This window comes from Anguilla anguilla, chromosome 12, assembly GCF_013347855.1.
Source record: "Anguilla anguilla isolate fAngAng1 chromosome 12, fAngAng1.pri, whole genome shotgun sequence".
Classification (NCBI taxonomy): Eukaryota; Metazoa; Chordata; class Actinopteri; order Anguilliformes; family Anguillidae; genus Anguilla; species Anguilla anguilla.
In genome coordinates this window covers 24,860,475-25,113,018 of record NC_049212.1, presented here as the reverse complement: position 1 = coordinate 25,113,018, position 252,544 = coordinate 24,860,475, and the positions used below count along the sequence as shown (strand labels likewise).

Here is a 252,544-nt window from a genome sequence, read left to right as displayed (position 1 = left end):
TTTCACTATAAGGGAGTGTGTATGTATGCCCCTTGTTTAAATAACACAAAAAGTTGTTGTTTTTTTGTTGTTTTTTTAATTTAAAAAACACACTTTTCTTACACATTGTCAACTTAGCAGTTACTGACATGAATGTACAATATGAAATATTCTATGTAACTGACCTTTACTGCATCACTGTCTGGCTATAAGCCAACTAAGCTGCCTAATTGAGAGAAGTTTGACACATGTAGCTCACCGTGTCTGCATTCGGTCCTTGAAGTGGAATGGCTCCAACATAGTATCCTGTGCATGCCTTATACGATATAAATGAGCAACCGCAGTCTCAGGAGGGGGATATATTTTTCCATACCACATCTCTTGGTTCTCTTGTCATCCAGGGAAAATAATTGACTAGTTCAGAACCTAAAAGCTACCTGAGGCCTGTTGATTTAAAGTTAGAATATGAACTGTGGGACAATGAACTCTGTTTCACCGAGGTGGGGTTGGGTGAGTGGGTGGGTGGAGGGGTGTATATTGTTTTCTTGCCCTCTGTCTCTTGCTAGCTGTTTACTCCCAGTGTTCCTTCCTCTGTTTCTTTTGAGGAAGTGGCTGCATACCAGCGGAATGGATTCTCACCTCTGTGCCACCGATAACAATGCAGGATCGTCGTGGTTACTGTAACAGCTGACGAGCCGCTGCATATCTCCCAGTGCGCCGCGTCAGAAAGTTGGGGTGGGGGGCCCACTGGGTGGGGGTCTCAACAATGGGATTCCACCCTCCCCCCTCCCCCAACCTCCTTCCTTCCTGCCCCATTCAGCTTCACCCCCTCCTGCGTGGACCCTTTCAAGACACCGGTTCTCTGAAACGCCAATGCAAACTTACTTTAAAAATAAGCCAGCCTTTCACCCCTGCTGATAAACCTGCCCTTTTGCCCCCATCCTACTTGGTGACACGGTTCCCAAATCCTTGACATTGCAGCTCCTGAAAAGTCTTGTCAACTTTTGTCAACAAAAAATGCCATAAAGATCACAAATCAGGGACCTGGGACTCCAGTACTAAAGAGCCACAGTGTCTACAGGCTTAACTCCAGATCTGGAGGGCGAGAGTATCTGCAGGTTTAACTCCAGATCTGGAGGGCGAGAGTATCTGCAGGTTTAACTCCAGATCTGGAGGGCGAGAGTATCTGCAGGTTTAACTCCAGATCTGGAGGGCGAGAGTATCTGCAGGTTTAACTCCAGATCTGGAGGGCGGGAGTATCTGCAGGTTTAACTCCAGATCTGGAGGGCGGGAGTATCTGCAGGTTTAACTCCAGATCTGGAGGGCGGGAGTATCTGCAGGTTTAACTCCAGATCTGGAGGGCGAGAGTATCTGCAGGTTTAACTCCAGATCTGGAGGGCCGGAGTATCTGCAGGTTTAACTCCAGATCTGGAGGGCGGGAGTATCTGCAGGTTTAACTCCAGTCCTGGAGGGTTGCAGTGCCTGCAGGTTTAACTGGGCAGGTCCAAAGCATGGTTCTCTAAAAAACAAGCAGAGCTCTGGCAAAAGGGGTGCAGTCTGATCGGCTCAATAAACCGCTTATGTAGAAAATAAAGTTCCTAAGCTAAACTGTAACCCAACCAAAGCTCTGGGAAACTAAGAAATTCCTGAATTCTGATGTATGCACTTATAGTGAGCACCATCATGACTGGGATAGAGACATTTTTCTTCTTGATTTGGCTCTGTACTCCACAATTTTATATTTGTAATCAAACAATTCACACATGGTTAGAGTGCACATTAGCTTTTATTTAAGGGTATTTTTATACACTTTGGTAGTTTGTTTTCACCATATAAAAATACACACTATGTGTATGTACATACATTCACGCATGCATGCATAGTCAAATGTCACCCTGTTAATGTACATTTGTCATGTTTCACTTTCAATCTGGGAATGGAAGTTCCATAGTGAACTAATGAAAAACAGAATGGCATGTATGTGTTCTATGACAAGTCAATGAAAGTGCAATAGAGTTTGGGAAGAGATTGGCCACAGGATTTAGTTAAATCCAATGCCTGGGGTACTCAACACAGACCAAACATAATAACAGCCTGCCAAGAACAATGCTATTTTGCAACTGACTAAATGTCTTTGGGCCATCTACAAAGACATTTTTGAAGACTGAGGTTTAAACTTCGAGTTCTGACAACTGAACTCTACTTGACCTGAATGGTTCAATCATAGTTTAGTTGTACACCACATTAACTTGTGGTAAATATAACCGCTGAATCGATGCATTCGGTCAACCGAACTTTAACCGGATCAAGATCACGAAACCCGAATTAATTTAGTATGTCCCCTTTTAAATGACGTCGATCTGGCCTGAATACACTGCAACAACGCTAAGAATCCGTGATATAGCTTCCCATATAATCCGTTTTCAGTAAAACTGAGACTCCATGCTGCAGTCAAATTCTTGATATGAGGTAAAGAATTAGGCTAAGTAACGGTATTTTGCTACGCGTGTCGGCAGTGCCCTCGTGCGGTACGGCACAATTTTGGCTATGCTTTCAGATTCAGTGTTGCCAATGCGGCTATTTGGTCTCCAGACCTTGAAATATTGCATTAAACAACTTGCATCTGTTTATCCGCATCGCTCCTTTAGAAAGAACATTTTCCCTATTTTTTCCAGGTGAAGAAATAACTTTAACAACATTTCACAGTCATGTATCAGAATACTGACAGTGCAGGAAACCCTGCTCTTACGATTTCGGCATTAAAACAGAGTGTCCTTCTGCAAATAAGGTTGGTAACAAGCGCAGTTGGAACAGAAGACTTGTTACTGAACTGTAAATATGTAATTCAATTCAGGTACATCCAGTACATTTCTGTTCTATTCTTTTTCGTCGAGAAACAGTGCGACTGCAGGGACGGATACGGCGATTTATATGTGAACGACACTTTGTATAGCCTAGCACTACGATAATTATCACTATAACAATAATTTTCTGAGGCTGATACGACCCTTTCTAATTTTACATCGGGCAAAACGAAGGCGAGATTAGACAGTGTTCTGCGTCGAAGGGAATCGTTTTATTTATACGTTAGCCTATAAGTTAAACCCATTTAAAATAATTATGGTTCTTGTAAACCTATTTAAAACATAGCTTATTGTTTCATTCGATCCCTTAAACTTTTTTGTAAATGTCTCATTACCTCGGGGCAAATAATGACCACAAATGACTGACACCTGGCAAACTATCAAAGCCATGATGTTTTTGGATAACACTGAGTCTGCTGTCACTACTTAACTTGTTTGTGGGTAAAGTCGATCGGTATCATGAGGGTTTGTCAGCGTGTTTCATTTTTTTTTAAATGTTATTTTTCTTTTTCAAATCGATGGCATCCTACATCTAAATTAGAAGCAGGCCTACAAAGTAAAATGTGCAGTGTTAATTAAACTCTTAATAGTGTTAATTCACATCTTATCAGATAAAATGTGGTCCCACATTCCAGAGTGGCACCAAAGGTTATCGTTAAAGAGTTGAATTAACACGACATTTTACTGTGTACGATGACAGACTTCGTTTCTTGTCATTATAATTAACATCGCTGATATGCATTTCGTTGTCATTGTTCTGGTTGCGTACCCAGGTTTGTTGTTGAATGTCATTGTTATCTGTCATATCTGGCCTGCAATTATTTCTAGCCCCACTATGTGCTATTACTTTTTGTCATTGTTTAAAAGCTGCCTTACCAGTACTTGGTCCACCACAGTGGATTCAGTTTTATGTGCATGAACCTTTTTCTACATTTTTAGTACATTTATCTTGGAGTTTTTTTTTTTTGTTTGTTTGTTTTTTTTAAATGAACAATGAAACGTCATTTCCACTGGGACATGTATGATAAGTAATTTGTCTGTTCACTGTGTACTAAAAGTGAGTTATTTTTATGCCTCTCTAAATATTAATTAATCTCTTTAAGGAAATGGTGAAATGTTGATATCACGTTTTAAATGTCAAACATGGACTGGTACCATGCTACTAATTAAAATTACAATGCCTTTTAAATAGCATCATAGAAAAATGTTTGTGCAAGTGGTTGAAAAAAATATTAAACATAAGAAGATTAAACAGGTGTGTCACTTTTTCTGCTTTCTTCAGATCGCTTACCATAATAAAAGTTTCAAGTCTCTTTATATTATAATTATTACTGCGCATATTGTTATTAGCTTTCAGATAAATCCAACTCAGCATGGCTGGCTCTTTGCTAATTTTTTTGCTAGAGTTGAAATAAGAATAAGCTGGTCACATATTGCATGCTGTAAAGGAAGACTAAAGTTGTTTCTGTCTTCTGAACCTCTTGGTTGATTGATCGTTGACAAAGTGAATGAAATCTACCATGTTTCTTTTCAAGCTCCATATGTAAACATGTTATATGGTTTATCTGTGGCATGTAGAACGGTGTACAGGGATGGACTTTCTGTCATTTGTCCTTAAGGACATTTTGCATTTCATCGTTTTCTGGACATGTGTTGCCATTAAATCAAATTACAGTTCATTTGCCCCTGTGGGTGCATCGGGTTTCTGATTAAATTAATCTTCTTTGGACTCGAGGACTGAAAGTTATTGAAGACATCTCACCTTCATCATGTTCGCTTGGAGAATTCATTTTCACTTTCGATGAATTTAAGCATTTTCTGCGCTGCATTACAACTTGAAGCTTCAGCTTTGTGTGTCTGAAAGATCTCCAAGCCCTGTAAAATCTCACCTTTCATTGTTACATACAAAGCATGTCTTTGAGGTCTCCCAAGCAATGAAGCTGCAGCAAGAAAAAAAAAAAAAAAAAGACCTTGGGAAATCACACAACACTTCAGAAAATGTTTTTTATTCGTTACCAGTGGTGTTTTACCCTGAGTTCAAATACAAAACTACTTCACAAAGAACACATCGTACATCTTTTGTTCCCCATGCATACAGAACAGTATTAGCGCTTGACTCTTTGTCATGGCTGTGTGCAGTTAACATTCAGTATCCGAACATTCATTCCACTGCAGTTCATATTTCCTGAGTATTTTAGCCCTCAATCAATATGGAGGAAAATTAACACTATTAAAACACACAGCTGTGTTGAGAAAATCCCTCTTAATTAACCCCATTTGTTATTCCTACAGCTCTTAAATGTTTCATAAAAATGGACTTAAACTGAAATCCCAACAAAGTTAACTTAAGGCTTTACTTAAAACTTTAGGTTTTCCTAAATTAATTACTAAAGAAGCTCTCATTTGAGATGGATTCACAAAAATATGGATTTCCCAAGCCCCCCACCCCCACCCTTTGTTCCCCATCCCCACACTGTCCTCTGTTTCACAGTATAAAAACATTCAATAAGCCAATGTTTAGGTCCAGTTGTCCGTTTTTCACTCACTCATGAGCATTTAGCTTTATTAAAATGGGTGCAAAATTGCACCACCTTTCTCTGTGATGTTTCATGGCCTATAGTGAATAATTGTTCCATTAAAAATGCAGAATAATTCCAAGAAGGGGTCTTAGCGGTGATGTCATTTCTGAACTTTTTTTCCTGCTTCCCAAATCCTCTCTCCCTTCCCCCTCCCCTCTCCCTTCACTTGCTGGCGGTGAAATAATATTGCCTGTTACCTTAATCTGATTTAAAAACATAGGCAGTGGACACAGCTCACTAATCCTACATTAATTGTAAGCAGTGAATGTAGCAGCGCTTTGTACCCTATGTCCTCTTCCTGACACGGTCCACTTTGGAAGACTCTCCAGTGTCCCACAGATGGCACTCTATGTCCCTTTAGCCCCGGCCTGAGAGCTTTTAATTGTTCTTGGGGAAAGAGGGCTGTACAAGTTCCAGAGCACCTCATGGTCTAAGGCGTCTTGGGCAGATTTGGTCTGCCCTACCCAAGACAAACTAACCTCTGTCTCACGGCCCAGGATTTGAAGTGTAGCTCACATCTTGGTGCCATCCTACTGGTCATTTATGTCGATCACCTCAAAGCCTTGATTTTCTACACCTGGGTTCTGGTGGTGGTGGTGGTGGCCTTTTTCATTGTGGAAACAGTAGGCACAGTGAGCAGTCGCCACAGGCACCGTCTTGGAGAAGTTGGAGAAGTCCACCCGGTACTTTCCCTCCTTGGTGCGGGAGATTATGGGCAGGAAGTTGTAGCCCCACTGTATCTCTTGGGGGATGAAAGAAGTGCGCACCTGGCAGGAGGAGCTGGTGGATTCGGCAGTGCCATCTAGGAAGACCACCAGTTCAAACTCCTGCTTGTGGAGCGTGTCCACAGCCATCTCAAAGAAAGGGCTGGTCTTGTCGATGACATGGGTGAGTGTGAGTGGGCAGACAAAGAACAGGTTGTCCTTACCAGCATCCACTACAAAGTCAATGTTGACCTGGTCCATGATGATGGTCTCACCATCTGCTGTGACCGTGGTCCTCAGCATCTTGCCATAGATCTGGCTCCCGATCAGAAGGGTCTTGCGGAGGTTAGCCACCCGGATCCGCAGGCACAGGCTGTCCCGCTTGGGGCAGATGACAGCCATATCGCTGAATGTGATGGTCTTGGCCCTCTTCTTAGGAAGGGAGATCTTAGCCAGGATGACTCCACACAGGAAGCAGTTGATAACAGCACCGAGGATGGACTGGACTATGAGCAGGGTAATAGCACCTCCGCAGTGCTCTGTTAAGGCTCGTCCACCATAGCCAATGGTCGTTTGTGTCTCCAGGGAGTAGAGGAATGCGCTGGTTAGCCCGTGGATGTTGTCCACGCAGCGGGTGTGGTTTTTTGGTGGGTGCTGCCACTGGAGGTCCCCGTTGCTCTTGGCGATCCAGTACCAGAGTAGGCCGAAGAGGAACCAGCTTCCAGCGAAGGAAGCGGTGAAGATTAGCAGCACGTAACGCCAGCGGATCTCCACGAATGTGGTCCAGAAGTCCACCAGGAGGGCAAAGTGGTTGCTGTACAGCACATTGCCAAATTCGATGTTGCAGCGGCCATCCTTGGTCACCAGACGTGTTCTATGGATCCGCCGGGCTGCCAAATATTCACGGACACGCTTCTGGACAGACGGAAACATTCCGGGAGGTCCGGAGTCTTTCTGCAGGAAGAAAAATGGAGGAAGGTTTGAGCCTAATGATCAATGATCTGTACACATCTATATTGCTCAAGGTGATGGTTGTACTGACAAAATGACCCATTCTTTTTGCAAGTGATGAACCAGGACTATCTACTTGAGAATTCCCTTTTCTTCAAGTGTCATCCATTTTTTTGTGGATGGACCGACAGAGGGAGGGGGGATTGCAGAAAGGAAGCCAATTGACAGTCTCTCTGGAATGTTTATGGACCAATCTAACTTTGTCTTGCAAGCTGATACATAATTTGATCAATCTGGGAGTGGCTTTGTTTTTAGTCGCAGTCTTTTTATTTGGTATGAAATGTGTTTCATTTGTATGAAAGCATAAGCAAAGCATGACAGCCTGTGTCTCATGCCAAAAGCATGATGGTTGGCAACCCTGGGCCAACTGGCCATAACTTCTTGCTGAACAAAATAAGGTACATTAACGCTAAATCATTAGGGGAACTCTGAGTTTTGAATTTTAAGTTCCACATTCATGTGCATTAAAACCAGGGTGCACATTTTTCAGTTTACAGTGTACATGCAATAGTTTGGTATGAATATGTGTACTGGTACATCCATATTCAATTCTGAAAGGCACAGTATTTATTTTCCAATGGATGGCAATCATTTTTCTACAACAGAAAAAAATGTCAGACATGTTTTCATAAAATATTAAACTTTGAAAAATTCTGGTATCGTACCATTGTAAAATTTTGGTACTATACATTTTCAGTACAGGTATACCGCACAACCCTAGGATGACCTAATTGCTGCACTCCACTTAGTATGTCTTTTGTGCCAGAAAGATCAGTGGCGATTTGTTTGTTATATATATATATATATATTTTTTTTAAGGCATACTTTTAAAAGGATAACAGTAATATTCATTTGAATATTTAATGCATAAAAACATAAAATTCCTAAACTTGCCTAAACAGTAACACTTTGATAATGAACTCAATTCATTTTCTATTATTTTTCTGACAAAATCCAAAATCCATCCCTTTCAGTTTGTAGGACAGGTTTTACGGTTTTTCATAAGTAGGACATACCAAAACATTTTATACAAGGTCTCTCAGTAACCACAGCTTGAAATGACACATCGGTATTATCAACAGAACACAAATTGCTGGTCCGTGAACTGAAAAGGTTCAAAACAAGATCCCTTTTCATGAGTCTTTGCTTAAATTGAGATGGCAAAAATTCTGCTAGGGTTATAGTGTAGGACGTCAAAGCTCTAAGGGACAGCAGGGAAACTTCGGCACTCAAACAGACCTTTCACAGGAAACCTTTCCTGTAAAGCGTGCAGTACCCACCAATTTTGCCCAAATGAGGAGCATACCACTTTAGACCTCATCAGCCCAAACACAATCATTGGCAGATCTTTCTCCACATACCTGTCTCTGCGCTCCCTCTGTCATGGGATTGTTTCGGTGTTATAGGCTCTCTCCGCTCACTAAATTTCCTGCGTGTACTGTGAGTTTTAATCCTCAGTGAAATTCTGTAATCCTGGGCACATGGAGCAGTTTACACCCCCCTGCACCCCCCGACTCCAACCCCAGACTCCCCACACCCTCTTAGGTAGCAGAAAAAGAGGTCTGTTTGAAGTGTGTCATTCCCTTGTCTAGCCTCTGATACCGAACCAGACCACTGCTACCACCTGCAGCCAAGCATGCCCCCAGTTCCCTCCTCAATATGGCAGTGCTCGTGTTTGTTTGTGGTTTTGTTTTCACATGGTTGGCCAGGGCAAGGTGGCCTGATGGTTACCTACATGAGTGATTAGTCATGGGCACACTTCCAGAATATTCTGAAATTTACAGCTACCGTGCATGCCAACCGACATCTACCTCCCACATCTGACTCCCACCCTACCCTGTACACAGCAATGGCCTGGAAGGTGGTGCACCTTCGAAAGGAGAGTGTGAGAGAGAGCGAAGGACAGAAAGAGAGAGAAAAAGACGGAGAGAGAGATAGAGAGAGAGGGAGGGAGGGAGAGAGAGAGGGAGTGAGAGACAGAGTGTGAGGGAGAAAGAGAGATAGAACAGCACAAGTAGTGCTAAAAGCACTCCCTGCATTTGCCCCAGTACACCGAGACGTTCTGTGTCCCACACAAAGTAATTATTTAATCAAGTTTCACGTTTTTTTTTGTTTGTTTTTTTTTTATGGTGGGGGGAGTCTTTTTTGTGTCTGTCTGTGGGTGAATATGTGAGAGCAAGTTTGTGTGTGTGCAGTTTGGTCTGTGCAAATCCTCCTTCCACCATGCTGTGCTACCAACTGCTGTGCCTTGATAGTGTGGCTCCTGCATTTTCAGTGAGAATGTACAACGAAACATGACACAGCATGGGCCCAAGGACCACCCGGGCCGTGTCACACTCTCTGTAGTCCCACTAAGTACTCAGCTTTGCATTCTTATCCTTGAACGTTTTGTCATTCTCATTACAGAGGAAACTTTCAAATCTTTTCAAAATCTGATGCTTCTTAAATTTTATTAAGGGGCCATGAAGCCTCCAGTAACCAACCGGGACCTCCTGTGCCAAACCTTCTACCTAAATGTGAAAATGCCAAAGAACTACTGCAAGAATACAGAGAGAATTGCCTTCAACGTCTTGATGCTCAGCTATGAAAAAGATTAGCCAAGCAACTGATTGAATACCCTGTTGATTTTATCATTATTCAGTGTGCTCGCCCCCTTTTCATTTCGGGGGACGGGGGACAGGCAGGATGTAGGTCGTACTCAGTGGCACAGATAGGTCTGAATCAGGTAAAAATGAAACGCCCACCCCTGCAGTAAACATGAATGTTATTCACAGAATACTAACAACAAGCTTACTGAATGAAGCTGCGACTTTCTTTGTTTACCCAAATTCCTGGCAATGCTTGTGAAATAAAACTGCAGACTAATTCACTCGGCATGGTTAGATTAAAACTCAGAGTCATCAATATTCTAATCGCGGGTCAGTCAAATAATAAAATCAACCAATCAACTAATCACCTTTGTAATACAATTGCACATGACTAGGAGATACCCAAGATTGACCAAATGGTCAAATAAAGAATTCTCTTGCACTATCTTTGCACACGTCACCAAGCAAGATGCCGGACTGTTACCCAAAAACCACATGTCACCACAGCACCCACTTCCTCTCAGTTTCAGAAAAACTGGTTCACAGTTGATATAAAACTTTAAAATGAAAAGGCTTTTCACATTTCTGAGAGACACATTCTCAGTATGGTTTCACAATTTGCTATTGTTAATCAAAAGAAAATGTATCAGTTAAATTGTCTGTCTGATAAATTAGCATCATTATGCAATACATTTCTCAGCTGAATTATACCAAAGTGTTTTTTGTACCAAGACTAGTTTATGACACCAGTACTTGCATATGCTTTTATGATAAAAGAGAGAGAAATTGTTGAAGGTGCAGAAGAAGCTGAAGACATATTTTTAAAATTATTTTACCTTCATACACAACCATAGGAAAAGGAATCACTGATGATTTTTTATCTTCCACCTGCATACTGTATAGTACATTCTGTGTAGGAACAGAGGAATAGAGAAGAGTGTTGTTTCTGTTCTCATTTTGATCAGCTCTCCATCTGCATGAGTCAGTCAGTGATTCACAGATATTTAAAGGGTGTGTTATAGAGGTCAGCCTCACATGTATTTTACTAATATTTCAAATTCATTTCAGTTATTTCTAGTTTGGTGTGTTGCTATTTTCCATGTAAATAAGAAAAAGTTGTTATGAATGAAGTTTAATAATATATATGATCCAGAAGGGATGTTTGTAAATTAACCTTGATGTACAGGAAAAGAACCAGGACAGAAGACTGACACTGGAGTGAAGTTTAATTCTGTAGATTATGAGTGAAAACACAAAACGCTTAAAAGCAGAGCAGGTTGGAATCCAATGATCAGAGGGTGAAATTAGGGGATATTAGACTAATTAATGTCAATGTGTGATTCCCGCATGATGAATACATGAGGAACAATCACATATACAGTGAGAGACTATTCCAAACTTGTCACTTTGTAAATGCCTGTGAACTCATTTTGTAGGAGAGCCACAACGCTGAAATCTGTAAAGAGACAGCGGGAAGAAGAAAGTCCCTTTCACCCAGACGTGGAGCTTACCTGGTGGAGGAGAAGGGCACAGGACTCCAGAAAAGCTGTGGGGGTGGAAGTGGAGCCTTTCCTCTGGCTACACGCTCTCTGCACCGGCAGTGAAGGTGTATGTGTATGGGGAGGTGTGTCCTTAGAGGAGTAGCAGTAGAAGTTTTCACACAAGCCATGCTGCACCTGTGGCTTTTTATAGAGTTGGTCAGAGGACCTGAACCTGTTTGCAATCTTTCTGAACACACACACACGTGCACACAGACAACCCCCCCCCCCTTTTAGTGCCATGGTGTTTACCCCACAAAACCCTTTCAGCCAGGACTACCCTAACCCCCCCCCCCCCCCCAAACCCCTATTACACCCCCCTCTTCCCTACCCATGTACCCACCCCCCACACACTATCAAGATGAAAAGGCATGCAAGTATTTGTCGTTGACACAGATGCCAGCATGCACCATGTTGCAGGTTAAAATAAGCCCTTTTTGTCAAGTAGTCAGCTTGTGTGTTCACCAGCAGGAGAACCAGTCCCTTGTGCCTACAGCATGATGTGGTGCGTGAATGGAGCGGTTCGACAGAGGGCGTGCACGTTGTGGCATGCTAATGAAGCGGTTCAACAGAGGGCATGCACGTGATGGCACGGTTCGACAGAGGGCATGCACGTGATGGCTCGGTTCGACCCAGAGCATGCACATGATGGCACGTTTCGACAGAGGGCATGCACGTTGTGGCATGCTAATGAAGCGGTTCGACAGAGGGCATGCACGTGATGGCTCGGTTCGACAGAGGGCATGCACGTGATGGCACGGTTCGACAGAGAGCATGCACGTAATGGCTCGGTTCGACCCAGAGCATGCACATGATGGCACGTTTCGACAGAGGACATGCACGTTGTGGCATGCTAATGAAACGGTTCGACAGAGGGCATGTACGTTGTGGCTAGGTTCGACAGAGGGCATGCACGTGATGGCGCAGTTCAGCTGAGAGCATGCATGTGATGGCTCGGTTCAACAGAGGGCATACATAGTGATGGCTCGGTTCGACAGAGGGCGTGCACGTGATGGTGCAGTTTGACCAAGAGCATGCACGTGATGGCTCGGTTCGACAGAGGGCGTGCACGCAATGGCTCGGTTCGACAGAGGGCGTGCACGTGATGGCTCGGTTCGACAGAGGGCGTGCACGTGATGGCTCGGTTCAACAGAGGGCATCCATGTGATGACTCGGTTCGACAGAGAGTGTGCATGTGATGACTCGGTTCGACAGAGAGTGTGCAAGTGATGGCACGGTTCGACAGAGGGTATGCACGTGATGGCTCGGTTCAACAGAGGGCATCCATGTGATGGCTCGGTTCGACAGAGAGTGTGCACGTGATGGCACGGTTTGACAGAGGGTATGCACGTGATGGCTCGGTTCGACAGAACATAGAAAGTGCCAAGCCTGGTTCCGATAATCACACACCGGGGTCCTGGGGAATCTCTGCTCTCCTTTCAGCTCAGACGACATCCCCTCCTATTCTGGACAGATGGGATAGTCCCAAGAATGAGTTTTAAATCTAGAGATAACAGAGATCATGGCCTAGGTCAAGATAACCTCTCCTGGGTATAATATTGTTGTTTCAGTCCCATTGTAGGGGTGTGCAAGGGAAGTTCTGAAGGTATGAATCAGGTGTGAGCTCCTGGGACGGTCGTCATTCACACCTATTGTTGGGGGGTCACTGTTGTGACAAAGTACACGCATATTACCTTCCAAACATGTATCCTTCAGGAAGTTCTTTCTGCTGTATTTAGGCCCCGTAATGACCTATCTGGGCATCTTTGTGCACGCACAATAGGGTGTTGCGGTAGCTTACTGTGTGTTTACCTTGTCCCCTGTTGTGACAGCTGATGGCTGCTTGAAAGCAACCTGTTATTTTGGTATCTTTCCAACCCTGGCGATCGTTGCTTCGCCATGAGTTACAGCTTTTTGAATGTTGTTTTGGTGTGGCTATCTTGTCTCAGCGCTCATGCGCTAGTCGTTGGATCTTTGGAATATGGCCTTTACGCCTCTGAAGCTCATCAGCCTAATGTCTTCCTGATATGCAATCACTCCATTTCCAGAGACAGGTTCATGGGATGGCCAGCATACATTCACATTTTTAATTTTTTATAATTTGCATTAGATATGAGGCTGTGCTTAAAGCATTTTAAATAATTTCAGACCTTTATCTAATCAAATATTTATCGAGTTTCAAAGGGCATTTTGAACAATGCTCAGAGAAAGAAAGATCCCCCTCCCTGCCCCAAGCTTAGAATGCCTGAAGAAGCCATATACAGAGGAACTAACAGCACATCCGTGTCCTTTATATGTAGCAAAATTGTGCATGCAGAAAATTCTAGGAGGAGGGCTGAAACATGTTCAGTGCACATGGTGATGGTGAACCACACATGTGGTCAGACTAAGTTGAGGAGCTGCTGTTGGCTCAATATGGGGAGCAGAGAAAGAAGGACAGAGGTAAAGGTGGGTTTCTGGGCTCGGAGGCACCAGGTTCATATCTGAGTGTGTTCACACAAAGGAATTTCCTGGGCACTTTCTTCTGCTCTGTTATGCCGTTTAGACATTATCACACCACCCAGTCTGTTTGAGAAGATTTAATGTATCATTATGTCCAAAAACACAGTTCAGCTTTAAATATCGGCCTGTTCAGTTTATATTTATATTTTTTCATTCTGTGAGCTCACGAACGCCAAAAAAAACCTTCTGTTAAAACCTTTGCAGCCAGCATTACAAAAACAAGCAAACAAACAAACATGCAATTAATCCTCGTCAGCTGTTTCAAATCCTTTCTCAATACCGTTCTGAAAGAGGTTGTTCCCTTCACGGCTTCAGCGATTTCCGGGGGCTGTACCACGAGTCACAATTCCTCGTAAACCACAATATCAGGCAACACTTGTCACGTTCAAGTGCCTCCCTTCATACCCCTGAGAGCACAGGAGTCAAGCTTCATTCTGAAGGCCAAAGCTCCAAGGTACAATGTGTCACGCCTCCAACTTCTTATCCTTCAATAGCGTAATTAGACAGCATTCAGTGGGTAGGGCTCCTAATTCTATTGGCTTTTCACAAAGCTCAAAATTGACCTGCAGGCGTGGAAAAGTGCAGTACTCTGGGTTGTTGTGAACACCGTAGGGTTTTATTAATTCATTTATTTCCCTCATTTAATTATTTTGCTGAGTAACGTGATGCTGGTAAGACTGGGTGAGAGAGCATTAATCCTCAGACCCAGAAACCACATTGTTTCGCTCCAGTGGATCTGTTCTCTGGCACACACAGGCATGTAGCTCACAAATATATCACATATCACGAAGTAGTTCCAAATCTTTACCCAGTAACAATGGCAATGAGAAATGCACAGTGGGTTGAAGATTCCCAGACATCTTCACATTACATTACATTTATTTATTTATTTGGCAGACTCTTTTATCCAAAGTGACGTACAGTAAGTGCAAGCCAAAAGGTCATTGAAACAACTAAAAAGCGCAGGTTTGATAAGGTACAATATTCATTATGTAACACCCTTTCATAGCCATGAAAACATTAAGTCCAGTTCACACAGTAAGTATGAAATAGGTCAGAAAGTTATGTTAAGTCAACCTAGGAGGCATGACACGAGCTACAACATAAGGATAATGATACAAGTGCAGTATAAGTGCTGGATGGAGGTACAAGTATAACATGAATGTGCTACAGGAACAAATTTAAAGGATACAGTGATACGAGCGAGCCTAGATTGGGAGTGCCATGTGGAGTAGGGACAGCAACAATAACAACTAAAACACTTTCTTGCCGATTAGCTGGCTAATCTCATCAAAGTTACATCTAGTTAGCTAGCTAGCCAGCAAGTATAACTCTCCCAAACAACTAGCAACTAATATGTTATTTGTTTTTTGATCACCTTTATTTAATTTATGTTTCCCTCACTAGTTCCTTATCAGCCTCTGCTTCATTGTCACTGGATTAATGTTAGCAGAATCACTGGTCTCTTAGGTCTTTGCGCTGTTATAATTGTAAACCAAATATCATTGATATTTCCTATGGTAACAAGTGTTGTTTTTGCCAGTTTGTCGTATTGCGTAATTTCCTGTTTTCCTGGGTATACATATTTCAATGGTAAAAAACGTGGACCGGCTTTTGTTAGAAATGTCGTGAGCTGTGAAGGCCGTCCATGGTCGTTATGGGATTCTACAAGGCAGCAGTGTGCGGTTGCTATGGGTTCTACAGGGTTAAGTAAGCCAGGGATAGGGTGGGTTTAAGTAAGCCAGGGATAGGGTGGGTTTAAGTAAACCAGGGATAGGGTGGATTTAAATAAGCCAGGGATAGGGTGGGTTTAAGTAAATCAGGGGTAGGGTGAGTTAAAGTAAATCAGGGATAGGGTGGGTTTAAGTAAATCAGGGATAGGGTGGGTTTAAGTAAATCAGGGGTAGGGTGGGTTTAAGTAAATCAGGGATAGGGTGGGCTTAAGTAAATCAGGGATAGGGTGGATTTAAGTAAATCAGGGATAGGGTGGGTTTAAGTAAGCCAGGGATAGGGTGGATTTAAATAAACCAGGGATAGGGTGGGTTTAAGTAAATCAGGGATAGGGTGGTTTTAAGTAAATCAGGGATAGGGTGGGTTTAAGTAATTCAGGGATAGTGTGGGTTTAAGTAAATCAGGGATAGGGTGGATTTAAATAAGCCAAGGTTAGGGTGGGTAAACCGGGCACAGGGTGGGATTAAGTAAACCAGGGCTGCTTATTATGGAAAATAAAAGTGAAAATAAGAATCATGCACAGAAAAATCCTCTGTGTTAGTTCAATTCATGGAGTCCAACAGAGACAGTACTAGAGTTAAAAATTCTATAGTAATCAGAGCTGATTTTACACTGAACATTTTGCTGTATCAAGAATATAGTACAGAGATAGTCAAATCTTGCCCTCAAGGCCAGTAGTTCTGCTGGTTTCTTTTCTACCTGATAGTTAATTGATCGATAAATGCCACTGATTGGCCAGAGATTTAACTTTCACCCGGTGTCCCAAGTTTAAAGCAGTCCTAATTAGAGGGGAAGAATGAAAACCAGAAGAACTCCCGGCCTTGAGGGTGAGATTTGAGTATCCCTGATACAGAACAGTTACAAAGTGCACAAATGCTCGTATCCAGGTTATATTTTTTAAGATACAGTATGTAATTCATTTAGAGAGCTGGATATTTACTGAAGGAATTCTAATTTTAAGGTACCTTGTTCAAGGGTAAAATGGCACTGCCCAGCCCTGTTCCCTACTCTACACCTCTGCCCAGTGAAATCTTGTGGTATCTATTTGGTAATTGAACAATGCATCAGATGGCTAGTCTGAAGTGGATGTGCTTGTTACCACTAGGGCATGGCTTAAAATCCCTGGTAGGAGAATGCAATGGCACTCTTGAAAAGGGCATCTGAAATAAATTGAACTGCATCAGGATGTATGCACTCACATAACTGGACAGCATGCATTCATGTGAGCTGTTTATACTGCTCTTGGGAGAGGATGTCTGCAAAAGCAAATAAATAATGCAAAGTCATAGGAAGAAAGCACGTAACAGAGATATTGCAAACCATGCATTTATGACGGACATGACATGCAGCCTAATGCGAGGTGAACACAAGGGAATTCTGGAATTTATTTTACCCTTCACTGCGATCCTGACTTTCTCTTACAATGCCTGCAAGAATGGAACTCTTCCCTTCTTTAAAACAACTTCTGCTTCCCACACCCACAACAAACCCAGTCTGATCCCAGATCAGTACATGTAACATTAACAGCAATCTGTGTGACAGGCTAGAACTGATCCAGGGTCAGTGTGCCCTGAGAAAAGTTTCCCAGGCACAGTACAGATCTACCCCATTGTGACATGTATAATGTTTATGTTGTCACTTTAAGTAATAGGCTTAAACAGCTATAGGATGGCCAAATATTGCATTCTATATATAGCTATGGTATATAGAAATATAACTTGCATCCGACCTATAGGTAGAGACACCTCCTTATAACATACATATTTAATGTATAATATTGAATTCTGCTGCAAATCTATCCTTTAATGCATCTGTTTTGATTTGTAGTCATGTATCATCAAGGGGGACATAGAGAAAGCCCTGAACTGTGGGACAAACAAGCTTTAGGTTGCAAAGGCAGAAATGAATAATGCATCAGTATAAAACAAGTGGGTACAAGCTATGAAATAATTCATCATTTCAACATGTCCTAGTCTCTAGTAGCTGCTTTCTATTCCATGTTTCTTCCAGGGTAAAATACTGATACGCAGAAGTCTTTAATAATAAACGAATGCCATAATCATTAGTTGAGCTTTGAAATGCACACCAGCCCAATTTTTTTACCTCCAAACTGCCAGAAGCTGACTTGAAGAGAGGGACTGACGAAGTCAGACTAGAAGGTACTTGCTGCGGTAGCGAAATTGATTTATTGAAGTAAAATCGAAAAGTCTTGAGTCAACACAATCAATTCATAATTAAAGAGTTTCTCCTGGGCCCACTGTAGAGGCATGTTTTAGGGTTGGGTTGCAAAGCATTCCTTCATCTCTTGAGCCTTATGCCATGCTCTCTTGAAATGGTTCCCCTGGAAGAAGCAAAAAGTGCCCATTGCTGTGGTTTATGCACTGAAGAACTCAGGAAACTCAGGAAACAGCATCTCTGACTTGTGCAGGGGTTGCAATTGCATTGCATGTCATATTTCATGCAGACCATTAAGCAATCCCATAAGCCCATTTCATCAGTAGTTTTAGTATTTATTATTATTATTATTATTATTATTATTATTATTATTATTATTAAGTTAAGTACAGTGTGAAAATAAACTACTACTTTTTTCAGAAAAACCACTCAGTGTCCAGCTCATTGAGCAAACACTTTCATAGACAGCTTCAGTTCTGCAGTATACAGTCCGATGTGAGATACATGAAACCCAGTTTGAATAAGGTCATTGGAAAGCAGTTTTATACGACACTCACACGTTCACTTTCTGTCTGATCTACATTTGTGATTATTTTTGTTTGTTTTGTAAGGGAGTTATTTGAGCTGGGTGTAATCTAAAATTTAAAAAGAACAGTTTACTTCAAACCTGATTGCATGTGTTTGTTGTTTTATCCTTAATAATTCAGGGTCAGAATATGCATTAAAAATCCATAAAGAAGCGCAGGGATTCATTCATCAAATTAGAATTTTGATGTCTGAATTTTATTATCAATCTGAAACGGTTCTTATAACTCAGCACAGATGTGCTTGCTTTTTGGAGGAGAGTTGGAGGTTTGTCTGAAAGCCTCTGTAGTTAATGCTCACCCTCTCTCTCTCTCTCCCTTGAAATCTTTTTTCCTCCTCTTCTCTCTCTCTTTCTCATCCCTCTGTCCCTCACTCCCTCACACCCCCCCCACCCCCCGGCTCGATGTTTCTCTTGCGTTGTCTTTCCCTCACATCGCTGCTCTCTCTCCCTCCCTTTTCTTTGGGTCTATAGTGTATGTGATCAGGTTATTCTTGGCTGAGTCCTCGGCATTCGCATGACCTGCTTGGCTCTTGTTCCTCGGTATGTGTAATGGCTCAGTTGTTTGACGTTTACGTGTACTCTGGTTAGAGATTCAAACTAGACAGACGAGCCAAGAGGGTTTGTTAGAGAGAGAGAGAGAGAGAGAGAGAGAGAGAGAGTTCGGTCTCACTGTGGTCAAGCCAGTTTAGGTCTATGTTTCTCTGCAGCATGGAGATTATGTAATGCAGGCTCAGCTGAGTGTAGTATAATGGGTAAATAAAGAGTAGTATAAAGGAGCTGGTCTGGAAACCTGAAGGTCACGTGTTCGATTCCCATGGTTGTACCTTTGAACAAGGTACTTAACCTGCATTGCTTGAGTATATGTCCTGCTGTATAAATGGATGCAAATGTTGTGTAAGTCACTCTGGATGAGACCATCTGCTAAACGCCCATAATAATAAATGCAGTATTTGTGTAAAGTGAACTGAAGTGGTAAATGTGCAGATGATGCAAACGCACACACATGCCCACACACATATACGTCCTCTGTCTCTACTTCGTCAGTTCTGTATATAATAATTTCTTCTGGTCCTAACCCTCTGGCCTTCTCCTGTGTCCTACAGGCTATATTTGAAGTCTTTTAAGAGTCCATGGCTACATTCAGACAGCAGCTAAAAGTGGCCCAGTTTTGATTTTTTTTTTCCTCGTGTGTGACACAGTTTGGATGTTTTTAGAACAGTGTGAATGGTAAAAAATGACAGGGAGTCGTATCTTTTCAGTTCACATTTGTGCCACTTTTGTAAGTGGAATAACTGGATTGCTTGGCCATGTGACATGCATGCAACTGGTGTAGATGCATGCTTTTGGCACAGCAGTTTGGTGGGGTATGCCCCTGGCGAAAGATACAATTACATAGTTTGCCCAAACAGAGGTACACTGGAAAGGCGGTTTTTCCATCACTCTCCATACATCTGGTTAATGTTGTCATAATACTGCATTGGCAGCACAGTTGGGTCCAGTCCAGTCTGAATATAGCATATCATACTAAGAGCAAATATAAATATATACATAAATATGCAGTGAGCTCCATAATGTTTGTGACAAATACCTTTTCTTTTTTCCTTGATTTGGCTCTATACTCCACAATTTTAAGATTCACTTTTATCAGAGTGATTGCATTTACAATAATATGTCCCAAACAACATGATGCCCTGACATGGAGGTGCTATGTATAAGAAGTGCAGTAATTTCTACATGGTGAAACCAATGTGTATAAAATACCCTTAAATAAAACCTGGTACATTAACCACAAGTGAATTGTTTGATTTAAAATCTCTAATTGTGGGGTACAGAGCCAAATCAAGAAAAAAAATATGGCTTTGTGCATGAGGGTGTGTAAGAGTGTGTGTAAAAGTATTCAGCAATTTCATAATGTAGATAACACAAAAATAAAGAGGGGTGAGAATATCTACTGGAGTGTGGTACCCCAGCCTCTCTTTGTACACTTCCGATCTGTCTCTGCTTCCTGAGTATGATGCGTTTCCATTGGCTGGTTTCCTGCCTGTCAGGAACAAGCATGGCCTTGCAGCAGCACGGGGAGTGGGGGGAAGGGGGAGGGAGTGCGACACGCTCGGCTGTTAAAGGCATCCCTGCTCGGAGCAGGTCTACCTGAGCCAGGAGCACCGCTCGCCGCACACAGACCTCTGGATCTGCGCTGCCTGCAGGAGATGTCACACCAGTAAAGCCTGATCGCGCTAATGACCTTGCTGCTTGAGCCTGAAGCAAAGTCTCCCTCATTTACAACCACACACTCATACACACACACACACATGCACATGCACATGCACACATACAAAAGTTCACACACACACACACACACACACTCATATATACACACACACACCTACACGTACACATACACACACACACACCTACACATACAGACACACACATTCTCACACACACTCAGGACCTTACCTCAGCTGTATCAGATCCATTGCTTAATCAGACCCCCTCTTTAGTGTCACTTTCGCTCTCCCTCTGTCCCCCCTTCATTTCTCCCTCCCCCCCTCACATCCACTCACTCGTTCCCTCTCTATCTATATTTCTCTCTGGCTGGACTGCTTCACTTCCATTGCCCTCCTCTGTGGAAAATGCGTCAGTCCACATGGTAGGCAGACACACAGAGACACACGCACGGGCGAACTCACACACACACACACACAAAGGACAAATCCTAAGAGGCAAAGGAACAGCTCCGTGCGGAAGAGAGGATAGCGCGGGGTTGGGGGGAAGGGAGGGAGGGGAGCCACACGCGCACACACACACACACACACACACATCCCTACTCAGGAGTGGAGAGGTGCGGTAGGAAAAATGTGGGGGGTGGGCCGGCTGCTGAACAGAGCGGAGCAGAGCAGAGCAGAGCATTGGAGCAGCAGAGCAGTGGAGATGCCAGGGCTGACGCTGGGAAAGCACTTCTGCCGGGAACCGGAGGTAAGAGCTGCAGCGTCCGCTACGTCCCTCAGCCTTCGCCCTCTCTCTCTCCTCTCCTGTCAGCCCTCTCTTCTCTCTCTCCTCTCTCTTCTCCTCCTCTTTCCTCTGCTCCGCTAAGCGTTCCTCCGCTGTTCCATAATCGCCCCGCCGTTGCTCTGCTGCTCCCAGCGCCACTGCTCATCTGGAGACTCGAATCACTGGCAGTGGGAGAGCAGGAGTACCAGATGCGGGATAAGGAGTGCGGGAGGAGGAGTGCAGGATGCAGGAGAAGGAGTGCAGGATGAGGAGTGCGGGAGGAGGCATGCAGAATGAGGAGTGCAGGATGAGGACTGCAGAATGAGGAGTTCAGGATGAGGAGTGCAGGATGAGGAGTGCAGAATGAGGAGTTCAGGATGAGGAGTGCACGATGAGGAGTGCAGGATGAGGAGTACAAGAGGAGGAGTGCAGGATGAGGAGTACGGGATGAGGAGTACAAGAGGAAGAGTGCAGGATGAGGAGTTCGGGAGGAGGAGTGCAGGATGAGGAGTGCAGGATGAGGAGTGCGGGATGAGGAGTGCAGGATGAGGAGTGCAGGATGAGGAATGCGGAAAGAGGAGTGTGGGATGAGGAGTAAGATGAGGAGTTCGGGAGGAGTGCAGGAGGAGGAGTGTGGGTTACACGCAGAACACGTTGTGACCCCTGGTACTCTCCTGTCCGTGCACGCGGTATCAACTCCTGTCTGAGCATGTGTATCAGCGGAGTCACCGCCTGCTTTACGTAGCGTAGCTATCAGTGCTATCAGCACTGAGAAAGTGTCAGGCTCATTCTGCCTACTGCTGCTGGGATACTCTGAGCTAAGGAAGGTGAACTGAAGAGAAGGAAAGGTGGGTAACACTTTTCTTTGGGATGGTACACTCCTGAGCACGTGTGAAATGCAAAGGGCAGGAGCGCAGCGGCAGGCGTTCCCAGCTCCCCAGCGTAAATCGCCGAATCGATTCTCATGCCACGGCGATAACAGCTGAATTAATAAGATGTTCTTGAGGTTGGCCGTGGGGCGAAGGGGGCAGGGCAGGGGGGTTGGTCACCGTGCTTTTGCGCTTTGGGCTGGAAGAAGCATCTTGATGTCGACACGGTGGGAAGCTGCCGGATTTCCTGAGCTGGCGTTCCGGGGAATTGGGAGCTGGAGACTCTCAACAGGAAAATCTGGAGCAGAGTGCTTAGATTAGAATGTATTACAGGCAGTACCAGGATTTCTTTATATATATGGCACATTTTGCTCTATTAGGCTCTATTGCTTCATTTATGTGTAGGTGTGTGTGTGCCTGTGTGTGTGTGTGTGTGTGTGTGTGTGTAGAAAGTAGGAACTAACTTTATTAGTGACTCTGATCACACATACTGCACCTTTCTGGAACCCTTCACATGCACTTCAGTACTCATGTGTTCACACTCACAGGGGAAAATCAGGTGGCCATTGCCATGGTGACAGTAAGTGGTGTCCCATTGCGATGAAGTTCGCCAGCATGGAGGTGCCCTTTGGCTCACCCCTGAACTGCGCCACTGAGGCAAAGACTGGCAGCCTGTTAAGCGGAGCCACTGCCTCTCTCACAGTATAGCGAATCAGCCCTGTCATTGTGCCCAACCCGTTCCCAATTTTGGCTTGGTCCAGCCTTCGCAAATGCAGATATTTTGCTCCCATCCAATATTATTACTGTGTGTCTGCCATTGATTTAACTTTGTGCCATTGAACTCTACATTACAACTGACATAAATTACCCAACTTAGCATTATGTCAGAGCTGTACCCCTCTGCCTTGTCTAAAGGGTATTCTGACATCTGCTTGATGCAATCATCTTCTAAATTCAAATTCAAATCTCCTAAATTAGACCTCCATTCAAAACCCAAATACGGGACCAAGGTTTTAACTACCAGAGGGTGATCCCTGAAGGCCGCAAAGTACGTTGTTTTTCTTTTTACCCGGGAAATCTGAGGTGAATTGACTGTGTAACTGCTTTAATTAATTGATCAATTAAGTCCTGAGTACCAACAAAGAGCAGCAGCCCGGGGGCTCTCCAGGACCAGGGTTGAGGCTCACTGATAAAGAATGCACCGCTCGCACGACCGGTAGTCTGATACACGGCGTACATGACAAGTGGAATCACATCTGTCACCTCTGCGGAGGAAAGGGTCGGACGCCAGCACTCATGAAACCGCAGCTATCTATGCAAAGCTCGAGCGTTTAAAAGCAGAAGGGCGCCATCACGGATCGCAGGCCGTTTTCAAGTTCATGCCCGGGATTTATTTGCATGCTATATCTGCTGTGGCCTGTGAACCCATGGAAAGACACTTGACCACAAAACTGTCTGTTATAAAGCTGCTACCATCCCTCTGGTTGAAAGAGGAGTAAGCGCACTAGCTGTAGAGAAAGGGACAGCCCGGCAGAGAATAATCCGCACAGAGATCCCACTTCCTGCCTGGGTTCTTTTTTCTGTACTCCCCACGCGGATTTGGCAAAGCCGTCTTCGCTGGCAGGTGCTAGGGAGAGAGCGGCTCTCGTCGCTCCCACTGTGAGGGGTTGGCGGACAGAGAGGAGCTTCATCACGCGGTCTGACTCTTATGCTGTGGTGGCTGGAGGCTGGGTGACGAGGGCTGGGGGCCGGGGGGGGTCCAGGGGGCCTAGGGGGCCTGGGGGGCCTGCGGGGGGGGGGGGGGGGGGTCGATCTCAAACTCTGTCATCACAGGTCAACTTAACACGATACTCTCCTCATCACACTCATTATGGCTTTTGTATCCATCCAAAGAACATTCTCTGCTATTTTATACCCATAAGCCATTGCACACATCAGATTTCTTCCCTTCTACCTGCATGATTAGTTGCTAGTATTTTTCTAATTATTAGTAGCACATCTATGTTCAGGCATTTATCAGTTGTTATTATCCAGAGGGCTTACATATTTTACATTTTTTACATAACCATCAATTTACATATGCAGATGAAAATTTAAAGAAGCAATTCAGGACCGGTTAAGTACTTTGCTCAAGAGTACAACAGAAGTGTTTCATATGGGAATGAAACCTAGAAGCTCTGAGTTACAAGCCCAGTTCCCTAATTGTTCTTGGACACTGCTGCTGCCTTATTACAATATTTATTATTCTTATTATTATCAGCCTTTTCGAGAGGGAGGAGTCACTTGCTGTTTATCAGAGCTTGTCCCCTTTTGGTCACGTTCTATCCTGGAAATTAATGTATGACAATACCGGGCCATGCTACTGTTTGTGAGCTCTTCACTTTCTAGCAAGCAGCACATACTTCAACAACTTGTGTTAGTTGTATTAAACAAAATGATACAACAGTGCTATAGCTATTGACAAGGTGAGTGTTTTGATGTAAATTAGCATCCTGTAGTATGTATGCTAAGTCTACAGTTGGTGCTTTAATGTGTGCTCTGTTATCAAAAACATTAGTCAATTGTTTGGATATTTTGAAATATGTGAAATATATACTAAATGTGTGGTTTAGATTTAGTATATTTTAGTAATTTTAGATTTATAATCAGACAATTCTAAGTGGTTCATAGCTTTTATAAGAGGGTATTATTTAATACATTTTGGTGTCACCGTGTAGAAATTACAGCCTGTTTTATACATACATTTTATACATTTATACATAGTTGTATCGACAGATGAGATCAAGATTGATGGTAAAAGCAAAATGTGAAATCCTAGAGGAACTGTCAAAGATCCAAAGCACCCCCACCCCCTTCTCATCTGTGAAACTAGGTGGTGAGGGTGCTATGGTTTGGGCAAGTCATTCACCTGAACTGAATCCAACTGAACATTCGTTTCATATGCTGAAAAGAAAATTTAAGGCAAGTAGCCCCCTAAACAAGCAGGTACAGTGGGTTGACTTATTGACATATATCAATGCTGAATAGATTCAGTGGCATTACAATGAAGGGAACTGACCTCTAAATTTCAACATGAGTAGCTTGACCTACAATTTCAAGCACAAGAATAGAACATAATGTAAACACAAGTGTCCTCCACCTGGTGCATTCACCTCTGCAGGTTTACCTCCATCGTCATGGTATCAAGCACAGACCTCGTGCTTTTCCATACAGAGTATAACAAATGTCAACCTCAGAAGAAAAAGCCCTAAAACTCCTATACTCCACTCATTGAGCTGTCTGCGTTGATTGATCTGACCGGTTAGGCACTGAAGGAGCTGGCCCTGATTGAGCTTACTCAGGCATGTCCTAGGCAGAATACGTCACCTTTCCAATTATCACATTATCCCAGAGGGGACCGGGTTTTTGCAGGGAAAAGTCACTCCCTGTTCGATGGGCTGCTGGGACATGCCTTGTGCTACAGGGACACACCAGACAGGCACCTGAGCTTCTGATTAGCTATCTGGCAGGTGCACAGTAAAATTTCCAGTGTTAAATCAACTCTAACAGAGTACATATGAGTCCAACTGAGAGCATATGTAGTCTGTAAGAGTTGATTTACCACTGAATATTGTACAGTGCGTAATGGGTCCCTGGAGTGAAGTCTAGCAGAGTCCCCCTCCACCTCGCTGAGGACAGTATAACCGAACTTCCCACCCCCCCACCAGCAACCGCCATCTCAGAGCAAACATAGACTTGAGATATACGGACTCTGCCCTGCATGACTCCTGATAGCAGCTTCCCGAAATAAAAGAGGCAAGCATCCTATCTGTGAGCTCCATATTCCTGCATGTCCCTGTGCCCCACGTCGAGTGGGTGTCATCCCGCACACCCCCCCCCCCCCCCCAGCTTCGTCAACCCCAGCTTGCTAAGTTTACTCAATATGACCGGAGCGTTGAGACTGTCTCTTTGAAGAATATGGCATATCCTCTGGCGCCAGGGAGGGAGAGGGTAATGGTGGTCCATGCAGGACATGAGAGAGGGTGGCAGCGAGGAGGTGTGTGTGTGTGGGGGGTGTGGGGGAATCTTGAGCACAAGGGTTATTCTTAGTCCCTCCAGGGTATTGCTGTGTACCCCCCCCCCTCCTAACTTTGTCATTGGTTCAGGCTAATCGTCCCTCAAGGCCCGATTGGATGTCCCAGGGGAAAAGCTGGGGAAGGTGATCTGGGAGAGGCGACTCAGGGGCTGCTTATTGAAAACAGAAACCCTCTTTGGGCCCAGTGCCAAACAGGCCCGCGCTTTCGACCCGCAATATTTAAAGTCGTTTGCCCCCGACTGACCTCGAAGTGTCCTGAATGCAGAGAGAATGCAGATAGGACTGGGGAGGGAGGAGAGGGGGGCTGTGGGGGTAGGGGGGGGGGGCGCCGCTGTGGGATGGCTGATCGAACAATGAATCTGGGATGGCTGGTCCGTGGTTGGGAATCTACATCCCTTACTTCATGGATACTTAAACTGGCCCTCAAATCCAAATCCAGCCCTGGTTTTCTTTCCTCCCAGGAAATGAACATAACTATTAGTGCTACTAAGTGCTACTGATTGGTCAGACGGTCACCTCCTTTTACCATGTAAAAGGAAGGTGGAAAACCAGCAGTTCTCAACCCTCGAGGATCGCGATTTGAGTGACAGAGCCTTAGTTCCTCAGGTTCAAGCTGGCATCTGTCATGTTTGGGGTCCATCGCAACCCAGAGCGGCACGTTCTGGAAAGAACTGCAAGCTCCCAGGCTCCAGTCACAAGCACCTGCAGAAGCACCCATAATGTTATTAGTTATTATAAAGGAATTAACCCTTTCCTTCCTCACACTTTATTACCCTCAGTAGGGCTACAGTACAGCTTCACAGAGACTGAGTGAAGCTTCCAGTCTGCCTGCAGTTACTGTGCGTTTCATTAATGAAACAGAAGTGTGTCAGCACCTGGGCTTTCTCTACACCTGAAAATGAGAAAATGAAATGCAGTTGTACAAATTAAGTGCCTCCGCTGTGACATTGACACAGGCTTTCCACGCAGATTAATGATTTTCGAGGGCAATTTGTTAAAAAAAGCCCCTGGCCTGTATATCCCCATAGACCAGGTATCCCCTGTAGTGTTATTGTTGTAGTAATTAGCTATCGCCAGTAGTGTTATCGTTGTAGTAATTAGCTATTCCCAGTAGTGTTATCGTTGTAGTAATTAGCTATTCCCAGTAGTGTTATCGTTGTAGTAATTAGCTATCGCCAGTAGTGTTATCGTTGTAGTAATTAGCTATCCCCAGTAGTGTTATCGTTGTAGTAATTAGCTATCCCCAGTAGTGTTATCGTTGTAGTAATTAGCTATCCCCAGTAGTGTTATCGTTGTAGTAATTAGTATCAATGGAAGCAAAGTCTTGGCAAAGCTGGGAGGGAGAGCTCAGAGTAGCTGACGTGGGAAAAATCCACACAAACCGTTTGGGACGATTAAACCCCACACCGGCCATCTGTTCAAAACGAGCATTTTGGAGGGAGTCCCCAAAAAAGGGTTCTTATTCTCTTGCTTTTTCTAATCCAGAGCACTTCTGTGTTTTCAAAATTCCTTTCGCAGTTTTATGGTCTCGGTTAAAAAGTAACCATGGAAACATGCCAAGAGATTGCCTTTTACAGAAAAGATTAGGCTGCGGTCCCCCTTTTGCGGGAGGATTCAGGATTAATCTCCTTCTGAACATGACAGTCGAGTGCCAAGCACATTGGACGCATTATCATTCACTTCTCTCAACACTAGCAAAACCTTCTGTCGCTAACAGCACTGAGATAAGGGCCTGTTACCTTCTTATAGCTACAAGATAAGCAGCGTGCCCGACGCCTTGTATATATGGCTTTCTGCTGTCATTTGAGCCTTCTGTTGTTTGGCTGCCAGTATCATTGCTCACATTGTGAAGTACCCATGAGCTCTGATAAGAGCAGGGTACTGATGCTCCCAGAGCCAAGATCAAATTGCATGCATGCAGTCCCTGACATCAAGTAACAGATTTTACAACACCATATGCTTTGTTCGTTTTAATTGTTTTGTTTTGTTTACACCTGCACTGCACAGTCAGACATAAAAAAAGAAAAAAGAGTTAGAACAGGAAGATAGACCTTAATGGTCATGAAAATAATTCAAGAGAAACTTATGGTCTAAAGCCTTAATCTAAGCCAAGGTCAATTAGGAAAAAAACTGCATTACATGATTAGTTGAGATCTGTCCAGAACTAGTGATTAAGCAGTGCCATCAGAAAGGTTTTCATCTGCATGCATTTCCCTGACAATGCTCTGGCCTCTGTATCATTTATCAAACAGACGTGTGGGAACGCACGGCGAAGATCTCACCTTGGGTCTTTGACGCCTCATAATTCGATCATCCCCTCAGGATCTCATTATGATATCTGCATTGAAATCATTTCCCTGCTGCAGATATAAAAAATAAAAACACAAAAGCAGCCCCAATTCCTTTTAGCTTACAGCTATTACCATCAGCAGAAGAGGAAAAGGTAAAACACATGACAGGAAGTGTTTTATCTTAGTATTTCTGAGTAAGAAATGTGCAGATGGTTTATCATTCTTTGAGGGCATTGCAGAGATTATTAACTAGGATGGCTTGCCTAACTTCTTAAATACGGTCCAGTAATACATCTGGACCTTTACTGAAGCAAATCAGGTTAAGTCTAGCTGAAGGGCGCTATAATATTACCAAGTTACCCAATGGGGAGTGTTCAGCCTTCTGGTTCAAAGCTCACTTGTGAACTTTCCTTATTCACAGCTTGATGCTCTTGCTCACTCATAGGTCAGACTTGCCATAGTATTTTTGTGTTTATTTTGTTCAGTTAATTGCCTGAGCTGCATACAACTGTCATTGAAAGCTGACATGTTTTATGTGCTTTTGTTTTTAGCAATACTGTGATCTGTCCCATTCAGCCATTTAATCTTAGCACATTTAAAATGTATTGGCACATTCAAGAAAGTGAAATGGGACCTGGAAAGTTTTGTTTAGGTATTTGTCCTTCCAAAAAGAGACGTTTTGAAACAGGAAGTTAGACAGCATTCAGCTCACCACACAATTGATATGCTGATGAAATGCATTCAGATATAAATTTTGTTTCTAGCAGGGGTCATTGGTGTGTGTTGCTCAAGAGAAATATGTCAGTGTCATTGTGCATGTTGTAATCTGAGTCGCTTTAGTTTTTACAAAGTCAGACTTTAATCAGAACAATGCAATGGACCACAGCTGTACAATTCCACACCAAAAACATACATTGCTCATTAAAATGTCACAAAATAATGATTTTGGCCCACAAAATATAAATAAAACAAACAGTGACAAAAAATTACACGCAGGCCAAGATTATGCTTTGAAAATCAATACTGTAATTATGTCAAATGTGATCTTCATGTGAAGCTCGTCCCGCATTGTCAAAAAACTCAAAGACCTTACTTATCAGAGTGACATTATAAAATAAATATATTTTTAATGACTTTGATTAAATTCACTGCCTAAGATGGTTTTTGACTTTCAGAATTAGAATATGGGCTTGTCTGTGGAATTTGTCAATTTTATTTTTCGCAGATTTATGGCTGAATTACCTTGTGTCTAGTCCTGTTCTGTTAACAGTGAGAGTAGCAGATGTTGTCTCTGGCAAAACTGTGATCTGTTCTGTGGCGTTTCCCTGGGGAAATGTAAAAGGTGAGCGCAGGTGCCAGGCTTAACTGAGGCCTCTTACTCTTTAGGTGAATCAGCTTCTAGAGTGGGAGAGAGAGAGAAAGAGAGGAGGAAGGGTTAGGGTTACGGTTAGGTTTGGGGTTATAATTTAGGGTAACAGCAATTTCAAAGGATGACTGAATTCATCTTAAAAAATGAGAGTACTTTTATTACAAAATGTTAATCTACCATGTAAACACAGTACACGAGTCCAGAACACTATGTCCTGCTGCTTCTAGACATGGGAAGAACTGATTTAACAAAATAGAAATCCAAACAAGATGTAATCAGGCACTTAACGCTTGACTCTAATTAAGTAAATGGTTTTCACAAACAGCTCTGCCAGGAAGTACTTTTAAGCTGTGATCATATTCCGAATCTGTGCCATCTGAACCACAGGTGTTTAATGTGACTGATGTTTCCAGATGACAGATGTGTGGTTCTGGTTGAGACCAGTAATCAGGGGCTTAAATACAGCAGTATAGTGTGAAATCATCCAACACATTAAAGCTAGCCAACAATGTGGAAATGACAACACCCCCATCCCTCTCTCTCTCTCTCCCTCTCTCTCTCTCTCTCTCTCTCTCTCTCCCTTTCTCTTTCTCTCCCTATCTCTCTCTTTCTCCAGATGTCCAGCTTTAGCTAGCTGAGAATGGCCGGAGACTCTCGAGTCCAGATGGACCAGGACATGGAGATTGGAGTCACCCCCAGAGAGGTCAGACTCATTCCAGCACAAGCCCAGGTGTCCAGACACACACACACACACACAATCCATATTGATGCATCCCAGATCGTCCTAAGATTCATTAGTTCAAAGCTGAGTACCATTACAGGCGAGCCACACCATGACAAGTGCTACAGAAAATGGAGAAAAGATGCATTATGTCAGGCATCAGAAGGCACCCGGTCAATGGCCTCCAACCAGAATGTTTGTAAAGGAATGAGCAATGACTTATAGATCACTTCACAATCAGCCACCCCAAGGGATCTTAGAGAGAGGCATTTACTGCCTCTGACAGGTCCGTCAATCATTCAATTAGGCTCTCACCACGCTCTCCTTTTTTCAGAGTTGTATTTTCATATAATGGCCATTTAATTCCAAGCAAACATGGTAGCATTTTGTCGAGGCTGTAAATGAGAGCAACAAATCAATAAAAGCAATGCTAATTTTTTTTCACTCATTTGGGAACTTGGGGGGGGGGGGGGGGGGGGGTTGAATAGGTAGCTAATTAACCAATTGACAGAACACCGCTAGACACTAATTGCTTTATGCATCCATATTGTTCAAAAGTAAGAAAATAAATTTGCAAGTGCCACAAGGTGGCCTAGGATGTGACAATAAACTCTGAAGCTGGATTCCGTTGTCCATCTCTCTCTGCCATGTTCTCCCCTCGTTAGCTTATTAGTTAACATTAACATTTTTTCTCTCAGTTTATACAGACATTTTTTTTCTCTGGTAAAATATGGTTAACTGTCCATGGAATATTAGTTGTTTGTCTAGAGCTGTAAATTTGGAGTGCGGTTTTTGACAGGAGAACCTTTGCCGCTTGACAAAAGTAGATGTGCGTTGGTGGATGTGGGCGCATAGTTGTGATTCACTGTGCTGTGAATTACCTTGGGTGTGTGTGTGTGTGTGCGTGTGTGTGCGCGTGTGTGTATGTGTTTATGTGGCTGACTCTAATGTGACATTTCCCCTGGGAAATGTAAAAGGTGAAAGCAAGTGTAAGGGACAGCTGAGGCCTCGTTTTAAAGGCAAATCAGCCTCCAGAATCCACAGGAGTAGACGATGGATACATTTTCAACATAAGCCAGGCAAGCATGCATGGCTTCAATCCACAGAATGGCATTTCAGAGTCATGGGCTAATGTCACAAAAATGGATGGAGTAAAAAAGGAAAAAAATAAAGCAGTAAAAATAATAAAGTTAGTATTTTGTGGTGTTTATCTTTGGTTAAACATCTCAATTTGTGTTATTTGCTGGTGCAGGTAAAGCCATGGTGATAATGTGATAAAAATATGGTGACACTGCAGTGCTTAGCAGTAACTAATCAAACTATATCCCCCACCTCCATACATGTGGCTCTTTAAATAGAAACAAGGAGCAGATAACATTTTTGTGATGCATGATTCTGGTGTGTCGATAATCGGGTCATGTATGTGCTTGTGTCCCCTCATCACTTCACCAGAAATGTGGAACCTGTATTTGCTATAACAGAAGGCAGAGGGGGACAAAAAAGCCATGGCGATGGGGCAAAGGCATTGGCATAGTACCCTTGAGCAATTTCCATTAATACTTTAAAAAATGGAATATTCAGTTAATTAATGGAGCCCTTGAGCTGCGTGGCTCAATTGCATCTGTTAATATTATATAAAATATAAACTGTCACCTTGGATAATGTGTCTGCTAGGTAATTGAATAGTTAGGATTCTGCACAAACAAGCTAATGAAGAAGCACACGTTGCTTGTTTTCTGATCGCAGGTGAAAAAGCTTCCCAAACACCTGAGGGAGGCACAGATCTCCACGGAGCGCACGCACCTCATCGCCGAGCCGGCCAAGAAGGTGCGCCAGCGCTACGTGCAGAAGGACGGCAAGTGCAACGTCCACCACGGCAACGTCCAGGAGACCTACCGCTACCTGAGCGACCTGTTCACCACGCTGGTGGACCTGCGCTGGCGCTTCAGCTTCCTCATCTTCACCCTGGTCTACGTGGTCAACTGGCTCTTCTTCGGCCTGCTCTGGTGGCTCATCGCCCTGATCAGAGGCGACCTGCTCCACGCCGACGAGGAGGGCTGGACCCCCTGCGTGGAGAACCTCAACAGCTTCGTCTCGGCCTTCCTCTTTTCCATCGAGACGGAGACCACCATCGGCTACGGCTACCGCGTCATCACCGAGAAGTGCCCGGAGGGCATCGTCCTGCTGCTGGTGCAGGCCATACTGGGCTCCATCGTCAATGCCATGATGGTGGGCTGCATGTTCGTCAAGATCTCGCAGCCCAAGAATCGGGCGGAGACGCTCATGTTCTCCCATAAGGCGGTGATCTCGGTGCGGGACAACAAGCTGTGCCTGATGTTTCGCGTAGGGGACCTACGCAACTCACACATTGTGGAGGCGTCCATCAGGGCCAAGCTCATCCGCTCCCAGCAGACCAAGGAGGGCGAGTTCATCCCGCTCAACCAGACTGACATCAACATCGGCTTTGACACGGGCGACGACCGTCTCTTCCTGGTGTCACCACTCATCATCTCACATGAGATCAATGAGAAGAGTCCCTTCTGGGAGATGTCACAGGCACAGATAGAGAAGGAGGAGTTTGAGATCGTGGTAATCCTGGAGGGGATGGTGGAAGCCACGGGTGGGTGCCATTTTCACCTCTCACAGAATGCTAACCAAAGATTTCAACACATTACTGAAAATGTGAATGCTGTCATTGCTTGTGCCTGGGACAACCTTTTTTTAAGGTCAGAGAGCTATTGTAGGCAACTGGTTGCAGTTGAGTGGATTTCTTTGTTTGTTAAAATAATGATAAGAGTGAAGCTTCATGATCCTGATAATGGGTGGAGCTATGTTGTGAAAATCACTGAGTCATGCAAATCACCCAACTTAAATCATGACAGATTCAAAGGAAAAGGTTCAAAAGAGTAGCACTGCAATTTTGGGATTCATGCTTCACAATTTCACAACTCATTAAACTGTCAATTTAACCCAAAACAACTCTGTTGAACCCATCAGCTCCTCACTGAAAAAAAGAACTGTGTGCCATAAATGCCACGTAATGTGGTTAGGTCAACTTGTCTCTCAGGAAGTGGTTCAGAGCAACTAATTTGGCTTTAAACCTTTCTCACCTAAAAACAACTTCTTGTCAACGTTTCAACTAAACCAAGAAAAACGAGAGTAATGCATTAGATTCAGGGGTGGAAAGAAAATAAAAGTCCTGCCATGTGTTTCTTCTACCCATGAACTCAGCCAGCTGATTTCACTAATTAGTTCCACCTCCAGGCTGAAGAATTGCGCTAATTACGAGTTCCAGCTGATTGTAACCAAATACTGGGGATGAGTTTTACTTTACTTTCCAACTGTCATTAGATTGTTAAATGTTTGGCCAAATTTTGTTTTATTCCTACAGGCTTTAAGTACAGCCCATATTGACCGTGTTGGCACTGACACTTTCTAGAATGTCCTGGGAGACGGTGTGGCGGCAGTATGATGGCAGTGGTGGCTGCCATGACGATGCACGGGGCACGGCTTCCTCCCCTGACTGAGTAATACCCAGAAGAATTTACTGTGCCAGCCCCATAAACACACATCTGATTGGCTCCTGGAACAGTCTCCAATTCAGCCTTTGCAAGCATGGCGAGGCATGGTAAACAGAATTGGGGGTCAAATGAGCAGGGTTACACGATGGTTGGTGGCATCAAATCCTGTTTGTATCGCTCCTAGTGTTGCCACAACAACAGTTAGGGGCAAGGGAAGGAAAGGCCTGAAACCTAGGTTTGCTTTTTATTGGGCACAATTTGTTATCGGATAAATTCAGGAACTCCGCACCCTTATCTGTTCTTCTGTTTTGACATCAGACTAGGAGCTGCCGAGCCACGTTGGTGCAGCAGAGAGTAGTATTCCAACTTTGAATATACTAAACAGAGATTTTAGGACATCACATGCTTCTCAAGGCAGGCAGGCAGCATCAACATCCCTCGTATACACTTTCAAGCTTCCTGCAGATGAGATTGCATCCAGAAGATTCGAAGCCACATCTTAAATGGACTTTGGTGTTCTTATATAGAATATTGGTTTGAAAAATCTATTTATTTATTTATTGAGGGGAAAATGGCTAATTGCTTTGGTTTTCCCCTCTGGCAACACAGTAATATTTTGCCATATTCAGACATCAATTTAAGACAACCATAATTTATTATTCTCTGCCCAAGGACAGTAAAGGAGCTCATCTAAATATAATGAATTATACATGGCACTTTGACGCAGGATATCATTAGTTAATTAGCAATAATATCCAAGAAGTAGTATGTACAGGATATAGGTTGGGAAGTATTTGAAATTCTTTGGAGAATTATTTTTGAAAATATATGTGTAAGAATCCACAGCGATGTGCAGCGGTAAGAGTCAAAGAGGAATGCCATGTTAAGGTGAATGCAAGTTATTTTACAGTATGTTAAGAAATTATAATATACAATGGTGCAAAATGCGTATAGTTGAATATATATTCAGGGTGTAGTTGAATGGCTATGCGCGTTTGACGCACAGGACACTATGTTGATGAGTATCCTTGAACCATTTCTCTTTTTCCCTTATATACCCAAGGATCAAAGGAAAACCCCAAGTCATCAAATAAAGATACAGGCATAACAAAACAGTAACAATATTGATCCTGCTTGCCCAATCAATGTAAGCCTATCACACTGGGTTAACTTTTGTAGCTGACCACACCATCAAAGACACCAACTTAAGGCTCACATAATGTTGATCCAGTAGAATGTTTAGCAACTGCAATATTTTTTTTCAAACCCTGCAAACTTCCTGTAAGCACAGTAAACAGTCTGTTTTCCTTTGAGGGTCTGATATGATAAGGTTCTACACATAATGATACATTTATTTATTTTTATTTTTTTGTAATTCTGTTACTTTATGAGTAATGATGCAAGTGGTGAAGATAAGATCATTTTTGTTGTTTTCTACATTCTATTTTTAAAGGCAGAAAAAAGCAGGCATGTAATCAGATCCAGTGTGGTTGTTCATGCTCCTGAACTCTTCTGCTCCAGATATTTTATGATTTTTATTCGATTTTTTCACAGCTCACCTCAGTGGGCCAGTGCTCAATCAGCATGTGGAATCACATCTTTTTCCACCTGGCCTGTGGGAATGAACGCATCCTGCCGGACCTGTGCAACTGCAGTGATCCCTCTGTTACCGCGGTGATGCCTGTGTGACCACGGTGATCCCTATGTTACCATGGTGATCCCTGTGTCCGACCTGTGTGACCAGGGAATTTCTTTCTGACGCAAATCATGATGGGTTCTAGACTGCATGGGGGAATTATTCCAAGCTGGAAGCCATTTATCTCTACTTCCTTTGAATGACTAGAAACCATGTTTATGAGACGTGCAATCAATGCTAGAACTCGGGGTGGAAAACATAGACGATTCTCATTTATAAGCATTGATTTTGCCAAATTTGTGTGAATTAAATATAAGCCCAGTGCAACTGAAACCTGGCTGATGTCTCAGGTTAGTGAGGCTATTGAGTCGAGGTTGAGCCAAAATGAAACCTACTTTGCTTGAGTGATGGATTCGGCTCCGCGTACGTTCGATAGCAATGGCGTTCTTCGAGACCATGATTGAGAGTTAATGACTCGCGAGTCCATCACACGGGAGTCCGGGCTCCCGGCTTTGCCTGCTCCCAGCTGGGCCCAGCCCAGTCACTTTTTAATCGAAGCACCCACTTATCATCAGGAATGAATAAGCTTGTTTCCACGGTCAATTATCCCACCATTATTCAGAACAGTGCACGAGGTGTCTTCCAACGGCTCATAGCTCATTCCCTTTTAATGGTGTGAAAGCAAATAAACCTGCCAAAGCTTACTGCAGAAGTGATTACCTGCACTAAATTTCCAGGTCAGCCTACAGTTCACTCACGGCATAGATGTGTGTAACAAGCCCTTCATTAATTCAGACTGAATAGTGAGAAAATAAATAAATAAAAGAAAACCGATCTTGATTTTAGCTAAACAGAGAAAAATTGAAAAGTTGAAATAAGCAGATTTTCAACCTGAAAAATGGCACCGTAATGCATCTCTAAAGGCCTTGCAGGGCATTCCCAGTGACATATATTCCCACCCTCTCTTCCTGATTTCCAGCCGTTGCGCCCAGAAGCAAAGCCCTGCGTGGCTGCTCATAAAATGCCCTGCAATACTGCAGCTGCACAGTTGTCGTTTGCAAAGAGTCAGCAGTGTAGGGCAAAGTGGAGAAACGCTGCCACAGGAAGGGGTGGGTGGTTCTGTGGACAAGGACTGTACAGACATCATTAGAGCTGTACATTCTGCTGATGTGTTTTGGGGAAGGGTTTGTGTGTGTGTGTTTGCATGTGTATGGTTTTGGTCACTTAACATGATGCTTTGCAGAGAATATATTAGAGAGGATGTAGGTCTGTGTAGACTGTGGAAAACCCCTAGCTAGGTGACAACTTCCTCTATCTACTGTATGGCTTAGAGGGTGTCTGCAATTTCAGCAAATGCATTTATGGAACTGGAATGATTTCTGTATCAATACAGTGGTAAAATAAGCACAGCTACCAGGCAGATTTCAAAATCTCAAGCCAACATGATATCATCTGTCTTTCAAAAATGTCAACTCTATGATGTCACACAGCCAAAATGCTTTTGCTATTCTTCATTTTGGAAAAAGCACAAAAATCTGAAACTGCCAACCAGCTTCTCAAACCGAACTTGCCATTAAGGAAACACAAATGCGGCTATTTGTGATCAGGAAGTTCCCCGGCTCACTATTTAGCCCAATTTGTGGGTTTTTACTAACGCTGACCTGATTTTAGAAGGGGAGGGGTGGGGGGGGGGGCGATAGAAAAACAGCTAAACTGCCAGTTGGCTTTTCAATCCCACAAGCCAGTGAGAAATTAGTGATAAATTCAGCCAATTTGGCTGGAAAAAGTCAAAGCTGGCAACTCAAATTGGGAGGCAAAGAGGCAACCATAAATGTCGGCCTTAAAATTTCATCTATGGAGGCTCTGGCCATCTGGGTAGAGATCTGGGCCCTGCTGTTGTAGGGGTATGGGGTCAACCCCCAACACCCCCCCCCCCCCGCCTGAGCCATGTGGAATATTCTAAAAAGGGACCCCTGCCTCTCTCCCCTGGGGCTCTCTTAAAGGACACACAAATCGGAATAGGCTCCTTCCCCTGTATACACATTTAATCCTCCCTAATACTACTCATAATGGCAGGACACTATAAATATTTAACAAGCCGTCCTCTTGCACTTAAAGCGGGTTGGGTTCTCTGAACAAACTGCAATTCCAGATAATTTTATTCAAAATCAGCGTTGTACAAAACAGCACCAGACTTTATCAACTGTTTAATCAAACGTCAATGGTGTACACTAGTGGTGTCAGACCTGTAGTCAGTCAGTCCGAGAGGACTGTAGTGCCTGTTTATTTCTGCTGTGTTTCCTTGTGCTGTTGTTTGAAAGAAAACCACAAAAGCCTATAGACACCATGCACTTTACCTGGACTGTGGTTCCCCTGTACACAGTACAGTGTGAACTGAACTTCAAAAAAAACCTTAATGTGTGAGACAGAGTGGCATTACTGCAAATCCTATTCCGTAGGTCCAAATGCTGCTAATTGGGGCCTGCCTGCATTAAAATGCCTCCCCTGTCAAAACATTGATCACTAATCAGGTGTGTTTTTTTTTTTTAACAGATCACAGCTGTCTCCACTCGATAAAGGAGACAAGCAGGGGCAGACGGGCATCTGTTAAAAAAAAGAGAAAAATGGACACTGTACTCAGATCAGCTAATCATCTTAACAGAGCCAAATCTGGGAGGCTGTTTAAACAGTTGCTACTGGCAGAGCCCAGGATTTTGTCAGACACAATGACAGGGCCTGATTGGATGAAAAGCTTATCTGAAGCCGAAAACCTCGCTTATAATGACAGCGAGTGAGAGCAAGGAGCCAGCTGCCTTAACGATTTGCCTTGAAAGAGGATAACACACTGTATTAAGCACCGATGCATCAAATCCTTTGGATTATTCTCTCTTGAAATAATTTACCCCGGTAGGCTGTATTGCGCTTTTCCAACAATGAAAAAATAACATCTTCCACAAGGCTCTTATTTGTTGTATCTGATACATGCAAGATTGCAGAGTGAGTCTTTTTCCCTCGTTCTCCGAAGGGCAACATTGTTCTGTCTGCTAAGAGACGCTCATGGTAGCTGCGCCTGCTTTCTCTGAAGGTTCTGCGCATGGCTACAGGGTTCAATCCTTAGGACACACACCAGTGCTCCTTCTGCTGAAATCCTCTGTTCCGCTAGCTCATTGGTTCAAGGCTACGGTTGAGTGACAGGCAGTGGAAATGTCACTTGGAATGAATGCAAAGGGGGGCGGGGGCGGGGGCGGCGAGGGGGGAATGGCGGGGGGAGAGTAGGCATCAGAAGTCACACCCACGCACCAATGCCGCAAGCACAGTGGCCTTACAATTTGGCCGTCATTCAGGATCAGCCAGTATGACGTCACCTTCCCCTGGCTGTAAGAAGCCAGAGCATTTCAAGTGGAAAGGCGCCTTCTGGAAAAGGGCCGTCTAACTGCTCTTGTCATGGTTGCCTCTTTCAGTGCAGCCGATCATTCAAAATGATATATTTAGCACAACATTTATATTCAACACTTCCTCATGGGAACAGTAGTAAAGCCTAACCTGGGATTCAAACCAAAACCCACCAAGTTATGGGGCAGTTCATTAAATTTACAACCATTTTGTTTCAGACATCCTTCTCCCTTTGCACAGTTTTTCTGTGTTAACCAGTTGCCCTGCTTTCCAGTCTTAATTTTGAAACAGGTCTCTGTTGTTGAAGCTTTGTTGTCTTACTCAGCACTATGACGTCGATTTCTATTTAACAAGGTCTTGATTGAAGACCATGATTAGTTCATTAGTTGAATCAAGTATCATAGCGCTGCACCCACACTGGCCCTTAATTCTGGCCACGCCTGCTTTAGGCAGTTATTCTGCTTGAAGAGTGACATAGGAAATGGATTGTAGATTTACCTAACTTCATATGAGTGTCCACAGTTGTTCTCAGTCTGAAAAATGCCTCTAATGGTGGAGATCCTGGTTTCGTGGCAGGGCAGATAGGAGGACTTCAGTCTGTGTTATATCAATGAATTTTCTCTGTTAAAAAGGGATGGTATAATGACTACACCAAAAGTGGCATAAACATTTTGGAATTGATAGTAGGCCTATTCCTGTTTGTATCTGGTCAGTTATGTTTACTATCCATGAAAGTAAACAACTTGTCTCTCTCTCTATTTCTCCCTCTCCCTCCCTCCCTCCCTCCTCATGTATGTGTGTATTTGTGTGTGCAGGGATGACCTGTCAGGCTCGGAGCTCTTACCTGGACACAGAGGTGCTGTGGGGGTATCGGTTCACCCCAGTGCTCTCCCTGGAGAAGGGCTTCTATGAGGTGGACTACAACAGCTTCCATGACATCTACGAGACCAACACCCCTTCCTGCAGTGCCAAAGAGCTAGCAGCCAGCCTGCGGGAGGGCCAGCTGTTCTCCCAGCTCTCCCCCTTAACTCCCGACACCAAGAACCTCCCCCTGAACCCGCTCTCCTCCCCCCAACTACTCTCTGAGCCCCAGAACAAGAAGGAGGAGGGAGAAGGCGAGGAGGGGGAGAGAGGAGAGACTAATGGCTCGGCTGCCACCTTTGGAAATCAGCCCTGACACCCGCCAGACAGACAGACAGACGCATTTACAGACTGAAGGACGATTACATATATATTCACATTGTTTTAAACTGGACATTTTAAACCTGAGTTTGTTGTCTTGAATGCAAAGGGAATTCTTTTGGCTTACTGAGGTATCTGCCCAGCAGGGCATTTTAATTAGCTCTTGTCTTCTGCTTAACGAGCTGTCAGCATGGCCCCTGAGGGTCTCTGATGGGGGCGGCTTCTTCACAGCTGGCATCACAAAAGACCCAGCCAATCAGCCACCAGCTCTCATCATCGGTTAGATGAGTATGGTGCTGCAGCGATGTGCCCTAGGAACTAACAGTCTGTGCACTGACCCATTGAAGGACACTCGCACCCTGGCTTGTTTGGTCTTACAAAACAGCGGCTGCCTTCCTCTGATCTAGCTCTAATGATGTCATTGAGGTCCCTCCCCCCTGCTAACCTGGCAACTGATGATATAATTAAAGCTCTGCCGCTCCTCCTACTTTGTCTCACCTACTCATTTCCCCACACCCCTATCATCAGCTGGAAAACGAAAGAAGAGAGGACAGCCAAAAGTACATTAAAACAAACAAAACTTAAAGTCAGGGCTATATTATTATTATTATTATTATTATTATTAATAACAAGAATTATTATTATTCATAATAATTATAATTATAACTATAATAAAATTGTGATCATGTTTTTGGAGCTTTGTAGGTTTTTTTTTATTATTATTACTTGAAAATCACCCCAAATAGGTAAATAGGTACAGTGTTAGTACCTGCAATGTCTAACAGGGAACTGATGTAATTCAGACCATAGCAAAAAAAATATCATCTTCTGCCTTTGTGTTTGAATTCCTGTAATTTTGTTCTAAAATATCTTTGCAGTACATTCACCACACATGGCCTGCAGTAAGATTGAGTGACACCATCCTAAGTGGCTGGAAAAATGGCCTGAGTTTGCCACCCAAGCTTTTGGGCATCTTATTCGGTATTAATCCAACTCCAACACACTGCACCTTATTTTGATATACAAGACAAGGCTCAAGCAACAGGAAAATATCCATAAATCCTGTTTCCTGATCCACAGAGGTGAAGCTGTCTGATTTTATTGTGTGAGGAGAAATGGGGGCGCATTTAATCACCGGAGCTGGTTTATGTAATGTCATATTCAATATGTAAAAGCCTCTGTTGCCCTGCGCAAAGGGTAATGTTTTGTGTGCCTGCATTGCTTTCAGTTACGGTTTGTTATGACTCACAGGTTTTTGATTATCACAGTAATTCATTTTTCTGCTTTGATTTCCAGATGCAGCGACTGTTTTTTTTCTGCTTGCAATTGTATATCCATAGCCACCACGTTTACTGTCAGTGCCATCCTGTTTCCCACGTGTGTCACATTTAAACTTTCCTCAAAGTCATTGATGAGGGCACCATGTGTGTCCAGGCTTGCATGAAATTTTAAATGCTTTTGTCATAAAGTCATTTTCAGTTCACTATGAATACAGGGTATTTTGTAGGCATGCAAACTCTAATGCTTTCTACAAATATTTGGTAACCAAATTGTTGGTGTCTGACACGAGAGAACCTATGTGGGGGACTGTTCAAGGATTCAGGTATTTTAAAAGTTTAAAATAAAGCATAAATCCCCTCTACATATTTGTTATTATGGATATTTGCTCATTTGTCCCATTTATTTTAACTGTCATTGTGGTATTATGTTTAGTCATTATTATGAAATTAGGACCTGTTCCATCATGACAAAAATGCAATTGTTTCCTGTGAAACAAGAAAGCTCAAGTATTCTGTGTGTATTCTCATGGGAATAAAATCAGAAATGGCCAGATAAACCACATCTTTACTGAATAGCTGTGTTCCTTCTGATATGTGTTCTGCATAGGTAAATGCCAATATAATCATTCATTAGTATAATTAAGTAAATAGTCAATTTCTCTCCTCCATAATGTGATGTTCATTCTAATGGATGCAGTACATCACATTGGTGTAGGGGCGGGGTGGTGGGAGGGTATACGGATGTGAGGTGGTAGGAGAGTGTAAGAATGTAAGGGTGTGAGGTGGTGTGAGGGTGTGAGGATGTAAGGGTGTGCAGTGTGAGGTGGTGTGAAGATAATGTTTGTGCTTGTTAACTGGCCAATATGAGGCACTCTTTCCACAAGAGAGGCAGTGCTGAAGGGTTTTTCTGCGATAAAACAACAGGGGTAAACTCAACCCATTCTAGACATGGAGGCCACAATACTGTACATGCCTTCTTACAAGGCTGGCATAATGTGATGAAGTGGGTGTTTTGTGTCTGATTTAATGGCTGCTGCATGTGTCATTGACAGTACTCACTATATGTCTTTAAAAATGCAAGGTGATAGCCGCATCATGTAATGACATTGATTCCTGACAGAAAGGTTAAACACCTTGCATTTCCCCCCTCTTTTACAGGGACTGTTCATGTTGATTTGCCGAATGCATTTGAGACACTGCTAAAAATACTGTGCTTCTAGCACTCAGAGAACTCTGAACAGCTTTCTGTGTTCTGCTGAGTCAAACCACTCTCTCTGTGCCCCGTAGGCATGATGTGGCCCATAGAACCGAAGCTTGTTTCTGTAAGAAAACAAAATAGATCCATTTAAAGGTACACAGTAGAACGTTTTAAGACCAATATAATAAGGATGTAAAATGGGTGACACTGGCAAGTGAAGGTCTTCATAAAGTAATTGAGTTTCCAAGTTATCAACCCATGGTTCTATTTGACTGAACTTTTTTCCCCACTGCACCACAGTGAAACTCATACTCCTGAGCTGTCAGGTCTCCAAAATTCTCCCCATGTTTAAAGTGCGGCCTAAACGTGCATAGCCGAAAACGCTTAGTAGCGTTTCTGAGTAGCTGTGTTCTCTTCTGTTTGCGTTAGCATATTTTAAGTGGCTGGATTGTGTGGGACACAGGCATCGCTGTAACCCGGGGCAACTCGAAAATTAACGGTGGGAGATGGAGTTGAAGCTGAGGAAAGCAAAAGTTGGTCGCAATGAATTCATCACAGGTACCCTTTGGTCTGATCAGCTTGTGTATAATGAAACACGGACATGTATAGAGGCTGCAAAATTTAGAGAGACATGATACTACAAGTGCTCTCCTGGAAGGCACTGAAGGGGAATTCAAAAAGAAAAACACCACATGTACCTCTAAGGTTTACTTTTATAATAAACATGGCTTTGAAATTAATTTATCATTTAATTTAAATGCTGAAAGTCAGGCTAATGTTTTTGTTATTGATATTATTTTTCATGGACAGACCAAAAGACCTTGAAATATTCAAATGGAATAATGTTCATAATATTGCTTTGAGGTGTTAAACATCTTTCGGTGGAACAAAATGGAAAAAATTACATAAGTTTTCCCATGTTTGAAAGCCAACAATATCGGTATTCATTTGCAAGTATTATTCATAATTTATACTGCAAGTGCTCAGAGTGTAATTATAGCATTATAAAGTACACAAATCCATTGGGCATGAAAATCATAAGATATAAGCATGGCATTACTGTTGTAACTGGAATTTTTACACCCCACATATTTTAATGTGTATGTGTATTATGACATGACATATATTTTAACGTGTATGTTTGAATGGAGGAGTGCGTGTGCGTGTGCGTGTGCGTGTGTGTGTGTGTGTGAAAGTATGAAAGAACAGTTGGTTTTACACAGAGTTTTTACACAGAGGCTGACAATGAGGTCATAAAAGTCAGTTTCAGAAAATAAAGGCTAAATAAACTTGAAACTTTATTTTAAAAGTTTTCTGTGCTCTACTATCTGCAAAATGTTCAGCAAGACAAGCACAGGATTTTGGTAAGATGTGTTCTTACTTTGGAGGTGGTGTGCGGGGGAGAGAGAGTTAGTGAGAGAAGAAAACAGGGATAACAAAATTGACAATTGACAAAAGTTCCAAAACAAACATATTCCTGCAGTGATTAAAGTTGATTGCCTCTTTGTCAAAAGAAGAAAAATATTTTTAGTCATATAGATATTACCTTTATATTCTTGTGTTTGCATGTGTGGGAGGGTGGAGGTGGGTAGGTGTGTGTCTCTGTGTTTGAGTTTTTGCAGTGTGCATGCAGGTTAGCAGTGAGTCAGTAACATATATATAGATTATCTCTGACATAATACACTGATACACGGGCACTTAAGCGTACTACAGCACAGCTAATGAAGGGTGCTGAGGCATTAGCACGTAGGCTTCACACCAACATTTGAGTTATTCAGTCTGAAGCGTAAATTAATGTTGCTGTGGTTAATAAGCACATATACCGCAAATTATCTTCACCAAGCAATTATATGGATTTTAAATAAACGAGTGGTTGCTCCAGGCAGTCCAAACACAATTAGCATGAGACTGGGTAAATTCCAACAAAATGTGGATTCACTCGTTTTCAACATGAATAAACACAAGTGTATGTACTAAGCAGGCCGTATTTTCTTGGGCCCATGATTCCTGTAACTTATGCAGGCCCATGACTGAGTAGAAATGTATTTGTCATTAGCAAACTTGTAGAGAGAACAGAACAGCCTGATGGGGGAGGAAGTCATTTAGTGGTTGTTACAGTAGAACAGTTCTGCCCGTACTACCTCTACCTCATTAACAAAGCAGGACTGTGTACTGTTCCTAAACCAGAATCATACACGCAAACATACACAGAATCACACACACTCACATTTACCCACACACACATACACAAAAAACACACAATCATATACATACACATTTACTCACTCACACGCACATGCACACACCAAAAAAAAAAAAAACTGTGCTGTAGTGATCTAAATGCCAGAATTATTTAGATCACTCGCTTTCTTTACAGAGCAATGCCTTCTCAATGGTATTATTGCTGCACCACTTTTGGGATAATTCATATTTTTTAAAAAGCAAGTGGAAGCAAGTGCTTTCATCAATGTCAGCTCTTCTTGATGACAACTGAGATCTCTTGGGATGTGTAGTTTATTTTGGTATCTTAAGGTACACCTGGAAATGTAAAAAAAACTACAATTGCCACAGTGCATTGCAAATAGCTGTATGGCAACTTGGTTATGTGCATAGTTAAATTCCCTGATAACAACTATAAATCCCAACATCGTATGGTACATCATATAGAAAGTGACGTTGAGGGCAAACTACTTTCAAAAGCAGAGTTAAACAGGAATGCCTCTAATGGACAAAGTGGCATTTGATGATTCCCTTTTATTTCTGGGTCATAACCGCAATACAGAGACATTAGGGTGTCTGTGTGAGCTGGACAGGGAACAGGGCTTGCCACAGCATGGCCACAGGTTCAAATCACAGCTGAAAAACTGCCACAATCCCCTTGAGCGTGGTACTTAGCCTGATTTTGATCCGATAACAGACCCACCAGTGTAAACTAAAAAGCTGCACCATTTTATAAGCCTTGTAAGATTCCCTGATAGAAGCCATTTATTAAATGAGTAAGCTTGTTTTACTGATGGAATTGGCAAAGCCTCAGGTAATCGCTTCCTTAGCACATTATTGCCGAGTGCGTGAATCCAGAGTTTTTCCCCTGGCAGACTAATACACTGTGTCATTTCTACAAATTGCTCCTGATTCTTGAACCTGTGAATAATTCAGCAGAAAGGGGCCACTGGAAAGCTTGGTTAACACATCAAACTGGCACAACCAAAAGACAAAAATTCCCGCATTTTGCATTAGCTGAACATGTGTAAATCCTGTTAGTCACTTGGTGAGTATACCACACATCCTTTGTTGTTTTCCACACATCTTTTATTCAGTGAGGTCTTTTGAGAGAGTGAAGTAAATTCTGAAAAGTTGGCTCAGGGATCAGGGTCCGTGGAACATTGGATATCTTTTCCTTGTCTCCAGCATTGGGGGTCAAGGGTCAATAATTACCCGATCTTTGCAGCTGTGAAACTCTTCATTTATTTTTATTTACTGCAAAGGTGAGACCTTTTCAATTTTTCACCTAATCAACAAAAGCAATTTAGCATATTCTGTTAGAGATGTTCTTTTTAAATATGCAATGCAATCAAATGTGTCAACATCTATTGCTTTCAAGAAATCATAGAGAGACGAGTGTGAATGCTCCTACACTTGGGTACTTCTGGTTTCATATTGTTTTTGAGATTGCATCATAATCATGTATCGTATCTGACTGGAAGTGTGTAGGAAGCATAGACAAAGATAATAGTATGTCTTTGACAACAGACTGTGGCTTTGCAGAGGGCGTGATGGATTGGAATGTGGTATTCCTTTTGACATTGATTTATTTAATACGCAAAAATGCTGTTGGTCTTTCCAGAAAATTGGAAATATTTTACAAGAGATTACAGTAATTCTACTAAAGATATAAAGAGCAAGCAAATCTAACTTGTGTTTAACAGTTAATCAACTGATCCTGGATCTGAGTTGAAGAAACAAATAATTGTATAGGGAAGCCATATTCCAGCTGCCATGACAGTGATTTGAATGGCCAATCCCAGTGCTCAAAAAGATACATCAAGACTGTACTCGAGTGGACCATCCTCTGTTAAACAACTGCTTCTCTGAGAAAGTCTTGATGCCAGTCACGGATGACAAGTACTGTTATTTTATCTTTGAAGATTTTCCCATCTCTGGAAGCCCGGAAGAATACCCTGAATGTTTTCCGTGATGTGTCAGCGAGGGCAGACAGCTCTCAGAGGAGTCCTCATCATACCTGGATGAGAGCTGTCCATCTTCAGGCCGACATTCCGTGCTCGGGCGTAATGTCACTGACAGATGATGGAACATGCAAATGAGGCTGTGAGACAGAAAGAAACTGACCCTGGCCGTTAGTTTTACCCGCCTCCCCAGATAAAATCAACGGCCTCTGTCTTTGATTTGTTATTCTTATTCTCTACACATCGCACCCCAAACCATTCCACAAGCAGAGTTCAAGGGAACCCTTTTTGTGCAAGGATCAAACACCTTTCAAGGAGAGCATGGATTTCAAATTACTACACAAAAGAGGATACTGCAGAGTCAGACCATCTTTGAAAGGATAGCCAGGCTCTCTGGTAGGACTTGGTGTGAAGCTCTCATCTTTACAATTATGCATGGTGAATCTGAATTTATGAAGAACACCAACGGCTTTTCACTGCAGTGCATTGTGGGATGGATATGGATACTCAATAAAACATAGTTCACAAAACAAAAGGTCAGCAAAGGAAACAACATGAAATCCATGCAGCAAGAACTCTGGGACCGTGAGTCACAACAATGACTTTTTCTGACCTCAGGGCAGAGCTCCTATAGGCTACAACAATACCCAAGCTACTGTATGGGTATGGTTTGTCACTCAGCAAATCAGACTATTACATTTACGCCTATGTGTGGGACAGCTGTAACAATGAAAAATCACTGGCCAAATAGTTAATATCTGCAATATTTCCAGGACAAAACACTTTTGGTTCAAAATAGCGTACTGTCCATGGATGTTTACACCAGCAATCAATTAGGAAGGTAGTGTTTGTTTGTTTATTGCCCAAAACGGTAGGCATGCAGACTTAGATGAGTTGTGGTTTCATCATGTTTAAAATACGCTTTTTATGGTGTGAGGGAAGATCAAACCTTTTCAGCCTATCTTGATTTTTTGAAGGTTTTGTCATTTGTTAGACAGTTACTAATCATGTGCGAGGTTTAAACCAGGATTTACCTCTTCTATGCCATTCTATATGCGTATGTTCAAAATACATTGGAGGCAGATTAAGTAACAACCATGCCGCATGGGGATAGACTTGCTATTTCATTGTTTAGCAACGTCAGTGAGTTAGCAATACAAGTCAAACATATGCTGACTTGGTTCCAGGAGATAAATAATCGAAATGGTGTGTATTATGGTTCAATGAGCACAGACATTAAAGAGAAAACAAAAACACTTCTGATTCATGAATTGACTTACGTGGGTGTGAAACAATTTTTTTTTAAATAATAATAATTTGTGCAGTTTCAGAGGGAGTTTAAACTAGGAAGTCAGTTAGAGAACAGCACAGCGTATAACAACACATTTTCGTATGCGTCTCGCATGGCCGCCGGAACAACGGGGGCGAGCTGGCATTTGACTCGGCAGTTTTGAAAGTACCGGAGCGCCGCCCCCATAGACATGCATAATTAACCACGCAGGCAAGCACACCTTCAGGTAACATAAGCTTGTGAAGTCCCGGAAGTAGAGCCTGTGCTGCGCATGCTGAGGGCAAAACATTGGAACTCCCATTAATATCAGACTTTTGAGAAACCCAGGGTTCTGTAAGATTTAATCAACAACAACCCAGCATTCTGCAGGAGCCAATCAACAGCCTCCCCCTATGTGCGTGAGACGCGATTGGGCAGGGCAGGGTGGTGTCAAGTACAACAACATCTATCGATCAAGAGAGAGAAAGCAGAAAGAAGCAAAAGCCAGGTCACTCGGTTTTGAAAACTGCCACCACAAACCTGAAGTTGCTAATGAACTGTTTTGTTACCAAACAATATATTCTAGATAGACATAAATAAATAAATTATGTTTGATACAATAATTTTAGAAATAACTAGCTCTCTCAGATTCACCAGAGAAGACCAGATGGGTAGCTAATCCATTCTCTTATTAAAATCAAAATCAAATCAAATCAAAAATCAATAACCTTGGAGTTTTCTGGAGTGGAAATTTTATGGCTCAAAGGTGTTTTTAATCACTTTTTTTTGCAAAGTTTTGACCACATCATTATATACAGCACAGGATCAGCTTTACCCAAACCATCTCTTGGGAACTATCAATTCATAATGGAGAAGTGCCTACACTTTGGAGTACACTTGAAATTAAACTGTGTGTTGTCCACTGCATTTTGTCAGAATACAGGAGTACTTCTATGTTCTAACATCTGCCTCTCATTCTTCAACTTGGAATCGATGGTGTATCTGTCCAGAAAGGGGTAGTGGTATCTGATGAAGCCACTACCTTTTAAACAGCACTAGTATATGTAAGATAGGACAGAATCACACACACACACACACATACACGGACATTTAATAAATATGTGGTCTGTGTTTTTTTTAAAAATAAAAATATATGTGTGTTTCCATAATTGCTGTACTATAACCAGGAAACCCACCGATAAGCACAGCATTCTGAGTATACATATATATATATATAAAGGATCGCTTCAGTTATGGTAATGAGTAACTTGCTCCATGAATATGTTTGCGTTAAGAATAGCATTACCTCATCCCGCTCAATGTAGAATCTTCCAGTAGGGAAATATCCTGCAGGGATGTACTAGGCTTAAATAATGATTTATTCCATCTGCTGAAATGGTCATGTGACTGTATGACTAGCATCCAACACTCAAAGAGACACAAAATTGTGTCTACTTGCTATATATACTGTATACAGTGCCCTCCCAAAGTATGGTATCAGTAAAGTGGAGTGTTATTTTAGCTGTATACTTAAGGTATTTGGATTTGAGGTCAAGTGATGGATATGAGGTAAAAGTACAGACAAACAGCTTTTATTTCATGGTATTTACATGTGTACATGTTTTACCGTTTTACAGATACAGCTGTTTTTGTGCTGAGTCCCCCCATTTTCAGCTGTGCAAAATTAACAAATGACTAACGGCCATTAACTGTTGCTCAGGTGTTGCCTTTTGCATGGATTGTTAACACATAAAAGAGCAGTAAATATCTAGTATTGGTTTTAGCCTCTGTTTTCAGAGGAGATCTGTGGAGATTGCATTTGCAATGAATTGGTGGTGCTGAGGTACTGAGCAGGTACTTGGAAGTTTGAATCTGGGCCGAGAGCCTCTCTGTGTGCAGTTTGCATGGTCCCCTTGTCTTTGGACAGTACTCTGGTTTCCTTCCTCAGTCCACAGACATGCAGTGGGCTAACTGGACTATATACTCAAATAAATAATATCAGCATTTGTATTCATTCATTCATTTTATGTGTTACAATATGCAAGATCTGAAATAAATCTGTATTGCCTAACGTCAATACATTAATGAATAGTAATCCTGCTCAAACGATGTGGAAATGCTTTATGGCAATGTGCTCAGTAGGTAGGTGTACAGTGCGTAGGTGCACGGGGAGAAATGTCATTTTTATCATTCACCCAGCGTAGCATACATGGGTTTTACAAATGAGGAACCTGTACCAGAGTGCTCGGTTTGTTTGGTAAAATCTCATTTCAAAAACATCAGAAAAATTAGATATTGCAAATGTGGGCAATGCACAGAATTCATTACAGTGCATTTATTTGGTTAGCAGCAAACTAGCCATTTAAAATCTAACTACAGCTTTTCCAGGCACGTTCTCTTGTCTGTAATCCCACCTGGCCTTCCCCGAAGCCCACTGCCATGCGCATATAGTGGGGGGGGGGGGGGGGGGCGTAATAATGGATTTCCCAGAAAAAGAAAAACATAAGACAAAGAAGATGTCTTGGGACAAGGGTACAAATTTCTGAGAAACTTCCACAAAAATAATATTCCTGAAATGTGTTCGGCCCTTGCCACTCAGTACGGTGATGGAGTAACATAAGTGACACAATGCAGATGCAAATGGCAAATAAAACTCAAAACACGTATTTTCTTAATTAAGTGGCAGATTCAGGACGACAGTACAGCGATTCATTGAGACATGTATTATGTCATTACATTCTGCAGTCAGACAGGCTTCCTGTGGAAAGAATATGTGATGCATCTTATAATACATATAGCATTTTTAAATTGTGCAGTTTTCTTTTTTTAGTATATGTGAAGCAGTGATTAGTAAAAGATATCAGGGCCAGCTGCATATTTTAATATGTTGTGCAAAGGCGTAAAACTGCTTGCATAGAAGTGGTATTAATGAATGCATGTATAATTTTTTCTGTGTACTATGATACATTTTCTCATATTTCACTTGATTAATATGCAAATGGTTTCATGCAGTCAATTTGTGCATCACACTTACACATGCATGAAATGTACCACAGTATATGTGAATGTGTACGGAGACGTATATGTGCTTTATATGTATGCATGCAGTTTGTATATTATATTCAGATGTATATTTTGGAACAATTTAATATTTTTATTAGAAATGATTATTATTAGAGCGTCTCAATCAGCTGGGTACCTCTCCTGGGAGGATTAACCATGGACTCAGCTGGAAGAGTCAGATTTAACCTCCTTTAATTAGGTCTGAACGTCACAAACTGGCAGCATTCTCTGCAATGAAGCTCTTCTTCTCAAAGGATTACCCAAGCAAGAGACTGAATGAGGGAGACCTACATTACATCTCAAAAGCAGGGAAATGGGCAGTCAGCATTGGCTGAGTGGGACAGCATTGGGCTGCTCCTTAATTGCCCTTCAAGGGTGGTGCAAATGACTATTGACATGTGATCAGAAATAAGCTTTAGGAATCGGGCTCAAGATGCTGTTTGGCTCAGCAAAAGCTCAGCCCATATTTCAGCATAAACACTGCGGCGTAGCTGTGTGATTTGTGTACACACGGCCACACTGCAGCGCAGACAGCAAACAGAGAGTGCTGTGTTTTGCTGCGTCATGAGAAAGGAGGTCAGATGAAATCGTCAGAGACTGCGAAAGCTGTTAGCAGCACTGCGGCACGATGCGTGTGATTCTTTTAACGTGGTTCGAAGTCTTTATTTTCACTGTATTTTCAAGCATCGTTCATTTTTTATTAATGCTTTATCAGTCTCGGGCCACTGAACAAATTGGCCCGTAGATGAATGAATGTATGAATGCATTTGTTTATTGACGACTTGTTTCACAGTTGAGTGACAACACCAAACCAAGTGTAAGAGTGGTACATTATTATAATCGTAATAAAGCATTCCTAGCTATTCTTGCGAAGAATTATGCGACTGTGATGTGAAGTGCATTCATTTTTGTTGTGCCCCCTGTCTATGTTATAAATAATTTGGGCAGCTGTTGAAAGGCTGTACTTTGGCAACTTACTAGTAACTTACAATCAGAACCCTCGCGGTGAGCTTCTGTAAATAAAGGCATTGGGTGCTCTTCCCTGTCATCTGACAATATCTGACCAATTGTAATGTGGTATTCACCTGAGATTCATCCAATCAGGGTGTCTCATGGCTCTGTGAAAAGCGAGAGTCCGGTAACTGAGTAGCCATTTTTCCTCCCAGGGGTTTGGCCAGACAGATAAAGGAATGGATCAGGGCCTGTATTTATAAAGCAACTCAGGGCTGGAGCATTGATCAAGAATCAGTTTCACCTTTTAGTTCATAGTGGATAAAGTTATGATATGGACAGGGGGAACCTGATCCCATACCTGTGCTTCTACTCTGAGGTCCCTTATGAATACAGGTCCTGTGTCTGACGATAGGCCACTCATCACAGCCAGCCTGTCAGAGGCAGTTGGCATTAGCTGCTAACCACAGCCAGCCTGTCAGAGGCAGTTAGCATTAGATATTGGTCACTGCCAGACTCGCAAAGGCAGTTAGCATTTGCTGTTGACCTCAGCCAGCCTCTCAGAGGAAGTTAGGATTAGTGACTCATTACAGCCAGCCTCCCAGAGGCAGTTATCTTCAGCAGCTGACCACAGCAGCCCCTCAGAGGCAGTTGGCACTAGGGGCTGAAATCCATTTCACTTCCCATTTCACACCTGCAAGTTGATCCCAAGCTCTCATGCACGCTGAGAAGGTACCATTTTTTATGCATTCTAGCTCTCTCAAACAAGGGTTTACTAGCACAACATAACTTTGTACGGCCAGCACGATCCCCCGCCAAAGAAAAATGGCCTTTCCAATGAAGCAGGAAACAGTTTATTAATGGAGTCATAAATTACACAAATAAATACTGTTAAAATGTGAGCACACACAATAAATCATGTACAGTTTCAGTAAAATGAGCATGAACATTTTAAATAAATCAGAGTATGCATGTGGTTAACAAAATCCATGTTCTCATTTTTAATGTTTAATTATGGCATCTTGATGAGATTTTTTATTATTTATAATTCAATTATTCACAATCCATAATGGGTTATTCGTAATAAACTGTTAACAAATGTGTTTGCAAAGAAATCATTTGTTGGTGCAGACTTGGAAACTACTAATGAAGGTCAAGGGTAGGGAGGGTGCTGACTGCTATGTACAGGTATTTGGGGGTTATAAGTTTCCGATCAGGTCCAGTGTGGGCAGTAGTCTGTGAACCTTGACTAACCCCCAGCAGGGTTAGCAAGGTTCACTGGGTTGCCTGACTATGAGTCTTACGCCCAACCTTCCACCTGCCAGTTTCTCGGGTGATACAGTATTATTGTTTGAGGTTTGGTCACAGGCAGAACCTTGGCTGCTTGTCCTTATGTGTTGTGGAAACGTCAACCATATTCAACGACACAATGGAAATGACATCACCATTGACGCACAGTATTTAAATTATGTTCCAATAATCATTACGGCCACATGAAATTAGGAGAGCGTATGTTTTTGGAGCTCTGCAGTCGCTGTTACATTCTGCGACCATTAAGGGCTCTTTTCCATAATGCTCCTCTGATATTCAAGCCTTTTATTTTCTCAGCTGGTTTCCTCTGCAGGGACTCTGGAGTCGGGCGTCTGGAAGCCTGGGGCCAGTTGGCGTGTTTCTTCCTCCAGCTTGCACTCTACTGCCTTCAATCCCCCGTTTAATTTGGTTAATCCTTTAATTGCCACTCCTCTCGATACTTCCTCTCCATGCTGCTTGCCTCACAGCGCTCTGAAAACTGAACACGGACACTGACTAGCCTGCCTGAACGAACCCAGTCCATTAGTAAGGTCACACAGCACAGCAAAAATAGCGAGTGTCAGCCAGCAGGGGGCATTCTGAAAGAGGTAGGTGGGCACAGTGGTGCAGTTGGTAGCACTGTTGCCTTACAGGAAAAAGGTAAGAAGGTCCCAGGTTCAAATCCCAGTCTGGACATTTCTGTGTGAGAATTAGCATGTTCCCAAGTGTCCGTGTGGGTTTCCTCCGAGTACTCTGGTTTCCTCCTACAGTCCAAATGACATGCAGGTTAGGCTAATTGGAGGCTCTAACTTTCCCCTAGGTATGAGTGTGTAAGTGAATGGTGTGTGCGCCCAGCGATAGAATGGCGACCTGTCCACGGTGTGTTCCTGCCTCTCACCCAATGCACACTGGGATAGACTCCAGCACCCCTCGCGATCCTGATCAGGAATAAGCGCGTACAGATGACAGATGAAAGAGGTAGGTGAAGTGTGTGTGTGCCACGGGAGCCGACTTTTCACTTCCGCAAGGCATGCTGGGATGGTTGGCGATGCAAGGTGAGTGGGCAGAGCGACCAGAAAGATGGGGCACATGATGCGATTTACAAAATATATGATAAATATTTAACGAACACTGTTTTAAAAATAGAAAACACGCCCACAAGCAGCTGATTGTGAGAGGGAGAACAATGCCAGACAAACGCGTCTGAAGACGCCTGGCTTTACCCTTAACACTGCTGTGCTGGCGTACCCCAGAGGGGAGGAGCTAATGCCGCTGTGCTAGCGTACCCCAGAGGGGAGGAGCTAACGCCGCTGTGCAGGCGTACCCCAGAGGGGAGGAGCTAACGCCGCTGTGCTAGCGTACCCCAGAGGGGAGGAGCTAACGCCGCTGTGCTGGCGAACCCCAGGGGGGAGGAGCTAACGCCGCTGTGCTGGCGTACCCCAGGGGGGAGGAGCTAACACCGCTGTGCTGGCGTACCCCAGGGGGGAGGAGCTAACGCCGCTGTGCTGGCGTACCCCAGAGGGGAGGAAGGAAGGGCCCCCCGGTTAACCTTGATCTCAGATCTCACCACAGTCCCGTGGGATCAGCACCTGTCTTTTGTGGGCACAGTAAATTGGGACAGGAGCAAGAGGAGCCCTCCAGCTGTCTCTCAATACCTGCGTGTCTCGCAAATACCCCAGGGACCCACCATCACACTGAGAGCCTCAATACAGGTCCCTGAAAAAAAGGAGGAGGGGTGGGAAAAACAGGAGGGAGAAATCCCATTCAATAGAGAAGGACTCCCACCCGATTGATGACCACTCTCAACCCAGATCAGGCGGCAGGCCCTATTTCTTTTTGTCTAAAAGGCAGACACTGGTCTAGGATCAGTACTTTGGCGTGGGCTTTTGCTTGCATTTCACGTGCACTGGGGCCAACTGTGAACATCAGTTGAGCAAACTGGGACAGTTGCAGTGTACGCCCCCTTGATTGCCTTCTCCATTGGCGTTCCTTGTTTTGAGCAGAAAAAGGGACAAATGCAGACAAGAGGGTCTCGTGTGTCACAGTCCAGCTCCCCTCGCATCTACTCATTGTTTCCTTCCTTTCCTCTGCAGGCTGTCGGTCGCATACGTGCCTTTTAACTTGATCCTCTAATTTTCTTCTGCACACAGGTCTTGGCTATTTAATGCACTTTCACAGTCTGTCCCCAACAGCAAAAGATAAATAAATAAATATACCCTGCTTGTTTTTGTGGATGAGCACGTCTGTGTCTCCTGCCAATTGTCTAGTTGTTGGTTCAACACTTCCTGTTTATAAAATAATTGAGCTGTTGTTGCTTTTATCCATCTAGGGTATTGCCTGGGGACAGTCTCCCTTGTGCACATACAATAGCTCCCGGCTGCCAATTTCATCAAGCGGAGAAGGCTGACTCCTGCACTTGTTGCCCCCTAGTGATCACAAACTGCAAACACACATAAATTGGTCCGTGAACCATATCAAGAAAACATTTTTTTTTTTTTAATTATTTGGCAGAGATCCTTTCACAGTGTAACCTTGCAACCCTGCTGCCCAAATTGATTTCTAAGTTAAATGAGCTTTTGGAAGCTCATTTAACACCCTGCAGTCTGGCTGGGGGTGAAAAGACTTCACTAATGATAAGCTAAATGATGGGGTGACAGTGCAGCGCAACGATTAGGGAACTGGGCTTGCAATTCTGAGGTTGTGAGGTGAGGTGCTACCATTGTCTCCTTGAGAAAGGTACTTAACTAAAACTGCTCCTGTAAAATATACGGCTCCATGCAAAACAATGTGAGATGCGTCAGAGCATCTGCTTGAAATGTGGAAACAAAATGTGTCCACCTCTGTTCCTTCTTATTTTATCCTTGTTCATACATTACAGCACTTAGTCCCTGCACAACAAAGGCCTTAGATTTAATGGGACGAGAGGCAAGGGAGGAACAGGACAGAGAATCCATTACCCGAATGTAAGGCATTTATCTATAACAAGGGGCTTTATTCACACGTCCATGGGCTGCATCAACAGGAACATCCCGCTCTTCCAACTGGCTGTCTAGTACCATAAATAATTCATTATGTTCAATCATTCAAACCACACAACCGTGTCTCACAAAGGGAATTATCCATCTGTCATTTTTTATTTGATTTTGCATTCCAAGAAACATAGAATGCCACAGCGTTTAACCTGTCAGACTGGAATCAGCATTTTTGCCGGCACGGGTTTACCGAAAGAGGTAATTTATGTTGTTTTTGGTGAGATTGAATGATTTCCAGGGGAACTGTTGCCCTCCAGCCACAAATCTGAAAATTCAGCCAACGGCACCTTTCCAAAACACACCGGCTTGTCACCTCTAGTGACAGTAAAACCCTTAAACATATTTCTTTCTCCAGAAATATATTCGAGAGATACTGGCAGCACATGAAAAATTCATGCCGGTCCCCGTGTAGCCTTGCACACCGTACAAAACCCAGAACATGTGCTGCTTACAGATTTCAGACCTAGCCAGCAGCAAGCCGGCTTTTCTGACGGCATAAGGGAGCGCTTACTCGGCCCAGCAGTGGACGGAGCCACTAAGCGAGAAGCTGCCCGGCGCACGGTCTGATACGGTCCAGCTGCGGTAGAGGAGGCCGAGTGGAAGCGGCTCACGGCTTCTGCGGACGGAACGCCATCGCGGCTACCTCGCGGCTGTGTTCGCGGCTGCCTGCAGTCCTTCTGCCCGTTTTATCCACTCTCCCTGTGCCCGTGTTTTTCGCCCGTTTGTTTACATCTTCGCACCGGAGCGGCGCATTCCGCCGCCACCATCATGGGCTGCTCTCTGGCACTGAGCGTGCTCAGTGATGACGGCAGGGGGTGCAGATCACGACGAGCCGAACGCCGCGCATGTCCTTTGTTCAGACCGCTATTGCCGACTCAGCTTCGCTGGCTGATTGATTGGTTTATTAATTGATTGGCTGAGGTAGTACATGGCCTCATCATATGGCAGGATTGATTGATCGATTAATGAATTAATTGATCGATTGATTGATTGATTGACTGAGTTTGTACAGCGGCCCCTCCATTCACTGGTGAATTCTGATGAAAAAGGGGTACGTGTGGGGGCGGGGGGGAAGTAGTGGGAGGGCATGGGGAGAGGCGGGGCGGGGGTGTAGAGGGGTAACATTTTGATAGTGTGATCCGTCACTACCATTAAGGCTTGTCACAAGCGAACTGCTCTCTCTCTTTCTCTCTCTCTCTCTTGTTCTGTCTCTCTCACACTCTGTCTAAACACTCCTTTCAAGTGCTTCTTGCAATGAAATCTCTTTGTGGTTCCTAAAGCATACATGAGCACATTAAAACAAATAAAGCACTTTCACACAACATAGCTATGATAACTGCTACTGCAAACACAATAATGAAACTACTCATAATAATAACCTAACATTTTAACTACGCCCAGCTGATGCTATACATTATTTAAAAACACTGTGATGTTACATAAGGACCATCACACACTTTTGGTTGTGCTTGCGTCTAACTGTCAGACCGGCCAGCCCAAGTGCAGTTATGTAACGCTCCGCTAATTTCCACTGTGTGTGCGCGCGTTAGCCTGACTGTTTCGTTGTCAAACTATTTTTATGAAATGTTTCGAGGCTCTCTTCACCCCCTCTGGCATAACCACAGCCCCAGCCATTAGAGTCTCTACAGCGTGTTAAAATATAAGCAAGGTACAGTAATGCTTTCTGCATAAGACATAGAATCCCCTTCTATGCGTTGTCTGCAGTAAAACTGCAGCTCAGAACTGAATACTTTTCATAAAAATTCAGTTATCATATAAATGCTGCTCCTAGATGAAGGTACATAATGTAATTCACAGCCATTAATTAGAAATCTTAGTTATTTACTATAACTGACATCAAATAACTGCGCAAGCAATTTATCAAAACACTGTTTTATGCTATACAAGTCAGTCATAATAAATATCAATGAATGCTCAGTATGATTATTCTACCTATGTCATGAGGGGTAATAATTGCTTCATTTAAATTAGTCACTGTTAAATGACAAGCTGTTTGTCCTAAATGAATGGAAGTGAAAAATCCGTCCAAAATACTAGAGACTCATGTTTGCCACTTACACCAGAAGGCTTTGCTTGTAACATAAGTGGCAAAAAGAAACAGTAAATGAGCTACAGGTCAAAGGCATTGACAGAGGTTGGACCAGTTCTGTGTGGTACTGGTGTGATGAAGATGTAAAAAAGTGTTACTACGGCAGCTGGGTCAGATCTATTTTGCAGAGATACTAAAATACCAGAAGTGATTAGCCAGCTCGTGGACACCTACACAATGAACAGAAATGGCCAACAAGGACCCCTTCTCAAGCACTCTACCCACACAAGAGGAAGGACAGGTCACATTTCAAATCTAGTTTTTTATGGCTTATGTTTTTACTTTTTTTTTGGAGGGGGCAAAAGGATATTATTTAAACTATTTCAAAAACTTTATAAACACCAATTCAAAAAGTGCATTTGAAGTGGTCAATTAATTACAATGTAGGAGAGAGCAAGGAGTCACATGGAGCTAAAGAGTACGGGCATTAGTAAAACTTTACTGTATTGTGAGCTGAATTTTCAAAAATAAATCTAGAATGTTCCAAAATGGAACTGGCGAAAACCGAGCAAAAAGTGGTGGCATCCAAGCAAATAATATCCCGAGCCGATGCTGTTAATGTTTTCATGTAAACCGCACTGCCACCGCACATGTGCCTGTAGAGCTCGGGGTGCTGCTAAGAGCTGGGATTGGTCTATCCTGACTGAGAGGCAATCAGTCGAATTCCACCATGTCATCCCTCCTCTGACATCCTCAACCTCACATCACAAGACATACTGCGTTCGTGGCATTTCTGTACATAACACGAGTGCGCAGGTATTCACATTGCGAGCCACAGGTGTTTGATGGATGATCAAGTCTCTATACCTTGCATTGTTGCCACAACAGGCCGCAAATATTTATAACGTCTCCATGCATTTGGCACAGATTTACTGTAAATAGCAAACAGAAGCCTTTTTTTTGTGGAATCCAAATGTTCATCGTAACAAAATGTTACGATGTAGGGCACCTCATGCATTTCACTCATGTATGTTATTGCACAAGAGGCCTGAAAAGATTAACTACAATACAAGCTCATTTTCTTAGGGCGTTCTGCCAGTTTGGGGCTTTAGAATCCAAGGCAAAATAGACAAGATAAATTACATAAACTAAAGACAAATAAGGCAGCAGGCCCTGATGGCAAAAACCCAAAGGGACTCAAAGAGTTACATCATCCTTAACCCACTGGCAGGTATTTTTAGACAACCTTTAGAAACATCGTACATCTGGAAGCGAAGTAATATAATACCAATATATAAGAAAAGGGACCGTACGAATCCAGGAAACTACAGGCCTGTCAGTTTAACGTGAAATACAGGAATCCATCATTAGAGACCAGTTAGAATTATTTCTTACAAAAAACAACATCCTAAGGGATAGCTAACATGGCTTTTGCAAGGGAAGGCCATGCCAGACAAATCTTTTGGCATTCTTTGAGGAAGCAACCAAATGTTTTGATTCTAGCAGGGCTTATCCATCCATCTATTATTAACACAAGCTTATCCTGGTCAGGGTCGCAGGGGGTGCTGGAGCCTATCCCAGCGCTGCCGTGGGCGAGAGGGAGGAATACACCCAGGACATGTCGCCAATCTATAGCTGGGCACACACACACCATTCACTCACCATTCACACTCATACCTAGGGGAAAGTTAGAGTCTCCAATTAGCCTCCAATTAGCCATGTCATTTGGACTGTGGGAAGAAACCGGAGTACTTGAAGGAAACCCACACGAACACGGTGAGAACATGATCTGGAAAAGGTGCAAACAAGATCAACTAAATAGGTTCTCGGTATGAAAGACAAATTATGAGATAAGACTTAAGATGCTTAATGTCTTCAAGCTTAGAGTGTGGTGTCATTGAAACACTCCAGCCAGCACTTAAGGGAAACAGATACAGTACATGTGTAACACATGTACACACACACACACACACACACTAATGGGTCTCTCATAGAGATGATAAAACTGTCCAAAGCTATCTCCCCTGCACTCAGGAAGTGAAGATTCATGTCCACTCTGTGAACCTGAATACTAATAATGAGCCCAGCAGCAGAGTTTAAGGTATCTACTCTGAACAATTCTGAACAGACCGTGTAGCCTGGTGATTTTTTTTCCTTATTCAGCTCATGCTTTGTTTCCTCTTTAAAAAAAACTAATTTAGTTTCAGTGTATATCTCAAATGAAACTGTTTTCGTACAGCTGTTTTACTCAGCAAACAGCAGCATGCTTATTTAACCACTGTTCAGTTTTAGAGGATCAGGACGAACAGCAGTGACTGGCCATTGTTTCAACTACGGTAGCTGTGCTGAGGTAAAATGTTAAAGCACAGTCATCAGAAAAGGTACCATCCCGTTGCTGTGGACAACACCAAAATGAACCCCTTGGTGGAGGGTAGAGAGTAATTATTTCTCTCTAGGGGGGATGTGTACACATTGTCCTTTCTTCTTGGAATATGAAAACAGCCTGACCTGAATACCGGTTGTCATGTAAACAGCCCCCTGCACGCCTATGTTGGGTTACATAACCGCGTTACACAACGAGAGTGAACGCAACCGCTCAGGCGTGACACACACAGTAAAGCTCTTCACTCAGAATGGGGCGCGAGTTCGACCGCAGTTTGACCGGCTCTGCGGAGCGGTTGGGGCGAGCAGAAGTCCACTTGGGAAGAAGCACAGACGGTGTATCATTATAGACTAACTAGATGTGCGACTCTACATTCTTAACATAGAAGGTTCTTGCAATCCTTCACTGATGCTGAAGCATTCTAATTTGGTGCATCTTCTGAGAATTTGTGACTGTGTCCAACAGTTTTCCACGGAACGGTCAGAAGCACCGTAAACAGGATGGAGGGAACGCAGGAGTTGACCATCTGGTCATGTGTCTGCAAATGGTTCCATGTATCAATGATAGGGGTGAGCTTCATGTTTAGTCTAGTTTGCTTATCAAAAAATTAAATAAATTAACCAACCAGCGAGTCAGCCAATTACTCTATCTACGACGACATAAAGTACACCAAAGCCGTCAATTTAAAAAAAGGCAAAAAAATCTCTGTGGATGTTTTTGAGTAACTGCTGAATTATATTTCATAAGAGATGTTGCTGTTGAGTTTTTAAATATCAATATTCTCAACATTATTCTCCCCCCACAATGATATAGTTCAGGTATCTAGACAGTTGACACCTTTGCTATCCATATATCTAGAGAGTAGAAACCTTAAACCCTGCTACTGTCAGGCTTGCGCTATTGTCAGACTCTGACCAATCATAGCAGGGCGCCCCTACTGGTTGGTCGGGGCCCCTGTCCAGCGGGGAGGGGATCCGCGGGAGATAGCGTGCATTACGCTATCTCCCAGTGAAACTCATCGCTGTCAGGTGAAAAGAAGCGGCTGGCGACTCCACATGTATTGGAGGAGGCATGTGGCAGTCTACACCCTTCCCAGACCGACAGAGGATAGCGCACCGACCAGGAATGTGGGTGGTCCACACAGGGAATTGGTATAATGACTAAATTGGGGAGAAAATGGGAGAAAATTGGCAAAAAAAAAGAATGTTCAGCTCAGATAAGAATAAGAAACTTGCTGGATTTATATCTTTTTTTCAATGCACTGCAATATTTTTTCCCTTATAAAACTTTATCAACATGCTTGGTAGAATAATATAAAACTGTCAAAAAATAGTATAATAGGGGACCTTGTCAAAAAAATGATAAGTCATTGTTAGCAGGAGTCACTAAAAGCACACACTGTCACTTTACATAATAGATTGTGCATTTGTCCTCCAGTCTGGCAGATGTTATTTTTCTAGACATATGTGCTGCTGTTCTGTTAACGCCCCCGACCCTGCCCACCCCCCCTTCAAACACTGACAGGGACTCACTGCATCCAATGAGCAGAGAAGAGTCCTTCCTGCTGATGCCCTCTGGTGGCCACTGCTGATTCATTTGAACACTTTAAAGAAACTGGCACAGTTGCCATTTTTCGTACGTTGCAGTCACAGACTGAATTTTAAATAAATTGACATATATCATCCTGATCCTCCTAATTTTTGTCCACACCTAAAAAAGTATTTTTTTTTCCAGGTCTCAGGAGGATGGTAGAAACAGTAAATGGTAAATTTACAAACAGCCATCATAAAAAAACCATGACAGACTTGTGACTTGCATTTTATTTAACATTCAATTAGCAATGTGCATCACAAACATTAACCAGTGCTAGATTCCAGAGATAGTGCATTTCAATTTGTGACATAGGGGATTGGTGAATTCAATTTGCCCTACACCAGCATTCTGATCTCAATAACCAATCAGAAAACCGGGAAGGTTACAGCACGTAAAAATCTTTTTAGCTGTATCTCTTCCCGTCTGCCAGATGTCAAATTTCAAGAAACCCACTGACGAAACCTTTTCTACCCTGACGGGATCAACACTATGTTAAAATACCTTTCATTCCCTGCAGGTGGGAGCAAAGGAAACTGGTGGTTTAGTTCCCTGTACAGCAGTGAGACGACGCAATGACCAAACTGCCTTACAGCCCTGAACTGCGCAGAGTATATAAAAACTGTGAAAAAAATGATCCAATAAACTGTATTAATAATGTATAAAATTGAAATTCAAATAAGGCAAAGACAATCAGCAGAAATTATTTACATTCATAACAAATCTTTCATTTTAATAAAACTCCCATCCATAAAAAATAATTAACATATCCAGTGGAAACAATTCAAAGAAATACTTATTTAAAAATTAAATTATAATTAGTAAAAAATAAGTTCTCAGAGACAAAATTTGAAATAATTTGCTAATTTACAATATCTTCATCTCTAAAAAAGAGAAAGGTGAAGCAGCACGGCTCAGAGTGTGTGAGTGTGTGTGTGTGTGTGTGTGTGTGTATGCACAGTATCACAGGAAGGTGTGGGGGCAGACTGTGCTGAATGTGGATGGAGGTACAAAATGATGTCATGAGCAGGGATGTAGGGTACATGATGATGTCATGAGTGTGGGTGTAGGTACGAGATGATGTCATGAGTGCGGATGGAGTGTAGGTATGAGATGATATCGTGTGTGAGTGTAGGTATGAGATGATGTCATGAGTGTGGTTGTAGGTACGAGATGATGTCGTGTGCGAGTGTAGGTATGAGATGATGTCATGAGTGTGGGTGTAGGTACGAGATGATGTCACGAGTGCGAGTGTAGGTATGAGATGATGTCATGAGTGTGGGTGTAGGTACGAGATGATGTCACGAGTGCGAGTGTAGGTATGAGATGATGTCATGAGTGTGGGTGTAGGTACGAGATGTCACGAGTGTGGGTGTAGGTACAAGATAACCCCAGAATCTTCTAGCCTCTTCAGAGCCTGGGCTTCATGTGTGAGGTCATGGTTGGAATCCTGAGGGGAGAGAATCACAGCCTTCAGTTCTATACTTTCAAGGGTTCTACGGTAGCTCTAATGCAAAACTCAAGGACTTCTTATTGACCTGAAATATTTCAAAGACCTGTTTCTGATAACAGTATTTTGATATTTCATTAATAAAACATACTCAGTGACATCATATGCAGTGTCAGACTGATGCCACTGAATTAGCACAGCTCAGTTTTCGCAGGTTTTCATTACGCTGCATGATATATCAAAGCGTGGTTTTTTTCTTTCATCCGAAGAAGCATTTCCCACGGTCCCCGACGTTTGGCTGTTTACTACCGCATCAGGTATGATTAAAGAAAAAAAGACAAAACATCGCCTACACGCCCTATGGCGGCAATTTGTTTTATAACGCTTAAAAAACCGCGATTCGATGTCGCGCAGCCCTACATTAGCAAGGACACACATTGTTCTGCATATTATGTTCTTCTCATATTACACTTTCACACCTGCTGCTATAATCCCAGGCCGACTGAACCCTTATCACTGTTACTGCATGTGAACCCCTTTCTAGATGGCCGCTGCCGGTGTGAAAGCCCCACCTTCATGGACTTCATGGTGTCGCGTCCGTAGTAGTGGATGGGCTGATTCTGGTTCCGGACCTCAGGGTAGCCGAATCCCGCGATGTGCACCACGTCACAGTAGTTCAGCGCCACAAAAACCGCCAGAATCCCAGTGGTGGGGTGAAAAGTTCGCTGGAGGGAGGGAGGGATGGAGGGAGGGAGGGAGGGAGGGAGGGAGGGAGGGAGGGAGAGAGAGAGAGAGAGAGATAATTAAATTTTACCGTTAAAAATGTATGAATATCAAAAAGAACAAGACAAAACATAAACCAGACAAATAATAAAAAAAGGTTTAATCTAAACAAGACAAAACAGATAAGGTTAGTCACCTAAAAGCAACCGCTTATATTAACATGCCATCCGTTACGGATCAGGTTGCCTCTTGATAGCACCTCAGTGTGGCAAAAAGCCCCCCCAAAAAACAAAACTGAAAAGTAAGCTGAAAAAAGACACTTTCTCTTCGATCACAAACTGAACAAATATGGTTTATGGCAGAAACACATTTACTGCCAAGAGAGAACAGAGGAGGAAGACACAGAAAGTTTCATATAGTGCCCTTTTAGTGTGTTTCCATATAAGAGTCAAGTAAAACTTCTGGAGGAGGATAAAGTTGAGTTCTTTATAATTCACAATGCCGTGATGTTTCACCATGTAAGGTCAATACTGTCCCTTCGAGAAAAGAGGTCTTATTATTTAAATAAGGATTTAGTAATGCTTCCCCTCTATGAGGTGATTCAAATCTGAAGGAAAAAACAACTGGTTTTGGCCTGGAGTACTCATTACAAAAACATTACAGCACCACATAACACCAATCCCAGCATCCCTCAATGTTCTCTTTAACCAACAGAGGGCAGCACTAGCCTGCTACAGAAAAACTGAGGATGGATAGAGATGCGGTCCACGGGTTCACCAAGAACTGGCAAGTCATTCTCTTCCCCTCTATCCATTCTCTCCTCCTCTCTTCACTCCATTTGTCTCTATATTCTTCCCTTTCCATTCTAGTTCTAGGCACTTGTATTTAGACAGGAAAGTGTAGTACAGGTGGGGGAGGGCAAGGGACTTGTCGTGTCAATGATTACCAGAAGAGCGTGAGAGGGCAATCACTTTGGAGTGAGCGACAAGAACAGAAAAAGGAAAAAGTACAATTTCCCCTCTCTTTCCAAACACCACACTCGCTTTCCCACATGCCCTGAAAGGTTTCCACACAGGGTTTAAACCGGAATGTTCTCGGTGTCAGTTTCTCCCTCCATCCCCTCTCTGGACAGCCCCGCGGCCCCGTTAGCCAGGCGGAAAACGGCGGCGCCTTAGCCGCTTTTATCTGTGAGGACGTCCGTTTGTCGAAACAGGAGTGTGTGTGTGTGTGTGTGTGTGCGCGTGTGTGTACGTGTGTGTGTGTGTGTATGTGTGTGTACGTGCGTGTGCATGTATGTACACAGGGCCGAAGTAAAGGTCCAACTGGGCCTGAGCTTATGCATCTCAGAATAACTGAATTTAGACTGCAAACTAGTGCAGTGCTGTTTCACTTGTCTCCTGTGACAATGGAGAGCATACAACATGCAATATATATATATACATATAACTATATATTTTTTTTTTTTTTCTGGAAATAAACACTTGTGACCATACTCCACCCCGTGCACAACCCTCCACACAGTTTTAAAACTGCTGGCCTGTAGCAGAACATGCATACGTGAGAAAAGCAGGGCGTTACTGAGGAACACACAGCCTCCTTGTTGGCGGTACATTTAGGCCGTTGGTGTGGCCGTGAGCGGCAGAGGTGATTCAGTTCTTTCCTGTGAGGTGGAAAAGGATGCAGTTTCCCTCTCTGGGGCTCAGGAGGGCTCCACACCCTTCAGGCCGGGACAAAAATACCCTCCCTGCCAGACGTGCATTCTGCTGGCTCGTGCCATAACGGACGAGCCAGACACCTGCGGCCTCTGTGTTTAAGAAACACCCGCTCCGTGTTCTTAAGAGCGCCCGCTCCGTGCTTTTAAGAGCACCTGCTCCATGTTCTTAAGAGTACCCGCTCCGTGCTTTTAAGAGCACCCGCTCCATGTTCTTGAGAGCACCCGCTTCGTGTTCTTAAGAGCACCCGCTCCATGTTCTTAAGAGCACCCGCTCCATGTTCTTAAGAGCACCCGCTCCATGTTTTTAAGTGCACCCGCTCCATGTTTTTAAGTGCACCTGCTCCATGTCTTTAAGAGCACGTCCTCAGTTTTTAAGTGTACCTGTGTATGTTTTCAAGAGTGCCCGCTATGTGTTTTTAAGTGTGCATTGCCCTCAGCCAAGAGAGAGAGAGAGCGAGAGAGACAGAGGGAGGGAGACAGAAAAACAGTGAGATTGAGAAAGAACTTGGTAGCTCTCCAGCTACAGGTATGTGGGATCTTGAGCACAGGAAAGTAGAGTCAGTGCCGAAGGAATCTAGGCTTTTTAAAAGCACACGTACAACAAAACTCTCAGGAACTACGATCTGTTAGCCCCTCCCCCCAGCAAACTAAGAAATGGCTCCTGCTTGACTGCTGTGTTCAGACCTGCTCGCATTCTCTGAGCTCTTCTGGCTTGGCTTTGTGGAGAACCAAGGCTCCGAGGGTCAAGTCGAGTCTCCGTGGTGATGGCCTGTGCTTTAACTGAGTCCACTGGTCTGTTGGCTAGCACTGCAGCCTGTTATGGAGTGCCTACTGAACACTGGTACATCATAATGTGATGAACCATTAGCCACAGCGCGGGACTCAGACTGACAGGTTGGGGCCAGTTGGTGCCGGCGAGGGAGGCGTGGCTACAAGGGGTGGGAGGGACCTTTGCTCACCTGATTCTTCTTGGGCTGCAGCGGGATGTGCAGCAGAGTTCCAGCCGTGTGCTGCAGGAAGTAGGGGTCCAGGATCCGGATCTGGCTGCCGCTCCCGAGCCAGATCTGAGGGGGGGGCTTCCAGAAGCCTTTCCGTACCTGGACAGCGAGGGAAGATAGAGAGACAGGGGAGCTGTAAGACCTCTCCAACCTCCTTGTCTGTCCACCCTTATTGCTCTAAGGATCTTCTGTGTTTATGCAACTAACCCACTAATGGGGGCATGGGACTTTCTGGAACATACCACTGGGTAATTAAACAGGGCACACCCGTTTAATTAAAGCTTGGTAAATCAAGCTCTCTAGAACATTTGCTGACACAGGTAGAGGTGGCAGGGGTGGGATTTTTACGGACCTGGGCAGGGTACAACAAAGTGGTCAAGGTCGGGTAGGGTAAGGTAGGGCAGGGCAGGGCAGGGCAGGGAGGAGAGCCATACCCTCTTCTCATCGTACAGGATCTCCTTGAGCCAGCGCAGGTCATTCTGCTTGAAAGGCACCAGGACCAGGATGGTGTCGGGGTCGTTGTGGATGCTGGGGTTGTAGGAGGCCGACTCGGGGTAGAAGAGTCGCATTGTAGTTCTGTTCCCAACATCATCCTCGTACCCCCTCACCGGGGCATCATTCAATCTGTGGGGCGGAGCCAAGAAAACCAACCAACATCACTTCAATCGGCATGTTAACACGGATTAATGAACAACCCCTCTCTATTGAAAAAACTAGGGTATGCATTTCCGGTAATTTGATACCCTAACATTCAGTGATGGTACCGATAAAAAAAACCACAAAACTATGGGTGTTACCCTTTATAAATACTCCTAAGAGCACTAGAGGCTGCAATAATAAAACGCTGCCCCCCTCCTTCCCCCCACCCTACATGAAGCTCCAGATCTTTCTGTGAGAAAACAGACTCACAGCAAGATGTTTTCACCCATACGTCCATCTGTCCATTTCCCCTGTTTTTTTGCAGAGTTCTAGGGCTCTCCTTCGTGAATACTGAAGAGAAGGGACATAAGTGTTTTTTGTTTGCTAAAACACTGATTTAGGAAACTGATTAGGGAGGCTGCAGTTGAATACTTGGATAAACTGCTGGTCCACCATGGGAATTTCAACACTGGTTAAATGAAGCAGAATAATTATCAATGAAGCACAATGCACTTGTTAAAATATTTCATATAATTATCTGGCCTGGTACTCGAAGAGGGCAAAACCTACTTTTAGCACACAGCTAGGCACAAAAGGGGTGAATAAACAAATAACCTACAGTGGCAATTAGATTTTACATTAGAGAGACGTCTTAAAATGTCTTGAGGAAATGCTTAAGGAAACAGTTTACATCCTCCTTTTAAGAGCCAACAATTCAGTTCCTTCTTTTAAGACACAGCAATTCACAAGCTGTGAGGTCATACCGCACACAGGATAGTGTATCACATTTTTATGTCAAGTAGGAAAAATAGCACCACTTTTTCCAGGGTAACAATGAGAAAGAAGAAATGCAGTGGGACAGGAAGTCAGATTGTCATGGGTGTGGTGTCTTTCATTGTTGACCACAAAAAAAAGCTTCCGGAAAACCCTGCAGAAATGCCCGAGCTACACTTTTACTTCACACTGATGACAAAGCTCAAAATGAAAAAAATAAAGAGGGCTCACTGATTATTTATTTCTTTAAAATGTCTTTAGTCAGGAACAGAATCATATAAAGAAGCCATATTAAGCTTTACACTGGTAATTAATATTCCTTGATCATTCTTGTCTATCTCAGCCAACTACTGCATAAAAATGTTGATAATAATATTCAATGACATTGTTATTAATATTAAATTGTCAATAATGTCAATTTCAATTCAAATAACAATAAACTAATATTAAAGAAATAATTCTGGCCGGCCACCAATAATTAATAACATGAATCAAATAATTATTGTGTTGCAAGTATAAGCATCCCCATATTGTCCAAACTAGCCCACTGGGGCATTGCGGGTAATTGTGGGTGCACACATAGTACTTGATTAATTCAGATTTTTTAGATGTTGAAAGGCATGAGAGAACATGAATAAAATAAACAACAGGACCCAATGACAGAAGAGTTTAAGCTGGTTTTTTACTCACCTGATAACTACAGCTGACAACAGCGATTAAATGGTTGTTTACCCACCTGATAACCACAACTGACAACAGACTGAGATGGTAGTTTACGCACCTGATAACCACATCATACTTGTTGATAGCGGCCCCCAGGGAGCTGTTCTTGATGGAGAACCCGTTGCCGATGACAACGCAGGTTCTGCAGTCCAGGCTGAGGAACAGGGGGAGGTACAAAATCATTGAAAGTTTATTGGTCAAATTTGACAAATTCAGAGGAACCTGATTTGGATTCTGGGGCCATGGCAAGGAAAGCCTCCTTCGCAGATCAAATTCCTCCTCCTAACTCGTCAAAATGTGTTTGTGAAGAAATTAAAAAACTTGCGTTCAAAAATTTGGATTGGGCAATCATGACTGGCACAATCTATCTTTGCAAAGAAATAATACCAGAGCGCCCAGGCCAATCTGTGGGTGGAGTGGTGCTACTCATAACTCAGGTATGTGGGAATGGTACAACCAGAATTGTGGCCAAGTTGTACCAAAGGCTTGTGTTGGTGAGGGAGACGGGAAAAATAAAGTTGGTAGGCTCCACTTTATGGCAATCAAAACAAGTGTTTTTTATGGACAGATTGAACTGGAGACGTTCCCATCGGTGGTGAGAATGAAGTAAAAAATTATTTTAAAAACTAAGTAATGAACATAATGAAGTAGTAATGAAGTAATCATCCACGGCACAACCTAAGATTGTGCACTAAGAACACTAAGATTAGGAAAATTGCTGCATAAATGTAACAATTTATTATTACTATTATTATTGTTATTATAGGGAAATGGCCAGTGTGGGAACGGGGCACATCCAAATCATAAGCCATTGGAGTAAATATTCATCAGAGGGCCACGACGTGTGCGTGTGTGTACCCTGAGTGTGTGTGAAAAGCCTTAACGCGAGGGGCTCACTATGAGAGACCACTTCACAATATTCAAGGTAACTCAATAGACAGTGATAGCCTGTTAATTTTGTGACCGGATTATGGTATGAAATGGAAAAACACCAAAGTGTATATGTTAATTTAGCCTTTGTTTTTGTTTAAAATGTTTGGTTTACACTCCCTACATCACTTCTCTTACAAAAAATCTGAAAAGCAAAACAATGACAATTTTTCACTGTAACATATTCCTGATGCTGACTGAGTCATTAGGATTGGGCCCACTTACTTTTCGATGCTTGCCGGCATATCGTAATTTGAGGTGATTGCCAACACCTTCAGGAGGAACGACTCTGAAACCAGGACATAAGATGAAGACAAAACAAGACAGCTGAAATAACAAAGGCAAATTTAAGATGATTTATGATTCTGCACATTTACTTTCCCAGACTGAACCACCATCATAATGCTCCCATCTTTATTAGTGTGGATATAAAGTGCATCTGAGATGACATTTAGTGTTAAATGTTTGCTGCCCTCAATGAATATTTGGGAATGGGATGCACCTTGGAGAACCTCCATTTGCATACAAATGTCTAATCATCCAAGTGCCAAGTCTTCCCAGTAATGTTGACAATTACTTTTAAGACCATGGCCTTCAGGCTGATAAGGATATCAACGCAAACAAATTCTGAATGGAGCAGGAACTAGCCATAAGAAAATTGTGATCTGATTGCGGGAATGTTTCTTGTAAATTCATCTTCCTCCCCTTACCACACATGAATAGTAGAGGTAACATTAGACATAACAAAGAATTATCAAATGTAACAAGACACTGTACACTGCTACACTGCAATAGAAGCATCGGGTCACCCATATCACAGAAGGCGCTCTTTGCTATATCAGAGGGCTTATTCCAGGGATGAGGACTCAGTGAGGTACGTACCACTGCCTTTGATACCATAGGGTAAAGGTAGAGCAGACTTGTGTTGCTGCCAGAAGAAATCTCCCAGCGTTAAGAAGAGTCTGGTCTTTCTGGTGATGCTGCGTTTGAACAATGAAAATGATGTTGCTCAGATACAGGCCACTCTGAAGAACAGCGTATTCATCTTTTAAAATAAATCATCCACACACATTCCTCTCACATTGGTATATACGATGCTCTCTAAACTATGGTAACAGTAGAGTGAAAATGGGGGAACACAACACAAAAACAGTGTTGCAACTTGTGTGTGATGCAATGCTGCAGTGCTCACTGTACCAGTCTGATGTTCTGCTGCAGTGCTCAAAGTACCAGTGTGATGTTCTGCTGCAGTGCTCACTGTACCAGTGTGATGTTCTGCTGCACTGCTCACTGTACCAGTGTGATGTTCTGATGCAGTGCTCACTGTACCAGTGTCATGTTCTGCTGCACTGCTCACTGTACCAGTGTGATGTTCTGATGCAGTGCTCACTGTGCCAGTGTCATGTTCTGCTGCACTGCTCACTGTACCAGTGTGATGTAATGCTGCAGTTCTCACTGTACCAGTGTGATGATTCTTCTGATTCTGATGGCAGTGTGGTGGTACAGCAATGATTTAATGACAGCCTGGTGTTTCACAATTTTTCCACCGTGGTTGCACTCCAAACCCCTCATTGAGGAGTCAACTGCAGTGTGCTTAGCTGGAGTTCTCAGGTTAAACCCCAAGACAACAGAACTATACTACAACTGGAACAGCTATTCAACAGCAACATGCATCTGTGAAAAAAGGATTAGCTGTTTCAGGTTTAATGCAGTTCTGTAGTCTAGGGGTTTAAACCTGAGGGGTAAACTCCAGCTAAGCACACTGTAATTGACCTGATTTTGGCCATCTGAGGATTTCTGTTGGTGCAAGAAAAGGGAACAGATCCCTGCACAATTCCTACACCCCTAAGCGGAAATTCCAAAGCCCAAATTTCATTTGAATAAAGAACAAAAGGGCAGATTTGACTGTTCAGATCTGTTCGGGGGTCTCTCACAGCTTCACACGAACACAAACAACTTTTTTTTCCAGTTATTCAGTTTGTTTCCACCCCCCACCCCCCACTTCCTGCTGGGGGAACACAGATGGGCAGGATTTCTCACTTGAAGTTCAGACTCTCCCATCTTCTGGACACAAGCCAGCTGCCACACAGGTTTTTGCTTGGAACAGGAATCTTCGTGGTCCCGCCATAGCTGAAAGAGAAATGGGCAACCCCACTGAGTCCCGAATGAGCAGCCCCAATGAGTCCAAATCAGCAACCACAATGAGCCCAAATCAGCAACCCCAATGAGCCCGATTGAGAAACCCCAATGAGCCTAAATCAGCAACACCACTGAGCCCGAATGAGCAACCCCAATGAGCCCGAATCAGCAACCCCACTGAGTCCCGAATGAGCAACCCCAATGAGCCCGAATGAGCAACCCCAATGAGCCCGAATCAGCAACCCCAATGAGCCTGAATCAGCAACCCCAATGAGCCTAAATCAGAAACCCCACTGAGCTTGAATGAGCAACCCCAATGAGCCCGAATCAGCAACCCCAATGAGCCCGAATCAGCAACCCCAATGAGCCCGAATCAGCAACCCCACTGAGTCCCGAATCAGCAACCCCAATGAGCCCGAATGAGCAACCCCAATGAGCCCGAATCAGCAACCCCAATGAGCCTGAATCAGCAACCCCAATGAGCCTAAATCAGAAACCCCACTGAGCTTGAATGAGCAACCCCAATGAGCCCGAATCAGCAACCCCAATGAACCCGAATCAGCAACCCCACTGAGTCCCGAATGAGCAACCCCAATGAGCCCGAATGAGCAACCCCAATGAGCCCGAATGAGCAACCCCAATGAGCCCGAATCAGCAACCCCAATGAGCCCGAATCAGCAACCCCACTGAGTCCCGAATGAGCAACCCCAATGAGCCCGAATGAGCAACCCCAATGAGCTCAAATGAGCAACCCCAATGAGCCGGAATCAGCAACCCCAATGAGCCGGAATCAGCAACCCCAATGAGCTTGAATGAGAAACCCCAATGAGCTCAAATGAGCAACCCCAATGAGCCCGAATCAGCAACCCCAATGAGCCTGAATCAGCAACTCCAATGAGCCCAAATGAGCAACTCCAATGAGCCTAAATGAACAACTCTAATAATCCTGAATAAGCAACTTCAATAAGCCTGAATGAGCCACTCCAATGGGCCCAAATGAGCAACTCCAATAATCCTGGAAGAGAAACTCCAATGAGCCCAAATGAGCAACTACAATGAGCCCAAATGAATGATCACGATCATTTTAGCAGCTCATAATTTTGAATGAAAATTGTGAATGAACAAGGTTCTGTTCCAAGATTGAATACTCTTAATGAGAAGGGTGGAAATATAGCGCAACTACAGTATATAATAGGAATAATTACTGATCCAGGAAATGCAACATTCTGAACTTAAGTCCATCTGAATTAAGTGGTTTAAATTGTGAGTGTTCATTGCAGCTAACTCCAGGCACTCACAGGCTGGTATCATAGACAAAGAAGGATGTTTCATAAGTTGGACGGACACGCCTACAAATACAAGTTAGCCTTTCCACAGTGGGAGGAAAGTAAAAAGAGGGGATATACAAATGTTAAAAAAGAGAGAAAGTAGGAATCAAGAACATGGAGACACAATAGGAACCTTACCTTTGCAGGAAGAACTGGGAGAAGTAGTAAGAGACAAAGAACAGCACCACAGGTATCAGTCTAATGCACCATGCTGTGGAAGGAAAGACAGACAGACAGATACACACACACACACAGTCCACATTATAATCCGCATGCAAAAATGTGCTACAGGAAGAAAGAGACACACAACGCAACAGGCCACTGGTCCTTATGGGTCTGGGAAACAACAAATAAAAGGTGGAAGGCCATGTACAACAATCATAGGGAACTGTGTGTACTACAGTCACAGAGAACACCATGTGCTGCAGTTATAGGGAAGTATTCACTCCGTTTTCTCCGTTTGTACGCATTATCAATATTATCGTCCACTGGTGTCTCTTTGAAAAAAAGAGCAGGAAAGTGCAAAGAAAATGAGGAACACTTTATTCATGACTTGTTTTGAAATTATATTTTAGCCAGTTAAACACATGCAAGTGAATTCTTCAGAGCACAAAATGACTAATTTTCATATTAAGTGAGTCTTAAACCGCATGGGGTGAATGTTTCATGCTAGGAGACGTGAGTTGGAAAAGATCACATTTTAGCAGGACCCAAGCTATGATTCATGGACATTGCGTGCTGAGGAAAACAGATGATGTCACCGAATTTGCAAAACACTGTGTACTTTCCTTATACTGTAATATTTACAACTGCTGAAAGGGCTTCACCCCAGCATAAAGCCAAGAAAATAAAGCGCCTTTCAAACACTCCTGCCAAACGCCAGCGCTTCCACAGCATACAACAGGAGCACTTTACCGCGCTGGGGACAGAGCCCTCTCAAGGTATCTGTGGGTGTGTGGGAGCTCTGTGGAGCATTGCCTTTCTGGGCATGTGCAGGATGCAGCTGTTGTACTTACTGTATGCATGACGATATGTTTTGTGCAGCACTGTCAATTTCAATTACCCGTTCTTTTGACTGTGCACATGAAACGTTTGCATCTATGCTGGGACTCATCGAACCTTACCACATGTTTTAAGTGGCTCTGGATAAATGCAAGAGCTCATTAAATATATGTGAAATCAGCTACTCCAATGCTGACAGCTGGAAGGGGGGAAAGCAGTGGGTCTTCCAAGGTCAATTCAGTAGATCAGAAGCATCATCTGTGGGCTCAAAATATATGCTGTCTCACGACATCTCTCTCCCAGCACAAGATAAACCATGCAGTGAGAGTGTGGCTTCATTTCCCACACGTCTATGGCCTCCTGGACTAATGGTGTCTGATGCGATGGCGAGAGTGCCAAACCGAAAAATGGGTCTCAGCTGTCTGCGTTAGGCGACTCAGTCCCCTAACCCTAACCTTCTGCCAAATCCTCATTCCCCTAACCCTAAGGCAAACACTCAGTCCCCTAACCCTCTGCCAAATTCTCAGTCCACTGGACTACATACAGATATCCCGCTGCTCATCCATTACAGATATCACACAACTAGATACCCACTGGTTCTACGATGATTTGAATGGCACGGCTGTTTTTTATCAGGTGTATTAAACAGTCTACATATTTATGCATTTACACAGCTGGGCATTTCCCACAGCAGGTCCGGTTCAGAACGTGCTCAAGGACACAACATAAGTGCCAAAGCTCAAGACCCACACCCTCTGGGCAACAAGCACTGCCCATTAACTACCATATTACGCAACTGTCACACTGCGACAATAAAGCCCTGGGAACAACAGCAAGACGCAAGACTTCAGTCGGGCTTCCGGCCTTTTATTTAATCCTCCTAAAGGAGGGGAATACGGAGAGAGAATGTAGACACACGCCTCAGGTAAACCAAGATAGAAAAATGTACTTCACTGTTGCCCTTACAGGTTTCAGCTAGAAATGGAAAATAATAAACAAATCAAAATTATGCCGTTTGGCTTTCCACACAAACTTTTGTATACTCTATCTCTCTCTCAGTTTATATATTAACAGGGCACACCTGTGTGTAATTTCTGCTCTCTCAGTAAGCGTGATCAGCCTGATTCCCCTGCTCAGACCAATGCCTTCCACGGCTACGTGTCCTGGGTAATTGCCCAGTATGTGAGGTACACAAACTGTCTGTTTAAAAAACGTAATGTTTTGTGCGATGTCCCTTCCCAGGCATGCAATGTCTTCAACAAACCAGCAAAAAAAAAAAAAAAAAAAACACAACCTGTGACTCTTCATTTTCCCAAGAGAAACCACAAAAAAAAAACCAAGCATGACTTATAAGCAGACTTGGCAACATGGTCACACTACAGACTGGGTATGGTCAGTTGTCTTAAGATACAATGATTATGCTGATATGGGTGGCAGGATGCCATACATATCCTGATACACACCATAAACATTAATACACACTTAAAACAGAACCTCATTGGTAAGGAAAATGCACAATCTTCATGATAATGAATTTAATATAAAAACTAGAAATCTCCACTCATAGACACTGGGCCACCATAATGTCACGCTGCGGAAACAATTTAACAAGTAAAGTTTTAGAAGGTTTGTACGTATGTGTCCGTGTGTATGTGTGTGTGTGGCTGCGTGTGTGCATGTGTATGTTCGTGCTGGCTGCTTATATTCTAGCAAGCCATATTGCACTGTAACACCCATAAGCAATACATTAATAATGTATTCATCTTAAAAAATGATTGGTGCTGATGAGATATGCCTGAGCATCACTTTGTGGGGGTTACATTCCCCATCTTTCCCCAGGCTAAACTTATTTTTACACTGTGTGTGTGTGTGTGTGTGTGTGTGTGTGTGTGTGTGTGTGTGTGTGTGGTGTTCTGGTGCTGACAGGGAGCTTACTTTTTTCTGTGTGTGTGTGTGTGTGTGTGTGTGTGTGGTGTTCTGGTGCTGACAGGGAGCTTACTTTTTGCTGTGTGTGTGTGTATGTGTGGTGTTCTGGTGCTGACTGAGAGCTTACTTGTTGCTCTGTGTGTGTGTGTGTGTGTGTGTGTGGTGTTCTGGTGCTGACAGGGAGCTTACCTTTTTCTGTGTGTGTGTGTGTGGTATTCTGGTGCTGACAGAGAGCTTACTTGTTGCTCTGTGTGTGTGTGTGTGTATGTGTGGTGTTCTGGTGCTGATAGAGAGCTTACTTTTTGCTGTATTAAAGGACATCTTCACATGCTTCTTCCCCTGCTCATCTCAACTGGCAGTGTCATCCTGTAAGGATGGGCACATGAACAGCCCATTAGTATGAGTCATTAACACAGTCTCTCACATACTTCATACTCCACCCTTCCCTGAGGGAAATCTGCTTTAGACTGTCGTGTAAACAACATCAAGCCAAGCAAAAAACACAGCGCATAACGCACAATGCTGTGGACTACCTTGCTGCTTTGTAAACAGTCTTACCATTTAAAAGCTGGTTGTATTGTTTGCTACTATATTATGTTGCATCAACATTCAGGAGAGACATAGCAGACTGTGTTGAGCATGGGGTAGAAGACACAAACCTAGGACCAAACAGGAAACAGCATAAGAATTCATAAATTTTTAAACTGCTTATAGTAGAACACATAGGCTAGATGTTCTTTGTTGATATCACTGATGAAAAAAGTAAGAAACAGAAAACAAGCCACCTCTGTATCGCTTTTCATTCCCTTGGTCAACTTCAGGCCAGCAATTCCAAGGTTAACTCCATATTGAACAAGACCTGTTGGATTGTCTTTTTGCTTAGCTGTATCAGGACGACTGCAACAGCCAGCTAGCTAGCAACAAACCACAATCTGATCCCAAACCACAGACTCTGTCTTTTTTATGTACAATAAATAAAATAATACATCACAACGTTATCTGTCCTTGAGCTAGTATGGTTCTCGGAGTGTATTCTAGCTGGAATTGGATGCTAGGTGAGCAAAGAAACATGATGTCCCCATCTGCATAACTGTATTGGCAGCTGTTAGTAGCTATAAAAAAAACATTCTCTTTTGCTGTTATGTTTTCAAAAAGCCATCAAAAATGAAAAAGAGAGAAATGGTACCCAAGGTCACTGAGTGGGCTTCAGAGCTGAAGATTAGGGACACTAGATGGGGATGAAAACATACACCTAGTGTTCTTTTGGGAAGACCTAAGGCATTTTAAATTGTATTAATGTTTATTAAAGAAATCCATTTTATTCATCAATGTATTTGACTTTGCAAGTTAGTTCAGCGTTTCATGTTAAATGTGTTCAGCTAATCTGCTTGCTGCAATGACATATCATCATCTGGATGTTCCAGGTGATTAATGGAAAAACAAGCACGAAACCGTCCAGACTCACGGCGCAACTTGGTAAACTATATTTTTTGGTTGATTTTACAGGCTCATATATGGCAGTTGGTTCTCTCAGAATTCTGACAGATAGCCAGGTCAATATTTTCACTGGAGACTTGATACATCCCGCCTTGTAACTTCAAAGTCCCAGGTCATTTGTGAATGGTTTAAATGGATTTTGAAAACAGACACATGCTACAATCACGATAACGGCAATGACTGTGCTGTGAAGTTTAGGTAGCAAACAACAACGTTGAATCCTTTTGACGTAATTTACGTAGAAACTATACGCTCAGATCGCCTAGTTTCACTCACTGTGGCCAAGCGGAATGGATAAAGACGACAAAAAAAGAAATGTAGCCTCATCTAGAAAGTATTTATTTTACAAATATAACGATTGAATTGTTTGACTACACTGTTTTTTGCTCTAAAGACTGAAATAATGTTACAATTTCAGAACCATGTACACACTCCACTGTTATTCTGGTAGGCTATATGGGGATGTTAGCAGTGTAAATAAACATTATTAAACTTTTTTATCGTTAAACCTGATGTTTTACGGTTAATCTATGTTCGTATGATTCTGAACGCATTGACATGTACCACAGAGGTTAAAACTACACGCACAAAAGGTTGTGGCGTAACATCCTTGAAATCCAAAGCCGATTTACACGTGTTCGATTAGGTTTGAGGCCAACATCAGATCTTTAACAGAACACGAGTCCAGACGATAGCCAGCTCCAACACATGCTTTCAATGAATCATTTTCGTTGGATGAGCCTGAATTATTTTCTTTGAAGTGCTGATTTAACTTAGCATGCCATGCTCAGACTTCACGAGGCGAGGTCCTACTATACCTGCCACATTTTCTCTGAGGGGTCCCAGGGCTGTAAGCCACTTAGTTTTATATGAGCAGAGCTGGAGATGGAGCCGTGTGGATCTCATAAAAAAAGTATTTCAAAAAGGTTTTATGTTTTCTGTTTCTGCTGTTATGCATGAGGAATGTTCTGTACACAAAATGCAATGCTTTTACTTTGGAAGGAGGCAAAATACCATAATCAGCACAATGTTACAACACTCCTATGAAAGCCATCTCCACAACACAGTCCTTTGCACGCCTCAACTGAGCATTGCACACCACCTCCAGAAACATTTTTGTTGCATTCAAATAAACGATTGCTTCAAGCCACGTGCAGCATCATATTCATGCGCTGAGATTTTGCTTTAAAAATGCACGCAACACCTGCATGCAACGTGTGCAAAAAACAAGTTCCTTAAGCACGCTTACGTGTTCAGCTCCTGCACAATGAAAGGTTTCTGGTTGGGATGACTAAATAAAAACTACATTTAAAGTCAAACTGAAACTTTTCATTGAATCTTGCAGGATGAGCAAGAACAATAAATAAAAAAAAGGTAGGCTATCCAAAACAAACAGCCCTCTTGAACTTCCCCTGAAATGCCCCTGGCTTCCAGCCCCCCAATGGTAAAAAGAATGCATGCTATGCTCTTGTTGGACCCGTATCAAACACCGCCATCTGTTCCTGTGGTGGGTTGTTGGCCTCGCAGAGGCCTTGAGCTGCCTGTCACTGTTGTAGCTCAGAGTAAGGCTTCCCTACCTGTGCCGTGGAACACTGGCGCCGGGCTCTGAACGTGAAAAACTCTCCTCGGGCCCGAGGGATCCTCCCTGCAGGAGAAAAGCACACAGCGGGGTCATGGAAAGCAGGCATACTCCTATGCTTTTCACTCTGCTGAGGAATCTCTGATTCAGTCCTACAGAACTACAGTGTCCTCAGCTCTCAGGGCTTTCCTTTTGAGCAGTGGCCAGTTTAGGTTTTGAGAGCAAGGCGAGTGAAGTGTTTAGCCAGTCGCTGACTTCTATTAACACAATAACGGTCACAGCACGGTGCATGCTTACCACATGAAATCGTTTCAGCCAAATGACTAAATTGTAAATTGTAACAATACTTCGATTGGAAGCAAACTGCCAAAGTGTCAAAGTGAGTTTGTGCAGAGAGACATATAAAAGACATGCGTTTTATCTATCTATGCTTGTTTCAATAAAATGTTTTTATTACTGTGCATAACACTTTAATTGTGCTGTTATCAGCATGAATGGATATGTGGAATTTTATTTTTCAAAAACACGGCCGTTCAAGTGTGAAGCAACTAAATTGAAACAGCCGCAGATATCCAGGGGTGAAGCTTGAGAGCCGGTACAGGATCCTGACTGTTTAGAACGGAAATACCGATAAGGGCCGGTGTGCATGATGCCTGGGCCCGGGACAAAATTATTTCAACGGGCCCCGCCCCCAATCAATGGCCAACATTTATGAGTGAGCATCACTCTCTCTTCTGGGCCCCCCCCCTGGGCTGGGCCCGGGACAACTTCCCCGGTTGTCCGCCCCAGAAGCCGGCCTGCCGATAAGATAACCAGATACAGATCACGTAAACAGGATCTCTCTCTCCTACACTAATTCAGCATGAACAAATGTCCACCGCATTGATGGGACAACCCCACTGCATGAGACACACAAACAGTCTCAAGTGTGGTTACATTTTACGATGACGACAACGCTCGTTGCCACAAATGTGATAAAGCAATTACCAGTGAGGGAGGAAAAACGAGCAATATCCAAGGATCTGCCAACGAATCATAATACAAATATGCAGAAATGCCAGGCTTTCAACTGCTTTGCTCACAGTCCTCAATCTCTCACGGCCCCCCCCATCCTGCAGGTACCAGAGCTGAGTTTGCTAGGCTAATAACAAATGACTGAAAATAGGCTAATGAATGAAAGCAAATTGTTTAGCTATGATTCCTAAGATTTGGCAACTTATTGCAGATTGTCAGGCTGAAGCTGCAGCCAACATGACCCAACCCATCCCTCCTCCCTCTACCACAGGCCCCAGCTGTGTCCAAAGTCCCTTCACGCTTACAGCTACTGGGAGTGGGAGGGTGAGGATAGAAAATTTTCTAGGTTGTGCATTCTGTTTGTCTGAACTTCTTTTAGCCTTCTGCTATAAAGAACACTGGGCCTCATTCACCAATATCTTCCTAAGTTTTTTCTTAAATTTGTTCTTAAGAAAGGTCCTAAGAAAAATCTACCTCAGATTCACGACGCGTTCTTAAACCGCAGAATTGTTCGCACGTGTTCTTAAAATGATGAATCCCATCGTCCTCGTAAATGTAAAGCGCGTGCCAGTTGTTCCTAATTAGCATAGGTAAATGCCCCGCAATCCCCATAAAAGGGCATGAGACTGCAGGGCCGTGTGCACACAGAGAAATCGAAAAGAAAAGTTGAGAGCGAACAAAGTCAATAATGCCCCAACGAAAATCTAAAGAGGGTGGAGCACCGGACTCCAAACGTAAGAAAGACTTCAGTAGTTCCGAAGTGGAGGTATTGCTGCGGAAAGTGAACAGCAAACGACCTGTCATATTTAGTAGCGCCAGTAGTGGATATAAAATAACACAAAAAAAGATGCATGGGATGCTATTATTCGTTCAGTGAACGCTGTATCCGGAGAAGGTGATGAAGTAAAAAAATATGGTTTGATGTCAAATCTGAGGCAAAAAAAAAAAAAAAAAATGCTGGTGGGAGTGGGCGCAAGGAATTGCGTGTTATGCATTCAAACGACAAAGCGCTTCTCGTCACATTAATACCGCTAATTAAATCAACCGGCAGTAAACTGCATCGGAGTAAACCTGTTGTTGCACAAAACACTGCACAAAAAATGTATTGCCAGTCATTTTGGCGTCACCCCCCTAGTGACGCCTCTGAATAAGTGTTCTCTTGTTCAACATGTCCATGTGTTTAAAAAGTGTTACCTTAGTTTGTATTCAAAATTTAAACATTTGCTTTTGCAGTATAGACCAAACATCGCATAATTGAAACCCCCCAAAATAAAAGGTCACTACAATGGTTTGTTTTTTATAATTTATTTACAGATGAACTCCCGCTGAGGCAACCACCCTCTGATCTGGAACCTGGCACCTTAATGCTTTGTAAAATAATGAAAATAATTATAAAAAAATATTATAAATGATTAAAAATATCATTGTAATTTATATCCTATAATATTATACAACTGTAGAATTGAAGAAAACGCAAAAACCAATTATTTTGCACAAACATGTCAGTACTCAAATGTGCGTAAGTGTGCTCTTGAGTGTGCGTAGATTCTGTTCTTACCTAAGAACAAATCCCAAATAAGAAAACATTGGTGAATGCTAGAATCTTCGTGAAAACTGCGTAAGTGGGTTTTAAGAAGAAAATTCTTCTTAAGAACGGTTGGTGAATGAGGCCCACTGTTTATTCATTTATTTTACATTTGTTGTTGTTGATATTATAGAGACTTTTTTTTTTTACATTACTAAAGAATGAATATTTTGTTATACAGGAGAATAATAAAGCAATACCATTTCTTTTGTCATGGTTCTGTGTTTCCGTCTCTGTCTTTCCTTGTTGGGCCGCCAGATGGCGGAACTTCTGTTTTGTGTCCTGCTCCCCCTGTTTAATTGTATTACTGCTTTCAATTATTCTATTATTGTTTTTGGGTTGTCTCGTTTTCCCTTCCCTCTCTGTGGCCTGATTGTTCATGGTGCCCTCCTGTGTCTCGTCAGTGTCTGGTCTATTTAAGTTCCCTTCTTCCTTGACTCAGGTGCTGGATGCACAAACACGGTTGTGTTTGTTTGTGTGTGCCTCTGATCATGTTTCTGCCCCGTGTGTTCCTGCCCATGTTCTGTTTTCCACATGCTTTTGGATTTTTGGATTTTCTTTGTTTCCTGTGTTTTTGAAGTTTTTCTTTGTGGTTTTTGAGAGTTGCCCTGCAAGGCTTTTTGTTCCCTGCTTTAGTTCCTGTTTTGTCAAGTAAAGTCTTTGTTTCTATTACCGTTTGGAGTTTTGAGTTTTTCCCCTCACTCTGCGTTTGGGTCCTAACCCCCCACTGCACCTGACATCTTTACTATTATTTGTTTTTTTTCTTTATAGTCTTTTCAAAAATAACTGATAAGAGTATTTATAAAGTACACAGCCCATATCAATTTTTTTATATACACATTTTGGTTTCACAATGTAGAAATTACAGCACTTTGTACACACAGCCCAGCCCCCTCCCCCCAAATTTCAACTTTTCAAATTTAGGAAGGTCTACATTCACCTCACGATGGTTAAAATAGTTTCTTAGGATGGTTCTGGGACTATGGTATAGGCTACACTGTGTCTGCAGTGAAGCTGACATCCACTCTGTGTGGGCAATAAAGTTACTCTGTTCTACTGTCATTTTGTAACAACTGCTCATTAGATAATCTAATATCCTACTCCGATTTTGCAGCAGCTGCAAATTTGCTATCAGACATTCAAGTGCTCTGCCTGGACTGACCAGTTCTGAACAGTTAGATATCACTCCAGACACGCTGTTCCAGAAATAAAGAGCAGGAAATAAACCCACCCTCTCCTAGACATCCTGTCCAGGGTGACGCAGCCCTCAGACAACATTGACAAGGCTGAGCGTGGATTTGGATCCAGAATTTATGCTTTTTTCCTGACGTTCCCTTCCCTTGCTTCAAGAAGGGAATCCCAAAAATGCCCTGATGAAATGTGGCAGCCACACCGAATTACGTTAAGTTCCAATTTATGAAAGGGGAGGGAGAAATTACAGCACATTCCCTTCCGCCCTTGTTTTTCTCCTCCCTCCCACAAGGCAAAAGAGTGCAAACTCGCAGTGAGAAGGGAATCCCACAATGCATTGCTCCAAGTGCAGAAGGGAGAATAGGGCTGTTCGGCTCCAAATTCACCTGACCTAATTCCTCCAGGCACATTACCATTCATAAAAAAAGGAAATAGCAACAAAATTTGCTGTTGCTGCAGAACAGATAGAATGTCTTGGCATCAGGAAAATAGGGGAAATATTTTGTAATTATCCACTACCTGTATTTACAAGAAGGAAGGAAGAAGTGAAAATGAGTAGCAAACGCGGGCTCTATTAGACAAAACAGAACATCACAGGTACATCACAAAACTAAACATATCTTTCTCGGAACAAAACGGCATTAAAGAAAATTTAAATAAATAACTACACTTCAAATTGTTTTTAACAACTTGTATGGCAAGAAAGTTTAAATGGCCTTGCCAGCCATTAGCATTTAAACTGTCATGTGCATCTTGCTCATCATTAGCCACTTAAACAGCCATGTGTACCTAGCTCATCGCTAGCCTCACTCGCTGTTAACCATTTGAAATGCCATGTGTACCTCACTCACTGTTAGCCATTTAAACTGACAAGTGTATCTCGCTTGCCCGTGAATCAATACTCTAGGGCTGCCACTAACGACTATTTTTCTATTGACTAATCTATCGACTATTTTACCAATTAGTCAAATTGACCATTTCATTTAAGTTCATTTTATTTTGACAACAACAAACTGTATATGCCATTGTATAATGCAGCACAAAACAAAATGTAAACAAAGGTTTCTATATTAAAGTCCAAATCTGTAGGTTTAAACTGGCAACTCCAACATAATAAATAAAAAAGAGGGCTTATTATTTAAGTCAGTAGTGCAACTCCAAAATAAATCCAAGTTTCTATTAAACCCCTTATCAAAGTAAAAAAAGTTAGGTCTGCATATTAAACAAAGTGCAACATGTTTAGAGTGTAAGAAACAATGGTGTCCAGCTCAAAGTCCAACTGAAATATTGGCATCAAACATCTGTGTTGTAATGTAAGAATTTCAACATGTCCGCATGTTCTGTACTTAGCCTAGCTCTTTCCTTGGAAACTTTTCACTACTAACTAACACTTACATTACAGTGTGAAATATACACATTATATAATACCACTAACCTATTTAAAGACACTCAAAAATAACCTATATAACCGAAATATTTTGAGCAGTAGGGTAAACGTCCCTATTAAGCCCACCAAATCTGCTTTTCAGACATTTTTAATGTATACTGCCCCAATTTAAGTGAGAACATTTTAGTTATAATGAAAGTCTAATCTCTCATTTGAAGTGTCAATAATTCATTTATATCAATTTCTAATGTTTTTATTGTTTAATTTGTCAAAATATGTCAAAAGTCTGGCATGGGCTTAATGGGTACCTAACGTACCCTTTAAGCCCATGGGTGTTCCAAATAAGCCCACTTCATGATTTGTTGATAAATAAATATATATTTAAAAAATCTTAACAATACAAACTTGTTCTATTCAAATCTGTAATCTCTTAGCTCTCAAGAGCTATTTTCATTTCGTCTCCACTCCTATCCTATGGCCTGTAAATTTGAAATAGGCATGACCAGCCTTTTTGCTGTGTTGTCAACACAGAAAAAGTTAAACTTACAACATGTCTTCTTTGGAATGTAGCCAAAAAACTATTTACAAACAAAATCAAAACTATAGTGGAAATTACTCTTCAATACTTCATCTTTCAATATGTGTTGTCATTTTGTCTGTATCTCTATCCTATGGTGTGCTGTTGGCATTTGAAATTGGCCAAAATTTCTGGTCCAGTCAGCTGGTTGAAAGTGCAGGTGTTTTTATGAAGATTTCTGAAGACCGACTGACTGAATGAAAAACAATTTCAAATTCAATACTAATGTTCTAAGGATAGTAAATGAGTCAATTTCAGGATTTACAATTAAACAATAACTTTTCAAATGTTAATCACATTTAGGATAGTAGTTTGAAATCATTGTAAAAACACATTTTAAAACCATTCAGTTCATTGTGGAGTAACATTAAAACATACAGTTCATTATGAGGAGACATCAGTCATAACATATTGAAGCTCATGTATCATTAACCTATAACTTAAACAAAATAAACAAGAAAGATGTCAACATTTCTGCAATTTCTACTTTCTCCTAGACTAAACGTAGGCCTATGCTCTTTGAGGTGATTGTATATTTATGCAATATTTACTCCCAGATATTAACTGCAGAATGACATGGTAGACATCATTTTTTAAAACTCTGTCTCGTTTATTTCGTTATTCAGTGAGCAGCATTTCACTGCTGTATTGGCATAACTTGGGGCTAATGTCGGGTTTATCTTGTTGCTACGACAGAATACGATTTTTGAGTGGTGAAAGAATATTTTTATGAATGCCCAGATAGACAATATTGTCCATTATGTCATGGGTGGGGGGTGTAGTTGCAGATGAGACTGCAGGGAGGGGGTGCGTGTTAAATGAACGACCAGAGCGACAATGGTGGCGCTGCGAAACTCCATATTCGGCACAGTTGTCGTGTATCGTCTACTAATGAACCTAAAACAATACGTTTCTGTTTTTAACTCGCACTTTGGTTGCAGTAGCACTGAATTTCTGAGTTCAGCAATCTCGGCACGCCGGCGTGCCGACCACTAGGGGCTTCACGCTAAGAGGTTAAAAATGAGTGTAAAAGGTAAATTCATAAAATTAAAAAAAAACAATGAGTCTGTTTAAAATATTGATGTCGATGCATTTTCAGCGTCAATGTCATCGATTACGTCGACTAATCGCGGCAGCCCTACAATACTCACAGCAAGCTACCTGCTGATTGTTCTTCTTCTAAAAGCAGGAAAATTAATAGCAAATGTCCAAAGTTATTTTAGTTATGCGCGGACTAATTTTTTCCATGACCTCACAAACCCAGGAGCAGACACACACACACACACATACACACACGAACGCACACACCCATACCTCAAAAAACACAACTGTGTGCCTGTCAGCCAGTGGGTGTTGTTGATTTCCCTATTTGGCAAAGTTAATGTAGCGTTTTTAACATTCCACTCCATATTTACTGCCATCAGTAGACATTCTGCCAGCCTACGCATATTTTTTTATATTTTGACTAGATGAACAGCTTGGGACCAGATGAACTCATTCTTGTTCACAGTTTACATAGGCAAACAAAATATATAGCCTCTCCTAGCAACAACAACAACAAGCTCATTAAAAGTTGTGTGCTTTTCTAATGAGTGTAAACAAGCCGGTTAAATTCTGACAGTTCCCTACAGGGTGACTTTGTGGGAGGAACCAGATCTGAAGCAACACAATTCATTTATCTGCCCATTTCCTTCTGTCACAACTGTAACCTTCTGGCAAAAGACTTCCGTTCTTCACTGACATGGACTGTTTACCAAAACTCGCATTTTGCAAGATGCATCTTGCAATACGTGCAAGATGATGTGAACAGAGATTAATAAAAAGGCATCACATTCCGTTAAAATGTAACATTTTAATGTTATCATAATGAATGTTTAGTTGTTATTTTTACAGTCAAATGTGTCAGGGTTTCACATATGCCAGGCAAGAGCACACTGGAACTGTTCCTTCTCCATCTCAAGGGACTGTGTTGGGCCCGAAGATCACGCTGGTATTTTTTAGGGATAGGATACGGAGCTTGGGCGAATGCAGAGCAGTGACCTGGCACAGGCGAGGGTGGGGGGAAAGATTGTGGGGCCCAGGCTGCTTGCGAAACACAAGACTCAGCCTGAAGGTTGTGCATTCTCTGCGTATTGGGAGCTTTCCCACAAGCCCCCCCCCCCTCCCCTCAGCTGCTAAAAAGGAAGGGGGGGGTGGTTGCTATAGCTGCTATATAGGTCTCACATGACCAGTCGGAGTTCCCATGCAGGCACTTTTTATGCAGCAGGATGCTTCAGCACTTGCTCTCAGAGTTTGGCTTGGTCTTGGTGACAGCGGGACCTTGTTCCCCTCCAACGCGGAACAGATAGCGGGTCCAGCTGGGGGGTGGGGGGGGGCCTGAGCTGTCTGTTGTGAATTACCCAGAAGCTTACCTTGCAGAGAGCAGACGAGAGCTAACATTTTTTTCCGCTGCCCTGTATCTTTCCTCGTTTTTTTGGCCTTAGCCCATGGAGCCAGGGGCTCCACAGACACTGTTCAGCCATGTTTAAATGTTTCAACATTTTCACTGTACTCTTGTGCAGTATCGCTATCGCTATGTGCGCTATGGAGGACTGATGACCCATCAGCGGGAACAAAAGGATGCAGGCGTGGTTTAGCGTTGTATTTGGCATCCCTGAAAAGCCTGGTGGTTCAAGTGATAAAAAATGAATATGAACTGTATAGTAGGTTATATCTCAAGTGTTGGCAGCCACCAATAAAGTAATACTAGTAATCATAATAATGATAATAATAACAACAATATCCTAAATATCTGATAAGGAATAACATCAAGTAGCCTAATAACAGCCTAATACATTTGATGTATGCAGCTCCTTATCAAACAAACAACAACTGTACTGCAATGAAGTCTGAGTGACTTGAGGAGGAAATCGACTGGAGCAGACTGTGAGAGCCTGATATCAGAACGCAGCACTTCACACAATCCCAGTCAGCAAAATTTAATCTCCATGCCTCAGCGAGGATTAGAGATTAAGGTATCCAGGAATGTATCACTCCTAATGCTTCTATGAACTGTATGGCTACGTCAGGAGCCAGGAGGCTGAACAGCCCCCGCAGGTGCATGCCCACGATTAGGCTAGGGAAATAAGCAAATACCTTCGGCCACTCTGGAATTTGACTCCTGCAAGTCACCTTCAATTTTGGCTGGTGAAAATACACACTTGGACACACACCATGGATGTACCATACCCAATCGTATCCAAATTTAAGAGTCAAATCATGCAATTCAAAGCAACTAGAGCACATGCGTCTGAATTTCCATTCCACAGTCCTTATGAGAGCATCTGTCTCGCTGAGTCTGGATTGCCACAGCTATGTGCACAGAAAGCATGCTCTCACTCCAGTAACCAGTGAGCCTGACTGTACAGCTCCAAGCATCAGCCACGTCATTTCCCTCTAGGACTGGCATATGCAGCCATAATAACTCCAAATTTGCATGTGTGCAAACAGGCATGAACACATGTGCACTGTGCGCACATGCAGACAAGCATATACAGGCACACACACAGGGCCATACACCTTTAAAAGAAACAAGGACAACCAGCATCTACAAAGCAGAATAATTCTGTTAAAGGGGAAAATGAATGGGAGTGAACTGAGAGCCTGACAACCAGAAGCAGGGACAGCTGATGTAGTTAGTATTCATACTATGCACAAACTACGGGGTAGGCTCCACAAAATGACTTATGTTATGCCAAAGTGAAATATGTCTTCAAATAATTATTTTCCGTAAAATTAGTTTAACTTTATGTCACGGCCTGGCTCAAGGGACAGCATTTAAAAAGAAAATTCACCTTTATTTACAATAACCTAATTATACCCAAAACAAGACAAACATGGGGTGTGAAAGTCAACATTATCAGTAGTGTAGGTGAGTGGATGTACGAAAGTTATGCTGAAGCAATGTTGTATGGTGTAAAACCAAAAACACAGCCAACACCAAAACAGAAACCAAACAGTGGAGAGACAGCTCTCCCTCAAACTGGAGACAGGCATCTTAATCTTTCTGGGAGGCCTGAACACAGGTGCTCCCAATTTCACCAATGACCCTCTGTTCTGCCCTTCAGGCACATGTGAACAATACCACAACAAGCAGCACAGGGAGCAGAGTAGGGGGTCATCACACTTACTTTGCCTACCCTGGAATTGTTTTACTGATTTTAAGCCAAGCTGGATGTTCTACATGTCGGATGTATAGGTATCAGACTTGGTATCTGCAGATACTGAATGTTATAGAGTACGCAGATCTGATCCTAGAAAAAAGGCTGGATCAGGACATCCCTAAGTCTGGCAAATTGCAAGGATTTAGCATTGGCAAAGGAAGGGATTTATTTTTACTGGCTACTGCAAGGTGAGGAAAAACAATGTCTGACTGTAATTGAGAATGAAACATATCCTCCAGATACACCTGAGACACAGATAAAGGATGTGCGAACGTGTAGCAGGCGATTTCGCCCAGATGATTTTGAGGAGAACATTCAGGCATCACTACTGAACATACCAAGCGACCGTCCATTACCTCAGTCAACACCCTCTTCACCTAGTATGGGAGATTTGGGGGTGATGTCTCCAAACTAAAACTGGCCACCCACTGTAGTTCTTCCAAAATGATAAAGGGTAGAGGTGCACATCATTATGATGTACACCACTTACACCTATTACCAAATGTACACCTTTCGCTGCCGATACCTCTGTGCAGATTGCTTAGGCCAGCCACTGACAGAGACTTAACCAGTTACACCTTGATCTGTTAAATGAGGTTAATGTCGTTTCGCGGTGGAATTTCCCTTTCAACAAACAACCGTAACTAATTTTGAATGTGCTTTTACTGGACTCAGCAGGTAGCTGTAGAAATGCTGCAAGGCTGAATGAGAACACAGCATCAGATATCATGCACCATGTAGCATTTAGCACCTAGAGAGACAAGACCGCACCACACAAGATCCGTTTCAGAAAACAAAAAAATGAGACAAAACCAGCAGGAAATTCCCCAGTGTGTTGTTTCAAAAAGTCTGCTTATTCCTGCCCCCTAGAAGCAAATAATGTTTGCTCAGTAGCAAGATGTGAGCTGTTTTAGGAACATTAAAACAAGGGAAAATAGGCTATGTGTTGTGCAGACAACCTGTGCCCCCATTCATTTTGGCTGCGCCTTTTTTGTCCAGAACACAGCAGTTGCAATCATTAATAATCATTAACAAAGGTCAATGCCCTGGAAAGCATTTAAGCAAGATCATTAAGTGTTTCCATATTTGTGGTGTGAGGAGGGAATGAAAGGAGGACCCAACTTCATGACTCAAAAATCAGACATGTGTGTGCGAGCGCGCAAGGGAAGCCAGTTACCTCTGGTCCAAAAACACCAGTGTTCAGACAGCTGGCACCTAGCAATAAATACTCTAATGGGATCAGTAAGGGACACTTATAAACAAACCTAATGCACAAGTAGAATTTAATGCAATAATGAATGTGTTTAAACTCAAACATTTGTTTCCTCTACAAATCAAGTGATGCCAAAAAAAATAAAAAAATAAAAAAATTTAAAAACAGTTTCACAAATGCCACTTGTGACACTGTACGTAGTTAGTGTCAAAAAAATGACAAGTTCACACACAGTCCGGTGTCAATTCAAATCTAACAGTGTTAATTCAACTCTTAACAGAGAACACTTGGTCCCACATTCCAGAGTGGGATAAAATTCTATCTGTTAAATAGTTGAATTAGCACTGGACATTTTACTGAGCAGAAGAGAAGACTGAAGAGTTATCATTGCGAATGATGGTACATGATAAAACATTTAATTTCACTTTCAACTATGTCTGTGTTGTTTTGTATATCACGGTGTGTGAAGGTATTGACTACATTAGGGACATATGTGCTACTTCTCAACAACTGGATTGTTGAGTCTACTCTAAATCATCGGGCATTCTATGGGACTGTTATTGTAGCAGAGTTATTTGCAAATTCGTACATAAATCTGTAAATGCATACACAGATCTGTAAATGCGTACATAAATCTGTAAATGCGTACACAGATCTGTAAATGCATACATAATTATTTGCAAATGCGTACATAAATCTGTAAATGCGTACACAGATCTGTAAATGCATACACAGATCTGTAAATAAATCTGTAAATGCGTACACAGATCTGTAAATGCATACACAGATCTGTAAATAAATATGTAAATGCGTACACAGATCTGTAAATAGGCTAAATCTGTAAATGCGCACACATTCTTTAAATGCGTACATAAATCTGTAAATGCATACACAGATCTGTAAATAAATCTGTAAATGCGTACGCAGATCTGTAAATGCGTAGACAGATCTGTAAATGCGTACATAGATCTGTAAATGTCCATATCATCAGTTACAACCAGAGACTGTAAAAAATATGGACAAAGCTACTGTGACGCCACCCATTGACTCTCCGTGGGTCTCTAAAACACGTTATGAAACTCAATGCCGGGCGCGGCCATGTTGTCGGCTCTGTGATTTTTACAATGTGATTGACAATCCGGTGCGGAAAAGCCCATCAACCTGAACGAACGATTGCAGAACGAACTTGAGGCTAGCTGACTGTCTGCCGTTATGTTTTAAAATATATTATCAGATGTTTACGGAGTTTAATTTCCATCCGTGACTGTACTGTGTCATGTAATCACGTTATATGTATGACGTTAAAAATACAATTATGTTCAGTTATCTTCAATTTATGTTTCTCAGCAAAACGAATATGCTTAGTTAGCATATCAGCTTGCCAGTGAGCTAGGTAGGCTATCCGTGGTTAGCTCACGCATTAGCAATATGAACCACAGGGGAAGAACATTGACTACACTGATGGTCAATCAATCAGAGATGTGTATACTGGTGATTTGACTTGTCTGGCAGACCTGCTGTTAACCGAGCAAGTTATCGTCGTAGGTTTTCGCCACAGTCAGTTAATGAGCCAGTAACTGCTACTAGCCACTCCGTCGCCGTTTGTGGTGTTCACTTGCTGGGTGACGCTAGCTGACCGATCGTTCGCAAATCACTTTCTACCGAATAAAAATTATCAGTAATCAGGAAGTGACGCAAACTGTACCTCATTGGTCCACAACAAATATTATAACAGTGCCCAAATGACACAACAAATCATGAAATCGACCCATGGACAGTCATAAGACGAATAAAACACACATATTGTGACTATTTGTTTTGTTTTTCATGAGAAAAATGTATTGACTTTGTATTTTGACCGCATTTGTACCGTAGACTTACATGGAAACCGGATATGAAAACACCTATACTGGAGCCAACCGTAGTGGCGCTAGTGAGCAACCAGGAACAACAAGACCAGGAAATGAGCTTCAAAAACGAAGTCTGGTTTTGGCCGCTTGGTTACAACTCAGGCGGGCCTCTCAATTGGCTGTCTTTTTACACATGATTTTTGCCACATTTCTGCCGTGGCAGAGATTGCAAATGCGTGTGGCGATTTGCAATGGAGATTTCTAGGTAAACTGCGACTCCCATGGTGAATTTATACATGAAACATCCAATCGCCGAGTTTAAAATTCTGTAACATGAGCGGGTAACTGCGGGCAAGAGAGTATACGATGAAAACAGAGTGGTGAACTGCACGCGAGGTTGAATAATTAAGGGTAACGGATACTCATAATTTGGCAATCAAGTCTAAAAATAAGGCCATTTAAAATAGTGCTTAACCTATAGTTTCACCTGGGTTATGATGGCTGCTGTCAATGAGACAGGCCAGCCATTTGGACCTTAGAAAAACCCATGGGTAAGTAACGTTTGCTTTTTGTTTTTTTTAATAAACGCAAGGTAACAAATTGATAATAGTATAAAAATGTAAAGTTAAAATGAAAGCCCAAAATCAAGGATTAAGAGATTATATCAAACAACGTCCGAAAACTAACTAACAAAGACGATGTCTGGAAAAGGGAAACAACCTGGTAGAAACACGTATCATCAAGGAACATTCTTTGATACCTGTTCCAATGACAGCATAGGTAACGTTAAATGTGTGTCATGAGTGATGGTGGCTAACGTTATGCCACTTAAAAATTACACTAGATTCACAAAGGATGCCACGTTCATACAGTTATGGTATGGTCATGACTGGCACATCACGCCTTCTCCTCTTAAAAGACCGAGGGAAGCAAGCTAACAGCTAGAAGAAAATAGCCCTGTGCATTCACTTGAATTAATGGTATTTGAATGGCGGAATTTTGAGAAGCTCCTTTAGTTGTTTCGGCCACTTCAGTAATGATATAATATTATGCGTGTTAACTATACATTTTTTTAGACTCCACCTAACGAGTCAAAAACCGTTATTGAGCAAGCTACCCTGTGGAGCTGGCTAGCTAGCTAACTTACTGTACACTGTCCCGCGAAAATGTGTCGCTGTGAAAATGCGACACATAAAAAAGCTAGCCTGTTATTTTAACGAGTTAACTGACGCTACTAATCTGCATATTAATATAATAATTGTTCACCAATTATAACGTAATCTATCTGCTAAATGAGCCAGCGCTAGCTCGCTAATATTGGAATAACTAGTTAGTAAGCATCCATGTTTCATTTTTGACTCTCATTATCATTTGCTTAATTACAGATAGAAGAAATCTTAATTCGATTTTGTTTTCTAAGAAGGTTGCTAACAAGTTTGCAAGCTAACTTACCAGTGATGAATCTCAGATAGCACACAAGAAGGACAGTAAGTTCAAACTGTGATGGAAGCTTGATCGCACAAGTAGTAGTATCCTGCTAGTTTGTGGACGCTGAATGAAGAAGTTGTCGCGTCTCCTTATTCTACTGCAAGAGGAGGGGTGTCATTAATTGGATGAATGTAGCTAACGCTACTTTGAAATATTTGCAGTTCTAATACACACAGCTCCAGCGTTCCATGACAATGAAATATTTCGCGGCGATTAAGAATCGCAATAATAACCAAAGTAATAAATGGTCAGTTATCTGACTGCAGTGGTAACCCAGATGCTGGTAGATCTCTGAACCGAGGTTGCGAACCTGCATCAGGAAGCGAGTTGCGCGCAGATACAATATTGTTCGCTAGGCAACCTGTATGTTGCGGTCGTTTGGGTGTAGGGAAGGTTCCCTAGCAACTTTATAATTTACCTAGCAGAGAAACAAAGTGGGCTTTTAAAAATTGTATCACATAGGTCTAACACAACTAGATCTTGTAGAACACCAAACTTGAACAAAAGAAATGTAAACAGGCTACAACCCCCCAGTTTTAAATCCTGTAAATTGACTTCCATCATTACATATTACATTCCATTACATTACATTACATTCATTTGGCAGACGCTTTTATCCAAAGCGACATACAAAAGTGCATTTTCATGATCGTAGACAACTGCTGAACACGGGTTCAGTAAGGTACAATTACTTATTTTGTACAGCTATTTCTAGCCGAGAACAATGAACACTATCCTGGACTAACATCTGCAAAGCCAACTAGGCAGAAGAATAAGCTACAGTATTAGGACAAATACAATTTACCAAGAAGTGCAGGGATGGGGCAACATGTAACAAGTGACAGGGAAAAAGGGTATTTTTATTTTTTTATTTTTTTTTAAATATTTATAAGCGTGGTGGTGGTTAGTCTAGGTATAGTCTGAAGAGATGAGTCTTCAGGCCACGGTGGAAGATGGATAGTGAGGGGGAGGTTCGGAGAGGGACGGGGGGTTCGTTCCACCACTGGGGAGCTAGGGTGGAGAAGCTCTGTATAGCCTATATATATACACACATATATATATATATATATATATATATATATATATAATTATTACTGGCCCTATATTTGTTTTTGGTAATGTAGAGATGTAAAAAATTGATATCTTGGCAGTAAAATGATGACATGATGGCATGTCATAAAAATAAATTATTATAGCTGGTTCAGCCAATATTAGGCCTAAGTAACATTAGTTGATCTTCTTCGCCTCCTTCCTTTGTTTAGTGCTTCTTGCCGTTCACACTGCACTGTCGCTTTATGTTCAACTCTCTGTGCCTTCAGTGGTAGATGACCCTCTCTGGTCAACTACCAAAGACTTTCCCTTAAATTGATTATTGGGCTTGCCTTGTTAATCAATCTGTGATTAATTCACAAAATGCTCAGTACCATCTGATAGAGCCAGCTCTGCTCAAGTAGGATATTAGGTGAGTAATAAAATTATCTTTATTTGCGTCACAGATTGATACAATATTTAAAATTGTCGATATATGCACTCTGCATTCTCCGTATTCACACTTGAAGAATATTCATGGAAAAGATCTGCAATGCACAGATTTTGTAGGTTTTGCCTATTTAGATGATCATGAAGCATAGGTTTTGTTAGATAGCCTATATTGCAGGTTTTGCAACATGGTAGTTGTATCTTATTTGGTTAAGCGTAACTGACTTTTCCAAATTGGATGGATCATTTAATCTCCCTAACGTGATGTGAAGAAAGAAGATGTTTGTTTACCTGCAATGGATTATTCAGATCAATGTGATAACCATTACAATGAGAAAATATTGTCTTCTTGTGGTAGGCTATCAACTTAAATCACGCACAAAAGCACAAATAAAATGTAGCGGTGGTTGTTAGACGTAAGCAGGGAAAGCTTTCTTCTGTTTCTTTCCGATTTGTTTACCAATAATTGTATTTATGCCGCTGGCAGTGGCTGTGGTTCTGACATTTTTAAGGAGAATTCAACATATTTTTGAAGTGTGCTGTAAATTAATTTGTAGTTTGTACTCATTTGAAATTGTACCATTTCAGCCTTGTTGTTGTGTCTGTTAAAATAAATAATGCATGTTTATAGGCTGTTGGCCTATATATGTCTGTTGTGTTTGAATATGAGCACAACATCTTTACGAGCTCAGTCACCTTGATAGCAGCTGTTTAGTTTCATGTGGAACTGTGGCCTATTACAGGTTTATAGCTAGGTTAGGCTGAGCAAACAAAAAAGAGCAGTTTGCACTGTGTCTCGTCACAAAATATGTCACATCTGTCCAGAGAGTGGACACATTAGGGACTCTAAAAGAAAATTCTGAGGATTTGGACATTTTAAATCCAGATTAAGGTCATAATCCCTAGGGTTAAAGTAAAGGGCATGACCTGGACATTAAACATGGGATGAAATGCTGAAACCTTCACATAGAGGGGATGGGAGTTATGCCAGATGAGACAAACTGAGGCGCGATGGCCAGAATGCTACCAGGGTTTCCACAACCAGAGACCACGTCATTCTGTCAGTGTAATGCCTGTCCCCAAGGCCATTAACCTAGAGCTGAAATTCATCAAGACATCTCTCTATCCCAGATGCCTGGAGCTGTCATGCCAGATGAAGCATTCTAGAGGTTAATGCCCCTCCTCACAGTTACTCTGTTTAAGTATAGAGCAGCACACTTCCAGCTGGGTGTTCATTGACTAAATTGCCAGGCAGGGTGCTAATGCTAACCTGAAACCCATGTGCCAATTCAAACAATGCTGGATCAGTCTTTCTGTTGCTATGGAAACCGCCATACACAGCTCTGTGGAGCCTGTGATGTAAGAGTCAGGGGTCCTGCCTTCTGTCTGGTCTCCAGGGTAACTGGGAAAATCTTGTGGAAACCGTTCTGCAATGCACAGTCAGATGCCAAATAGGCTGGTCGACGTTTGGGGCACTGGGCCACTTTTGGGCCGTAATTACATTACGCCATCCATCCCACCCCTCCGCTGGTCTATGACCGCAGTCTCCCCCACTCCCCAGCCTGCAACTGCAATCTCCTCTTTCTATGTAGGGCTGGTTGGGGTGGGCCGGTCAAGGCGAGAAATGGCAGACGCTAATTTTGCTCCCAGTTTAGCCCTGCTGTGAAGCACTCCAGCCACTTATGATTCCACTACGACTTAAATAAAAACAGAAGGCCAACACCCAATTTTTGAGATCTTCAGGTCTACACCTTTTCCCTGGCAAGCTGACCATCTTAACACCAGTGCACAGGATTGGCACATTCTAATTCTTCAGGGTGGTGTTTTGCTGACGCAAAGTATACCATCAAAACAGAGCAGCGGATTGACAAGCACATTGACGCTGACACATAGGCTTAAGATAACAAGCTAAAAAAAAGAAAACAACTTCAGTGCACAAGATGTCAAAAGTCTTTAACTGACAAAAATAAGTGTTTCCAAAAATAATATACTGTCTTGACAAAAAAATTCCTGTCTTGTGTTGTTTGTGGTTCATTGTTACCATGGAGTTTGTACAGCAAATAAAAGTCTGTGAGAGCCCTTAAGCACTGGTCAATCATACTGGATGCTGGAGGATTACCAAACCACCTCCTGTTCAATCTGGAAAATATTTTTGCTGGGTCAGGTTACGTCAGCTTCCTTTTCTATTTTTTTTTGTTTTTCCATTCAGACACACCCATCTCATTAAAACCGTGTCACAATTAAGCCGTTATATAAAGTAACCTCTGAATAAAAATATACACAAGTACTTCATGAGGTGATCAGATCACACAAGTCTTTTAAGATTGCCTCTCTTACTATTAATTATACAACCCAATACTGCATAATGGGATGAGCAGATCTATTCCTGAAAGACACAATGCTGGATTGGTTGTAGACTAGACCAAAGTAAACATTTCACACAGGGACAGTAGAGTGGTTTCAGATCACAAGCGTACAAAATTATTGAGCTAGAATGTAAATTACTAAATTATTGGGCTGATTAAGAATTGAAAGCAAGTTGGCTGCTTTCCCACCCCTAAAATATAAATGTACCATTGTCCTTCAACCTCTCTCTTTCTGGAGTCCCCTTTGACGGCAGATTATGTGTTGTCATAGCCCAGTTTGATATCTGTTTAATCCCCATTACTCAAAGATAAAAGACTCCCTGGTGTTAAAGTCATCACTGCCTCAGAACAAGATGAGCATTCAGGCATCCATGTTCAACAGCAACCTAAGGGAAGAAGCTATGCTCCATCCCTGAAATGATATTGTGGCAACAAAAGCCTCTTAGAGCATCTGTGCCAGCCCAAGATTAGTTTGCTTTCTGTGGTGTCACAATGCTGGACTGCCCCAACAGGAGGCCTTTGTGATGTTCTTTCAGAGAGAGCTTAATTTCAAATGACCGGTAATCTCTTTAATCCACATCAGAGATCGCATTATTAAAAATGGGTTTTGGAGGGAAGTTTCCACTATTTGTTGGTGAGGTTTAGGTGTCGAGGTTTAAGTTGAAAACACATGGAGGTTTTTCAGATAAAAAATAATGGAATTTGTTCAAAGCAAAATGTTTCACAAAGACATCAAGGCACAGCATTACCACAGACTTCCAGTTCAGCACTTCTTGTTGATTACATTTATTTATTATCCTTTATTTAACCAGGAAGGTCCCATTGAGATACAATATCTCTTCTGCCAGGGAGTCCTGGTCCTACATGCTCACAGTTGACTACTTGAGTACAATGGCCAAGGAACTTGAATCATATCAGGACATTTTCAAAACTGATTAAGCATAAAGCCACTCAAAGGTACCAATAAAATAATACATTGACATATGACCCAAGCAAACCAGGGAAAAACAGGAGAGTAAGGATATGTTTGAGTAGGCTATTTCTTAGCTTGATATGGGACTCAAATTACAAGCTTATGGCTTCAATATTTTTTGCTCTTAAAACATTGCTTTGAGATATGTACTTGGGTTAAGATCAAACGTTGATGTGCCCACATTTAAAGAAAGGACAAAGTAGACAAAATATGATAATATGATGTTATTATTAACAAATCTGGTGATATTAGGCTATTATAAAATTACTGCACAAGAAAACATAGTGTGTTTGTTTTCTCAAACATTTCCCAGATATTTGTATAGGCTACAATTTGTGGGAAGCCTACACAGGAGTTGAGAACCAAAGGTTCCAGGTGTAATATATTTTTTCCTACCCATTATATTTTCCTACCTTACGTTCTTCAAAGACTGTGCTGTGAATTTTTGGATGAAATAAAAACCAGCCTTTTGCTTTGATCTACATTAGCTTGTCTTGACGTTGAAGCAACTGTTTTCACGGTCCCAATATTTTACATATCATAATTTTTTTTTTTGTTTCATCGGTTTTTTTGCTGAACTTTTTAATTAATTGAAAATTAAAATGGGTGGTGAACACATTTTATTCTTCATGCACTTTGTATTGGATGTGGACTTATTCCGTTTCAATTGTTCTTATTCCGTATTCCGAAATTATTTTACAGTCTCCCATTCTTTCATGAACTTGCCTCTGTAGCTGTTACCACCACATAAAAAAAAAATGTAGTGCCACATAAACAAGTATTACAAACCCTGCTGACATTGATACTACAATTGCTAATCCCGTGTGACGAATTTTGGCATTCCATAAGTATGTAGGATGGATTCAGTAGGAGAATCAAATTCTATACAAAAAACTGTTTTACTTGCACCAGTGATGTTTCTATGAATTGTTATAAGTCTTCTTAATATCTATGTGTGGAAATTTTATTGAAATGTGTTTTTGTATAGAAAATAAACACGCTTAAACATAGCATGGCACCCTCTTTCACTCAGTCGGCGTATTCAGGTAAAGTGGGACAGTCATTCGGACCTACAGCTCCCCCCTATGGTGAAAACTAGAATAGCATTCATTTGAAAGTATTGGCAAATTAAAATCAAACACAACATTATTCAAGGAAATAAAAGTAAATTAATTCGCTATATCACAAAAATGTGACCATACATTTAGTGGGCGTCACATTTATACAGTATGTCTCTAGGTAATACAAGTTTTTAAAGTTTTGTTCACTCATTCAGAGATCCAGTGCAGATATCTAAGGCCAGCAGCTCAGTATTTTATTTTATTTTTATTTTTATTCTTATTTTATCTCGATTTGGTTCTTGACTAACCCTAACCCTAACCCTAACCCTACTCTTACCTGTGCCTCTCCTGTGTCTCATTCTCACTGCTGTTTCTGCTATGACACCTGAATTTACCTCCGGGGATCAATAAAGGTTTGTCTTATCTTATTTTGAAAAAAATATGCTCTGAGCAGGGCTTTAACCCACGTTAAAGAGGGGAGGGGAGGGGAGGGGAGGGGGGGATGAGGTTGAATTTATAAACGAAACTGTGAAATATCGTAAGGCTCTGGTTGGCTACGTTTCAAACAGCACAATAACTTTGTATTCGAAAAAACGATCACTTGAAAACCTTACGAAATACCGGTGTACAACAGAAAAAGCCACTGGTAGCCCACAAAGTCACAGTCATATCTTTATCATCTAATCGGTGTAGTATAATGGGTATGGAGCTGGAACCTAAAGGACGCAGGTTCAGTTCCCAGATTGGACACTGTCGTTGGACCCTTGAGCAAGGTACTTAACCTGCATTTCTTCAGTATATATCCAGCTGTATAAATGGATGCAATGTTAATGCTATGTTAAAAGTTGTGTAAGTCGATCTGGATAAGTGCGTCTGCTAAATGCCTGCAATGAAATACAATGTACTCCTGTAAAGTGAAGTTGACTGTCATCAACGATATAGTCAACACGCTCGACCTGCTGGTACTTTTCCGAAACGAACGCCGCTTGAAACCCTGTAGTCTACTTGATCCCGTGAAATAAAATAAATAATGTAGTAAATTTCAGATTTAACTTTTCCTGGTCTTCGCCTCAATTGTGTAGGCTACTGTTTCCTTAGCAGTCAGTCGGTTAATGTACTATACGAGTACGCAGTAGCCATGTGACTTGTCGATATTCCAGAATTAATAAAAGTTATAATTTTATACATTTATATATAATACACTATAGGCATTATTGTCATGTGATTGGTGTTTATAAAAATAGCCTACTGAACACCGTATCCAAACAAAGGTACATTGGGGCGAGAAAACAGGATGCCCCATCACGCGGGGCGTTTGCGGCACGATTAGGAGAGGACAACGAACCTACTTCTGCCGCTGCTCACTCACACGAAATTCAAGACCAAAAACAGGATGTATCTGTGTTTAAGGCCGAGGTTGTAATAAATGAATGAATGAATGAATGAATGAATGAATGAATGAACGAATCATTAATCTTCATGCAACGGAAACGTACATCCTCTTCCGTGGCGCTTACTCTCAAAAAGGATGCGTTAATATCCGACTTTTTTGTTACGACTTTAGTGTTACTTTCAACACATTCCATGTCAGTTAACTGCTTTTGTGTTACAAATATGCAATTTGTTTAGAAGGGGAGGCTTTTAATGCAAACAGTGTTAAAAGAACAATGTATTGTCCTTCACTATAAATGGAGGTGAATTAAAAATGACGTTATGTGTTGTTTTTAACATCTGTTTGGAAAGTGGATGAATGCGAATACAATGTATACATTTATGCAAGCAAAGCAGATGCTATTTCATAAAACCATCAAATGTTAAAATACAGCCCACCATAGACATATCACTGATCCTTTGATGGCAGTTGTTCTGTCACTAAGGACAGGTGTGCTGATATTGGACAGATATCAAATTGGTCACAATCATGCATCAATACAGAGTAACATGGTGGGCTGCATTGGAGCATTTTAGATCTGCACTAATAAAGAGTTGGAGCATGCGAACATTAAAATTCAACCCATGATATCTGGTAGTGCCTTACTCAACAAGACAAATGGCCCATAATTAAAAATGTTCACAAGTCCTTGGCACAGATCATTCTGACATTTTAATAATAAAATATGCACAGGACTGAGCCTGCATTGCTAACATTTACAAATGATCTTACTAAAATCTTAAATGTAAATAACACATAAATATCCATAAATAATATATGAAATAACAAATGAGCTGATCAATGCCATTATGGCACAGAATTCTCTAAGATGACATAACAAACCATTCAATTTACTTTTCTCAGTACCAGTAGTCTATCTTATTTTGTATCTGTGTTCATAATAATGAAGCATGCCTCTATTTATTGGTGATTTTTGCCAGCTGTAAGGAAAACTGACATATCCTCCGTCAGTGAATGAGTCTTCAGCTTGGTCACAGCCAAGAAGAGTGACTGTGATACATTCACTTCCTGTTGCTACAGACTTGAGTCCATTTCTCCAGTGCTGTCCCTCTCCTCAGTGTCCTCCTTGGTCACCGCACTGTGACCCTGTTCCAGCTCTGGGAACTCTGACTCTGTGGTGGTCAGTGCTAGCTGTGAGGGGGGCTCTCTTGTGCTTGAAGGTGGAGTTTCTGAGAACCCAGGGTCTGTCAGCGAGCTCCCAGGAGACCTGGGGTCCCCCTGGCTGTCGCCGGATGGGACGCGATCGACTCCAGTGGCACTGCTGCACAGCTCCGACAGATCTACGAAAGAGGAGAGCAGAAAGGAGGTTACTGGTACAACCATGGTGCAGCGCTGTCTTGGGACCACAGGATGAAGAGTCTTTTGAAATGTGCTAGGGGTGCACAGCTCAAGTGCTGGAGGCTCGTGCCCGTGCAGGCTTTTTCACTAACCAAGTATTTTGGCTTAAGAACAGCCGTGAACACAGAAGCTGGTTCACTGCAGAATCGCTCAGCAAATAAAAATGTTTTCACCAAGGATGCACGGGCAGTCTAAATAAAATAACTTATTAATAAATGGTTGGATTTAATTATGATGTGCAGCTGTTTTTGCACCGTTTCGCTGTTGTGGATACATTTCCCGCCTCTGCTTTGCAGACACCTCTGAGGCAGTGCTTAAAATTCATTTTGGTTCGAGGGGGATTTCCCCCCTTATGAGTAACTTTTCAGGGGGGATTTCAAAGGTCTAGGGGTGTGGGGGGTTCGTGAGGGGGGTTATTTTCTTTTCTCTTATTGTCAATCTATTTTATGTAGAAGTTGGAAAATAAATAATAACCAAACTTCCCTTTCTTCATGAGTTGCTTTAAAACTACCAAAAAAACTTAAAACCTTTCAGGTACCTGAAAAATCAATTGTATGGGTTAGTGCCATTGACTTGGGCTAGCTACATCACACGGCCTCACAGAATTGCGATCAAATGCTAACACACTAGCACTTGCTTTGTTTCTGGGAGAAATATATCGTCGCACTCATGTGCACACACTACTGTATACGTTCTAAAGCTCTATTTTGCTCTCCCTACCTGAAGCGTGTGGGTGACTGGCTTCAATGTTTGTTTAAATAATGTATAAATATGAAGAACAGGGCTCACATATTTTCAATAGTACAATTAGGCTATTAATGAAAACCAGTTTCCATCCTAAATGTTCAGTGGGATGTTCCCGCTTTATTGCATACATACTGTATATATGGGATTCATAAAATACTGATATGTGCAATTCGCGAAATCCTGCACTGAATTTTTTGCCCTGCTCAGGGGTATGTGTGTAAGTTAGCAAGACCATGTGTACACGTCTACACATGTATGTGCTGTGCTAGTTTTAGAATATTTTTTATTATTATTTTTATGTGATTGTTGATGTTATGGGTGTCAAATCTATGTTATCAACAGATAAGAGTAGAAGTGAACAGATTGAATCTCAACGTGCACCTCTGAAATACGGGTTGGTATTTACTCACAGTTCAGCACTGCCCTATACACCCGTGCGTATCCCTGCTCAGGGTCTCTGTTAAGGTCTATGTAGTAGTAAAAGCACAGTTCTGTTGGGTAATCAGACCGAGAGGCCCGTAGCAGGAGAGGGATGATCCGGTTGGACGTGGGTGCTTCAGTGAGGGCCTGGTGCATCTGGTACCGGCACCAGGGATCCACAAGGAAGGCCGGCGTGATAAGCAGGGCCCAGCAGTGGCTGCCTCGCACCGCCTCACAAAGCTCCGTGGGGACAGCCCCGCCAGGGGTGGAGTCACGCAGAGGCAGGAAGCAGCGGAGCCCATGAGGGCCGGCTTCCAAGCGGGAGGCCAGGAGCTGTGCGTCCAGCACATCCGTGGAGCTGTGGCACACGCACACGTCAAAACTGCGGCTCCAGCGGGCCGCCGCATTCTGGAGCGAGGGAGAAGAGGAAGAGGAGGGAGTGGTGGAAGCCCCGATGACGGACGAAACTGACGCATGAGACACTGGCGTGCTACTTGAGGCCTCTTGGCTTAACGCTGAGCTTGGATGCAAAGTGTCTGATTCCGGCTTCTTCAACAGGCGACGGAACCAACCTGAAAAAATTGTAGAACAAAAACCCTCATCAAACTCACATTTTTGAATTATTATCAAATAAAGGTAAGGTCTCCCATATTTACGCCAGTCCTAGCTAATCTAGCCTATAACACAGGCAAATACATTCAAAGTGACACAAGTCAATGTACACAGACAAACAACATGGAGAGATTCTATTTAATTTAAAAAAATGTAAACACAGAAACAGGTGTCACCACACAGTAACACTGAGCTTAAAGGAGATACACTTTAAACTGTCACATGCATTATACCCTTTATGTGACCACCACATGAATATGAAAGGTCAGCCATTTTTAAAATCAGATCCGTGCCATATAATATTTGTGTCCGCTTGGATAGGACGCTGTGCTTAAATGACTAATTGTGATGGTTCCAGAAATTTGATTATAAAAAAACTGGGCTGTAGAAAATGCATGATCATTGGATTGCTTACTAATCATCCAGGCAGGGTTGCTGGTGTTTTCACACGTTATCCACTTAATGAGGTACGGAGGCTGAAAAGAAATGCATAACAAATGTATTGGAAAACCCACCGCAATTTTTGAGTTTCTATTGTCGTAACTCGGTGTTTTGTTTTTCTAAAACAAATAGAAAAAATAAAAATAAAAAATTGTCTGTATTTTTCGCCATAGTTTGAAAACACTCTGGATAGAGAAAAACGGATTCAGCTTGTTAAACGGGTCGTTACTGTTATTATTCTGTCCCGGTTTGTCAGGCAGGTTCCAAAATCCTTAGCCAAAGCGGTATTATCAGAGTGCAGACGCCAGTACAGTGAGCTTACACTGGTAGGCTAAATTAGCCTAATGCAAAAAATGTTAAATACGCTCAAAAATGAAAAATAACGAAGGCAAAACTTCTGAGCCAAGCAGATACGCTAAGTATTTTCTTGTTCATTCCAACGCGTTTCTATAACGAACAAAAAGTGAACTAACGGATACGTGAAAAGGAAGTTCATACTGAAAAAGTTGACATAAAACTTTTAAGTACCTTTGATCAGCAATAGAAACAAACCATTATGTCTTCGTTGTATGTGTCCCCTCTGAAATGAAATTAGGCAAATGCGGTTGCGCAAAATAAAATCAGCCCTACAACTCGAAATATTTTATCTGACCTCTATAACAAACATGATAGCTTCAAACCTGTTATAACCTATGCTACTTACCGGCTGTCTCGAGTGCAAAGAAAGTTCGATCAAAAACAGTTAGTATTTTCGAAATGGTTCAAAATTGAGTTCAACCATCAATTTTTGAAAAAGTAGAGCCAATACTCGATTGACTGGGTTACTGTAATCAGTGATCAAAATAGTAAGCGGAACTCGATTTGCTACGGCATATTGCACCAGGAAGCACCCACAATCCGTAATGTGATTGGGGAACCCCCTAAAGCCGGACACCCACCGCACGCGTAGCGGCCGCGAGCGCACGACGCGCGTACTACGCGCGTAAGTGAAGCGTAGTTGAAGTACTGTTATTACAACGGCAGCGGGCGACGTCCTCTACACCAGCTGCGAACGCGGCGCGAACCGGGTGCGAAACTTGTGCGACACAAGCGAACTGAAGCGTAGTTTTTCGCTTCTGTTCTATTTTTCTGCTTGCCGCGCGTCATGATGACCTGTTTATACACAGAAATATGCTCCAAAATGCTAGGTATACATGCTCTGATTTATATTTCATCCTTATATTAGGCTACTGGGGGTGTGTCCCCCAGTATGGGGGGCATGGTGAATGCCATCCCACAGCAACGCATGACCAGGCTGGTGAAACTCAATTGAGTGGTGAAACTCAATTTGATCTTTTTTTTACGAAGTAGTTTGAACTACTTTTTCTGAGTAGCTTTAGTTAACCAAACTAGATTTCTCCCTAGGGTAGCTTTGCTGTAGTTCAACTTCTTCCAGTGTGAAGTAGTTGGCAGATTACAAAGCTATTTCAAAGTAGCTTCCCCAACACTGTTTGCAGGGAACAACTAAAAATTTCAATGTATGTCAGAGGTAGGCTACTCATCAGCATGTCAGTCACCAACAATCAACAGAATCACAAAAATCTAAATGTGTTGTAAAAAAACTGCAAACCGTTGCACTTTAGCTTACTGTCGAGCTGTCTCAGAACAGTAGGGTCGACAAACATACTCGTTCCCAAACATGTAGCGCCATGCAGCCTACGCTCCATGCTTGCGACACACCCACTCCGTTGTCACGTGACAATGATTTCCATGTCACGTGTCAATGGTGCAAACTCTGCGGAAGAAAACGTCATTTCCCAGCCGTGGAACTGACGTGTCGGAAACAGAGTTGTGGATAACTGGGGGGAAATTTTTATTTCTTGATCCAATTCAGCCTAATTTAATTCCCTCTGGAAGGAGGATACAACTTTGAAGGTTCGTTATCTTTAATTGTGTATTGTGTGTATTTTATGGTTTTACTTCGTCGTTTGTTGTTTACTATAATCTTAACCACATACACTCGATTTCGTAGTGGCAAAATGCTGGATTTCTTCGCCATCTTCAGCAAGGGGGGTATCGTGCTGTGGTGCTTTCAGGGAGCCGGAGTGACTGAGTCCTTCACAGGGCCCGTCAATGCTCTTATTCGCTCCGTGATCCTGCAGGTAAGAACTCACCAGGATCGCTAAAGTTAATGACAGCTGTCATGAATACGTGCCAGCGGAACCGCGTGTGGTCGTCTGTTCGGCACGCTGGACGAGAGGTAGCGGCGAGGCAACTGGTTATTATGTATCGATAGCTAATGCAGTCGTGATGCACATGAACCGGTACCTGCTAATGCTAGCTAACCTTGCTGGATAAGCTTGAATATTTTGATTGAAATGACTAAATCATAGAAACAGATATCTGTTTAACTGGACCCTGTAGATAACGTTTGAGGATTTTGTTGGGCCATGTATTGCGTAGCTGAGAATTCGCATACTCGCCAGTTAACGGTTTGCTGACAGGCACGCTTGGATCGGTTGGCCACATACAAGCCAATGACTCATCCAATTAGGTGGCTTGCTAGCTTGAGCTTGACCACGTTTTAGCTTACCGACCTTTATTTTAGAAATATAGCTAATTGACGCTGGCTTCAAGCCACTATGCAACTATGCCAACCATATGATGTTAACCACCCAACATTAACCACGCAACGTTATGTTACTTTTGATTACATTTTGTCCATCTGGTTATATGTGGTTTTAGACTTTTTTCCTACAAAAATCAATTTTGATAAGGGTAGGCCTATGCTTGTCTACTACGAGGAGCAAATATGCGATCTTCTCATTAAATATTTCTAGGAACGCAGTGGAACAAATTCCTTCAACCATAACTCCCTGAGCCTGAAGTACAAACTGGACAACGAATTTGAACTCGTGTTTGTGGTAAGTAACACTGGGGTCCCTGAGGGCTTTACTAGATCGGAGAAATAAACCTGAACTTCCGCAATGTATATCATACTGTCAGATTCGATACAAGTACGTGTTGTACTTTCCCCTTTGTTATGAAATGGAGCTTGGCGTCCATATAAATGCAGTCCATTTACCATTAGTGTGCTGTATGCTAAATTACTGAACTGTAACACTTTACTGAATGCACACTTCTCTCAATCTAAGTGGGAATTATCACTTTTGCGTTAATATATCAGTCCTTTTAGACAGTGCACATGAATCCTTGTGCAAGGCAGAATATGCAGGCCGATTGGAGAGTTTCGCATTGAAATGAATCAGTCTAAGGAGAGTGACAGTTAAAAAAATGGGAAATTATGTTTTTCTTTTGACCTATGTAAACCCCCAGGCTTATGTACTTTTATGCCCTTAAAATGGGTTTAAATGTTGGTTCTCTTCCCCAAGGATATCAAAATCTAGTCCTGGAGGGGTGCAGTGTCTGCTCGCTCTTAGTGCATTTCAGCACCAGTGATTCATTTGTCAGTATTTGGCTAAATAATCCACTCACCTTGTTCTCAAGGCCCAAATTGGTTGCTGATTGAAAATAAGCTACAAATACTTAAAATACTGTGGCCCTCCAGGATGGAGTTTGACCCAGGTGTAGAGCAGCTGTCCTTCTTGTGTAGGCATCACGAGCATGTTCCTCTGTATGCCCGCACTACTTGTCCTTAGAGCATTTAAATTACGTTAATCCCTAAACTATTTCGTTAGTCGACTGTGATTGGGAGACGCACTGACCACAAGCATTTGGCTGTGTCCTGCTGTAGGAAGGGTGGTTTCAAGTTGGCCCTTTTTTCAGTATTTACCGATATGTTAGTTCCTCCCAACGATGTACCAGGTGCCTAACACTTTGAATGCTATTTCTATTAGAATTAATTCTATTAATTATGAATTTTGGCCTGCGTTCTTGTTAAACCGCCATGCGCTGTCAGTATTACAGGACTTTGATGTATGATTCACTCAGTTCATCATATTTATTCAATCTAAACACTCCTGCTACACCTATAAGCAGAAGACCAGTGTGCATGAGCAGTATGCATTATTGAAAACCTTAAGAGAAATTTCAGATATAAGCCATTCACACTGTTTAGCAGTAATTAAATCACCTGTCAAAAACTGATTCTGCAAGAATATCTTTTGTAAGGATATAACAACACTGATTGGTGGAATTTGCTTCAGTAAGTCCTATGTCCTTAGCAGGAGCAAATAATTTCTATCCAGTATGAAGAGACTGCACATGGATTTTTTAATGCTTTGAAATGACCTTGCTTTTCCTTACAAATATGCTAATTCCATTGTGCAGGTGGGCTTTCAAAAGATCCTAACGCTGACGTACGTGGACAAGTTTATAGACGACGTGCAGCTGCACTTCAGGGATCGTTACAAGAATGAACTGGAGCAGAGGGGTGCCTTAAAACTGCTCAACAGCAGTTTCGAGTTTGGAGATGAGTTTCACCTGCTCCTCCGGTAAGACACCTTTGTGGATGTGGTCAACCTGCCCAAGCTAGCCGTGGCAGAATCGATTGCGGGCATTGATATAACGAGCACACGCAGTGTCATTGATGTGAAGCACCGGTCTTACACAGATGCAAAGCTCTCCCTTGTGGAGAAATTAGCAAGGCATTTTGGAGTATTATGAAGACTTCTTAGAGCAACATATTCATTCTGCTGTTAGAAAACTAGGCCTCCTTATTGTACGTTTATGCGTGCATGCACAATTGAGTGTGCACGTGTGTATTTGTATTGTACGTTTATGCGTGCATGCACGCGTATGTGTGTTTGTATTGTATGTTTATGCGTGCATGCACGCGTATGTGTTTGTATTGTATGTTTATGCGTGCATGCACGCGTATGTGTTTGTATTGTATGTTTATGCATGCGTGCGCGCATGTGTTCACCTGTATCAGCGAAGCGGAGGAGAGCAGCCGTGGCCGGGTTCCTGGCTTCATGAAGCCCTTCCAGGAGTCCCGGAAGTCCCAGAAAACGGTTAAATCCATGATTGAGACCAAGGGAGGAGACAAGGACAAGGAGCGCAGCGGCAAGAAGAATAAAAATGCCAAAAAAGAAGGTGAGGCTCGTGTCATACTGGTCGTTTAGTGTGGCCACCAGGAGCTGAACAAAGCCAATCATGACGACCCCAACTTGGCATCATCGATGCTTGTTTGCCATTTTAGGACCCGCAAGCAGGTGATTAATTTCTTGACAGTTAATGCTCTGTAGTTTACTTAAAAGCTGGATTCGTAACTCAGAACTTCTGGGGGGCGTTCAGGGTGAAAATATTACCATTATTATAATACATATTATCAATCCACACAGTCCTAATGGGTCATTTTACCTAGTCTATTGATGAAAAAGACTTCAGGACAGTATGATTGGTTCCAGGTGTAATAATCTGCCCACACAGTGCTGTTTCCTTCTACCTAGTTTTCTGAAGGAAAATACTTCAGAACAGTACGATTGGTTTCAAAATAGGTTTGCGGTTGATTCATTTTCATTCTGAATAGCAAAGTCAAATGTAGTGTACTGAACTTTTTGTGTTGTTTTATAACATCGGGGCTTTAATCAGGTCCACACATTCCTGTCAGTTGTCTCAGTGGTTGTCTCTTTCCCAATGAATGGGAACAAAGGCAAATTAAGTACTTGGTGAAATGAATGAAAAATTATTGCACTGTTGTGTATTCTGATTCCAGTTGCAGTGTATTAATTTCAGTGGAACCCACTTAGTATGGTATTGCCCACATACCTCCACTAGCCCTGTTATTTGTATTCCATGTATCAATTGTATCCCATACTGCTCGGTAGAGACTAAAATAAGACCTCTGATTGGTCAGTAGATTCTAAGGTGGGACCTCTGGTTTGTCAGTTGAGAGTTAATGCAGTGCTACTGGTCAGTAGACTAAGGTGGAGCCCCTTGATTGGTCAGTAAGACTAAGGCAGAGCCTTGGGTTGGCCTGTCAGTAGAGGAGTAGGCACGGCATCAGGGCGCAGTTTAACAGGCAGGACCCGCCTCCCTCTCCGCAGCTGCAGCGGCCGAAGCGGCGGCAGGGGACGTGGCCAAGGCGGACGGGCCGGGCGTGGTAGCCAAGGCGGCAGAGAACGGGAACCAGGGCCTCACGCCTGAGGAGATCATACAGAAGAAGAGGGAGGAATTCTTCCGGAAACGCATGGGTGGTGGTGGTGCCCCCGAGAAATCCAGGTGTGAAAGTCCTTCCATTCAGCCTCAGATCGCTGCTGGGTTTGTGTGACCTGGCTGTCGAGGGGTCCAGAAGTCAGAGTTCTTTGCATAAGTCTTTGTATTCTCTTACTGCATTTTTAGTGCTGTAGTGGAGTCTCAGATGCTTGTCACCTAATCGTTCCCCTCCTCTGTTCTGATCCCCGCTGAAGTAAATCCCCCAAGCCCCAGAAACCACGAGAGAAGAAGAAGCAGGAATGGGGAAACAACTGGGGCAACTCCAAGCTGGACTACAGCAAAATCAATGGCAACAGCACCCCTGACGCTGTAGAGCTGGGCAAGGATGCCACTGCTGAAATGGTGGGTGTGTGGGAGCGCGTGTGCGTGTGTATGTGTGTCTGTTTGAGGGTGTGAGGGTGTATTTTCTGTTCAGTGTGAAGCAAACACTATTGACCTTGTCAGTAATAATAATGTTTTGAAAGTCGCAACAAAATTCAGCTATCACACTGCATTTCCTTAAGACATCAAAATTCACCACGTTAAGTGACTTATCCTTGCATGCTTTGGTTTAAAAGTCTTCATTTAGCTCCACCACAAATGTTTACAAAATGGTGTATTGAACATTGAGCTAAACGTTAATATAAAAATGCATATTCGTCCTTATTTGTTGGGAGTGCCCAATGGAACCTGCTCTTGGTTAGGACTGTGAAAGGTCAAAGATGAAAGGTCAAATTTCAGAACTCCAGCCTCACGCACATTCTGCCCCTCAGAGTGTGCAGCTGGACTCCATGAAGGGTGATTTGCCCGGTGTGGAGTGTGAGTCCAGCGGAGAGGAGGCTGAAGAGGAAGAGGAGGAGGAAAAGGAGATGGTAGCTGTCCCCAGCCAGAGCAAGGAGAGGTGAGCTCCTCGTACAAGCCAGGCATCTCATAGAATTGAGTCGATACATCCATTATAACGACACGGACACAAGCACTAGAGTTGGGTTCATATCCACTAATACCATGTACCGCGGTACATAAAAATATCAAAGGTGTTATTTCAATACACACAGCATAAGTGATGTTGTGGGGTCAAACTGTTAATATGTTGTAGTTCATTCTGTTGGCTAGTGGATTAGATGGTAGTGAAGACAGAAAATAGAGTCCCAAGATTTGGTTGCTAGAGTAAATCCAACGGTTCTGTTGTGGCAGTACCTTGGCCTTATGCTACATAATAACAGTAAGGCCACATATTTAAATGAGCTAATGACAAAGGAAGACAACAGTTCAATCGCACTTCCAGCCCGGTTTGATGAGCAGTAAAATATAAGTTTGTGAGTTATGTTGCTTCATTGACACTTGGGGTGAACTGTGGACTAGACCATTAGCACCTTAAGCTAAGTTAGTGTAATATGAATATGCAAATGTTCTATGAAATTTACACCATTTGAGCTGTTATATACGGTAAACCATCAGCGATTTAAGATGTGGGGAAATCTGATTGGGTGATAATCAGAGGGAAGCTCACATTTGCATGACAATGCATTACACTGCATCACACATTATACATTGCATTACACTCTGCATTTTTTGAAGATGTCCTGCTGTTGACTTCTAGAAGCTGAAGGGTTCAAGTGCCCCAGTTGGGATTTGAACACATTACCTTCTGGTCAGCAAGGAAGATTAAGGAAAGGTCTAATCTCAAGTTAGGACTGAATAAGTATTCAAACAAGGAACAGCTTCAATCCATTTAGATCCAATCACTGTTTGTCCTGTTTGTCCTCAGCTCTAAGAAAGGGGGCTTGGGGGGTATGTTCGGGATGCTGAAAGGCCTGGTTGGCTCCAAGAGCCTGTCTAAGGAGGACATGGTGCCTGTTCTCGAGAAGATGAAGGACCACCTCATCGGTATGACCACCCCCCCCCCCCCCACCACCACCACCACTCTTTCCCTGGGCGGTGGGGATCACTGACATCTAAATTACAGAGCACTTTACAATTTCATCTTGGGCTTGGACAGGAGAGAGACTTGATTTCATCATGTTCTGAAATGACTGCAACCAGAGATGTTTACACCGGCAGTTTATTGTTGTGTTTTTCTTTTTCTGTAATGCCTAATTCCATAGGTTACACAATACATTCTGTAATACATTCATAATACATAGGTTCTGTAAAGTAATGGTGGAAACACTGGCAATGTTAACTGAAGTTTCTCTGCAGCTAAGAATGTAGCAGCTGAAATTGCTTCCCAGCTCTGTGAGTCAGTGGCCAAAAAACTGGAAGGCAGAGTCATGGGAACATTCACCAGTGAGTAACTTTAATTTCTGAAATTGCATTTGAAAATGCATTTGATCAATTAACCTAAATTCTTTAGTTGTCAACATACATAATCATTCAACAACGCTTGAGATGCCCTTTAGTTTAGTTCAAGACTGCTTTGTTGATGAGTGCTTTCCTGTTAAAAATTTTTTTTTAAAATGAATAAAAACCTTAGTCAAGTCATTTTGGTGAGAGGCCTCAGTTTTATCCTGTTGGGAAGCTGACTTGCGGCCTTAAACCTGAGGCCGTAGGCCCCAGTTGTAGCCTATGCTCACCCTGTGGAGACCGTAGGCCCCAGTTGTAGCCTATGCTCACCCTGTGGAGACCGTAGGCCCCAGTTGTAGCCTGTGTTGATCCCGTGGGGACTGTCGGCCTCGGCTGAAGCCTGTGTTGATTCCGTGGGGACCGTAGGCCACAGTTGTAGCCTGTGTTGATCCCGTGGGGACTGTCGGCCTCGGCTGAAGCCTGTGTTGATTCCGTGGGGACCGTAGGCCCCAGTTGAAGCCTGTGTTGATCCCGTGGGGACTGTAGGCCTCGGCTGAAGCCTGTGTTGATTCCGTGGGGACCGTAGGCCCCAGTTGAAGCCTGTGTTGATCCCGTGGGGACTGTAGGCCTCGGCTGAAGCCTGTCTCTGCTCCTCTCCCCTCAGCTGTGGCCTCCACTGTGAAGCAGGCCCTGCAGGACTCGCTGGTGCAGATTCTGCAGCCCAAGAGGCGGGTGGACATTCTGCGGGACGTCCTGGAGGCTCGCAGCCAGCGCCGCCCGTTTGTCATCACCTTCTGCGGTGTCAATGGCGTGGGCAAGTCCACCAACCTGGCCAAGGTGAGCTCGCCCATCCACCGGTCACGATCACTTCTCTGCTGCTGACCAATCAAGAGAAAGTTACTGCTTCCCTTTTTTCATGGCAGGCTGACGTTCATAGCACAAATCGTACACGTTCCTTTGAACAGCTCAAAATAGTTTGTTTTTTTAAATTAAACTTTTCCGAGCTGAACTGGCAACCTTCCCACTACAAGAGAATGTACCTCTAATCCTGCATGCCCCACCGTTACTTACCCAAAAAGCCATGAAATTAAAAGTACTGTATTTTTTGCCTTTTTAAAATATTTGTGCTTTCATATTTACTCATCTCTCCAACATTAGTTGTGTGTTAGTATGCTTTATGATAATTAAAATAAAGAAATGAAAGTGGCAGTATTTGTGAGTTTTCAGGACTACAGCTTCAGTAGTGTATGTTATGGTATGAATAAAAACAAGGTTCCAATGGGTCAAAAAGTGTGGCCTACTCCAGTTAAATTTTCTGTTAGCATCATGTACGGTTTGGGGGAAAGGGCTGAGGGTGGGCAATTGATTTTGATGAGATGCGGACGCCTTGTGCACAACAGTCCACACACTCACCCCCCCCCCCCCCCCCCCCCCCCCCCATCGGGCCTAGATCTCCTATTGGCTGATGGAGAACAGCTTCTCGGTCCTGATCGCGGCCTGCGACACTTTCCGGGCGGGAGCGGTGGAGCAGCTGCGCACTCACCAGCGCCGCCTCAACTCCCTGCACCCCCCCGCGCGGCACGGGGACCGCCCCTTCGTCCAGCTCTACGAGAAGGGCTACGGCAAGGATGCCGCCGGCATCGCCATGGAGGCCATCGCCTACGGTAACCACGCCGGCCGCACTTTTCGCACTTTTCCATAAGGCCCGAAGGTGACACCAGGCGGCTGTGGGGGTTTGGTGCTCACCCTTTCAAAATATGTCTGGTTCCCACTGGTCTACTGCTAAGGTGGTTTATCTTCCACTTCAGCTCCTTTGACATTACATGGCAGTACATTACATAACCTTCTCTTCAGAGCACAGATTACATTCCATTAAATCATCATTATTATTGCAATGCATTATCTCTTTGCATATTCTTGCTTAATACAATCTTGGGTGGCCCCATTATTTCATTTGATTTTTCATGTTTATCCATTTTATACAACTTCTTATAATGTTAATTGTATTTAGATGTATGTTACTTTTAAATATGTGAAGTGCCTTGCTCAACCTGTGATGCTGGAGTATGGGCTTACAGCATTGCTTTTATATAAGCTCAGCTCCTAAGCCCTCTAGCTGCTGCCTTAGAGGCATTACTCCCCCTGTCCTCTCTCTGTACCTCACCCCCCCCTTTTCTCTCGTGCCCCCCCCCCCAGCTCGCAGCCAGAGCTTTGATGTTGTGCTGGTGGACACGGCCGGCCGCATGCAGGACAACACCCCCCTGATGACAGCGCTCGCCAAGCTGATCGCGATCAACATGCCCGACCTGGTCCTGTTCGTGGGCGAGGCCCTAGTTGGGAACGAGGCGGTCGACCAGCTGGTTAGTGCTCCTCTCTGACCCCACCCCTCTCTAAGGTCAGGTGACCAAGGGGGGGCTTCAGATGTCAGTATTTGCCCACAGTAAACATGGACAGCTTTTAGCTGTGGGAAGCTTCATGATCCCCAAAATGGACCGATTTAAACTAATTTCCAAAAAATGTTCTTTATTCAGTGTTTTGGTTGTCAGTGGTTGACACTCAGTACACATCTGTCTACCAACATTAGATTGTGTATTTCTGTTGCTCTGATGCCACATTTTGCCATGTTTGGTAACAGATTCTAACCAGTTATCTTTTATACCAATCGCAATATTCCTTGTAGTTTCGTGCAAATGAGAACACCGTAAAGGCATGTTTGTGAACTAAAGCTGTAGTTCTGAGATTGTCCTCCTTGGGGCGTGGTTGCACCCACGCACAGAAATCATTCTGCATAGTATTTCGTGTTGAATGTTGCATGTTGTTTTTTCAGTTTACTTAAACACACAGCTGTCATACTTTAGAGCAGTCTTTGAAAAATAACCTTCATTTGTAGGTGAAGTTTAACCAGGCCCTGGCTGACCACTCAATGTCGGACAAACCACGTCTCATCGATGGCATCGTTCTGACTAAGTTTGACACCATTGATGACAAGGTAGGCCACCTGCTGTCGCTCTCTGAAATCAAGGCCTTAGCAGCTCATGTCAGATATTAAATCTAAAACTATGTAAAGCATTAATATATACACTGGAAATTGTCATAAAAAGAACACTGAGAAAATCTACTGAAGACCAAAATGAGAAATCACCTGTTTAAAATTTTTATTTACTTTACTCTGTTTTCTCATTGTATTTTTATTAAATTTTTCAGTGGACATTTGTGAAAGCTTTGTTTTTTTTTTGCATTTTGGGTTGCAAATCTAGAAAAGGGTGAAAATTGGATGTTGCCTGGCATACATAAAGGCTGTTCTCGTATGAGGCGTGACCCACAGAGGCCGTGTTTTCACGTGACCCATGACCGTCTCCTTCCCTTTTCAGGTGGGCGCCGCCATCTCCATGACCTACATCACTGGGCAGCCCATCGTGTTTGTGGGAACGGGGCAGACCTACAACGACCTGCGCAGCCTCAATGCCCGGGCCGTGGTGAGCGCCCTGATGAAGGCCTGAGGAGGAGGAGGAGGAGGATGGGGGGGGGGGTGGGCGGGGGGCAGGACGAAACGGACCCACCCCTCCACCCAACAATGCAAATTCCAGTCCTGCTGCAAGCGGCTTTGACTCACCACAGCGACCACACTCTCTTTCACCATCTTTCTGGCAGTTCCATCTGTAACGTTTAGGAAGCAAAAGAAACTGCAATACAAAATAAATGCATTTTATTCCCTGCACATTCAGTACACTGTGGGGCCCCGCCCTCACTTACCTCATTCCTGCTTTAGTGATTAAGTGGTGCAGAGCGACTCTTGTCTCAGTTCTTCCCAAATGATTTCATTTTTTATTTTGAATCAGGGATGCAGATGATTTTCACTTTCCCAGCCAGGTCAGGCAAGCCATGTCAGTACATCTTTTTTTGTTGGGGGGAGGGGGGTTTAACTACATTTACATGGAATTGTAGGCAGGACCCCTCGCCCCCCCCCCCGTTAGTTCTGCAGCCCTTTGTCATTGCTCCAAAAGTCTTACTGGCCTTCTGAGGCCTGGAGAAGCCACACCCCCTGAGGAGGAAGTTGAGCATCCATAGTGCCTATCCATGTACCTTCCCCCAACAGCACCACCCCTGCCACTCTGACAGGCTCGTCTCTTTCCCAACATCTACTGCCGTGTTCTCTCGCACGCTGGGAATACCTCCTGCAGGAATGATGCAACCTTTAACCCTCGACCTGTCACCAGAGACAACTCCAGCCTTAGCCATGCGGCCACACGAGAGAAGATGAATCTTGTTTTAAAATCATTTTGTTCTTTTGACCCTTCTTTTGGAAGGCTCCAGGCTTCTGTGCAGACCATTTGATCTGTTGGCATTTTGTTTTCTTTTTGGTTGTTCAACCCTCTCACCTCAACCCCTCTGAAGATATTTAATTTAATTAATGAAAAGCTAATTTAAGGTCTTGAAATTCCCCGATCCCTTTAATTCTGCAGTAGTGCAATACAAGAGTCAAGAGAAATATAAAGTGAAGATATGTCATAATTTGAGAATAATATTTCTTAAATAAAGCTGCTATTATAGCCGGTCAGAAGTTTTCATTTTGTATGTTGTGTGTTACCTGCCTGTTGAGAACCTCTCTAAAGTGTTTGGTTTAGTTTGAAAACTATACATGAACATCGGTAACAATTCAACTGGTCAAAACAAATCCTGGAGGTGTGTCTGTGTCTGTTGGATTGGGCCCAAAAGAAGCGGTGGCTTGGCATTTTACGCATTCACGTCGTAGGATCAAACATGATTGTCAACTTTTGAACTGCACAGATCCGTTTGTCAACATTTGTCACTGAAAATTATTAGCAAATTAACAGCAAGTGCAAAAGTAATATACCAAAAAAATACATTTAAATGGGTGTGAAATGTAAGTCAGATCACACTGATGAATTTTTACTAAATCACCGCTTTTAATTTACTAGAAAAGGACACACAGAAGATGGCAATGGACGTACATTTTTTTATATTACTGGATGTATAAATACCTAAACAAAGACAAGTCACAAAACAACATATACAGAATTTCTAATAGAAGTCACAAAACACATGCAGGATTTTTAATAGGAAAGCTTAATTAAAGGCCTGCGTACAGGAGACCTTTCAGCACGTCACTGGCCAGGGGACTGGCGGACTCTGGCGGCTGAACCTCTTTTCACTGGTCCTGGGGTCTCGTGGCCTGGGTGAAGGGGTCATGTGCTTTCGGAGCAGCACACGTACCGGGGGTGGGGGGGGGGGGGGGTACTGTAGTGCTGCGTTTGTAGTGAGGCCTGTGTGTTTTTGTAATTATGTAAAATGTTCAATGATTACGTTCAGTGTCAACTTTCTGAAATTCCCACAAGCCAGCGAGCGGTCCGCTCATCTTCATCCTGAGGCCTTTTTTTTCCCCCAGACGGAAAATTTGAGGGGTGAAAATGTGGACCAGGGTCCCGCTGGTGGAGGTAGAGGGGGGGTGATGCAGACCCTGCGGGTTTGGGAGAGGCTGGTTGTTCACCCCCTGGTGTCGGACTCTGGAAAGGCCCGGGGCATCCCTTTTCTCTGGTTTGAGGTGCTAAACCCCGCCCCCTCCCCTGCAGTCCTGTTTTCTGGCGCTTCCCTTCCCTTTGTGGGCAGGACTGGGGCGTTACAGGCTGATCTGGTGACTACAGAGTAACAGGCAAGGTTAGGGTGCGCCAGGGCGGGCCTGGTGCTGCGGGTCCTACAGGGTTACAGAACCTGAGCTGGGCGCTCAGCTCTAGGTTAGTGAGCGGGGGGGACGGGGGATGGGAGGAAATACGGACGCTCCGGCTAACTGCGGCTGTCAAGAATGGCAGTCTGCACAGAGAAGGACAGAGAACTGGCTCAGCGGACCACACCACACCTCCCCTCAAAAATAACTCATCCTCAAATTCTGGCCAAAATTAAGGGCTCTACTTTCATTAAAAAAAAGGTCATGCACTGAAAGGGAGTGGGGCTAGAACCTAACTGAACGGAGGCGGAGTCTCAGGCTTCCAGGCATGCGGTAAGAAGCACAGAGAGGAGCAGCGGGTCCTAACCTTGGAGGAGGCTCTTCTGTGCATTAAAACCGTTCTGCTTCCCTTCTTCAGCTGCCTGACTGGGAGACCCTGCAGAGGACCAAAGCACAGGCGTTACCTCAGCGCAGTTCAGCTCAAACTGTGCCACAGCACAGGCGTTACCTCAGCACTGTTCAGCTCAAACTGCACCACAGCACAGGCGTTACCTCAGCGCAGTTCAGCTCAAACTGTGCCACAGCACAGGCGTTACCTCAGCACTGTTCAGCTCAAACTGCACCACAGCACAGGCGTTACCTCAGTGCAGTTCAGCTCAAACTGTGCCACAGCGCAGTTCAGCTCTAACTGTGCCACAGCACAGGCATTACCTCAGTGCAGTTCAGCTCAAACTGCACCACAACACAGGCGTTACCTCAGCACAGTTCAGCTCAAACTGTGCCACAGCACAAGCGTTACCTCAGCGCTGTTCAGCTCAAGCTGCGCCACAGCACAGGCCTTACCTCAGCACAGTTCAGCTTAAACTGCGCCACAACACAGGTGTTACTTCAGCACAGTTCAGCTCAAAAGATGCCACAACACAGCCGTTACCCTCAGCACAGTTCAGCTCAAACTATACAACACAGCCGTTACCTCAGCACAGTTCCAAAAAAACCAACTCCAATTCCAACTGCACCAGAACAAAAATGAATCTTCTTACATACGATCATATTACATACACACCTATGCACATACACTTGCTCAGTGATTCTAAAAGATTTGTTGTTTGTATCACAAGCCCATTCTAAAGGCTCATCAGAGCTGAGCTTAGTCACTACAGGAGACCATGGACTGAAAGTGGACACAGAGTAAGGGCCAACTCCACGGATGCAGTCTTATATACCAGTGGGTCGCAGAAGTTCAAAGGTTGTGAGATCAGTGTGACAGGCACATTCCAGGATTTCAGTTCATTCAGACCATGGCCAACAACAGTCAGAAACCTCAGCCGATAACAATTCAGTCCTGTGTGTGTGTGTGTGCGTGAGTGCGTGCGTGTGTGTGCCTCCACCCTCCTCCTCACCCCAGCCGTTGGTGACCACGTCGCGGGTGCAGATCTCGTTGGCCAGCCGCTCAAAGTACTCGGGCAGGTCGGCGTACTCGTTGCCGTAGGAGATGACCTTGATGCCCTTGTCCAGCATGTTGTCGCGCAGCTTCTTGAACTCGCCCACGTCCTCGCGGCGCACCAGCATGAAGTGCTCCAGGTCCGACTTGTGCTTCACCGCCTCCAGGAAGAGCGCCTGGAACGTGGTGTCGTCCACCGTCCGCCCACAGCCCAGGAACACAAACGACTTGGTCTCATACAGCTTCTGGATCTCCCTCTGACACGTGCAAACACGGAAACACACACGCACGCGCACAGAAACAGACACACAGAATCACACAAGCACAAGTTAATTTAGCCAGAAATTCCCCTAACTACTAAACCAGGGCTGCTCAACCCTGTTCTTGGAGATGTACTGTCCGGTAATTTTTTTATTTCAACCCTAATTTGGCACACCTGAACTACTAGCTCAACGAGATGGAGTGAAAACAGGATCTACAGTACAGCAGATCTTCAGGAACAGGGTTGGGCATGCCTGCACTCAACACAGTCGGCCAAAGCCCGTGTGGTACCAGCACAATCCCTCCTGCAAGTCTGTGGTGCATGAAGGGAGAGAAAAACATGGCCACCCGGGTGACTCACCATGACCTCTGTGTTCCTCAGAACATTCTGGTAGCCGGCAGGGTGAAGTACAATGCCGCTGGGGTTGGTGTACACACCGTGGATGTGCAATACGCTAAGTCTCCTCTTCTCCTGGGCCCACTCCAGCACCTACACACACACGCACGGGCACGCACGCACGATGGTAAAAACCCATTGAGACTGAAACCTCTTCTACAATGAGACCTGACATAAAAACTCCTGTTTGTACTCTGGACTAAAAAATTACTTGTTAATATTGTATTTTTCTATTGGACTTCCTAGGGGGAAATGCAAGCTAAATTTGTGTCTTGTAAAAAGTTGCAGGTGTGGAAGACTGGTGATACCCTGTACTTCTAGAATTTCCTTTGATGGTGGCATAGCGTGCTTGTAGAAGCTTTGTGGTGACTACTTCACTCTGATGGAAAGTTTCAATGTGAGTCAGGTTCAGATTCAACAGGGCTGCCTGCAATCAAGCCTGGCTGTGGCCAATCAGCTGAATCTAATATTCAATTAAACTTGGTTAATTTGTTGACTGAGTAACAAAAGGGGCATTTACTTTTCCACAAGCATGATATGTGAGTTTGAAAATTTTATTTAATGAGATAGTCTTCAAAAATTCAGGTATCCTTTGTCTAATATTACATTTTATCTAAAGACCTGAAACCATTCATCGTGACAAATATGGAATGATAGAGGAAATCAGGAAGGGGCGAATACTTCTTGTATCTCAGGGTGTTTGCCTGTCTGATAAGCGCAGTGTAGTATAACTGGGAGATAGTAGTATAAGTCAGGAGCTGGTCTTGTTACCTAAAGGTCACATGATCGATTCCAGGTAGGACACTGCCGTTGTACCCTTGAGCAAGGTACTTAACCTGCATCGCTTCAGCATATATACAGCTGTATAAATGGAATGTAAATGCTATGTAAAAAGGTTGTGAAAGCCGCTTTGGATAAGAGCGTCTTCTAAAGGCCTCTAATGTAATGTAATGTAATAAGCGAAATAATTATCTGCCTAACACAACATGGCAATAACATGAGCACGAGACATCTGTATAAACAGAAATTAAGAGCTGGAGAATGCGTCAGTCACTGTGTCATGAATTATGAGTTTAAAATCAGCAGTTGGAATTGGCATGTGCAGTTAGTCTTTTTATAGCATGTCCAAGCTGTAACTAAACCAGATAATGCCCTTGCAAACCAATGGAGCCAAATAAGAGCCTAACACATAACAGAGTGCAAGATGGGAGTTATTCCCCAAACTCATTTTTATGGTAAGGAACGGGTATCGTTTTGGTATTGTATAAAAGTCAACCACCACAGAACTAAACTTAGTTTGGTATAGACAGAGCAGCCACTCTTCCCTATAATTTGTCTGATCATTATTATGCACACAATTACAAAAATGCCAATTTTACCATTACTACTAATAACACTATTATTATGTTATTATCAATCAGGTATTTCATTTCATTAAGCATCTATTATGGGATGGATGGACGGGAAGCAGTCTATTATGCAACATTTATTAATTTTACTGTTCTTTTAATTTGTTGTCATGACCATCACATATTGTATTAAGTCAGGGGCTCCCAAACCTTTTTTCTGATCTGATCCCAAACGAACGGTCATAAATTCACACGACCCCAACACTCCACCCACACACACATCTCGTGCCTGACAACACCCTTTAGCCCTGACTACCCTGGCGATGCACCCCGACCTCTCGCGCCTCATAGCTTTGCTATAGGCGGGTTGTTGTGAGGGTGGTGGAGTCTGAGTCTGTCCGGCGCTGGCACCTTTTTCTCGTCGGTCAGGTCCAGGGACTCCAGCATGGTGGCCTGGTGAGCCGCGTAGATCTCCAGCAGGTTGTCGAAGTTGGTGGTGAGGACGAGCGCCCCGCTCTCCATCAGCTGCAGGACCGAGCGCAGCAGGTGCTTCCCCGCGTGCTCCATCTTGCACTCCAGGTCGTCGAACACCTCGTACAGGCAGTCCTTGAAGAAGGTGGAGCGGACGTTCCCCGTGCGCTGCGGGGTGTGAGAACACCACGCCGGGGTCAGGTATGCGGCTGAAGCGCTTTAACTCTATAGACGCCGGCAAGGCCAAAATGCAATCAAGGCCAATCCCTGAGAAGGCTTACCCAAACATAATACTGACCAAATCGCACAAGCAAATTAAAGGCATAATACTGTTGAAAGTTCACATCTATATATATTGTCAGCAATCTGTAAGACTACCCAGGTCTGGTAAAATACAGACATCAATGATTTCAGCATTAGCAAGAAAGTTTTATCTGGGGAAAGTGCCTACAGTAGCACTAAATTGTCCCTGACCTGATCCTGTATGTTTCATCATCTAAGGGAGACTATTTTTGCATTGTTAATAAATGGTTATTGACATAAACTTTGGAAATACAGGTTTTACAAGGGACCAAATACCTACGACGGACAAGCAGACCCAGCAGGCCTGGATGTCCTGTTGTATTTCCTGATTAGTGGCTTAATTATATTAGTTAAATCGCCTCAGCAGGATGGTGCAGGATTATTTGTAATTATGACAAGGTTTGAGGCTAACATGACTCTAAAGGCCATTACTCTAAAGGCCACACAGGATAAGACCAAATGACCGATAATGACTGCACACTCAAGAAGGTTCCAGATCTTCCAAGATCAAACATGCATATCTGAAAACATGCTTACATTTTAATGCTGCACCAGTTGTACACTTTAATGTTGTAATCTCAGCAAAAACATTTCTAATGTATAAAAGCTACTCAAATATGCAAAGCACATAGTCTCTCCACATCTAAATACAGACATGAAAACTTGTCAACTGTTGATATCAGTTACGACCTATTTGGTAGTAAGTACCTCCTGCTAGTTATTTGGTTGCCTTTTATTTTTAGAACAGCTCAATAGAGTGCAAACAGTTTACAGAGAAAATGCATTAGATTATATTTAGATAGCATTTCGTAGATTTCTGTTGCAACATATTTTGGTTATTTCCATGCCCTCTGAAATTCTGTGTGCTGCCACCATGCAGTGCAGTCACAGTATGCAGTGCATAATCCAAGCGAACATGCGACTGCGATTTCCCAGCCAGGCCACTAGTAACAAAGTCACTGTGGAGGCCATTGTTGGGAATCTTCTGAATGTGGTTGCAGGAGTGTAGAGCTGTACGCTCATTTACGCTTACGTAGGCTGTCATCAGCTTGGTCAAAAGATTTGGGTCACAGTCTTCCAGTTTAGATTTTTTCAGATCAGGGCAGTATTTGACTGAGATTAGCCTCATTATTTGACATGAGTGGACCAGCATGCGCCTTAGCGGGGTTTTGATTTAACTGTAATTGCGGTGCAGGTGTAGAACTGCATTTCCCAGCAGTGACTGGGCCAAGATGTCAGGCCTCCCAATCTGCAGCTGCTCTGCTGAAACTGCTTTGAACGAGCCAGCTTCAAAGGCACGAGACCACGCTGCTGGCCTCGCTTTTTCTTAAATCGCGGAGAACAGGCAAAAAAAAACCAAGGCCCTGTCAAATGTGAGGTCAACATAAGTCTGTTTAACAGACAGACTCAAACACAAAATCAAATGTGGAAAAATAAGAAAACTCCCCGCACCCTGCAAAAAAATGTATTACATCTGCAGGTGTTTCAAAGCGCATTCCATTCCTATGACGAGAAGCTCAAGGTCAGGCCTGTATGGCCCAGCTATGCATGTTTGAGACCGTCTGAAGAAAACAACGGTCATGTTCCTTCCCTTGCCAAAGAGAACACTTGAAAGTCCAAACACTACACCATCACCAGTTTGGGCCAGTTACCACTAGGGAATTCAGCATGAGGCAAGCAAATTGATCCCAGTTTTGTGTCCCATTATTAAACATTTCTGGCTCGCGAGTTGCGAACACACGCAAGGCCGATCCATTTTTCTGTGAGACGGCTTTGTGACACGCGCTCGCAGTGCAGTTCTCCACTGTACTCGGGTGGGGCAACGGGTCAGAGCGTGAAGGTCTGCTGAGCAGGTGAAAGGGCGGACTAACGGTTGGTAATGTTTTGTGGAAGGGAATGCTTGACCTGCGGAGACAAAGACTTCCCGGATTAGCGGCGAGACGTGGCGGAAGGGCTAGCGCACGGGACAGAAGTCGCCCAGCTGCGTCTGCCTTGAGAAAGGAAACGCGGAGAGGGGATGTAAACAACATTCCTAGGAGTGTTTTTTTTTTTTTTTCATCCCTCCCTTTTCCTCCACATTCCTCATTTGTCTGGACATGGCGTGTCAGCACACATGGACTGCACCAAAGATGAAAACGTGCATATCCGTATAAAAACACAGGCCGTTCTCATTTTGTGCACATTTCAAAAATGGGCACTTTAAAAAAAATTTTTTATCTGTTTGAGTGATTTCTTTCATTCGACCTGTTGCTCACATGCACTGGCAGACACGCCCAGAGGAGAGGCTGCAGGACATTCCTTACAGCATAATGAGTCCTCCTTCACTCTGATTCCTGTCAGGGCGTGAACAAATACATTAGATCTACTCTCTGCTTCTGCCAAACAGTATAGCACGCACAAGATCACACAGTCGAGCTCCCCTCACTGGCAGAATTTCACGACTATGGCCCGTTTGTAAATGGCAATTTAAATCCCCTCCTTCCCCACTCCTGTAATTTTATTGATTAATGAGATTAAGGTTCAAACAGAATTTTGAAAAGATTACGTTTAGAGAGTGGTTCGAGGCGATGATCCTGCTGCTCGAAGAGAGGATTGCGGGAGTTTCTTTGCACAACAGGTGGCACGTGACCTTCCTGCGTTTGCTGTTCTGCTCAAACACGAGCTGCTGAGCAAGGAGGCCCTATTCCCTTGTTTGGGGCAGTGGTGGATGTATTTGTACAGGTGTGCATATGTGTGCATGTGTGCGTGTGCATGCATGCGGGTGTCGCTCACCGGGGACAGTTTCTGGATGAGGTCATGGGCCACGTGCACCAGGTTCTTGTCCTCCTGCAGGCTCTTCTGGAAGCGCCGGCTCTCCTCTTCCTCCAGGAGGTCAAAGTCATTTGCGGCGTCCAGCAGGGCCTGGATCAGTCCCTTCCAGGAGCGCAGCGCTGGGACCTGGGGTGCCACGGCAGAGCTCACCCCGGTCCCGATCACCAGCACCAGCTCCGGGGCGCGTTTGGTCTTCAGGCTGGGCAGCAGCTTCCTACGAATCCACCGGAGAGGCTGTCATTGCGACACCCACGGAATTCCACTGAAGAGCTTCTGGATTCAGGCAACGAGAGTGTAAAGAAACCAAAGCAAGAATGCAGGTCTTACCTGGGTTTCTTGGCGTTGGAGCTGACATCGTTGGTATCAGGGGCAGGCCTCTTCTCCGTCTTCACAGTCACCACAGAGGCCATTCGACTCTGGGGGTGGGGGGGGGGGGGGGGGGGGGGGCGGGGACAACGACACTACTGTCAAGCACCTTGCCCTCGAGGCAAGCAGTCTTGAGCCAGTAATCTCAAATTCCACAGTGTTCACAGAAAAAAGTACACTGGCCAGAAGCCATATTCAAATTGGTGGATGATACTTCATTCCCAGTATGGTAAATGACCTATATTTGATTAGATCAGACAATCTGTTGATCCTAATTTAATACACAGAAACTTTCGATCTTCACCATACCACCACAACCGCAATTCATGGGATGCATGCAAACAGAGATATCAATCTGACATATTTACTTACAAGAACTTTCATGCTGTAACAAACATCCATGTTTCCAAAGTTTGACCTAAAATAGTATATATTTACAATACGTATAATGCTAATAGCATTCTGTGACGCCAGTTTACAGTTAATACCTTTAGGTCATTTCCACCAGTAGTTTGTAAATGTTTCTAAGGAACATGTACTTTTTTTGTGAAACGCTGTATTTCCCTATTTACAACGAGGAGCTGACTGGTTGATGGTGCAAGTGTGTGATTTATATACAGAAAAATAAGGTAATTTAACACGCAGGAGAAACGTGTTGTTTGGCAACCAATCCCATTTTGGACGGTAAAGGTTCGCTCCTACATCCTGCAAGATTAATTGAATGGAAAAGTTGTCATCGCTAACTGGTTTGCCCAGCAAACTGTGGAAACAAAAACCTAAAAGCAAATGTTTGTTCTGCTGCGAGTTTCTCGGTTTATGGTGGCAATTCTGCAAATGCAAGTCCACTCAGTCCCTGCAAATCCGAGTTGCTATGGATAGAGCTAGAGTCAGAGGCCAGCGTCCGAATCGTAGAGACCCCATCTAAAACGATTTTTTGTAGCCTAAAGCACACACTGGATGATGTTGGTCCCCAGTACATAATTTGAAAAATGAGGAGCATGACAAGACACTTATACAAAATATAACTGAAACGTATTAGTTCCTTTATGGGGATTTAGTTCCTGAAATGAGAGAAGCGGCCACGGGATAGTTATGATAGCTTTTATTTTGCTACGTTGGCAACAAAACGCTCCTAGCACCACTGTGCTGTCAGGAAACATATCGTATAGCTAGCAAGATACCGAACTAAGCAGTTCGGCTCCAATTTAAAAAGAACCTGGCCAGTTTACAAAACTACGCGCATAACACGTCGTTACTGTAAGTTATCGCACCGATTATACAACCACTTTATAAAGATAGACAGGGACTACTAAATTAACAGTTTCATAAGTTAAATAACTTATATAGTCAAGCTAGTTGACCAATATGCTAACAGCAACCATCCTGGTTAGCTAACAGCAGATAATTCAGTATAGCAAGAAAAGTACTGGTCCAAATGGGAAAAGATGGTTCTCCAAAAACACATGACTGGAGTGTTTTGTTCAGTTTTTTTTCTTACAAAAATAAAATAAAGCGTACAGTTCAGGTAATAATATCATTATTATTATTATTGTTGTTATTAATATTAATAATAATAATACTGATAATAATAATAATAAACGTTATATTCCCATTTCAAACAAGACTGCTCGCTGGTAAACTATTTCACAAGCAACCAAATAAGCTACCTACCTAAATAGTAGTAACTCTGATCCATCAGCAACTAACAGTCAACAGACACAATATGTCATAACTAGCTTGCCAACTAGTAAATTGAAGCTAAAGCAATTCTAGGCATCAGAGCTCCTCACATTGCTATTCCGCTAATGTTTGCTGGCTAGCATGCTTGCAGTTTCGGGGACAGTCCATTTATGTTTTCATACCACTCTACAACTAGTAAGTTAGCTAACTAGCTAACGTTTACTTACCCCTGCAATAACGCCAATAGCTAAAGATGTACAGCCCGTTTGATCTTTTCTGTCCTTCTCCCAAGCTCCGGTTTGCAAGTTTTATAAATAATTATGTGCGTCGCCTGTCTTGTCTGACATGGTGAAGTCTGTAACTTTGACGTACAAGCTGTCGCCACGCCAGCAAACTTGGAATCAAACCTGTCTGCCTCGAGCTCCGAGCGAGGAGATGTTTGAGAGTTCGACCAAACAGATAAAAGCTTGAAAGTTGAAGAGACTACGTAATATGAGTCGTTTCCTTTTACATTTTAAAAGTTCCGGTTTTTTTGGAATATGTACGTCAATTAATAAGATCCGGTTAAGGAGCCTTCAATGGAAAAGCTCGATTCTAAAAATGGTAGACGAAGTACAACGCAGAAAGAATCTTTAGAGAACAGTGCGAATGCAGCAACAATGGCTTCTGTATTCAAAACTCCGCCCCGTTATCCAGCCTGATACACTCCCCCGTATCTTCCGAACTGAACAGAGGAAGCGAGAGCAGGCTGAAAATTGGCAGGCAGCTTAATATCTTGATATAACATTATGTGTGATTTTAAATTAATGAAATAGTTATTCATTGTTCAAATGTCTTTGCATGACTTCACCTGAGCTTTTTGTATTTTTTTTTGTTGTTGTTGCAAGTACAGCTTTTAATATATAACAGTATTATATTACCACACTCCTATATCATTTGGACACCTTCAGAAGAGGTGAAACTTCACATTTTTTTCTTGAGCTTGTGCTCACAGACCAATGCTGTTACTATAAGAAAATTGCATTTATGCATGATTTGAGTTTACTAATAATTTTACTCACATAATTTACAGCGTACAATATTTGATGCAACACGCAAGTAATCTGGAACAGATGTTCACTAATTTCTTCAGAAGTTCGATCCAAGCAGAGAAAAAACCTTCTGATATATGCACACATACAGTTATGCCTTCCTGGTGAGAGCAAGGATCAGATCAAGAAATTACAAATATGAAGTGAACAAAGCTTTGTCTGCATGTATTGTCAACATAATTTCAGTTTAGGTTATGTTTTCACTTGGCCCAGACAGTTTTTGCGTGACAAAGTATATTTATGGCATTTACAGTAGTTTCAGATAACCTGACAGCTTTATGCTGGTCGATATCAGGTACTTGTGAGTTTGTGGTCTAAAGAATACATTTCAAGTAACTTCAATGCAGCGTGCACAGCAACATTGTTTTAACACACTGTAAATACGAAGATTGATTTTATAGCATTCATTCACAATTATGAACACAAAGTAGATTGCACTGGTACATCTTTCTTTGAGCACATGGGGGCTCAGGTTGCATGCATCTTAGGAAACAGTTCCACCCAAAAGTACAATTTACAATTTTGAGCTAGAGTTAGCAGCCATTTTTAGCCAAAGCAACAGACACAAGCTTTAAATTTAACATTTGAAACTACTAAACAATTGTCTGAACGATAATCAGATAACCCAGCATAGGTTCAGCCTCTGGAGCAATAATGTTGCTGTACAAGCTGCTTTGAAGTTGAAGTGCACTTTGTTCCTTTAGAATACAAGCCCCCACATGCCTGATGGGCAGCCACCGAGAGCTTTATCGTACACAGAAACAGCCGGAGCCAATGGAGAATATATACAAAGACATATTTTTAAAAATGCAAGAACTTAAAAAAATCCCCAAATAACTTGAAAAAAAAGCTTTACTAATGTCTCAAGGATATGAGTGGACCCGATCTTAAGAAAAGTTCTTGGGTCCATGTACATAACTGAAGACTTGAATCCAGTGGTATCCTTCGCCAATATAAGCGATGAAGGGAAACAGCAGTGTTTACCATGGGCATGTTTTGCTGTATGAACATAAATGCAGTTTCCTTATCAAAAGCATTTTCCCTCATCAAAAATAAAACAGTCTATCCACATGAGTTGGCTTTAGACAAAACGTAAAAATATTTCCCTTTGCTAATCATTCTACATTCTAAGTTAGACACTTCTAATGTTTTTTGAGGGACGGTTTACCCTCAAGGCCATGTCAGAAACAGCTATGCACACTGCGCATAAACATTCTCTATTCACTTGCCAGGATGTCTAATCAGTTTGATCAACTAATTCTTTCAGTTTTTGCAATGAGTTGTATGAGAAACGAGTCTTGTAGAGAGTGGTTTCATTTTTAATTGATTCAGGTGCTGACCAGCAGGTGAAATCAGTTTGGTCCGAACTGCAGAATGGACACCTGGAACTAAGACATTTTTGGAATTAAGAGTTCAAAGGTAAAACAAATGACAACAAAGCAAATGACACCGCTGAAAAGGATAAAAGTTATGAACACATCAAGCAGTTTGAAATGCCAACAGAATGACTTCATAAGCAGTCATGTACTGAATAACCCACCCTCTCCTTTCCCATTAGTCAAACAGGTAGTCAAACACTTAGCGCACAAGTTTTTTTCTGCAACACAACTGTTGTGTGGCATCTGTTGGGCATACCATTAAGTCTGGTAGATTTCTTGTTTTTACAGAGGCTATGTGCATTTGTTAAAAAGAGCAACTTATTTATAGGCAGTGTCATGGAGTCTTTGGTACTCCACAGATCATTTGTCAAAATAGCCTTGGGAAAAAAAAGAAAGGAAAGGGATGATTTTGAGATTTGGCTGTGATGAATGGAATTAGTTTGAGAGTTACTGGATTTGTACTTGTGTAAGCAGATTTGGCTTTAAAAAAAGGAAACAATGAATGCGTGATGGTTGAACATTGCTGAACCCAGTATCATGGAATAAAGGACAAATATGGAAATATGCTAATTTCATATGCCAGCAGTAACCAAAAAGGAAATACAATCAACCTTAGCATCAGAATCCTGCTAAAATTAAGCACCCTTCTCAAGGTTATCAAATTAAAAAATCTGCATTAGAGAAATCAGAGAATTTATACATTAGTGTCCAGGATTTATCATTTAGAATACAGTAGCTTTAACTACTAAAACCTTACATTAAGGGCTCATACTCAGGAGCATCAAACCTCTAGAAGGACTGTGAAGTATTCCTTCAAACTCATATGCCTCACGTACGTTATTTGCAGAATAAATTCAAAGCATGCAAGACAGTAAACCATGTTTCATCCCATTTTGTCCCATTGGTTTATTTGACTGCTTTGTAGAAGATCAAAGCTCTGTCATAACAGTTTGGTCTCTTGGACAGGCTGCAGAAATCACTCGCTGACAATCCATTTGGAAAAAAATCTTCCATACAATATATCCTATACAAACTAGTGATATATCACTTGAAAATCCATTTTTTTCTCCCCAATTTTTTTATTTTTATTATTTTTTAAAAAAGCAAAACAATCTCTTTCTGCAAATTCTGAAACTAAAGTATAAAAAAATGATTCAACAATCACCATCAGCATAATCTGAGGACCACGGGGGGGGGGGGGGGGGGGGGGGGGGGGGGCTTTAATGCTGAGCCCAAGGGGGCATGGATGGAACGGCAGGGACTTTAGGTCCGGGAGAGACCCCGGTTGTCCAGGTCTTTCACCTGTGGAAAAAGAGGAGAGCGAATGAGACTAGCACAGAACAATACCTTTCATTAGTATTTATTTTGTTTGTTTGTCTGGGACCATGTAGAATGTTAAACAAAAACAGCTAATTTCATTTCAGGTCACCAAATATAGACAAAAGTGAACACAGAGGCTGGAAAGACTTTAAATGGTTAAGGCATCTCCATCATCACCATATACAATAACAACAAACAGGGCCTCTTTACCCAGAAATCTTGTAACAATGTCTTAGATCTAGTAAACATCAATGATCCCAAGAACATCTTTGCAGCAAGACCGTTATGGGAAACAAGGACCAGTGCGATACACAATAACATTTTTGATGTTTTAATTTTGTCGCATTGTCCTTTGAGTCATTGTGTAGAGTGAGGGTAAGCAGACTTACAGAGGGAAAGCCTCACCTTGTATATCCTGACCAACCAGTGCTCTGTGGTATAGGCCTCCTCAAGCACGTCCAGCTCAAAGTCCTTATTCCCAATTTCAGCATTTCTCACCCTGTCGTACCCAGGGGGGTGCTCTGTGATGGACAGACCCAGTCAGACCGAAGCAGGGCAGAACGTGATAGGAGGTGAGGCTCAATGAAGAACAACAGGACGGAGCCACCAAAAGCGAGTACTTCTGAATGGGGCTGGCGATCAGTGACCAGCAGCACATGGTAGCTGCACCCACCATGAACTTCACCAAACCCCCCTCCCACCAGCACTCCCATCCAATCAGAAGACATGCATTTTACTATCTCCAAAGACACAAGCAAGAATAACATCAATGATCAAGACGGCCAAGTCCCACTTCAGCACACTGCAAAGGAACAGAGGTACAGAGCAACCGCTCGGGCATCACGTGATGCAGCTGATCAATAACACCCCTCTTCATGCCGCACAATTACATGCAGCCATCTCAAGCAATACAGGCTTTTACAGGATTGCGCATTGTGTGCAGACTTTATCCACCCTAATCAAATGGGGATTTCCTGCAGAGCGGCCGTGGAGTACCAGGCAGAAGGGTGGGCGGAGCCATCAGCACAGAGGCAAAGGGCAGGGGGGTGGAGTCACTCACTGGCCTCGGTGTAGACCTGGCCGAAGCGGTAGTAGCACATCTTGTACATGAGGCAGTTGAGCAGGACGGGCGAGCCGTCGCGGTCCACGCGGAACTCTCCGGTAGGGGTGTAGTAGTCGTGCTCCTTGATGTGCCGCCCCGTGTCCGTGCTGCCGCCGATACGGACCATCCACAGGAACTTGTTAATGTCTGGGGGCGGGGGAGGTCCGCGTTAGCACAGCGCACAGATGAGGCCTCTCAAACACGAACATGCTCATTTAAGTTGTCCCTAAATGACCATTATCGATTCTTCTGAGACTTAAAATACAAGGGTCACATTTATTCACTTTAATATATGTCATTAATCCTAAATAAAATTTCATAATAAAAATCTCTCATTTACATTAAAAGTTCACTTGAAATAACGGCTGATCAACTAAACTGAGCATAATCAAAGTCTGTATTTAAAGGTACACCATTATGCAGGATTTTTTGCTGCCTTGCGGTGGTCCTGTGCTTACAATCAAAATCTCCTCCATCCTCAACACTACCCACTCACTTCCAGTTTTATATCATCTTTTTATATTTTTATATTTTATCAGTCTTGATATGGTATTTATTTTTATACTGTTTTTGATAGCTGCCACCATCTAGAAACAGCAATTCCAAGGCTGACTGGTTTTTGAACAAGGCCTGTAGTCTACAGAATGCCTGTACTTGGATCGTACTATTCTTTGTTATCTGTGGTTGTGATTGGATATTTGGTGGCAGTGGGAGGAGTTTGAGCAAAAACAAATAATTAACTGCACACCGTCAGATGAGTATCCGGTCAATCCCCCGAAGATTACCAGCACGTAACCAACGTCCAGCTCACGCATGATCTCGTAGGCCTTTTCTTCAGTGGATGCCATGGCCTGGAACATTAAAGTCTCTTACACACATGAAGATGACAGTAGTGCAGCAGAACTTCACCTGAAGACCCTGTGCAGAGTTTGGCACTACATGTTCTCTGCAGGGTCACAGGCCTTTATATAGAGGCTCTATACAGAGTTAAATAGCACTATATGGAGGCTCCATGCAGGGTTAAAGAGCACTATATGGAGGCTCCATGCTGTGGTAGGGCACTAAAAAGAGGTTCTATGCAGGGTTTAAGGGCACTACAGTGAAGTCCTATGCAGGGTTTAAGAGCACTTTGTGTAGGCTCTATGCAGGGTTAAATGGTACTCACGACAAAATGAAAGATGGTTCAGAAAGACAGCTCACCTGGCCTACTCTGGATATATGCGTGTTGTTCCATGTGTTGTTGTCCACCAGGATGGTCCGGTTGGCCATTGCTGTTATCTGGTACCCATAATCCCACCAAGACATCACTTTGGCATCCTGGGAGACAGGAAATGGGTTACAGGCAATGGCTGATCACAGCAGCATGCACAGATGCATATACCTACAGGTTCACTATAAATATGTGCTGATGTGAAAAACATTTTAATTATGCATTATAAATGGGATTTTCTCCAAAAACACTATATTTTACACTGTGTGTGCAAAGAACAGAAATTAACTTTTTGGTATTTTGTCGCAGTAGCTAAATATCACCTACAAAACATGCCTGAAAAATAATCTCAAAACTAATGCAGATACTTGATGCATTAGGCACTGAACTAACTCAAAGCAGGTGTCCTTGTTCGTGAAAGGAAGGTGCTTTTAGGACAGGAAGTGAACCTGACTGACCTCCGGGGTGTTATGCCTCAGCCAGTAGTAGGCCTCTCGGAAGTCATCGAAGATGATGCGGCTGCCGTCACCCCCGCGGGCGGAGAGCACGATGGAGGGGGAGGAGTAGGCCTCGCTCGTTACCCAGGTGGAATGGAAGGTGTAGGTGATGAGGAAGAAGGCCATGACCAGAATCATACCACTGGCCACCTGAACAGAGGAAACATCTCAGCACAGTGTTATCTTCAGCGCCCCCTGCTGGTCAGGCCAGGCAGTTACTTGTTTATGGCCAACTAATCAGACGTCACTCTGTCACAACCAGTCACTCAGAACCATAACATACTTCGTAATTTGGGTTCCAACATGTTCTCAATCAATCACCTTTGGATTACATTTTTTTTTCATTAGTCCTAAGCAAGAGCATCGCACCTCGTTCTTGATGGGGTAGGTGGAGTCCTGCTGCTTCTTGGTCTTCTTGTCGGGGCGGCTGACGTCCAGGTTCTTCATGTAGGTGGTGAGCACCTGGGACACCCCGATGCCTGACAGGATGCACATGACCGGGGCCAGGACCAGCATGAGACGCACCTGCCGAGGCAGAACCACAGCCCGGTCACACGGAGCCAAAGTCACATAACTCACAGAACCGGAGTGGGGTCACTCACACAATCAAAATCACATAACTCACAGAACCGCAGTGGGGTCACTCACAGAATCACAGCCGGGTCACTCACAGAATCTTTTGGGTCACTCACAGTACTGAAGTCAGGTCACTCGCATAGAAAGAAAATACCCACACAGTGCTGCTTTTGTTCTGCTGACATTTTGACCATATCTGGTCCTCATCGGCTCACCAGACCGCTGTCCAAGGCAGTATTACAGCTGCGTTTGGCCGAGGTCATTTCACTCACAGAACCACAATCAGACCACGCCAGGTCACGGGCGCTACCAAATTCACCTCAGTTACTGATGGAACATCACCTGTTCTGACAGTGGAGATGGCCAAGGGATCATAACATGCCTTTTCTCTTGGTCTTATTCCCCTACCAAACCCCTGCTAAAAATACACGCCATCATGGACCCACCCTCCTTTCCCGCCAATTCACTGGCACCTACAGGGAAGGAAGAGGGAGAACGCACTCAAGCCTGTGGACACGCTTACCATGACAGCCGAGAAATACATGCTGGTGACTCCGTACATGATGATGAAGATCCGTGCGTCAGAGAGGTTGTTGAAGCAGTAGTACAGCCCCACTGCAGAGGCAGGAAAGGGCTTTCAGTAACACGCACATCTACATGGCTCACTCCTGGCCAATGGGAACACACTGTCTGCCTCTGCAGTCTGTAATCATGCTGAAACCATCTGCCACGAGTTCACTCTCTTTCGCTATGCTGAAAATTCTGCACCAATCAAGATTTTACTTCTTTTTCAGTTTTGCCTGCCTGAATTTGTGAATGAAACATGCTGCAGGAGACACTGGATTTCAGGCCCCATGTTGTCTATGGGGAAACACTGATGTTTATTTAAATACATTTTTAATAAATATATTTAAATACATTTCTCGTAATTGGTGCTTTTAAATTCCCAGTCCAAGTTGAAAGAGACAGCACGTTTTGACATTCATTTCTGCCTACAACTTGTCAGCGAGTGACGAGGAGCCCCAGCCCAGTGCATGCACTTGTCACAGGGAAACATTTTGTGGGTGCTTCTTACCAGGAAACATGAAGACCAGGAGCTGCAGGTCGAAGTAGTAGGAGGACCAGGTGGTGGGCTGGTGCTCGGACACAGAGGCAATGATGGGGATGTTGTTCTTGGCGTAGGACGGGTCCAGCAGGGAGTAGAACCGACCCGTCCAGGGGGAGATTTTACCTGATAAGGGTTAACATGTTTATTATTAACATGGTGGTGATTATTTTTACTCTTGTTTCAAGTATTTTACATGTTATATAACAAGATTATGCATTCTGTCCTATTCAGCATTGCTGGTTATCTTCTATCCCGTAAGGGATGGCTGAGTATGCGTGCGAGACATCGATATATCACAGGCCTGTGCAATACTGCAGGAGTAGAGCCCTTATAACCTTATAATTGGATCAAGTGTGAAGTGTTTTCCTGATGGGATAGCCTCTATTACACAACACGGGTGGATTTTTCATGGATTGGGTGGATTGGCTATGGGACTATGGCTATTTGTGAGCTCGACATCAGTCAAAGATATGATGGGGCTATTTCATCATATTGGAGGACAGTGAAGCAGATAAGCTATCCCAATGGTCTTCATGCCTCCTCGTTCTCTCCTTTCTTCCACATACTTCCGGGTGGGAGACAAGTATAATTGGGGAGCGGATGAAAGGAGGTGAGGAGTGGAAACAGTAATGGGACGCACCCACATAGTCCTGGCAGGAAAAGCAGGAAGTAAATCGCACTGCTGCAGAGAAAAGTGCAGGCTATAAAAGGTGATGTCAGCGCCCCCTACCGGTCAGCATGAGCACTGCTCCCACAGAGAGCAGGACGAAGCCCACCAGGGAGATGATGCTCTTGAAGAGGACCTCAAACTGCTGTGTGTTGAGTTTGCTACGCAGGTAATCCACAAAGGCGTGGATCTGGCACAGGCCGAACACCCCAAAGGCCGCCATGTGCTCGGAGGACTGGACGGGCTGTTGGGGAGAGAGTAGGAGTGAGAGATGGAGAGAAAGGCACGCGGAGGTTAACACACTAAGTACTCATCTCGTTTAAAAATCCAACTGTGATTCCATCAGCCCAAGCGGCCCGTCAGACCGAATGGCCTGTGAGACTTTTATCATTTGAAAAAAAAGAAAACGACTGATAATTTCTCTGGCTGCAATTTGTCCAACTGTGGCTTTAAAACTGCAATCCAGTGTTTGGAAATGTGCCACTAACACTGACTCCACATTACCTGCCCTTATGAGCTCAACAGCACCCTCACTGCAGCCGATGTTCAGTAAACCTATGTGCTGTGTGGCAGACTGTGAAATTGCAAGCTAGGGATCTTTATCCTGCTAAAATATCTACATGAAAATTACACGTGAGGAGAGGATGTAATGCGAGAATATTTCAAGTGTTAAGCAGTTTTAGGAGAAATCAATTGGCGGCCAACATGTCAACCATCTCGGTCATATGTCCCATATAAAATATGGGACATACTTTATGCAGACTGTTACATTCGAGTGTTACTCTAGTTTCATTTAAAAGTTATATAATTTAAAATGATTTATTCATCATAACTGGGTATATCCAACTGGTATGCATAGCTCGGTATGCACAAGCAAGCAGTATCGCAAAGTTTCATTTACTGAAACACCGAGCCATTTAAACAGCAGAGGCATGAAACTTGTCCAGGACTGGCAGGCCCTCACCTGAAAGCCCACGAAGGAGATCTGCATGGAGAGCACGGTGCCGAGGCAGTACACGGTGCAGTAGGCCACGTAGATGCGGTGGGAGAAGCGTCCCGTCAGCATGAGCACCAGCACGTGCAGGGGGATCAGGTTAATGAGGAACACGTACCCTCCCCACGAGGACACCTGCAGAAAACACACACCAAATCTCTGGACTGCTGCCTCCTTAGCAACGGCACTGCATGTCCCCAACTGTATCCACGACGATGATGATGCTGTACATCTAACTAAGCAAAGTGCAGTGTGGAGCAGAGGCTACGGAAGCAGGAATTCTACACATTACTTTACGCCGCTGAAGCTGAAGTGTTATAGTGCTCTATAAGGTTACCCTGCTTTAGAGAAGCCTCTTCCTGACCCTTCAACTTTGATCCCAGTGACTCACCATATAGAAGTAGGCCAAGGCGCACATGGAGGACCAACAGATGGAACCCGTCTTCACTGCCTTGATCCACATGTAATAGGTGAGCAGCATACAGAAAATGGCGATGCCTGTGGAGGATGAGAGGAGTAAGGACCTGATTTCAGCAAATATGAGCAAACCCCACCCCTGTTACAAAGTGACAGAAGATAGGCAGGAGAGACCAGACCCCCCCCCAGTACCTTCGTTGTCATAGGAACCGGCAACAGATCGCGATATGTATCCAGGAACCACCGCAATCATAGCTGCAGCAAGCAGACCAGCTCCTGCATCCTGAGGGAAAGAGAGAGAAAGGAAGAGAGACAAAGTACATAAACAATCATATTCCATTCCAGTTACATTGAGTAGTTGCATTCCATTAGAGTCAATGGTGCATTCAGCACCCCCTGCTGTTACTACAAGACTTTCCCATCCACCTTCTGCTTTTCTGTCATTTGATGCAATTTCTGTTGTGTGACCATTTAGCACATTAGCATCAGCGTGACAGCTGCACGTAGATGAAACTGTTTAAGGCTCTGGCACAGCCTCACCTTGAGCTCTTTGGTGAGGAGGTAGGTCACAATTCCGGTGAAGGAAGAGAAGAGGGGCGCCAGGAAGACGCAGACGTTGCGGATGTCAATGGTGATGTGGAAGAAGTGTAGCGTGTGGTAGAGAGCCGCTGAGGTGATCATCAGGCCTGGAGGATGACACACAAGTGAGCTCTCAACCACACTTACTATATGTTTCCTCATGCGGGATGGGTTAAACTAATATAATATATTATATAATATACTCTGCTACACTAAAGTAATACAGGCTACCTCTCAGCCACACTTTATACCATGGGTACTGTATTTCACCTCATACAGCTCCATACTGCAAACCATTCATTACCATAGATGGTGATACACATGTCATAGTCAGCCCTGTATAACACATTCACACATAGACAGAGACCTCCATGGGCAACTAGGACTGCATCATGTCTGGCTTTCAGCAGTCCAAGTGCCTCCTAATACCACATCTGCTTTATATTCATACCTGGGTAAATCGTGCCACCAATAATCCTGCCCAGTGGGTACCAGGCCCGGTCGTCAAACCAGTTGTGAAACTTGTAGAAGCCCTCCTCAGTCAGGAAACGAGTGGTGCGATAGTTGAAGTACCTTCAAACAAACAGTCAAACACCAATCAGTTCTGTCACACAAAAAAATCTCTAATTTGAGATTTTCCTGATCTGTGCACGACTGCCTTCTTCAACATAGGTAGAATGATACTGAAACTGGCAGTTGGCAAACGACAGTCAAAAACAATACTCTCAGCAAAAAAAGCCAAGAAGCGAATAGGCGACTCACGGATCAAACTCGTGGATGACGCTCTCGAACCTCAACACGGAGAAGAGCCGTGTGGCGAATGCTACAACATAGAAATGAGTGTAAGTTTCACGCACACACAGCCTATCCACACATCCTATGTTTGACGTCCCAGGAGGAGACCTCTGGTCCTAAAGCTGCAAGACCACAGCAGCTGGGTTGTGCAGTAGCCTGTGACCAGGAAGGGTTTATGTCATTTCTGTTAGGAGTGGGATGAGAGTAAAGAGCTAAGGAGTAAGTTAAGAGGTAAGGGGGATGGTACAATGCGGCAGATGGGGTAGCATGGCAAGGGTGGTGCAGGATGAGCTGTACTAACAGAGTATAGCCGCCATGGAAAGGATGAGTAGCTTGAGCAGTGTGTCCTGCTTCTCATAGGACAGCCGCAGGAGCCCCATCTTGGTCATCTTGCCGAGGGGGGGAGGGAGGGAGGTCAGACTGTGGGAACCTGGAAGACGGGGAGAGTGAAATGGTCATGAACTACCTGCAGCACAGCACATGCAACAGCGTGGCTGGTTCCTCTTTAAATCATCACTGCAATGCCACAGTTTAATGCTACTGGTAAAAGCATTCCCATGAAACAGAGCGGCCATGCAAGATCAAACCCATACTGTTCACAATTCTCTTATAACTACAGTGATCAAATCTGCTCAGTTTTAATACAATTTCATAAAAGTTGTGGGATTTAAGGTGAAACGAAAACCGCCAGACCCTGTGGCCCTGCAGGACCAGAACTAAAGACCACGATCATATTTTGACATGGGGGGTTTTCAAACGGTGTGCTGCGGCACACTAGCTCTAGAACTCGGTTTCAGCTATTATAAACATATTATGCTGCTGCTCATTCTGTATAGATGATGCTGGCAGACTAATACTAAACAGTATGTGAATTTATCTTAGTCCAACCGGGTTGCTTATATAGGGCTAACAAGATATAAACTTTTGATGGAACGAGTTCAGGTACAAAATTGCCCAAACTCCCTCAATCACACATACAAACATTTATAAAAAAAATAAAGATAGTCTAAGTCTGTTTAACATGTTTATCCAGCTAGATAACGTTAGAGTCAGAAAACGAGTTGACCACCAATTAGCCAGATATCGAGCTTTCTTTATGAACTTTAATAATCGTACTGAAGACATGCTGTCGGGACAACAGTTAATCCAAGCAACATGCATTCTGTTAGGGAAATTAGTCTGTATGTGTTGTAGGGATTGATGTTTCACTGAATGAATTTCTTATCTCTGCTACTGTACCTTCGTTCAGCTTTCAAACCCCTTCCGAAGATCCGGCTACATCCACTCACTCTAGCCTTCAGCTGAGAACGATGAGAGAAATAAGATCCCACCCGAATTAGACCGGAACGCACGATTATTGGCTGCTTTCTACTACTCCGGTCTCTGCGTATGTCCTTATTCGCCGATTAAGATGACAGTCAAAACTAATGAAGGCGTGACTTGTAGGGAAAGTCAAGTTTTTTCGTGTCGTATCAGTAGTGACGTGTCCCAGTCTGTCTATAAAATCGACCAGACGAGCGAAGCGCAACAGCGACCTCGCTAGGAGGGAGGAGAGATTTGATCACATACAGCCGGCATGTTCAAAGTTTTGATCTTAGCAGGAAAGCAAAAAAAAAAAAAAAAAACCGTATATAATAGAATATAATAGAAATTCGGGGATAGGAACCCGTTTTTATATGTTATCTACTACAGGTATATTCATCAAAAAGCTGATGAATATAAAAAATGTAATGTGCAAGGGCGTAATTTACGGGGGGATAGTGGGGCTACAATCGTTTCCCACTGCTGCGCATCAGATCTATTACATAATACAAAAAAAAAAAAAAAACACCTTAAAAAATTGGGGGACTATGTATAAAAAGTGCTGTAATTTCTGCATGATGTAACCAAAACGTAGAAACATACCCTTTAATAAAAGCTGAGAATCTGCACTTTAGCCAATTGTAAATTGTTTTATTAAAAATGTAAAACACATTTGTTCTTAATATAAATTAGCTTTGAATCAAATAGTCATTTACGGAATCTGACTTCTCATTTGATCCCATTCACATGACTTCGTAAGATGACGTATAGTGTGCATGATGCCATTTGTTCTCACAACCTCTTTCTTGGGCTAAACCTGCACTGGGCCAAGTCTCATTCCCCAGGCCACAGTCTGGGTGTCCCTGATCAACGGCAACTGATACTACTGATGAAATCAATGTCTTGGGAACACATGGCTGTAATTTAAAATACACAACTGGCAACGATTATTATTATCATTCACAACTTTTGTTCTTCAGCTGCTGTTAGTTACCATAAAGTAAACAAAGGCCACCTTTATGACATATTTTTGACATATGTTTTATTGGACAAAATGTATAATACTTTCACAAAACCTCACGATAAACAACCTGCATTACGTAGAGCTGTATGAATTTCTTACAATCATTAGATTATTGTTACCCAATTCCCCACTCCATTAGCTATGACAGGTGATTCAGTCAGTACTTAACATTCACAACCTACTTGTGGTACATGAGCCACACACATGTTCTGTGTAACATATAACACTGAGCCATAGTTTGTTTTCTGCATTCAGTCTGTAGTTATTTGGAGACCAAGAGCAGTCCTTTGTGCTTGCTAATGTGTATGTACCATTTCTGACCTGTTTGAGGTATACTTGCCACTTCTCTGACTTTGGGATCATGCCACTACATCAGTCACAAATAATCTTCCAAAATGCTACTGAGTATTTCAGTGCATGACTGAGTCATGCAGAAAGCTCAAAACAAATCTGGTTGAGCAGTTTGGCAGTGTTGTCTGGAATTGGACATCTTCAGCTCCCCCCCACTCCCTCAGTACCTACAAATAAATGCCAACGCTCAGTTGTGCTTCACCGTGATTAGTGACTGTTCCTGGATACAGATTAAAAAATATTTGTGAATGTCAATGCTTTTCAAACATAAGGTATACAATTCGGTATAGATCAGATGCGACAGTTGAGATCAGAACGCAACTGTTCCAGCTGTGTTGTTGCTCTGAACAGGCAGGTAGTTTGTCACAGACACAATTATACGTAAAGCTGTGAGTTGACACAGGCCTGGCAGTCAGCTGATTTTCACCTTCATAAGAAAGAGTGCTAATCAGTTTACAAAGGCTGACATCCCATCATTCAGATTCTGTTTGCAAGATAATTATTTTAAGGACATTTCTAAGGAGACAGCCCCTTTAACTTCCATATCATAAGCAACATCTGCTATGTATTACTTTTATAAGGAACACTTGGTTGACCCTGGGTTGAATTGGAACATACTTGCGACAAAATTTAGGTTGCTATTCTCGTTACAACATGCACCCTCCTCAGATTGGCCAAGACCCCTCTCATGGCACATCTGAACCAAACAAAGCCAAGGACACAATCTCCACAAAATGAAGAGCAACAAGCTTTGTAACCAAATTACTGAAAGTTTTTTTCATAGAAGCTCCTTCATTTTTTTGCAGATTACATTGAGACAAACACCTGTGGCTGAACAGCAAAAAAATCAAAATAAATTAAACTTCTCCCAGAAAACAGTGTGAAAAAAACTGCCCCTTTTGTTTTTAGAGACGGAGTCAAGTTTATCCTCTGGAATTACAGGTCAACTTCATTGAATACCTCTCTGAATTCTTACAGAGGTTCACAAGGTTTTCTTTAAAAAAATAAAATAAAATAAAATAAACAAAAGAAAAAACGTGCTCCATGAGCAAAGTGAGTAGCAGCCATAGCAGACCTGGGTGGAGAGAGGAAACCCTGCTCGACACTGTACACAAACTGTAGATAAACGGAAGCTCTCTGTGCTGCTCATCAGTTTGATCTGGTTGGCCCAACCAGCATACAGGATGGTTGCCTATCTGAAAAATATTAGGGTGCAAAAATATAGACAACTACGCTTGTAATGCCTGCAATTTGCTTTTGTGCTGTTTTTTTGACATAGGCCATGAATACAATTTTGAGGCCAAGTGTGACAAGTGTTACAGGCTTTACTTCTACTATACTTCAGCTCAAGAATCCATTGGATTTGATGCTTTTCTCCAAGATGGAAATGGGTTTGGCTACCTTGGCAGGTGTGCTAGGTACGGTATAGAAGCAGCCCGCTTAACGTCAACCGCTGAGGTGAGGTCGCATCGTTATGTCAACCGAACCATCTACACTCAACCGTTTCCTTGTTTTCAAAAATTCTTTTTTGTACTTGCCGTCTACTGCTAATATTGTGCCACCACTATATACTGCCAAAGGCCATGTTGTTAATACGCATGTATATCTTTGCAGAAAGAATGGTGGCCAAAAGCAAGAAAAAATAAGATTAAAAAATGGCACATAATCCACACAAACATTTCAATCAAAAACATGACAAGAAGCTAAAAAAAGAGGAGAAACATCTGTTTCTGAGGTACAATCAAACCCAAACAACTCATCTTTCACATTAAAATAAGATAGACCCAAAGCTCACTTTAACAAACTGGCACCTCTCTCCACCGAACGCTGTGTTCCGGTTCTCCAGCCCACCCAACATTTCCCGGGTCTCCTAAACCCCGCCCCCCTGCTCCAGGCCAGGGTCTCGCCTCCTGCTCCCCCCGGCTGTCCGCTGACATTGACGCTTACGTGCGGCACTCTGCCGCCCCCTGGTGGGGCCTCACTGGGCAGACAGGGGGCGCTGGCGGGTGGGCGAGGCATGGGGGGAGGGCAGTCTCTCCGAGGAGGCGGAGCCTGTCAGGGTGGACTGCAGATGCACCGTCTTGTGGAACAGCTTGTTGCTGATGAGGACCACCAGAGAGAAGAGTCGCAGCTGGAAGAGGCTACAGGAGAGAAGGATGGAGGGATGGAGGAGAGGGTGAGAGAGGGAGGAAGGCAGGAGGCAAATCTATCTATCTATCTTTCTCCATTATCAATCTTCACCCGTTATCTATCTTTCTCCATTATCAATCTTCACCTGCTATCTATCTTTCCCCCATTATCTATCTTTCTCTCATTATCTATTTATTCCTGCTATCTATCTCTTCCCTATTAATTTTTCCTCCACTATCTATCTTTCCCCACCTATCTATCTTCCCCTGCTATCTATCTTTCCTCCACTATCTATCCACTATCTATCTTTCCCCCATTGTCAATCTTTTCCCCGCTATCAACCTTTCCCCATCTATCTTTCGTCCATTATCTATCTTCCAGCTATCTATCTTCCCCCACTATCTATCTTCCAGCTATCTATCTTTCCCCCACTATCTATCTTTCAGCTATCTATCTTTCCTCTGCTATCCATCTTTCCCCCCTATCCACTGGCTGTAGCAGATCCACTTTGAGACGGGAGGGGAGACAGTGCCACTCACTAAGGCTTCACCGGCGTCTTGGCCTCGTTAGCGCTGATGATGAAGAGCGGGAACAGAATGGAGAAGAGGCAGCCACTGCAATACAAAACACACACACACACACACTTTTTACACAGTTTATACAATATTTCCATTTTTGCCACATGGTAGATGTTCTTATCTAGAGCGACTCACTAAGAGAAGAGCATCGATGTTCCATTGCTGAGCAATTACGAACATCCATTGCTGGACAAAGCTGACTTCAGTGATACGTATTGCGTTGACAGAGTAGCACAACTGCGTTTTACAGTGAGATGCGCACAAAAACCTTTTACAGTATTTCAGGGACACTTTCATATGAGATTTGACCTTTTGCGGTATGGGTCAGGTCATGACTCAGCTTTAATGCAGGTATGTCTGTTTATGTTGCAGGAGCCGCAGACCGGCGCTGTGTTGGTCACATGACCTGTCCTAACCTGATGATGTAAGAGGAAGGCAGCGCAGTCAGGAGGGCCATGGGCAGGCCGAAACCGAAGTAGTACGGCCAGTTCCTCTCGATGTTGGAGAGCCGTTGGTGCATCTCGATACCTGTGGGGGGCAAACCGTAAACCGGAGGCACCGAAGAGGCTCCACATGACAAGAGCTCACAGAGGAGAATGTCCCTAATTAACACACGGCGTGGTCCATAGACTGGCTAAAAGCTGGCCCATGGACTCCTGGGTAATGCCATATTTCTGGCTAAAGGCCCAGATCCCGACCCACCAAAGCAAAATGTCACCCATTTCCTTGCACAGATGGTGTGCTGGTAGAATGGGAGGTGGGGGCAGTGGTATGGGGGACCATGGGAGGTGGGGGCGGTGGTAGGGGAGACTGCGTGCACTCACCATGGTTGAACCAGCGGTACTCAAAGCAGTACAGAGAGTACAGAAGGGACATGTGGAGGAGGCTGACCAGCTGACCAACAGCATCGATGGGGAAGAGACTGACAATCAGACCCTTGGAGGAAAGAAATAGAAAAAAACATGAAAAACAGTCCATAAAGTAAGAAAAGAATATTTCATTCAGGACACGCAGGTTCAACACCTGCCGACATATTTACCCACTAAAGATATCTCTGAGGAAGGTCAAAGAAAAAACTCCATACAAGCAATAACCCCCACCAAAATGAAATATCAGGCAATGCGAGCGTCCCTGACGGGAAATGGGGCGGTTTACCTGGATGAGGAAGAGCGCCTGCAGGAGCAGGTTGAAGAGCATGTCGGCGATGATCTTGCTGACGCTGGGGAAGGGCTGGGCTTTGCGCCCCGACACCTCGAACGCCAGGTCAGCAATGTCCTACAGCAAGCAGAGAGCCAGAGCTTCAGTGATGCTCCAATTTGATGCATCTTATTAATATTCATAAAGGGGTGTGGATGTAGTATCTTGGGCCACACCTTCATAGTGCACATATTCATATGCAATTACAGCACCAAAAGAAAGAAGGTAGTTAGGACAGATGGAATGCATGGGAAGACCATCTGGGTCCCATTTTTATATTTTTGTTTTCAAATTTGTCAATCTTTTATTATTTTTAAAATGCTAATACACATACATAAATACATACATTTATTACTTACTACAGATGATCCAATATATAGCAATGTTTCCAAGCCCTGGGATGGATCACTAACCTGAAACCAGATGGCATTGACAATCTTGCTGAGGACGAAGAGAGGAAGAACCCAGAGTGCGCTGAACACAGACGTCAGGATGAACTCCAGCCACGACCACACGTCACCATGGAGAGAGGGGTCACCTGACAGGAAACGGCACTTTGATCGACAGGCACAGCAGAGCTTGACTGTTAAGGCAGTCCACAAATGCAAACGTGCTCAGATACCTCATGCTATCAGTGGGTGCGTACCAATGCTTCTCACTCCTCATCTCCTTTCCTCCATTACCCACTACCACTCATCTCTAACCCGGAAGTAAGAGGAGGAAAGCAGGGGAGGAGGCATGTGAAGGAAACTAGAGTGAAAACAACTGGGACAGCTTATCTAATTCTCCATCATCAAAGTCAAAGCTGAATATTGATGACGTAGCCCTATTATAACTTCAACAAATGCTGAGCCCACAAATAGTCCCATAGCCAAGGCTCTGGGACTCCACTGAACCACAGTGAGGGAGAGAGAACATACAGATCAGTTTCTGGGGCACGAAGGAGTGGTGGTAGTGGAGGAAAGGATACACTTTTTGATTATTTGGATGCACCGACTGACTCGTTAACTCAACCCAATCATACTGTTCAGCGGCAGTGAAGAAAGTTTTGGAATGGTTCAAACAAACTGGCTGCAGACAACAAGCTGGTAGTTCACCTACAAAACAAGAGATTTATAAGGCAGCACTGCCTAATTATTGGATCCTAACCCCCACAGACCACACCCACAATAATTACCTACCAATGATTGCAGCCGTCAGGGCCTGGAGAAGCGGGATAAACACCCGGTAAAACAGGAACAGACTGAGCTGTAGAACACAACGGCAGAAACATAACCAAGAAGTGAGTGAAGTTCTAAAATGACACTGAAGACCAAATCTTATTTTCTCCCCCTCTCCCCCCTGTAATAAGTCATGTTACGCCCCACAGTCGCACCCACACAGGTGCGTAAGGAGAAGGTGCTTTTGGACAGAGACAAGGCAGTAAAGCTCAGCCACTGGGCAGCAGCTGTGTCGGCGGGGTGGGCTCACCCAGAACACTCCTCCGTTCCACGCGCAGCACTGCAGGATCCGGCTCAGCAGCTTAGGCTCGCTGGGACACACAAAAACACCTTATTTTACCATTTCCACGCCGAGAGGCACAGCCAGCTCAGATGGAGGGTCTCAGCCGCATGAATGTCTGCTGAGCATTAGAATGTTCTTAACGGAACATTCTAATGCTGATGTAACAATCACAACCGGCAAGTGAAAGTAATGAAGTTACCCCCCCCCCCACCTCTCTGGCTTGGGTTCCTCTCCCTGCCCCCGTCGCTGTGCCAGTACACCACTGGCCCGCCTCCGCCTCTGCTCCTCTCGCTTCTGTTGGATGCGGGCATCCAGTTTGGAGATGGTCCCGATCCCCAAAATGGCATCCTTAATGCCCTGCATACAGACACAAAGGGGCAGGGTGCATAACCAGAACTCTGCGTCAAATTTGATCACAGCTGGACCCCGAGCCATACCATTCTTAAGCTTCACTGTAAAGGCATACTTGACAGTCACTGCAAAGCATTATAAAACATGGTTTCATATCCAAATAAGTTTCTCAAATAAATAAAATAACAAAGATATACATTTAAAAATCTAATATCAGAGTGCAAAGCTGTCTCATGAGGAAACCATTAGCTGGCCTACAAAGTAACCATCTGCTTTAGTCACTAATGTAGAGACTAAAAAGATCAACCAGCAGCATGTTTTATTGGAGACCCCTGCAGAGTCAACAGTGATACCTGGAAACAGAAACTGAAGCTCAATACAAACAGAAAAAGATAAGGAGGGAGCAGTGTGCAAACCTAACTGCTGCAAGGCTGGCCACAAAACAAGACAAGCTAATCAAAGCATTACAGGTACTAATAAAGTTCTGCAGGTTCTGCAGCATCAGATCATGACTAAAGTCACTCAAGACTAAAGGCACTGGCAGTGAGCGTAATTTTGGTAGCTACAATCATCTGGCCTCTTCCACTTGCATGCTTGGGGAAAAAAAAACAGGTGCAAAACCTAAAATGGCCTAAAATGGATTTTCTGAGGAAAATTACCCGTACATTGTTTAAAATAATATTTTGGTCATTCATCTAAATGAAGCCTGGAATTCAAAGTATTGTTGAACATGTGCTGAGCTGGACCAGTCAAGCAAATACCCAGGTATGGCTAATATATGGCACAAGCCAAACCTGGTTGCATTATCTAGAAAATCTCTGTAGTGACTTTAGATGCGTCTTCTAACGATGTGAAAGACGACAGGAGTTGCTGACCATTGTCGCATCATGGAGGAAGGTTCTCACACTGTCCGCCATTTCCAGGCCAGCTGAAGTGGGGGTGAAGGGGGAGGAGGGGTCAGCAACTGTACACAGACCTGGAGTTTGGGACCTGGCAAAATCTCATGGTGCCACAGGGGACCCAACAACCTAAAGTGATAAGAGCATATGGGTTTTTAGGTTTAGAAAGAGAAAGCCATTATTTCATTAGTCACATTATTTATTTATTTTTTTAGTTAATTAAACTTCCCTCAATAAAAAAAATGCTCTTAGATATCAACAAGAGCACAGGCCTTGAATACTTTCTGTCCAGTAGTTAATTTGTTGTTAAATTCTTTGCAGAGATGTGGTCAGGTTATCTATGGAATGGCCTTATTATATTTAAGTTTGATAAATGTGGTAGAACAGGCAGAACCTCAATGCTGAAACAACCCATACCAGGTCTTACCAAGTTGCTAAAAATCGGCTGTAGATAGTTAGTTAGACAACTGCAACTAGTAAGCCAGAACGACGTAGCCGTACAAAAAATCTGAAATTGCGAACATAATTATACTTAGCTAGTTACCCTACATATCTAGTGATTAGTTAATAAAGTTTTAAAAACATATATAATAATTATTATTATTGTTGCTCCTAAAAGACGGCAAATGCGAAACATTTCAAGTCACAGCTGTCAAGAGAAATTGATTAAGCCAGCTGTGATTACAGCCTTGCCTGTTATTTACTTGGGTGACCAGCAAGCCATTTAACTTAGATAACCCGTTTTGAGAATGTCACTCTCGAATAGCTAACTTACTGTGCACATTTTATGCTCCAACAGTAATTCGCGAAGCGAGAAATTCATGTAGCTAAAATCTAGTTGGCAATCTCTGATTTTAAATTTGATTTATCTAGGCAGCTAGCCAGTTAGCTACTGCTAATTACCCAAATAAACAACTAGCAAATAACTAGCAGCAAACCGCTAGGGACTACACTATTCGTCTTATTTCCATGCAGAACAGCAGGAAAATATCAATTTAGAAGAAATGTATATTTGTCCCCCCTCCCAGCCCCTTCTCACCACAAGTAACTCCTTTCCCCAATCCTGTCTTCTATTTTACACCTCTTTATTCTCGCACAACAACACAGTCCTACCCCAGTTCTCCGGCCCTTTTCAGTAAACTTAATCTATGGCGCATGCTCCCAATACCACAAAGGATTATGGGATCTGTAGTCAGAAACAGTTCAAATGCATTTGAAGTACCCTACAGTAGCGTAAGTGTTGCTTTGCTTTGATCCATACTTGTCACGTTATCTGTACATTTCTTCATCAAAACTTTAAGTTAATTAAGTCCTGTTGATGGGTGGTCGCTATTTTAGTTTGAATGCTGCTGGCCTTGGGAGCCAGATAGTGGTATTCGTAGTGGTAGCTGTAGGAGTAAAGGGGTAACTGAGCCATGAAGGGTTAGCCCTGGATTCAATCAGTTCTGTTCCCCAGAATGATCTCCTGTTCCCCTCAAGATCTTGTGGTAGTGTGCATCTTTCCTCCAAGCTACAACATACACACATGCCTTAGCTTGACAAAAAAATAATAAAAATACAGCATATTCAATGGCTCACAAAAAATGTGTTGTGAGATATGTTGTGAGATTTTAAAATCAGCTGAAATGCAGTTCCTAGTTTTACCCAATACATCGCCCTAACTTACATTCCACAAGTGTGACTAGTTGCAGTTACATGACAGGCATGTAGTGCACTGTGTGGGTGTGCACTGCCTCCAACAACCAGGTTCATGTATGCTCCTGTCAGGGGGAAACCCTGTGAGTAAAACTTACCTGCACAGAATCTTTTCGTCTCGCAAACTGATGCTGGTATTTTAAAATAAGCTGAAACTCATTTACAGTGTATCTTATGGATATTTTATTTATCTAATGTAGTTAGAACTGAAACAATATAGTACTTTTAAAAATACATTGCAAGACTAGCATATAGCAGATGCTCTCAGCCAGAGCACTATTGTTTTTACATAGTATCCATTCATACAGCTGGATATATGCTGTTAAGTATAAGTTTATAAGTTAAGTACCTTGCTCAAGGGTACAACGAGTGTCCCTCCTGAGAACTGAATTTGCAACCCTTGTGTTACATTATACTGCACTGTTGTCCATAATAATAATTTACAGTGACTTATTCGGACAGTTTGTAAGCACATGGACCACAGTGACTGTAGCCTGATGACGTAGGACCACAGTGACTGTAGCCTGGTGCCGTAGGACCACAGTGACTGTAGCCTGGTGCTGTAGGACCACACTGACTGTAGCCTGGTACCGTATGGTCACCGTGCCTGCATGGCTTCTCAGCCCTGGCCCCAGAGATTTCTTCAGACAGGTAGTGTAGTCAGGCACACAATCACTTCATCGAGTGTATCGCCATCCAAAGAAATCCACTTTATCCTTGTCCTCCAGTTCTGAGAGTGTAGTTGTACTGAAGCAATAAAGCAGGAGTGTGTGGCTGTGGCCTAAATATACAGCCTTCATTTCATAATGCATTTTTCACTCACAATACATTGCATAAATGAGGTCTGTACACACTGATGGTCTTCCCCAGTTCAGGAGAGTCAGAGAACTGGATTCTGTCTCCGGATTCCCGTTCCTCAAACACAATAACCTTCAATAACACAAAATGACTTTCAGCAGACCTGGTCACACCAAAACACAGCATAATCATTCCATCTATGCAGATACTGTATAAACATATTATATATGTGCTGAGTGGACCCTATTGTTTGTTCATTTAACATACTATCCATCGTCCCATTCTGAAGTCAAACCTTCTGTTAGGGTTGCCTTCTGCTACAAGTTGTTACACAGCCTTTTCAGTTCTCACTTCAGCACTGTGCCTAAGTGCTGATCATAAATGGCAAATTCATGAACGCGGCCATTCAGCAATGATTGGATTCATAACCTGAGCAAATGCACAGCCTTACAAACCAGCTGATGCTTATGTCTATGCATTTCAACTAAATGAATTGTAAAAGCATTGTATTTGATTCTGATCTACTGTACCTAATAATACATAATACACTGGAAGCAGTTTAATGGACTCTGGTAAACCCATATAATTAGGTTCTTCAAAATAAAGGGTATTGTAAATGATGTGACAACCAGCTTGTATAAAAATAATTAGTCATAATGAATATGTTGCAGAGGAACAACGGCACAAACATATGTGATCCATGGATTTATACAATGCTGCTTCAAGGTTTCCACTTGTACCTTTTGGCTGGAAGAGCCTGGGGCTTAATGCTGTCATCTGTCACTAAATCGGAGTGTGATATTAATAATTTTCTTTCATTCTCAGTCCCTTCCATAACATACAGCAACCAGTACAAATTAATGGTATGAATGAAGAACATGTGACCAGTGCATATTATGAATATGAGTGCATGTTCCCTGTGTGAAACAAGTATGTGCAGGCCAGAGAAAGTAACTACCACAACAGTACCTGATTCATGCCGCTGTGAAGCCAGGGTGCTGGTAAGTAGAGGGTTTGTTGGGGTCCTATTGACCAGTGGCGTCCAAGATTTTGCCCATTAATAAACACCACTCCTTTACCCCAGCCCTGTGGATATAACCAACATCACAGGGTCATCATGGCAACAAATGGTTATACTTGGAATCCTGACTGCCTCTCAATAAAAGTTGGAGTTTGTTAAAAGCACATTGCACCATGGGAAATGTCTGTGCTTTGGCTGTGTGAGTGTAAAGGCTGCTAAGTACAGATATACCCATCTTACTGGAAGCTTCAGGAAGGTGTCTGTGGGATTGCCATCCACCTTCAGCTGGCCCTGGAAGAATCCAGGGTAGGTGAGATTTTCTGGAAGGATATTCCAATGCTTTCTGTGCAATCTGAAACATGAAAATCATCTCAGATAACCACAAGGGGGCAGTGCTGATATTTCATCCCTGAATTAACAACAAAATCTTCTATTTCTACTGCACATAGAACCAGTTTAGTGAGAAACAGCAGAAACTGGCAAATATTACAGACAGTAAAATGTTGCAGACATTAAAACAGTATAAAGTGGACAAACCCATCTATGAAATTTGGCTTCATATCCAGACTGTAGATGGTAAAGTTTTTCAGTGGGGTATTATTCAATGTAATTTGTCCCACAAGACCTAAAACAAACAATAATATTTCAGAAAAACACATCTAAATTTATGATAACAACACATCTATATTTCTGTTTAAGCTTCATAGTAAGTTCACTGCAAGAGCAGGACACAAGAGTTAAAAGCTATGCACGTTCAGACTCCCTGAAAATGAGCTGAGATGTCACACCAAGGGAACCATGTTAAGAAGTCATGTTTCTGATTTTATCAGAAAACTTTCATTTAAAACAAAACTAGTGTCAGGTGTCAAGTGATATTGTATTTCACGACAGTAGGTGTCTGTATTCATAGTGATTTATAGCACTTTTTTCATTTGCATTGAATGAAGAGTACTAGCCAAATTTTGTACAATGATGTCTCAGAGCCCACCTTGTGCCATGCTTTAGATGTGTACTTCAGTGACCAATCACAATAATACACAGCCCAAGATAGAGACACAGCAGCATCGCTCATGTATTTTCTCCCACAACTTGAAATCATACCTACTACAAATTGTTCTCTTTCTGAGCTGGAGACATTTTTACTTTACCTTTACGTTGCTCATCCAGAGCATTCCCATAGTTCACCCTTCCACAGTTCTCCACCAGTAAACTCAGCTTTTGCTCTCCCTAGAGCACAAGGGGAGACAAAAGGTGTTCAGACAAAGTGCTTTTGAGTGACACCAGTCTTAGTTCACTACAGAGGACATGTGAGAGCAGCCGTATGGGAGAAGACAGCACTGGATCAGCTGGGTGAGAATGAGCAAGCTGTGCTGGAGAGACTGTGCTAGCCTGTGTTTGTCATCCATTAACTGCAGCTGGTAAAGATATTAATTGGGATTCCCCTCTACACCACACTCCTCCATTGTCTGGAACCTTGCTGGTTTGAATCCCTGCTCTTCTATGACAGAGGGATTTATCTGTGAAACCAGGAGCGTTCGTGTCTATGAATATTAACCACCCCGAGGGCACCCCTGGATCAGTATTTAGCATCCTGTGTCCAGCGATGCTCAAACAGCACACCTTCCCATCAGGCACTGCAAGTTCCACAGTCTTATAGTCGAGAACCCCGATGTAAACTCGGTCCACAAACACCTGGAACATAACAAAGGCTTTAATCAGAGACATTTTATTAAATAATCAGTTATTATATAGCAATAATATCACTCCTTCTTATTATTATCATTGTTGTAAGAGCAGTTTATATTTTCATACACAATCCATTCATGCAATTAAAAATTTAGTAACATAAATCCATATTCTTCACCAAAGGTAAAATACCACTGCCACACCACAGACTCAACATTATCCCCTTCCGGTTATAGAGGCACTTATTTCAATGTTAATCCATACCGCTAACAGTATGTTTGGGAATTTCCAGCGTTTTAAACAAGTTTTCCCTTGAACGTGTTCATGGTTCCTGTTCTTCAGAACCTGGTATTGTTGGACTCTGCCGAGTGTTTGAACTGACCAGGGCGCGGTCGCGGACTTTGTTCCTGGAGTTCAGAGCCCCTCCGCTGGTGACCGTGGTCTCGTACAGGGTGTACCCATAGGACTGGCCATTGCCGTTGTTCACCGGAAGGTTCTCCATATTGACCGGCGTCGCTGATATAAAAGGCTGGAGGAGAGAGCAGAGCAGATGTTTAGACCCCGCCCTCCTCCGTGAGGCTATTCACACTTGTGATACACAGGTCAGCTGACTGGGGACTGATGCATTCTGACCACACCCTCCCTACCGCTGCAGATCAAAATAACTCAGCAGGAACAGCGTAAAGAATTTTTATTAAATGTAAACTTAAACAAACAGCAGGCGTCCTTTTGAGGTGAAATAATGGAACTGAAATGTGTTCTGTGTGCATGCATAGAAGGTTCTAGAAGAGCTATACTGGAAGGTGGCCACATTGGAAGGTGGAGCAGAACACATAACAAGCGTCCTTCCTCCTTTCCTCTCTCTGGAGGTTTTCTGCCCTGACAGACTGAACTGAGTTAAGCTGGTGCCCCCGTGATTCCAACCTCACACCAGTTAGTGTAAAGTCCATATTCCGATCCAGGATCAGCTGTGAGAGCCAAAAGGTTCCTACTACACCCACCTCATCAGTGAACTTCAGGGCCTCCCATAATGACAGGTACTGGTCGATGACGACCGCTTCGTACACTTTCCGCCCCTGGAGAGCAGGCTGCTCAGGCAGTGTCTCACCTGGAGCATGCAGTTAAAGGCAGAGAGGATCACCGTTTTTTTTTTTTTTTTTTACTGTGACCTAATATATGAGTGAACCACTGTTGGTGTGTATAGCCGGTTAGCTCATTTAGCCAGGAAAACTGGTGGAAAAGAAAAACCTGCATACACACCAGCCCTCCAGGACTGGAAGTGCCTACCCCTGTGAGAGGTGCTACTCCCCCAAGTAAAGGTGTCCACTGCTGGTTATAAACATTTCATTGGAAAAACAGCAAGTGATTCTGCTTGTATGACTGTCAGAAATTAGCTAAACAGCAATTCACATTTTATAACTTCAAACCTCAAATATCATTTTTTATAATTCTACATTGTCTTTAATATAAAGCCCCTTACAAGAAAAATTGTGCTCTGTAAACATCCTCTTATCTCTTCCACTGCATGAAAAATGAAACATTAAAATTAAAGCCTTTCTGACTCACTGTGGTAGTGACTGAATAATTCCCTCAGACGGTGGTATTTCAGGGTGTAATCCCCGGCTTCAGATAAGAGCGCGTCGTAATCTGAAAACGGACAAGAACCCACCCCAGTTTCTTTCAGCACCAGAAGTCAAAGAGTTCATTCCAAGCAGAGAGGAGTGTCTTTCAGGATCATAATGCTCCCATCCACAGGGGATAAGCAGCCGTCCGGTGGTTTGAGGAGCATGAGACCAATTTCATCCATCTGTCATTGTCATTGGCTATTTCAGCCACCAGATATGACCCTAATTAGGCACTTCTGGGGACTTTTTGGGAATAATTCCTGTATATAGCTGGAATTATCTGGGCAACTGAAATTTTGCTATGGGAAACCAGTAAGAAAAGTGAGGGTTTTCAGCAGAAGAGCTAAAACACAAAGCATACCGTAGCTGCTAACCTGGGGCTTGTATGTGCCCAGGTCCACGGCTCCGTTCATGAACCCAAAATTCGTCCCCCCGTGGAACATGTACAGGTTGATGGACATGCCCTGTTTCAGAATCTCCGTCACCACGGGGACCATGTCTGTCAAAAAAAGGGCAGGTGCAATAAAATCCTTCTGTACAAGCTCAGATGTGGAAATTTGTCTACAGGAAAGTCTACAGTTTGCCAAAGTGATATCCTGATATGATGTTGATGCCTTACCCTCGGCATGAAACACATGGTGAGGGTCACCCCAGACATCAAACCATCCGCACCAGTATTCCATAACCATCTTAGGCTTCCCATCCTGCCGTGACAGTAGGGACGTAAGGAAAGAGGCTTTTAAATGCTATTAAACATAATATTAAATGATGCATTAATACATTAAAACCACTGCTGTGCTACATTAGAATGCTCAAACACTATGTATGCGTAGCCATCAGAAAGTTGTTTTAAGTAAAGTTGCCAGTATGTGGCACCGTTTGCCAGGTCAGGCAGTACAGGCAGAGACTGCTGGAGTGTTCAAGCCCTGGCTTGACACAGGGCTGAATTTGTATGCAAATGATGAGCCTAGATGGGCGGAACTACTAGTTTCCATTGTAAAATATCAGTGTCCCGATTGTTTTATTCTAAAAGTGAATTCCAGAATGCCAATAATGATCTGAGTAAGTGGTGAAAATGTAAAACTCTGGCTTGATCTGAAATGAACTGCATCAGTTAGTAAAGAGACAATAAAATGCTAACGTGGCTACCTGCATGTGAGCCAGATAGTTTACTACTCCAGGTGTCAGGCTTTGCAAGTTTATGGTCTTCAGGGCTTTAATAAAGAGGAGCAGAAAAAAATATAATGCATTTACTGAATATGTGAGCTAAAGAAAATATCACATACTACATTCATAAACTTCTGTTAAAGGGTATTTTATTTTGATGGATTCCCTCATTAAGTATCTCAACAGACTCCCTGTTGAATGAGCTTTGTAGAATAGCATTTTTGCATTACTCATTTCTACAGCTGAACAGCCACGCAAGTTATGGATTTTATGCACAATAACAACAGATCCCCAAAGGTTTAACCTGCAACCTTCCAATTACAAAGTCAACTTCTTAAGCATTATCCATGAACCTTATCCACATGATACATATATACGTGTGCGTATATATATATATATATATATATATATATATATATATATATATATATATATCAGCCGCTTCTTTAAAAAAAATAGGCAGTGGTGAGAAAGCATCATTCTGCATCATACCTCCAGCCACGCCCCCACACTTTAACCCCTCACGATTGTCTGATGTCATAAGAAGTTCTCTGATCCCCCTGGACAGCAGAGCCTATCAGAGTAGAGAAGAGAGGAGGAGAGGAGGCCATCGTTAAAGCAAGGTCAGTGAGTAGGAAACCCCTTCTTCTGTCAAACTACTTCTATATGTGTTTGAGTGCTGGAGTGTATGTGTGTGAATGCTTGCTTCAGTCTGCCCTTTTCTCTGAAAGGGGTAACCCAAACTGAATGTTCACAAAGCCAGAGCATATACTTATTCTATCTGCAGATGAATGCATAAACAGTCATTTTAACACTTTTTCATAAAAAAACTTGATAAATGATCATTAACAACATTTAACACTTAGTCCGATGGTGAAGGTCACATAAAAAAACACTGTCCCTTGGTGGTTGTGATGGTGGTGGTGGTGGGGGTGGGGGCGTGGGGGTAATGATGCCACTGTGCCCTATCTGCCCTATCTCATACAGTAATGCCTTTGTGTAACATTAAAGAAGACACGCCCACAATTACCCTCTACCTCTTTGATGAAGCCCATGTAGCGGTTGTCCTTCGCATACGAGCCGTATTCATTCTCCACTTGAACTGCTATGATGGGTACTCCTCTCATGTACTGGAAGGGAAATGGAGGAAAAGCTGGACTTCACTGACTGCATGACTGCTACAGGCAGGATTTTAACAGGCTGAGAACCATGCTAACAACCTCCAATCAGGGAACTGTTTTCACAGCTAGTCTGGCTAATTTATTCATTAACCACCATTGATCAAATATGCATAGCAAGTCAGGACTTAAAAATATGTACCAAGTCCAAATCTACATGTTGGGAACTCAAAAATTGAGAAAAGACTTCAAGAAGGTCACCTGCAAAGGCGTAACTCTTGGAATGAGCTCGTCAAAAAATGAGTTGACAGCCTCAGTGAATCCTGGGTAAGTCGTCCGCAGTTTCATGTTTTTGTCACGCAGAAGCCAGCTGGAAAGAGACGAGCACAAGAACACTTTAAAGACAAGCCCAGAAGCACTTTTCCAAACCAGCTTTGACCTCTCATCTTAGCCTGTTTGTGCTTGTTATGTAAAAACTGTGAATCAACTATCAACTGAAACCTCCTGATCTAAGCACTTGTGCTTCTGTTGTAAGCCACTCCAAATACAACTAATGACCAAACAGCAGTAGTGTCATGTAATGTGATGTAATGGACATAATTTAACATGCAGATTTTTACATTCATGCACCACAAATAAAAAATAATCACTTATGGGCCAAATTTGTGGTTGGTGAACGTGCCAAAGCCCACATGAAGATTACATGTACACATTGCAATATTCAATAGCTTTGCAGATGCTCTTACATGGCAGCTAACGGAATAGATGCTAACTAAAGCTATTTAGGTAAAGTGCCTTGCTCAAGCACAAAACAGCAGTGAAACGTGCAACCTTACTACTGTTACATGTCTGGCTCCCAAGCTGCTGTGCCACACAGCCACCATGATGAAGAGCAGCTGTGTGCATTTGGGAGAGGAGGGGGACAGGGGACCCACCTGGGCAGCCCTCCAAGGTCCCATTCTGAGCAGATGTAGGGTCCCGGACGCAGAATGACCCAAAGCCCCACCTCCTCAGCCAGACGGATGTAGGCCCTGAGGGAAGCAGGTAAGCAAATACTAAAAAAACTCGACAGCTTAACAATTTGCCACAAAGTCTGCACGTGACAGTGTGTGAGTGTGGAACAATGAGATCACACAATCTAGTCAACTTCCAAAACAAGCTGGCAGTGTACTATGTAGCACAGCTTTAGAGACCTGGGCTTTAAACCAGATGACTATAGGTTCAAATGCCCCAAGTGGTACCTTAAGAAAGATTGACACAATTCAGCAGCATGGAGGTCACTCACTCTAAGTCCAACCGGTTCTGGAAATCAAACTTTCCTCTCCATGGCTCATGCAGGTTCCAAGGTACATACCTGGAAGACAAAGAAGTCCAGGACACTTTTAAGATTATCAGCTGGAGGGAGAAATGCTACAGTGGCATGGTAGGGGGCGCTCTGTACTCACGTGGTGAGAGTGTTGAGCCCGCAGGCCTTCATCTTCAGGAGGCGGTCCTTCCAGTGTGCTCTGGGGATGCGGAAGTAGTGGGTGGACCCACCCAGGATGCGGAAAGCCGCACCATCCAGTGTGAACTGGGAGGAGTTAGCGCTCAGCCCCTCCTTCCTGCTCCAGCTACTCTCTCTCGGCTGCATGCTGGATGAACAGTGGGAAAAAAAAAACAGAAAGGTGGTGTAACCGGGTAGATGAGTGTGCCACTGGAGAAGTCTCAAAGAGACATGTACATGCATATATTACCAGGCAAAAAAATTATGAATATCAGTGCCGACAGAGTGACAGGGCACACTCATCTTTACAAGATTTAATTGCATTGATTGTTTCATACATGCATACATATGTAAAAATGTATTAATGAGTAAAGAAACTGTAAAGAACTATTAAAAGCTGCCCTGGCCATTAAGCATAAATTACAAGTTGGAGGGCTGAACGAGTTAAAAGGAGCATGCTTAGGAGCTTAGATTGTCAGGCTCAATAATTTATGACGAGGCTGCCATTCTGAGACGGTCTGATAAAATTCTGGGGAATGTGGTTTCTTAAACTGGTTGCTTTTTAAATGAGTTACTCCTTCTGGCGAATCATGGTTTGACTGGAGGCAGGGACTCTAGCCAGATCAACATAACATATGGGTGGCTAAATTGTGGTACAGCTAATCACACTGAAGAAAAGCATTTGCACAAACTGCAACACCCCTTTTGAGATGCTCTAAATGTAGAATGGCTGAAGTTTACAGAGTGACTAAGGAAGTTACTCTGTGAAGTAACTAAAGCTCTCCTCCCAAGACCTTCTAAATTGCTGGAAAGTTAATAGCCATCAAAATTTATATTACAAAATGCAAATGCTATTATTGCCTCAGTTGTTTGTTTGACTCCCTAATCTGACCAGGGCAGGCTCCAAAAATATAAAATACATTTTCCATTAATTCTGGTTGTCAATGGTAAATGTTTACAAACAGTAGTTTTAAACTCACAGCCCAGTGGTTGATCACAAATACTGCAAAGTTGCTTAATGGTAGCTGATGTAGGCTTAAGCCCAGTGGTTTGACAGTTAAAAGAACACCCTACTTATAATTCTAGTTGTCTATAGATGTTTTAGACTTTAACTTTACTTTAATATCTGTATGGTTACTAAGTCCCTGAATCATACCATAGCCAAAATGAACATTCAAATCATATTTAAAAAGGTCACAGTGAAAAGGAAACTGTGAGAAGAAAATGTTAACATGTTACCATTCATGCACATTACCAACTCTTTCATGCATCCTGTCTTAAAAGGGTGAAACGATATTAAATTACCATTACCATTTTCAGACAGTGTTACCTTAATCCAGTAATCAATATCTGTAATTAAAAAAGTATTATTTAAAAAACAATCTTCAATCATAAAATACAGTTGGAAACTGAATATTGTATGCAAAATGCATACATTTAAAATGCATTTGAAGCAGTTTTTCCACCCTCTCTTTGTATTATAAAATACTTTATTTAAAAAAATACATGGATGGGCTTGGCTGCTGAGCAACAGTCAGGAATATGGAATTTTGCAGCAAAAGAACACGTCAACCTGTTGTGATGTCATAATGTGTTATTCTGACACAAAACATCACAATGGGCCAAATTATTATATAATGCTCCATTGCGACCTGACTTGATAATAAAATAAAATGCTGCACAACTCAGTGCAGCAACAGGAATGGAGCAGCAACATCATTTTGTCATAATGGCACTTTTTTAATACTGGAATATTTTGATTAATTCCAGTGTGATCAGTACACACATGCCTTGCGCAAAAACCTACTGAGGATGAATAATCAGGCACCTAGCAACTTGCAGGGAGGGAAAAAATCATTACTATTCCCCATGGTGGAGGTGAAGAGGGTCAACCAGGAAATGAAGGATGTAGTCACACAGAAGATCAGGGCTTTCCAGTGGCTGCAGAACAAGGTGGTCCCGCTCACCCCTGCGGAGAGGTTCCTGGCATTCCAGGGCCCACAGAGGTGCAGACACCGCCCTATGCTGGCCTCCAGACCCCGCCCACCCCGGCCTGCCAAGACTGAGGAGAATAGCACATCCCTGAAGGTTGTGGGCTGCTCCATGGCGCTCCACCCACTGAAGGTCTCCCTCACTGGCAACAAGCAGATTCAGAATTCCACCGAGGGTCCCCTGGAGCTGCCTCTGGCCATGGATAAGGAACCCCCAGCCCAACAGGCAGAAAGCCTCGCCCAGCAGGAGGGAGCCCCCGCTCAGCAGGAGGGAAGCCCTGCCCAGCAAGAGGGAAGCCCCACCCAGGAGACAAGAAGCCCCGCCTCACAGGAGGGAAGCCCCGCCCAGCAGGAGGGAAGCCCAGTCCAGCAGGAGGGAAGCCCAGACCAGCAGGAGGGAAGCCCAGTCCAGCAGGAGGGAAGCCCCGCCCAGCAGGAGGGAAGCCCAGCCCAACAGGAGGGAAGCCCAGCCCAGCAGGAGGGAAGCCCTGCCCAGGAGGAGGGAAGCCCCGCCCAGCAGGAGGGAAGCCCAGCCCAGCAGGAGGGAAGCCCAGCCAAGCAGGAGGGAAGCCCCGCCCAGCAGAGCCCATCAGAAACCATCCTCACTCCCTCTGAGCTAACAACATGATAATGAATAAACCTAAAATGCAGCAATCAGAGGCCAGAAACTGATTTACTACTTTTAAAATTAGCCAGCCTGAAAAAGTATAAATACAAGATATAAACTACCCATATTCCTTAGTAGACAATATTTAATCAATAAACATGGAAATGAGTAATACAAAAAACAAGGGCAGGAAATTGGAAAACGCAGACAAAACAAAAGCGCAAAAGTCGTAGTTTTTATTTTTGTCACACCGCTATTAAAACTTCAAAAATAATTACTTTCCTGAATTGGCATCAGAATATTTAGCATGATACCTGTCTATTTGATTGGATGTTACTTACCCCTTTGTGTTGGTATCCAAACCAACGTTACAGAAAAGTTGTGGCAGGCATGGTGGCTCAGTCCTGTAAAGCACTACTGTGTATGTTTTGATGCAGGACTGTAGCTGTTAGTTTGAACAAAGTGAGAACAATGCTACATAGTCTAGAATAACAGGCTGGGTGCATAATAGAGTGGGACGAGAGGAACAGTGAGGTTTCAGAGCCCCATTGTTTTCCCTCCCCCCATCAATTCTGTAGAGATTACAACAAGCATACACAATGAAATCACATTTGACAGCAAAATGAATGAATTGTAAAGGAGTATAGAGGCCTGACATGGTGTACTAAAATCTAAATGATGCACATAATTTCACCAAAACGGATAAAAGGTTTGACAGGTTTTAAAATGGTAAACTAAAATATAAAGTAGAGCAAGGACACACAGGTATGTGCAGGTAAGTTGATGTAATGTATATTGTGTCATGTACATGCTTTGAGATACTTATCCAACAAATTTCATTTAACAAAAAAAAAAAAAATGTCAGTAATTCATACATCTAGATCTTAACTGAAGGCAAGTACTTTTGTCTTGGGCACAGTGCCATTGTTCTGCCAGGGATTTCAACCTGCCACTGCACTGCTGCCAATGAGTTAACGGGATGTGATTAAGTCTAGTATCATACACATATGACCTACATTTTTCAGAGAGTTCTGGATATATAGAACCCAGAAGTAAGTCATTCATTGATTGTAAAAATCAATTAATATAAAGTATAGTGGTTTTAGATTTTCCCTACACGGGGTATGAATTGCTCAGTGTGAATTTCAGTCTTGGTTTATTCTGATGTTCAATATCAGGTTATGGATTTGGACGAGCTTGTGTAAGCGTATGCAAATAAACTATTTATCTTTTGAAGGACAACATTTAAATATAGATGCAAGCAGCAATTAAGGAGGCCAGGCACTTCATGTACTTAATTTGTTGAAGGTGTACAACAAATTTAAATGTGTACTTTTAAAATACGATCTCTTACCGATTGAGTCTTAGTTTTGAGAGCAAAGGTCAGAGGGAAGAAAAAAAAAACTTTAATTGGAATCTAATTGGAATACGCTAGCTGTGCACTTGTAGTTCTAATATCCTATGTGATAGACTATAGACGGTATACAACAATGCCCGGCCTCAACATCCACCAGAAGAGCTGTACCCGTGGTCCAGGAGAAATCACTATTACATTACAGGCATTTAGCAGACGCTTTTATCCAGAGAGACTTGCACAACTTTTACAATCACCTTGAAAAAATGGCTTTTTCCTCTCATCTCTTTGATCTCAATTGTGTGCTCTTGTCTTCTCTTGATTGGAGTGCAGTTACTTCCTATGTTCCACTCTTCCGGAGTTGGCATCGCTGGTGACTGACAACGGAACGCCCTTGACTTTACACTATGCAATAAGTGCTAACGTAAGAGGCTGTTTTCGTGAGTCAAGTTACTCCTCTAACTAACTTTGATACTTTCCTCTGTGCTGGCCTGTGAAGGAAGAGATACGTCGATGGTTATGGTTATCAGATTAGGGAATGTTCACATTAGCAGAAGAAATGCGATTATTTGCTTGGGCATCGTGTGTTTAATCGTTTACCGCTACATCGGGTAAGCTGCTTTTGATAACCGATGGAACGTGTTTATGTCGGTTAGGCAATACGTTATGATAGTTAGCTATAATGGCAATGACTATTTACATAGCCAGCTAGCTAGCTCCACTTATTGTTAGTGCACATGCACGCAGTTATTGTCATATGAATCGAGTTTCGATAGTGTAAAACACTACCGATTAGAAGCATTAGCAGCATTGTGTGCTAAGGTTAGTGTACGCTAACATAGATTTTGCAAATGGACAGTGCCCACAAAACAGGTATAAAACGTCGCCGAGTTGGGGAAGTGACGCTTGATAGGTTTTTGGAAACTGAAGATGAATCCCTGATACGTTTCTAAAAATAAAAAAATCCGAATTCATTCTGTCCCATTTTCGTCAACGCAGGTATGGCCTGTCGTTATGACATTTGGTGGGGCGAGTTGCTGGTGCATGCACGGATCCTCCCATAGAAAACCATCAGCCTTTTGAGATTCTCATCTGAAACGAACCTTGCTCGAATGAATCCGAAAATACGATGTTTCTCGTGTAACTAGCTAAGAATGAGTAATTCCACTCAATCCAGCAAGGGGGATAACGCCCACCAAGCTATCCGATTGCACGCGCATGTGTCGACCTTTCATTCTCAAGTTTCAGAGGAGTTAACGTTTGCCATTGCAGACTTTATTTAACTGGGGACAGCTTTTCTCTGATTCCTCCGGAAAAGTAATAATTTAAATAATGATTGAACAGAACCCCATGGTTAGTTAGCCTGTATTCTGGTGGACTGTTTTTCAGTGCACACTCTCGTATAGATTATGGTTGTCTCACCGCAGGTATAAATGAAGCAAAAGAGTAAAAAGTCTGGATGATACTGATATTTCAGTTGATAACAGGGTAACATCGAAAACAACAGAAAGACAACGACAGGCAGCGGTACTGCTATAATACATTCTTCTGTGGGTGTCTTGAGAGTATCATGTAAATATCTTCATTTAGTTTTTAGAAAACTTTTGACGCCAGAGCTGTGCCCCAATCAGCTTACTTGCCTACTATTGAGTATGCAAGTTGCATCAACTTGTGTACTCAGCAGTAGGGAAGTAAGCTGATTAGTCTCATGTCTGCCGATCGTAATGCCAAGTGCACGAGACCATGTGGAAACAAGCACAGTGGGTAAGGAACTGGGCTTGTAACCGAAAGGTCGCAGGTTCGATTCCCGGGTAGGACACTTCCGCTGTACCCTTGAGCAAGGTACTTAACCGAAATTGCTTCAGTATATATCCAGCTGTATAAATGGATACAATGTAAAATGCTATGTAAAAAGCTGTGTAAGTCGCTCTGGATAAGAGCGTCTGCTAAATGCCTGTAATGTAATGTAATGCAACTGGTAATTCAATGCAACAGAGTTATGGAACACTCACATACGAGTTTAAAAAAAATTCTGAAAGCCTACTTTTCAAAGGTTAATTGGACAGGATGGAAAAAAAATAAAAGGAAATTGGGAGTCTAGGCCTAAGAGAATAAGGGAGTTTCTTTTTTGCTTCTTTCATCGTTTCATCACTGGACTGTAGTAGCATGCCTGCACCTGCCCTGTGCCTAATCAGGAGTGAATCACATGACTAAAAGCCAATCTGTTTGCTTTGTGTCTTATTAGATAGCTCTGCATTTAGCACTTTTATGGCTTTTATTATAAATATGGTTTCTCTCCCCTTGTTTTCTTGCATGGTACTTCAGCCTTCCACCAGCTAGAGGTCGCAATACCCTTTTTGTAAGCCTCTGCTCAAGCAGTGATTCCATTTGCACCACCTCAGTAATTTACATTGATAATGTAATTGCCACTAATTAAGCATAGACAACGAATGACAACGATACTTAAAATCAACACTGAAATGTTAAATTCAGTTTAATTACTTACTACCATGGACATGCTACAGTATTCTTTTATGTTGTGCATGGGCATGTTAGGTTTTGTTAAAAGAAAAGGGGAATGCCAAAATTAAAAACAGTTGAACAACAACTTTAACTTTTAAAAAAAGTTAAATAAAAATAAATTAATGATTCAACTAACTAACTAATCATGGTCTTCAATTAAAACCTCAAGTAGAATCATAGGTCTTAGTACTGAGCTAAAACCTGCTGTATATGGATGCGTTTTTATTTTACTGCAGTGATACTCCATCCTGGTCTTGGAGAGCCACAGAGTCTGCTGTTTTTTGTGTTTTCCTTAAGATCAGTGATTGCTTTTTGCAGCATGTAAACTTGCATCCATGTTCACTTTCCTTCCTGACTCCCCAGATTAGATCAACTAATTGTTTTTATAAATGTCTCAATCAGAAACTCAATTGTATGATTAGTCACTTGGGTGTGCCATTGAAGTGCCTATGGGGACCCCTGGAGGATAACCGTTGAAACAGAAGTTTAAATCCCTGCAAGTCAAATGGTGGAGACAAACTGGTGTCCCTAATTATAAAGTATAACTCATGCATTACATGTATGCATTAAATTAAATAGAAGTAATTGTGTTATAATGAAAATTAAAAATATCTTTTAGTAAACCCACTCCTCATTATATATAAGGGTACTTGAGAACTGATGTTCTCTGATGAGAAAATTGAGGTTAGCTGCTGTTCTCCATTCTTTCAGTTCATCCAGCATGCAGCCGAGAGAGAGTAGCTGGAGCAGGAAGGAGGGGCTGAGCGCTAACTCCTCCCAGTTCACACTGGATGGTGCGGCTTTCCGCATCCTGGGTGGCTCCACCCACTACTTCCGCATCCCCAGAGCACACTGGAAGGACCGCCTCCTGAAGATGAAGGCCTGTGGGCTCAACACTCTCACCACGTGAGTACAGAGCGCCCCCTACCATGCCACTGTAGCATTTCTCCCTCCAGCTGATAATCTTAAAAGTGTCCTGGACTTCTTTGTCTTCCAGGTATGTGCCTTGGAACCTGCATGAGCCATGGAGAGGAAAGTTTGATTTCCAGAACCAGTTGGACTTAGAGTGAGTGACTACCACTTGGTATTTGAACCTATAGTCATCTGGTTTAAAGCCCAGGTCTCGAAAGCTGTGCTACATAGTACACTGCCACCTTGTTTTGGAAGTTGACTAGATTGTGTGATCTCATTGTTCCACACTCACACACTGTCACGTGCAGACTTTGTGGCAAATTGTTAAGCTGTCAAGTTTTTTTAGTATTTGCTTACCTGCTTCCCTCAGGGCCTACATCCGTCTGGCTGAGGAGGTGGGGCTTTGGGTCATTCTGCGTCCGGGACCCTACATCTGCTCAGAATGGGACCTTGGAGGGCTGCCCAGGTGGGTCCCCTGTCGCCCTCTACTCCCAAATGCACACAGCTGCTCTTCATCATGGTGGCTGTGTGGCACAGCAGCTTGGGAGCCAGACATGTAACAGTAGTAAGGTTGCACGTTTCACTGCTGTTTTGTGCTTGAACAAGGCACTTTACCTGAATAGCTTTAGTTAGCATCTGTTCTGTTAGCTGCCATGTAAGAGCATCTGCAAAGCTATTGAATATTGCAATGTGTACATGTAATCTTCATGTGGGCATTGGCATGTTCACTAACCACAACGTTGGCCCTTTAAGTGATTATGGTGCATGAATGTAGAAAGCTATGTAAAATTATGTCCATTACATCACATTACATGACACTACTGCTTTGGTCAATAGCTGTGTCCAGAGTGGCTTACAACAGAAGCACAAGTGCTTAGATCAGGAGGTTTCAGTTGATAGTTGATTCACAGTTTTTGCATAACCAGCACAAACAGGCTAAGATGAGAGGTCAAAGCTGGTTTGGAGAAGTGCTTCTGGGCTTGTCTTTAAAGTGTTCTTGTGCTCGTCTCTTTCCAGCTGGCTTCTGCGTGACAAGAACATGAAACTGCGGACGACTTACCCAGGATTCACTGAGGCTGTTAACTCTTTTTTTGATGAGCTCATTCCAAGAGTTGCACCTCTGCAGGTGACTTCTGATTAATCTTTGGTCTCCTGACATGTAGATTTGGGCTTGGTACAAGTCTGTATGCCCTGAGATGCTGTGTATATTTGACCCATGGTTAATGTACAAAGTAGCCAGACTGGCTGTGGAAACAGTTCCCTAGGTTGTTAGCATGGTCCTCAGCCTGTTAAAATCCTGCCTGTAGCAGTCGTGCAGTCAGTGAAATACAGCTTTTCCTTCATTTCCCTTCCAGTACATGAGAGGAGGCCCCATCATAGCAGTTCAAGTGGAGAATGAATACGGCTCGTATGCGAAGGACGACCGCTACATGGGCTTCATCAAAGAGGTTAGTGGGCTGGTCCTTTCACACACATAATGGCTTGGCCTGTTCAGCAGCGTTTTGGGGTTAATTCTGTTTCAATATGGTCAATTCAGGAAAGTGAAATTGAATTGAAAAATCTCCCATAGTGTTGGGTGGCAGACTATAAACCAATCTAAAAATCCCCACTGTGCGACTGGGGGTTCAGTTCTCCACGGTGGTGCTCTCTGTACTGTGATCTGTTTCCATGACTGAATTGCATGGGATTCACCTCAAGCCTGCTGTTCATACCTCGTGTTGCATCATTTATATAGCTGGCCTTTTGCCATTGAAAGTTTTTCTGCTGCTCTCCATCTCACCCTGCTGGTTTATAGAGCAACCGCTGCTCTCCTTCGATAGGCTCTGCTCTCCAGGGGGATCAAAGAACTCCTGATGACATCAGACAACCGCGAGGGGTTAAAGGTCGGGGGCGTGGACGGAGGTACCCTGGTGGTCCTGACCCCTGATGGGTGACCCCCACATAATGAGAAACACATTTTCTGGAACCTGCCATTTATTAAAATGTACCCTGAAATATATTCATGGAAGACTTAGAACTAATCAAAAATTGTGTGTACACGGTAACTAGTGCCATAAATGCAAGGTGCAGTGTTTAATTTGTTTGGTATGAATCTCAATAGAGAATGGTTTGAAACCAGTGCTGTAGCCCTGCAGTGATTTTTACATAACCTCAGATTTATAATGAACAGAATAATGAAGGCCTGATGGGGAAAACATAGAAAAAGAATAATCTGATTCTTTGCCTGAATATTTCAATCCCTTCACCCACCTGTCACTGCCGCCATGCCCCCCCCCCCACACACACACACACGCACACACAGATGCACAAACACATTGACAAAACAGTTTTTTTCATTTATTGAGTGTGTTCAACTGAAGAGCATGTTTGAATGAACCGTTAACCACTCTTGCAGAAAAGCATACAGAATTAGGGTATATCCTTATATATGCTATAGTTCAGTATGTCTGTAGTGTGCAGAATTTTTATGAGCATGCTTAGTCATTGATTACAGGGATCATATGTGTTTACTGTGCTGATGTGTGTATCCAGTGTGAATCACAGACCTGTTATACTTTTTCAGTTATATGTCACTGGTACGTTAAAGCAATAATTAACCTTAAGTATCTTCATTAAGCTTTGATTTAACCCATGAATTCCTGGCTACAATACTACTTTTCTGTCCAGAATGCTTTCTATATTCTGTTTTACCTCTCTCTTCAAAAGCTCTCAAGACCATCAACTTTCAGAAGCTCAATCCCAAGGCCATACAGTACCTGGATGCTGTACAGGTAAGCCAGACCATCTCTCTTTCACAGTGTTATTGTGTTATTGTTTTCACTGGCTCTTGATTTGTGTCAGTGCATCTTTTATAATGAGTCTAATTGTGCCAGGAATAAAACAAACTACTTAGATTAAGTTTTGACAGACCAGCGGCTAAGTTTGTCAACCTGTTTGTCAGTGTATTTTTTTCCTTGTTTTCAGAGTATTAATTTTTATAAATGTTTATGTGCATGTTTTTATGGATCTAGCTGCCAAGTGTCTTTAAAAATATTATCGTCTTGTTCAGGTGTCCATATCTGTGGTAAAATATACCATATCATAAGATCACGCAGGCCAGTTAGAAGGCAAATCAGTTATTAGTGATAGTATTCAGGGAGCATGACAATTTGTAACATTGTTATTTCACAAAGTAACATCAACTTGTTCGCGGTGAGTACATTTATTGAAATGTTTTATAAGTAGTACCTGTGTCTACACTGTTATTCTTGTGGCCTCATATTATGCACTAATTATAAAGCTTTAAATGTGTGTGCATGTGTGTGCACACGTGTGTTTTTGTTACTGCAGCCCCGACAACCTAAGTTGGTGATGGAGTATTGGTCAGGCTGGTTTGACCTGTGGGGTGACCTTCACCATGTCTTTCCAACAGAAAGTAAGTAACTTTGATCGTGATGGATCATTTTACGAAAGCGTTTCAATACAGTTTGTATCCCTTTTGCCAGAGCTACACAAACATGCCTGTAGAGAGCCACGCTGTCCTTCCAGCTTCACGTGCCTTCGCGATTTAAAGACAGCCGGATGCTTCCAGAATTAAAGTCGCGTAGTCCAGGACTAAGCGGTCACATGGTGCGTAATAGAGGAGGCAGGCTTATCACACATTTAGCTGGAAGCTGGAGAGCCTAATGTATTTTGCCAGAAGCTGGAATGCCAGTGTGCATTTTATCAGCTGTGGGTCGTTAATTATTCATAGCTTTATCACTAAGTGCGCTCTGTGAAGCGCTGGCATTGTTTTGTTAGACAAAGTAGAACGAGGGTCAACGGAGCCGGGGCTTCTGGAAGCTTCTCCCTGGTGTTCGCCCCTCACGCGATCGACCCGTGAGCTGGGACAGAAAGTAAACCCTGCTCCACAGCTGCTTTGTCCACCGCTCTCCAACGGTTCATTTTGTGATTTTGTATTTTTTTTTTAAAAGTTCACACGCTACATGTAATGTAATGAAGTGCTGGCATTGCGCACCGGCTGGTTTGTGTTTTAAGGATTTCCTGCTTGCATCTGCAGTGTTGTGCAATGAGGTGAGTCAATACCCTACATACACAGGGGATCTGGACATATTTTAGTATTGATGACTAAGGCCTACCTCAACAGGGAAAGCACTAGCCTTAAGTAGGCGCTGGTTTGATTAGTCCCACCTAACGAGGCCCGCTCCCTCCCCCCTGCCCAATAGCCCTGGCATTGGAGGCCCACATTTTTCTGAACCCGTCAACCGCATTGCTTTGCTATAATAAGGTATCTATTCTTTTTTAATTGGTGCAATCAACATGCAAGGGACATTTTTGGGTTGCGCGGGTGACATTTATGCTGTGCAGCATGAGTTCACTACGGCGAAAAAGTAATTAGCAGTCAATCATGGCAAAGTTGATGACATTTCCTAACAAAAAAGGGCTAAACCAAAACTGTGTAAAGTAATGAAAGTGTCACAGCCTGACGTTTGGAAAATGTGTTCTTCGGAGTCGGCAGGTAAAAGGTTTGCAGGAGTCAGATGTCAGTCTTTGATTAATATTGTTTTTCACAGCTTGCTGATGCACAGGTACCTAGTTTAAGAGCCTGGTTAGCAACGTTCTGGCCAGTACTACAGGAAGAATACATCTAAAACTTCCCAGAGAGGGATACCATAATTGGTGTTTCTTTTTTTTGGCAGGTTACCTGAATGTGCTTTTTGTTTTTCACTGAAGGATTTCACATAATATGTATGTAAACTCGGTCTGCTGATAACATAAATCTTCAGTCTGCTTTTCTAAATATGTTGCAGTAGATGCTTTGCGACTTATGTCTGTCACACAGTTTGATATAAGCTGTTGAAGCAGACAGGCAGGTAAGACTGGAAAATCTGTCTTTTGTGCCAAAGTTCACCAGAGGATTTAATTAGGGAAAATATGAAATGTTAGTGAAAATCTCTCATATGATTGGCTGTTGATACTGCGCCTGCACAAGGGCACAAGTGGCCACGTTGTTTATTGTGAGGTGGCCAGTACGTGCTCTTTTCGCAAGGCACTGATTGCACACATCCCCCTTCTTGGTAGATATGCTGGCTGTGGTGACCGAGATCCTGAAACAGGACATGTCCATAAACCTCTACATGTTCCACGGTGGGACCAACTTTGGCTTCATGAGTGGAGCACTGGCCCTGAACCCTTCGCCCAGGGGCATGGTCACAAGCTACGGTACCGGCTGCACCCCAAGCGTCACCCCAACTTCCCTCAACGCACATATCACGTTTATTGAGTCTACATTGACACATATTACAGGCCGTAGTGAGTCTACATTGAGGACTGCATCAATGGCTACATTAAGTGCCGATGTGCAGTGATTTCTGTAGCAGGACTGAACACGCACGCTGGGTGTGTATAATGTTTTATACGGCTGCCTGAAAGAACAACGTGGCTGTAATTCACCAAGTGGTCAGCAGGTGGTGGCAGAAGTCTTTTTCTTTCTTCACAGATATCTTTTAAGGGTCCCCATATTTTTTGTTAGCTATACTATTCCAATATTATATTACACGGTAAACAAAAACTATATACACATTAGCTGCTATGAATGGACATCAATGTTAGTGTAAATTAAAAGTATGCATCAGGCTGCGTTTCTCCTGCTTTGTTTTTTTAATGGCTGCTGAAAAATACAGAAATTAGCTGCACTGACAGGTGTATAGATGTAAAAGATGTGATATTGCGGTCCTTAGAAGTTTTTTTTATCTTGCAGCATGTGGCCGTAAAGAGCTGTATTTGGCTGTACTAAGTTAGTATCTTGCAGAAAATTGCTGTAGAAGCTGTATTTGGCTGTGACTGTGGGGAATTGGCTAGAAAACAAAACTTGTTGGTTGCAGGGTCTGTTTTTAAGCCTTTTTTTTAATTGCACCACCAGTTATATTCCAGCCTTTCCCATTGGCAGTTATTTGAAATATGAGATATTGGGCTTGGTGAACCTCATAATGGGAGGAGCCGTCATTGCTGTCAATCACTTGTTGACTTGTATGAATCAATCAAGCTGTCACTTAGCAGCTTATAACGTCCTTATGGCTTCAACTGTAGCGATGGGAGAGGCAGAAGGTTAAAGTGCACTTAAAAATAGTGTATGTTAACCTCTGTGCACTAAGAGATGCAAGATGTTAAATCTGTCTGCCATTCTGTAGTATTTTAATGTAACTGCATTACATTGAATTACAGTCACTTGGCAGACGTTCTTATCCAGAGCAACAAACAGTAGTGGAGAACATCAGTGTTAGTCTCAGGAATACAAAGAAGGTGATGAGCCAGACAAACCAGACCCCAATCATCTCCTCTGCTCAGCCAAGCAGCTGCTCCATCCAGAATACATTTTGCAGGGAAAACGCTTCTCTCCTATGGCTACAGCTTAAGCCATGAGGGAGGAAGTTATAAGCTGCTAAGTGTTTGCAGCAGTGTGGCATAAGCAAACGGAGCTGAACTGGGAAAAGTTCGTACTGAGATCTTTCTCTCTTTCAGATTACGACGCGCCCTTATCTGAAGCCGGGGGTTACACCCCAAAATACAACCATCTGAGGGAATTATTCAGTCAATACCACAGTGAGTGTCACAAACAGCTGCCTGTTGTAAACAGGTGGCTTTCTTTTTTGGTGCTTCTCTTCTCTGGACCGTGTGCTGTTTGTGCTTCTTCTCCCAGTGTGCCCCTAGGAAGCAGGTGATGGGAGTGGGGTAGGGCAGCCAGTCATGTGCTGATGGGGGTGGTTACAGGATTTCTGTATTTGAAGGGAACACACAAAAGAAACACATAGGATGCCCTGTATCTGTTCCAGTATAATAATAATAATAATAATAAATTATTAATTATAATTAATAATTATATTTATTATTATTATTATTATTATTATTATGTTGACCAAGGCAATTGTGAGAATACAATTTTTAGTCGATAGCATACACGATTTGAATTTGTTTTGCATTATTGAATTAATAAAATAACAAAAAATTTTGCCTAACCAAAAAAATAAATGAATAAATAACAAAATAATGCATTAAAATAGCATTAATTTGGCAGTCCAATATCCAGCAACCCTGGTGATTTAAGTTCAGTTCCACTGAATGCATTGTGGGGTGCTGAGTCTGTTTTTGTTGCCCAGAAAGCTATAGTGAAAAAGACATTAAATCAATATGGCTGCCGGGGAACAGGAAGTGTTCTGTTAACTCCAGCTTTTTTGTAGCAAGATGATGGTTCTTTTCTGCTCATTCTGCTAAATCTAATCCTGGCTTCCACTGTAGAAATTTTAAAGCTGTAGCTCTAATAAAATAACATCACAGCTTTGCTTCAGCACACTGTAATGTGTTTATTTAGCTATTTTATTCCAGTTATTAGAGGCTTTCATAATGTTGTGACAACCAACAAAAATCTCCAAACACAAGTGGATCTCAGCACTAGGCCTTGATGCAGTCAGTGTTTCTCCCTAAATTTGACTTGCAAATTAATGCAAGTGTGACTTTCTTTCAGTGCAATCTGGATTTCTTTCTCACTGCTTTCTGTGATGGCTGAACTGAAGCTTGCATTTAATTCTGAGCCACCATTTAAGATGAATATTGATTGAGTCCGGCTCTGAGCACAAAAGGTTTTGATCTTCAACACCCATCCACCCTCCTGGGTACAGTTAGTGCACAACTTTACTTCTGTTGGCCAAGAAAGGAAATGCATTAATAGGCGGTTAATGCATACATTCATACCCACAGAGTCAGCATTCCCCTGTTAAGGGCATTAGCCAAGCAAATAAATAATGTAACAATAATGTTATAATGCAATATTTACATGTAGCTACTTACTTTGTAGATGCTAAAACTACCTGGTTAAATATTGATTGATGATGCTTGTGGTGAGCAGCTGAAATGGTTGAATTGATCATGCACCAGTGGGCTGCCTAGAATTTAAAACTTCCAAATCAATGCTCAAGCTGTTATTTTATTCATTTTTTTCTGCAGAAAATGCAGTTAGGAATGATTGCTTGCTTGCGTGCCAGTTTGGCCACCAGCCAGTGTAGTCTGTCAGGAGTGGTTCAAAAGGAAGGCATTTTGATAAAAAAATAAGCCCTAACTTTAAGTGCATTTATATCTCAGGCTTTTAAAAGTCACTGGTTTGGACAATTGTGTGATTTCCCCAGGGTAATTTTCAAATATTTATCAACTTTAAATTAAATCTAATTTGAATTTCATCTGCCAGTTTGAAAATGCACTTTAGTCATTCGTTTTAAGCTGAACCACTATAAGTAATTTCAGAGAACAGTTAGCTTGGTAACAAACGACCACAAATGTTCATGTTCTGTTTAAGTGATATTGCTGTATCGAGTGAAATAAGTTTTGTTTATTATTTCCTATGGCCTGTTTTATCCTCTCTGCTGTTTTAAGGCTTTTATTGAATGCAAATTTGGCCTGGTTTTCAGTATGTATACATTCTGTGTTTTGATCCTAAATTGGTTTATAAATTATTAGCATTAGTTTTTCTGTCAGGGAAGGGAGAAAAAACAACAGGAACCATTTTAACTTGGGTCACTAGGGTCATGAAGTCCTAGCATTTGTATTTCACCGTCTGGCAGTTTCCACACTTTGTAAACTGGGAAAAGTGGTCAGAAATGACCACTTACCATTCACTTTCCGTCAATGCTAACTGTTCCTTTTCTGCCTTAAAATTGTCATTTTGGATCAGGAAGCATGAGATTGCTGGTGGGGCTACAATGCTGAATCATACAACTGTAACTACAAGCAGTTTTTCAGAACATGTTTCAAAGGTTCTTAGTTTCTGTCATCATTGGCTGATAATCTGAGGAATGACTACCCCCACCCCCTTTTGGTCATCAATCATAGTGGTCCCATATGACTGTAACTGTCTGTTCAAGGTGAAGAGCTGCCTGAGAAGCCTGCCCTCCAGAGGCGGAAAGAGTACAGTGCAGTTGGCATGAATCAGCACTTGACCCTGTGGGAGACCCTGCGGTTTGCTGAGCAGGTTGGTGTACTGAGAACCTCTGGGCACCTGCAGCTGATACTGGATCAGAATCAGAACTTCACACTGACTGCTATGGGTCAGGGATCAGGGTGGGCAAGCTCATCCCCGATCAGTCTCTGTGGGCATACATTGCCTGGAGAGAGGAGGAAAGGGAAGGAGCTCTGTAATGTGTGCTGCTCCACCTGCTGACGTGGCCTGGTTCCAGTGCAATAATTCTGGAACATTCTGTGCAGGCACACAACATTTCAAGAACATTTGTTCTTGGTTCAGTCACTCCCCCTCTAAACAGGTGGCTCAAGTTTTTATTTATTTATTTTTCATGAAAAAAAATACCATTTAATAACAGTCCTTGGCCTTTGTCGTGCTGAGTCACTGTGAGCTGCAGTGAGGAATAGGTTTGGGCTGCTTTGATCCCCAGTCAGCTGACTACCGACCTCACAGAGGAGGGCGGGGTCTAAACATCTGCTCTTCTCTCTCCTCCAGCCTTTTATATCAGCGACGCCGGTCAATATGGAGAACCTTCCGGTGAACAACGGCAATGGCCAGTCCTATGGGTACACCCTGTACGAGACCACGGTCACCAGCGGAGGGGCTCTGAACTCCAGGAACAAAGTCCGCGACCGCGCCCTGGTCAGTTCAAACACTCGGCAGAGTCCAACAATACCAGGTTCTGAAGAACAGGAACCATGAACACGTTCAAGGGAAAACTTGTTTAAAACCAGTGGACATCATACCCCCTAATTCACCCTAGTATTCGTCAAACATATTAGCAGTAGATTAGCATTGAAATAAGCGCCTCTAAACGCAGAAGGGTATACGTTTGAGTCTGGGGGTGTGGTACTGGTATTTTACCTTTGGTGAAGGATCGGGATTTATGTTACTGTATTTCCAACTGCATGAATAGATAGTGTATAAAAATGAAAGCTGTTCAACACATGTTCAGCAAAGGCTTCTTACAATGATGATAATAATAATGAGTAGTAATATTATTAATATAATAAGTAATTATTTAATAAGATGTTTGTCTCTGATTAAAGCCTTTGTTATGTTCCAGGTGTTTGTGGACCAAGTTTACATCGGGGTTCTTGACTATAAGACTGTGGAACTTGCAGTGCCTGATGCGAAGGTGTGCTGTTTGTGCATTTCTGAACACAGGATGCTAAATACTGATCCAGGGGTGCCCTTGGGTGGTTAATATTCATAGGCGAGCATTCTTCTGGTTTCAGAGATAAATTCTTTTGTCATAGAAGAGCAGGGATTAAAACCAGCAAGGTTCCAGACAATGGAGGGGTGGGGTGTAGAGGGGAATCCCAATTAATAACTTTACCAGCTGCAGTTAATGGATGACAAACTTGAGTCCAGCACAGGCTAGCACAGGCTAGCTCAATCTCTCTAGCACAGGCTAGCACAGCACAGGGTTGCTCAGTCTCACCCAGCTGATCCAGTGCTGTCCTCTCCCATACAGCTGCTCTCACATGTCCTCTGTAGTGATCTGAGACTGCAGTCAGTCAAAAGCACCTTGTCTTGATGCCTTTTACCTTACTTTGTTCTCTAGGGAGAACGAAAGCTGAGTTTACTGGTGGAGAACTGTGGAAGGGTGAATTATGGGAAAGTTCTGGATGAGCAACGTAAAGGTGAAGTAAAAAAAAAAACACCCAGTCCTGTACAGGGCAGATTGCCTGGATTGCTGCACTGCCTTGAGGATTGTTGTTCATATGAATAATGTATAACCCAGCTGTGTCAATGGGTACCTGATTTGAATGCAATCTGTTTAAACGTCAAGAGCCATGGTTTGCCACAGAGAAAGACATGCACAAAAATTGATTTAAGGAATGCTGTAAACGATATGAACTATTATCACTGGCCAAATTCTGTTATTTGATATTATTTCACACCATGATGTGGATTTTGGATTGGATGAGGCATCAAGAAGGCCAAAATGGAGATATCGCACACCATCACACAACTAATCATTGTTCTTTGCTGCAGAGAGCATTGTCCGTTGGTTCAAACATCAGTGACTGACAGGTCCCTGTGGCTCCACCCAGTAGGTGACACTGCTCACAAGTGATTTCTTTTGAACTAAGTCCCAGCACAAATACAATCAATAGATAAAACGGCGCTTAAGATAGCGCTTCCTAACAACAGAACTGTCACCTTGGCAATTCTCTGAGCTCTGTGTGATAAAGCTTTTCAAACTTAAACAGATAAAAATGGAAACAGACTGGAAGTGACACAACGACAAATGGAGAAAGAGTTACACGAAAGTGAAGCCACTAAGCTTGGTGTGTGATAGAAACTCTTTGAGCTACGCTGGTTTTAATGTTTTTTTGTTTTTTTATTTTTTGATGTGACGTTTCTATTCTGTAAGAATGAAAATGGGCTCTGACCTCGATCTCCTGCTTTTGAAGTGAATTTGTGTGGTCCTTTCTAAGTCTGGGCCACCCTGTCACCTACAAAGGCTTGGCATTGAATTGTACATCTTTTATCTTCAAATTTTACATATTTTTGTTGTGTTTTAGGTTTGGTAGGAGACATAGCCTTCAATGATATCGTACTTAGAGACTTCACCATCTACAGCCTGGATTTGAATCCTAATTTTATCAACAGGTTTGTACATTACCTTTCCATGCCTGCACACTTGTTAAACACAGTAAATCTGTCGATGTACTGGCTCTGTTCAGAGGATTAATATGTGGCACAGAACCTATATCTGCTACTTAAGGACTGATGCTCCCACGTTAATCAGCCAATGACTGGAATTGGTTCTTTGGTTTAGAAATAAATGCTAAGATGTAACATTGTGTAGGATGCATTGGAGTAAAGAGTGTGCCATAACCAGAGTCCATTAAGCCATATAGGCGAACGCCACGGGTCCTGGCATGGCTTATTTATCATTTTCTTATGTATTATTTTGGGGCCCATTTTAAAAAATGTCACCATGGGTCCTACACATTTCACAGGCTGACTCTGATCATAACCAAATGAATAAAGATCTGTACAACAGTGCTTTAAGTTACCTCCGTGTTTGTCATATTATGTGAATGTTTTAAGGGTGTTTCATTGATAGCATTACTGAAGAAAAAGCACTGGGGAAGAGACTGAAAACATGTTGGCATCTCATCATTGCAGAACTTTGTTTGAGGGCTGATGCTTGGACGCTGCCCCCTTGTGGATCTATGGTGCAACTCTTGTGTTTCAGACTGGGCAAGGAGCCCTGGAAAGCCCCTCCAGACAAGCCTGGTTTTCCGGGATTCTTCCAGGGCCAGCTGCACGTGGACGGCTATCCCAGGGACACCTTCCTGAAGCTTCCGGTGAGAAGGAAATGCCTGTCTTGAGGCGCCTCCAAAGCACAGACATTTTCTGCAATGCAGTGCGTTATCCAACCACTAATGACAGGCAGTCAGGGCAACTATCACTTCCCATGATGACTGTGTGATTTCTGTTGCATCCGCAGGGTTGGAGTAAAGGAGTGGTCTTTATAAACGGGCAGAATCTTGGACGCTACTGGTCCATAGGACCCCAGCAAACCCTTTACTTACCAGGACCCTGGCTTCACAGTGGGGTGAATCAGGTTTGTCAGGCCTTGGAGTTTGTAGCTTTGTTGAAGCCTTTGGCTGCATGTGGTAGATTTGCTTTGCCTCAGTTGGTTTTTGTGATCATTTTGTGAGTCCTATCATCTATTTACATCATTTTGTGATGTGTGATTAATTCACAGATCGACCAAAATGCAAGACAGATTTAATCATTAAGATGAAGAAAGCAATAAACATTTCCGCTCATGATTAGTAAATACTGTTGGTAGGGCTGCTTTTTCAGATGCTTAATTCTCTTAATAACAAACAACACATCAGGGCATCTCTTTACTGCACATCCAACTTGCATACTCTTTCTTCATACACAGACATTTATTCTTGCATGTATGCATGCACGTACACGCGCATGTACACACAGGCACCCGCTCACACGCGTGCGTGAGCGCACACACACACACACACACACACACACAGTGACTGGAGTTAGCGCTGGCTGCTGTGCTGACGGGTTCATGGGTCAGCAGATCTGACATGAAAAGTGTGGTTTGACAGAGTCTTCTCTCAGTATTGAGATTTAAATCCGTTAGCTATTGCAGTACCTAATATCATCCATTAGATGTAGTTTAGGCTAAGTGCCTCTCTCAAAACGGTTCCCTCCTGGGATTTGAATTACCTTCTGGTGCAGTTCCCAAACCACTCTCCACTTCAGTGCGCTCTGTTAACGTGCGCAGGACTGTGGTTCTCCTGCTTGGTTTTGCTTTAATGTGAATGTATGACCTGGATTCAATCAACATTTGTTCTGAGCGCTTACTTACAAATAAATAAAAAAGCATACTGTGTTTAGTAATGACCATAAATGATCTCACCAAATGGGACTTGCATAGAATAAAGTAACACTTGTGTAGGTCAGTTAAGAACAAATGTTGACCGGATGCAGGGCCGTGTTGAAACAGAATGAAGTCCTCGCTGTGCTCCGTACCACTTTTGTTATTTATTTGTTTTCATGTTTACGGCAGGTCATTGTGTTTGAGGAACAGGAGGCCGCAGCTAAACTCCAGTTCTCCAGAAGCCCTGAGCTGGGAATGACGGTCGATGTTTAGTGAAGCCAGGTCCAGGCGACCCTGCACAAGCTCCTGATGCTCTTTTCGTTATCCCAGCGGCCACCGGTCATTCCGTCCATCGCTAAAAGGATGACAGCTCTGGCAGTCCGCCGGCCGCCATTATCGCCAGCCCAGGAGCGTGAGGGCCAATGGAGGGGCCTCTCTCCCAAAGCCACGTTTACACCAGGCAGACACAGAGCAGTAATGTGTCACATCCCATACGTGCTTCAGATGCACCGTAATAGTGGGGTCGCATCAGTTACTGTGCATTTGTGCTATAATGAAATGCAGGGAGGCCAATATTGCAGTGGGCATTGGCCAATAAGGTCAAGCAAATATTGGATATTGATAACAGCCCCATAACTTCCATATCATGCATCCCTAGCGCATACTGTAAATAAGAGTATGTGACCATTTTCAGGAGAGGTCCAGTCAAAGTGCTTTTCAATGTGTTTGATGTGATATGCATTAAACCAGGGATCTCAAAGTTCAGTCCTGGAGTTTGAGATCCTTGCTTTAAACGCTTACATAAGCACTGTGAACTGAAGATCAGTTTGATCATACCAGCTCGTTTCTGTGTTTTTGAAAAAATTGTTTCTTTATAAAGTGAGTAGCTGGCCATTGCCTGTTGGTTTGTTTGTCCGTTTGTTTTTAGTGCTGCTCACATGGCCTTTGGCGTATGCTTGAAGCATGTTTTTAATGAACATTAATGTCTTGTTTTGATAGTTACATTTTAATAAATAATAAATCTCGGTTGGGCTCGATCACCCCCAAAGTGACTTGCCAAAATGAAATGTTGAACAGGAGTTCATCTTTATTTGTGAATCCTTTGTCCTGATCAAACATGTTTACTTTGTTTCATATGCAAAGCCAGTGTACTGACATGGCTTACAAAATTCAGTACACTTACTTTTGTTCATTGTGTATAAAGAGTAGCCACTTTTAAATGCTGCGAATAATCACATTTTATGCAAAAAAAAAAGAAAAGAAAAGTATTTTCAGAAATTACCACAGAAACCACTAATTGGAACAGGAGGCAGGGATATTGCTTTTGTTCCAGCTGCTGTGTATTAGCAATAAAATACATTTAGTGTGGGATTAAATTAAAACGTGTTGCAAAAGCTGCAGACAAAAATGTAGCACCGAACTGTTGAGTCTTATGACTTTGGACCAAATGACATTAAATCTATATTGTGCACCACACACACATTCAGGCCAACTATAGAGCAATTTGAGTGAAATGGCTGGTACTGTAAATGTGTTTTGTACTATCAGGACATCGGAAGCTCTCTGTTAATATGTTTTTTTTATTAGTACTATGGTCAAGGGGTATGGTTTTGTAAAATGAAATGTAAATTGAATGCATACAATTGTATTTTGAAAATGACATGTTCCTTGCCAAATTCAACCAAATGTTTGAATAACTAAACTATACTGTCATGTATTTTGTAGCACCTTACTCAGTGGGCAAAAGCACACATAATCCTTGTTATGAGAAGATGTTTAGATGTGAGGCATAGAATGCTGAGCCTTACGACAGTAATAACTCTGTAACAAGTTCTATGGAAATCAGTTGTTTTAAACTGATAATAATATTTATGCAAGCTTATGAGGGTTTTGATGCTTTATGTGGTGCTATATGGGGATGTTTTCGTTCTTCCAAAATGAGGTGTTTGTTGAGTTAACATGAAAAAATACCCTGAATGTCCTAATTTTCCTCAACTGTTTTTCAACAAATTTAACAAAAATGTTTGTATTTGTTGGTGATAAAATTGCTGTGTAAAATAATACTGTCATTGAAAGGCAAACAAACATGGGATTTTAACAACCCCCCTTCCCTCCCAAAAAAGGGTAAATATGTTTGTTTCTCTTATGTTTATGCTCAGATTGTATTGCACAGGACAGATACTTCCTGACATGTATCTATTTCACACAGATAATGCTTCTGTTTGGCAGTGTTCTCAACTCAGCTGTCAGTGGAATACAGATCTTGGCTTGATATAATTGGACAGGTGTGTGCTGTTTTCTGTTTTGGAGATTAGTGTGCAAAGTACAGGTATTTGCAAAGTCTTCTCATCGTCAGCTTATTCCTGTTCCTTTTGTGCATCACATACTGCTACTGCTACTACTGCTGCTGCTGCTGCTGCTGCTGCTGCTGCTGCTTCTTCTTCTTCTTCTTCTTCTTCTTCTTCTTCTTCTTCTTCTTCTTCTTCTTCTTCTTCAAATTCTTCTTCTTCTTCTTCTTCTTCTTCTTCTTCTTCTTCTTCTTCTTCTTCTTCTTCTTCTTCTTCTTCTTCTTCTTCTTCTTCTTCTTCTTCTTCTTCTTCTTCTTCTTCTTCTTCTTCTTCTTCTTCTTCTTCTTCTTCTTCTTCTTCTTCTTCTTCTTCTTCTTCTTCTTCTTCTTCTTCTTCTTCTTCTTCTTCTTCTTCTTCTTCTTCTTCTTCTTCTTCTTCTTCTTCTTCTTCTTCTTCTTCTTCTTCTTCTTCTTCTTCTTCTTCTTCTTCTATATAAATCATTAAGAAATTACATTTCTTAATGATTTATATTAATAAAAACATGTTGACTTTCTTGTACAAACACACCTCCACTAATGTATTTCTTACACGTTGGATTTATGGCAGATCTAATCTAAAAAAAAATAAACTGAAGTTAAAACAAGAGCGCATGCTTGTCTGCTCTCTCAAATCAATGACAGAGGTTGCGATAAGGCATCGTGAGCATGACTGGGTATTCCACATCGGGGGGGGGGGGGGGGGGGGGGGGGGGGGGGGGGGGAAGAGGGGAAAGCACAAACAGATAAACACATCAGTAACTATTCAATTTATATCATGATTGAACCTTGTTCATTGAAGTGTTGTAAAACAAAACCCACCATGGAGAAATACATCTTCATAAAATAGGTGGAAGGGGTTCACTTATTAATGTCTAACTCATATAAGGCATAAGGTGTAAATAATAATAATAAAGTTTTGTTAAGCAGTCAAAGGGAATTTGTATATTGTGGGATAACATAGTGGCCAGGGAAATGGAGTTTGTAACCAGAAGGTTTCATGTTCCATTCCCCTAAGTAGAGCGCTGCCATGGTAACCTTGAGTTACCCTCATGCCTCTATAAATATCCATCAGTGTAATCGAATATGTCATTTTAATGAGAGGTTATAGTACTCTTGTTTTTCATTCTGAGTGGTCCCACCCCCGCCAAAACCAAAGAAGGACATCTTGTGTTTTTTTTTCTGTTTATTTGTTTTCCACATTTTTATATTGATTTATTTCTCTCTAAAATGGAGACATGAAAGAAAATTAATACCCTTTTGTAGAATTCCATGCAGAAAGTGCTTTTCTTCTTACAAATGTGGGGGTGGTGGGTATTATTGGGAGGGGAAAATGGATCACAAGTAGATTTAAGGAGAACACAAGCTTTGATGTGGTGGTGGTGGGGTGTGAGTAAAGGCTCAACAGTGAGAAGCTCTAAAAACCACTACGTGGTTGTAGAATTACTCAAACCAATAAACCCACTTTATAAATGTGAGTAGGCTAAGGCTACAGTGTCTTTCTTCTGGGAAACCCCTTGGCATAGGCCTACATACACTACAGCTTTAATTAAAATTGGAAACCCTTTTTGATGTAGTCTTCCTGAAAAAAAGTGACAGGGACAGTTCTCTGTAAAAAGAAATAAAAAAATGTGCTATGGAAATAAAATTGAATTGAATGAAAACTGTCGAGTGCAAAAATATGCCAATAATTACCAATCCTTTGTTCGCCGGTTTGTGTTAACAGAGATTTTAGTGGTACCGGGCAGCATACTTAATTCCAGTTCTAGAAGATTTGCTGCAGTTGATATTAAACATTTAATATTTTATAATAATACAATCTGATGACTGTTCATCTCCATCCCTGACACACACAAAAGCGACCAGTGGCATCGAGTGATGTGGACGCACATGTGCGAACAGTGCAGTCTGATTGTCGCCCATGTTCATCTGAAGAGACTCAAAAGCTCATGGTGACAAAGAAGCGTATGCAGCTTACTTAAAATGGAGCCATGCACTGATGAAGTGAGATGGACTAAGCTTGATGCTACTTTGCAGACTTAAATTAAGGGCTTTTCTGATCAGAATTCATGCTTAAACATAAAATGGAAACGCTCTGATAAGTTCATGAAAGAGAACTTTTACATTTTGAGCAGAATTTAAAAGGAGGGAGTAAATTAGCCTACACAATAAATACATAAATAAATAAATAACAAATAGGCCATATGGATCCTGTGATGTTTTGCTATCATAAAGATCATAAAACATAGGTCTAGAGCAGTCTCGTCTGTCCTGAATTCATTAGTCCAATATGGTCGTGCAGTCCTGCAAAGCATGCCTAGTGACGAGGACCTATTGCATCTCCACAGATTCTTTTTCATACTTCAGGGGTGTTGTTATTATTATTATTAGTTGCACCGTTTTCTGCACCCAAAAAGCTCCGTCAAATCCGATTTGCCCCTGTGCTGTCTGTTGTCAGAGTTTACCAGTGGGAGGCACTGTTGCACAGCGTCCTGTTTTCATCTTTTTCTCCAATATTTAACAAGAAATTGGAGCAATATCTGTGGTACTAAGACGGATGCGTGTCGATCGAGACAAATCTCGTCGCTGACAACTCCTGGAAACACCTGTCTGTACCTGCGACTGGGATGTGTGCATGGAGGCTGACATAAAGGGAAATGGCACGCCTATTGATCGTGTGACCAAATCAGATTACGACGTAGAAAAGCAGGAGAATTAACCCATCAGGCGATTGCCTGAATCTGTAATGCAGGTATGATTCAAATGAAGGGATTTCAGCATCGGTCAAAAGGTTTGATGAATACTACAAAGGGTTCTTGATATTCTAACCATTACTCCCAGGTTAAGAACAAATCGAGCAGACATGATTGCGAGAAAAAGAAAAAAAAAACAGAACAGCATGTACAGAAGAACAGCTATGAATCTGTTTGTCATTCTTCTGACCTGAGATCAGCACTGTGGAGTGGTGAATATGATTAACAACATTTATGTAACACCACCTAAATTGACTTAATTAACCTTTAATTACCCCATAACAAACCATCTATAAGGCATGGAACTATAAAGTTTCTGTTTATGCAGTAAATGGAGTAGGCCACAGCACAGTCAGATTCCAACATTCATTTATCATTTCATCAAATGATCTGTTACTCATTGCAACCTCATGTAAAAGGATGCTCAATTAAATTACAGAAATACATTTGTATGTCTCTGAACAGAATATTAGAACATTCATGCCAATTGAGGGTATAAAGCCCTGGGGTGAAAAGTTCTGGCCTCTGTTCTGTTAGTAAATGTATAATTATTTTATTTAGCTATCTAATTTAATAATAAAGAAGTCTGACGTGGGACCTTGTTTTACCCCCAATTAATACATCACTAGCCCCCCCCCTGTAAGTCTTACTTAAATTAATATCTCATTCGCAGTCAGTCCAATGCTTTATTAAGAGTTTGTTAAAGGTTAATTAGTGGTTCATTAAGTGCAAGAGTTCTTTATTTTTGTCATTCAGGTCCATCCGTTTTTGGTTGACTTCAGTTAAATGCACAACACACAGTGATTAACCTCTACAAGCAAAACAAAAAGACTAAAATGAAAAAAAGACAACATGAGATGAAACGTTCACATTATGATTGAACCTGACAGGTGACTATTTTGGAATTTTTCCAAATGAATGTCCTTGTGCTTGTTCCGTCTCTCGTGTGTGTGTACTGACACTGACCCCTGACTAAGACTTGCACAGTCATGTTGAGAAGACAAGCTGCTCTCAATGTGCCAATGAACAGCTCGAACCCGCAATGTAGCACGCAGGATCTTATTATTATAATATTTTACATACTATCTTATTATTATAATATTTCATATTATATTTTATTATCTTATTATAATATTCAGGATATTATTTTCCGCAGGATCTCACCTTTTCTTGATCCAATGGAATCAAGTACAGTGTTGTGGTGTTCTTATCATGTGGGGAAGAACAGCATGTCAGGTACAATGATGCCAGGTACAATGAAGAATCACTTTGGTGGATGAGTGAAAGCACTTCCTCTCTATCTCTTGCGTTTGGAAGCAGTTTTTGCGAATTGTAGTTGAAAACATTTGACAGCCCTGTCCGTCATCCTTCCTTTATCCACAAAACATCTTTTAGATACTGCGGTGCAGCCGCAAGGCATAAGATAACTGTACTTGATATGCAAGTTACGCAGTGCAATTCTATGTTGTGCCTTTCAGACATGCTATGCTAACACAAGCTTTGCCATTTGTTATTTTAAAGATTTTTTATAGCGTCCTTTCGCACCTGAGCAAAGGCCTGTTTGAATGCCCCTCTTCACGGTAAAACTTCAAAAAAGACATTGATCAATGCAATATTTGCAAGGTCCTCAGTGTCATATATTTAGACTTAAATGTATTCGAATTTAACATAAACTCTCCCTTTTAAGTAATTTTACATGTATATAAATACATGTATATAAATACAGTAATTCTACAACTTCATAATTTACATACTAACAAGATTTTGAAGCAAAGCACCTGATTGTTCTGCTGTCAGTATTTACAATTTTTTAAAATCAGTTTAAGAACAATATTTCGCCCCTGGGTTTGTAAGTGCCTTTTCTTTAGGGAAACTTTCCCTGCAATGCTTCAACTCTTAAGCATGGAGGATCGCTCATGATTTGTGAAATGATGGAAATGGTGATGTGTCTGTGTGTGTGTGTGTGTGTGTCTTGGGTGGTGGGGGGGTTGCGTCAGCACACACTGAATTGCATTCCTCCAGAATGAAGCAGAATATCAGGCAAAGAACCTGGACTAAATGCTGAAAAGAATCAGTAATACTGGACAAGCAGTGTGATGCATGTAAATGTCTAAAGATGAAATGACAAAGTGGCCATATTGTTAAAAGAGGTATGTAAAAATAAGACAGTCCTTCCCTTATTTCATTCCACTTTTTTCTGTTGGCATTTGCTGGAAAAAAAAAAAAAAACTGGGAGACTCAAAGTTTTGAATGTTCTATAGTTAGAATTGGAGGCAGGTTAGGTTCTACCAGGTGATATGGTGCTATTCATTGGAGCAGGGGGGAGGGGTAAACACCCAACCACACCCACAAATAATGTTTACTCTACCCATCCTGGCCCAGATTGCCTGAGATGGGGGTCTCTTTCTCCTGTGTGAATACAGGTCCCAGCACGGCTCAAAGTTCATGGTACAGAGAGCCAGTTTACCCATAATTCATTTTCAGTTGAGCAATGCTGTCTGATTGGCTTTCCCCACAGTCCTTTACATTAGCTGTCCCTGTGGGTGACATTGTGCTGCCTCTCTTGATTGGACAATTGTCAGGTTGCTATGGTTGCCGCGCTTGATTGGATACTGTGCGAGTTGCTATGGTTTCCGCGCTTGTCCCATCTCCCTGTCTGTCTCCAGGTGCACTTCACCCCTTGAAGTGCGTTGACAGTTTTCTCCAAAAATGGGTGAATATTGCCATCTTGTTTTTATCTGTGCTTTAATACCATATGCATTTAAATGTATTTTTCCCCTCCCCCAATGTAATGAAAAATATTTCTGATCTTTGCTGGGTTCAGTCTATGTGTTTGAATTGGGTGGGGGTGGGGGAGTGGGGTTCCTCTTCAGTCGTAGTGGAGACATTGCAGGGGTGTTTTTTAAACATGTGGCTCTATCAGTCCTGTGCTCTTCTGCCAGCTCCCAAGCACAGCGGGCCCAAGCACAGCGTCTGATCAAAATCAGCTGCCTGTACAAAAATGAAATAAAAATATCAGTAACATACCACCTACATACAATCAGCAGTCCTCCACAATTCAAACCAAGGTCTTTGATTGTTTGGAAATACTCTACATTTTTCTGTGAATGCCTCACATATGTTTACGTCTGTCTAATAAATGGGTTTGAAAATAAAAACTTTGTTTAACGCATGTGTGGATGTTTTTTTTTGTGTATTTTCAGAATCTTTTGGTAATTTTCATTGTTAAAAATCATTTTTGAAGAGAGATTGGAGTCTGTCCACATCATTGGTATGATATCATATGATGCTCTTATACTTTTTAATGTTAACTTGCCATTTTGTGAGTCAGAATGGTTCTCTCAATCTTGAGTGTTCACCCATGGCTTCAATTCCACATAGCATGGTCTAAGTGTAATTGCTTATTCATTGTTATCAATGGTTTGAGTTTGTCTAATGTCAGTTTAATATCCTTATAATATTGTGGTCTACTTCCACATGTTGTTCCCTGTCTGTTATAGCTGTATTGATTTCTTTAGGACACATTTACTGTACATAAGAAATGGTAAAATTGTCTAGTAATTTTTTATCTTGTCAGGAATATAGTTTACCGGGTCTGAAACGATGTCAGATCTCCACATTGGGGTCTGTGAATCCTTTCTTTCCTTCATTTACGAGAACAGGCTTTTCTGTCCTGGTGTGCCATACAAGAATCTACGGAGAAAAAAAATGCAAAAATTAATATCACTGCTGAATGTCTTTGGCCCAGAAATAACATAACCTCAATCTGACTTTTAACCTTACTCTGAATGCAGAGATTTTCATGGCATAACATGTGCAACATTGCCAGTTCTGGGGCAGTTCAAATGTACAGTAAAGGTTTTGCACACAGTTAAAAAAAACAAAGGAACTACTGAAGCTAGGTTTATGAGAAATCTGGTATTAGCAGAGATTTACAGAGTAGAGGGTAGAGGGGCATCTCATAAAGCATAGAGTGGAGTCAAGGTAACTCCAACGTATGCAGCATTATCAGTTCAGTGGCTCTTGCAATGAAGGGTGTGATGCTAGGAAGGGTGGTAGAGGAGCAGAAGGGATGCTTCTCTGTTAGAGCCGCTGTCGTTTCAGCACCTCAGTTATTTCCATTGCCGGAAGAACCATGGAGAGTGTCAGCCTCGCTTACAGGCAGGGTAGCAGCTGGGGCTAATCCCCAATCAAGACAGCTGTATCCTGTTCCCTAAGTTGGTGGACTTTTTAGGCACCTAGCCCAGCACTGTGCTAAAAGATTAACTGCGCTTGTTCAAATAATGGAAGAAACAAAGGAACTACCAAGACTGGTCTTGTGGGAAATGCAGTATTTCCAGATTACAGATGAGGAAAACAGCAGGGTAAATAAGCATATCTCTTACTTGAGAAGCTTGAGTGAGAGTGGACTTAAGCCCCATCAGAGTTAGTGTTGAGCGGAGAGACTAATAGTATTTCCAATCCTTTAGTTTGGGCTTTGATTTATCCTGCTAGGATTAATAATGACCTCACCATTGAGAATAGGAAGATAATAAGGTTTTTAGACAAATGGCAGCAGGTTGGAAATGCTTTTTGAAGTAAGAATCTTTCTTTTCTACACCATTCTGAAATTTATGAAAAAAAGAAGAAAAAAGCAATGCTTTCTTTACAGACGGCCAACATGAGCCTGACAGAACTTATTTTTATCAATTCTCATCACCAAGGCAACGGCTCCTTCGTGACAGTCCTGCAGACGCAAATATTGGAGTCCAGAACCTGGAGGTTCCTTAATAAACTTTGCACTTAATAAACTTTGCTTAAAAGAAAAGAGTGGCACACAATTCATTTTCTCCAGCTTGTCTGTCTGTGGGCAGCACCGTGATGATGCGTGTCATCACTGCAGCTGAGCTGGGAGTGAATAATACTCCCGGCCCTACTCAGGTGTAGAGGAGGTTAATAGACACACTTGCCTCTGAAGACCCAGATTATGAGCAGAGGCTTCAGAGCACGGCTACAAGCCCCCTGCCGGGCTCTCTTCCTCCTGTCATACCCGCCCCCTGCGACGTCTGCCTCTCCCCCATCCCCCTGATCTAATTGGCCTCATCCTGCTGAATTTTAATGCTGGTCACCACCTCCTCCAGTTGCTGCTTCAGAGGCACTGGAGGTAATATGGAGTGGAGGGCTGCGTTGCCTCTAAAGCCGGATATACCTGCGGGAGCACCTGTCCTGCTATCTATAGTTTTTTATAAATGACAGAATTTACAGTAAGACTTTAACCTTCTGTCCAGTTGTAAATGCATAATGAAACATTTATCACTATATCCTATTGTCAGACAGCTAGTGTTTAGATTATGGCCTTAGAGAGAGAAACAGTGGATTGGAAACAATATTATATTGTTTCTAAGAATGCTGCCTGCTCACCCCTCCACAAACATCAAAGGAAACGTCCTTGGGGCAATTAAAAGTCATGCTGATACCCTAATCTAGGCATGAAATCAATGGGTCTCACCTTCTGCAGAGTTTGTCTCGGAAGAGACACCAGAAGACAAAGCTATTTATGGAGCCAGAGACCCACCTTGGCTACAAAATGCACAAAGATTATTTGTTTACTTTTGATGCATGCAATTTCTGACATTTAATTGAAATCATTGATTGAAAATCTTTTGATTATATAGATAATGCTTGTTGAGCCCTTACAGTTGAAGTCTACATTTTTAGAAGCAGTTCCAGTTTCAAGTGGAAACCAACACGGTGCAATTTGGTTCTGTAACATGGAAAATATTTAGCCTGAAAACAGAGATTAAAACTAGCTGGATGTAACAATTATTTGTGTACAAATATATCACCTCTGTTGCTAGAAGCACAAGTAAACGTCCATGCTTTTTAGAGGTATTCCATATCTGAACTGAATTACCTCTAAATATATTAATGTTTCGTCTCATTAGAAAGATACTAAATTCCTGAATCTTTTAATATTGTAGTGCTTAGAATATTGTAGTGCTTCATAAATGAGGCGGACTCTCCCCCCTTCCATACCTTAACTTGGAATCACCCAAGCACGGCAAACATCCTCAAGTCAGGCTAGGTAATGTATTTAGGATGGCCGCAGGAAAGAATTGTGTTTTTAACAATAATTATTAAATTAAATCATGTAAAAATATATTTTATATATAGATTAAGTAGGGGGTTCTAGCACACAATACCACTTGTGTCCAGTATTCAGAGTGCTGAACATTTGGGCATTGACAGTTGGAACTCCTGGATTCAGAAAATAAACCTATTTTTAATTAAGCCTCACTTTCTCGACTTCTGCTTTGAGGGTTTCTTCCATTTGTTATTCATTTCAGTGACAGCAGAACTTTAGTTGATGTGTAGATATAAAACAAAAATACAGTCAGCTGAATATTAAAATATAGATGTCAGAGCATTAAGACAGATAAATGCATCACCTTAGTGCAATTGGCGGCTTTTGGCTCCAGGTCATTGAGAGTGACCAGCTCCCGTAGTAGACTGCTCTCCTGGTATCCGCCCTTCACACCGCGCAGCTTGAAGTAGGCCTGCGGCTTGAAGAGGATGAGCCGGAGGTTGACGGCGAATCCTGCCATGTCGATGGCGAAGGGCCGGTGGGGGTCGAACACCGTCTTCCAGCCGTAGACCTTACCGGCGGCGTTGACCTTGGGGGACTCATAGCGAAGCCCCCCCACAAAGGCCACAGGCCACACCGACACCTTTCGCGTTGACCGCATCTGGGGAGCGAAGTGTATGACAGTGTGAGTGAGGTGTGTGCGTGCGTGTGCGTGTGTGTGTGTGATAATGCGTCATATATGTGATGTTGAGAGCCACTGACATGTTTGAACAATTAACTTTATATTAGCCAATCAGATGAGCTGGAACATTTTTATCCTTGAGTGGTTGATCATTGTCAGGGTGGAGATGGGTGCTTGTCCACTCCTTTCAGATAAACCTACCCCAGTGTTCATCATATCCATGCATCCACTAGCACGGGTGTCACAAAAAGCAGATTTTAGCTAGGAAGAGAAAGAGTCATTGGCTCGTTTATCCACAGTATGTCTTTCTGGGTGGACAGGTTGGGGTGATATGTTAAATGCATTGTACAACCCTGAAAGACAACAGTCTCAATGAACCAATCATATGTTCATAAGAGAATCTTACCGTCGGAGTCATTTCCAGGGCAACCCTCTCTCATCTGTCCTGTCAAATAGGATCAGTGACTCCCTGCACATCTAACACTCTAAAAGTGATGAGGCGGAGTGCAGGACCAGCGCAAAGTAGAACTCCATGCCCCTTCCCCAGGGCACTGTGCCGGGGAGCCACCAAAACCGCTGGTCTGGTTTTGACTCGCAAGTCCCTGCGACTGCACTGCGAATGAAGTTTCTTGCAGAGAAATGCCCTACCCCCACACCAAGAATGTGGCCAGTGTTTGCGAGGAGATGACAACTGTTTGCGTCTGTGACGCTTTTGCTGAGCTAGCAAACTGTCTTTATCTCCCTTCACCCACAGCAATCATTGATATCTAATGTTTCCGGACTGTTCTTCTTTCAGCTTTATCACGGTAACATGCATGCAGTACTCCAGAAAACAAGATATCCTGCTTTGAATATGGCTACCTTAATTGTTGCCTTTAAACAGATTGCTGTCACCTTGACTTCATTAGCCGAGCCGGCAGGTGTGCTCTGGGAAGCTGAGTTTTGCTTCCTGATGGTTCTATTAAGGCACTCCTGTCTCGCATCATTTATTGAGCAGAGAACATGAGGCCTGTGGAGACGGAGTCACGCGTTCTGATGTCAAAATAGAACAAAAAAATTCAATGTCTTAAGATAAAATGAAACGTAAGAGCACATTAAGAAAATACGCAGGAGTGTGTGTTAAGCAGGGAGGTGGTATGCTGGCGTGGTGTGCTGACTCACAGTCAATTAGGAAGTAATTGCACTGGGTGTCACCTGGATTTAAGATATAAATGTCTGCAGGCTTTCATTTAGACTGGGAATTGAACCACTTTATTCGGCTAATTATTGTCTTACTGAACTAAGTCCAATCCACTGCTTGTTTTTGAATGTTATTTGTTTCAAGACATCAGGAGAACAGTGCTGCATACCAGCCCTATGGGCCTGGAATTTCATAGCCATGATGTATCCTTTGGACCAGAGTTACAGTACCTCGCTGTGGATCAGATGTTGTTTATGTACTATCCAAGTTCTGAAATATTCTCTGAAATTCAAGGCTGTACTGAAAGGCTGTGTCTGTGTTTTTGTCCATAGCACAGGTGTCAACTTCCAGTCTTAGACGGCTGCAATGTCTGTTGGTTTTTAGGTGTTCTCAGCTCCAGTGGTTCATTTAAGTCATTGGTTGGCATAATAACCCACGCACCTTGTTCCCAAGGCCTTAACTGGCAGCTGATTGAAAGGAAACCACAAAAATCCAGACACTGCAACCCCCTGGGAATTTAGTTTGACATCCCAGGCTCATACCATATTTTTTGGAGGTGGGAATATTCCTGCAAGTCAAATTCGCAAATAGGACTGCCTGGAATGATGTGATATAATTGCTTCAGAAAAATTGATTTGTCATTCATTTTTAATCATCTGTTGACTGTCTTTCTTCTGTATGGGCTTCTAGAACTTGCAAAGTAAATGTACACTTCAGAGGCGTTGCTTCTAGTTATTAATATAGCCAGTATTATTTTACCTTACATATGCTGACTGGCTTTACGAATGTTATTTATATACAATGTTGTTAAATAAAATCAACAAATGGCATAGCAGCAACATTAACAATCTGGCAATTGTTGTTTTACTTAGCAATCATCTGGCTCCTTTTTCATGGTACTTGTTGTTGTTGTTATTATTATTATTATTATTATTATTATTACATCCATTTTTTTCAACAAGTATTCTTATCCAAAATCAGCCACAGTGCCATCACAAAATAATACATTAATCATACCACAATTTTTGTTGGACAGAAATGAACATTTTGTTAGGGTTAATAACCTTTTTCGCTTTACTTCGGTACCTTACACCCTGCAGATAACCACTATTTAATGAGCACTTCAGTTTAAAAAGCATTCGTTAAAAATACACGCTGAATTATTAATGGCTCTTGTCTTTATGCTGTATGCATTTTATTTATTTTTTTACAGTGAGAGATGTATATTTTATGGGCTGATTTAATTTTCTTGAACAGGGAGGCGGCTCGGCGACACTTTTCATTGTCATTGTTGGCTGCCACGGAGATGGATGATAATGGTGTGGGATGCGGTTTGGAATCAACAGGCCCCCTGCTTTCAGTGTGACAAGCCAAGTAAATTGTGGGTCTGTTTGCACAGGGAAAAGGCTATAAAGGGGATATTAATGCATTCAATTTTTATTTATTAGATTTTTTTCTAGATAACTTGACATTGTTAGCACTTTATCTTGGTAATTTCAATTTTGCCTCCTTAAAACCTGTATGGTTGTTGGGACTCAGGCGGCCCTGTAGTGGTTTAGCCCTTCAGTGTTCAGGATTCAAGTTCCATTTGTGGAACCTTGGAGGCATAGTGTGAACCCAGCCACCACAGTCTTGGGATTCATTTCTGTTAAGCGCTCGCCTTCCTGCCTGATACAGCTGGACCCAGTCCTGGGCACACAGCGTAGACGCTTTATGGGATGTTAACCCTGCAGCAGCTCTCTCATCTGTCCCATGAGGAGCTATAAAATCTCTAAAGCAAGACTGATAAAGGGGGATATTTACTACTCTGTGTTCCGGAGTAACTGGAGGGCACTGGAAACCAGAGTGACTCTGGGTATTAGCACTGAACACACAAAGGCCTCCCGTAGTTGTCACAGTAACCCATATAGAGCGGTGGGACTTACAGGGGCATCGTGGATGGGGTGGGGTGGGGAGGGGGGTACGTTCTGCTTGTGACTGCAGGGGCAGATACAATGACAGCCCCATCAATATAGTGCTGTGTCTGTATCTACAAGAGCCGCTTGTGCCCTAGCGGGAGTAGCAACTAATGCTCGTGGCTGTCTTTTGCCCGCGAGTTTGCAGAGGTTCAGGCAGCTTGTCTCATAAATCTTAAGTGGTCTGGGACGTTGAAGGCTGGCTCTGACATTTCACCTTTGACCTTTCATCCTGTACTGTGCTGTTTTTGTTTTATCCACCGGAGGAAATATCAGGGGTGGTATCGGATTTGTGGGTCATTAAAGCGGTGGAATGTAACCGCAGTGCCAGATATTGACCCATATCTATATTCTTAGCCCTTGATGCTCTGTGTCAGGGAAAGTGTAAAAGTCTCTCAGCCGTGAGCATATAAGAACTTCATGAATGCACATCAAAAGCAGCCAAGGAGTTTCCTCTGCAGCATATAGCGCTGGCTAGGGGTTATAGATCCACACTATAAAAGACAGCAGATTCAAACCCTAAGTAGAGTACTGTGTAGAGGCCGTTGCCATCAGCTGTTTTGTACAGCACACAGTATCACTGATTGGATATAAGGGAGCTGTTTCAGCTGTAGAGATATCAATGGAATTAAAATAATAATAATAATAATTTAATTACATAATGTAATGTAAAGGACAGAGGTCAATCATGGATTGACTTTCCATAGAATGATCTGCTCAGTGCATTCTGGGTAATGTCACACAACAGAATGATCAGAACGTGCTCTTCCTAGATCAAGCTGCATAGTCACAAGACCTGAACTCCTAAAGGGGGGAGGGGGCAGGGTCATCAAGGTGATAGAGAACGAGGGGGTTACTGACCTCCTCAAACAGCTCCAGGCTGTAGGTGTTGTCGTCATCAGCAAAGTAGACGATGCCCGGCTGGCTGCCGTTCAGGCTGAAAGTCTCCCGCAGCCAGCGCAGGGCCAGGTTCCTCTGCATGGTCCCGCGGGGGATCCTGGGGTCCCGGGCATCGCCCCGCAGCTTGTAGTTTCGCGGCGTCTCCACATTGAGGTGGGTGTAGTTGAGGCCCGTCTCGTGGAGGAGTCGCGTGACCAGCGGGGTGCGTCTCTGCGAGTCCTCCACCAGGATCCAGTGCAGGTTGGGCACGTGCAGGAAGGTGTTCGCCAGCCTCGTAAGCTCCGCCTTCTGGACGGGCCGGCTGTAGGTGGGCGTGATCACGTGGATCGTGGGCAGCACATCGGACCACGGTGGCGGCCGGGTGTAGACGTACTCCGTCCGCACCACCTCCACGATGTCCTTGTCCGAGGAGCAGTACTCCTTGGAATCGGACCCCTGCCCCGAGTCTCGCCGGCCCTCGGCCCCGTCGTCTAGGGTGGAGAAAAAACATGGAGGCGTCAGCGGGCCCCCAGGGGGTGCTCTGTATGTCTGGCGGGCGGAGAGATCTAAGAGGCCAGTACCTGAGAGACGGTGACGACGGATGGCCAGCCTCTCTGGTACGATAAAGATTTCTTTTACTAGGTGGAGACAGGCTGCGGAAGGTAAAAGCAGGAGTACCTGTTAGTGCTTTGCTCTACCGTCCCTGTGCGTGAAGTGGCAGAAATAATGGGCGGGTGGTTCAGTCTAACTGCCTTTTTGGTGCTTTGTTCATTAAAAATTCAAAAGCCCAGTACTGTAGACAGATTTCAATGCCACAATGTCTCCTTTTCAATTTGGGAGGGCATAGAAAAGCCCGCCATCCTCCAAAGCGTGTACCCACTAGCCACTGATTGTGTGCTGATATCCACCAAGCGTTTGCTGCTAGCCGCTAAGAGTGTGCTGCAAGCTATTGAGTGTGTGCTTCTAGAAACCAACTGTGCTGTTAGCCACCAAGCACGTTATGCTAGCCACTGAGCCTGTGCTGCTAGCCACCGAGTGTGTGCTGCTAGCCACCAAGCGTGTGCTGCTAGCCACTGCTTCATTTCACCCTGCAGCTCCATGGCCTGAGCTGGAGACACTCGCCCACATGAGGCAGCGCTGCTTAGATTAGATGAGGAAAGTCCGTCACTGAACTCTCCCTCCCTGGGTGACGGTGCAGCCAATTGCACATGGCTTTTTGGGCACATGCAGCGCTGTCAAGCTCAGGTTTGAACACCAGAGTGTGGGGGCCCATCCACACACCAGAGCTCATAATCAAGTAGCCTGCATGATGATTATGCGTCACATTTTTGATGGTCATTTAAACAAATTAAACTAATTTAGCAAACATAAAGGCCAGGTATTATGGCCTCCAATTTCTTACTCATGGCTGAGGATAAAGCACCGTGTTGTTAGAATGAACGACCCACGTATTGTGAAATGAACCATGAGAGAGTGTTTGGCCGCGTGTTCCTGACCTCTCCTGCAGAGAGGCTGAAGCCAGTCCAATGAATGCAGGCCCAAAAATGTAACCATTGATTGGACTGAAAATATTCTCGTTCCCCAGATTGGCTCACCCATTACAGCCAGACTTCATCACTGCACTATTAAAAGTATTTTTGTCACTCTAGACTTTAAAAAGCAATGCTCTCCTGCTGCGCACATCAACAAAGTCTGTCGACAGGCAGATGTTTGGCATGAAAAAAAACATGAAGAAAGAAAGACAACAAACAAAAACAGAAACCTTAGCAGAATTAGCATGAATATGTTCTTTCAAATTACAGCACTGTAACATAGCTAATAATTTTAACATCTGCTGACAAAATGTATCCTTCTCTTATGATGTCATCTTCTTTTTTGTTCTGATGACATTTTCTTTTTTACTGGGTCATTTTTTACATTGAGGAGACACACTAGCAGCTATGCCTGTGAGTGGTGGTAAGCATGAAGTGGAGAAACCCAGATGTTTCAGATAAGTGATGTTGTTTGGATGATCTGGTCATTTCCAGTATTGGGTAAAAGGCATCAGAAATAAGCCTTGTCTCATTTTGATTCTGGTAACCCATTAGCAGGACGACTCTAAATCCGCAGAGTACGTTTTGCTCATGGTTTTTGCTCAAGTTTTTTGCATTTTTTTAAGGAAAATCATTAGATGACTTGTAGTAAAAAAAAATATAATCAATATGTTTGCCACAAAAAGCCACCAATCAGGTCACAGGTGTGATTAGCACACTGCATTAGCCCTTAGCTGAGTGCTCTGTAAGCACCACCTGGGTAGTCTTGTGTGCTGTGAGCTAACTGCTGATGATAACGGAATGGCCATGCACAGACACATGGATTAGAATGAGAATGAGATTTTAGTCAGACTTAAAAACGGGGCCAATGCCTGCACTTCGGTGGCAGTCTGGCCCTGTGTTGCACATCTTTGCTGAGGTGGAATGTGATCTTTACCCTTTCGGATAGCCAATAAGGGAGCTATGGCGCTCTGGTGCCAAACGGTGATGAGCAGCGTCCAGGGCAACACGATCAACACGATGGCAAGAATGTCTCTCCGCTTCGGCATCTCTGGCGTTAGGTTTGTGCCGCGCCCCTTGGAAACGCCGAAGCCCCGCCTCCCGATGATCTGAAAGACAGTCAGAGGAAGCAAATGGTAAATGGACTGCATTTATATAGCACTTTTATTCAAAGCGCTTTACAATTGATGCCTCTCATTCAACAGAGCAGTTAGGGGTTAGGTGTCTTGCTCAGGGACACTTCGACATGCCCAGAGCGGGGAAGCCCCGCCTCCCGATGATCTGAAAGACAGTCAGAGGAAGCAAATGGTAAATGGACTGCATTTATATAGCGTTTTATCCAAAGTGCTTTACAGTTGATGCCTCTCATTCACCAGAGCAGTTAGGGGTTAGGTGTCTTGCTCAGGGACACTTTGACACACCCAGAGCGGGGATCGAACCAGCAACCCTCCGACTGCCAGACAACCACTCTTACCTCCTGAGCTATGTCGCCCCCTCAGCCCTTACACTGTAGTTACCCCTGCATCCAACACTTCCTGAATATATTTGTTCAGCTATTTTTGCTGTGGTGTCATTTATTATGTCAAACTGCGAAAGCTGAGTAGGTCTTGGTCTGAATTTGGTGGTGTTAGTGTTGCCTTGCTTTTTGGAGAAGGGTCATGGGCCAAAAGAGGCCACTCTTCCCTTTTGGCCAATATAATTACCCCATTACCCCAGGGCCAATTATTACATTACCATTGGTAATGGTAAAACCACATTTAGGCTTCCCCAGAACTTATCTTAAATTTCTCTTTCCCATGTCTTTGAGTGAAAAGGTTCGGGAGGAGAGATGGAAAGGTGGGGGGGTGGGCGTTGGCTTGCTTGTGCCAGGAATATTTTCAGGGTGGTGTGGTGTGCATCAATTTACTTTCTTGTTCCAGGTTTCTGACTCCTTTATATGTCATCTTTCAGATGAAGAAGCTGAAATTTGTAGTGTGAATATATCTGTCTGAATTCCTATTAAGGAGCCATTCTATCCCAAAAACTAGGTCAGTGACAGTTTCTGACATTTCTTTATGCCTCGTTGGAGAGCAAACTGAGATCTGTGAACTCCTTGAAGAATAATGTTCTAACTGGGTGTCTGGCTTTTCATTCTGGTTTAAATTAGATTTGACACTAAATACACTAAGCTAAGCTTTTCTTTGCCTATGCATTTGAGGTACAGAGCCTCATGAATTGATCAGTAGTTGCACGGCTGCCAGAATAAACAGCACTACATCTATATTTAGTTTCAAGAGAAGAAATTAATCTGAATATATGAGTGAATTGGAATGTTTACATGTGTCCACCCAGGAGATGTTACTCGAAATGTGATTCCTGTTTTCCTGCTCAATGGTTTCAGTGAAAGGTTTGCAGTTCCTGCCATTGAACTCACCCAAGGTTATGATGCACTCTGAACTCACCTGAGGTTATAATGTGCACTGAACTCACCTGAGGTTATAATGCCCACTGAACTCACCCAAGTTTATGACACACACTGAACTCACCCAAGGTTACAACACACATTGAACTCACCCAAGGTTATAACACACACTGAACTCACCCAAGGTAATAACACGCACTGAACTCACCCAAGGTTATAACGCGCTCATGGCAACACCGAGGATGAGCGCCTCAGAGGGCCGAACAGCAGGGGCCGTGTGCCTGGTGAGGGCATCCAGAAGGATGTCTACGTAGGCTGCCACACTCGAAAAAGCCGAAGCCTCTCCTCCCGTCAACCTGAAACATATTCACAGGAAACCAAGGTTTTACATTTCGTCTGAAAGGTTCTCTGGTAGTGCCGAGCCAGATGCATGGTTTACGAGGAGCCCCTGCACAGAACTAAACAGGTACATTTGTAGAGCGTAGTTTTGGTAGGACTTTGGTTGGATTTTTATCTTTTCATAGCATCAGTTTTCATTTATTTCTCCCCCACCCCCACCTGTCAAATATGCAGACACTGAGAGATTAATGCACATACAGTAGCTCCGTTTGCAGACTGTCTGTTCTAAATGGAGATTCATGCCACTATGAAACAGTTAGCGCTCAAAGGCGCTGAAACGCATCAGAATGCATGGTGCACGCGATGGCGGGTACAGCACTGAGCTCAGCCTGCTACATGCTGCCGTTAAAGCTCTGGCCCACAGCGGATGTTATGATATGGCATATTTTTAGAATTCTCTGTGAAAGTAGATCAAATGGGCCATGAAAGAAGCTATTTTTTTGAGGCTCTAAAAGCAGCAGAGGTGTGTTTTTTTGTTGTCGACGGAAACTATAAATGCAGATTGCTTTTGACTTGGCAGCTCACAGAAGAGTGTGTTCTGAGTAATTCATGCAAGGCTTCTGACAGCTTCTCACCATTGGTTCTGCTCCTCTGATTTCCAGACACGACATGGGGAAGTTTGCATTTGATGCAGGTATGATAGCCTTGTAAATAGCCTAAAATCCCTCTAATGTTATTTTCTCTGGATCCAAGTGGATGAATGGTCTAGCAGTGAGCTCATACACTCAAATAAAAATGGAAATATTTCCTCTCTTGCATACTCTTTCATCAGCCAGTGTCAGAATACTATACTCTTTGTCCTCTGGTGTTTTTACAAAAGTTAGGCAAACAGCAAACAATTAATTATATTCGATGTGTGGCAAGCTATCACTCTTTAATTTTATTCCCAGTCTTTTTTGTTTTTGTTTTCAAAGGGCATTATGAAGCAGCTACTGGCTGATGGATGCCTGGTTCTTGACACCTTGTAATGAATTGTTGATTAAAAGGATAAACCCTGAAATGGGGCATCTCTGAGATTAAAGGGCCAATAGCCTAATTATCACACCAGGCCCAGCTTTGTGGAGCCCCTTTTATTTATTAGGTGTAATTAGAAGGATGATGTGGGTAGTGCTGGAGATAGCTCTAAAAATCACCTCTCCAAACTAGATTTAACTCAAAGGCTTTGATGCTCATGCATAACTTTGATTGAAAGGAACTGTAGAAAGGACACCAGAAAGGTTAGAGGAAGTGGGATGCATCAAACTGTTTATCTTTTTTGACACCCCTCCATCACACCCCCCTTCCCCCATGGATCAAAGTCCTGGTTTAATGGTGCGAGAGGAACTTGTAAATAAAAGCTGACCTCATATTCCTGGGACATTTCACCCTTGAAATTTTTGGCAAGGCTTGTGACAGTGTTTGATAGCAGAGGTCAAACCAAGCGTGAAAAGAACACCTGCTGTTGATTGAGGGTGGGGGCGGGAAATGGAGATTAGGCTAATCTCATAAGGGGTACCACATACATAATTATGCAACACAGAACCCTGTTTTTGTTCTTTATGTTCCCTCCTCCCTAACTAAGACATAATTAACCACTCCAAAAAATGGTGTGACTCTCTTCCAACCGACAGCAACAACCTTTGGCTACCAACCACTTCAAACAATGACAAATTTGAATGCCTGGTTTGGCTGACAAGTTGTGATTGGCTGCTTGCTGCCTGCAACTGTAGAAGCTGTTAATTTATTCAGCACATGACGTTTGAAGATTCAAAATAGCACATTTGGGGCTTTCATTTAGCCAACCAACCCCTCCCCCATCTCTACACCCCAAGCAGCATCTCCTCATCCTTTCAACATCAAATTAAAATTGGCTTAATTATCTAATTTGAGGGAGAAGCATGGGCTGGGGGGGGGGGGGGGGGGGGGTTGGAGGAGGCTCTTGAAAATAAGCCTTTATTCATGAACACCTGGTGAAGGCTTGAGCTTTAGTATCCTTATCAGTACCAGGTTATTACACATCAAAAAAGGAGGAGGAAGAGGCTGAGTGGAATGGAGCCATGGCAGGAAACCAAAAAAGCACTGCCTTAGTCACTCTGAGTCATTTCCTGTCCCTTCACATAAGGTCTCCAATATCAGTGCGTTTCTCTTCCCTGTCTGTTGGTGGATGGTCATTTCCTCTCCAGTGTGAGTGACAGCTGTAGGGTGGAGCTGCCCTCATGTGGACTCAGGTGTGGAGTCATGGAGACCCAGTCTACACCCCTCCCAGGCGTCCTTGTCCCACAATGCATCAGATTCTAAAAATGTAATTCTTTTTTTAGTTTGATATCTCTATTTCTCAGAGTCAGAGGGTCTGATTGTATTGCTAGGCCTGTGGAGTTAATCTCTGCCAATTTGTGCTCTGCAAGCTGCCGCTCCTCTTCATGTCTCAGTCTACCACCTGAGGAAGAGTAGCAGGTCTCACCTGCTGACTGCAGATGCCTGATTGGCCAGAAGAGGCACTTGTGCCCACCACCCAATCACAGTCATCACTGGCAAGGTCACAATCCAATAGCAAACAGCGATGCCCGTCCACCCCCAGAAACAGTGTCTGAACTGGATGAGCCACCAGCAGCCTCTCGATCAGATTTCAGTACTCTAAAACGTTGGGAGCAATGCAGTAGGGATGGAAACCATGTCCATTCCCCTTACTCATTTGCAGGGTTGCCACATTGCCGACTGGCAAACAATCCTCCTCGTTTACTTATTTTTAAAGAAGGCTGTGCAGTCCACCCTCTTTTTGTATTCTTTTACTTTATTCAGACAGGTAGAGAGCAGATAGGATAACTGATAGAAAATGGATCACAGCTCAGAAGTTGCAAGGCAGAGGATGGAACCCCTGACTGCTCAGGGAGATATATATATTGCTATATATACACCTATATAGCTTGAGGATCAGCCACCATACGGACTGCACTAGTGCTTCATCATTTATTTTTATATATTTTTTTGTCCTGGTAAAATGAGCCCAGATAGTGACAAGGCTGGGGACATCTCAGATAAAGGAGCTGTGATAGGTCATTATTGATCTCCTGTCACCCCCCCTCCCCAAAAAAAAAAAAACACTTTACCCTGGGGCATCAGGAAAAGTGAATAACATATTGATCCCCATGCGTTAATTTGCCTTTGAAACAACTAAGCGACGATGCCTCAGGAATGTGTGATTACTTCCTGGAGAATTTTCATCTGACTGCACATTACCCTTGCATTGTTTTCCAGAAGGGAAAAAAAACTACTAAATTGACCAAAGACATTGACATTCAAACATCGAAAACAAGAAAAAGGATGCCGTCAAGTCCGGTGGAGAATTCATGCAGGCATTCATGTAAATTATTACAATCTCAGCAGCGGCGGGAATCATGGCTGTGAAATTAACTGCGTGGGAATGATTTTTGGGTACGCGTCATTTTATCTGCTCTGTTGGAGAAGACAAACATCTGGAGTATGGGTCACCGTAAAGATGGGAGCTCCATTGCTGTAGGAGTAGTCCTGATTACATTCCCGCCGCTGACAAGACACATTCGCCCCTCCTGCATTAGCATCTTTATTTATAGACGAAGACAGAAACAGAATGGCGAGGATTGCCGGCAGTCTGATTTGTGAAGGTCTTCCCAGTGTAGCGCGAGCCCAAAGCACATTTGTCAGGGAGTCCAAGAAAAACATATAATTCACAGTGGGCATTGTTTGTTTAAAGTGTCAATGGACCTGGTGCTACTCCACAATGCCAGCAAATAATAGGCAGATGGTGTCGTGGCCATGTGATATTTGGATGGTTATCGCTATACAGTTTACTCTCCAGTGAAAGCAGGTGTCAGCCCATGGAGTCTATTTCCTTTGACGGAATTAGACTTCCTAAAGGCCTAACCCATCTGAAGCAGACTGTGTGTGCCCTTCTCCCTTTATTTGGCGATTTAGGCTCACCTAGTTTGGCATGGAATGTTAATAAAGTGGGCAAGTGGCCTATGGGCAGCCATCTTCTCAGAATGACTGCCCCCCACCCCCGACCCAGTCTTTAAACCGTTCATCAGGGCTGAGACCAGCCTGGCACAGACAGGCTTCCGTGCCCATCAATCACCACAACCACTTCTCCCAAAACGACTTACTTAACTATCCTCCTGAAAAAAAAGCCATTGCCTTCTAAATCAAAGAGGAAACGGGGGAGAAAAGTGCTCTCCAAAGCTGATGGTTGGGCCAGATTAAGTTATTAAAGGTCATTATCCTGGACAGCGTGCCAGCCCTGGGTTAAGCTAATGGCTGGATGTGGGTGCAGCAGAGTGATTGCAGTGAATGAATGAATGAATGAATGAATGAGGGAAGTGCAGCAGAGGCAATCGGTCAGGTAAGGGTCAGCGTATGCTAAGAATCATACTCCAACAAATTCTATTCACATGCACTGTATAGAAAAATTGGTCTGATTGACTATTTTAGAACAAATGCCATATTGCTCCATACTGTGTTTCACATGTGTCTTATTTAATGACTTACAAAAACTGTTATAAAAACCAAAACCATTACATTTTCACCATCTTTATGACAGTTTTGTGCTGTCTAATACAGCCCTCACCATAGGGAATTCACACCTGGACTGGGCTGGATGAGGTTTATTTTTCATAACAGTGTTTCTCTCACTTTTGCTGGTAGCACTTGCTGCTGGCATCCATGCAGAGCCTTGTATAAATAGAAGATGTATCTACATGTTCTGTCCTTAACCCAAGTGCTACTCTGACCCATAAAGGTCATTGCTGACCAGCATAATTTTTCTTTTTCTTCTCAAACTCGCTCTTGACCAGATGCCTCCCAGATTATGCCTCATCATTGACTGACTGCGTTTGCCAGATTAGAAGCAGCTGTCTCTGAGCTGCTGCTGTGACCTTAACACAGCAACGGTACAGAAGCACAGCTCTCTTAAAACGCAGGGGCATGTTGCCAAGTAAATGGCTGTTTTCTTTTGTGATTTTCAACAGGCCTGATGATCAACAGGTTAAAATCACATACATACATACCATGAGTGCCAAGCCCAGTGAACATTAAGAGAGGATTGCACTGCCTTAAATCAGATCACATGATTTAAATAATAAACAACTAAATACTGACAGACTATAGCTTTATCAATGGTGTCCCCGCTCTCAAAAACAAAACAAAAAAAAAACAAACGACAGATCTGTTCAAAACTCAGCAGCTATTTGCTGTGGCCAGAATGACAATTAAGGCTGATGATCTGAAAATGTCTCTGAGGAAGTAGCTGGCTGTCTGGCTGTTATTGGTCCCAGGGGAACAGGGGTGCTGCATGCCTGCTGAGGCTGAGCCAATGGAACACACAGGGTCTGCTGAACAAGAGCAGGGTTCTCAGGAGCTCTGGACCCGTTATGAATACATATCAAGGAAAAAAGAGCATAAATGAAGAAATTTGGTCTGGAGGAACCTGTGCACTGTGAGATCAGTGGGTGATTTACCTGCTTTTATTTGGTTTAAATACAGGTGACCAAATGGAATGGCACTTTCCACTCTCTACAGCCCACTTATACAGCACACCAGGTAAAAACACCGAAATCTATAACCATATGCATCCTGCGCGTAAAAATTTTAGACACGGCAAAGTGGGAAACTGCAAACACAATCCCTATGTGTCATAATATGAGAAGGGGAGAGGGGGGGAGCTGTGATGTGAAGCTCTGTGTCAATGGAAATCATTAGCAGCAGCTTGGATTTATTTTTTTTAGCTTGAAACTGCAGAGCTGCTGCCTGCAAACGGTACTCTCACGCACAGTATAGGACATCTCCAGCTCCTCTAGCTGCCGTCTGCACACGTCTCAAATAAAACAACATCTGACTTTGAGTTTGATCATGGAGTGGGCTGTAAACAAAGAACAGCAAAGTACCCAGAATGCAACACCAGGGCTTTTCAAGGTCATCCTTTGTACATTCGTCTAGTTTGTTCCAGCCGCTGGAAGTGAACGGCGCAAAGCTGGAGGAGCAATGTGCTGGAGGGAGGAAAGGGCGAGATGAAAAAAGAGGAGGAAAGAGGAGGAAATGGGAGAAAAGGGAGAAAGTGGTAGGGAGAGAAGGAGGAAAGGACAAGTTCCCTCGGCTTGAGTGTTGTTAAAAAGCTCAAAGCCGCGGCTGAACTTTAAAACCTGTCACAGGGTTGTGAAATGTGACGGCAATTAAAGCCAGTGGAAACATTGGCCCGGTGGATCTGAAGTTCCCAGCGGATCCTCAGGGAGGGTGGCAGCAGCCGCACTGTGTCTCCTCTCAGACTCTCTGGGTCTCTGGGGAAGGGGAGAGGGGGTGGGGGAGGGGTGGGGGGGTGAGCTTTGCAGTGGGAGAAGGGGAGCTAGATGGCTTTGCTGTGGGGGGTGGGTAGGTGTGTGGCTGCAGTGGAAGGGGGATGGCGCAGTGTTTTTTGTGTCCCGTTTGGGTCTTTGCAGGGATTTGGGAGGTCATGGGGCGAAACAAATGTATTTCTAAATATAATTTCTATGTAGGAAGCAATGAGAACAAAGGCAAGGACTGAGAGAGCCTGGGCCTGAAAACACTTGTGAAATTTCCTGCAACCACTTTGCTTGGCTCTCGCCAACCGCCACTTTGCGACATTACATATAATTATATATCGCACACTCACTTTGTGCCATGGCCCACTCATTAATGAGTCATTAGGACTTAGAGGTGTGACATTACGTTTCGATATTAATGAATCACCACAAATACAGTGCTCACATAGAGCACTTCAAAGAGACCTAATGTAACAATCTATAATTGTCAATAAGGCACCTTTATATTAAGCGATATGCACTCATGCCGTTCATGCAACCGCTCATGTGCTGATACCTCTTACCACATAATGACTTACTATATACACAAATGCAAATGTAAGTAATGGTGTGATATAGCCCTGTGTTTACGCACTCTCGTGATACAGAGTTGACATAAAAACTGTGCTCATTGCAGCTTTCATCACCACAAATAATAGGAATCTAAACGAAAATGCTCCTTGCTCTGGGGCTCCATTAAAGAAAATTAAATCCCAGAAGCCAGTGACTCTGCTAGTACTCGGCAAAAAAGCTTTTATGGATGCACATAGCATTAACGTCCTCTCCATGATTATTTTAATTATGTAATTAGCTGGACTGCTGACATGCTTGTTTTTTGTTGTTGTTGTTTTTCTTTGATGCTCTCCCATTGGCTTCGCCTCAGCAGCCGACAGGCAGCCCTCAGGAATCGATTAGCTTGTGACTGAATCCCGGCTAATGGCTGCGGCTTAGTTAAGAGGCCTATTCATTTCCTTCTAAATGCTAAGTATAGAAAATCACCACCACCTTAATGGCCCAGCTGCAGAGAGACACAGTCTCTCATCTCATCACTTTCACAAACAATAGCTATCCTCCTCTTTTGGTCAATAACATAGCAAGAGTTCACGCTATCCTTGAGTGGAATTTTTCAGTCTGAAAAACCCTAGTCTCATTAAAAATATCATGCGTACTAATATTTATTAATGTTGCAATAAGTATCAGAAATGTATAATTCAGTTTTTCATACTTTATTAAGTGTTAATAAGTACACAGTGAACTCACATATTTCTAACTCCCTTCATGTCACTTTGACTTGAAAAATTTCTTGAACTCTCTTTCCATAAAATCAGAGTAGAGAACTGTCCCCTATATGTGCAGGCTCTTGTTAACGTGCCTTGGCCTTAGCTGAACTAATATTAAAAAATGTATATTCATGATGCTAACTCTGCAAATTACAGAAGAACAACAAGTAAACAGAATTGCATCTTATAAAATGCATGGGGGGGAGGGGGGCGGGGTGGTGGTGGTGGAATGAGGGCAGGCCATACTTGAAGTATGTTCTGCACTTTCTCCCATGCTACCTGCCCTTAAAGAAACACATCTAGCAAGCAGAAGAACAATAACACAGACTGATAATGCCATCTGTTAGCTTGGTTGCACAGCCCCTGTATGCAGCAGTGACAATAGCAGCTATCAAGCTGTGCAACAGGAGGACCACACAGACAACAGACCAGGCTGGACTACAGCACATGGTCTCCACGGATGATGATGTCACTGTTGATTATGTCATACAGAGTGCAATCAAAAAGCAATCAAAAGATGTAGAGAAGATTACATTGTTTTTTTTGTTTTTTTTTTGCCTGAAATTAACAACTGATCAAACACCAATTCGGCTTCCTTTACTAATGGTTTCTCATCCCATCTTGCCATTTAAATTCCTCTGATTCAGTAGAGCATGGGCTAGCAAATGCATCCTCTGATGTCATTGCAGTCGGCGCAAAGACTGTCACGCTGCAGTCCACTGTAGTACACAACACTGCACTTTCTGTCAGCTGGCTGCAGGCACCCCAATCGGCCAGAGGGGTCACTGTTGAGTACCCAGCTTTCCTGGTTGACATTTAGCCAATTGTGCATCGCCCCGCAGGGCCCCTGACATTCAGCATAGGACACCACATCCTTGGGAGCATCACTGCATTAAGATCCCAGGGGGCCCTGTGAGGAGGGAGGGTGGTGTGATCAGGGCAGGTGCGTTTGTGAAACAGCAGCACTGCTACCATCCCTGGCAGGCCTTACTTTAAAAAGCCACTGCTGGGATTTAGATGCCATCTAAGATTTTTTCACCGCTATCTGTTAAAAAGTAAAGTGGTTTGAAAGACTTCCATTAGCGGGAACATGAACAATCCCTCTGGGGTTTAACCTGTAGCCTCTACTCTCTCCTGGGCTTAAGACATTTTGGAATAACAGTCAGTCATGTGACTTTGAAACCGCTGTGACAGCCTCGCAGAAGCAGGGAAGGGTGAGCGTGAGCCGTGAGCGCGTGAATCCGCCTTGCAAATGTGAATCCCCCCTGCAGACCCGTCATTCTCATCATTAAACCTGTGCCAGTCGGGCTTTACTCTGCTCGTGTCAGTGTTTGCGATGAGGAAACCTCTGAAAACTTAAAAACCTGACATTTCCAAGGCTCTTGCATGTGCGCACCTCCTTAATCCAGCGCTAACTGAAGCGAAGGTCAGGTGTTAAAATGCGGTGACTGTGGGCTGGACTGGAAGCTTGTTTTCCGGTTCTGAAGGGATGGGGAGGGGGAGGGGTTTTGCGCAACTCTGACTTGGGTGGCGTCGACTGACTTATCGTCCCCCCTCAGCCCCCACCCCAAACTCCTCCCGAAGCCTGACTCCTGGAGGACCTGTGATCTGTTCTCATATTCTGCCCGTGCGTCTTTCTGCGGCACGGATGGCTTCGCTCGAGCGCACTGGGTCACATTCAAAGAACCGCGGGGGAACAGGAGTTTTTTAAAAGAGGAGAGACAAGAGTGACGCGCAGAGGAGCATGTTGATGCAGTATCTCTGCGTTTGCTGATAATACGATGCGTCACCTGCACCGCTGGGACCATGCAGGGGACATAGCCTGCAATGACCTCCACTGCTGAGGCATTTTACTATTCACATAACCACAGTTTTATGCAAAATAATATTACATACGACACCCATTTTATGCTTATATATCCTTATTATTGCAGTACTGTTATTATGCCGATTATATGTTGGTCCATCCATCTATTATCTATGCCCGCTTATCCTGGGCAGGGTCGTGGAGGGTGCTGGAGCCTATGCCAGCGTGCATTGGACGAGAGGCAGGAATACAACCTGGCCTTTGGACCTTACAACCTTCTTTTCTGTGTTCTTTTTTTGCCGGCAGCCAGCAGCTCTAGGGATACATCAGGCCCTTTTTTCACAGGCAACCTGACGGCGTGGGCCCAGGGATCTGACTGTGCACAGCACAGGGCAGAGAGCTGTGTCGACAACACAGGCCCAACTCTGGCCAGGGACCAAACCTTCAGGTGTTCTGAGGGTGGGGTGGTGAGGGGGGTGGAGGGGTGTGGAGAGCTAATGAGCACCTTTGGGGAGTCGGCATTACACTCGAAAATGGCTCCAATTAAGTCGCCGCGCTGTAAATTTTGCCGCGCAGCTGGCGTATTTCATTTTAATGAGGTTACAGGCGGCTGCAGGCGTGAGGAAGGCGCGTCTCTGTAATCAGCGGCAGCACTAAACCGCGCGAACGCCGGGCTCCGAGCCGCTTCAATACCGCGCTCATAAACTACGCATCAGCTGACCTTTCCCCTCTCTGATTGCTCGACGCAGAGCCGCTTTATTCCCCATTGAGCTTCGAGAAACTTGAATGCAATACATCGGCGGCCTGCATCTTCCACAGCGTAAAATCCTTTTTTTTTTTCTTTTTTTTTTACAGTTTTACAATATTTGTTTTCTCTTCTACTGAGACTAGTCATAGTTTATTATGGATTACAGAGACTACAAGGCTTATGCTTCCTATTCATATGCATGTTCATATCCCATTTTTGTGAATAACACAAACTATATCTTACCATAATATTCTATCAACAATATCCATAATATTAAAACCCTCATTCATTCATTTTTGTAACTTAAAATTACTCTGCGCATTTGTGATAACAGAAAATGTTTGCACATCTGTGGATACTATGCAGAAAATCAATTTGTATATTGCTTGTAAAATGTTTTTCATTAGCTGACGTACTAATGGGTTGGAGAATTGTACCTTGGTAAAATATTCACACTCGCCAGTTCTGTGGAAAACATTAAAGGACTTAAAGGATTCAGGCATTTGTGCGATTATTTCATCAAGCTGATATGGGGGTCAGCTCTGTGATCAGAGCTAGCCGATCTCCACTTCCTCCCTCTCCGCAGTTAACCGGCTGGTCTGTGTGGTACCATGCTGAAGGATCGTACTGCTTACAGACAGGACTGCAGGGGAGCTGCGTGGGCCTCATCAGTTGAGGGGAGGGGGTGTGGTGCTATTGCTTGAAGAGGCAGACCACAGTGGACAGGGCCACGGTCAGAGTTCAGTGACAGTGAGTGTGTGCCTTCGCCATGGAATTGTGCTTTTGTCACACTAGGAGCCAACTAGGAGCTCTTAGGCAGAAACAATCCTTTCATTTCAGAAGTGCTATTGATAATAGAACAAAAAAAAAAAAACGCTTGTATGGTTCTTATAAACAGTTTTTTAAAAAACTCTTTGTGGTAAAACTCCACGGATCATCTGTTCCCAGTTCACATATTCAGTCTTTGGACAAAAAAGTTGTTGTTTCTAGCTTGTGGAAATATTTGATTTTTGTTGTCATTTTCAATGTACCCCAATGCTGTACAAGAATTCTTCTATGTCTTTAAAGTAAGCATTTCTAAAACATGAGTTCTTTGTTTCAATTTTTGCTACGCTGTCAGCCTAGTTGAGCCACTATTCGTCATAGTACCACCAATCCTTCACCCTATCTGTTTTGTAGAAGCCATACCCTTATTTGAACATAGAGGGCCTCATCTGCTTCCATATTGAACTAACCCCACTCCCCCCTCTCCTGTCTCAGCTCTCTAAATTGAATTGCACAGATTGATTTCTGCAAATCTTTGGCTCCTCGTGCGGCTCTCCCTGTCCAAAACTGAATAATGTGCTGATGCTGGAGATTTGATGAGATTTAAACTCAACTAAAATAGTGATGCGATTCTTTTATTTGCTTACGGGGCGTGCTTTTTGTACGGATATTTTCCAGAGCGGTCGTGTGCACGCAGCATTTACTGAGCTAGTGGAGCTGCAGCATGCCTTCGATATGATGTAGCAGGTGATATAGCGCCTTACCACATTCACTTGTTAGTCCTTCACCTGTTAAAAAGGATTCAGATCAAGCTGTGTGTGTGTGTGTACGTATGTGTGCGTGTTTTTGTGTGTGTGTACATGTACGCATATCCCTAAGAGTAAGAATACATTTGAATACATGTTTGGTGCTTCAGAGTGGTCTGCCTGAGGTAGTCAGCAGCTTCAGACCTGCTCCTGACAGGATGCTCTCGCTGCCTCTGCAACCTACTCCTCCTCAGCACAGGTAACCACCTGTATCCTGTCTTCACCTGCTCTCTACCAAACAAACTACTCAAATCCCTGCACATTATCAACCCACACAACTGGAATTTTTCCCAACCCTAATCAAAACCCAGCCCACACAGCTGTATTTTGTACCCTAACCCAACCCACACAGCTGGATTTTTACCCTAACCCAACCCACACAGCCAAATTTATTCCCTAACCTTAATCCTAAAACAACCTACAAAGTTGGATTTTTGCCACAGACAGGGCCCACTGCATTGCAGCAAAACCCTTCCTGGGATTCAAACCTGAAACCACCTGACCTCCTGACTCTGTTTCTTTTTTAATTGAAGTGGCTGTGCTGTGGTGTGCAGTCACAGTTTGCTTTGAATTCAAATCCTCCCTGGGGCTCCTCACTGTCATGAATAAAAAGAGAGTAAACAAAAAAGAGAGATATTTCATACAGTGACATTGAGACTTTTTTTTCACAAATTCATTTAAACCTGGGGTTGTTTTGGGGGAGCCTTTTATGAAGGTATAGTGTAATTACTGTGCACGCATAAATTGTTACATCATACATTATGCAGTACAAAAATGTAAAACTATTAAGTATTTGAATTACTGACTATGACCACACACCAGAAATCTGTACCAGGGCAAATGTGCATATACACACTCACACACACACGCACGCACGCACGCACGCACGCACGCACGCACGCACGCACGCACGCACGCACGCACGCACGCACGCACGCACATGCACACACAGATATTTTGGTGTTTTCTGCCCGGAGACAGAGAATCCATGAGGACCTTACAAACGAGGAAGCTCAGTCTGACAGGATGAAAGATCTGTCCCTTCATTTAAATGAAGAAGCATCTAGCAAACTATTAATAGATGTCTCCTCGACACACAGCTACAGAATCAAAACAAGCAGAGAAATTCCCAGAATTGATCTGAACTGTAGTTCATGATAGGGGCGTTATGAAAGGGAAAGTACCTAGAATCCCTGATTAGACGCGATCTCTCCGCACTGCCCCTGGTCAGTTAGACCTTTATTTCATATAACGGCCTGACTGGGAGATATAAATAAACATGGAGCACCGTGTTTTTAAAAGCAACAGCAACTGTTTATCATCATAAACAGTTGTTTATGATGATAAACAGATTCTGAGGCCCTCTTGACACATGAAATGCATTTATTGCATATGCATATAAAACATTTAAGTGAATGAAATCTAAAAGGCAGATCACAGACTGCTTCTTTGAGCCTTCATTAAGGTTTGATCTGACTTGTGTATGTAGCAGGTCTGTACAGCAGTGTTAAATATGCATGTACCAGCTCGATGCACCAGATCTGAGATCTCATGTTTTTTCTGTCCTTTTCAGGAAAGTTGACCAATTAAAAATAAAAATGTGAAATCATGTAAAAAACATTGCGTCTTTTCTTGATTTCTTGGAGAAGGGTAATGTATACAAAATACTGCAGCAATACCTTGCTAAAGATTTGATCAGACATGAAAAAGGATTACTAGTTGAATCAGATTAATTCTAACAAATAGTATGCTTAATATCTAAATTAATATGTAAAGTTCATGAATATTTAAGTTAGTTAAACATAATTGAGCATTGAAAACCCTATTGGATACACTTAAACTAGCTGTGTTAGTCTAACAATGATAAGCTCACAGCAAATTTACTTAACAGTACCAAATAAAAATTACACAGAAATTTCAATACAAATTGTTGTTTTATTTATTTTTTTGTTGAGAAGAGGCAGTGAATTATTTTAATAGTGTATGTGTATATGTTCTTATGTGTATGTGTGTGTGTGTGTGTGTGTGCGTGTGAGATGGGGTGAGATTTTGGACCCCATGAAAAGATCTCACTTTGGGCCACACCAAACTAGAAAATCCTATGTTCTGATATTTTTGAGGGTCCCTGTCAGTCTGAGCCCTTGGAATCATCCTAAACCCCCCACCCCCAACAGCACCCCTGTGTGTGTGCATGTGTGTGCGTGTGTGTGTGTGTGTCTGCGTGCATGAATGAGTGTGGTGTATATGTGTGTGTGTGTATGTGTGAGTATATGTGCATGAGTATGTGTGTGTGTGTGTGTGTGCGTTTGTGAGTGTATGTGCATGAGTATGTGTGTGTGTGTGTGCGTGTGTGTGCGTTTGTGAGTGTATGTGCATGAGTATGTGTGTGTGTGTGCGTTTGTGGACTGAGGGAGCTGTGGTTCAGATCCAGGCCTGTGCATGCAGAAGGGGGTGTTAGTGTTATTTACTGCTTTACATTTGCATGGGAGCGAAAGGGGAGCTGTCAAGGGCACAGCCGACAGCTGTGGTGTTTCTGCCTGACGGAACACATTAAGGTGGAGAGCGATAATTAATAAGCAGGGCTACTTGTTGGTCAAGGGCCCTCCTAAACCTGTTCCTCTCCCTCTCACCCTTTCACTCACTCGCTCACTCACTCACTCACTGTCTCTCTCTCTCCGCTCCCTCCCTCATCTCACTGAGGGGATGGGTTTCTGAGTTTCCGTGGTGATTACAAAGGCCGTTTTCTTTCGTACAATTCAGCACCGCTCTCATTTCCTGATGCTTTTGGAACTGGCAAGCGTGCGCGAGACAGCCCTCGAAAGGCAGAGCGTGTGAGAGAGAGCGAGCTCATTTGAATTTGCTTAGCGAGGATTTCTGTGATTTGAATGGCTCGCTGCTCAGATTAATTTGTCTGGTCTTTGCCGTTGAGTCCTCAAAAAGGACAAAACTTATGAAAGTGCATACACCGTGATTGATAGGAGGAGTGAATTGAAAGTGGAATGCAACCTTGAGCAATTTTGGAAATGAGAATGTAACATAATGCGTTTTACAGGCGGCGAGAGCCGGAATTATTGGCATTTCTCAGCCTCCTGTGCCAATTTAAGAATCAATTCAAAGTCAAAACGCGAAGGGAAGCACAGAATCCGCTCCCAAAATTGGAGTGAAAATACCAGCCAGCGGGGAATCTTTCTCTGCTCTTTCCTGTGTGCCACTGAACATGACAGAGAAGTGCATTCAGTAAACAGATTGCATCTTTTTCTCTTTTAAACATTTTACATTTCTTAAGATTTAATATATGTTTGTTCCCTTTTAAACGTTAAGCCCACTCACCCCAGAATTCACCTCGTTGTTGCTATTACAGTCCAGCATTGCTATCATGGCTACGCAATGCTGGAAAACTAAATAATGTATACAAAATTAAACATAACAAACATGGACCAAACCAGACACCATTCTGTCCTTCGCCATCTGCAAAAATGGGCTGGTATGGTTATTTTGGAATATTCTTATGGTTCATTCAGATTAATCTAAATCAATGTACAGTAACTGACAAAATAATCAGGTCATCAGGTTAATTTTGCACAGGTGGTCTAATCTGTTTCTCACCTTGAAACCCCTCCCCACCACTGGCACCTCTAACTGGCAGAAACACAGTCACACAGTCTCAAGCCTGTTTGCGATACACCTGCTGCATCTGTGCCTTGTTGTCCTGAAGAAAGGTGGCATTTTGAAAATGGCAGGGCAAGATGGGCTAGTGGTATGCCATAGTGGTGCCAACCTGTTATTCCACCCTGAGCAGACACAAACACGCTGCATGTGAACACTGTGTCGCAGCACAAACACGCTGCATATGAGCACTGTGTCGCAGCACAAACACGCTGCATGTGAACACTGTATCGCAGCACAAACACGCTGCATGTGAACACTGTGTCGCAGCACAAACACACTGCGTATGAGCACTGTGTCGCAGCACAAACACGCTGCGTATGAGCACTGTGTCGCAGCACAAACACGCTGCATATGAGCACTGTGTCGCAGCACAAACACGCTGCATGTGAACACTGTGTCGCAGCACAAATACGATGCACATGCACTCTGTCTGCACCTTGATGAAAAGAGGCCTGCCGAGTGCCTCCCTTCTGCCTGCTGCTTTCCCTGCGACAGAAACACAATATTTTCCCCCTTTCCCGCTAGACTGTCCGACGCCCACAGGCAATCTTCAGCGGCTTGGACCCTTCACTGTGCCCCCCTTTAATGTTCTTCTGAAGTGCATTTATCCAGCTCTCCCATCAGCACCATCTGCTCACCCCTCCCCTCCCACTTCACCACATCCCACATCCCAGCATCCCCCACTCCTGGGGGGGTCTGGAACTAATAATATCCTGCCCCGGGCGCACAGATGCTTGAAGTAAGGGGATCAGCCAGATCATTTTGCCCCTGTTGGATTCCAAATCCTGCTGTGCTTCCCATCTCTTTCTTTGGATAGTGGGGGGGGGCTGTGGCCTCGTGTGAACTAAGACTGAGGATGCTGTTAGCCCCTCGAATCCTCACAACATCGCACCCTCTCCCCAGCTCTTCACCACAAACACAAAGGGTGCCTGTTTGTGCCACTTCTCAATTCCAGAGCAAACAAAGCTCACCCCAGCTGATCTTCTGCAGAACATAAAGAAAACGGCACGTGTCCCGAACCGGACTGGGGAAGCCGCGGGAATTTTGGCTTTTTAAATTACATGCGCATGCAGCTGCTTGCGCTGTTGTGTGAGGAAGCTATGGCCAATCCACATGCGGTACAGATCAACGGTGCTCACACCTGGGAGGCTGACACAGTTGCTCTGCAAGCATTTCACATATTCTCCACAAATATCAACAGCACGGGTCAGGAGAGGTGAAGAAAAACCAGCGTGTGAAATTCCTGTTTATTTTTCATTTGCATTTTCAGTCACAAATCTTTCCATTTTTATGTCAGAATAAACTGTAACAAATAGCCTATATGAGTTTATATGCAATTCATTTAGAGTGACAGCAGCAGGTAAAGCCGAATATTTACTGGTACATTAAATGCAGCTATATGCTATCCATCTTAAACTGAAATCTAATTTTCAGCACAAAAGCCAGTCAATATTTCTACTTAACTTTGGCTTATGATAAATGCTAGTATTATTTTTTCCCTTCAACTTTTTCAAATTTGAACTCGCTGAAATACATTCTGACAAATTTGTTTTGAATCTAAACCATACACCTAAAAGCCCCAGTTTTGAATTGAATGACGGAAAAATACCACCATCGACTCAATTACATCACTTGAAATTTGAACCCTCCGGGGAAAAGTGGTACATTTCATTCCCTGTTACTGGAGAGCAGGATATGAGACCAATAAAAGACAGGTACGATAGGCTGCATGTCCTGTGTCACTTTGTAGTCAGCCCCAGCAAAAGGCCCCCACACAGGGAATCTTAAAGGAGATTTAAAATGCTAAGCAGTTCTCAGTACTCACAGGTGATTTTTGGGCCACGAGTCGTAAGGAGATCTCTTCTCTTCTTCACTCGGTCAGTCTCCCTGAGCAAGTCCACCAATCGCAAGCCTCCGTTACACCAATCACAGGCTCCGTTAGTGAAATGGAGCTGCTGGGGGCTGTGGTGGAGGCTATCGGGAGGGAGGGGCTTGGGGAAAGAGGGGGATTCTGGGCAGCAGTGTGGAGGAAGCCCGATTAGTTGAAGCCGGTGGCATCAGGTCCGTGCAATCTGTCACGTCCTCAGCTCCGGCACCTGTGGAGATGAGAGACTGAGGTGTCAGCAAGAGTGACCCTTCTCATTCATGGATGGAGGTAAACATAAGGGGTGGGGGAGGGGGGATGTGGGGGCATGCAGAAGGGGAGTTGCATTTTGAGACACCCTGATTCCCTGTTCGATCAGGGTTGACCCTAAAAAGAGCCATCCTAGGTTGGAGAGCTACTCTGTCTCGCACAGCAGCTGGGAACCTCACTCAAGAGGCAAACAGTGGAGGAGATTTGTTTACAGGAACAGGGCTGTTTGCCTCTTGAAGCAGGACTGGTTGCCCCAAGAAGGAGGGCTGTTCGTCCCAGGAATGAGGGACATCATTCGCCTGCCCAAAGGCCTCAAATTCATTCCCAGACTGCAGAACGCCCCCCCCCCCCCCAGCTAGCACAGCTGATTTTAAATAGGATCAAAATTATCTTCACCTGGGAACATTCCAATCAAGTAATCTATTAGTTGCCTGCAAGACATACTATGCATACTAATCAGTCAGTTCATACCACGGCTGAATAATGTTAGTGTGCCGGATTGCTGCAAATGAAATAAAACCCAATAAAATTTGAACAAACACACACCCGCATACACATACACACACGGACACACGTACACACACACACACACACATTTTCCAGCAAGTTAAGTCCTCCCCCTCTCTGCTGTAAAAGCTTCTCCTTCACAAAGTCCCTTCTGAAAATTGTGGGCACAGCTTAATTTCAGCCATGCTCATACACATTAATTGAGTTAATTTGCATTACTAATACTTTGGATGAAAATAAGTTGAGGGAACACAGAATCGCTGTTCCATCACAGTTCATATGCGGTTACGTACAGTGTCTGCATTCACAATTTGGTAGAGCTCCACGAGGCAATACAAAGTCAGGATCTAATGTGGCCCAACAGATCTGAGAATAGAAGCCTTCTTACCTCACAGATTTTATACTTTGTCACTGAGCCAGTCCTGGTCTCACTAAGTTTGGGACCTACCTGACTATGTGATGATGATGATGACTCTCCACTGCTAATGACAATTGTGATGGGCCATCAAGGATGCAATGTCTGCAGTTTAAAATTTTCATGCCTACTTTAGGGTTCCCACAATTTCAGATATTACGCATTCCAAAAACGGGAGTAACTAATTTGGCTTCCCTGGTGAAAAGGTGAAACATATGTTCACTGGTGCATTGAGAATACAATTCAGCATCTACAGATGGACCTGCCAGCTCTGAAGTGGAACTTCTCTCTGCAAAATAACAAGTAATAGAAATATACTGCATAACAGAGAAACGACATTTTAATCAGAGAAGAGAAACACCATTTCAGTAATCTTGCTGGTTGAGAAACAAATCAACCAAAAAACTACCGCATATACAGTAAACCGACTGTTTTCTTTTTTCATTTTTCAGTTAAACATGTTAAAACGCATAAGAATATTTGCTATATTTGTGAAATTATACTTATATTAAAGGATCATTCAGTCTCTTTCCTGAAGATGTTCTTGAAGATCTTTTACAGTCTTCCCCCACCTTTTATCTCCAGTGTGCGGCAGTGTACATCCTGAAGGTCGCCTATGCCTCTGCTTCATCTTTGCCTCAGGGCACTATTTTATTACGCTCTCGAGTCACTCGTTTATCCAGACTCGTTTCTTTCCCATCTAACTCCTCATTCCTCCTCTGTCCGAACTGCTGATGTCTCCCTAAAACAACCAAGTAACAGGCATTTACATTTTTATAATTCTTTGGGATTGTTTAAAATATATGCCAGATAACGAGCTCAGTAATCTTAATAAGTGCTAGGAATTCAATGAAGGCAGCTCAGAGAATGCTGAAGTGTATTTTACTCAAATATAGATGTTAAGAAACATTGCTGGCAAGTGCCACAGTGGAATGGCAGAGAGTAGGCATGTGACATTTCTATTAATTATCATCACAGATGACCCCTGCAGTGTCCCCCGTAGTGGTGTGAAAAGTGAATATTTTATAATGGCAATCTAATTAGGCATGTAACAGACCCAACAGACTTCCAAAATAACTACATTATTCATTTGACCCTATTTAGTAGGACGGTGACCGTTTATTTACTTGGCACAGTGGAAAAACAAGTTCATCATGTAAAATGGCAGACAAAGTTCTCAAGGAGAAATTCTGATGCCCACCCCTCCCCCCGCCCACAGCAGTGTCTCAAAGTGACGTGTTTGAAGACATATATTTAAAAGAGAAAGAAGCAGGGCAAAGAAAAAAGACTGACATAGTAGTTGAGCTGTATTTCGTATGCTCTGCAGTGCCTGCAGTGCTTTCAACCACTTGCTTTCATTACTGATGAGGGCTTAACTCTTCCTGCAGTCTTTGTCACACCTTTTTTTTTTCTTCAATAATTCAGTTTAACATTTTTTTTTCAAATCTGAAAAGTTTCAATTAATTCTAAGCTGCCATTTGACAGGGGGATAGTTGTGATAGCCCTGGAGACCTTTGTAACAGTGGGGGTACTACATAAAATACCCTGTGCTCAGCCATAAGCCCAGAGCACTGCATAGAACTCCCTGCGCTCAGCCATGACCCCAGAGCACTGCATAGAACTCCCTGCGCTCAGCCATGACCCCAGAGCACTGCATAGAACTCCCTGCGCTCAGCCATGACCCCAGAGCACTGCACAGAACTCCCTGCGCTCAGCCATGGGGACTGCTGACAGAGACGAATGGGGTACCTAGAGACCGCTACAACCATTCGGTGGACTCACATCGATTGATCATGCTAACCTACAAAACAACCTAATTAATCAAATGAATTAATCACCCAGCTATTTCACTTGCATTGTTCCCCCTCTCCAGCCAGGAATTCCCTGGGTTCTGGCATCAACCACAGGCCAGTGGGAAGATGGAGATGGGATGGTAGATGAAAGTGGGATGGATGTTATCAGTGGTTTTATGAATGCTCACAGTGTGAGGATAGTCAGGCTAAAGATAACAGCATGGGTGAAGGCAGCCGATTACCATTCCAGAGTGGATTTGCATGTTGTTGAAATGTATTTGCTGTGCAGCTAAAATTGCAATTGTGCTTTACCTGAAACATTCACATGCTAAGTAAATGCATGAAACAATGAAGTAATTATGAATTAACTTGAAAGTTCAAAAGCAAATCTCAAGTTATGGCTCACTATCTGGTTCTAGATGCACCGCCTCAGAGTATTCTGGTGAAAATGAGAGAGCCTCCTTAACTTGAACACTTCCGCCTCCCACTTGGCTCCAGTGATTAGAGGGCTTTGGTACTTCCCCCAGACAACTGAAGCTCCACCTTCCAGCCTGCTCCTGGCCCTGAGAAGCACATCCATCGGCCTGGTCCTTCCGCATCTAATCAAACCCCAGATCAGTGCTGGAGCCCAGCAGAAAGGAAATTTAATTCAAGTATAATTAAGCAATTACTGTGAAGGTCCAGTGCATTAGCAGCCAGACTAAATGGAAAGGTAAGTGAAAGGAGATGGAATAAAATCGCCCAATTGAATATGGCTGAGACAGTCATCAAATAATAATGAAACAAGAAATTACTGGGGTTAGCAGCAATTTGAAAATGATATGCATATTACAATGAAGATTATTGAAAAGCCTAATGATCAATATGCAATTAAGCATTCTCAGTGTGTACTTAGGGCGATAATTGTCTTAATGTCACTGCAGACAGATGAGAAAGCGGCGGGGCTGTGAAGGAGTGCACTGGACTTACTGGTGGAAACTGACACAAGCGCTTCACAACAACAGGATGATCGCGAAGATCGCTGAATAGGGTGAAATGCCTTTGACATTTTAAACTTATTTTACATTATTATTATTATTACTATTATTATTATTATAAATATGACGCTGATATGTTAAAAAATGATGGTGATGTTGTTGGTTTTGCTTTCAGTAGTGACATCAGCTGCCCTCTGTTTCTCTCAGCTTGTGGCTTGGCATTTAAACAGGTGGATTGTGGGTAAAGTCTCTGTGACAGACTGGGGCCTTGTCCAGAGTTTGCACATCAATCTGCTTCATGGCACGGGAACCAGGGCAAGCTCCACCCCCGTGAGCCACTTTGGTTTGGCTGTGGCAACGTACAAGCCTGATGCACAAGACCAGCAATTATCATCACAACCTGTTTAGCCACTCCCGCCTTTAGCCAAATAGAGTAGATCTCCAAGAGGATAACTGAACAACGGCCAGTCTATGAGAGTGTGTTGTTTCATTTGAGTGGTGTGTTGCTGACAGATGTTAATGGCACTGGCTGATGTTTGGAACGAGCAAGGATTAAGGACGTAACTTGTGCAAACAAAAATCATGTTTTTTATTACAGGAAAAATTTCACCATGGAATCACTGGCTCAGAAAACCAGCTGAGATACTTGCAGGCCAGGGCAGGCCTCCGCAGTGATTCCACTAATGATTGACTGTGTCATCTGTACGTCAAACCTCCAGTTTGTCACATAACATTAGCTCTGCTTGAAGTGCAAGCTGGTTGATCCTCCCGGATCCTGCTCCCTCTGCAACAACTAATAGCCAAATTGAATCGATTAATCTGCGGCTGACCGTGCCAAAGCCCTTGTGTGGGCCAAGATCAGAACAGCCTGCTGTTAAATCACTCCAGCTGTGCGGACACTGAGACCAGCTGGGTCCACTGGTTACAACCGACAGACACCACCTTAAATGTTAGGCTAGGCTTTTTCGCCTTTCTCTATCTTTTATTTTCCTCACTCACTTTGTCTCTCTTTCCCTCTTGATAAACTCTTTCAGTAGCCAGAGCTCAGAGGAGGTGTGAGGAAAACAGCCCGTTGGCCCGTGTCTATTTAGGCAGGAAGTGCTGAAGGTGTAGCACTTCGCACCTGACTGCGTTATTCCTGTACCATGTGTCCTGCTGGGGGATGTGTTTGCCTGCTGAGGGGCCATATCATTTACTGTTGGAGGTTTGGTGGGGGGTGGCTGAAGGCTGTGACTCCTTTTCAAAAGCCCTGATTGAACTTGAGAGGGAGAGAGAGAGAGAGAGAGAGAGAGAGAGAGAGAGAGAGACTGTGAGAAAGAAGCAATATAGCTGATCAAAAGGGAGAGAGACAAAGTGAGAGAGGAAAATAAAAAATAGAGACGAGAGAAAGGCAAGTACAAACAGGGGGACGCGCACAGCCCAACATTTAAGGGGGTATGTGCCGGTTGTAACCCGTGGAACCAGCTGGTCTCAGTGTCTTACACTGTATCTCATACCTGTGCACTGGGACACATCCAAGATTCAACTGTGAATGTTCATTATTGGTTTTTAATTGCTCCTCCCGCGGGATCGTTTTGGAAGAGCACTAGGGGCTCCAGTCTGTTCGCAGGCTTCATTCTGCCTGGCTAAATCCCCAGGGATTTCAGTGTGAGAAAGCAAAATCTGACACTGTCAGCTGCTTCAAGCAGCCATAAATCTGCCCTATCAGAGCCAGTGCCTGAGCTCACATTCCGTTTATCTTTATGCAGTAGTCTAGTGCGCTGACTTGTATCTCAGAGCTCGCAGGTTTGAGTCCCAAATGGGGGCAGTGCTGAATATCAAGCTATACATATGGAATGTAAGAAAAAAAACATACAGCAAGCATTGTAAGACTCTCAGTACAAGCATGCCTGTTAAATGTAACCATTTATACATAATGCAGTCTCTGGCCATAAAGTCTATCATGAATATCTAAATCCTGCCATTAAACGGATCATTTTATGCTTTCTCTAAAAAGAATGGTTGAAGTCACGTAATATGTGAAATGCTAGAGTGAGGTTAACATCACTGGAGACTCTAGCAGAAAGCCCTGCATGCATATTTGCATTCATGGCCACATGTGAGTGCAACCAGCGGGCCGGGCTGTGCAGCTATCAGTGTGAAGGAGAAAAACAGCACACAATCACCCTTTCTGTTTCTCAGTCTCTTTCTCTCTCTCTCTCTCTCTGGCTCTCTGCCCACATTTGGGCACTCCCTGTCCGAAGAAATGTTTGCAGGAATGACCACCCCGCCCCACTCAGCCACATCTGTTGCAGCTGTGCTGGGCAATTCCAGAAATGAACTCAATGTCCCCAGCCTGTTTTATTTTCACATTGACCTTATTCAGATGCAATTTTATTCCTTTGCAGCCAACATATTTATATATTTAATAATTTATTAATTCGTTAATTCTATCAGGGCATATTAGGATGGGTATAAATTTCTCCTTCATGGACAGAGAGGAGAATAACGGACTCTTGTTAAAGCCCAGGCAGATGCAAACGCTGTGAACAAGCGTAGTCTGGGTTAGGAAAAAATCATGTAATATTACATAATTTAAAATGATGCGCAAAAATTAACAAAATTTGTATTTTTGTGGCATCAGACTTTGATAACTGTTCCTGTCAGCTTGAATTCCAACTGTACGTACAATGATTATATTGGTACATATTAATCACAGTGTAATACAGTGTAGTGGCACTATTGATGTTTCTTATGCTTTTGGCTTTGCTTTTTGTATTCATTGCAATACTGACTGTTGAGTGTGTACTTCATGTTGATCAGCACTGTGAGCATGGGGTCAAGAGTGTGTGCACTCTTCATGTCTCATATAATCCAGTGTAGTGGCTGGTTTTTGTGTTGCTGCCAACTCTAACGCTTGCAGTTATCCATGTTATTTACACTAGAGGTCTTGGACATTTAATTTGGGAAAAACCCACCAGAGAAAATGAAGAAATGTCGCATTAAATGTAAGGCTGCTTTAAAACTGTTTGTGCCAAAATAATATTGAAGAAAGGACTCTGACTAGGTCCTGAAAAGGCCTGTGCTACATTGCATTGGTAGTGTAATTAATGGCAGGCATTTCATGATTTAAACAGCTCATACAAACAGGCTGTAGTGTTTTAAAAACACTGAAGTCATTTATTTATGCTTTATGTTTTATAAGCTGTGAATGATTGATGTGTGCCATGTGTTTGGGTTTTGCTAATTCTTTTTTACCTATACAGAGTCCTGGAATACCTTTCTGGAGAAGAACTCTGTACATTAAATACGGAATGATTGTTTGATTAACAACAGATAAACACAACGATCTGAGTAATGAAAATGAACACTGGTGAAGTGTGAAAGGCTAAATAATGTCAAGACGCAAATCAGCAAACATTATTTATTTGTCACTCCTCCACCTATACCAATCATTTTTTAAAAATCAACAATGCACATCAACATCTGACCAAATGATATTTGACTTATTAATAAATGAGGCGTATTGAAAGTAAAAAATCAGGGTTTTTGGACAGGGCTACAGAAAAGAACCAGGACAGACAGGAGCACAGATTTGCTGGGGGTGCAGTTAGGAAACGGCCGATTTGTGCACAACTTTGAATCTTTGTTTTTATCGTAATTCAATCAACTTGTGGAACCATTAACAATAGGAAATGGGATAAATTTAAGGGCATATATAAGGATACTGTAAATAACAAGGCTGAGATGAGACTGTAGCCCTGAATGTTAAATGTCTAATAAAACCAGCAGCGGCCCAATTGCTTGGCCAATGTGAAATTTTCTGGAGAGTGAGATAAATGTGTTTCACTAGTGCAAGGCATATGCGTGTATGCGTGTGCATGCATGTGCATGTGTGTGTGTGAGCATGTTTGTGTGTGTGTATGTGTTTGAGGTGGCAGGAGATAAGGGGGTGGAGAAGACCAAAATATACAACTGAAAAACTAATAAGGATTTTTAGAAACTTGATGTGTACGGAACATGGCACAGATAAAAAACACAGGAACTGTGAAAGTCCTGTAATTGGTTCTTAATCTTTTCTCCTATATTGACAGGGAGCCAGAACACTGAAACTAGATGAATGCGTTCTTACTAAAAGAGACTGATATGGCGGGCAGCTGCTCCACAATCTCTCGCCTGGACATGCTGGCGTGACCATCTGGCTCTTGGCGGTCACAAACCCGGTAGCGAGTGGCTGAGCAGCCTGGCCGTTTTCCCTCTCCGTCATCCGCAGACACCCTCAGAAGGTCGTCTGTGCTCCCTTTCGAGTGACTGCGTTCCACAAAATCTGTTTGGTCCTTTGACCTCTACTGCTGGACTTCCCCTGGCATGCCTGCCTCACCCCACAGCATGACATGCAACATTTAGGAAGGTAGTTTACACAGCAAACCGCTGGACACAGAAAGACTGACTGATATGGATAACTCAGGGAGTTCCCTACCTGAAAAAAAGATGGCACTGATGGATTAAGGAAATGGAGGGGGTTTGAATATAAACAGCTGACTGAGGCTTGTTACCTATCTTGCTATTCATCTGCTTTTTATCTTCCACCAGCCCTGTCTCTCCTACCATCACACCAGCCCTGTCTCAGCAATGACTCCCCTGGAATATCCCAAGGACCACTCTGTCTATATTGTATCTGTGAGTGTGTATGTGATGTCTGTGATTGCGGTTCTTTGTGTGTGAGAGTGCGGTGTATATGTTGTCTGCATGTGTGTGTATGTGTGTGTCTCCGAGTGGTCTCTGCAGGTGTACTTAGGATTTCGGGCAGGTCCCTTCTCAAGGGCAGGTCAATCTTTCCTAACAAACTCAATGTGGCCACTGGCTCTTCCTACTTTGCGGTGAACTGAGCAGCATGGTTGTCATAGCAACTGGCTCAGAATAAGTAGAATAAGTAACAGCATGTGGGGGGAAAGTCATTGACGCTTGGACTTCTCTGCCCCTCGGGTGATGTGGCTTTCACCGGGAGGACATAGTGTGATTATGACCCCCCCCCCCCCCCCCCCCCCCCCCGGCGCAGGGTCACAGTACTCTGGCAACCTTTGATGCTCCTCCTGGTGTCCCTATAATCCACACTAATCTGCTCTGTGTGAATATCTTTTCTTCACCTAGACTCTGGATTTTATAGCTGTTAAATGTCATCCCACTGCCTTCTACCGTGCTATGGAGAAGGGAGAAGACCTGTTGACACCATTAGATTACTTAGTACAGAGTCCTGGTTCGCAATGTATATCCTGTTAATACAGTACATGCTCTTGAATAATACAGCATTTTACATCTGTCTGTGTTTGTCTAAGTTGGGGGTCTCTTTTTAATATCATTTATGTTGGTAACTTATTTACCACTTCTGACCATGGCAACCCACTAAAAGATCTTATAGTACAAACTCAAATGCATCATGAAGACAGAAAAATGTCTAATAAGAGGACTGGAATATGTAAAACAGAGCAGGAGAGGCGAGCAATATTTTCATCATTGATAAATTTCATCTGAGTGTCTGCATGGCAGTTAAATCTTTGGGTGTCTCTGTTTTCCTAGCTTCAAGTGCAAACTATGATTAGCTGACCATGAGTAAAAAGAAAACGCAGGGGAAGTGCAAACAGCTAAACAAAGCTGATCAGACAATTTGCAACCATGATTTATTTTTCATGGCTCAATGTTCATCACTGAGCGAAAATCAATGAAGTATGCAAACATCTGACCAGGCAAGAGCTGAAAACTGGGACTCATAAAACAAACACTGGAATGATGGAAAACAGCACAAGCTGAGAAACTGCCGGTGCATTCCTGAGTGAGGTCCCTAAGCTGCATTCCTTCAGCGCAAATAATGTTGTGAAGACCTCAATATGGATCCTGCGCTACAAATGTAAGTTGTGTAAGTCGCTCCAACACCTAAATGTGTGGTGTGAGCTGCCAGTGCAAAAGATGTTGGCAATGAAGCGGATGGTGATGAAGAACTAATTGCATGACTGGGCATTGTGTTGTGCGACATCTCGATGTACAACCAGCCAGGTTACATGATTCTCCTTTACCAAAACGAGAGAGGAAATTGAGGCTGGTTTCCCCACAGCTATCACCCACTAAAGACTGGATGCTCAGATTCTGAGCAGGACTCCAACCTTTTAACCTTGAGTGAAATAAAACTGATATAGCAAATAACAGGCAAATGGAATGGAAAGTGAGAGCGAATTAAGAAGCTGCGACAGTCAGCCAGGCCAGGGGTGATTCATTGATTTAGAATAAAGTATACGCACATTGGATGTAATAACAGAGGCAAGATCAAAACAATGTTTACATAGTGAGGACAAACAGTACCAAAGCAAAGAAATCACAAAGGACAATGACTCCACCGCCACAGGTCTTGCATGCCTGGTGTAACAGTGAAGGGAGTCTATCTTCTGCTTGTTGTTTTGGCACAACCTTCCAAATTTAATTTTGCTATAATAATTTTAAAGCAAAATACAATGGTGTCTGCATTTTTATGTAATGAGAAAACTTCTTCTTCCCAATGTTCTAAAAATTTTTTTTTTTAGGTTGTTTAAATGTCTAAATCTTGGCAAATGTATAAACTGCAATAAACTACAGTCCCCTTATCACATCTAGTGGTCAAAATTTACAAGGACCTGTTTCCACAAAGAATATTCTCATCTGACAACGGCAACACATTTGCATACCATTAATTTCAAAGCACATTCAAATGTGCTTGGACCCAAAATCCCTCCAAACTGAACAGAGAAATTGCATTGCAAACAAAGCAATGGCGCTCAACCAACTGACACATTTTTAGAAGCCATTCTTTTGCAAACTGGCCCCACCTGCATGCAAACAGTCTTAATAATGGCATCCTTGATCAGTGGAGGCTGCAGGTGCCTCTTGGTTTGATGGCCAAGGTCACTGAGCATCACGTTTGATGCATTCATTAAAACCAGTGCCTGTTCCCTCAGTGGTCTGATGTGTCCAGTGCAACCCTTGCTAGGAAACACAAGGGTGTGTCTCCACGGCGTGTCACTGCCAGTACAGAGAAGGCAAATTGGTATGCACATTAGAAGTTTACTTGTAAGCGTGTATAATTTATTAAAAAGGGAGGCAAAGAGACAACAAGCCTTCATAAACCCAGGAGATGGCTTCTTTCAAATAATCAAAACACCTGGACCTTCAAGAACCAAATGAGATTATTCATTGTTGTATGTGCTAACTCCATCTGTTTGGGATCATAATTTCTCATTCAGCCATCAGTACTGGAGTAGTGGTATGGATGTGATGCATATTTTTATAACTTCAGGAACCCACCAGCCCCCCACTTTGTCCCATAGACAAAGAAGGACTTGGTTGGCAAGAGTCGGATTGAGAAAAGCCTTCGGACAAAAATTCCCTTCCCACCTGCTTGGTCAATACTAGTCACACAACTCAGGCATAGACTATACCCACCCTAGTATCAATTATAAATGGGCAGCTGTGATCACCAGCCAGAAAAGGGAACGAAAGGCCACACAGTACTATAAAAGCCTTAGCTTTGATAAAGAGAGATATATCTTACCGACAAGGATTGATAGCCTGCAAACTGCTGTAGCATTAGTAACATAGCAGGAGCCCCTAATACCCATTGAAGCATAAAGCCAGCTGCGTACCAGCACAGCTATTGCTAACAATGTAGCACGGACTGGGATGTATCTAAAGGGCTACAGGGCCCAGTCTCTGCATGTAGCAAACACCTTTACAAGCTGAGACGCTAATGTTTCAACCACAAACCGTGGGACTGTTTGTTTTTTTACCGGAAAGTGCTGTGAGCATTCTTTCATTTGAAAGGCACTTCACAAGCAAAATTGAGTTGAATGGAACTGAACCGAATCAAGTGGATGTTTTAAAAATGAGCAGACTCCCGGGAACCAGGCACTCCCTTCTCCTCATTCCAGGTGACCAATCAGGGTCAGACAAATGCTCCATGTCCTTGCTGCGGTCTGTAAGCTGCAGTTCCCCTGCAGGTAACCGAGTCACAAATTTCTGTGGCCCACTTCACTGTACCAGTCCCAGAGGCTGAACGATGATTATAATCTTTCTGACTGCAAAGTTTCCTATTAAAGACTTAACTCCACTCTTATTCTGGCCATTAAAACTAGGACAAGTAAAAAATGTCAAAGACCTTCATTCTGCATGACCTTCATTTCAAAGACCCTCCTTAGTCCATTGACCGGCAGCAAGATGAACATAGAAGGAAAGTCACTATTTTTGCAATATCAGGCTGCTCTAACTATCCAATAATCTGGCTTTTCTTTGTCTGGAATGGTCCAAGTCCCCCCTAACACTAGCCTTTTTTAGACTAACATACACATCTATAACTTATTAAAGAAGTTTTGTCACTCAAAATATTGCCAGTTTTGGAGGAATCACATTTTGTAAAAATCGTTTTATTTCAATTCAAAGGGAGCAGGGGCATGTCCTTCATTCTCTTTTTCCATTTTTGATTTTCGGTCTCTCTTTTGTTGTCTCTGATGGTCCCCTCTGCTTCATTGTCCGCTTTTCTCCAGAAGAAGAAAGCCAATCACTGACATCACTTTAGAAGCAACAGTCGAGCACCTGCACAAAAGACCGCCAAACAAAGGCTCAAATTGCACCTGGTTTTCTTGGCCTCTACAAAGCAACGCACATGGGAGGTGGGGGGCTGAGAGTAAGGCAGCAGATGTTGCCAGGGAGACAGTTAAGGCAGCAGTACACCGACTGGTTAAGTGACAGTGTGATCGTGTGTCATATAAAAGCCTATGACTGTGGTTGTCTTTAAATTATTATAACAACTGCTGCAATTATCTTCAAGTGTAACATATTGACCCAACGATTTCATAGCCAGTGGCTTCCCAGAAGACACTCACTTTGACATTGACAGGCAGTGCGTGCACCCGTCTTTCCTTACACGCAAATTACATTCAAGCCAATGAATGAATAACTCACACCATCGGCGTCATTATTGCTGTCAATTACATGTGCACCGTCTCAACTCCCCCACATTCTAATCACATTTTTGCTGGGAACAGCGAAGCCGTGTGCTGTCAGGTGTCGTTTGGATGGATGTCTGTTGTCTCAGATCACATTAGGGGTTATTATCGCATCGCTGTGACCAGAAAAGCATTTGGTGGGAATAAAACAGGATGTTACACGCTAAAGAAAATGAGTCACCGGCACTATAGATGTGAATCTTATTCCCCTAGCCTCCTTTGCCCTCATTGCTAATGTACCCACAATTCTCTTCTCTCTTTCATTTCTGCGCGTCTATGATTTCTTGATCATAGACTTTTCCCCCCCAAGAGTGCAGATTCCTGGTTTATGCATAATGTTTTGTTGCCCTGAAATACACCTTTCTTTTAAAACATATTTGCTTGCTGATGGTGATGCCCCTTTGCCTCTGATAGTGCATTTGAAATGTGGAATTGTAGAGAAACATTATATCCTGGTCATTGAAAGGCAATGCTGCAAAGATGTCGATCTGATTTTTTCAGTGCTTCAGTGGTTCCATGGTCCTTGGTTGTGCACCATTGTGTATTGATGTCTTCAAGCAGTGCTAAGACTTCTGGAGACAGCATGAAAAAAGTATTCTTGAAATGGATCACTAATCAGATTTTGTTTTAGGGATTTATAACAGGTAAGCCCATCTTTGTAGAGAGCTTTCCTTTTTGTTTAAGCACCTGATAAAGTCCTTATGTCAAGTATACTTAAATATTCCAAATATGCACATAAATGACAGTACAGGAGTTATTAGTAGGGCCAACAGTTTGTCTCCACCATGTGACCTGCAGGGATTTAAACGTACTTTGTTGGTTATTCTCCAGGGGTCCTCTTGGCACTAGTGATGGGCAAAACAGTTTTTTTCAGTGTACTGAATCAGTAGAATCAGTTCACTAAAAAGATTCGTTCAAAAGATTTGTTCACCGAATCAGTAGCGGTCACTTGCGTTGGTGTCGGCATATATAGACAGAGCATTTTCCTACAGGACATTTAATAGCCAAAGAACCAAACACTTTCTTTCCCTATTTTTCATAAAATGTTTTTGTTTCGATTTTATTTTACACAATTTAGTTTTAAAGAATGCGTTTCCTTTGGTCATTTCATTTCACTAAATTTCCCAAAATGAGTTGTTTTAGCCCTAGATGCTGATTATTTTACCGTGACTTGTTTTAACGGCTACTTCAAATAGAAAGTGCTGATATACGTTGGCTAAGTAGATCACGTTTTGTCATAATATGTAGGCTAATCGATAAAATAATAGCCTTGGCTAGCCTACTTTGAGACGTTAAAAAAAGTCTTGTTATTTCATTGAAAATAAACAGCACACTTGTTTGATTATTATCCATTATTCCATACCGTACCCACCCTCCTCCCCAGAGACTCCTCGCTCCTTGCATTCGCTACAGCAAGAGGAACGAACTAGTGTTGTGTCGTTCGCGAACGATTCGGGCAAGTATACTGTTGTGTAGTTCGCGAACGATTCGGCAAGTGTACTGTTGTGTTGTTTGCAAACGATTCGGGCTAGTGTTGTGTCGTTCGCAAACGATTCGGGCGTAGTACGTTCAGTGAACAAATCACTGAACTGATTCGTTCACTGAGTCTGCGAATGATAGTCAGTCAGTGAACGACCAGTTCACGTTTGTGAACGAATCGTTTCACAAAGTGATTCAGTACAGTTCGTTCACCAAAAAAATTTGTTATTTTGAACGAATCGTTCGTGAACGACACAACACAAATAGCCCCCCCCGACAACACAGTCAAGTGACTAATCATACAACTGAGTTTCTAATTAAGGCATTTATGAAAACAATTAGTTGATCTAATATGGGGAGAGTCAGGAAAGAAAGTGACCATAAATAGAATTTGTCTTTTCATAACATTTAAACAAAACCTATCATGCCCCTGTACATACAAATACTGCAGCATATCCATGGTAGTAAGTATTCAAACTGAATTTAACGTGAGTGTCGCTTGTAAACATCGCTGTAAATCATTATCAGTGCACAATTAGTGTGAATTACTGTATCAGCTTAGATTATTGAGGTGGTGCAAATGGGATAATGGTTTTAGAAGGGGCTTGATAAAGAGGCTATCACGACCTCTAGCTGGCAAAGGACTGAAGTACCATGTGAGAAAACAAGGGGAAACTGGTGGTCCTAATTATAAGCAATTATTTTTGGGGTCACGCAAATTATTTTAGCCCCCAGGGAGTAAATAAAGTGGATTACCTGTCGATTGCTAGAAAATGATTAATGGTGTTGTACAATATGATAGCAATAAAAGGTGTTTTTTAAGCATATTGGTCCTTCCACGCTCCGCCTGTGCCTGAATACACAGTTATGCGAAGGGAAAAACAAGGTTTGTTTCTGAAAGGTCAGGCTGACAGTGTTGTTTGATGGAAAGGATGTTTTGTTCTTTTTTTGTCTGCAGTGCATTTTTTCCATTTGCCGTGACCTTTGCAGACAGAACTCGGCCACTGCCACACGGCAGAAGGCAGCTTGTACCATGGGCTGTTCTCCAGCGTCCTGTCACTCCCCTAGAAGTCCGATACCAAACGCGTGTGTCCATGCCTCGTTTACTGTCCGTCTGGACACGGCATCTTTGTGCTCTGCGGCGAGAGTCCTTGAAGAAACGTTAATTACCATTGGATACACACACAGTAAAGATGCACACCCACACACACACATACCGCACACTCAGCATTGGCTCTGTTTTGCATTCAAGACTGCAACACTGCTATTTTGGCTGATCACTGCCACTATGTCATGAACACAATTTTTCCTGCTGTTTTTCTCATTTGGTTTGTTGGTCATTCTCATGGCCTTTCAGGACAAAAAGGCGATTCATTAAAAAAAAGAATCAGTAGTGTTCCTGTCTCACTCAGACACTGGTTGCACTGTATGAAAAACTCCACCAAAGTAAGGATAATACGTTCACTTTTCCACAAGATGAAAAAGAATGAAACAGACATAAAATGTTTGTATACATTATGTATAAAACATGGGCAGCTGCTGCTCTTGAACACAAACCATATTTGCATATGTAACCCTTCTGTAAGGTGAGAAAACCTTATTTTTCTCACATTAAACAAGGGTCTTTATGCTTCATTCCAAACCCACTGCATGGCCTGCCCTTACGCTAAGATCAGCAGTGCTGCTTCGGCATGCCCAGTAATCTCATTAGGACAAAACACTGCCTCTGTGAGAAGCTTTTACACAACTAATTTGTGAGCTATTGACTCAAAAAGAAAATCGATAGCTAAAATCGAAGACACGCTAGTTGCAGACGTCATTCAGCTACTTTTCACCACAGCCTTCCAGGGGACTATTAAATTAAATGCTTACCTAAGCAATAGTCCCCTACATGTCACAATGCCTCTGACATCCACAAAAGATATATGTTTGTGGTGCTGTCTGTTAATATCTTGTTTGTAATATATGTATTTTGGTGTGTGGGTACTGGCTGTGCCCTGCTGGGGACTAAACTGTGGTTTCCGATGCCACAGTGCATGGACCTTTCCACATTAACACCTTTTGACAAGGCCCCAGAGCACCACTGCAAAACAAAAATGATGAATTGCTTTACTATTATGGGCATGAAGTATATGGTGAAAATACAAATATTTATGTCATATAATAAAAAATGTTACTGATTTTGCTTGCTAGTTCCATTATACTGTGCTCGATGGTGAACGACAGCCCTACAATTGTCATTGGGAGTGTGGATTTGGAAAAAACCTTTATTTGCACAGATTTTTTTTTTTCACGTAGTGTTCATATGTGCATAATTTTGTAGGGAAAAAACAAAGAAAGGAAATGCTGTTTTTCCTTCTGAAAGTCAAATGATCATTTGTTTTATCTTTACCTGGAGCATTTTTTTTTTTAAAGAATTGACAATCCATAACGTTCCTGTCTGCTGAACCAGTCACACGTTGTAGGGATTGTCAATCCTGCAAAAAGAACAAAAAAAAAGTTCAGCGATCTTTGCTTCACATTAAGAAACTTAGGTGTTGCAAATGGTCATTGCATGAATGGCTACTGTTGACATACTAGCTGCTAGCACGTTGGCTGTGCATTGAATGTTCCCTTCAGATTGAAAGTATACTTTTGTAGCATTCGGTCAGCTGGAGAAGCGAATTGGTCTCGGCTGCGCCGGTTGGTGGAGAGAGCAAACACACCTGGGCTGCGTTAGCTAATCAGCCCAAGTGCTTAAAGGGGTGCTGCTCTCCACAGTTTGGGGCCTAGACCGGGAGCGAGTTTCTTTATTTAAGTTTTGTTTCTTTTAAAAAAAGATGGGGAACAGTGAACCCCCACTGATAGTCAGAGGAGTTGGTCTGCTGGGAAGCAGTCCAGCCACAGTGCGGGGAACTGAAATAATTGTCGACCTGTTTCAATTTATTTTGTCTTCGTTATTTTAGCTTGTTGTTTTATTTTATTGTTTTTGCCTGGAACCCGTGAGGGGGGAGGATGAAGGTGTCCGTTTGTGTGGGCGCGCACTCTCTCACACCAATCGTGTTCCCCGGCACTGCCGCGTCTCCCTCCCAGGGGTGTCACGCTGGCGTGTGACAGCTTTGTCAATTTGTTGTAGATACCTGTTTTTTATTTATTTATTTATTTTTTACAATTTCCCATGTTTTACTACAATATGGCTGGTGAAGGCGTATTAAAATGTAAATATTAATTGTGTAAAAACGACTGGTACGAAATAACTGACAGGCTATGTATTTTCTATTTGCCATTTGTTTTTGCTTTACAACTACTTGCTCATCTTGAGTGCTTGCAGTACAGTTGTGTTTTAAGTGGTCTGTCTTTATGAAGCGCCATAGATTATTTCCATCACAGCACCTCTCACACAATGACTGTGGCTACAAAATTTCAAACTATTTGATAGACGTCATAGAGAAAGCTGAAGTATGCTCAGAACTGCAATTAACCACAGGCTGCAGATCCACTCAGAACGTGAAATCTATGATGCTAGGATTCACCCATGTCCCTATGATACAGAAAATTGGTGGGATGCCATAGGTTGGGACATTATCATATAACTGTCACTGACTACACTGACAATCACTGGAATTATGAAGAGCACTTGCCTTATGGTTGAGCTAATTTTAGTTTTAAAAAAAAGAAAAAATGTATTTAGTTTTTACACATTAAGAGTCCAGGAAGACTATTCCAATTATAGAGATGATGTAAATGTCATTACTCTGGCAGGTAAATGAAAGGGAAATCAAAGGGATGCATAATTCCAGCATTGTCAGAAAGTGCCCCTGTCAGAACAGAATTCTCAATGTGCAACAAAATATATACGCTAAAAACTGCATCCACCCCCTCCTGGAGTGATCGATCCAGTCTCACAACATATTTAATGCCTAGGAAAAAAACTAAATGTTGCATTCAGAAATCCATATGCATTTCTATGTCGTGCAGTTGCCCCTTATTCGTATCTTCTGGTTGTGGCTTTGGTGCAGTTCTATTGATCCTGCCGTTCCCCTGTCCTTATTTCATCTACAGCATGAGACTTGTTATTCCTGCATCTGTTCAGCGGAACTGCGCGTGGAGCTGCATGCAGACAGTTCAGTCAATGTGTGTCGCGCATGGCGCATGTGGGAACGCATGCAGACAGAATGCAGCTTCCCAGTTTGCCACCTTTTCCACCACTGCCTTAAATGTTGATGCATGATTCCAGTCCTCCTTCACCAGTTCTTTAGCGGTTTTGTGACCGGGCGGGGCTCTCTCCCCATCTCCCTCCCTCCCGCCTTTCATCCATCCATCCATCGGTGCTGAAAGATCCGACAGCCCTATTGCAGTCACGCGTGAAAAGTCATCTGTTTAATCTGTACGGGTAAAAATATGGAAGTGCGTCTGTCTCAAATACATGGACAGGTTCATGAGAGTGTGAAAAATCCCCCCAACCCTCCCGTCCCGCCTGGCGGTGTGGAATTTCAGCAGTCCAGGTTTCCAATATCTCTTGCCATAAGCCGGATATCATAACCGGCAGCGGTAATGGGTAATTCCTCCAGCTGTATCCTCACAAAAAAATTCATCTGACTGATAACAATAAAACAATGAGATCTTGTCACCGGCTTACAGCACTGATATGAGCAAATGAGACTGGTATGGATTTCAGTAATTGGCTGGATATTGGTGTTCTTCTCTGAACAGGCAGAGAAATCGAGCACTGCGAGTCTTTCCGCTTCCTGTGTTGGCTCCACATCGCTTTCAGCTGATTCACACATTGTCTCATTGATGTGTTTTAAGATTCTGTTCGCCTCCAGACCAATCAACTGTCAGTAAATTTAACTGATGTAGAATAATGTTGTGTAGGCGAGGCTCTGATTGATGTTGAGGATTGACGCTAACTCAACCATTGACACTTACTGTAACGCTGGGTGGAAGGGGAGGAGGGGGGTGATTATTCAAGGCGTAAAAGTCACCCCTCCAGATGACACGGGGAAGTGCTGCACATTGGTGTGTCATTTATGAATCTCTCTTCCCCTCCCTTCCTACTTTCTATCACGTATCCTTCTGTCTCTCTTCCCTCTCTCGCCTCCCCCTCTTCCCCTCGCCTGTGGGGCTGTTGATCACACGCAGCTGTTAGGCCCTCTAAACTGCCGCAGCTCGAGTCCAAGGCTTTCCAGATGTCACGCAGTGTGCCAGGCCTTCCTGCGGCCCCCCGGCTAATAGGGATGTGTGCGCACGTGCCACAACTCAAGCCCTATCCTCTCTGCGACCCCGTGATTCACCCTCTGCACCATTTAGCCCCGAGCGAAGAAAGTACAAACCCAGGCTTCCCATTTGAGCCTACCTCTGAAAGTCTATTTCTGTCTCGCGTTCTTTCTCTCTCCCCCTCTATCTCTATCTTTCAATGTGTAATTACTTTCCATCTGGGTATTGTGGCGTAAATCAAACTCCAATATGTGTGTTCACACTGGCGCTAAGAATGAGCTGACAGTAAAATAATCAGAATATATTTCTCCTCTCAATCTGTGGCGTGCCATGGCGGGCACAAAGCGGTGATAACTTTAGGCAGGTGTGGGCAGATTTACACTCCAGTGCCCGATGCACAGCACAGGGCCTTAATCAAGCTGAAGCTGGGTGTTAGAACGGTTTACTCATTCATACAAGAAGAGTGTCTGTAACCGCTTCAGTGGTTTGCTTAATCGACTGCCGATTATGTCTGCTTGTCACAAAAAAACATTTAAATCAATGTTTAGAAGATGTTCATAAATGTTTATGGGTAGTGTCTGAATGATTACAAATTAGATTAATTGACCCAATGTAATTATCATAGGAATACGTGTCTGTGTTAGAGTAGAAGCACTAAGTGCATCTGTTTTTCTTATTTTGTTTACATCCACGTGTTCACGAGTGCTTACTGCTTATAAATACTTCATAAGCACTGGTTCAGATGCTTATAGATTAGCTGTAAGATGTCATACGGCAGAGCTGAAGTGAAGTGTTAGTAGTGCTGTTCCCGGCTTTGGCTTGCAGGGTGTGAGAACACTGATCACTTGAATTACAGCATCTCACTGTGAGACACTGTGGAGGATCCCTGACCCCTCGTCCAACCCTGGCTCTTTCTGTCAAGTGCCTCGTTATAGTAAGATTGCATTGTTTATATCCCCCGCAGAGAGAGACAGAGCGGGAGGGAGGGAGGATCCTGCGGACAGTTAGTTGATTACCGTTCCCTGTCGATTGCAGTTAAAGCATCATTCACCCTTCCCCGTTCCACTCCGGAGCCAGACCACAAGAGCCCTGGGATTTCCAAAAGAAAACATCCACTGATGGAATGAGGGCTACTGTGTACCACTGCAGGGAGAAAGCATCAATCGTCTCCAGCAGTGTTAGATGTTTTCCTTTCATATCAGAGCGATAAGAGACCGGGAAAAAAAGAAGCATTATGATTTACACAAGATTTCATCCTGTGGGCCTGTGCTGGCTAATTTGAGAAAATTAGCAGGGTGACAAAAAGGTCCCAGCGTTCCATTTCTCTAGTACTGTTAGCCAGTCCCGCTGCTAGCGATAACACTACTGTATCATTGTAACTGACCCGCCTGTCAAGTGAGTGCTTTTGATAATTGTCTGGAGAAATTGGTGGGAGAGATCTGATCCCTGGCTTCTGTTAGCCCTCAGGTGGCTTTGCTAATCGAAAGGAGCCGCGAACCCCAATCAGAGATTTGTGATAGTACCTGCTGTGTCAGAGAAAGAATTGTAAAAAAGGGAAAAGTAAAAAAGTGAGCTGGACATTAAGTCCCCTGCCCAGCTCTTGTTCCTCTTCCTGCAGAGCTGCGCAGTGCAGCGTGACTCTGGCCGAGGACAGATTAGCATCTTGCGCGCTAGCAGGCCAGCTTATCCTCTTGAAGGTGGTGCTCTCCAGCGGGGACTGTTTAATTGGTTAAGCAGCGAGTCAGGGAGTCAGCTCGCGGCTCTGGAACAGCCTGCCGCTCCAGCCCAGCGTTCCAGCCACACGCTCCAGCCCGGCGCTCATTAACTGCAGGGCCAGTGGCTCGTGATGCCGGGGCTTAGTCAGGGACTCAGCCCGGCGCTCATTAACTGCAGGGCCAGTGGCTCGTGATTCTGGGGCTTAGTCAGGGACTCAGCCCGACGCTCATTAACTGCAGGGAAAGCGGCTTGTGGTGTTTGTAAAGTGAGGAACTGTAAATATGTGAGAATTCATGGGGGCCTTTTGAGGTTAAACCCCTCCTCTCCTCCCTCCCCACTGTGCATTATTAAAACTATGTCCATGTCACTGCCATGCTTCAGCCCCTGCCAGGTTCACTTTTGTCCGTTGTTTAACTCTGCGTTTAACTCTGCGTTTAACTCTGCGTTTAACTCTGCGTTTAACTCGTTAGCTCGCGCAGCTCTAATCAGTCGCATGCCTCCTCTTTGGAGCCCTCGCCCCAGCCGCATTCACCAGCTTTTTCTTTTCCACCTCTACCATGGCAGGCCTGGCCCTGCTCCAAAGCCATCATTCTTTAATGACCTTAAGTAATGAGATGTTTATGCTGCCTATGAATATTTATTGCTGGGTCTGACACATATACATGTTATCATGGTGACCCCTGAAACCACCGCAACTCCTTAATGCAGTGCACTGAAACCATCCTGAGTCTGTAATGCAGTGTTCTGAAATAACCTCAACTCTGCAATGCAGTGTACTGAAGCCACCTAAACTCCATAATGCAACATGCTGAAAACACCCTGACTCTGTAATGCAACGTGCGACCTGGCCGATCCCACACTTTCTTTTCTGAGTGCAACACTGCAGCCAGTGAGTCCGGACGTCTGCATAAGGACAAGCTGTGGTGACGTCGGGCAGTGTTGTTGTGAAGAACCGGATGAATTATTATTAGAGTCATGCAGATTCAAGTGCATGAGTAGGACAATGCAGTCATACCCTTGAAAAGGAGTACTTGAACCAAATTGCTTCTGTAAATGCCCAGCTGTTTCAGAAGGCGGGCATGCGAGTCATTCCAGGCGAGAGCATTAACATGCGCTCGGCGCATAAACAGTGGCGTGAAATGCGTGCCTCAGTGGTGACTCTGGCACGGCTGGTGGCAGTGTCACACTGGCAAATCGAAACAGAAAGTTGCATTACAAAAGCAGAGGCGTCTTGTCACACTGCGACACAGAAATCGATACCTGAAGTGAATGGGGAGACTGGGGTGAATTTTCTGAAGCACATGCATTTTTCAAATAAGCCTTGGTGGTGGGTGGGGTGGGGGATGGGGGATGGGGGATGGGGGATGGTAGGGTGTATGACTGATAGAGGTCGAGGGAGGACAAGGCAAGACGGCTTGGCCGATGTGCACACTTGGGGTGGGGTGGGGCAGAAGGGAGGGAGAAAAAGAAGCTCGATCGTCTTTCTGTCTGCTGCACTCACAAACAAACAACACAGAAGAGTTTACTTTCCCAGCTTGTGTCTCTTCACTGTTTTGGATAAGCGAGCAGGCTTCGAATCTGTCCTAACGACCACCTTCACCAAACCCTCACGCTGACCTGAACTTGGCATGACTTCGCTCCTACGGTGTGTTCCAAATGCGACCCCACAGGCAGTCACGGGAATTAGCTGCGCTCCTGCTACATTCAATAACTGTAGTCGCTTTGTCAACACGTTTTGCCAGCGTAGCCTCATCTCCAACCAGCCATGACTCCTGTAATCTAGTTTAATTTGTTTTCCGTAATGCTATCACAGTTGCAACATGTTCGCGATGAGTAAATTGCTCCCGTGTTTAATAAAAGCTTTTGTTGGATTCGCATGTCAATTCCCGACGGAATACCAGGCTCAGACTGAGGCCCTGACATCAGTCGCAGGATTTGGTGGGTGATCTTCTCCCAAGCCCCAAGTGGCCTGAATACCTGTGCAATCACCCTGTAGCCACAGAGGGAGGTGCAGACTAATGATCCTGTACACATTGTTACATTGTTTACACTGGAACCAAATAATAGCTGTCAAAGTTAAGGACACATGTTGAGTGCATCCAAAGTCTATGTATACCTCTGTAATTCTCCTGGCATTAGGGCCACCTGTAAAGTGATATCATTTCCAGGAAAAAAATGTAGAACGAGCACAATTAACACAATTAAGTCTCAGGCTGACAAAAACACCATGACAGCATCGGTACAGGATGGATGGTTGTGGCGAATAAGCGAGCTTTTCTATTCCAAGTGGGATGAATCGGCCCCAGGACTGGTAATTGTCAGGAGGCTTGGGTCAAGTTCCTGATACAATCCCTTTAACTGGTCCGCTCAGCCTGCCCTGGGCTTGTTATGAGGAGTGAAAGTGGGGCTGAGCTGCCGTTGTTCAAATTAGCATAACGGGCTGCGCCGCCAGCCTTCACCAAGCTCTGCGGTGGGAATGTGAGCCTGGGTTAGGCTTCGCGCAGAGCGATTTATGAGAAAGCTGTCCTCGTTTTTCTCGCGGCTGTATCGGAAGAGGGGCTGTCATACTCGGAGAGCCTTCTGTGCTTCTGTTCCGCAGAATGAGACCACGGATGCTGTCTAGTTAAATGTGTAGTATATATGAGCAGAACTAATATCTTTCCCCTCAGGGTACTGCATTAGCCTTGTCTCACTATCTGTCTATTTGTCGGCCCTTCTTTACACATTAAAGGGCTGCACTGATGGTTTTTACCATCACCTCAGACTGAGAGTGAGATTGATTTAAAGATAAGAGAACCTCTGATCCATACTTGCTTCTCATTGGTTAAACAACTTGGTGACCGTCAATCTTCATGCACACAAGTACACGCTTCAAAACTATGCACAACATGCGCTTTGAATGCGCACTTCATGCACAATGGAAAAAAACATAAACTCATATGAACAACAAGTCTTTTCTACACAACGATTGACAGTAATGGCACCAAGCTTCCAGTTTTTGTAGAGTACCATTAAAGCTCATCTCGCAAAGTTAAAACAGCCATATTTGACAGCACAGGAGTGATAAGCTTATTAACAGAAGCAAAACAGCACTAAAGCTGGCTGGCTAGCCTATTCTGCTCATTAAGAACATGAAAATATGAATCATTCCTCTATTTTACAAACATACTGAAAGAAAGAGGATGTCGCTCTTGAGCTGTTTATTGCAGAGATGCAAGCGACAAACTAGAAGCTTTGCTTTATGCCATTGTTGTCAATCGTTGTTAACAGCTGGCTGAAGTGTCGCTCCCCCTTGTTCTGTGATCGCAAGGACTTCGGCAATTTGCTTTCCTGTGGGAAATGATGAATTATCTTTTATTGTGCCGTATGGTGCTGTTGGCTAGTTATTTTAGCCATCGGGCTCTGTCTGGTTGAGGCTTAAAATCTGGCTAGAGCTGGTTGGGCGCCTTTGGTTTGGGCTGTAAAGACATCAGGCTTAGGTAGCCTTGGGCCTCATTTCAAGCCCAATGCAGACCTCTAGTCTGGAGGATCTAGTCTGGTGTGTAGAGAAGCATTTCTAATTATTATTTGACTAAGGTTTTTTCACAAGTAATCAGAAGTTTCACCACCTGCCTGCATCACTGATTTTTCCATACGAACTTGGGGGAACTATAACAGTTTAATAAAAGACTGTTGGACAACAGGAAATATGAAAATGAATGCAGCATACCTGTCTATTTCTTGATTGAACTATGTATTTTGGGGGCATTTCATATCCAAACAGCTTTTCAAGTGTGATAAATGCAACTTAAATGCAATGACTGATTGCTTAATCAGTTGAAGGAAAATCATTCTTTAAGACCATGGGTGTATAATTAGATTATTAATCTGCAGCTGCTGCATTCCAAAATGCTGCTGAAATGCAAATTGACAGGAAAAGAAGTGATGCAGCTTGCTGACATTCATGCACATATAAGGCTGCAATGCCAACCAATGGCAGAAATACAATGCACACTGCCCTGCAGGCCCTGCCCAGAGCCCTGCATGGCCCTTGGTGTGCTGCTCAGATTTTTGGCCAATGTGGATCACTTCCTCTGTTTCATTGTGCTCTGCTAAGAAAAGCCTTACAGGAGCTCTGCAGGTTTTTACTTGCTTAACTAATTTGATGTTTGTCTCTTGATTGGCAGTTGTATTGTTGGGTAACTTTCAGTTTTATGTCAAGTAAAACACAAAGTTACTCTTGTAAAACAGATTTCGATTTCAGTGGGGTATTCCTGGTTAAATGATATCTGCACTGCTACCACCCTCTGATTTGCTGATCTGAGGCCAGTTTAAAAAGTGCAGGGTGGGATTCATCACACTTTGTTCTGCTGATTTAAGGTCAGTTTAAAAAGTGCAGGGTGGGATTCACCACCCTCTGTGCTGCTGAATATACTTTGAGTGCTGTAACTGCATGGTTAGGTCTATGAATTTTCACTGAAATTCTTATTACTGCCATTACAAAAAATATCTTTTTCTTTATTTTGAACCATCCTGTTTAAAAGTTAAATAACAGATTTCATCTGATCATATGGAAGTTATGGAACAGCATAATATCACATTAAGGACCAGCATAGTATCGCATTAAGCATCTCTTGCCACGTTATTTGAACCTTATTAATTGAGCATGTTCTGTTTCTCCCAACCAAGTCTGACCAACTCAAAATGCAATTCATCCACCTTTTCATAGCAAAGGGGAGCTTAGTGATTTAATTCAAGGTTCAGGTCGGCTGTCCGCTGGTCTTTTTGGCGGTTAATTAACGCCTTGAGCAAGAGAGAGTGAACGCAGTGCTGGTACTGACAGCTAGAGCAGCCTCCTCCATTTTTTATTCCTTTTGACACAAAATCAATGCGCAAAATTATTTGCTTCTTAAAATTCATTTCATTATTTTTTTCTTTTTCTGCAGTGTGATGGACCAAGTCTCAAATATTCACACGTATAAGCCATCAGAGTGTTCTGCAATCTGACAGACAAATAAATGCATACACTCCAAAACAAATAGATGAAGAAATGTATGAATAACTAATGCAACTGGACCAATGTTCTTCACTGCCCATCACTCATGCCCGAGTCTGATACTGCGTGGATTAAATTAACTGCAAGGATTCGCCAAAGTGTCGAAACACCCCCCCCCACCCCCTCACTGCCCATTCAAATTAAAGAAATACATGTGTTTTCCCTGACTAATTAGTGCTAATGCAGCGTGCTATTGTATTCTCTTCACAGCGGCTGAGTCCTCGCAGTTAATTTAATCGACGCAGGGGTGCATTGGCGTGGTGGAGAAGAAAACGAAAAATAACTTTGGAACCGATGACTTCACGGCTCGGGGGACTCTCCCTTCTCAGTTGGCAGGAGCTCCGGGATAAAAGCCCTTTGAGGATTCCCAACCTAATGCTGTGTGGGCTCCTGGTTAAATGCATTGGTCTCCTGTATTACAACATTATTAATTTTCTTGGCAGATACCCTGAGCCAGGGTGTTATGCAGAGTTATACAGATGGATATATTCTGAAGCTACTCAGTACTGAAGTACGCTACTTGAGGGTATGGCCCTTTTTAAAGAGGGGTGTTACGGAGAGAAGGTATATTCAGGTTGCTGAGTTGTGGAGTCACTGACTGCGAAACTTTGCTGATGGCTAGTTGTTAAAATGAGCATAAGAGGCCTTCCTTTTGAGGCCTGATGCCCAAACAGTGTGTGAAATTCAGTTTGAGGCATCAGACCCCGTTCTGAACCAATCCCATTTCATGCTGCGTGGTTGTGTTTACTACAGGGAAAAATATATAGACTCAGTGTGCCTTGAATGAAATGCAAATGGATAATGCATGCAAAGGAGATTAGTGAACCTGATTGGTTTCAGATATAACCATGCATTAGATATACACAAAAAGCAGTTTTTTGGGAGTGGGGAAGAGTTTATATCAAATTTCATATCAAACTGGTACCACATTAGCATTCGTGACGACCGTTTTACAGGCAACGGCAGTGCAAAGATGTGTCAGAGCTGTCTGTGCGTCAACAGGCCTTCATACACAGGGCTTTATATACAAGGGAACACAAAGGGTGACGTTATTGGTCCATGTCATACTCAAAGTGTTACTGTGTGAAAACATCACAAGCATCACAGGCACATGCATCCTGGTCCTTCATCCCACCTGCTGTGGTTATGATACCATCTAATTTACGGTCTTCAGGAAGATTATGCAAAGTAACATACAGTGACAGCGGTTGTTCTTGGGAATACGGACAAAGTCTCATAATTGGAAGCACTTCATCACCAGGGGAGCAATTAGATGCCGTGATATAACAAGGAACTCGGCTGCTGGAAAGGAACGTGGGAGGTGAATGTGGCCAAATGCTAAGGGAGGATTATTCCGGCAAAATCGTTCAGTCTTCTGATCAATCGGCTGGCTCACCCAGCTGCCAGCTGTCTGAACCTGGAAACGGAGCGACTGCTTGACGATGCACCAGTGGAAAATTTCAGGATGAGGGTCTGGAAGAAGTCTGCAGTTGAAGCAAATCATCTTTCCCATCTCCTCCTGGCATCGTGCTCTCTGCTGGCTCCCCCATGACACAGATTAAAGTATCCTTAACCTGCAGTCGCAACAAGATCTGCAATGGGACCACGAGCTCTGTGAGTCTCTCGAGGCAGCTGTCCTGGAAGCCCCTCCCTTAGCGACCGTTGCTTTTACGCGGGAAGCTGGAGGGGAACGCAGACGTCCAAGCTGCACACTGCGTCGCCTGAGGAAGTTAAAAATGGTTGGCGAGAGATATTTAAGGATCTTGCGGAGTGGGGCTTGGATGGAATGTAAATGAAGCTCGGGGAAATGCAGCCTCAGAGCGGTTCATCTGCTCAGAGCTCCTCTTCTACTTTGACCTGCTCTTCTACTTTGACCTGCTCTTCTGCTCCGAGCTCCTCTTCTGCTCTGGGCTGCTCTTCTACTTTGAGCTGCTCTTCTGCTCCGAGCTACTCTTCTGCTCCAAGCTGCTCATCTGCTTGGAGCTGCTCTTCTGCTCTGAGCTGCTCATCTTCGTGTGCTTGAACAAACATGTCGGGGGCATTCGCTGAAATGGTCTGTCGCAGCGCCTTTAGGGCCTGAGTCGTGGGAGTCTGTATGTATTCTATGGACCCAGGCCTTTTATTAATGAATCACTGGCCACTAAGAATAAGTACCCTAAGCATATTTCCTTACTTTGTTGTGGCATCCCAGATCAGGACGTCCCAAATCAGGATAGAGGTGGAGTTGGTTAGCACCCTCGTCATGTGAACATCTCCCCAATGAAGGAAATATGAGAAACTCACAATGCCATAGTGAGGAAGACCAGTTGACAGATGGCAGGGCCCTGTGTATGTGTATGTGTGTATGTGTATGCATGTGTATGTGTATACACGTATACAACTGCTCACTCATTCTCACAGCGCAGCCAGAGTTGTTAAATAGCAGGACACATGACACTTTTCAGCCAGCTGTCACCCTCTCTCCCCCCCCCCGTCACTCACACACTCATGTTATCACCCCAGGGCACTCAGTAGCACCACTACAAATCAGTTTAATGAGACACTACAGGTAGTGAATATGTGCCAGAACCATTCGTACGCTACAAACACGCGCAACTGTGAGTAGATATCATTTTTCCCACCTTGGTGAACATTACACCCAGCGGCAGTGGTCAGAAGCCCCTCAGAGCCTCTGGGGGTCACAGAGAAGTCAAAGTAAGGGATCACTGGAATCTATCTGCACCATAACCGAGACATCACACCATTGAGTGTCCTGGGGTGGATAGCGCTACAAGGCCTAGTACTGCTAATGAGCATTAAACTCCCAGTTCTGGGCGTGATAGTTGGTATGCAGTGCTATTACACCCCCATCCCCCCCTTGCCCCTACCCCATCTCAAATAAAATAATGATCTCAGATAGGATTATTGAAGCCTTCGCTATGCACATTGGTTCATAACTATTACAGAGAGTTGCCTCGATATCAACAGTTGTAGTATTTGCGGTCGGGTACAATTCCATTTTGATTTAGTCAATCAGGAAATGAATCGAAACTCTATTCCATGGACTGAAAAAAAAGAAAGAAATGCTTCAAGAACATTCTGGCCATTTTTCATTTTTCAATTCAGGAAATTAATTTCAATTCATTTCCTAAATGAACTGAGTTGATATGGATTTGCAGCCCCAGTGGCATTCTGTTTCCTACCGATGCTCAGAATGGGGAAAGAGGAAATGCCCTGCAGTGCTCTGGGTGGGACAGGCTGGTGGGGATGCATCAGTGGATTATCCCTGTAATGCCTTGTCTAAAGATACACCTTGTTGTTAAATCTTGAAGCCTACTTAACTAACAACTCGACCAGTTAAAAAATAAAAGAAGTGAACTGTGCTTTCAGTGAAGAAAATAATAATAAATATGTGTTGCTATTATTGTCCTAATAATAAAAAAGAAACTTAGCATTATTCTTGCTGTGCCATATAAAGGGTTATTGTAACGCAGAGTGCCAAGAAGAGGGCAGGGGTGCAGGGAGGAGGAGGGGGGGCGGGTTCTGGTAATGACAGCATCTCTCAGGGAACAATAGAGTGGTTAATGTTCACAGTGGAAGGCTGAAGAGGGGATGGCGAATGGAGGCTGAGCTGCCAGCAGGCCACCACGCCAGGCGGTCTAATGGCGCACGCAACGGGAGAGCGTGCAATACACTGGGATCTGTGCCATTTCAAAATTTACACACGCGTGTAAAATCAGCATTTGCATTTTTCTATTTCACATGTAATACGGCTTGCTGCTCGCGATTCGTACTGTGCATGGTTCATAGCTCTGAGCCCCTTTTAAAGCAACCACCAATTTGATTGTAGCGCATTGGTTTCTTTATTTGGAAGGTATGTTGTATTTTAAAATGCATTTTAGTTCATTTTTGGCAAACCCTGGTAGACACATCTAGGGTTGCCGGGGCTGGTGCCAGGGTTCGCCGTCGAGAGAAGGAACGTTCCGTCCCCCCAGTGGAGGGCCGGCTGCAGCGGAGAGCCGTTGGGTCCGAGCCCCAAAACGCCACCGCAGCAAAAGGCAAATGGGCAGGCTGGCACACCGTCCGTGCTGAGCTAACAGTTCCCCCCTCTCTCCCACACCCCCCAGGCTCCCTGCAGGACGTCTCTCGAAAGCGCTCGGCTGCGTGCCCTGCGTTTCTGCGACGCTGCCGCCGTAACTCTACACCCAAATGCGCGCTATTCTGGCCGGCCGATGCTGCTGGCGCGTCTGTTCCCTCGCAGGCCTTCAGCGGACGCGCGCGGGTCATCGCCGCTGCGCGCCGCGTGTCGGAGAGCCGCGCTCCGCGTCTCGCGGCGCTCGGGGGGAGGATGAGAAGCTCGTGCGGCTGATTACCGCGGGGGCAACCTCGCCGAAACGGGGGCGCGGGATGCGTTCGGGACCCCGGCATCGCGTCGGAGTGGGGAAACGGGCTGAGCTCAGCTGTCGGCTGCTGACGGAACGGGGGGTTGGTCCGCTCCGTGAAGCTGAAATCTCAGGCGCTTTCCACCAGAGAGCGGGGAGCGGCGATTTTACGAGCTGGACCCTGACTTGCGAGCACGTGTGTGTTTGCGTGAGAGCGTGTGAGAAAGAGGGAGAGAATGTCTTTGCGTGTTTGTATGTGAGAGAGCACCTGTTCATCTGCATGCATTTTTTGTCTTTGTGTGTGCGCATGAGAGTTTTTGTACTTGTGTGGGAGTTTGAGCAAAAATGAGAAATAATGTTTTTTGCGCGTGTGTGTGTGTGCCTGTGTGTCTGTGAGCATGTACTGGAGAGAGAGAGTTAGAGAGAGTAAATGTCAGATAAGAAGAACTGCCACACTACTGTTTGTATTTAACATTTAATTAGTACCCTCATTCAAATGAGTTTTTTTTTTTTTTTTAGATCGGTTTCTGAGAAAATGTGACCTATGAAAAACAGCGTTAGCTTGCCTGCAACATTTCCCTCTAATTAAAAGTTAATATTAGCCTGCCTGCCTTCAGCTGGACGTTAGCCCCTGCTCACTGTCTGGTTACCACTAATGCTACCCTCCAGGAGTGGGAGCATGTTGTGTCAGTGGCACATTTTGGTGTTCACATGAAGCCGGGCCTGCGTCCATCCCCAGCCCGGCTAACAGCAGCCAGCGTAAGCTGCATTTGCCCCAGAGGATGAGTGGTGGCTTGGCTAATAGCTTAAGAACAGAGCCGAGAGGGTGAGTCAAAGCTTTAGTTTAACGATGCATATGTTTCGGTATCAAAATCAGTGGCAGCCAGCATTTGGAAATACACCAGTGTTGAAAAGAAAGGGTAGGACTAGGGTGATGTGTGTGGGAGCGGGGGTTCGGGTAGGGCTATGAGAAGGGTTAGGGTTAGGGCTAACAGGGTCACAGTGTGGAGAAGAGGGTGATGACCTGCTGGTTAATCCTGCCGCTTGTTCCTCAGGCATTAGCGTACTGCGCCCTGGAGTTGTCCACTCTCATTTGGCCATGCTTTGCTGGGGCTATTGTTTCCCATGGCAACCATAAAGGCAATTTTCTTGGATCAGGCAAAAAAGAGTGGGCATGTGTATCTGTGTGTTTGTGTATGTATGCGTGTGAACATGTCTGTGTGTATTCTGCAAGTCTTCTTTCATATGTATGCGTGAGTGTGTGTGATTATTTAAAGGGGTGGAACACACACATTGTGTTGCAAATTCTTATGAAATGTGCTCTATTGATTGATATATTTTAGTATACAGTCTCCAGACATTTCCAGCAGGGATGCCCAATGCCATGTGGCACCTGAACGGCAACGTCTCTGAGCTGTTTGGCAAACGCCAGCACTACCTGGGCAAAACGGGGGTAAGGCTGCCTCTGCCCTTCCGCTAGCTGTCCGGAAGCACTTCTCTGGAAACTCTGGAGAACTTCTGGGGAAATGAATCCTCTCTTACCCTCTAGCTGACACCAACAACACACTCAGGGTCCAAGGATACGCACAGCTAACCTGCGGTCATGTGCGCGTGCCCCCTATGCACTCCCTGTTAATACGCACTCTCTGTCCATACACACCCCCTGTCCATATGTACCCTCTGTCCATACACACTCCCTGTCCCTACACACCCCCTGTCCATACACACCTCCTGTCCATACACACTCCCTGTCCCTACACACCCCCTGTCCCTACACACCCCCTATCCCTACGCACAGATCAGAAACACCGGTAAGTGGGACGGAATAAAGTGGCTGCTTAGTGAGTGCACATGCACAAGCACACACACGTAGACTATCTCTCACTCTCTCAAAAAGTATGTGCACCGACACACACAAACAAACGAACACAAATGCTCTCGCTCCCTCTGCTTTTCCAGAACCCTCCGCTGCTGCCATCTGTGGAGAGCGCCCTTTCCAGGGGGCAAAGCCAGACGCCGGACGGCTCTCTCCTCGCCCCCCCCCCCGGCCCCTCGCCCCCCTCGCCGCCGGCTGCGATCACGGCACCCGGGCCCCGCCGAGCGCGAACAATGCCGCTACTCAGAGACGAGGAGGCAGAGCAGGGCTGGGGGACGCAGCCCGCTCCCCGCCGCTCGCTCTGTGATCCGCGCTCCCCATGAATACAGATCGGCTCTCCCGCGTGCAGCTCCACGCTCGCGTGCATCCTCCTCTACCTCTCCTTCAACACGAGACACAGCAAGCGTGCACGCACGACCGCGCGACAGGGACGGGGTGCAGGAGACAGCGAGGGAAGACGGGGGGGGGGGGGGAGCCATCTGCATATTTATTTACCTTAGACGGAGACTTCTGATGGACTGCTATTCCCACCGCATGCCAAGCGACGGACTCCCATTCAGTGCCAAAAAAAAGGGCTTTTGTCTCTGGTTGTTTCCCCCGCCTGGTTTCTGTGGTGCTGAGACATAGACGTTTCTCTCAGAGCATCCCTTTAGCTTATCCCACAGCGGCCGCTGACTCCCCGATTATAATCGCCAAACAAAAAGAGAAAAAAAAAAGAAAAAAATAAGATGGTGGAGGGAGTGAAGAGGGTGGGGGGCATAAGAAATCAGGAGCAGTGAAAAATCGCCCCCCGGCGTATGTCTCTCTCTCTCTTTCTCTCTCTCTCTCTCTCTCTCTCGACTCCTTGCGCTTACACGCGAGCAGGAACCCACACACACATGGACAAGGAGGTCAGTGAGAAATGGCACTGTCTTTAATTCTGCTCTCTCTCTCTCTCTCTCTCTCTGTCTCTCTCTCTCTCCTCTGAAACCCTACTTTGGCTGCTGAACTGAAGCAGGCTGTCGTAACAGGGGAGCGGAGCTCCAAGCGTGGAGAGACATCTGTGAACGTGTTTATACGAGGTCTAAAGTAGCCTCTTAGTGGAGGGAGAGACCACCCCCCCTTATAGAGATGGGCTTGCTAATGGCATGCACCATTAATGCTCAGAGCAGGGTGGGCAGCTAGGAGAGGGAGAGGAGGAGGAGGAGAGGGAGATGCACAAAGAGAAGCGGGGCAGAGAGAAAAAGAGAGATGGAGATAAAGGGGCAGAGAGATGTGCGTGCTCTCTCCTTTTTACCCGCCTTCTTTTCTCTCTCAGTCTCTCTTACTCTCACAAAAGGGGAAAGAGGTCCCCTTTCTGCTGGTGGTATGCGCCGTTTCTCCGTGAATGATCCGGCTAGTCGCTCAGCTATTCCGTCGTGGCAATTCTTTTCCAAAAGCAATCTGATTTTGAGCATTAGTGGACGCGGTTCAATTAAACACGAGTCACCCTTAAC

General features: G+C 43.3%; 11 protein-coding genes across 27 annotated transcripts; 3 read left to right on the top strand and 8 right to left on the bottom strand.

Moving 5' to 3' along the window:
• Positions 1-4,833: 4,833 nt before the first annotated feature.
• LOC118209263 (ATP-sensitive inward rectifier potassium channel 1-like) lies at positions 4,834-11,369 on the bottom strand. The gene is made up of 2 exons (XM_035384465.1): positions 11,237-11,369; positions 4,834-7,080 (listed from the first exon to the last, which is right to left on the bottom strand). Exon 2 carries the CDS (start codon positions 7,057-7,059, stop codon positions 5,953-5,955), a length of 1,107 nt encoding a protein of 368 aa, XP_035240356.1. The 5' UTR covers positions 7,060-7,080; positions 11,237-11,369; the 3' UTR covers positions 4,834-5,952.
• Positions 11,370-20,800: 9,431 nt separating this feature from the next.
• Positions 20,801-41,947, top strand: kcnj5 (potassium inwardly rectifying channel subfamily J member 5). Of its 2 annotated transcripts, none has more exons than XM_035383980.1 (4): positions 20,801-21,233; positions 30,469-30,555; positions 32,320-33,193; positions 39,939-41,947. In XM_035383980.1, the coding sequence occupies exons 2-4, from the start codon at positions 30,493-30,495 to the stop codon at positions 40,298-40,300; spliced, it is 1,299 nt and encodes a 432-aa protein (XP_035239871.1). In that variant the 5' UTR covers positions 20,801-21,233; positions 30,469-30,492; the 3' UTR covers positions 40,301-41,947. The 2 variants fall into 2 exon arrangements, with proteins under 2 accessions (XP_035239871.1, XP_035239872.1); XM_035383981.1 differs by lacking the exon at positions 20,801-21,233 and adding an exon at positions 21,774-22,096.
• A 20,861-nt stretch (positions 41,948-62,808) lies between these two features.
• On the bottom strand, positions 62,809-94,880 carry st3gal4 (ST3 beta-galactoside alpha-2,3-sialyltransferase 4). Of its 2 annotated transcripts, XM_035386010.1 has the most exons (13): positions 94,490-94,880; positions 80,017-80,084; positions 77,501-77,601; positions 77,242-77,308; positions 74,153-74,225; positions 72,588-72,677; positions 71,430-71,527; positions 70,773-70,836; positions 69,676-69,771; positions 67,916-68,105; positions 67,443-67,580; positions 64,619-64,771; positions 62,809-64,046 (listed from the first exon to the last, which is right to left on the bottom strand). In XM_035386010.1, the coding sequence occupies exons 4-13, from the start codon at positions 77,261-77,263 to the stop codon at positions 63,957-63,959; spliced, it is 1,014 nt and encodes a 337-aa protein (XP_035241901.1). In that variant the 5' UTR covers positions 77,264-77,308; positions 77,501-77,601; positions 80,017-80,084; positions 94,490-94,880; the 3' UTR covers positions 62,809-63,956. The 2 variants fall into 2 exon arrangements, with proteins under 2 accessions (XP_035241901.1, XP_035241900.1); XM_035386009.1 differs by lacking the exon at positions 77,501-77,601 and having other exon boundaries at positions 94,490-94,878.
• A 7,609-nt stretch (positions 94,881-102,489) lies between these two features.
• Positions 102,490-108,932, bottom strand: tirap (toll-interleukin 1 receptor (TIR) domain containing adaptor protein). Of its 8 annotated transcripts, XM_035385056.1 has the most exons (5): positions 106,119-106,662; positions 105,944-105,995; positions 105,390-105,450; positions 104,353-104,934; positions 102,490-103,137 (listed from the first exon to the last, which is right to left on the bottom strand). In XM_035385056.1, the coding sequence occupies exons 3-5, from the start codon at positions 105,394-105,396 to the stop codon at positions 102,872-102,874; spliced, it is 855 nt and encodes a 284-aa protein (XP_035240947.1). In that variant the 5' UTR covers positions 105,397-105,450; positions 105,944-105,995; positions 106,119-106,662; the 3' UTR covers positions 102,490-102,871. The 8 variants fall into 8 exon arrangements, with proteins under 8 accessions (XP_035240947.1, XP_035240949.1, XP_035240943.1 ...); XM_035385058.1 differs by lacking the exons at positions 105,944-105,995; positions 106,119-106,662 and adding an exon at positions 108,890-108,932; XM_035385052.1 differs by lacking the exons at positions 105,944-105,995; positions 106,119-106,662 and adding an exon at positions 107,082-107,136.
• Positions 107,190-118,397, top strand: srpra (SRP receptor subunit alpha). Its single transcript, XM_035385048.1, has 15 exons — positions 107,190-107,329; positions 107,427-107,556; positions 108,235-108,318; positions 109,685-109,848; positions 110,289-110,449; positions 111,403-111,577; positions 111,766-111,913; positions 112,324-112,451; positions 113,319-113,437; positions 113,750-113,836; positions 114,498-114,670; positions 115,284-115,497; positions 116,030-116,193; positions 116,724-116,822; positions 117,205-118,397. Exons 2-15 carry the CDS (start codon positions 107,434-107,436, stop codon positions 117,331-117,333), a joined length of 1,968 nt encoding a protein of 655 aa, XP_035240939.1. The 5' UTR covers positions 107,190-107,329; positions 107,427-107,433; the 3' UTR covers positions 117,334-118,397.
• Positions 118,398-118,739: 342 nt separating this feature from the next.
• LOC118209596 (protein FAM118B-like) lies at positions 118,740-129,236 on the bottom strand. Of its 2 annotated transcripts, none has more exons than XM_035385049.1 (8): positions 128,823-129,236; positions 126,877-126,965; positions 126,511-126,763; positions 123,376-123,603; positions 121,580-121,708; positions 120,917-121,214; positions 119,884-119,952; positions 118,740-119,490 (listed from the first exon to the last, which is right to left on the bottom strand). In XM_035385049.1, the coding sequence occupies exons 2-8, from the start codon at positions 126,957-126,959 to the stop codon at positions 119,339-119,341; spliced, it is 1,212 nt and encodes a 403-aa protein (XP_035240940.1). In that variant the 5' UTR covers positions 126,960-126,965; positions 128,823-129,236; the 3' UTR covers positions 118,740-119,338. The 2 variants fall into 2 exon arrangements, with proteins under 2 accessions (XP_035240940.1, XP_035240941.1); XM_035385050.1 differs by having other exon boundaries at positions 119,369-119,662.
• Positions 129,237-130,989: 1,753 nt separating this feature from the next.
• Positions 130,990-141,672, bottom strand: LOC118210421 (dolichyl-diphosphooligosaccharide--protein glycosyltransferase subunit STT3A-like). 2 transcript variants are annotated; one of them, XM_035386602.1, is made up of 18 exons: positions 141,570-141,672; positions 140,632-140,760; positions 140,298-140,358; positions 139,987-140,108; positions 139,497-139,642; positions 139,149-139,239; positions 138,931-139,037; positions 138,510-138,674; positions 137,609-137,789; positions 136,846-137,001; positions 136,294-136,385; positions 135,564-135,719; positions 135,156-135,344; positions 134,688-134,804; positions 134,236-134,338; positions 133,446-133,634; positions 132,791-132,906; positions 132,329-132,367 (listed from the first exon to the last, which is right to left on the bottom strand). In XM_035386602.1, the coding sequence occupies exons 2-18, from the start codon at positions 140,717-140,719 to the stop codon at positions 132,329-132,331; spliced, it is 2,118 nt and encodes a 705-aa protein (XP_035242493.1). In that variant the 5' UTR covers positions 140,720-140,760; positions 141,570-141,672. The 2 variants fall into 2 exon arrangements, with proteins under 2 accessions (XP_035242492.1, XP_035242493.1); XM_035386601.1 differs by lacking the exon at positions 141,570-141,672 and having other exon boundaries at positions 130,990-132,367; positions 140,632-140,719.
• Positions 141,673-142,657: 985 nt separating this feature from the next.
• Positions 142,658-150,835, bottom strand: LOC118210317 (etoposide-induced protein 2.4 homolog). Of its 2 annotated transcripts, none has more exons than XM_035386394.1 (11): positions 150,705-150,835; positions 149,642-149,794; positions 148,627-148,772; positions 148,383-148,443; positions 148,094-148,160; positions 147,326-147,450; positions 146,871-146,990; positions 146,540-146,651; positions 146,132-146,243; positions 145,677-145,751; positions 142,658-145,148 (listed from the first exon to the last, which is right to left on the bottom strand). In XM_035386394.1, the coding sequence occupies exons 2-11, from the start codon at positions 149,681-149,683 to the stop codon at positions 144,986-144,988; spliced, it is 1,023 nt and encodes a 340-aa protein (XP_035242285.1). In that variant the 5' UTR covers positions 149,684-149,794; positions 150,705-150,835; the 3' UTR covers positions 142,658-144,985. The 2 variants fall into 2 exon arrangements, with proteins under 2 accessions (XP_035242285.1, XP_035242286.1); XM_035386395.1 differs by lacking the exon at positions 150,705-150,835 and adding an exon at positions 150,441-150,657.
• A 684-nt stretch (positions 150,836-151,519) lies between these two features.
• Positions 151,520-164,600, bottom strand: LOC118209761 (beta-galactosidase-1-like protein 2). 3 transcript variants are annotated; one of them, XM_035385372.1, is made up of 20 exons: positions 164,468-164,596; positions 163,198-163,301; positions 160,221-160,406; positions 160,061-160,129; positions 159,711-159,806; positions 159,037-159,145; positions 158,695-158,787; positions 158,150-158,231; positions 157,640-157,704; positions 157,110-157,194; positions 156,852-156,989; positions 156,432-156,512; positions 155,867-155,973; positions 155,248-155,394; positions 154,800-154,871; positions 154,328-154,406; positions 153,717-153,804; positions 153,420-153,531; positions 153,128-153,244; positions 151,520-152,290 (listed from the first exon to the last, which is right to left on the bottom strand). In XM_035385372.1, the coding sequence occupies exons 1-20, from the start codon at positions 164,576-164,578 to the stop codon at positions 152,180-152,182; spliced, it is 2,052 nt and encodes a 683-aa protein (XP_035241263.1). In that variant the 5' UTR covers positions 164,579-164,596; the 3' UTR covers positions 151,520-152,179. The 3 variants fall into 3 exon arrangements, with proteins under 3 accessions (XP_035241263.1, XP_035241265.1, XP_035241264.1); XM_035385374.1 differs by lacking the exon at positions 163,198-163,301 and having other exon boundaries at positions 164,468-164,600; XM_035385373.1 differs by lacking the exons at positions 163,198-163,301; positions 164,468-164,596 and adding an exon at positions 162,087-162,686.
• LOC118209762 (beta-galactosidase-1-like protein 2) lies at positions 164,521-183,288 on the top strand. 2 transcript variants are annotated; one of them, XM_035385376.1, is made up of 19 exons: positions 164,521-164,634; positions 167,445-167,639; positions 167,731-167,799; positions 168,016-168,111; positions 168,663-168,771; positions 169,001-169,093; positions 169,466-169,547; positions 170,352-170,416; positions 170,976-171,060; positions 172,707-172,847; positions 174,147-174,227; positions 176,537-176,643; positions 177,127-177,273; positions 177,698-177,769; positions 178,199-178,277; positions 179,166-179,253; positions 179,846-179,957; positions 180,101-180,217; positions 181,196-183,288. In XM_035385376.1, the coding sequence occupies exons 2-19, from the start codon at positions 167,455-167,457 to the stop codon at positions 181,277-181,279; spliced, it is 1,812 nt and encodes a 603-aa protein (XP_035241267.1). In that variant the 5' UTR covers positions 164,521-164,634; positions 167,445-167,454; the 3' UTR covers positions 181,280-183,288. The 2 variants fall into 2 exon arrangements, with proteins under 2 accessions (XP_035241267.1, XP_035241266.1); XM_035385375.1 differs by having other exon boundaries at positions 164,573-164,821.
• A 1,209-nt stretch (positions 183,289-184,497) lies between these two features.
• Positions 184,498-252,156, bottom strand: LOC118208889 (galactosylgalactosylxylosylprotein 3-beta-glucuronosyltransferase 1). 2 transcript variants are annotated; one of them, XM_035383852.1, is made up of 9 exons: positions 251,565-252,156; positions 218,401-218,671; positions 200,984-201,131; positions 199,312-199,483; positions 197,424-197,495; positions 196,825-197,333; positions 192,511-192,807; positions 189,673-189,775; positions 184,498-189,073 (listed from the first exon to the last, which is right to left on the bottom strand). In XM_035383852.1, exons 4-8 carry the CDS (start codon positions 199,421-199,423, stop codon positions 189,689-189,691), a joined length of 1,077 nt encoding a protein of 358 aa, XP_035239743.1. In that variant the 5' UTR covers positions 199,424-199,483; positions 200,984-201,131; positions 218,401-218,671; positions 251,565-252,156; the 3' UTR covers positions 184,498-189,073; positions 189,673-189,688. The 2 variants fall into 2 exon arrangements, with proteins under 2 accessions (XP_035239743.1, XP_035239744.1); XM_035383853.1 differs by lacking the exon at positions 197,424-197,495.
• Positions 252,157-252,544: the final 388 nt, after the last annotated feature.

Bases quoted from the DNA above. Each gene is read 5' to 3' on its own strand.
- srpra (XM_035385048.1), top strand. From the start codon at position 107,434: ATGCTGGATTTCTTCGCCATCTTCAGCAAGGGGGGTATCGTGCTGTGG. The intron at 107,557-108,234 runs GTAAGAACTCAC...AAATATTTCTAG, and splicing joins TTCGCTCCGTGATCCTGCAG to GAACGCAGTGGAACAAATTC. The intron at 110,450-111,402 runs GTGAGGCTCGTG...CCCTCTCCGCAG, and splicing joins TAAAAATGCCAAAAAAGAAG to CTGCAGCGGCCGAAGCGGCG.
- LOC118210421 (XM_035386602.1), bottom strand. From the start codon at position 140,719: ATGACCAAGATGGGGCTCCTGCGGCTGTCCTATGAGAAGCAGGACACA. The intron at 139,038-139,148 runs GTACTGGGGGGG...CATCCTCCACAG, and splicing joins CGGTTCCTATGACAACGAAG to GCATCGCCATTTTCTGTATG. The intron at 137,790-138,509 runs GTGAGGGCCTGC...TCTCCCCAACAG, and splicing joins TCTCCTTCGTGGGCTTTCAG to CCCGTCCAGTCCTCCGAGCA.
- kcnj5 (XM_035383980.1), top strand. From the start codon at position 30,493: ATGGCCGGAGACTCTCGAGTCCAGATGGACCAGGACATGGAGATTGGA. The intron at 30,556-32,319 runs GTCAGACTCATT...TTCTGATCGCAG, and splicing joins TTGGAGTCACCCCCAGAGAG to GTGAAAAAGCTTCCCAAACA. The intron at 33,194-39,938 runs GTGGGTGCCATT...TTGTGTGTGCAG, and splicing joins GGGGATGGTGGAAGCCACGG to GGATGACCTGTCAGGCTCGG.
- LOC118208889 (XM_035383852.1), bottom strand. From the start codon at position 199,423: ATGCCGAAGCGGAGAGACATTCTTGCCATCGTGTTGATCGTGTTGCCC. The intron at 192,808-196,824 runs GTCAGTAACCCC...TTCGCTCCCCAG, and splicing joins GCCTGGAGCTGTTTGAGGAG to ATGCGGTCAACGCGAAAGGT. The intron at 189,776-192,510 runs GTGATGCATTTA...TTTTCTCCGTAG, and splicing joins AAGCCGCCAATTGCACTAAG to ATTCTTGTATGGCACACCAG.
- st3gal4 (XM_035386010.1), bottom strand. From the start codon at position 77,263: ATGTCCTTTAATACAGCAAAAA. The intron at 72,678-74,152 runs GTAAGGTTCCTA...TTTCTCTTTCAG, and splicing joins TCCCAGTTCTTCCTGCAAAG to CTATGGCGGGACCACGAAGA. The intron at 68,106-69,675 runs GTGCGTAAACTA...TCCGCCCCACAG, and splicing joins AAGTATGATGTGGTTATCAG to ATTGAATGATGCCCCGGTGA.
- LOC118209762 (XM_035385375.1), top strand. From the start codon at position 164,724: ATGGTTATGGTTATCAGATTAGGGAATGTTCACATTAGCAGAAGAAAT. The intron at 168,112-168,662 runs GTGGGTCCCCTG...GTCTCTTTCCAG, and splicing joins GACCTTGGAGGGCTGCCCAG to CTGGCTTCTGCGTGACAAGA. The intron at 177,274-177,697 runs GTCAGTTCAAAC...GTTATGTTCCAG, and splicing joins AAGTCCGCGACCGCGCCCTG to GTGTTTGTGGACCAAGTTTA.
- tirap (XM_035385051.1), bottom strand. From the start codon at position 107,121: ATGGAGCGTAGGCTGCATGGCGCTACATGTTTGGGAACGAGTATGTTT. The intron at 104,935-107,024 runs GTTTGCAGTTTT...CAATTTTTTCAG, and splicing joins CAGTAAGCTAAAGTGCAACG to GTTGGTTCCGTCGCCTGTTG. The intron at 103,138-104,352 runs GTGAGTAAATAC...CCTCTTTCGTAG, and splicing joins GTATAGGGCAGTGCTGAACT to ATCTGTCGGAGCTGTGCAGC.
- LOC118209761 (XM_035385372.1), bottom strand. From the start codon at position 164,578: ATGCCAACTCCGGAAGAGTGGAACATAGGAAGTAACTGCACTCCAATC. The intron at 159,146-159,710 runs GTGGGTCCCCTG...GTCTCTTTCCAG, and splicing joins GACCTTGGAGGGCTGCCCAG to CTGGCTTCTGCGTGACAAAA. The intron at 156,513-156,851 runs GTATGCTTTGTG...GTCCGTTTTCAG, and splicing joins GCCCCAGGTTAGCAGCTACG to ATTACGACGCGCTCTTATCT.
- LOC118210317 (XM_035386394.1), bottom strand. From the start codon at position 149,683: ATGGCGGACAGTGTGAGAACCTTCCTCCATGATGCGACAATG. The intron at 148,444-148,626 runs GTGGGGGGGGGG...TGTGTGTCCCAG, and splicing joins GAGGAACCCAAGCCAGAGAG to CGAGCCTAAGCTGCTGAGCC. The intron at 148,161-148,382 runs GTGAGCCCACCC...TGTGTTCTACAG, and splicing joins GGAACGGAGGAGTGTTCTGG to CTCAGTCTGTTCCTGTTTTA.
- LOC118209596 (XM_035385049.1), bottom strand. From the start codon at position 126,959: ATGGCCTCTGTGGTGACTGTGAAGACGGAGAAGAGGCCTGCCCCTGAT. The intron at 123,604-126,510 runs GTGAGCGACACC...CACACCCCGCAG, and splicing joins TCATCCAGAAACTGTCCCCG to CGCACGGGGAACGTCCGCTC. The intron at 121,709-123,375 runs GTGCCAGCGCCG...GTGTGTGTGTAG, and splicing joins ACCTGACCGACGAGAAAAAG to GTGCTGGAGTGGGCCCAGGA.
- LOC118209263 (XM_035384465.1), bottom strand. From the start codon at position 7,059: ATGTTTCCGTCTGTCCAGAAGCGTGTCCGTGAATATTTGGCAGCCCGG.